At 39.3% G+C, this 276,618-nt stretch overlaps 1 protein-coding gene and 2 long non-coding RNA genes across 5 annotated transcripts; 1 reads left to right on the forward strand and 2 right to left on the reverse strand.

The window, feature by feature from the left end:
- The first annotated feature begins 8,802 nt into the window (after window positions 1-8,802).
- MAPRE2 (microtubule associated protein RP/EB family member 2) lies at window positions 8,803-188,136 on the forward strand. Of its 3 annotated transcripts, none has more exons than XM_003734635.6 (8): window positions 8,803-10,260; window positions 35,774-35,835; window positions 98,404-98,531; window positions 140,750-140,895; window positions 146,329-146,542; window positions 171,057-171,196; window positions 176,450-176,608; window positions 184,996-188,136. In XM_003734635.6, exons 1-8 carry the CDS (start codon window positions 10,237-10,239, stop codon window positions 185,068-185,070), a joined length of 948 nt encoding a protein of 315 aa, XP_003734683.1. In that variant the 5' UTR covers window positions 8,803-10,236; the 3' UTR covers window positions 185,071-188,136. The 3 variants fall into 3 exon arrangements, with proteins under 3 accessions (XP_003734683.1, XP_008977955.1, XP_002757207.1); XM_008979707.5 differs by having other exon boundaries at window positions 8,803-8,831; XM_002757161.5 differs by lacking the exons at window positions 8,803-10,260; window positions 35,774-35,835 and adding an exon at window positions 69,718-69,992.
- Window positions 58,566-59,915, reverse strand: LOC118146872 (uncharacterized). The gene is made up of 3 exons (XR_004732983.3): window positions 59,779-59,915; window positions 59,218-59,318; window positions 58,566-58,696 (listed from the first exon to the last, which is right to left on the reverse strand). It is a non-coding gene; the product is annotated as an uncharacterized LOC118146872 (long non-coding RNA).
- Window positions 188,137-195,817: 7,681 nt separating the features above from the next.
- LOC144579044 (uncharacterized) lies at window positions 195,818-201,422 on the reverse strand. The gene is made up of 2 exons (XR_013525848.1): window positions 201,326-201,422; window positions 195,818-197,994 (listed from the first exon to the last, which is right to left on the reverse strand). It is a non-coding gene; the product is annotated as an uncharacterized LOC144579044 (long non-coding RNA).
- Window positions 201,423-276,618: the final 75,196 nt, after the last annotated feature.

The following is a 276,618-nucleotide window of genomic DNA, read 5'->3' on the forward strand; positions in this document are numbered from 1 at the left end:
ATGGAGCCAGCACTTTTAAGTTTACATGCCTCTGTCCAAAGGAATATTCAGTTAAGAGGTTTAACCACAGCACCTGAAAAAGTACAAATGTCTTCCCATTGGAAATATTTTGGATACATACTAAATTCCCAGTCATTAAGACCTTAAAAGGTTAAATTAAATACTAGCAACTTACATACCTTAAATGATTATCAAAAATTATTAGGCAATATTAACTGGCTTTATCCCACCTTAGGCATAACTACTGATAAATTGTAGAACCTGCTTTCTATATTAAAAGGCAATACAGCCCTAGATTCTCCCAGGTAAATTACCACCACAGAAAAAAAGAAATTGAGGAAATAGAGCAGGCTATTTTTCAGAAGCAACTACATTGCACAGACCTGAAATATTCAGTCCAATTGTTTATTTTTCCTACTAAACATTCCCCAACAGGATTAATAGGACAGATGGCCCCAGGGCTGCACTTTCTAGAATGGGTTTTTTGCTCAAATACTGGGACTAAAACACTATCTCCCTATGTCCAGCTAGTTATCAAAGTCATCTATATGGGCCACAGATGATGCAATCCGTTGCTAGGTTATGACCCTTATGTCATAAGAATTCCTTTGAGTAAAAAGCAATTTGAAGTAGTCTTGCCCCATCTCTAGATCTTCAGATAGCACTCTCTGATTATGCAGGCCATGTTGAGCATGCCCTTCCTGCTGACAAACTACTTCAGTCCTTATCCACTACTCTGGTAGTTTTGCCTACACAAGTAGTTCGCTCCCCATACCTAACGCTTTAACACTTTTCTCAAAAAACAAAAAAGGGAGACTATGAGTAAGGACCCTGAAACACTACTAGCACAAGCCTTTTTCACCCTTACTTTGTTAAATTTAGATAACAAATTTCAATCAACCATAGAAAAACATTTTGCAAAAAACCCTCAAGACATAAAACACACAGTTTTATGGAAAGATGTAAATAATAAAGTATGGTGTGGTCCAAAGGATTTGCTAATGTAAGGAAGAGCATATACTTGTGTTCACACCCCCTCAGGCCCTCTTTGGATTCCCTCATGATGCATCAAACTATACCATGGGATGGCTAGGAACCAACCCAGTACCAGAAATGAAGGAAATGACCCTGCAGGACTCATAGCCCCAGATAATGTGGCTTCCTCAGACAACACAGGCCTGGAACATGATGCTGAAGACAACTCAGAAGGCTGAGCAAACCCTGCTCCAAACGCAAACACAATTCACTCCAGATAATTTGTTCCTTTTATATTCTTTCACTCTGCCTGCAACCTGTACCCACTACACTCTATTGGGCACATCTTCTAAATCTGTCTTTTTTCTGCCTGTTACTTAGGCAGACATTCCCTTCCCAGTCTCTAACAATACAACTGCTTGGCTAGGAGGGATTGACTTACCCCCCAGTGGGATCCCCCATTAATAGCACACCATTGGGCTGAGGTGCCAAGAAACACTATATGTCACTCCTTGATTGGAAAAGAATGTTACTGATTATTCTCATGTTTGTCTTATGTTATTTACTAATTCTAGTATGCAAAGCCAGAACACGACTTATAACTGCTATGCCTAACTAACCTGTTGCTGCACACATCTATTCTCTGTAATCCACAAAACCTGACGCAAAAAACAGAAAAGGGGGAGATGTAGGAGATAGGTCAGGGTGGCGGGAAAAATTATAGGAAAGACACAAATCTTCTTGGAAGGCCGGGAGGTTTTGCAAAGCTTCCAGGAAGAATGAGCTGAAGGTGGCTGTTCTTAACCTGAGGCAACTGGCAAAGGGTACATAACAACAGAGTGCAAAGGAATTTATCTAGGTAAGTTTGTTCACCTATTTCTCTGGAAACCAACCTTTGCTCATCCAGGCGCAGGACTCCCCGCTACTGGGGTAGTAGACAATGTTGATTACCCACAACTAGTGTTTGCTCCAGGCCTTTGTCATTAAATCTGTACTAAATAAATGTGAGCATCTCAGGCTTCTTGGAGCCGTACTTTCTTGTTGGCTGAGCTAAGCTGTGAGGTCCCCTAGCTACACACAAGTAAAATATCTGTGCCTGCGTACTCCATTCATCTGTTGCTCTGCCAGAGTCTGCAGGGAACACTCGGCACTTTATCTTTCACGTTTTCTGTCTAGAATACTCTTATCCACACACTGTCTTATCCAAAATGATCTTCACCTAGTACACTCTTCTTCATCCATCAAGACATACACTTTGATGTTTTTTCTGCCTGACCAGAGTTCAAGACACACACAAATGAGAGCATTTTTTATATTATTTCTGCCTGACCAGTGTTCTGGGCACTCTGTTCACATCTTTTAATGCCCCTTGAGTGACATTATGGACACATCTGTCTTTCCCTATGCTGGAAGCCCCTTGGAGCCAAAGACCATTTGGGTAGTCATAGAGCCTAACACAGAGACTTCCTGATAGAAAGCACCACAAAACAATGTTTTCTGAATATTACAAGTTAGAAAGATTGAAGAAATTTTAAATGCAAAAAGCCAAAGAACAGCAAATATTTGAAGAATTGAAGACCAAGAGAAAAAAATTTCTGAGGAGAGTCAAGGAATCCATTCTTTGTTATTCTTACACTGGCTAACCGATTCATAGACAGGATATAAGGGAGCTGCAAAGAAGATGCAACTGGCAAGGTAAGGTTTAATTAATCAAGAATAGCTTTCAATTCAACAAAAACTAGCTGCATTGCCTTCCAGAAGATCCCATGATGAGATAGTGGTGACCCCAGTGATCCCTAGAAAGCCATTTGGGCATTGTACTCCATAGAGCTGCAACAGAAACCTAGAAATTCCATCTCAGCCTCAGAGACTGAGGGGTACTGAAAGGACAGCTTTACCTTCTAAGAGATATTTACAATTAATAAATTAATTAAATATACTGCCTTCAAACTGTATAGAACTGATTACCTTCAGCTACACCTGTCCCAAGCAGCATATAAAAATATATATAACCAACTTATTTCTTTGCATGTGAGTTTGAGTGTGACATAAAACCATAAACATTTCTGTCACATAATGGCTTTGCATGAGCCAAGGTAACAATTTTTCTCCTTTTGATGTACATTAAACATAGCTTATGATATACATACCAATATACATCATATGATAATTTTTTTATTCTGTGTTACCTTATGAAGGCAGCAGTTTTTGCCAGTGGTCACAGCTAGAAATTAGGATATGGGTGTGTCATTTAAGCTCTCTCCTGAACTTCACTTATAAAATGATGACACTTTTTTTAGCTAATTCACAAATACTTACTCCTAAGAGCCCACAGAGTTTCTTTGAAGGTGGTATTATTTTTTATTGCAACACTTACTCCATGAATAAATGCTAGAGTCATCATAAAGCAGTGATCCCTGCAAGCTGTCATTTCATGCCATCTTTACTACTCATTTTAACAAACACTATCACATCTTGGTAATGAACACTTCCATCTCAGTTTCACAGGGTATTGCTGATATATTTATAAGTAGTTCACTGTAGCATGTTTCTTGAAGTTATGATTTATATTTAAAGCAATATTACAGCTTAGCAAGGACTCAGAGGCAAAAATTAATCATATAAAGTAAAAATATTTTTAGTAACTAGCTTAAAATATTAATTGATAAACTCTGCCTCTCCTTTTTAGTGTGCTAGATACTTGTGGAAATGTGTGACTGAAACTCTCAGAATATCAGTTTTGGGAAGATGCTCATATTATATGAAAATATTTAATTGATAACAGTCTTATAAAGAAGTAAATGTTTTAAAAGGAGAGTAGATGTCACTGATGGATGTGGGCAAAGATAACATATAATTGTTGATATCAAAAACACTATTCAGTGCCCAGAAACACATTATAATATCCTGTGTCTGCATAGCATTTTACAGTTTACAGCATTCATCGGTCCTTTATCTCTTTTAAGCACATGAAGTGTTGGAAGATGCAGGAAGCTAGTTTAATCGACATGATCTCTGCCCTTTGGAGAAAGAAACCCATGATTTTATTGAAAACCATGATTTTATTTTTTTCATGCCATTGATATCACTGTTTTTTCCCTTTGTTTATAAACTGATTTTTACTCACAAAACTATATTCCAACATTCCCATGAACATGACAAGAAAATTCTTTGGCAACGCATAATCAGATAATCATGGGAAAAACATATGACAATTTGATACTGCTATATTTTATTCTTTATACACATACCACTCCTCAAGGAGAGAATGACCAACAATGTCATCAAAACTAGCAAATTTGTTAGTGTTGATATAACCTTACTTCCTTAATGGTTAGTGTGTTCGCTAGGGTATAAACAAGACAGATGATCTTTCCTTAATGTTGTGCCACAGAAGAGTTTGGATGATCAAACTCCACTCTTGCCTGGAGTAGACTAACCTAGGCTAAATCATAAGATAACCCTGACAGGCAGAGAGAGAGAATTTGTCACCTTTAAGTGTTTTTCTATATAATATTGTATAATGATAACAACACCATTAATGTTTCTCAAAGACTCTACATGTAACTGAATACCTTCCTTGAACTGGTAATCTATGATTATCCCCTACTGTTTTCAGTCTAACTTTATCCCTAACTCTCCTATGTGAAATGGATTCCTATGCAGGCATTACTTACTATCGCCAAGATTCCTACTTTCTAGGAATCTTAGTGATACCTAGAAACAAAACATAACCCTTAAAGTTAGGCAATGACCATGTGACTTTCCTTGACCAGAGAAATGTGAGAAGTGACCTGTATTACTTCTGGGTGAAAGCACTTGAAGTTTGGTGAGCAGTTCTCCACACCCTTCCTCTGCCATGGTGCTCATGGAAATGTCACAGGAATGAAGCAGGCTAGAACAATGAGTCATTGTGATAGTAGTACTAGAAATTTTGCATGAGAGGGAAATTTATTTTTGTTGCATTAAGCCACTGAGATTTTGATGGCATTTGTTACAGCAGCATAATCTATCCTACCCTGACTGATACAGTCTCTCGCTAGCTCAGTCGCCAGTTATGTAGCATCCCACAACTGCATATGTAGCTGTTACACCAGTAGGTGGTATACATATATATACATGAATTGACTCCAGTCACTATTGAGAGCAGTGTCTCAAAGAAATACCTGGGAGCAGCAGGAAGATAGTTGGGATAAATCATACTGGGTTCCACATCCTTGTCAGGTCCCTGGATTAGCACTGAGGGCTCCCCAGTGCAAATAACCATCTTGATTTATCACCAAGGAGGTATCCGTTTTATGGGAGGAGAAAGGGGTTTAATATAGAACACACTAAAATCTAGTGGGTAGCCACATTGCCCAGTGAAATAGAATAGAGAACACAGAAATAAAGCAACATATTTATAGCCCACTAATCTTTGACAAAGCTGACAAGAACTTGTACTAGGAAAGGACATCCTCTTAAATTAATGGTGCTGAGAAAATTGGATAGCCACATGCAGAAGAGTGAAACTGGATCCCCTATCTCTCACCATATACAAAAATAAACTAAAAATGGATTAAAAACTTAAAGACCCCAAACTATAAAAATACCAGAAGAAAATTAGGGAAAACTCTCCTGGACATTGGTCTAGGAAAAGAATTTATAACTAAGACTTCAATAACAAAGACAACAAAAATAAAAATAGACAAATGTGATTTAATTAAGCTAAAAAATTTCTGCACAGCAAAAGAAATAACAAAATGAAAAGACAACCTGTTTAATGAGAGAAAATATTTGCCGACTATTCGTTTAAGAGGAGACTAATATCTAGACTACATAAGGAACTCAAACAACTCAGCAGGAAAAATGAAACAAGCCCATCAAAAAGTGGGCAAAGGACAAGAGTAGACCTATCTCAAAAGAAGATTAAAAATAGCCAACAGGTTTATGGAAAAAAAATGTTTAACATTATTAATAATCAAAGAAACACAAATCAAAACCACAATGCGATACCATCATACCCTAGTCAGAATGGCTATTAATAAAAAGACAAAAAAAATGTTGGCTGAGATGTGCAGAAGAGAACTCTTAAACACTGTTAGTGGGAATGTAAACTTGTATAGCCACTATATAAAATAGTATGGCAATTTCTCAAGAAAACTATAAATATAGTTACCATTTGATCCAGCAATCCCACTATTGGACACCTATTCAAAGGAAAAGAAATCAATTTATCAAAGAGATACCTGAACTGCCATGTTTTTGCAGCACTATTCATAATTTCAAAGATACAGAATCAACATAAGTATCAATTAAAAGATGAAAAGATAAAGAAAATGTAATGTATCTGCCGAATGGAACACAATTCATCCATTAAAAAAAAATGAAACTGTATTATTTGCAGCAACATGAATGAAACTGGAGATCATTATCATAAGTGAAATAAGCCAGGCACAAAATGATCTAATATGTTCTCATATATATGTGAGAGCTAAGAAATCTGAGCACATGGAAGTGGAGAGTGAAACAGACAAACTGGGTAGGGTCAGTGGAGTGGGGTGGGGAGTGAAGAGAAGTGGGTTAAAGAGTACAAAAATATAGTAAGATAGGAGTAAATTTAATGTGTGATAGGGAATAAGAGGACTACACTTAAAAATATATAAATATTCACGTGATAGACATCATAAATACTCTGACTTGATCATGATGCATCATATACATGTGAAAATCTTTCAAGTACCCCATATATTTACACAAGTAAAATTAGAGTATAAGTGGAAAAAATAAATTTTAAATGCTAGTGGAAATGGAAATGCCTAGCAAGTAAGGGAAAGGCAGAAATAAGGCTTGCAAATGGGTTGAGAATGTGGGTACTGATTCAGAATTAATCTGCACACACTTGAAAGACGAACATAAGACACAGAAAATTTCTAAGGAAAATGGCAGAGTGGGAAAAAAAGGCAAGAAATGAGTCTGAGGAAACACTTATATTTAAAGGACAGAGAGAGGAGGAGAAGCAAGGAAGGAAGATATGAGAACTATGATGACAACAGCCATTCATTTTGAGAGCTAAGAATACCATATCTTCATTAATAAATCCATTTAAATTTAAATTTCAAGGTTTTTAATGAGGATAAAAAATGTACTAAACCTTAACAATCCATTTATTCTCTCAGATATTAAAATAGATTACCCATGTGACAGGCAGCTGGACATTATCTGTAATAAAAAGCAAAATGATTTTTTAATTTAATGTCTCAGAACTAATTTGTCATTATTTAAAGGAGAAGCAGAACTTCTAGAATGCATATGATCTGTTCCACATTACAGTTATTTATTTATTCATCAAACTTGTCCTACACATCTGGCACATGCTAGGCACTACAGGGCACAGTCCTCATTCTTGGGCTGGCTACATTCACCCTTGTGCCCATTTCACACACTGCTCCCCCTGCTGCCACGCTGCACTTGGTGCCAGCTTTCCCCCTGCAAGGATGACCTCTACAGTGAATTAGCTAGCATTTTCTGAACCCTAGGTATGTGTGCCAGGCATTACACTAAGGGGTTTATATGGACTTTCTCACTTAATCTTCAAGACAACCCTGTGAAGTGAAAATTAGTATCATACCTATTTTACAGAATATGAGGCTTAAATGTTGAGAAACTTGCCTAAGGCCATACAGCTAACAAGTGGTGTCGTCAGGACTCAAAATAGGCTGGCTAATGCCAAAGCGGTGATTGGCATCTCTCTACTGAAAGTGTGGTCCTCAAACTAGCAGCAATGGCGTTACTTGGGCGTTTGCTAGAAATGCAGAATCTCAGGCCCAACTCCAGATATGCTTAATCAAATTTGGCTTCAACAATATCCCCAGGTGATCCCTCTTAAAGTTTGGGCAGCACTGTGCTAAATCACTCCACTACGGAGACCTGGCTTTAATGAACGCGGCGGGAGACAGTCTTTCCCCGCCTCCCCGAGTAGCAATTTGCAGGGCGCGGGAGGGAAGGTATATATGTGTTCTCCAAAGGCTATAACAGAAGGATTCAGACGAGTCCTTGCTGTTTAAAACACTAGAGATCACTGTGATCAGCACCGATCGAGATCACTTCCAAAAGCAGCAGATCTGAGTGGGTCTTGAAGCCAGAACGTTTTCTCATTTCATTAAAAATAGCTGCTGTTCCAAATGGACAAGTGCCCACATCAGTAAACTTCTGGAGTTCGCTTCTCCAGCCTGCACTCCATTCTCCAAATAGATCCAAAACACAGCAGCATCAACAAGCAAATTAGAAACCACAATTAAACATGCTATTATTATTAATTGTATTACCTTTGCCTAGTTTAATTAGTATAATATTCACGACAAAACTAGTTTGCCCCTCATTATCAATCGTGCTCCAGGTAGGAGTACAAACACTTAGTGTAAAAAGTAGATGCACCCCGGTTGGTGCGCAAGCCCTCGTTTGCAGGTACTTAATTCAGGGTGTGGCGGCGCCTTTTCAAAGCCCCTCTGCAAGCCACACCCGCCTCCTCCCTCTCGAGTGGGGTCAAACCACTTAGTTTATTTCACCTGCTGCCACTCTCTTCCCTGTCACGAATTCAGCCTGGCTTCCTTTGGCCTGAGACAGCGTCTTCAGGCTGGTCGGTTGGGACATGCCCAGCGGGGCGCCCACCTGCACCCGCACCCGCACCCGCACCCTAGGCAAGGGGCGGCGCTGGCCGGGCTCTCTCGGGTGGACTCGCGGAGCGGCGGCGGCAGTGGCGGTGGCAGACGGCGAGTCACGTGCGATAGAGGGGGCGGAGCGCGGCCGACCGGGTGGGTGGAGAAAACAAAGCCCCCAGCTGTCAGCAGAGGAAGGAGGCGACCTCGCCGGAGCAGGTGAGTCAAGTGCATTTAAAGCGGTACCGCCCTGGCGCACCCCGACACCTCCTGCCCTGGAGCAGTTCCTCCCAGGCCGGGAGCTGGCTGCGCCTCCTCCTGCCGCCGAGGTCTGCAGCCCGCTGGGCTCGGAGCAAGCGGAAACGGGGGTCCAGAGTCTAGCAAGAAGTTGTGCAGGGATCCGCTCGGCTGTCTACGGGCGTGCACCCAACTGCGCTACCGCGGGCCGCACCTCTGATTCGGGGCCCCAGCGCTTAGACCCCAGGAAAGGGGAGGGAGTTGGGGCTGCCACGCTGGCAGAAGCGAAGTGGACTGCTTTGGAGGGGTGAGGCTGGGGCTGTCCAGGGTAGGAAGACAGCTTTGGTGGAGGGGGGTCTCGCCATTGCGCGACCGCAGCGCACGGCCCTCCAGGCTCGAGTTGGGGCGCCAGGACTGAGAGCGGGGGGCGCTGGCAAGGGCTGCGCGCTGGGGTCAGATCAGGAAGTGCGGTGCTCGCCTGCCTGCGAGCACCCTCTGGACCACCGGCACTTCCCCTTCGGCAGCCACCACTCTCCCACTGCGACACCCGCCACCACCCGCGCTCCCGGGACTCAGGAGCTGGGTGGGCGCAAAAGGAAGCGGGTTGTTATTCTGCGCCCCAGCGGCTCTTCTGCCGGTAGCACGGAGCGCGCAGGGCAAGGGCTACTCAGCGACTTCGCACTCTGCTCAGTAGGAAACTCTTCGGTCTACCCTTAGAAGGGCTGTGCCGAAACCAGAAATCCCACAAAGAGCCTGGAGAGGGGTGGAAGCAGAGAGCCATCCCCTCTGAACCTGGGGCGCTCGACAAAGCTAACTTTCAGACCCCAGAAGGGCTAGTGGGTTTCGTCACTCCTCCAGTCACTTCGTCTCTCCAGTGCAAAGGCCATAACCTTGGAGGAAGGGGCGCTGCAGCCATTTGATCAGGAGGAGCCTTTGTCTTAACCCCCAGGCCCCTCCTGCTAGTCTTCGCCGGGTCAGTAGCTCCGGGAGTAATTAATATTCCGAACATTGGCCGACCCTTCACCTCGGCACCAGCCAACACTGCTGTCCCCTCCCTGAGTGTCCTATCACTTGCTCACATCTCCTTTTCCAAAAATAAAAAAAGGGAAAATAGTGTAAACCCGCTAGGCAGGAGGAGGTCTCTAAAAACACTACCGTCCTGTCAATGTAAAATCAAGGGTTAAGAGCTCAAACCCGCGCCCGCGCGCACCGAAACGGAAGAACTTTCTTGATTAGCATAGTATCGGCCCTGGGGCCGCGCGGCGAGGCGGAGGTTCGGTCCCAGCTGGGGTGAAGCGTGCAGACCGGTCGCGACTGTGGTCAGACGCAGCACCTACTCATAATCTGACGACCCGCGATTTACACCTTTGCTGAATAGGACACTGGAATGAAACAGAACAGAGATCAAAAGGTAATCTGAAGAATAGCAACATTTCCCCTGCTTCTCTTGAACGCTAAATTTTTGGCTAAGTTTTTATTAAGCAAAGAGGAGAATGCTCCTGGGTTAGCCAGTGTCCCCTCTGGAAATGAAATGCTTCTTTACTTTGCTTTTGTTCTTTTCTGCCAAACCGATTAAAGACCTCAGGGGTGAGATAGGAGGTCTGGTAGCTCACCGAGTGATTGGTAGATAATGTTAACTCGTAGATAATTTTCCTTGTGTGGGTAGAGCTGTGCTTCTTCAAAACACTGGTTCGCAAACTTTGCTGCATAGTGGAATCACCTGTGGAGCTTTGAGAATTCCTGATGTCCTGATCACATCCCAAACTATTTAAATCAGGTTGTTTGAAAGTGAGAAATAGGCACAGTATTTAAAAGGAAAAACAAACACAGGTGACTTCATTGTGCAGCAAAGTTGGGGAACCTCTATAGCAAAGGAAGTGTTCGGTGGCCAGCAGCAGCAGCAGACATCGCAAGACAAGATGCCACTTTAATTATTTGGGTGGGTGAGGGAAACGCTGAAACTGGGGTGTCGATGACTAACACCCTGGGGTGGGGCACTGTCGTCTAGCACTCTGGCTGGTGGTGACACCTACTACATCATTTTTCCCTTCCCTGGCTAGGGTCTGATTGGAAAGATGGAAGCTTACTTCAATGCCTGGTTTCTGCATTGTTGTTAAGGGAGACGGATAGAAACTTTGATTCCTGTGATGACTCATGTGTAGCAGGCAGTAGGGAAACCCGGCAGAAACACACTCCAGCAGCCTGGTGAGTCAGCAGGCTGCACCGCGATCCCAGTGAATAGGAAGTAATTACAGCGAATAGTTTGTTGACAAGCACAAACTCCACTCCTTTGAAAATACACTTTAATATCTGCTTGCTTGCAGGAGCCACTCCCTTTGCAGCACCCCATTCATATAATGCTCTCTTCTGTTAGAAGGGGGAACACAGAGCTAACTAGATGTCCTGTAACTTCCTTGGTGGGAGGCATGTAAAACTGTTGGGAAAGTGTAAACCGGTTTGGGTTATTTCTGTTAAGTGAAGTAGAAAGGCCGAATATGTAACACTTGAATTTTGCATACAAAAAAGTCAAATAATACCTGAATATACATCTAGGAGTGGATTAAAGGATCTGTTTAAGTAGAAATGGTTACACTTAACGTGTATGCTATTAACCAAAGGTTTCTTGCCTTTAAAAAGATCATCCCCAAAGAATGACTCCAAGATAACCTGTTATCTATCTCTGGTTCTCTGCATCTTTAAACAGGTTATCTTAGAATCATGAAAAAAAGACTTTTTTTTTCTTTTTACTTTCGGTTTTAATACCTCTTCTTCACTATTTTTAATGTCACTCTCACTCTGTACTGTTGTCTAAATGCATTTGTCCCTATCCTCAATTTCTTTAAGCGGGAACAACAGTGCCTTGCACACAGCAAGCACTCAATATTCTTGGCCACTGAACTTTATCTGAACCTCTCTTATAGCATCTATGGTAGCTTGCTCGGTATTCTATTTTCTCATGGGGGCCTTTATGTCTGTAGCCCTCAAAGCAGGGGCACAAGACTCTGAGTTATTGATACTGCTTGTTTGTACTGAAGAATATCAAAAGATGGGGAGAACATTGAAAAACAAAGCGTCCTGAATATATTCAGTTTTCTTGTTTTCCAAGACAGACATCCCAATATATAGAAGCCAAAGTTCTCTTACAATTCTTACTTGCTATGATAGCTCATTTGTTCACTTTTGTTTTACACACAACAATAATTTAGTATTTAGATTCTGTTGGGCCAAAGAATCCTTTCACAAAATTTCACTCTCTACCCATTATTATGAAAAACCAGGTATGAATTTATTGAGCTAGGAGAGACATTACAGAATGGATTAATAGATAGATTTTATTTTCACTTGTGTGTTACCCATTAAAATAGCACAAGCACGTTTAAATGGCCAGCGTATTAAAAGTAAGAAGTTGGATGTATTTTGCAATAGATATCACCAAGATTAAATGTTAAGAATTTCCAAAGACCAAAATGATATAAATGCATTCATTCTCACTTCTGTGTAGCTTAGAAAAAGAACCAGTGAGGTACTTCTGAAATATCAACACCTTTTTGAGTGTAAGAGATAAAGTAGTCTAGAAAAATAGAATTTACTTTGGGAGGCCGAGGCGGGTGGATAACCTGAGGTCAAGAGTTCGAGACCAGCCTGGCCAAACATGGTGAAATCCCATCTTTACTGAAAATACAAAAATTAGCCAGGCATGGTGGCACATACCTATAGTCCCAGCTACTCAGGAGGTTGAGGTAGGAGGATCGCTTGAAGCTGGGGAGGCAGAAGTTGCAGTGAGCCAAGATTATACCACTACACTCCAGCCTTGGGGACAGAGGGAGATATCATCTAAAAAAAAAAATCAGATTATTCCATATTCGTTAGAAACTATTTCTCGGAGTATGATAAATACCTAGCTCTGTACATTTACAAACAGGCTAAAAGAGTTGGAGTGGAAGAAAGGGTGTCATCTCAATTTTATAAGTTCTAAAGTGTTTGAGAACCACCCAGTCTTATTACCTTAAATTTATACAGCCCTTTGGTCTTATTAACATATCAGGGCTTAAAGGCAATTGGGTAAATTGTATTCCCAGGTGCCAAATTACACAAGTGAATCCAACAAGTTATGTGATCTGACAATGCCAAAGCAATGACTCCTGGATGATTGACCCCTTTTCCAGCATTTATTACGTCATATAGGTTTTGATGTAGTCTTGCCTGGAGGCTTTGGCTACACAAGACTAGTTTGAATTAACTCCTTCCTCCTTAAAAGGTAGAAACTATTCACATACGTCATTCTCTCAGCAACTTTATTCTTAAATAATTCACCAACCCCCAACATTTTGAGCCATCTTCAGCTTTTTATCTAGGTAACCAAAATAGTAAGTTCTTTAAATTGTTTTCCAAGTCATAGAATCATAACCTTTACTAGGGACCCTTAAAGATTAGTTTCACCGCCCATAGTAATCTTAAATGCCTGGTACCTCTTCACTAAGGAGTCCTCCAACTTATGCTTGACTGTCTCCCTCAAAGCACAATCCCATCTCGCTTTACAGCATTCACCTATTGGAGGCCACAAAGTATAAATCCAGTTCTACATAACTCACCTGCAACCATCTGAAACATTGAAAGAGAATTTATGCTCTTTAATCTGGGATAAGGAAAAATCTGGCTTTGGTATTTCATCTCTCTTAATTTCACAAAATTTTTGTTTCAAATTTGCAGCATTTGAGAAGTATCCAAAATTATGTTTCTTACACCAGAGCTTTATAGAATAGAATTGGTGAATTTGCTTCCAATAAACCTAATCTAGTAATCTGCACACTTCTAAAATCACTGATGAACTTCATACAATCATATTAAGCTGTGTTGAGTTGAAACTCACAGCTCCATCTGTTTCTAGAATTGGCAAACTATGACCCATTGTTTGTTTTGTATGGCCTGGAAGCCAAGATTGGTTTTCATATTTTTTAAGTCATGAAAATATATCCAAAGAAGAAAATACTTGAGGACACTTGAAAATTATATGAAATTCAAATTTCTATGTCCAAAATAAAGTTTCACTGGACTGCAGCCATACTTATTTGTTTATATCTTGTCTATGGCTGTGGCAGCATGGAATTGCTAAACCAAAGACTATACGCCCACAAAACCTAAAATATTTACAGCAAAACTGCAGACCTCTGATTTGCCCCAGTTTAACCTACTTCAAATTTTAAATAAAAATTTGTTCACTTAAAGTCTTAGTGTTTTTGTTTTCCTTAGAGAAGGTTAAGAAAAAAAAGTAGTTAACCATAGGTCAACTAATCACTAAAAATAAAAAATGTTTATTTTCATATTCTTCTTGTGTATGTACTTTGAAAAAGCAGTGTATTTCTAAATATATGAACTTTAGTGATATGGTCAACTGTAAAACTTCTGAATCCAAAGAAGCCCAAATAGTGCAATACTAGCTACTAATAATTTCCAGAGTTCTAGAAAATGTGAAAACATGACCTTAAGAGCAATCCCAGTGTGAACACTTGCCTTAACTCTTTAGCAATAGAAACTTCCTGTTTTTCCAACCTATGAGGGCCTTTGTATGCTTCTTTGTGTTAGTATATGAAGACATAATTTGGAAATTTACTCAGATTTAGAAACTTTTTATTGACTGTCACTTCAAACACTTAACATGATGTGGAAACTTGTTTTTGGAAATAGCACTACCATTTTATTTCTTTTCATTTCATTTATTTTATTGTGAGACACAATCTCATTCTATTGCCTAGGCTGGAGTGCAATGGTGCAATCTCAGCTCACTGCAACCTCCACCTCCCAGATTCAAGTGATTTTCATGCCTCAGTGTCCTGAGTAGCTGGGATTATAGGTCCATGCCACCATAACAGGCTAATTTTTATATTTTTAGTAGAGACATGTTTCACCATGTTGCCCAAGCTGGTCTCAAACTCCTGACCTCAAGTGATCCACCTGCCTCAGCCCCCTAAAGTGCTGGGATTATAGGCACGAGCTACAGTGCCTGGCCCAGAAATAGCACTACTTTTCTAAAACATACATTTAATGTAAATTGCTTGCTACTTGTAATGGAAAGGATCACTAACTATTATAAAAATATACACATGGTTACTAACACTGCTAAAGCTGACATTCTGTGGACAATTTGGTTTCGAATTTCCAAATTCAAAAGTAGACCAGATTATGATCCAGAAATTCAAAATTCATCTTAAATTATTTACAGTCTGCTCAAAGCTGGAAATATTACTATTAAGATTCTAGAAAGAATATTTGAAAGAGTAACTACATTGATGGGAACTAGTTGTTTATTATAAGTGTTGCCTGTCATAAAACTTCCTTTTTTGATGAATTGTTAGTGCTACAGACTGGGAGTTTGCAATGAGTTTCACTTAGATAGTAGAGCAACTTTAAGGGTTTTATATATAACTGGTGTTGTCTTCACCCCTTCCAGAATCAATCCTGCTGCAATTTATAGACTAAAAAAACAAAGGGATTCCTTTTTTACCAAATCAAACATCACATTATAATTAATGTAAGTTTTGAGGTACCTGACATCAGCTAAATTATTTCTAAAAACAAAAAATTGTAAATGTATTTAATCTCACCCTAAGACTATTGATAGTAATGGCATGTTAGATCACTGACTTCCACATTAACCCCTGGTGATTCTGATGTGGGAAAGCAGGAAAGGGATGACTGGAGATTGATATATAACTCCCATGCTGACTAGGTAAGGAACCAATCCAAGTGAAATTAACTGCCCTCCATTATCATAATCTAGATTCATATTTTAATAAATATATTATTTAATATCGCCTATTCCATACACATAGCACTAATAGTTCTCTCCAAATTAATTTCTAAAATTAGAAAATAATTAGGCTTACTCTTTTTAGGAGAGCAGGGAGTTCATAATTATCAATTGTTTAAACAGGCAAAACATCTAAAAGTGTCCTGCTAACAAACCTTGGTCCCAACTTACAACATCATGGCAGGTTTGACTATCAGTATTTGAAGTAGATAGGAGATGGGTAAATGCACAAGAAAAGGCATCTAGAAATAAACAGATTCCTTTGTTTTGCTGAAGTATCTGAAACTGTATACTGCACGTCATACGTAAAAATGAAATCAGAGGATTAGATTGCCCCTTTAAAAGCTGATAAAGGCTTTCAAAAACTGATAAGTGATGACAGTACCTGTAACCACCTTATACATTCCTTCTTCAAAGATCATCTTAAATCTGATCAACTTAACAACATTTGATATTAAGAAGAAAAACCTTTCATGATTCTTACCAAGAAACCACTATCTTAGTTTTCCCACTGAGCTGCTTCAGCTCTCCATAAAATGGAAAAAAGAGAGACCTTAGAAGAAAAACCTTGCTGTTTTTGCTCCACCTGGTTCTTCCTGGGAAAGAAGCTATTGATGGAAGTAAAGCTCTTTGGTAGTTTCACTTCCAGCTTGCCCTCTATCATGATTTTTTTTTTAAAGCTTGGTCTGCTTGGCACAGATCTCCTAAAAAGAGCTTCCACAAATTAGCAGCAGTACTAACCAGGTGTGTGATGTGGTGTTGGCAAATCCAGAGCAATTCCCTCTACAGTTGAAATGTTTAGACAATACAGTCAGTGGGTCTGTTAATTCTCCATCCCAGCACCTGACCTTCAGCACTTCAAGATAAATTAGAATTTAGAGGTATGTTTTTCTCTAGGATTGCCAGGTAAAATACAGGATAACCAGTTAAGATTTTAGATAAGATTTGTTTTAGTGTATCTGAATTTCAATTAACTGTGCATTTCATTTATTATTTGGCTTTTAATTTTGTTTTTGCTAAATTTGGCAATCTACTTTTATGATACAATAAATTTCAAGATGACTAGCTTTCCTGGTCTGTAAAAGATCTGAGGTTATATTTATGAGATAATGAATTTAAAATGTCTTAGCTGCCTTCACTTACTGAAGGAAAAGCCACTAACTGAAGTTTTTTTGTACAATTTACTAAATTGAGAGGAAATAAAAAGTAAAACAAACTAGAAAATTAGCAATCTTTTTTATTTTGTAAGATATTTTAAAGTACTTTCTATTCTTTCACCATTTTTAATAGAACAATATTTCAATAGTTCAAGTAGGACTAACATGAGAAATTCATCAACCATGTCAACAGTGCGCTCCTAATCAAAGTGAGATTCCAAGTGCTTGCAATGATAGCTTGCCACCCAGATGAGGCATTAGCATCACCTGGGAGTCTCTTAAAATGCAGAATTTGAGGCTCCATTCCAGACTTCCTCAATCAGAATCTTCTCTTTAACAAAGGACTGCAGGTGATTCACATGCGTGCTGAAGTTTGAGAAAACCTGAACTGGAGGATTCACTTTTTCCACACATTAAGTTGGGCTTTTTGTTTAATACCTTGTTGAAATAATCCTTAATAAGCTGTCTCTTTTAACCCCCTGGAAGATAGATAAAATGTCTTCCAGGTATAAAATCTTTGTATTTCTGTCTTATTCATATAAACTTCCTAAATGGCCATTTATAATATTATGAATCAATGTGAACAAATAAATATTTTTTTAAAGACAGGGTCTCTCTCTGTTGCCCAGGCTGGAGTGCAGTGGTTCACTGCAGCCTTCGCCTCCTGGGCTCAAGTGATCTTCCCACCTCAGCCCCCTGAGTAGCTGATACTATAGGCGCACGCCGCCATGTCCAGCTAATTTTTGTATTTTTTGCAGAGACGGGGTTTCACCATGTTGCCCAGGCTGGTCTCAAACTCCTGGGGACAAACAGCCTACTCACCTTGGCCTCCCAAAGTGTTGGGATTACAGGCATGAGCCACCACACCCAGCCTATAAGTGAATTTTTTCAAAGACTCTCATGGACTAAATGAACAGCATAGTACACAATTCTGGGTTGTCCTTGATTAACAAGCTGTAAATTAGGTGGATCACAATTCCTGGAATGCAGATCACCAGCAATTCTCTTTTGTGCTCATTTTATGATTGTAACTTACAGAACAGTATTTATATGCCAATACCACATATTTATATACTTGCATTCTTAGGTTCCTCTAAACCTGGACAAAAGGTGATCCAGTTGGGCCTGTGGGAGATTCCAAACTATTCTTGTGGAATTTAAAGTTTTTAAACGTAACAAAAAAAAGTACATAAATAATTCTTTTCGAGTTCCAAAACCTCACTTCTTTATTCCTGCTTTCCTGTCTTTTAGAAGTTATAGTACTATATCATAGAAAGAATTCTGAAGTGGGAGCAAGAATGTAGCCTGAGTTTGAAAAGTAGTTCTGCCACTAACTGGGTGACTTTAGAAATGTTATTAACATCCTTCATCAACATCCCTCAAACTGAGTTTTTTCATCTGTCAAATAGAGAAAGCAAAGTCTGACAAGAGTTACAAGATCAGATAACATGTGTGTACATCTTTATGACTGTAGGCTGTACAATGATATCCTAAGACTTCTTTGGTGATCTGCTTCAGGTAGGGCTGGCAGTTGACTAAATATTATAGGATGTGGTTTCCTGCAAAATGCCTAATTTGGAAGAAAGGTGATGTTCATTTAACAGTTCTATCTACACACTGGGAACAAAACTACAGAGCATGTATCTTACATGTAGCTGCTGGCTATGTATGTCCACATCAGTCACACACTCCCTTCTGCTCCTCAGAACCTTAAAGTTCTCCTCATGGCTGGGGAACAGTGATGTTCTCCAGGGCACCAAGCAATGGATTCCTCATCAGACATTGCTCTGTGAATTCAAAAGATAGCTTTATTATCATTATTATTATTTTAGTGCCAGAATTCTGTATAATCTTGCCTGCACTCCCAAAAAATGATTACTACCACATTATTACATAATTGTGATTAATTATTAAGTAGCTCTTTATCTTACCCAAATATACAACCCCAAATTGGAAGAGACTGCATGGTCATTTTTTTAAAACATCCCAGGGCAGAATTTCCCCCACTAGCACGCAAAGGAGAAATCTATTTATATTTTTGTTGTTTTAATAAATAAACATAAATTCATTAGTAAGAGTCCAAACCAAAATAGGAAGGAGGGGTGTGGGAGGAAGAACTCCTAATGTTAACCACCCTCAGTACAACTATTACAAAAACCATTTTTATTATTGTGTAAAGCTCTTCTTGTCTGTATCTACTTTCAACAATGTCTTATGTAAAATGTTTCCTTAGCATTTGTAATTTTCCTTGTATCCAACTTAATTTTTCTAGCTTTGGGGTCTTTGCCTGTGCCTTCACTTGCTCTTCTGACTTGGATGACTGGGTTGATTCAAGCTTGGGCTTTGTCTTATCTCAGGTTCTTGGTATGCAAAAAGTATGGTTCACCTGTGTGTGGTGGCTCATACCTATAATGCTAGCACTTTGGGAGGCTGAGGCAGGAGGACTGATTGAGGCTAGAAGTTCAAGACCAGCTTGGGCAACATAGCAAGACCCCGTGTTTACCCAAAAAACATTTAAAAGTTTGTCAGGCATGGTTCTGTGCTTATAGTCCCAGATGCTTAGAAGGCTGAGGCAGGAGGATCATTTGAGCCTAGGAGTTCAAGGCTGCAGGGAGCTATGATCACACCACTGCACTACAGCCTGGGAGACAAAGTGAGACATTCATTCATTCTCATTCTCTCTCTCTCTCTCTCTCTCTCTCTCTCTCTCTCTCTCTCTCTCTCTCTCTCTATCAGGGTCCTCTGACCAGTGCCATCAGCATCACCTGGGAGCATCTTATAAATGCAGAACCTCAGGGTCTTCCCTGGACATTCTCAATCAGAATCTGCACTTTAGGAGGATTCCCAGGTGATCTGTTATTCGGCGTTAATATTTCAGAGACACTGATCTGTAAAGCCTTTTCTGACCTCCTAACCATGGCCTCTACCCATCTCAATGGGGTGAGTTAGGTGGCCCATAGGTAGTTTGCTTTTCATCCCCACTGCATGTCAATCCACTGAAGACTGCAATAAACTTGTATTCATCTCCACATCCCCAGATTCTAGCACAGTGATTGACACATGATTTTAACTTTCGGATTGTTTCATTTTCCGATTCAATGATTTGTAGATGAAGAATTGCAATGAGAATCTTCTTGTGCACTCAGAAGGGGTGTTCACCACCACAGGACTGAAGTTTGTTAGAGGAGTCCCTTTTGTTGCAATCTTCCTTATAAAAAAAACATGCTTGGTGGGGAATGCCTCTCTGTGAATAATTCCTGGAAGTCCACTTCATTTCTTCTGCTTTGTTAAATACTAATACCTCTGGGAGGAATGGCATTTGAGGCTTGGTGTGAGGGTTGACCAGTTGGCAGATTTTGTTAAGGGTTTAAAAGGAAGAAAATGCTTATCTGACAGGAGAGGGTAAGGAACCCTAGGAAAGATAAATGGTGGACTGTTGGAGAATTGATTTCTAACTCTGACAAGTGTTAGGATATTTTTGTCTGGAATCTTAATGTAGGTCATTTTTTTTTTTCAGTTAGAAAAACCCACATTTCTTATCTAAAATCTCAGATGTGACTTTTTTCTCCAATCCTGACTCTCATCTATGATAAATTTCATCCAGCCCTACATTCAATGTAAACCACTGATGCCCTAGGGAATTTTTTTAGATGTTTGTTTTAAAATTTAGATAGTCAAAAGCATGATACTTCTACACTGATGTAGAATATGACTTAAATGTATACTAAAATTCATCAGGCTGGGTGTGGTGGCTCATGCCTGTAATCCCAACATTTTGGCAGGATAAGTCAGGAGGATTGCTTGAGGCCAGGATTTCAAGGCCAGTCTGGACAACATACTGAGACTCCATCTCTATAAAAGGAAAAGCAAAAAAGCATTAAGCAATAACTGAACTATAGGGAGCTTTCACTGTATCCATGGATACCTTGGTCTTTTCATGGCGGAAGGAATGTTTTGTGAACTTGGGAACAGATAAGCTGATGGAGGAAGGATCAGCTCCTGAGCCTCTGCTTTTTGTTTTTCAGCTTCTATTTTAGATTCAGGGAGCACATGCAGATTTATTACAATGGTATATTGCATGATGCTGAGGTTTGGGGAACAATTGAACACATTACCCTGGTAATGAGCCCAGTATCCAACAGGTAGTTTTTCAACCTTGGTCCACCTCCTTCTCCCTCTTTCCTCCCACTTCTTCCTCTTCTCTCTCTCTCTCCCCCAGTTCCCTCTTGTAGTCCTCAGAGTCCCTTGTTCCCATCTTTATGTCCATGTATAACCAATGTTTAGCTCCCACTTCTAAGTGAGAACATGCATCATTTGGTTTTCTGTTTCTGGGTTCATTCTCTGAGCCTGTTTTGAGTAACAGGAGAGACTGATTAGCGCTTTGGAACCAAGTAGTGCTCAGAAACAAGAAACGTCTGTTCTATAGAACTATTATTTGCCTTATTTGAAAGGAACGAGAGGCTCCTGGTACTGCTTACCAACAGCTCTCACAATTAGCCACACAGACCTCAAGACTAAAAGGAGTATAATTATATTCCAGAATGTGTGGCCTTTTTTCTCCTCTTGGGAGTCTACCGCTGTATTATCCTTACCCATCACCATGGACACAACTCCAGCCAAGTTGCGAATTGGAGTTAGTCAGGTTCATCTCTTTTGTGGAAGAGTATTAGGTTGTCTTTCCTGAACCTCTTATCTTGAGTGTCTGTGATGATGCTATTCATGGTAATTTGCCCAGACCTGAGACCTTGGGTGGGGTTTTTTAAGAGTCATCTGACACCTTTAGCGTATACCTTGTTGAGCAATCCAACACAGGTAAGCCATGAAGGATAGGTAAAACAATCATTTTGTTATGTGTTCTATGATATCAGGCCTAACTCCATTTGAGTCATATTTTCCCATGGGGTTTGTGGCCCATCCCAATGGGAAGAGATTTTTAACACCATATTCTTGTGAGGCCTAGTGGTGTTTTAAGGGTTGCTATTGGAATCTAAAAACCGTGTGAATTTTTTTGTTTGTCATATTTTGAGTTTGCTTTTAACATTAAAGAATGATTCATAGCCCTGAGCTTTATTACCACCCTGTTAATAATTTTGTGTGACTTTGGTTGAGAGACTTTTGAATGCTGATTTCTCTAGCTGAAAACTTACATAAATATTGTTACTAATCATGAGTAGATGCTCTAGAAATTAAAACAAAACAGCAAAAGTATTACACACAAATAGAATTAGAGAAATGATAAAGTGGAAGCAACAATAGCTACTAAAATATTCCAAAGAAAATATGAATTAAGACGAAGAATGGTTGTCTTTAACTACCCAGCTTAGTTCAAAGTCTGTGCAATCATCTTCACTCAAAACTTTTGCAAGTTGGGCACAGCATCATTCTTATTGTTCTTTATTATATGAACAATTAGACAATTTGAACTGATTGTCAAGGGACCTAATTCTTGCCTGCGGCTGTGCTTAAAGCACAATCTAAACCAACTCAATTCACCTTTGTGACTTCCCCTCTTGTAATGAAATGAAAGCATCCTACATAACTTTACCCATCCTCTCTCCACAAAATATCCCAGTGCTCTGAAAGGTGGCTGTTAATTCATTTTCTTATAATAAAAAAGAAAATAGAGTGGGAACTGTAGTTTTTTCCTATGGAGAATCCATACATTACATTTTAAACATGAGGAAAACATGCAGTTTTGTTAGTTCATTAGCACACTGAATTCTTTAAATTGGAATAGGCAGATGCAGTGATAAGTTTAAACATCCATTCAACATATGGAGAATGCCATTATAGCTTCTCAAAATATGAAAGCAGTCTGATTTCCGGCAGAACAGACACATTTTAAAAAGCACCAGCTCAGAAAACTTCCTGAGCTCACGTTTCCCTTTGCATGTGGTTCTTAGTGTTGAGTCGTCTCTTCCTCAGGTGGCCTAGGCTGACAAATAAAAAGTTCACATATTATGTCCTGTTAGAGATAAGGGAAGACATCGAAAAAGCAGAACCACTGATTGAGTCCAGCAGTGAGTTGGATTGTTCTGCCTCAAAATATAGATCAAGACACTAAGCCCTGTATCTTGTGATTTTCTGCTACTGTACAATTACTGGACACTGATATATGAATGAATGAGTGAGACAGAATCTTGCTCTGTTGCCCAGATTGGAGTGCAATGATGTAGACACAGCTCACTGCAGCTTCAAACTCCTGGGCTCAAGTGATCCTCCCAAGTAGCTGGGACTATGGTCATACACCACCATTCCTGGCTAATTTTTTCTTTTTTACTTTTAATAAAGAGAAGGTCACGTTTTGTTACCCAGGGTGGTCTAGATCTCCTCGGCTCAAGAGATTTTCCTGCCTCTGCCTTCCAAAGTGTTGGGATTACAGGAGTGAACCATTTTGCCTGTCCTGGGCACTGATATCGTATCTACCTGAGGGACCAGAGCATGCAAGAACAAGAAGGAAATAGACTTAAAACACAGGGAGTGAACCAACTATAACAAACCTTTTCTTTGGGCCTGATACAAAGGGACTTTTTAAGATTGTAGTGGAGTCATGCTAGTGAGTACAGAAAGACCATATACACCAACAGTTGTGAACAGAAGTGGGAATCATTTCTTTTATGGCCCTGGCACCTAAAAATTAACGTCAAATGGAGGGGTCTATGATGAGAAAAGCCTTCCCCTGACCAGGCTGTGGTGTTACTGCACTCTGAACCAGAGGTACAGCTCCATGACACCTTCTCACTCCTGATGGGAACATATGAAGCTGGTTGTGTTCCAGACATCTTGAATATCTGGCATAATCAGTGTTGACAGAGAGGGTCTCACAAAATCAGTACATAACTCTTGAAATATGTGCCCTTCATCATGCCAAATAACAAATTTGAATGAATCATAGTGTTTTAGAGCTTAGAGCAACCGTGGAGATCATCTAATTTAATCCCAATTTATAGATAAAAAACAGGCATGGAATTTTTTTTTTTACTAAAACCACTAGTAATTGCAAAGTTTAGTTTATAGCATATCATTTGCTTGTGACAGTGTTTTGCAGATCCTCTGAGCTGCTTCCCAGCTCTCAAGCATATTGTACTAACTGGGAGGATGAGGAGACATTTGCTGTCCCTATGGGGAATGAAAAAGGAAACACCATGCAGGACGGTGGCAGGGAGCAAGAAAGAAAAAAAAAACCAGCGTTTCTAGCATCCAAAAACTTGAGAGAAATAAAGATATTAAGCCCTGTGTTAGATGAAGTGAGAGCTGCAAAGCATGTAACCCCTATGGCAGCCTTGGCAGCACTGTTCATCATCAAGCTAACAGGGAAAGTCTCAGTTGTGGTCAAATGATGGTTTTGTTTTTTGCTTTTCCTTTTCCTAGGCTGCCAACCTTAGAGGCATGGTGATCAAACTGGGGCTTGCCAAGGTCATGTACTACAGAAGAGGCAGCAAAAAAGACCTCAGCAGAGCCAGAAAGGCCAGAGAGGGTCCTGCTCAAGGATTCCTTGGGGCCCTTTTCATTGAGGCCACATTTACATGATCCCTGAAAATAGGTATTCCCTCCCATTCTGTTTAAGCTGCTTTCCTTAGATTTGATTCTATTTTAATATTGTATGTCCCTATAGTCAGGTCCAAGTAGATACGTTCAGATTCAATAATTTAATAATGAACTTAATAAGTATTTTCCATTTACATAGAAATTTAGAGTTGCTAAAGAATATTCATATGTAGCAGCAGCTCTTTAAGGAACTGTACTTTAGAGAAAATGGTAAAAACTGGGTCCCAGAGTTTAAGTGACATGCCCGAAGTCACATAATTGGGAAAACTTCAAACCCAGAGAATGTTACCCCAAGTCCCAATGCTCTTTATACCAGAGAGCTTTACAAATGATAGTTGGATTCTGAGGTTAACCCTCAAAGATCTCTTTAAAGGTATTAACTTATACCAGTATCTTAACCTCTAACCGCCTCATGTTCTCATGGAAACATGCATAGAGTTTTAAAAACTTAGTTAAATACATTTTCTGGACACATCTCACTGTAGATGAGGACTGTTGATATTCTAGCATCTGTGGCCACTTCTTTTCCCTCAGTTTGAAAATGCAAGTGTCCCAAGAGAAGAAGGTTTTTATAAAGTGTAGGCAATCTCAAAAGTCATTTTGAACTTGACACGTTTAGGCAGATTAATGGTCCCAGTACAATATACAGTTGTGGAAACAAGTAATGTAAAGTTTTTAAGTTTTTAGCTCATTGTTTGCTCTTCACAGAATTTTCCAGGACATCCAAGCATCTTCCTATCTCTCAAGCACACTGGATATATGTGTGGCAGCTTCAGCTGATCCAATTGTCAACACAAAGAAAAATAACAGTGGCTTCATTAAGGGTGCTCATGTAACAAGATCCAGAGATAGCCATTTGGGTCAGCAGAAAAAAATAACGAGTTTTTGTTAAAAACACTCTCTAATGCATTTGTACAAACTAGTTAATCAATTAAATACATACCATCTTCCGAAGTGGGGAACTTCCCTAAGAACCTGGAACACTGGGTAAGCATGTTCCCACTAGGAGCTAGGGATAAATACAGAAAGGAGGAGCAAGAAAAAAGTGGTGTGCGCCAAGGATGGACTTCACATCCTTCATTATGCTTCTTTGGTGGTAAGGTCTAAGCTATATGTTTGTGTCCATTGTTTGGTAGTAAGGTGTAAGCTATATATTAGTTTATCTCAGGATCATGTGAGTGAATGGCTCCTTTACCAAGTATATGTTAATCTGCCACCATAGCATATTTTGGAAAGAGCTCTGAAGCACAGACAGCGTGGGCCTTGCAACTCAAGGTGTGGTCTCTAGACCAACAGAATCACCTAGAAGATTTTAGAAAGGCAGATTCTCATACCCCCCAACCCACAGACTTACTGAATCATGACCTGCATTTTAACAAAATTCCCAGGGGATTCATAAAGTCAAGCAAGCACTGTCACAGATGAACCTGATAGTTAAAATGCTTGTTTTTGTCTAATTTTCAGAATGAGAAAAACATGATCTTCAAACTCTGTATGCTCTCCAAGAAAACAGCAGTCAGAAATGTTTCCTTTTTGTTTTTTCACTCCTGCTGTCAATATCATTGCATTCACGCCCCAGGATATAATTATTTTGCATCTATTACCTCAGTAGTCCCCAACCTTTTTGGCACCAGGGACCAGCTTCATGGAAGACAATTTTTCCAAAGACTTGAAGTGGGGTAGAGGATGAGAGATGGTTTCGGGATGAAACTGTTTCACCTCAAATCATCAGCATTAGATTCTCATAAGAGCAGGCAACCTAGATCTCACATATGCACAGCTCACAATAGGGTTCGTGCTCCTGTAACAATCTAATGCCACAGCTGATCTGGTATGAGGCAGAGCTTAGGTGGTTACCCAAGTAGACTTAAGTTCCTGCGTGGTTGTTCTGTGTATTGTTTACCCTTAGAATCCTAGCACCAAACATAATACTTGGAATCTAATAGGTGTGTATGGTGGCACTCAAGAATCCCAGCTTCAAAGTACAACAAACATGGGTTGGAAGCCTCAGTTCATGCATCTATGAGACAGGATAAAGAATAACACCCCTTATAGGGTTATCAGGAGGAGTAAATGAACTGATGCATGTGGCATACTTAGCACAGCACCTGGTGTATTGTAGCTACTCATAAGTGACTAATATGTTGAACAAATGAAAGAATAGAAACTTTGTATAAAAAGTCTTAAGAGGTCTGAAATGAGGTACACTGTTGCTTCAAATATATGAAATTGAATTTAAAACTAATATGCAAATGAAGTCTGATATATATAGGAAAAAGGTAGAATAGATGCATGAGAAAAGTCTGTGATTTGGAATCACAAGACCAGTGTTTAGGTCTCAATTCTGTCCTTTACTAGCCAAGTGATCTCATGCAAGAAACAAGTTTCCTGAGCCTCAATTTCTTCACCTAAAGGGTGGGGTTAATAATCCTCTTCATTTCATGACGTTATGCTAAAAAAAGGGGCGGGGGATGGGGAAGCTTACAACTTGCAACATAGGAGGGCAGTGACCCACCTTATTCATTTTTGTATTCCTACCTCTCCTGACAAATAGAGATGCTCAGTTATGCCTGTTCGCTCAAATGTATTACAGCATAAACTCTCAAGGGGAATGAAAACTGGATATTACAATGGCTTGTGACCCCCAAAGGCTAACCTTTGTGGACAAAATCTTATTCTATAGCATTTAGGGGATCCTAAAGGATTTCTTAGTATCCTTAGGAGATAGAAAGACTCCTTGTGAGTGGGGAGGAGGAGTGAAGAAGATGATTTTTTTAAAAGTTTAAGAAGCACAATTAGAGCTCTGACTCTTCAACTTGGTACCAAATGATAGCTCTTCAGGAAAAAGCATAAGGAGAGAAAAGCAGCTAACTAAAAGGCAAACAGAGGAACCTCTGGAAGAAGTAATAAAAGAAACAATTTCAGCCAGGCACTGTGGTTCATGCCTGTAATCCCAGCACTTTGGGAGGCCAAGGCAGGTGGATCACAAGATCAGGAGATCGAGACCAGCCTGGCCAGCATGGTGAAACCCTGTCTTTACTAAAAATACAAAAATTATCTGGGCATGGTGGTGTGCGCCTATAATTCCAGCTACTTGGGAGGCTGAGGCAGGAGAATCACTTGAACCCAGGAGGGGGAGTTGCAGTGAGCAGAGATCACACCACTGCACACCAGCCTGGCAACAGAGTGAGACTCCATCTCAAAAAAAAAAAAAAAAAAAAAAAGGGAGAGAGAGAATTACAATCTCAGCCAGGTGCAGTGGCTCATGACTTTATTCCCAGCACTTTGGGCAGCTGAATGGGGCAGATCCCCTGAGGTCAGAAGCTTGAGACTAGCCTGGCCAACATGGTGAAACCCCATCTCTACTAAAAATACAAAAATTAGCTGGGCATGGTGGCAGGCACCTCTAATCCCAGCCATCCAGGAGGCTGAGGCAGGAGAATTGCTTGAACCCAGAAGGCAGAGGTTGCAGTGAGCTGAGATTGCACCACTGCACTTCAGGCTGGTCAATAAGAGCGAGACTTCATCTCAAACAAACAAAAAAAAAAAAAAATTACATTTTCAAGATCTGGGTGATGTGATATATATAAAAATTATTTTGCAAAACTAAGAGCTATAAACAAGTATAATTACTGAAGGAAAAGCCTTTAAGAAATATTTTCAAGTTGTACTTGGATTTATTTCCATTAATATATTGATTTTCCCAGTAGCTGTTTTATCAATAACAGTGAAATTGGGGCATCTGCTCCATAACTTCAACAGGATATTTCCCAGTTGAGTGGAATTCAGCATGAATTTTTTTTCTGTCAAGGAATTTAGTTACTGATGTGGGCCCCAAACCTTTCAAAAGTAGATTCTGGTCAGGTGCAGTGGCTCATGCCTGTAATCTCAGCACTTTGGGAGGCCAAGTTGGGTGGATCACGAGCTCAGGAGATTGAGACCAGCCTGACCAACATGGTGAAACCCCATCTCTACTGAAAATACAAAAACAATTAGCCAGGTGTGGTGGTGTGCACATGTAATTCCAGCTACTTGGGAGGCTGAGACAGGAGAATGGCTTGAACCCAGGAGGTGGAGGTTGCAGTGAGCCAAGATTGCGCCACTGCACTCCAGGCTAATAGAGTAAGACTCCATCTAAAAAAAAAAAAAGTAGATTCCTTTGTAAGACAGACCCCAGACCCCATGGCAGGGACCCCATGGCAGAGACCCCAAGGCAGAGCTGTTTGTTGTTATATCAGCATCCTGGAGTTTTCATATGGCTCAAATAGAAAACTTATGGACAGAGGCTATGCAGACATTCCTGCAGGTCTCTACAATTTCCATCTGCTTACCAGCATTTTTAATGGACTTGGCCAAAAATGTTAAAAAAATTTTTGAAAGATTTCCACAGAGCACAACACCGTGCAAAAGGCCACAGCAGCCCTTGATAGCCAAGGTCTTTTAGCCCTTTTGCTGCTCGCAAAGTCTTACTTAGATGTCACATGTAACACTTTAGTATGTTATTGTGTTTTTTCTTTGGATGGTCAAAGGAACTGCAGACTGTAAAGACAGCAAGAATAGAAAGCAGGGCTTTAGCTTCCACTCTGACCCAAACACTAAACCTGAACCCTGAGCTCTGAAATTGAACCTGAAATCGCATCTCTCTTTGTGCTACTTTGCTGTGTAACATGCATTCTGCCACTTAACATGCATTCTGCCACATTTCATTATCAATTGCACATGTGAAGAGAGGAGCTATTCTATGCTCATGACTCTATTTTCAAAGATATCTGATTAAAAATGGATAAAAGGATAAGTGAAAATAATGTAACTATAAAACATTTTACAGAACTATAATGTATGTTACTTCTCATGTGTAGTTTTGTCTTGTGTAATATTTTGAAAGAATTTTACTTTTGTACATTGAGCACTATAAATATTCTATTCTAAAATAGAAAGGGCAATCTTAAAAAACATTTTAATTCTGATTCACATGGAAAGTAGCAGATGGATAAACGATGATTCCAAGAAGAAGGGGCTAGCTAGGCTACATTTCTATGAAAATAACTGAATTTTTATTTTATTATAGCTATCATTTTAGGTATTTTCTGGGGATTGTCATTACGATTCTTATTATACCACCAAAATTCCTTTAGCAGTGAGCTAGAAGTTTTTTTGAAGTCCTTAAATATACAATATGGGTCATTTGGTAGTTTGTCTTTCTTAAGGAGAAGAATGAGTTGTACCAGACTTAACCCAAGATTCAGTGTAATCTGACCTCCTTTACTTGCCAGATATGCTCATTTGGTTTTTGGTTTCCCTGATGTGTGCTCAGCTCTGTGCTTCCTGGCAGTCTTGTCCTGGGGGAGTTGCACAGGGGAGGGGAGGAGGTCTGGACTTCCCGTCTGCTGCCCCTAGAGAAGGCCCTGAGCCCAGCCCAAGACCACTAATTGAGTTGGTGTATGGTGCAGGCAGCGCTCTCTGAAAGGTTGGTATCTAGTAGGCTCCACCTCGGGATTAATGGCCTGTGACCTTCTGCTAATGCTGCAAGCTGCTTTATTCCTAGAAAGCTATGGACCTCCCACACTAAATAATGTGATCCACAACTGAAGAGATTCAATACCTCAAATGGCCATGGGGAGTTTGGAATTCAGTATACACCTTATTCTGGAAATCCAAAGACAGCTTAGTAAACTCCTTAGAGGAAAACTTGGGCTCAGGCCCCAGTAGTGTTCTCTTCTTGGAAAAGCTGTGAAAAGCTGGAGAGGTGATAATGATGTCTCTTTGTGAGGAGGATGCTTTAACCTGTGTTGACCAGAAGACTCATTGGCTAAGCACATAGCAATGAAGAAAGAATAAAATCTTCTTTCAATGGCATGGCATGATTTGAAGTATTTTACAAACATGTTGTTTATTCAATATATAAAATATTTTCATATACATTTTATGTTCCTGTGGTTTTATGGGCAGACATGAAAGTATCAGTCTTTGCCAGAGGACTGGCGGACTCCTTAGCTAGGACAGAGATTCTGCTGCTATGTCTTAGACATGGGATGCTGGAATTCTGGATTTGTTTGTCAAAGAAAGAGGAATTGAAATTTCTAGAGGATGGGGAAAATGGACCTTTGTAGAAACAGAGAATGTGCTTTGTTAAAGAGTCATGACTCTTATCCTAACAAAGATATTTGGTCTTTTCAATAAAAACAAAACCAACAAATAAGCAGAGCCATAAGTCAGAGGAAGCAGCTGGCTTATGGCTGTTCATTTCTGAGGAGCTGCCTTAGTGCTCAAAATGGCTGAAGAATAAAAATCAACAAGATCTTTCCAAACATGAAGGGGGTCTATGCAAGTTCCTTTGTGTGTGTTGGCAATTAAAGTTCTGTTCTTATTTAGTGTGTGCTCCAGTTTTAAATATAGAACACCTGCCTTGTCATTCATAAAATAGTACCACATAGGATAAAATTCCACTCCATACATGTATCTGTAGTCCCGGTGACTTTCTATAATCCCAGTGACTTAAGATGTAGAGGCAGGTGGATCGCTTGAGCCCAGAAGGTAAAGAGTGCAGTACATTATGATTGTGCCTGTGAGTAGACTCTTGTACCCTAGTTTGGGCATCATTGCAAATACCCCATCTGTAAAAATAAATGTTAAATATTCCATTTCTATGCAAATGAGATGTGGACATTTTGGAAAATTTTGAAAATTCCTAGATAGTATGAACTTAAGGGTATGAGAGATCCATCAAAAAATACAGGATGTATCAGCCAGGTGCCATGGCTCATGCCTGTAATCCCAGCACTTTGGGAAGCTGAGGCAGGTGTCCTCACTTGAGTCCAGGAGTTCACGACCAGCCTGGCCAACATGGTGAAACCCCATCACTACTAAAAAATACATAAATTAGTCAGGTGTGGTGGCATATGCCTGTAATCTCAGCTGCTCGGGAGGTTGAAGCATGAGAATCACTTGAACCCAAGAGTTGGAGGTTGCAGTGAGCAGAGATGGAGCCACTGCACCCCAGTCTGAGTGAAAGAGCAAGACTCCATCTCAAAAAAAGGGGGTGGGGTGATACAAAGGATTTTTGATGTACACGATGTATCATGCTGCTACTTTAAATTCATTTCTGGTTTTGAATATGTGCATAGTGAATTTTGATAGATTGAGAAGGTAAATGAGGGAGAAAGGGAAATAACAGCAAAGAAAATTCCAACATAGGCAAGATTGGATAGCAGAACATTGGCAGTGGTTTCTTAACGCTAAGTTAGTGAGTGAGTTACTTTGTTTCTTGGATCTGTGCGAAGTGGAGCAAAGTCCTGATCCATCATGCCCACTGCTTTGGGGCTTTGCTTTTCTTTGAAAAAGTAAGAAAATAACACTGAGGTATCTTGCTCAATTCTAGTTCCTTTCCAATCACCTGATTATTTAAAATATTTTTTAGATAATTGTACATTACGATGTAGTTGTAAGAAATAATACAGAGAGATCCCATATGTTCTTTAAGCAATCTGCTGTGGTAGCATCTTGCAAACCTATAGCACAACGTCATAACCAGGGTATTGATGTTAGTACAATCAAGGTTCAGAACATTTCCGTCACCACAAAATACTTGTGTTGCCTTTTATAATCACCCTCTCCTTAACCCCTGGCAACCACTAATCTGTGCTCCATTTCTATAGTTTTCCCATTTTAATAATGTTAGATAAACGGATTTATGCAGTATATAACTTATGGGGACTTTCTTTTTTCACTCAGCCTAATTCTCTGTACACTCATTCAGGCTGTTACTTACTATCAATAGTTGGTTCCTTTTTACTGCTGGGTAGTATTCTGAAGTTTGGATGTAGCACAGTTTGTTTAACCATTAACCTGTTGAAGGATATCTGGGTGGTTTCCAGTTTTGGGCTATGTATAAAGCTGCTATAAACAAGTTTTCATTTCTCTAGAGTAAATGCCAAAATGAGCAATTGCTGGGTGATATGGTAGTTGCATGTTTAGCTTTTAAAACTACAAAACTGTTTTCCACAGTAGCTCTACCATTTTACATTCTCAAAAGCAATATATGAGTGATCTAGTTTCTTCAAACCCTCGCCAACATTTGGTGTTGTCACTATTTTTATTTTAGCCATTCTGATAGGTATGTTGTGATGTCTCATTGTAGTTTTAATTTTCTTTTACCTATAGGCTAACAATGTTGTATATGATTTCATATTATCTGGTCTCTATATATCTGTATCCTCTTCAGTTAGTCTGTTTACATATTTTTCCCATTTTTCAACTAAGTTGGTTTTTTGGTTGCATTTTGAGAGTTCCTTATGTTAGACATTAGTTCTTTGTCAGATACTTGGCTTGCAAATATTTTCTACCAGTTTATATCTTGTATTTATATCTGCTTCACATGGGCAAAATGTTTTAATTTTGTTGAAGTTCAATTTACCAATTTTTCCTCTTGCAGATTGTGTTTTTGGTGTCAAGGTTAAGAATGCTTTGCCAGCCCTGATCCCAAAGATTTTCTCCTATTTTTTTTTTATTTTGTAAAAGTTTTGTAGACTTACATTTTTCATTATGCCATGTTCCATTTAGAGTTTGTTTGTATGTAAAGTGTGAGACTTGCAGACAATAACAGCTCTACTTCTGCCAAACACAACAGGAGAAAACTTTGCCTCACTCCTATCCTCACTAGCAAAGACTACGTGGAAAGCAAGGTGGGACCTTCTTGAGCACCTACCATATGCTAGGTCCTGGACTTATGATGGTGGAGCAAAAGCTCTCCAGATATTTCTGATCTATGTCAAATGACTGCTATTAAGGTATTTTCATGTGAAAGAGAAAAGAGAAAGATACTGCTCTGCCAGACTCAATTAAAATCTATCCCTTTCTAGCTGCATGATATTGGGAAAATTGCCCCACTACTCTAAGCCTCAGTTTCTTCACTTATAATAAGATGGTTTTGAGAATTAAATTAGATAAAAATGTGAAATGACTGGTGCATAGGTTGTTCAATAAATAATGCCATTCTTCTCCAAACTGATCCATTGCAGCTGCTGAAAAATTAGCAATGGACCATTGTCAGAAAATAGAAAAAGGCCAATTGTAAACAGACAATTCTGAATTTTCTAATGGCTAATTATCTGCTTTATAGATAAACTAGAAACCTTATGTTCCTGCTTTGTAGCTTGGTGGCCAGTGGTTTGCACAGCTACTGGGTGCTATTAAATAAAGTAGATAAATGAACATTTTATTCTGATTCAGTTAAAATTTCTGGAAAATTAAGGATTTAGGAATAGAAACTGATGTGGATAGGAACCAATATTGTTAACATCTGAATTTTAGGTTTATCAAATATCATTAAATTATGGAAAGATATAAAATTAAATTCTGCCGCAAAATATGTAAAGAAATTCTACTTAATGTACCTGAAGGAAAAATTTAGATTGTAGTCAATATACCTAAATCGAGTTCTTGGGACTATTCATGTATACTGTTCATGTCAAGTTTTCTGATTTTTAAACAAGCCCAAGTTTGTTTATTACTTTGAGATCCTTCACTGAGTAGTATAACAATTCAGCTGTCACCTTTTCTTGTATTCTCTTGATGCTTGCCATTTTGTTCTTTGCCTTTTTTTAACCATTTCCTTTTCCACTTAGAGAAAAACTATAAAATGCCTACCTTTTTTAATTAAAAAAAAAATTCTACCAGCAACATCTCCAGAACTATGTCTGGGAATAATCACGTAATGTTGGATCTGTCACAAATATTTTCATACAATTGATTTTAAGCTAAATAAACACCAAAGTCATTTCTGAAATGGTCATAGAAAACATATGACAAAATGCTCATCATCACTGGTCATCAGAGAAATGCAAATCAAAACTACATTGAGATACCATCTCACGCCAGTTAGAATGGCGATCATTAAAAAATATGGAGACAACAGATGCTGGAGAGGATGTGGAGAAATAGGAACACTTTTACACTGCTGGTGGGAGTGTAAATTAGTTCAATCATTGTGGAAGACAGTGTGGAGATTCCTCAAGGACCTAGAAATAGAAATTCCATTTGACCCAGCAATCCCATTACTGGGTATATATCCAAAGGATTATAAATCATTCTAGTATAAGGACACATGCACACGAATGTTCATTGCAGCACTGTTTACAATAGCAAAGACCTGGAAGCAACCCAAATGCCCATGGATGATAGACTGGACTGGGAAAATGTGGCACATATACACCATGGAATATTATGCAGCAATCAAAAACGATGAGTTCATGTCCTTTGTAGGGACATGGATGAATCTGGAGAACATTATTCTCAGCAAACTGACACAAGAACAGAAAATGAAATACCGCATGTTCTCACTCATAGGCGGCTGATGAACAGTGAGAACACATGGACACAGGGAGGGGAGCACTACACACTGGGGTCTATTGGGGGGAATAGGGGAGGGACAGTGAGGGGGCGGAGCTGGGGAGGGATAGCAGGGGGAGAAATGCCAGTTATGGGTGAAGGGGAGGAAGACAGCAAATCACACTACTGTGTGTGTACCTATGCAACTATCTTGCATGTCCTGCACATGTACCCCAAAACCTAAAATGCAATAAAAAGGAAAAAAAAAAAAGAAAACACAGAAGAGCAATGTAAGGCTTAGGTGGAAAGGGAGGAAGAGAGTTAAGGCTCACATGCATATGAATGTCAGGTCATTTATAGCAGCATCCGGTTGAACCACAGCAACCTCCTCCGTAACCATTCATCCCCTAAACATTGGACTCTCAAAGCAAGCTCGAAGCTCATGCATTTCTCAACCTCCAGAATTGGATTTGTTCCTCATCTGTTTACTGTCTTATTTTCTCATTTTGTCAAAACATGTTTTGAAAATAGCTAATTCATATAAAGAAAGTAAATTACTGCTTATTGTATATACATTTTAAAGTTGTTTTAATGCTTATCCTGTCGAAATTATCTTTTCAACTAGAATAAGCCACTGTTGATACTAGATATAAAATCTGAATAAACCTAAGTTTGGGGAATTCAATACTTTAATTGATGTTGGTATTTGATACCCCACTAGAGGCACTGCTTCTTGGGGTTATCTGCCAACACGATCCCCATCACATCAGAGAATCAGGGCAGGGGAAAAACAAAAGAAAAATTATTTTCATAGGACAGAAATTACTAAATTTTTATAAACTGTTAATATAAGAATTGATATAATAATATAGATTGAGAGTATAATTCTGTTGTCTGGCTGACTTAAGCACTTTGATATGGTAAGATTGGTTGACTTTTGAATATTTGGCATGTATTTTTTCTTTAATTTTTTTCCGATTGCTGGCCACACCCAGTAAACTAAATTATAACTCTTTGCTCCCATATTTTCATCATATTAAATGTTTGCACTCTCTTTCTTTTTTCTTCCATTTTTACTATCCAAGGGTCCTGTTTCCCAGAGGAACAGTTCATTTCAACAGCCAGGGAGAAAGCCTGGATGCTTAAGGTAAGGTTTATATAAACTATGTTGTATGACTCTGCTTAAAAATTAATTTAAAGTGAGTGGTAATATTGTCATTGTAACAAATTTATTTTCAAAATTCCAGTATACAACTAAAGCCAATATTTGAGTAAATATGCTGTTTTAAAACACTATTTTTCAAACTACAGTCCATTTCTCAAGTGTACTACGGGCTAATTAACTACTATTAGAAATTCCTGTAAAAATGGTCAAGCCAATTAATTAAAGTTTAATTTTGAAAATCTTATTCATGATAGGTGGGGAGGGTCGAATATCAAGATATGGTCAAAATGAATTCATGACATTGCTATTTATGAATAAATTATTTTTATTGGCTATTGTTAAGAATCGAGAAAGCCACTCTGTTGGCTTTGAGGACAGAAAAAGAGAGAGAGAGTGAGAGCATGCAAGCGTGCTTGTGACAGAGATGAGGAACCTAGAAAGCCTCATTTGTTGAGTTTGGGATTTGTCTTTGAGACACAATCATTTTGATCTTCAGTTATTTACAACGCGTACTCTAAGTCTCTCGAAATAATGCCTTCAACAGTCACCTCCAGGAGCCCTTAGAACAAAGGAACAACTAACTGAAATTCCACCAGATGGCAATATTTGGAAAGCCATTCAGAGAGGTCTCAGAGCTACGAGCTATGTTCACAGGGAACAGACTCACAAAGTGTGGTATAACATCCTATGTTTTATCAAAGGTGCTCTAAACGTCTTTTATTTTACACCTGTTTCTCCACAGCATCAAACATTGTTACTTAAAAACTGTGTGGGGGTGTATGTGTTTTCTTCTTTTTAAAAAAAAATCTGCAATGATAAAATTAGAAACCTCATTCTTAAATAGTAATTCTCCAAACAGTGATGGTGAATGTTAAAAGCTCAAATCAATGAATAAATACCATATTTGTTTTGGGGTCTCATTGTAATAAATGCTGTGACTGATGGTCATTTTTTAAATATTCAAGAGGAGAAACTGAAATTCTTCTACTTAAAGAAGAATAGCATTCTAAGAATTTGTCTTGATATTAAAATTTGCAGGTATAAAATTTATTGTATTGACTTGAAATAATTAGTTTATTGAGTGTGGATGAACAGATGTTTTTCCCTGTTGCTCTAGTGAAAGTGGAAATATGGAGAACTTTTGTAGGCTGATGTGGGCAGATCCCCTGAGGTCAGGAGTTCGAGACCACCCTGGCCAACATGACAACACCCTGTCTCTACTAAAAATACAAAAATTAGCTGGGCATTGTGGCATATGCCTGTAATCCCAGCCATTCAGGTGGCTGAGGCACAAGAATCACTTGAACCTAGTAGGCAGAGGTTGCAGTGAACAAAGATCGTATCACTGCACTCCAGCTTGGGTGACAGAGTGGAAAAAAAAAAAAGTGGAGCTATGGTACCCTGCATGGTGTCCCAACAGCTGGAATATTTGGGGGCCAGAGCAGACTCTAAAGCAGAATTGGGACAGGGGTCAGTGGAAAGGTATCTGAGGGCATTAGAAACAAGAAGAACCAGAAAGAGAAGCCACCTAAGCTTTCTGTGTCTATAGCAGCAGATCATGAGTGCCCTTTGAAAACTGATCTGCACTGCTAGCCCTTCTAGTAGATGGTCCATATGTCAGGTCTGTCTGGGACAGTCCTGGTTCAATTCTGTTGTCTTGGAATATAGTCTAGTTAAGACCCCCTTTCACCCTCAAAATGTTTCATTTTAGATGATAAATTATATGATCATCCTATCTTCCAGGCTGGGGTATTTGAAGAAAAAATAACAGGAAAAGATGGCCCATTACCTAAATAAGGTGTTGCTTTATAAATCTCCTTGTATAGAGGGGTATGGGACAAATGTGTCTTTGAAGAGTCAAACTGTAAATATTTTTTGCCTTGCTGGCCATACGAGTCTCAGTCACAACTGTTCAACTCATTGCAGTGTGAAAACATCCAAAGATCATACATAAAGAAATGGGCTTGGCTGTGTTCAGTAAAGCTATTTACAAAAACGCAGTGGACTACACTTGGCCTGTGGGCCATCATTTGCACATCCCTGTTAGATAATAGAGACGGGTTAAGGTGGTAGAAGATGGCAGAGAACCAACGAGATAACCATCATTAGCCCCTCTCCCTTCTCTCTATATCCCTTCTGGGTTGCACCATCCTTTATTTAACTCTTTCAGGAACTAGTACAGTTGACCCTTGAACAACATGGGTTTGAACTGCAAGGGCTTACTTTTAAATTACTTTTTTTTTTTTTTTCAATAAATGCAGTCGAACCTCCATATCCATGGATTCCACATCCGCAGCCAAATGTGAACTGAAAATACAGTATTCATGTTACGTGAAACCCACAGATAGTTCAGTGGGACTTGAGCATGAATGGATTCTTATGGGGGAAGGAAGGTTCTGAATCCAATCTCGGAGGAAAAGCTGTATTGATCTTTTCCCTGAGTGAGTAATTCTATCTGCTATTAAGTGGTTCCTGAGATTCCTTTACTGGGTGTCACTTCTTGTTTCTCATCCAAATCTGTTTCTGCACCACACATAATATGCTTGTACTTTATACCTCATGACGTATAATTCAGGTGTCACCTGAGTTCTAGGGTTCAATACTGAAGCAATAGCTCATTCGTAGACAATTTAATTTTATGCTTTGATCCTCACTAAACAGTTGTCTTTGGGAAATATAATCAGTCAGTCACATTAAGGAAAAGTTTGTGTTGACTATACCAAATTTTTTATTATATTAATGAAAAGTAACATAGTACATTTAAAGAAAATCCTGGGTAAAAGTCATCCATAACAATGCCATCCTAAAATAACTGTTTTCCTATTTTCACACATTCGGTCTTCTCACAGGCATCTGTTACTCCACAATGCGTATCATCATGAATGTGAACTTCGTATTTTACTTTGTGTGAGTCACAGCATCTTTCACTTTCATGGGTTTTCAGAACTATCATTACAATAGCAGTATAATGTTCTGTCAGCACGCCAAAGTATATGTTTTCATTCTTACTATCTTCCCAGTTTTCATCAGAAAAAAGTGCTATGCTAAATTTTTATATAGATCTTGTTGGTTTAGTTTGTGTCTATTCATCTATTTTCTAAGGTCAAAATTCCAGAAGTGGGATAATTAGTCAAAGATAGACCATTTTTATGACTTTTAATCTAATTTACTATATTTTCCCCAAAGATTTGGAATAATTTACAAACATTTGTAGTTTTAGGGTACTAGTTTCACCACAACATTTTCAGAGAGCATTTAACTTATTCAATAGTATTTACTGAATGACTACTAACTGTAAAACACTGTGCTGAGTGTTTTGGGGTGTGTGTGTGTGTGTGTGTGTGTGTGTGTGTGTGTATGACTGATGTGCTCATTCTACGTTTATTTTGTGCCTACTATCAGCTAGGTATTGTAATTTTTCAATGAGGAACAAGAGATAGCTTCTATCTCAGAGCATTTGACTTTCCTCAGTAATATAGAAAATGAGATGCACCATAGGAGAAACACAGTTACAATATAATGGAAGTTTGGGGAGGGGGAGGTAAAGATTATATCTGAGCTGAGCCATGAAGGTCAGTTGGTTTGGAATTCTCAGGGATGGTGAGATTAGCCATTTATTCCATAAACATGTGTTGATCACTAACTCTATGCCAAGTTTCATGGTAAAAGCTAGGGATATAGAGGTGACCAAGGCAGAGCTCTTAGAGCATACTATCTAATGGAGTAGATAATCTTTTTAAAAAATATTATAAAGGTGATAACCAGGATAGCTTGTCTGGCAGAGGATACCCAGGGTTAGGGATGAACGCGGGTTTCCCCTAGAACAAAACTTTTCCATGGCTTCCCTTTTGAAAGACACAGCCTTGATCATCAGTTATTGTGTCATAATCTGTAGGATGTCTGCTTCTGGAAGTTTGAAGGTTCTTGTAATTGCACTTGTACTGACCAACATTCCAATTAAAGTTGGCCTGCATTGACAGTCCCCCACAGTGAGTACATTTACTGAGAATACACAGAAGCTAGGCCTGGGATTGGTGAGACCTACAACCTGGCCCTCACCAGATGACGATGGAAACAAATCACCAAGAATTCGTAGATTTTTGTACAGTTTTTGTAGATTTCGTTCGTGTTTTGTCTTAAAACAGCTGGAAGAAACCTCATTGATACCTCATTGATTCTAATCCAATCTAATCTAATCCAATCTCTCATTTTACAGATGAATATTCTTGAGTGAGGAAAATTTGAATGACTTTTCTAGAATTAGGCAGTGGCATTACCATAGCACCAGAACCTTCACTTCTGATTCTTCTTGGCTGTGGTCACTGCTTTAATTTGTCCCTGCCTTATCAGTACCATAGAGGTAGGAAGAATTAGGACTAGATTAACCTAAATCTGAATTAGGACTAGATTAACCTAGACTAACACTAGTATACATAAAAGCAATAAGATACATTTTACCTATCTCATACCACAGTACAAATTTTTAATTTATGATTTTTTTTTTTTTTTTTTTTTTTGAGACGGAGTTTCGCTCTTGTTACCCAGGCTGGAGTGCAATGGCGCGATCTTGTCTCACCGCAACCTCCGCCCCCTGAGTTCAGGCAATTCTCCTGCCTCAGCCTCCTGAGTAGCTGGTTAATTAAAATTTTAATTTAAACCAGGCCTGGTAGGTCATGCCTGTAATCCCAACACTTTTGCAGGCTGACTCTGGAGGATCACTTGAGGCCAGGGGTTCAAGACCAGCCTGAGCAATATAGAGAGACCTTATAGCTGCAAAAAATAAAAGTAAATAGTCAGTGTGGTGGCACATGTCTGTCGTTGCAGCTATTCAGGAGGCTGAGGCAGGCAGATCCCTTGAACCCAAGAGTTTAAGGCTATAGTGAGCCATGATCATACCACTGCACACCAGCTTGTGAGCTGGACAAACAGCTTGATCTCACTAAGCTTCCCTCTCATCTTCAAAGTAGAGACATAATATATCTTGTTTGTTGTGAGAATAATTAGAGGTAATATACTTGTTGGTTACATCATGGACACTCAGAAAATATTGAAATACTGATTTTCTTTCCCCTTCCCTCCTAGAGCTACAGGTTTTTCATGGGATTCTTTTTGTTTATTAATCAGTTTGCTTTATAAGACTTCTGAGAATTAAATGATAGAATGAGGGTACATTTATAAACTGTGGTGCAGAGCTTAATGTTCTCATTTCTGAATTTTACTTAACTAAGCTGAAGTAGTTTTAGAGGATTTTCTTCATGATTTCTTTTACTTTTTTTCTTCAGTAGCTTATCTTACATGGTCTGTGAACGTGTTGGTTCTTAACACTTAACAATTCACTCATTTTCTCTGTCTTTTGCCTTAAAATAATATATCAAATAAATATAGAGAGAGAGATGATTAGACAAAGAAAATATGACTAAATGTTAACAATCACTGAATATATCTCATGGATATGAATGTCTATTATGCTGTTATAAAATGTTGGTCAACTTTTCTGAATGTTTGAAATGTCTCAAGTCAAATTTTTTTAAAGAATTATGTATCAAGTATTAATTAAGCTTCTACCATGGCTCCATCACTGTTTGGAGACAGAGGGTAGATTTTGCATGAGACAGTCAGGGTTCTCAGCCCTGATGCAACTATGGCCCACTGTAGGGAATGTTAATGAAATAGGCAGTGCCATTCCAGAGTACTGAGTGCTGTGGTGGGAGAAGTATGGGATGCCGTGAAGTACAGTCCTCAGCAGAAACAACTAAGCAAGAACTGGTGTGCAGAGGTCAAGCAAGGCTTCCAAGTTCGGTGGCATCTTATCTGAGGCCCAGAGGAAAAGGAAGAGCTAGCCAAGTGTTGGGGAAAGTGGGGGCTACAGAGAAAGGGAAATTGTTTGGGCAGAAACAGTAGCAGCTTCAAAGATCTGTGGGGGAAATAAGAGAAGCATTTGACATATTAATGAAATTGAAAGAAATTCAGTAATGAGCTGCAGCATTGAGGAAATAGCAAGGGGCAGGGCTAGACCAACAGACAGATCAGGCAGGGCCCTTTGAGGCTAATGAAGGACTCTGGGTTGTATCCTAAGAGATGTTTATTTATTTCTCTCCTTTAAGCAGAGAAATAAAACTACCTGTTTTATATCTTAAAATGGTCATTCTGATGGCTGTGTAAAGAACGGATCAGGAAGGGACATGATTAGAAAGCAGAGAGACAAGGTGGAAGATAATTAGCATCTGGCTATAGTGGTGACAGCTGGGGTAGAAGTTAATGGGTGGGTTTGAGTACAATTTAGGTGGCAAAAACAGTGCAAAAACCACAGTTACCTTTGCACCAACCTAATAGAAAGGATTGGGTAAGGAAGACATCAAGGAGTCATTTATTCATCAAGCAAATGCATATTGAGTTCCTGCTATGTGTTAAATGCCATTTCAGTGCTGTGAAGAAAAGTGAAGAAAGGGTGACAGGAATACAGCCTGAGAAGGTGCTATTTTATATAGGGGGAAGTAGTGGAGAGGGATTATTTAGAGGAGAATATGTTGATCTTTAAGGACCCTCTTAAGGGATGGCAACATGAGAAGAAGTCACTAAAGACTTTGTGGTTCAGTGGGCTCCCTGTGAGTGCCACCAGTGGCAGTGCTGTGGTTGGCAGAAGGTAATGCCCAGTGTCTGGCATGAGTAAGTGGGGGCTTTGGTGATGTGTTATGTACTGAGACAGGACACATTGTAAATGTGAGGACAAGAATCAGAAGCTCAGTATTGCCCATGTTGAGCTTAGGGTGCCCGTGACATTAAAAAATATATAGATATAGATATATATGGATTTGACACCTGAACCCTAGAAGAGAAAGAAATGAATGATAGCTTTGAGAGTCATTAGCATGTAAGCAGTAAGCCACATAGACAAAATTGTACAAGGAGAGTATAAAATGAGAAAGGGAGTCCAGAGTAGAACCTTGAAAATCACCAATATTTAAAATGTAGATTAAGAAAAAGAGAGAGTACATCCACGTTCACAGCAGCAGCACTCAGTCACCAAAAGGTGGAAACATCCCAAGTGTCCATTGGGAGATGAATGGATAAACAAAATATAGTATATACATACAATGGAATATTGTTCAGCCACAGATAGGAAATTCTGACTCATACGATAACATGGGTGAATCTTTAGGCCAATGTGTTAAGTGAAATACACCAGTCACAACAAGACAAATACTGTATGATTCCACTTATGTAAGCTATCTAGAGTAGTCAAATTCGTGGAGACAGAAAGTGGAATGGTGGTTGCCAGAGGCTAAAGCAAGGGGCAAATAGAAAGTTAGTGTTTAACCGGTAGAGTTTCAGTTTAGGGGAATGGAAATGTTCTGGAGATGGATGGTGGTGATAGTTGAACAAGAATGCTAATATATGAAATGCCATCAAACCATATACTTAAAATGGTTAAATTGGTAAAATTTTTGTTATATGCATTTTACCACAATTTGAAAGAGAGAGAGAGAGAGATGAAGATTAGCCAGGAACACCAGAGAAAGACCAGTTGAATATGCTATAATGGAAGCCAAGGGAAAATAGCATTTTAAGAATGAGCGGGGTCGGTAAGTCCAAATGCCCATAAAGGTTATATAAAATAATAAACACAAAAAAGATGCCTATTGCTTTAGCACAAAGAGGTTGTTAGTGATCTTGGTAAGAATAATTTCAATGGCATAATCAGAATGGGAGCCAGATGCAAGAAGTTAAGGAGTGAGGGAGAAATTAAGAAGTGGAAAGTACAGGTTTAGATGACCTTTAAGATACTGACTATGAAAATGGAGACAGAAAACCTGACCTGTGGGGAAGAAGAGTTGATTTAAAGTAGAAGAGACCTGAGTGATTTAAACGTTGCCTGGAGGGAGCCAGTGGACAGGGTGTAGGAGAAGCTAGCAGAAAGTTAGAAACCAGAGCTTTCTAATTTTATTAACTGACAAATAGTACTTGTACAAATTCATGGGGTACATAGTGATGTTTTAATATTATAATGTAAATAATCATATCAGGGTACTTAGCATATCCATCCTGCCAAACATTGATTATTTCTTTCTGTTAGGAACAGTCAATATTTTCATTCTAGCTATTTGAAACTATATGTTATCGTCAACAATATTCAACCTACACTGGTACAAAACACTAAAACCTATCTTTCTTATCTAGCTGTAATTTTGTATTCTCTAACAAATCTCTCCCTATCCTTTCCTTCCCCTACCCTTCCAAGCCTCTAATATCCTCTGTTCTACTTTTTACTTCTATGAAATCAACTTCTGTTTAATAATAGCTTTCATGTATGAATGAGAATATGCAGTGTTCAACTTTCTGTTCCTGACTTTCCTCACTTAATGTAACGACTTCAGCTCCATCCATGTTGCTGTGAAAGACAGGATTTTGTTCTTTTTCTTGGCATTATGTGCATATACTACATATTCCTTATTCATTTTTCTGTTATTGGATCCCTCGGTTCATTTAATATCTTGACTACTGTAAACAATGCCACAATAAACATGGGGGGGTAGATGTCTTTTTGACATAATGATTTACTTTCTGATTTAAATATACTAGGGTTTTGAGAAAGCAGGAGGCAAGAGGGGAGAACATAGCCCTCTATTGCAACAAGCAAGAATCTGAATAAGATGGCTGTCCTTCAGGTACCTATGTAGGTTTGGGGACAGAAAACTTAAGTTCTGATCTAATGGCTTCAATACTTTCTGTAAAGTCAGATGCAAGGCTGTCTGCTAAGGGAGGTGAAGGTGGTGGGGTCAGAGATATAATGAAACTGAAAAAATATTGAAACATCTGGTTTATGAATAATGACAGAACCCAAATTAGGGAAATGGAAGGGTGACTTAGAAGCATTGAGACCACTGCATTTGAAGGCCATCAGTTTATAGTTGTACTGGTCTCCTAGGCAGGGTGACTTTTTTTTTTTCAGGTCTCAGCAGGAGATATGTCCATATGAGGCATATGTACCTGGCAGATAAAAATCATATAAAAGCTTTTCTTTGGGGAAACATGAAAATTGATCATGAGGGTGATACATTTATTTTTAAACAGACTAATGCTTTATTTTTTCTCTTTAAAATGTTATAAGAGCCAAATGACTGGGTTATGAGTTACAAGTTGTTTGGTTTATAATGAATTTGTATTGGTACAGGGGTTGTAACTAACTCTCCAGGACCCTCTGTTCACTACAGAGATGATTGGGTACCAAACTTATCAATTGATAATCTGTCAGAGTGAAACTTTGAACAACTTGCTGAGTAGTTTGAGGGTGTTACATTCCCCCCTCACAAACTGGTATTCCCTTTCAAGGGTGCTGTGACCCCAGGGACAAGCACTCTGTTGCCTATGGAAATAAATCTGCTGTCTGCTTAGTGCACTTTTACCAAATTGTACATTGCCATAGATTTTTGCCTTTTGCAAAGAGTACCAGGATCTAGTTAAGTAATATTCATTTTTGCTATCAAAAATGTCACTAAAATCACTCTGAGGTTGACATGTCTTATCAAAATTTTCTCTACAAGTAGGCTGCGGTATGTGGAAAGAATGCTACTGATGTCCCACAGGCCAATACCTGGAATGCTTGTATATATTGAGACTCTCCCCCACCAATCAAGAAATGTGTTTCTTCTACTTCTACCCCACTTCACTTTTTGACTTGACTTTCCTGGTCAGAGTCACTAAAAATAACAAGTCCTGCTATCAACGAGTTGGTGATAGCCTAGGGATGCTGGTCCTGGTGAGGGTGAGTACAGGAGAAGAAGCAACATCTGTAAACAATCCAACAAGCCGAGGTGGATTCACCTTCATTTCTACCTAAACTGTGTAACACCTGAACACCAGACCCCTGTATACAGAGGAAAAATATGTGGGAGAGTAAACTTTATTTGATACCTACTGTGTACCAGATACTCTGCTAGCAACTTATCCTTATGTGTTCTATATGAAACCTTGTTGATGCTTTTTACAAATGAGGAAATTAAGTTTTAGAGAAGTTACTGATTTGTTCAAGGCATATAGCTAGTAGGTGGTAGAGCCTTAGGACCCAAGCAGGTGTGAATGCAAATTTGTTATCTACCCTAACAAATCACATTTTATTTTCCTTCTAGTCCTCATTCACATAATTTTACACAGTTGGTGTGTGTGTGTAGGGTTGGTGATGGGGGATGTACGTACGTGTGTGTGTGTGTGTGTGTGTGTGTGTGTGTGTGTATTTGCCTTTAAGTCCTGGTCGGGAAGAATTGTTTCCTTTCTACAGTTGTCAGACCATGAACAAAAATTCAGAACAAACCCCAGTAAATTGCAGAAACACTAATATCCAATGCTATTTTTTACATTTCTACTTTTATTTTAGACTCATGGGGTACACGTGCAGGTTTATTACCTGGGTATATTGCATGATGCTGATGTTTGGAATATGATTGAATCTGCCACCGGGGTACTAAGCATAGTACCCAATAGTTTTTCAACCCTTGGCCCCTTCCCTCCATACCCTAGTAGTTCCCAGTTTCTATTGTTGCCATCTTTATGTCCATAAATACCCAATGTACAGCTCCCACTTGTGAGAACATGTGGTATTGGTTTTCTATTTCTGTGTTAATTTGCCCAGGATAATGGCCTCCAGCTGCATCCATGTTGCTGTAAGGGACATGATTTCATTCATTTTTATGGCTGCATTGTATTTTATGGTATATATGTACCCCATTTCCTTTATCCAATCTACCGTGGATAGACCCATAGGTTGATTCCATGTCTTTGCTATTGTGAATAGTGCTGTGATGAAGGTACAAGTGTATGTGGTTTTTTTTTTTTTTTTTTTTTGGTAGAATGATTTATTTTCCTTTGGATATATACCCAGCAATGGGATAGCTGGTTTGAATGGTAGTTCTGTTTAAATTCTTTGAGAAATCTCCAAACTGCTTTCAACAGTGGCTAATTTACATTCCCACCAACTATGTATAAGCATTCCCTTTTCTCCACAGCCTTGCCAGCATCTGTTGTTGGTTAACTTTTTAATAACAGCTATTTTGATTGGTGTGAGATGGCATCTCATTGTGGTTTTGATTTGCATTTCTCTAATTAGTGATGTGGAGCATTTCTTTGTAAGTTTGTTTGCCGCTTGTATGTCTTTTGAGAAGTGTCTGTTCATGCGTTTGCTCATATTTTAATGGGGTTATTCGTGTTTTGCTTGTTCTGTTATTTAAGTTCTTTATAAATTATGAATATTAGACCTTTGTTGGATGCATAGTTTGTGAATATTTTCTTCCACTCTGTAGCTTATCTGTTTACTTTGTTAATAGTTTCTTTTGCTGTGCAGAAGCTCTTTCATTTAATTTGATCTTATTATCAATTTTTATTTTTGTTGCATTTGATTTTGAGAATTTAATAATAAATTATTCCCCAAGGCCAATGTCCAGAATGGTGTTTCCTAGGTTGTCTTCTTGGATTCCTATAAAGTCTTCAGTTAACTCTGTAATCGATTTTGAGTTAATCTTTGTACAAAATGAAAGATAAGAGTCCAATTTTATTATTCTGCTGCATATGGCTAACCCGCTCCAGTACTATTTATTGAATAGGAAGACCTTTCCTCATTGCTTATTTTTTCTCAACTTTATTGATGATCAGGTGGCTGTGTCACTGATTCTCTACTCTGTTCTGTTTGCTTATGTGTCTGTTTTTGTCCAAGTACTGTGTTCTTCTGGTTACAGTAGCCTTATAGTTTAAAGTCAAATAATGTGATGCCTCTGGTTTTGTTCTTTTTGCATAGGATTGCTTTGGCTATTTGGGCTCTTTTTTGGTTCCATGTGGAATTTTAGACTTTTTTTTTTTTAGTTCTTTGAAAAAATGATGTTAGTAGTTTGATAGGTATAGCATTTAATCTGTAGATTGCTTTGTTCTGGCCATTTTAACAATATTGATTCTTCCAATCCATGAACATGGAATGTTTTCAATTTGTTTGTGTCATCTCTGATTTCTTTCAGCAGTGTTTGGTAGTTCTCCTTGTAGAGATCTTTCACCTTCTTGTTTAGATGTATCTCTAGGGGGTTTTTTGTTTTTATTTTTTACAACTATTGTAAATGAGATTTCAACCTTGATTTGATTCTCAGCTTGAACATTACTGGTGAATAGAAATGCTACTTATTTGCGTGCATTAATCTTATATCCTGAAACTTTACCGAAGTCATTTATCTGTTCCAGGAGTCTTTTGATGGAGTCTTTAGGGTTTTCTAGGTGTAGAATTTTATTATCCATAAAGAGAGATAGTTTGACTTCTTTTCCTGTTTGGATGCCTTTTATTTCTTTCTCTTGCCTGATTGTTCTGGGTAGCACTTCCAGAACTATGTTAAATACGAGTGGTGAGAGTAGGCATCTTTGTCTTGTTCCTGTTCTCAACGTGACTCCATCCAGATTTTGCCTATTCGGTATGCTGTTGGCTATGGGTTTGTCATAGACGACTCTAATTATTATGAGGTGTGTTCTTTGAAGGTTTTTTTTTTTTTAATCATAAAAGGATGTTGGATTTTTATCAAAAGCTCTTTCTACATCTATTGAGAGAATCAAAGTGTTTTTGTTTTTAATTCTGTTTGTGTGGTGAATCGCATTTATTGACTTGCATATGTTGAACCAGCCTTGCATCCTGGGAATGAAGCTTATTGATTATGGTGGGTTAACTTTTTGGTATGCTGTTGGATTCAACCTGCTAGTATTTTGGTGAGGATTTCTGCATCTATGCTCATTAGGGATAATGGCATGTAGTTTTCTTTTTTTGTTGTATTTTTGCCAGGTTTTGGTATCAAGTTGATGCTGGCCTCATAAAATGAATTAGGGAAGAGACTCTCTTTCTCAATTTATTTTTAATACTTTCAGCAGAGTTGATAGAATTTGGCTGTGAACCCATCTGGCCCAGGGCATTTTTTGGTTGGTAAGTGGTTGTTTTTTTGTTTTTTTAATTACTGATTCAGTTTTGGAACTTCATATTGGTCTACTCAGGACTCAATTTCTTCCTGATTCTTGGGAGACTATGTATTTCCAGGAATTTATCCATTTCCTCTAAATTTTCTGGTTTGTGTGCATAGAGATGTTCGTAATAGTCTCTAAGGTTTTTTTTGTCAGAGACAGAGTCTTGCTCTGTTGCCGAGGCTGGAGTATGGTGGCACAACCTCGGTTCACTGCAACCTCTGCCTCCCCAGTTCAAGCGATTCTCCTGCCTCAGCCTCCTGAGTAGCTGGGATTACAGGCCCATGCCACCACACCCAGCTAATTCTTTGTATTTTTAGTAGAGATGGGGTTTCACCATATTTGTCAGGCTGGTCTCACACTCCTGATCTCATGATCCACCCACCTCAGTCTCACAAAGTGCTGGGATTACAGGTGAGAGCCACCATGCCCAGCCCAGGATCTTTTATATTTCTGTGGGATCAGTTGTAATGTCACCTTTGTCACTTCCAATTGTATTTATTTTGATCTTCTTTCTTATTTTCTGGGTTAATATAGCTGTCAGTTTACTGATCTTGTTTATCTTTTCAAAGACCTAACTCGGTTTCACTGATTTTTTCTATGGATTTTTGGGTCACAATTTTATTCAGTTCTGCTTGATTTTAGTTATTTCTTTGCTTCTACTAGCTTCAGGGTTAGTTTCTTCTCAGATTTTTGGGGTTTTTTTTTGTTTTTTTGCATCCCCTTGGTATGACATTAGGTCATTAATGCAAGGTCTTTCTTTTTGAGGTAGGCACTTAGCACTATGAACTTTTCTCCTAACACTGCATTTGCAGCATCCCAGAGATTTTGGTGTGTTGCACGTTTGTTTTTATTGATTTCAAAGAATTATTTTATTTCTGCCTTAATTTTGTTGTTTATTAGGGAGCAAGTTGTTTAATTTTCATGTTATATACCTTTGAGAAGTCTTCTTGGCATTTATTTCTATTTTTATTACACTATGGTCCAACAATATATTTGGTATGATTTTGATTTTCTTTCAATTTATTGAGACACTTTATGACTGAGCATGTGGTTGATTTTGGATTATGTTCCATGTGCAGATGGGAAGAATGTATATTCTGTCGTTGATGAGTGGAGTATTCTGTAGATGTCTATTAAGTCCAATTGGTTAAGTTGAATCTGAGTCCAGAATTTCTTTGTCAGTTTTCTGCCTCAATGATCTGTCTAATGCTGACAGGGGGATGTCAAAGTCCCTCACTATTATCATGTGGCTAATTCTATACAGTTGTAACCAGGCCTTGCCATGTTTTACTTTCTTCTTTTTCACTTTATGTCATAAGCAGTTTTCCATTCCACTATACATATTCATGATTATAGACATGTTTTATTATCTGTCAAATAGTCTGTAGAGTTGACCATTATTTATCCAACTTGCCATTGTTTGCTGTATGGAGTCTGTTTCAAAGTTAACTTTGGTGTGCTTGAAACTTATAGATCATAACTGGTTAAATAATACCTCTGAGTGGCAATTTCATACCTGTGTGTCCCCATATCCCTGTGAATAATATAACATGTCTTCTATGATAGTATGAAATTCCTGATTGGATATTACCTGAGATTTTTAAAACTTTTTTCTCCTGTATAATTTTAGCTTACCAAATAATATTCGTAAAAACAATGGAAGAGGCGTTCTAGTTTACTTATCTTTCCAGACATTAGATACTTAATACATGTGTCTGAGTTCTGTGTAGTCTATAAAACCAGCTCAGCCTCAGGTTGCCTGGCTGCTTGTACTGTGGATGACACAGATTTTCAGCATCCCTTACCTCAAATATCGTTCTGCTTAAAATGTGTGCATGATGTGTTTGTTGCTGTTCTATAATTAGCTGTGCTTCAGTCTTCAAGAAAGCAATCCAGATGAATCACAGATTACCAGGTTAATATCAAACTACAGAAGGAAAAATGAATAGTAAAGGTCAAGACAAGCTCCAGACTACCTCCCTAAAGAACTTGAGTCTAGGCCATGATAATACTTTATTCTCCAGCTGGACTCTAAATCTTATTTTGGATGCTGATTTGTTATTATGTTATGATTTTTCAAGGCAATGACTATGCTTTACATCTGCTTGATAGTTTCTCTCATGGAATTCTTGTGTCTTTAACTTTATTTTTGCCCTTGGTGAGGGCTATGTTCAAATCTGTGTGAAGTAATGCCATTCATGCAACATTACTTTGGTTTATCAGTTGGCCTGAACCATTTGCACCCTCTTTTAGTGAGTGCTTGGCTTAGAGAAAGTTTTCCTTGGCTGGTCAAAAAAAAAAAAAAAAATGGAGTGAGTGCTTAGAACATTTGCGTACTGACCTTATTGTCTCTGACCAGAACAACCTATTTCTGTAAAGTTGTCTTCAAATGAGACGATTCAACCACTCTTGCTTCCTACTCAAGAAAGCATATCCCCTCAATTAAAAAATAAAAATTTCCTGACTCAAGAACACTACTTTATTTAAAAGGCTATATCCATAAATTTGATATTTTCACTGTACAGGGAGACATAAAAACATGAAACATCTGCTTTTAAATTTTCATTTAGAGTAAAATGATTTTAGATTATATGGTAAAAATGGCAGAGAAGAAAATTCTGGTTGGAAAAATTGCCATTGCTGGCACAAGAAACAATTATTTATCTGGATGGAACTCAATACATATTTTAACTGATACGGAATTGAGGGTATCCTAGGGTGTTCCAAAAGGCTTCAGAAGAGATGATCTTTGAGGTAAGCCTGCCTGTGTAAAATGGTAGGTGAAAAGTAAAAGGACATTCCAGGCAAGAAATGAAATGTAGGCCAGCTGAAGGGGGCAGAGAGAAACTGATACTTTAGTATGAATAACAGAGGATTAAAGAAAATAGATAAGCTAGGGTCAAACTGTGCCCAGTCCCAAGTACCAGACCATTATTTAACCTTTATATTTTAGACAATGAGGAAAATACTGAAAATGATGCAAGCATATTCTAGAAAAATTAGTGACTTTTAGGATGGCAGTTTTGTTCCCAACTTCCCAGCTCTTCAACTGAAATAACAAAATTTAAAAAGAAGAGCAAATCCATGACAGTTATGGAAACATGAATAGGGACCAGAAATTGACTAAATTCTGGAAGATGGAAAGGGCATAAGATTACATTGCCAGCTAAATAAGAGCAAACATTGAAAAAAAATAGAACATTTATTTAGATGAAATAATTCAGAGAATAGAAGAGAAAATTTAATAAGTATCCTTAAACAGACAAAAAGTATTGCATTCGTTAGACTTCACTGACCTACTGCTCCCAGAAAAAAGAGTTGCTATGAATAAGAGGTGGTCAGAAAGTGCAACGGCTTTGGCAAATTAAAAATATAATTAAATCAAAAATCAATAGGACTCAGTGTGGCTAAGAGTATCACAGGGTATAAAGCAAAAAATGAAAAGACAGAGAATACTAGAAAAGTATTAGAGAAATAAAAAAATGATCTAAATGGTCCAACATTCTTTACAACGAGTTTTAAGAAGATATTGAAGACAAAGAAATAAAGGCATAAGGATTCAGATTCAACGAGGCTACTGAATGTTGACCATGATGAATTAAAAAACCCAAGCCTAGATCCACTCTCATGAAATTTCAAAATAAAAGATATCTGAGAGCTTGAGAGTCAGAGAGAAGAGTGATTACATACAGACGAGTGATCACGTGAATGTTAAAGATGTCCATATGCAATTCTGGAGGCTCAGAAACAGTGGAGCCTCCTTCATGCTTTCAAAGTTCTGAGGGACGTGAGTTTGGACTATAATTCTATACTCAGTCCAACTATCAATAAAGTATAAAAACAAATAACTTCCAACATAAAAAGGTTTGAAAACTTTACCTCTCTTTATCTCTCAAAAAATAATTTCTAGGTGGACTTCAGCAAAGTAAAAGAAAAAATAAAGAATAACATAACATCTTAAAAAACTATGGAACTAATTAAATAATCCAGTTACAAAAAGTATAAGAAATACCAGGATGCTAGCAGTGATATCAAAGCAATTTGTCCCAATTAGATAGTAAGTTGCATGAAGAGTGTTTTGAAGAAAAACGCAGATTCTATTGTATAAACTTAGACCTAGAATCTGAGTATTTTGTATCATAAGATATGGTATATACTCCTTCTGTCAATAGAAAGTAGTTAAAAGCTCTAAGAAATAAATATATGTTAAAATTCAAGTTTAATCTTAAATTGAATCATGCTTTTGAACAATTAATTGCATGAAAAAGAATCCATTTGACTTTAATGTTTTCATCGGAATATTCTTCTGATTGCAAGACTTAATGAGAGGATTATATTGCCTTCTCTCTGGAAGATAATACCACTTGATTCTGGAGAGGATAAGAAATTACATAATCGTAAATCCTCTTTACCAGATTTCAAGCTCAGAAGCAATCTGTAGTCAAAACAGGGAAGATAAGCATAGTCACAGAACATAATGTAGATGCTAGTCATTTTTATAAAGAAAACATAATGAGAAAACCACACAAATTAAAAGTAGGAAAGGCTGCAATAAAACATAATAGAGAGTCAATAGATAGTTCCTTGAAATCAGCCAAGAAATATAATTTTAAGAATTTTACTTAAATGTTGTAAAGGTAACCAATAGAAGAATTAAGACTATTACCAATAAAATTCAGAGGAGAGGTGAGAAGTAATTGAAATGTTGTATAATAGAAGTGCTATATTTCTTTTATAATACAAAATAGGTACTATGTTGATAAGAATAGAATATACCTGAATGTTTAGAGTGATAATCATAACCTCAAAAAAACTAAAAACAAATAACTTTAAAAACATTAACTCTTTAAAATGGGTTTGGGTAAAGGTAAAGGATAATAGTTAAGAAAGATGTTTACTTTTTATATTATACATTCTGTTCCTCAATCTTTAACGTGTGTCTTATTAAAAAAATTATTTACACATGCTAATGGATTGGAAGGAAGGGGAATAGAAATAAAGAGACTCTTGGAAGTTATTGCACTTGTCTACGTTTCAGGTAATAGGAATCTGGTGGAAATGAAAGATTGAAAGAGGCAATTGGAGAATAATTGATAAGATTTGGTGGTTGAGTAGCTATTCTGAAGAGGAGAGATTAAAAAAATAAAGCAAAGATGAATACTATTTTTAGACTCATTGAAGAGATAATTGAAACTGAAGCCACTGATTAATGATACCCAGGATAATATCTTAATTTTTTGATTTACTGATGCCTTGCTGTTTTTCACCCAGTACTATGTCTCCAGGATAGCTGAGAAATCAAAATATAACCATTTTACTATATTGTTAAATATGTCCCATAATAAGAATATGAAAACCTAAATATGTTTTTTATTTAATCACAAGTGTCAAATATACTACAATAAAGAACCACTGTAGGCCACAGTAAAAAATAAATAACATAATTTTTTGGTCAACATATTCATATAAAAAAGGCGATGATGCTTCAGGCTAACAGTGTATGCTAGCTCTATCAGATATCTTTCAATGATTTGGTTTGTAGAAAGGGGAAAGTACCCAAACGTTATTGCATTAGAAGCACTCAGTTCCAGGGCTATTTTGTTCTGGTATCACGAGCTGGGATTTTTCGCAACTTTCACGTCTTCATCCTTGTTCCTAAAGGTTTTTAAACTCCTAACTTGAAACTAGGAGGAATAGAGATTTTCTCTAACCCCGCTGTAAAGGGAAGGACGAACTCTGTCCCTCTCCCTTTTATTCACACCCTGACAGCATCCTATACTCATGAAGTATCTTTTGCAATATTTGCTGAAAGCCTTTTGACTAGAAATGCTGTTTTCTTCAGAATGATGTAGAACAAAGCATTTTATACAAATAAACCCATCAGTTCTATTGAAAACGATATAACTTGCTTTTCTTCAGTAAATGGAAAAGAGAATCTGAAGATGAATAAAATTTACTAAGAGTATCTGCAGACCAGAATCTGAAAGCTCATTTAACCTTAATTTCCCTTTTTGGAGAGAATTGTAATCATGCAAAAAAAATTTTTGGTTCTCACAGTTTCCTGCTGATATTCAAAGGGAATTTAGAAATAGACCTTTTCAGTAAATTTAGTATTGTCCTTTATGTCACAATGTTAAGAATGGCAACACCTCTCATTGTTACAGGATGTTCTCTTTTGCCAGATAAACTAGTGTTAACCTCTGAGGGGACTGATTCTTTAATTCGTTGCTGCTTTTTTTCTTTCTCCATATTATGAATAGCTATTAATACTATGATGAATTTGCTTGGAGGGTGAGGAAAATATAAAAAATAATACAGATTATAAGTTTTAGAATTATATAATTGCAAAACACTAGAGGGTTATTCTGAAATCTTTTTGGTGAAATCCAGCTTCTCACCTTGATGAGTACTAGCAAAGCCATATTTCTACTCTTGATCAAATGTGCCTCTTATGGAGTATTTGTGCAAAGCATGACATAAGCATGGATTTGCAGCTGTTTCATAACCACTGTGAAGTTTCTTGGCTCTACTCCACAGCACTGTGTCCAAATTTCAGGAACTCTTCTCAAGTATTGTGAATGTGGAAGGAGGCCACTTGTGGAATGATTTACTTTACCCAGAGTTGAGTGTTTTGCGTGCCGAATGTGAAGCTGCTGTTCAGCTGGTTGTGTCCAAGTGTAAGTGAGCGGCCAAAGAAATTTTTTGGAGGCTTGTCATCCAGCCTCAAAACTTACCCTCTGTGGAATTTTGCATGTCCTAACCATCAATAGGAAATAGCAATGCTCTAACTCTTTATTTCTTCCAGCCAATAATTCCCTACGAATTTTAGCTGATATTTTAATGAGCTTAAAACATTGTGATTCTGACTTAAATGATGTAATCTGATTATAATTAAAGCAGTTGTAAAGATGAGACAGTCGTGGCTGAATATTCCCAGCTCTGTGTCTCCTCATCCTGAGAGGACAGGGACTCAGAGGTAACAGTTCAGATACTGTTAACATTTACATTTACATCATCAGAATTCATTTCACTAAATTGCGGTCCTCTCTGTAGCTTTTTAATAAAGAAAGCTGAAGTTATTTTCAAATGGTAGCTTAGAAGTCTAGCAGTTCTGCTGAACATAGTTCAATGGAATAATCAGATGTAGTAATAGATTCTTCCAAGAGTGTTTATGAAGAATTCAAAATAGGAGTGCTTATAGGTTCTTCTCTTTGTTTACCAAGCACAGAGGAAGCTTTGCTTATGCTGATACTGGGTGGCAAAATTAACATTCCAGGTTAGGCCGTAACCACATTCAATCTTATTCTTTCTATACATGGTGGGGGATACGTTTCTAAAGGTAGTTAGGGGTTTTTGTTTGTTTGTTTGTTTGTTTGTTTGTTTGTTTGTTTGCTTTTTGAGATGGAGTCTTGCTCTGTTGCCCAGGCTGGAATGCAGTGGCGCAATCCTGGCTCACTGCAACCTCTGCCTCCCGAGTTCAAGCAATCATCCTGCCTCAGCATCCTGAGCAGCTGGGACTACAGGCGCGCACCACCATGCCTGGCTAATTTTTGTATTTTTAGTAGAGACAGGGTTTCACCATATTGGCCAGGCTGGTCTTGAACTCCTGACCTTGTGATCCACCTGCCTCAGACTCCCAAAGTGCTGGAATTACAGGCGTGAGCCACCGTGCCCTGCCAGGTAGTTAGGTTTTATAGTGCCTAAAGAAAAACTTGGATTTTTGTCTTGAAATGATAGTGAACCATTGAAGACTTCTAAAAATGAAAGGAGGGAAGATAAAGCTGGTGGTGAGATGTGAGTTGATTGTGAAGCAAAGAAACCTCTCTAGGTTTGAGGAAGGAGTAAGACTGAAGCAGGGTGTGAGCAGCAGGAGAGGAAAGAATGAGATATACATGTCCCTATGTGAAATGAAAAGGTATGATGTCTAAATCAGACAGAAAACATTCTGAGGATTCAAAACCAAGTGCTGGCTATGAGTTCAGCTCAAGCAGGAGATCTGGAGAGGGAGCCAAGTAGGAGAGAAGCTTTCTTCATTAAATGTACTGTGTATTTTCTAAACCAATGGCCACAACCTAATTTCTACACATGCCTCTGACCTGCTTATTCAGTAAGTGAGAGAATGCAGCGATGAATATAGATACCACACCATAGGCTCACATTTTTACAAGGTACTTCTGGAAACCTGAATGGAGATCGTATTTATTTTTTATTTTTTATTTTTGAGTTGCTTCCATGGCAACCTTCCCCAAGGAAAATGGGCACAGTCTGCAGAGGCCTGTTCTTTTCTGTTGATGTTTGTCACTACCACATGGGGTCAGGTTTGTTCTTTCTCTCCAAAAATATTTGCTAGCTCTGCAGAAAAACTGTTGTTGGCCTAAACACTTTACCTGCATCTGCACCCCGCTGTTCCTGTGCCAAGGTGACTAGGGACCTTCTGTGTGGCTTTGGCATCCTTCAGGGTTCCAGATATAAAGTGGAACACAGGTTCCCTATACTCTCAAATTCCCATGTCAACTTGGGGCATGGCTGGGGCAGAGTCCCTCTTCAAGGACACTCACCAGCTTCTAATCCAACATCTCTAACCAGTCATGTAGTCTGTGGCTTATGGCACGAACTGTAGGTTCTGAGTCTTTTAAAGATCTTAAGCTGTTGATACTTGAAAATAAGGCTCATAAAGTTTTCCTCAGGTTAGTCTCTCTGCCATGGGCTTACAAGTTGATTTTGATACTCGGAACTTGAGCACTGATTCTTTTCTTCCTCTCTTGAGTTCCTGCCCCATGCTGAGGACACAGGGAGTAAAGAAGTTTCAGCAAGTGTGTGTGACAGGTTTTCCAACGTGGGTTACCACAATGTCTTCCACCCCACAAGTTCTTCTTGCAGTGTGAGATTGACATTCCTCCTTGTTAGGTTACAGTGGTGCTGATAGCCCTTATTCTTGAATCTGGGTGGACCTTTGTGGCACCCCTGACCAGCATAGTACAATGGAAATGATGTTCCGTGACTTCCAAGACGAGTTTTTAAACTGCCATGGCCTTCTGCCTGCTCATTAGGGCCGATTGTGCTAGAAACTGAGCCACCATGCTGTGAGAAGCCTGAGTCACATGGGGAAGCCTTGCATAGGTATTCCAGCTACAGCCCCAGCTGAGGCCCCAACTAAAAGGCAACATCAGCCAACAGTCATGAGACTGAGGAAGTCTTTATGATGACTTCAGTAGTCAGTCACCTTCCAACCACAGCTACATGAGAGACCATGTGTGACAACCACCTAGCCAAGCCCAGCCAACCTCCAGAATGACAAGAGATAATAAAATGATTGCTGCTGTTTTAACCCATCAAGTTTGGAGTCACAATAGAGAACCAACAGGGTTTTTCTGTTGTCTGTTAATGAATAACAGACTACCCCAAAACTTACTAATCTAAAATAACCATTTGTCATACATCTTGGTTTTGTGGACCAGGGATTCAGGAAGCTCTTGGCTAGGCAGCTCCTTTCTGATCTATACATCCATAGAGTGTCAGCTGTGGTGGGTAGAGATGCAGGGCACTTCTTCAGTCACATATTTGGAGCCTTGGTACTCTTTGTGGTCTCTTCCTTCTCTCTTCCCCTCCATCTCCATGTGTCCAATCCTCTGGGCCTTTCCACATGGTTGGCACTTACCCCAGGGTAGTGGAACTTCTCACAGGGCAGCATGGTTGTTCCAGGGTAGCTGAACTTCTCACAGGGCAGCTGACCTTTAAGAGACTAAGGCAAAAGCTGCCTGTCATTGTAAGGTCTAGGTCAAGAACCGGTTGGCATCATTTCTACCAAAATCTGTTGATCAAAGCTGCCATGGTGATTCAAAGGGAGGAGAAATAAATCCAACCTCTAGAATGGAAGAGGGAAAAAGCATTATGGCCACAGGGAACAAGGCAGGAACCTAGGTTTATATCTCAAAATGTTACCTTGTAAATCTTATCCCTGTTTTATGGATGAAGAAGCTAAAGCTAGAAAAGTTAAGTAATCTGTCCAAGGTTAAACCACTTTTAAGCACCTGGATTCAAATCCAAAGCATATTAACCCAAACCACGAACTCTTTGAATTTTGCTACTCTGTGCAAAATATGTAAATATATAATGTAAATATGATATTTTCTTATTTCCTCAGTACTACTTTTTATAAGGAAGATACCATCCCCCAACACCCCAAACACATACACATTACTGCTCTAATTTTAGAAAATCCTAGAGAACTATTCTAAATGACCTGATTTGGGTCATAGGCCTATCCCTGAATCAATCCTCAGGATCAGGAGGATGGAATAATTATATTTAGCAAGCTCTGCTAGAACCACAAAGTTTAAAAAAATATTTCCCAAAAGAGGGAGGAGCAAACAAAATAATACTCACTGTGCATGCTCTTTATACTACATGCCATTACTTCTCATTCAGCATTCCATTGCATCATTGAAGGCTGACAGGATCTTCCCCAAAGAGACTGGAATTGTAGGCTGGTAGGAAGGGTTTGAAGACAGGCTATGTAGAGAAGTTGATTCCAAGCACTGATTCTAGATCTATCAGCTGACTATTAACTCATTATGTCTCACATATTAAGACTGAGACGTCTGGTTTCCCTAGGGATCTGATTATTTTACATAGAAGTTTAACGGAAGCTTCTTAAAGGAGGCCCATTATGTTTTCATGTGCTACACTCTGCAGTTGGACCCTTTGGCTCCACTTTCTACAGATGTGGAATCAATGTGAATTGAGAACAGGAAGATGCTTGGTGTTCTAAGCACTTGAGGAAAGAAAACATAAGCTCTACTGAAAACATTTCTGATGGAAACTTAGTCTTACTTCATGATCTCCAGTTGCATTTTTTTTCTAATCAAATAAGCTGCTTTAATTTTCTTTTTAAAAATTTTATTTGGATGAGGTCAGAAAATGAGGAATTTCTCTTCCATTACTCACACTGCTTTCCAGCTGCTGGCCTCATGTTCCCTTGACACGCTGTTGAGGAGCCATCCACAAGCCATAGCTCTGCCGTGGTACACACCAGACTTGACAGAAGTTCCAGGCTCAGGAAGACTCTTCCTTCCAATGTCCCTGGCTGCCACTTGATGGCCTGGGTTCTGAGTGGCTCTGGAACTCTGGAGGTCCCTGGTACCTGATAGAATGACCATTTCCCCACTTTCTCCTGGCTTCCTTTGTATTTATATTCAGGAGTTGCCACTCAGCTTGCATTCTTTAATATCAAAGTCAGAAATAAAGCCCAGTGAGTTAGTGAATTTTTGAGAACCCTAAGGAGATCTTCTCCGGAAAGCTTCTGAATCATCTGCAAGATTATTCATTTGTTAGCAGTACTTAGAGCCTCTTCATTTCTCTTGCCACCCAACTGAGCCCAAGGTGCCTTTTAATCCCTTTTAGCTGTCCTAACCAGTCACTTCAACAAGATGCATTTTATTTTAAGATGGAAATAAAATAGAAAAAGGAAATAGAGGAATTTCATAAAATTGGACATAGACACATTTTAGTGAGAGCACTCAAATAGACATGTCTGTAGCTGGATGGTTGAATTAGAACAGTCTTGGCATAGTGAAAATGAAAGCAGATTGTAGCTTTGAATACAAATACCAAAAAAATGCCTGTGGTTTCCTTTCCCTCCAGAAGGTATCAAAGAAATGGACATTGCTAGCTGATGTTTTTTAGTGATTAGAAAATAGCTAATCACTATAAATAAGGATAATAAAATCATTTTTTTCTCTATCAATCACATATACTGCTAACGCCAAATGCTAGCATTTCTTCCTCCTTCCCCCGCGTTTTTTCTTAACCATAATTTACCACTCCTATCCCTCCATTTCTTCCAATCTCTCATTCCCATGGATATTCCTATCCTGTACAGGCTCCCAAGCCTTGTTCCTTTTTATTCCCTCTGTCTCCCAGCCTTTTTACGGTTTTATTTCCTTGCTGCCTACATGGAAGTGCCATTTTATGGCAGCAGTCTCTTCCCTCTGCATCCATCTGCTATCTCATCTCTGCCACTTCCCACCCTGGATTCTGCATTCTTCCTTCCAGGTTAATCAGACCTCCGTGGAAGATAGACTGAGTTAGGGAAGAAGAATGACATGTGTGACATCTGGCAAGAGTGTTTGTGTCCAGCTCTGCCACTTCCTGTTGGTAATCTGGCTAAGTTATTGAACTAGTTACCTCCTCTGACAAATTCTGAAAAATGCAACTTAGAATAACCCCTTTCTGGTGAGAATAAAATACCTCCTCATTGTTGAACATAGCACTTGGCCCATAAAAAGTATTCAAATATTAGATGTTGCTATTAAACTGATTAGAGAGCATTCCACATCTCTGCTGCCACTGCTAACACTCCTGCAAATGCCTGGTTTCTAACTTTGGTTTTAAGCCAAAGTCTTTACAACAGACTTTCAAAGCCCTGCACATTCTGGTTTCTCTGTGATCCTTCTGACCTCAACTCCTACAACTATCTCTCGCATCCCCGCAATACACACACATTCACACTCACTGTGCTGCATACATGTGACCTGACTTCTTTATTGTTTCTTGAACAAATCATGCTTCTACCTCAGGGCCTTTGCACTTTCTGTTGTCACTGCCTGAAACATTCTTCTGATATGACAGGCCTGTGTCCCTCACCTCCCTTGGGTCATTGCTTAAATATCTTCTCAGGAATGTCTACCCTGGTCACCCCATTTAAAATTACAGTACCTTTCCTGTATATTCCATGTCCTCCTTCCTTGCTTTAATTGTCTCTATAGCATTTGCCACCATCTGGCACACTACATATTTTACTTATTTTCTGTCTCCTGACCCTATCACATGTACACTTGCTCATACACTCAAGTGAAAATTCAGGGAATATTTTTCTACAAATTTCTGCATCTCTGGTGCCTAGAATTGTTCCCAGCACATAATAAGTACTCAATAAATATTTATAGAATGAATGATTGAGGCCTAATTCAAATATTACTATCTTAGTGAAGCTTTTCTAGTATCCCCAGGCCTGGTTACTTTCTTTTCTATATTCCTAATACTTAATGCATTCTTATATTATAACATTTATCACATTGTATTTTTATGGAAAACATATTTCAAGCTCTTAAATTTAGCCAGATGGTATAATTCAAAAGCACATTTTTATTTAATAACTGAAACCTCACTTTGTACAGATTTGATTGATTACAGAAATCATAATGCTCTGAGTGTTTTTAAACTGCACTCACATCATGTTCTATGAGTTATTCTACAAAATTAAATCCAAGCATGAGAAAATCTAAGAAAAAGCAAATTGGAAATAAATTCCAACACAGAAATCTTATGTCATGCAATGGCATGTTCTGTGTTTTAACATCATGGACACCTTGATATTTTGCTAGCAAGTAAGAGACTTTAAAATTCTGCCTTTTAGCACAAATAATCTGCAAAGACAGGTAATCTCAAAAGTCAGTTCTAGAGGAGCATACTTCTGCATGTTGGTTTTGAAGAGGGCTTTCTTCATCTGGAGGAAAATATTATTCACCAATTTTTCTTAAATAAAATGCTATTACTTAAGGCCAGGAGGTATTTGCATGTCATTAAATTCTCACCAGATCCAGAAGAACTAATAAAATCTTCCTACGCCTCTGGTTAAAGGTAGTGAGTAAGGACCAATTTCAAATACATTTCTGTACCACTAGTGCAATTTCAGTGCCGGTACTACTAGCTGGCCAATCATATGTTTATTCACTCTTATCATTTGGGTGTGAAGCATGTATTTCAGCCATTGATAACTAATGTACCTGCCATTCCCTACTGGAAAATATCTTAAAATATACATGGGAGAAATGGCTTGTCCTGAGCCAGCTGAGGTGACTGCTAAGTGGAATCTTCTGTCTGTATTTGAGGTGATAATGATCTAAGGAAGCCCCCATCTAAGGCGGTGTGACAGCTGTGAATGTCTTTGACAGCAGTGATTATCAGCTTCAGTGAACACATTTTTAACCTCATGATGAGTAGGTGTTTCTGGGATTGAATCAAGATTAACATTCATTCCTAGCTACTGAATTCATATCTTCTCTGCTATTATAGTTTACAGTTTCTCAACTCTAAAGCAATGCAAAAATCTCTGTTCTAGATGAACCATATGTGTTGGAGAAGAAGAGGGATGGTGATTTCTGTCAGTAAGGAATTACCTGTGCTCTCTGGCCTAAGTTCTAAGAGAAGCATGACTGTGCTATAACCTAGGGACTTAAAATTCGAGTTAATACTGCGGTTCAGTCTTCCTCGATTGCACCTGTGTGCTGGGACTTCTTGCTGGTTTCATTTTTGCTCCCTATTCTCATGCTTCTGACTGTGTGTCCTCCAGGTCCATTTTAGAAATCCAGCTCTCCAAATAGGCACTTTAAACATTTGTTTTATTTTCTTTATTTTTTTATTTTTGGTGGATCTAGACCTCAAGGGGGCCGAAAAGTAGGATTAATTCACCTGATGCCTAACAGTTGGTCATTAATTAACACATCCTTTCTGTATTGCTGGGAGCTTTTTAGTACAGATACTTGCTGATTCCCATTAGTTGCAGATACTTTGATACAACCTTGATTTAGTACATCTCTTCCTGGAATATCTTGCTTCAGTTATAAAAATTCAGGTTTTATATGAAAAATTGCAGGGCCTCCTACCTGTTGCAAGATTTCATTATTTTCTTCAGTAGTTATTGATGTGTCTGACCTGAAACCCAACCACTTAAAAATATCTTCAAGAACACCTTCTCAAATCTAGTAAACATATCTCTTGCCTTATCTGATTCATTCTCTCTGTGATGTTTGGCCTTAAAGACCTCTCCCTCCTTTGTGAGACCTGCTTCTTCTTTGGACCCACTGAAACCACTCCTTCCTGTGATTTGCCCTGCTAGGTAAAACCCTTCCCAGTCTCTTTTTGCAGGTTTCTCTTGTAACATCAGCCTTTAAAGAGATTTATCTCAGGTCTTCTCTTTCTCCGTGAATGAAAGCACTCACAGCTGCAATGACCACCTGTTACATAACTTCCCCCAAGTAATACATATCTCCAAGTTGAACACATCTCATCAGATTAAGACCTATATATTCCCTTATTCCACAAATGCTTAGTGAACCACCCACACTACATGCTAGTATTGACCACTAGCATGTTCTGTAGGTACTTCTCTATGTCAAAACACATTATGAGAAACTTTCTTCCAGAAGAACAATTTAATCTGTTTTCCTTAGCTTGACAAATGGTACCATTATCTACTTGGTCACCCAAGCCATAAACTTGGGATTCATTTGAGATGTCTCTTTCTCCTTCATTACCCACTCTTAACGCCCACAAAAGATCACATCTATATCCAATTAGTCATCAAATCCTGAGTTGTACACTATGAATTCTACAATCTCTTGCCTCTGTCTTAGTTTAGGTCTTCAAAATGAGTCAAAAAACTGATGAAGATGAAGACCTAAATTGCTTCTTCAATATATCCACCATACTGCTGTCAACATCAGACTTCTTTGTTATGATGCAAGTGTCACTATAAGTTTCACTTCCTACAGTACTTTGTGGTTCCACATCACCTTCAGAATTAAGATCAAGCTCCTTAGCTTGGCCATGAGCCCTTTCTGCACCTTCACTCTTGACCCATCTCCTGCCACTATGTTCTCTGTCCAATAGCCTGCTGTTTCCCAGAGATGTTATCATCTTTCCTACCTCTGTATGTAGGAATAGCTGCTTGAAAAGCCCTTTATCTTCCTTCTACACTGCCATTCCTTTTTTAAATGACAATATAATGCTTACCCTAATGGATATAGTTTACAATGGATATAGGATGTAATGGATATACAATATGATGCCTATCCTAATGGATGAGCATGTGACCTTTGGGGCTAAGAAAACCTAATATCCAATCCTGGATGAGTTGCTTCTCTTTAAACTTAATGTGTTCTCATTAGGGTTGCTGTGAGAATCAAATAAGACGATATTTGTTGAATAAATGAATGGATTATATACTCACTGAATGCCTACTATCTGCCAGGTCCTAGTCTAGGAACTGAAGCTAGAGTGGTGAACAAAACTACTGAAGCCCTGGCCCTAAGGATCCGCATTCTGTCTGGTGCATAGAAAATGAACTATAAAGAAAAAGGTTGCTATTGTTATTATTCATACAAGATTTTAGGTGTACTTTTCAGACCTACTTCCAAGTTTCCATTCTGACTAAGGTGCTCATCTATGGTCCCGTACCACCCTATGCGGTACCATTGCTATAGCACTTGTGTTGTAATCATAATTGACAATTATTTTTACCATTGCTCACCTACAACACTGGGAACTGCTTAAAGTGAAAGCCTGAGACTTTTTTTTTTTAACCAGCTCCTAGTACACAACAAAGCCAGTTTGCAGTTTCAAATGAATGAATGTTTTAGGGTACACCTATTATTTTTAAAAATAACCTCTACCACTTAACGAGCATTGCTATATAGTCACTGGGTTAAGTGCTTTAAATACATTGGATAATGTAATCTCCATCTCCACAGCAGCACTAAGGAGAAACCAGCATTATTACCCTACTTTATCAATGAGGAAACTAAATGTTAAAGATACAAAGTAGTTTGCCACGGTCATAGAACCTGCATCTGGTGAAAAGATACAAAGTAGCTTGCCACGGTCATAGAACCTGCATCTGGTGAAGTCAAGCCTAGAACCCAGGACCCCTCTTTAATGCTGATGCTTGGTGACAGAGCTATTTTCCAATGGACAGTTGGAAGTGACGGGCAATGGTCAGCACAAGCTTTATTTTAGATATACCTGTGTACGTAAGACAAAACCTGAATCCACAGTCATATATACAGTTTAGCTTAGTTGTTTTTTTTTTTTTTCTCCCCCTTAGGGTGACCTGGGTAATTCTCCCTACCCTGCTGGGGGGTGGGGAACCATAAACAGTCTTAAACTTGCTAGTTTACAGTATTACAGCCTCTTCCATTTTAGGCCACCTTTGGATGGCTTCACCTCTTGGGTGACTATTTAGTCTTGTTATATCTTTCCTTTCTTTAGCCCCTCTGCAAGATGGTGTCTGGAGGAATAGGTAAGTGGGGCTTATAGAAACAGAAGAGGGTGGGGAAAGTAGGGACCTCCTGGTCTCAGGCTGGTTCTTGGGCTTATAATATCTGAGTTGGCTGAGGAGTCACTGGTCTGATCCCATCCATGGGCATTCTGCTGGTGGTCTAAGCTGACCCCTATAGCTGTAGAATCTTTCTACAGGTGTGGCCCTGGCCCTGTGTAGATTCGTCAGAGCTGGCTATTTGGGCTCTGTCTTAAATGTTCCATCCTGTGGACCCGTTAAATATCGCTTTGCCTCTGCTGTAAAGATACTCCCTCCTGACACCGCCTACCACCACCACCACCATCACAAATTCAGATCTCCAATAGCAACATCTGCTCCACCTCCTGGTTATCTCCTTATAGGGCAAACGAAAACTTCTAAATACCTCCTACATTGCATGCCAGCAAAACAAGAGTCTGAGAGTAAAATTTAAGCCTAACCTTTCCTTAACTGTACTAAGCCATTGATTTTAGTCTTTACTGTGATGAGGCTACACCTTGCTTGGTGTTGGGAAGCCCCTCTTTACAGCAGTGGTTTTCTAGAGTCTCAAACTGGAAACGATGCAAAAGGAAGTCCCTTAGGTTTGGGCTTTGCCTTCAGCCTTTCCAATGTCTCCTTGCTGGCCCTTCTGGGATTTGAGCCTGGAGACCTGAAGCTAGGAGGCCCTGCCTTGTCTTCCTTTCATCCATTTTGTTTTTTTTTTTTTTGAGACAGAGTCTCACTCTATTGCCAGGCTGGAGTGCAGTGGTGCGATGTGGGCTCACTGCAGCCTCTGCCTCCTGGGTTCAAGCACTTCTCCTGCCTCAGCCTCCCGATTAGCTGGGACTACAGGCACATGCCACCAAGCTCAGCCACTTTTTATATTTTTAGTAGAGATAGGGTTTCACTATGTTGGCCAGGATGGTCTCCATCTTTTGACCTTGTGATCCACCTGCCTCAACCTCCCAAAGTGCTGGGATTACCAGTGCCTGGCCCCTTCATCCATTCTTTCTACTCTCAGTTGGGGCTGGAAAGAGTGGGTTCTTCCCTCATCCTTCCTGCATTTTCTACACTTTCCCTATATCATATCATTCTGTTTTCCAAAGTGGAATTTGCCCTCCCTTTTCCCTAGGGCTCAACTGGAAAATGGCTGCCAGGTAACCTGATTTATGAGGAGAGGAACGAAAACACATCTGTTTAATATTTTCAAATTATTACCCCTGTTACCCCTGTATCTCAGAGGGTAATCACTGGTCTCTGGAGTTCTGTGGGTCCCTTTATAGTAGTGTGACTCAGAGTAGTCTTAGAGGAAGATTTACAGGGCCCTTAGGGCCCTTCACCTGACTCTCAGCCCCTCCCTTTTTAGCCCATCAGCCCAAATTCTTGGCCATCATCCCATCCCTTCCTTCATGAGCAGACTAGAAACAAAGTGGGTGTGTTCTCTTCAAAAATTAGTTGGTATGATCAATGAACTATACATTCAAATTCTGACAAATTTAGTCCCCACAATGACACAAATTATGTTTTATATATTACTTAAATACAGGATCATGAAAAAGTGATCTGTACTAAAGAACCCAGATTGAGAGCATACTCTGAAGGCATTAAATATTTGATTTGTAGACTCTGCCTTTCAATTTCATACTGTCCCCCCAAAAAGGGGAAGCTTTGTGAAGGGAACAAATTCATAAGGAAATTGAAAACAGTGGGTCAAGTAACAGAAACAGTAAGAAGCAGCATGGGTCTTTGCAAGAATGACTACATTCTCATGCCCCTTTAACTCACAGTGCAATGTGAAGGTTGGTGTGTATCTTTGGTATTTAGACATTCATCTGTGTACCTTGTAAGTCTTAGGTCAGACTTGGATCCAATTGTATAAGAAAAAAAATCTTATGTAAAGTGAGATGTGGATGAAGGAATCAACTTGTGCACTATGAACTGGAGAAGCAAAAGATAAAATTATTAAAATAATAGCCCAAGAGGAGAGTATAAAATAGGAAGGGAAAAAAAGTAGGGCCTCTTGTTTGAGATTATCATTACCATCTGGGTTGTAAAACATTTGATTCTAATTCCAGAAACTTGATACCAGAAATAACTTATTTCCAGGGACATATGCTGAAGAATTGTCAGGAATGACAAAGTGTTTACTTGTTTTTAATACCTGTATCTCAAAATGATAAAGCTAATAAACCATACTATGATGTGAAGGAGTGAGCCATAGCTTAATATTTTCTGACACATACATTTATGCTGTGTCTTTCACACCCCAATTCTTCTTTCGTTTTTACCCTATAAAGGCCAGAGACTGGCCAGACACAGTGGCTCATACCAGTAATCCCAGCACTTTGGGAGGCTGAGGAGGGTGGATCACGAGGTAAGGAGATCGAGACCAGCCTGGCCAATATGGTGAAATCCTGTCTCTGCTAAAAATACAAATATTAGCTGGGTGTGCTGGTTGTGTGCCTGTTTTCCAGGCTGCTCAGAAGGCTGATGCAGGAGAATCGCTTGAACCCAGAGGCAAAGGTTGCAGATAGCACCACTGCACTCCAGCCTGGGCAACAGAACAAAACTCTGTCTCAAAAAAAAAAAGCGGGGAGAGGGGGTCAGAGACCACTGCCAATAAGCAGAGAATACTTCAGAATCTCCTCTCCTCTCTGGAGGACAGCACTGAACATACACAGGGTCTTTGAATTTATAATCTAATCCACAGACTGCATAGTACTAGCAATTCTGTTCACAGCTGTCTTCACAACAGCCATGTTGGGAGTACTTGATTCTTACTTTGATTTGTAATATTTATTGAGCTCATATTACAGATCACTACTGTCCAATCACATTGATAAAAGCCTGTCACTTAGAAGCTCCAGTTCACCACTCGTAGGTGTGTGACCTTAAGCAATTTACTTACTCATACTAGTTTGCTCATCTTTAAAATGGGGATAATAATAGTATCTGTCACATAGCCAATATATTTGAAAACTGAATTGCAAGTATATAGAACAGTTTGAATATTAAGCACTTCCAATACTAAATGGGGTGATCACTTGTATAATTCAAATGGAAATAGAATAAATGGCAAGGAATTAATGACCTATATCAGGAGGCAGCATAAAGAATTTGAATTGGAGGGTTTTGGATAACTGATGTTCTAAAATGGTGGTTACCTTTTTTAAAAAGAAAAAAGAAACCCTCTTTGCGGATTCCTTTGTACAGATGATTTCTTAATTTGCCATCTTTAATCCTCACATTATTAAAGGCTCTATTAATTAAAAGGAAATACAGCTTCCTTGTAGGTTTTTTAGCTTTTTGGCTTGTTTTGGGGGAGATGGTTGCTGCTATTTGGAGGGGAGAATGCCAGAAATTTTAACCCCTTAGTCTGATACCTTTTCTACAAGCTGGCCACCAGGTCCTTTTTAGGTTTTTCTGGAACCTGACCAGGTTTAATTGTCATGGCATAAAATTTTGGTATTGAAGGAGTTAAAGGGTCTCCCACACCCCTTTGCATGAATCGTTCTTTTGTGTACACAGCTGCAGTTGGAGCACGGGTCGGAAAGGAAATGATTAGAGGAAGAGCTGGTTTTCAGACAAGGCAAGTCTGCTAGGGGGGCTGCAGGGTGGCCTGGGGTTTTACATGCCAGATGTAGGCCTGCCCCGGTGCCTGCCTGGAGCTGCTGGCGTGGTCACGCTGCGGCCCTGTGCGAATTGAGGCGAGGTGATGAGTTAGCGGGTTGCCATGGCGACGGGCCGGCCACGTGACCAGGGTGCTGCTGCCGGCGCTCTGACGTCAGCGCTTGAGGGCGGGGCCGCAGGAGGGCAGGGCGCGAGCCCGATCTGGGAGAAGGCAGCAAGCGAGCAGGCGGCCGGCACGGTCTGTGTGGAGCAGGAGAGCAAGCGGGAAGACGCAGCCACCTTCCTCAACAGCCAGCCCACAGCGGTTTGTTCCCCTTCTCGGGAGTGCGCCAATGCCTGGGCCGACCCAAACCCTGTCCCCAAATGGCGAGAACAACAACGACATCATCCAGGATAATAACGGGACCATCATTCCTTTCCGGAAGCACACAGTGCGCGGGGAGCGTTCCTACAGGTAATGGGGCTGGCACGGGAGTAGCGCCGGGGACCGCCAAGAGGGCGCGCGGAAATCCAGCCCGTTATATAATGGAGCAGACACTGCCTGCGACCCCTGCTGCAGGCATGCATTTGTGAAGGCGGTTGTGATTATTTGGTATCTGTTTCCATGTGTCATGTTGGGTTTGCATTGAGGCTCTGCGACTGCAGATGGAAAGCATTTTGTGAATAGGTTTGCTGCCTGCAAGGGGTCTCCCTCCATCTCTTTCCTTCCACACTGATAAAAATGCATGTTTCCCCTCCCTTGTCCAAAGGGACACAGGCGGTAGCACTTCCTTTCCTCCTTCCCTTTTAGATTTTAAAGGAGCCATTAGGTAGCTGTGTTAAAAGGCAGAAAACGGGAAGATGGGGAGAAAAACGTTTGCGCTTAACCTGGAGAGTGTGCAGGAAAGATGGAATCCTCTAGATTAAGCTGCAGTCTGTGATGTTAAACCGCCAGATTGATGGAGCTTTGTAAGAATTCCGCTCGCTGATTGGTGCAGGGATTGACAGCAGAGGTCACGGTGTCAGACATTCACCAAAATTTTCTCCACAGAACCTTAGGTTTATTAGAAAGAGACTGGACTGCAAAGGACTTGAAAAAAAAACTAGGCGCTGTTATGCATTTTCTGAGGAGTTTATGGCCATCGCTTGGGTGGGGGAGCCTTTCCTTCTTATTTACAGTAGGAAGGTAATTCCTGGTATTTTGCTAAGGTCTGTTTTGAGGATGGGACTGATCTTGGTCATTGTATTGTGAGCCTTTTGATTAATGAGTTGACCTGTACGGTTGGCATCATTTTTACATTAACATAACTGGCAATATGTTCCAGTAGATAAGCTCATTAAAATTGTTTGCATTGTTTGATAAGGATAACAATGTAATGGAGAATGCAGCTAGAGTCTTATGCAGCTCAAGGCCAGACTTGAAGGGAGACTGATAGCTTCAGTCATATTTCCTCTGAAGTTCTTTTGTACTGGGGTAGTTATTTTTAAATGTTACCTTGATAAACGCTAACAATGCTTTCGCTTTGAGGCAGAGCATACATACCTCTAAAGCGCATCCTCTCAGCTAGTGAGCAACAGGAAATAACTCTTTTTTTCTTCTTTTAGAGCCTTCATCTAAACATTTAGATGGTACTATGGGTAGAATATTGTGTGTGTAAATGTTGTATATCATAAAATAGGATGAGAGAGTACCCCACTCCCTTTCTTTTTGGCCAAAGAAATACACTATTTGTTGACTCAAAAACAAAAATTTATAAGCAACCTTTGCCCCATCATCTCTGGCAGTTATATAAATACTTGGAGTTAATTTTGGCTGTGCCCATGAGGTCACCAAAATCTCATGCCTTATGGTTCCAACTAATGTGTTGACATGGTATCCTTACAGATTTCAAGTGCTTGTTATTCTCTTAATGTAAATCAAAATTGGTCCACAACTTCTGGGCTTCTCCTTTCAGATATGCTGTGATTGGAAATTTGGGCCTCTTCTCTTCTTGCTCCTCTACCTTTTTCCTCTGTGACCATCCCAAAGCCTAAAAATAGAATGTAAAAAAACTTGAAGCAATTTTAAATCTCACTTGTTTGAAGTGTTTTTATAGAAAGTAAATTTGAAGCCTTCATTTTCTAAATGATTTAATCCTTGCTGTGTAGGTAGCAGTTGCTTTTAAGACAGAGTTCAAATTTTAACACATGGGCCAAAGGAAGTTGCCTGGTTGGGTTTTATTACTCATGTGAACTAATTTGAAATGGCAATGGAAAATCATTTGACAGAAAGGTTAAATGTTATGTTTTGGTGACATATTATTGTTTTAAAATGAAATTTTATTTACCTGTTTAATTCAATCCAAGCTATTATTTGCATTTCCTAAATTATTTCCAGTTTGCTTTTGGAGTCCCTATAATGGTATTCAAAATTATGTAAAAAACAAAACTGAATTTTATTAAAGATATCATTGAACAAATTCTTAAGTCACTAAGAGCATCACTGCATTTGTATGTGATACAATAGAATTACTGGATGCTATAGTGAGAGGTGTCACAGGCTAAATGAAGAAGGAAGCCTCCCAAATTGCATTTGTCTTGTGTTATACAAAGGATGCACATGGAGACAGACGCATTCGATGTTTTCCTTAGTCTGTTTTTCTTTCAAAGTGGATGTCCAGTGTAATAACTACCACTTATTTTTTTGGAGGGGCATAGGAAAAGAAAAAATGTGACACATTTTTCTATCCAGGAAGCATTCCATCATTATTTTGGCATCCCAAGACTGGAATAATATAGCTATTTAATTGCCGAGGAAACTTGGAAGGCAATTTGAAAGCTAGAGTAGAAATTTAACCAAATAAAAGTTTTGCTTTGGCTGTAGGTTTGGTGTAGCCCTCAACAATGAGATGTGCCTGGATGTTCTAGGTGGAGTCCCTTATGATAGGGTTGGCGTTGAGTAAGCCCAGTGCCCTTGCAAGATCAGAGGGAATTCTCTTCCTGGATCCTTTACTGACTCCTAGGTAGGCCCTCCACAGGTCCTTTATCTTAGACTTTCTTTCCTTTTTTTTTTTGAGACAGAGTTTCGTTCTTGTTGCCCAGGCTGGAGTACAATGGCATGATCTCAGCTAAACCTCCACCTCCTGGGTTCAAGCAATTCTCCTGCCTCACCCTCCCAAGTAGCTGGGACTACAGGAGCCCTCCACCACTCCCAGCTTATTTTGTATTTTTAGTAGTGACAGGGTTTCGCCATGTTGGTCAGGCTGATCTCAAACTCCTGACCTCAAGTGATCCATCCGCCTCGGCCTCCCAAAGTTCTGGAATTACAGGCATGTGCCACCACACTTGGCTTTAGGTTTTATTTTCTACTTTTATAAAAATACCTAGCCCCTTTTCTTATAGAGATATTATGAGGATAAACTCAGCATTTAAAACAAATAATTTCCTAAGAGAGCTATGTAAACATAAGAATACTGTTGTTACTGAAAAAGGGCTCTTGCAGGAGCTGTTGGACAAGAACACGTTTCACCTTGCTGGCAGCACAGGTGAGAAGAGGAGAGAATACCAAAGGATAGAACAGCTCTCCTGAGCACTGTTAATGGGCAAGCAGTCACTCTTTGGAGAAGGAGACCTTACTGTTTTGCATTTGCACCAGATTGTTTATAAGTAAGTCAAATGTGGTTCCTGACCCACATCGCTTAACTCAGGTATCTGATAGTGTAAGCAAAGCCCATTTTCACAGCATGGAACAGAGTGGGTGACAACTCATTACTGAAACTAGGGTACACGTTGATTATAAAAGCAAGTTTCCTTAGAAAATTACCCCTGTATTAATAATTTCAGTTGAAAAGAGTAAGTACAAAAATAGCTTAGCAGAGTCATGGAGACATGTTTTCACTTCTGTGTTATCTCCTCGGCCTCAGCTTCCTCATTGTGTTTATGAATGCTAGAAATCTATATATTTTAAGAGCTGCTTAAAAAATAAATGTAGTGTGGGCCCTCCGAGGTGACACTGTTTAATTCACAGAGTGAATGAGTCGTGCTCTGGATCTCCCTGGAGAGGATACTCCCCATAGCTGTGTTTCATGCAGATGTTAGTCGGAAATGAGATTTATTAACTGGCTCTCTGCCCACTGCATCTTTGTTTGTATACTCCAGGATTTTAAGAATGAATGTATAAGTCTAGAGGACTATTTCCACATGGGTGTTTTGAGCATGGGTCTACAGTAGCACATGTTTCTGAATACTTAAAAAAAAAATTACTTGGCCCCAGGATTGTACAGAAAAGCAAAACTAAAATTTAAGCCTAAAGCTTTGGCCGTAACATTCAGCTTTGCCAGTTTTAAAAAACATACTGTTGTTAAGGAAAACAACGAGAAATATAATACCATATATCGTGTGTGTGTGTATAAAAGAGTTGTGAAAGTGTGTTCCATTCAGTAGAGGTTATTGTAACATGGCTCACTTTTATCAGAACATAGACTTTACGTCACATTCCCCCAAACAGCAGCTACAGATGGCAAAAGTCTAGGTTCATGTCTTTATGTATTTGTTAGTATCATCTAGGTTTAATACTGTCAAAGGAGGTTTTCAAAAATAAATATTTTTGTCCTTACTATTTTTCTTAGTGTTTGTAAAAATCAGAAGATTAGGCTGGCTGCGGTGCCTCACACCTATAATCCCAGCACTTTGGGAGGCTGAGTCAGGAAGATCACGAGGTCAGGGGATCGAGGTCATCAACACGGTAAAACCTCCTCTCTACTGAAAATATAAAAAATTAGCCAGGCGTGCTGGTGTGCACCTGTAGTCCTAGCTACTTGGGAGGCTGAGGCAGGAGAATCGCTTGAACCCAGAAGGTGGAGGGTGCAGTGAGCCGAGATCATGCCACTGCACTCCAGCCTGGATGACAGAGTGATATTCCATCTCAAAAAAAAAAAAAAATCAGATTACTTGATGCTTTGGTATGTGCCCAACTCTGGGACTTCTTTTATGGATTTTTAGAGCTTCTGTTAATGGGATGGTCTTCTGGGTGCTTTTGCTTTGGGGAGAGAGGCTCACCCCAACAGCTGGTGTCTGTTGACAGTGCATTATCTTGGAGCAGTGCTATGAGATTGTCCTCTGGAATTTACAAGGTTGATTTCCTTATTCAGCATCTTTTCTTTATTGATAGGGACCTCTTGGAGCTGCAGTGAATAATTCTTAAATAATTAGAAGGCGAATTATTAGTTATTATTAGAATAACTATTGGAACTAATTTAAATATTCTGTTTGGTTTAGAGAATTAATTAATTGGACAAATATTTGAAAGTCTGCTCTGGCCAAGGTCTGTGCTAGATACCCCTTCAAGGATCTTGAGTCCTAGTAAAGCCAGATGGAAAACAGCACATTTTGTAACAGACTTACACTGTTGTCGGTATTTTGCTTAGTCTGATAGCAAAAGTGGTTTGCACTTCCTGTACCCCCAGTGACTCAAAGTGGGAAGAAAAAGTTTCTCTGAACGCCACTGTGCTGTAGGAAGCTAAAAGACACTGTGAGCAACCAAAAATTTTGCAGAAAAGAATGTAGGTTTTAGGATCCAGCAGAATTTTTCTTGGCCTGGCCAAGAAAATATTGGGCAGTGGTAGAAAATCAAAACATTGAAAGGCAGGTAGGGTAATTGGAACTTGGAAATAAGAAACCACTGAAAGTTTATTGACTGAAGATAGTGTAATGATGCCTAGTGCAGTGGATCTTCAGTTTCGAAATGAGAGCTGAAAGGAAAACGGGGTCCACCAATGCCCCACTGTGTGGGTCTAGGATTACTAGAAAATACTTAATGCCATGCGAGAGCTTGAGCCCCCTGATGTGCAGAGATCAGGACAAGGTAGATGTTCTCTGGCTCTGGATGTCTTTCCTTGAGTAGAAGCAGTGAATGCAGCTTTGATTTATAATGAGACTGGTACTTAGCCCAGACAATGGCTTTTATATTTGCAGATGCCCACTTCATAGCTATCAGTCTAACTTTTAGAAGTGGCAAGCGTGGAGAGTTTCCACTATTCTGATCTTCCCAAACAATGAACCGTCTTTCCTTGGCATTTAAAAAGTACAGATGTGGCTGATGAAATTGCTCAGAATGCTCCCTGTGACTCTGGGGCCAATTCCTCCGACAGTTAGAAGGTGATCACCTTGGTGACAGACTCTGGAGTGGACCGAGTTTACCCTAAAAAGTGTGTGTGTTTACTTCTTATTTTAGTCTATTTCACTTTAAAGGATGAATTGATTTTCTTCTTTCCTGTGAGAAGTATCTTTTTCTACAGCGAATTAAGTTAGAATATATACCTAAGAGCAGTTTTATTCTTCCTGACTTCAGCTGTCTGCCTCTATAATAGTACATTGAGTATGTCAAACCTAGCCAATATCTGAAGCACTATTCTAACTGCCCTTTTTCTTTTTTACACACCACACACATCTCATTGGTATCATACAATGTTGTTTCTTAGCTCATTTTAAAATTCTGATTGTTTATCTTAGTGTTTCTAGCCCTTGATCTTTATTATTAGATTGAGAGAGTTATCTCAAAGTAGAAACCTACAGTTCACATAGGCAGAAAAATTATGCAACACTGGACTTATAGCATGAATCAAAGAAATTTCTCTTAAATATGTTTTTATAAAATGCCTCCCCAAAGATGATCATTTACTTTAATGAAAATAAATCATTAGCAAGGTAGAGATTGAACAGAGTTTTATAGGCCACCAATAAATAATTTCTCAGTAGGTTACTAAAAAAAAAAAAAAAAACACTGTGTTTTCAGTGTCAGGTCTCCCCAGGTGAATTAAGAATTTACTCACTTGAACCAGAACAGAGTTTCTTAAGGAATAATTCTTTTCTAAAGGAGCAGAAGTTGGTGATAAATATATGAAATCATCAAGTTGACAGCAGCTTTGAATGATAGTGTCCTCTAATGCTTACCTAATTAATTAAGAAAATATGGCAAAACTCAAACTTTCTGTGATTTCTAGGCCTCCCTTGGTTCCAGCAGGTAAAATGACCACTCCAGAATAATCTGATTTTAGCTATGACTTTGCAACAGAAAGAGAACAGGGCAAGAGGTTTAATTGGCTCACAGTTCTGCAAGCTATATAGGAAGCATGGCACTAGCATCTCTTCAGCTTCTGAGGAGGCCTTAGGGAGCTTTCACGCATGACAGAAGGCAAAGCAGGAGCTGGCATGTCACGTGGCCAGAGCAGAAGTAAGAGAGAGGGAGTGGAGGGGGATATGCCACACTTTTAAATAACCAGCTCATGTGAGAACTCACTCAGTGTCATGAGGACAGCATCAAGCCATGAGGGACCCACCCCCATGACCCAAACATCTCCTACCAGGCCCCACTTCCAACACTGAGGATTACAGTTCAACACAAGATTTAAAGGGGACAACATCCAAACTGTATCATATATTTACGTAGTATTAAGCCATGTACTACCTACATATATATGTATGTGTATTTATACATGCATATAGAAAGTATATACACATATATACTTTCAGAAAGTATAATGATATGTATATGTGTCATATATATACACATATACTACATGTACATATACTATATTCACACATATTGTAGTAACATGTATTATATACAATATGTGTGTGTATGTGTGTAATATTTCCACATAGTGTATCTCATATATACTATATGGGTGTATATGTGTATATATCATATATATAAATGCTATATATGCACTATTCTATGTATGTATATACTATTACATAGTCCATATAGTATATGTATTAATACTGTCTGTTGGGAGGCCGAGGCGGGTGGATCACGAGGTCGAGAGATCGAGACCATCCTGGTCAACATGGTGAAACCCCGCCTCTACTAAAAATGCAAAAAAAAAAATTAGTTGGGCACAGTGGCGCGTGCCTGTAATCCCAGCTACTCAGGAGGCTGAGGCAGGAGAATTGCCTGAACCCGGGAGGCGGAGGTTGCGGTGAGCCGAGATCGCGCCATTGCCCTCCAGCCTGGGTAACAAGCGAAACTCCATCTCAAAAATAAAATAAAAGACACTATGTCTAACACAGTAATGGCGAGAACTGGGCATATATAGTATATGTTAATACTATATGTAACATATATGTATATATAATTATACTTTCTAAAATTAAACTTTCTAAAGGCATTTTGGCTATCCATAAAATTTTATACAGCAGAAAATACAAATTTTTATAGAAATTCAATTTTTAATTGTGCGCAGAATCGATTCTGCAGTTTATGGCTAGTGTTTGTTGTTGCATATGACTACAATGACAGTGCTGTTGATGTGAGACACCTTTAGATTTCTGCGGTCCCATTTCATTTTTCACAGAAGTAGCACTTGTTTTTGTTTTGTTTTGCTTTAAAGACATTCATTTTTTTTTCTTTATTTAGTGTCGGCCTACCCTAACAAAACCCTGAGGTAATTTGTCAGAAACGCCAGAAGTCCTGACATCTCTGGGAAGCTTTCTCATGTTCACAGCTATACTTTGATTATAAACAGTGGCGTCCCTCATTGAAGGACCCTCTGTGATTCCCTGTGAGGTCTTCATTTGGTGCTATGCAAATCAAGAGAAAGTGAAGCTAAGTGGGCTCCTTCCCCCACTCCCTCAGCCATCTACTTCCTTTTTATTATTTTGGAATGCCAAAACATGTTTTCAGGTTCTAATAATGTCATTTTTAGCATCCCCACCCTTGGGTTTTACTCAATTATTGTTACATTAAAATTTAAACTGAAAATCCTTCTTTCAGCAAACTTACTGAGTTCCTTTAATGTGCCAACCTTCCTCCATGCTGGGCCCTTGGAATATAAAGATAAATATTGCACGGCCCCTCCTTGATAAGAGCCTCCAGAGGCCTGGACAGCGAGCGAGAGTGCCTGGTGGGAGGGATGTGAGATGGAGAGGTTCCCACACCGGACCCCAGAGTATACACAGGGTGTGTATTTTGTTTTTTGCTCAAGTGTGGCTGTCATTGGTTCAGAAGTCTTCCTGATACTTGTCTAAATAAAAGTAATTTTGTGATTATTGTGCTGATACTTGGGAAGGGCAAAATTATCACTCCTATAATTTTCAAAAGCTTTCAGAAATGGAGTGTGTAAGTAAACATGCGTGTCTACCCTGTTATGACCTCTATATTTGTCTTACAAACATGGCCCGAGGCACAAGGTTGGGCATTGTTGAGTGATTTTTGTCACAGAAAGTTCATTTCTCCTTTACAAAAAGTTACTTGAGGAAAGGTGAAAGGCATATTTGTTTTGCTTCTCCAATTTTTATATTTGTATTGGTCACCCCTAGGTTAAAAATTTTTCGGTATACTATTATATAAAAAGTTAAAATAAAATCATATATTCATACTTTATTCATAGAGAAACTGAAAAAATTTAAACTAATAATGGTAAGAACTGGGCAGATTAATCACTGTGTACCTTTTTATGTTGCTTTTCCTAAACTGAAACTAAATGCATTACCTAATTGAGTCAGTGATGTTTCAATTAACCCTTTAATAGCGTAGGTTTTAAAAGTTAAATAAATTTCAATTTGAACTTAATGAGGTTTACATGTTGAAATATGTCAGGAAACATCTCACAGATATTCATGGACTTACTGAAGTCACATAGATGACATTAAATATTTGCCTAATGCAAGCACCATTCTTACATTAAAACATCAGTAATCACAAATGAAATATGCTGTTATAGCATCTGCCTCAGTTAGCTCTTTGAGGTTTCACACATAGCAGTCCATAGTCCACATTTTGTTTCATTTTCTCTTGAGTACATTGAAGCTGCCTATGTGTTTTGTGATGTGTCCAGCCTGTTTAGTATTCTCTGTGACTCTTAAACTAACTGTAAATAATACTCTGTGAGGATTATTTTTAAATACCCTCTTTGCATTTTTGTTTTCTTCTCATTTATCAAGCACCTAGCATTTATCAAGTACAGCAAGAGGCCCTAAAACTGAGATTGCAGGTAATTGCCAATTTTTTGACCACTCTGAGTGCAGTTCTCTGTCCTCCCCTGACTCAGACTAACCTCCCACCTTAGGGAATTTAATTGGGCAATATCTGGCCTTAATATGACCCCTGTGTGTGATGACAGCCGGGAAGCAAGCCATCTGTATTCACCGTGAATTTGTTTCAGCCCCCTCACCCAGGAATCTGGGTGAAGACTGAGAGAACCCCTAGGGAGACCGACCAGTTAAGAAAAAACAAAGAAGAAAAAAGCTTTGAATATATTATCCCCAATATAGGGACCTGCTCACTGTCAGCAACCCTGAAATAAAAAAGCCTGGGGAACTTGTGAGCTAAATGTCTCTGCTAGAAAAGGAGGAAGCAGAAGATAGAGTCATTGGGAGATGGAGTGTGGTGGGAAGTGAGTGCAGCTTGGCGGAGATTGAGGGTTTCTGGGGGTGAACGTGCCAACCTCTAGAGAGAGTTTAGTTCTGCTGCCTACCTATCCCCTCCCATCTCTCTCTCTCTCTCTCTCTTTTCAAGGGCAGAGCAAACCTTCCCTTCAACACTTGTTCTCCAAGGACAGGAGAAAATGAAGAGCTCTGTGTTAGCCTAGGCAGCGTTCTGGCAACAGAAGGGAAAGGGGACACACAAATCTCTCTCAAGTCCCTTAATGGGGCCTGGAATACAGAGTAAATTGATAAGCAAGTTTGGCTTTGGGAAGCCAATTCTTTCCCCCTGAAATTTTTGACAGGCAGATAGTATTGTTGTAATAATGACTAAGATGTCAGCGTGTACCAATTTCCAGCCTGTATGGTAAGTGTGTCACTGCTACCTGAACTCCAGTTCAGAATTTTGTCTGTGCTGAAAAGAGAGCCTGGATTGTCCCTCACCTCCTTTCCTAACCCCCATGAAGACCAGTTGGAGTTCTTAAAGTACATAGCCAGGAAGTTGCTTGAGGAAGCAGTGAAGTATCATGGGTAAAGCTTGGCTCTGGTGTGAGACTTTTATTTTCTGTCCCAGATTCATTCCTTTCTAGGGCAAAAATTTTTTCACCTCTGTAAGCCTCATTTTCCTACGTGCGTGTGGAAATAATAGTAGCACCAACTTTTCAGAGTTCTTATGCAGATTAAATGAGATACAGAGAACGTAAAGTATGCCCAACAGTGCCTGGTACAAAGTAAATGTCTCAAAGAATGTTAGCTAGTATTATTGCTTGCAGCTCGAATCCACTCTTTTACCCTGTATTGGTAATAACCTGTAATCTATAATCTTTTTGTTCTGAGTACCCTGTACAATACCTGTACATAGCAGGTATTCATTAAAAGTTCAAATTGAACCTGGAAAAAAGTCAAATTATACTATGGTCTTTTTTCCTCCTCATCAACTTTATTAAGAATTAATTTATGTACAATAAACTGCATCCATTTGAAGTGTCTGAGTCAGAGTTTTGGCAGTGTGTCCACCCTGAAGCCATCACCACAGTCAAGATGCAGAACATTTCCATCATCCCCGAAAGACTCCTTGTACCCTTTTCAGTCCAAATCTTCTCTGCCCACAGCCCCAGGAACCAGTGATCTGCTTTCTGTCACCACAGATTAGATTACATTTTATATAAATGGGATCATACAGAATGCACTCATTAGTGTCTGACTACTTTGACTCAGCACAGTGATTTTAAGGTTCATCCATATTGGGTGGCTCAGCTCTTCATCACTCTTTATTGCTGGGTAGTATTTCATTGTATGGCTATACCATATTTTGTCTACTCACCAGTTGATGAACATTTGGGTTGTTGCCAGTTTTTAGAAATTATGAAGAAAGTGTCTATGTATATTGTTATATAAGTCTTCCTGGAGATGTTTTCATTTCTCTGGGGAAAATACCTGAGAGTGGAATGATTGGGTCATATGACTGGTGTTTAACTTTTTAAGAAACTGTTTGGCAAACAGTTGTCCAGAGTAGTTGTACCATTTTACGTTCCTAGCAGCAGAGTATGAGAGTTCCAGTTGTTTCACATCCTTGGCAACACTGTCAGTCTCTTAAATTTTGGCCATCCTTATGGATGTATAGTGGTTTCTCACTGAGATTTTAATTTATATTTTCGTGATGACTAATGATGGGTATCTTTTCATGTGTTTATTGTCCATTTGTATGTCTTTTGTAATAAAGTGTCTTTTCAAATCTTTTTCCCATTTAAAAAAATTAGGTTATCTTTTTTAATAGAACTATAAACATATATTCTGGATAATAATACAGTCTTGAATTGTATTTTAATATGTACAGGTCTTATATTCTTAACCTGAATATAACCACACACACACACACACACACACACAAAAGACCTATGATTTGTTCACAATGACTTTTATAGCAATTAGGTTCATGGTCCATCTCTCAGTAAGTACATATTAAATTAGTCTATTTAGCTTGGGCATGGTGGCTCACATCCCAGCACTTTGGGAGGCAGAGGCAGGCGGATCACTTGAGGTCAGGAATTTGAGACCAGCCTGACCAACATGGTGAAACCCTGTCTCTACTAAAAATACAAAAAGTAGCCAGGCATGGTGTTGCATGCCTGTAATTCCAGCTACTCAGGAGGACGGCTTGAACCTGGGAGTTGGAGGCAGGAAAATGGCTTGAACCCGGGAGGTAGAGGTTGCAGAGAGCCGAGATCACGTGCCACTGCACTCTAGCCTGGGCAACAGAGCCTAACTCTATCTCATAAAAAATAAAAAAATTTTTTTAAGTCTATTTTATATGTAAATAGAGGGCAAAATAGTAACAGAATAATTATTTTAGCTGAGGAAAAAGAAACACTGAATGTACCTTAGAAGTTTTATATGAATGTGTTACATTTGGGAGATAGTCTTGATAGACAGGAGATGCTCTTCTAGTCCTGTGGAGAAAAACTCCATAATTAAGATACTCTTTTCTTTGTATTGTGTGTCCCCTTCATGCTAGATTCCACTATTAAATTTAAGAGGAAAATGTGTGTAGAAAAGTTTCTTTCTTAATTGTAACAAGGATACTGTGTGTTCTCACTTGCAAGTGGCAGCTAAATGATGAGAACTCATGAACACAAAGAAGGGAACAACGGGCACTAGGGTCTGCCTGAGAGGGGAGGCTGGGAGGGGAGAGAGGAGCAGAAAAAATAACCAGTGGGTACTGGGCTTAATACCTGAGTGATGAAATAATCTGTATAGCAAACCCCTGTGACATGAGTTTACCTATGTAACAAACCTTCACATGTACCCCTAAACCTAAAATAAATATGTTAAAAACCAAGTAAATAAAAAGAGGGAGGAAAAATAAATGTAACAAGGAGCCATTTTCATGCTTCCAAAATTTTGCCAAGAATAGCCAAAGCATTGTATGCCCCCCTTTTAAAAAATTTTGTGGTGAAGATCCCCAAGCTTGACCTCGTTCAATTCCCATGCCATCTAATTTGGCAGTTCTGTTGTTGTTTGGCTTTTGACTTCTCTAAGTCCCTAGGAAGAAATTGTCTCCAGTAAAATTTAGAGACTGGGAAACAAGAGCTTAGTAAGGTCATAGGTTGATCTAAAAGAATCAACTGAGGGACCTTGTTTTGGAGAAAATGAGGATCCTTGGCTCCCAGAATCTGTTCGAAAATCTTTTCAGCTAAATGGTAGTTTCTAACTACATTTGTTTCAAAATCCAAAAATACAAAATATAAGTTCACTTATGAGTTTACAAATGTCCTAGGCCTACTTACTACTAGATTTCATGGGTGCCACTTATTTCATTTAACATTTATTCATTTTATTGTTAAAAGCTTCAGCCTAAATTTCAGGTGAGTCGCTGCCTCCATGGTGGCTCTGGTCTCTTGCTATCTTGCTTATAGATGATTCTCCATGTTCTGGTTGGGACTTAGTGGGCCACAGCCACTCAAGGATCCCTTAAGAGTTGCGAGTGTTCTTTTTTGCTTTAATTGAGGATGTGCCATGAACGGAAGCCAAATACTAATAGACAGGATGTCCTGTGATTCCCTTAGTTTACTATGGCCGAGGGTTTTTTTTTAATAAGATGATTGCTTGCTTTTTTTCCTGTTAACAAGGGAGCCCAGATGATGATGTCCATTTGGCTTTTAGGACTCTAACTAGCAAACAACTAAGCACCCACAAAATCCCCTGAAGACATTGGAAAACCTTTTTATGTAAGCCAGAGACTATTTGGTCATTGTTCTCATCGAAGTGACCATCAGCTCTATTGTCTTGAAATAATAATGAACGAAAGAGGGGAAATGACCAAAGTAGAAGTTCTTGAAATTAAGCATGTTAAAATGAAATTCCGAAATCTAGTATGCTGTGGTATACCTACACAATTAAGTATTATGCAAATATTACATGTGAAGAAGATATGAAAAAAGTTCACAAGTGTACAAATGTTAACAGAAGCAAGCTGATGATTACAAACGTGTATATGGATTATATTAGTTTCCCAGGGCTGCCATAACAAATTATCACAAACCAGGTAGCTTAAAACTGATCCTCCACAGTTGTAGTACAAGAGGCCAGAAGTCTAAAACCAAGGTGTTAGTAGGGCCATGCTCCCTCTAAGGGTTCTGGGAGACCCTTCCTCGTCTCTTCTGGCTTTTGTTGGCCCCCATGTGCTCCTTGGCTGGCAGTTTCATCACACCCATCTCTGCCTTTCATTATCACCCGGCCTTCTCCCTCTATGTGTTTTTTATATGGTCCTCTCTTAAGGAACCAGTCACTGGACTTAGGGCTTACCTTAATCCAGTATGTCCTCACCTTAACTAACTATATCTGCAAAGACCCTTTTTCCAAATAGAGCCATAATCTGAGGTTCCAGGTAGATATGCATCTTGGGGGACACTATTCAGTTCTGTGTGTGTGTGTGTGTGTGTGGGTGTGTATACACATATGAACCCATTTTCATAAATAACTGTATGTGTGAAACAAATACACATATGTACCCCCACCACCACCACACACACATAAAAGATGTTTAGGGCCAGGCGCAGTGACTCACGCCTGCATTCCCAGCACTTTAGGAGGCTGAGGTAGATGGATCATGAGGTCAGGAATTTGAAGACCAGCCAACCTGGCCAACATGGTAAAACCCCGTCTCGACTAAAAATACAAAAATTAGCCGGGTGTGGTGGCACGTGACTGTAACCCTAGCTACTGGAGAGGCTGAGGCGGGAGAATCGCTTGAACCCGGGAGGCAGAAGTAGCAGTGAGCCAAGATCACGCAACTGTACTCCAGCCTGGGTGACAGAGCAAGACTCGATCTCAAAAAAACAAAAAGATGTTTAGGAAGATGTGAAGATGTAAATATGAGTGTTATAACTGGGTGATGGAATTTTACATATATATATATATATATATATATATATATACACACACACACACACACACACACACAATTATGATATTAATTTTATTTTTATCTGTATTTTCTGCATTAGTGAAAAGGTACAGATTTTTTAATAGAAAAATCTGATGTTCTGAATAAACAATAGCACTTTGACATCTTAAGAAAAGTGTAGATTTTTATTTTTACTAGCATCCTATTTTGAGTTTGTTGTTCCTTTGTCTCATCAAACTGTAATGAAATATTTTAACCTTAACTTTAAATAATTAATCCTTTGTAGCATATATACATATATAAATATATATAATGAATCCATTAATGTATTTGTGTATTAAATGTTTGTTATGCTTATTATTTTAACAATAGCTAAAGCTGAAATAATTTAAAGTAAAATAGGTCTTTGAGACATTGAATCAACCAGTGTGATGTCAGGTTTTTGGTTTAGGTTTGGAAAGCCAAAAAAAAGAAAAGAAAATTTATAATTCTTAGTTGCTGAACTCAAACCTTTTCTTTCTTTAAAAATGTTTTTAAAGTCTCTAAATGAACCATAGGAATCTAGAAACTAGTTATGGAGACAGGATGGGAAGGCACTTTACCAAATTTTTAAATTTTTTCTGTTCAAATTGGCTCAAATACTGGGTAACTTTTAACACAAGTATCTACTCTAGAACTAACTTCATCCACTGACCTTTCTTACTCTTTAGACATTTTTGCCTATAATAACATTTCTAGTTATTTAGTCAAAAAGTTTATTAGTTCTTGTGGAAATTTCCTTGCTCTTAATTGTCTTTGAATGCTTAATAACTAAGTGTTATTGTTCAGTCTTTATCCCAAGTTTAACAAAAATTCTCAACTCAGTAGTGCCTATCCCCAACATTTGTTAAACTACTGCAGTATAGTGTATTAAAAAATTTTGTCCTTTGCTCCACTAAGTTCTCATAGCCTGTGCACTGCAGAATCTAAGAGGAGACTACAGTTCAAAAAAGCTGTGCTTCCACTGCCCTTCCCAAACCCGTGTTCTTACCATGTATCTGCCCTTCTGTTATTTCTTTTTTCTTTTTTTTTTTTTGAGATGGATTTTCGCTCTTGTTGCTCAAGCTGAAGTGCAATGGCTAAATCTCGGCTTACTGCAACCTCTGCACCTTGGTTCAAGTGATTCTCCTGCCTCAGCCTCCCAAGTCACTAGGATTACAAGCACGCGCCAACACATCCAGCTAATTTTGTATTTTTAGTAGAGACGGGATTTTGCCATGTTGGCCAGGCTGGTCTCGAACTCCTGACCTCAGGTGATCCACGCACCTCGGCCTCCCAAAGTGCTATGTTTACAAGTGTGAGTCACCACACCCTCTGTTATTTCTATACCTGATTTGGTTTGAACATGGCACAGTTTTTATCTACTTTTTACTGGAAGGCTCAGTTTCTGTACTTCCTTTTGAAAACTGTAGAGATGTTACACTGACGCTAGAAATTTGTAAGATACCACAAGGAGCATGTGTGTGCATGCGTGTGTGTGTGTGTAAACTGATTTTTGTCAGGGGCTGCTAGTTACTTCTGATGCAAAAGTCTGTCAGCTCATTCTTCATTCCAGCAAACAGAAATGTTTATTGATTAAAATAATTCTTCTTCTGTTCCATATACAATGATGGTGTCTGGTTGTCCAACGAGTACCAGAAGAGTAGGGAAGGAAAAAGAAGGATGAACTCTCATTGTTGGGTGGCATTTTAAGAAGATATGGGGAAATCCATTCTCTGGCTGAGATGAGAGAATCATTTCACACGGGAAAAGTTGTGGGGAGGATGCCCTAGGGAGCTGGTAGTGAAATAATGCTCCTAGTTTTGATAGTATTTCCCCACTGTTCAACCAACTCAGCTGAACATTGTTAATCTTAGCTCCGCTATAACAGTGATGAAAATTTTCATTTGCTACTCCTTATAAAGTTCAGGAGAGATCCTGTCTTGTATGTAATTCACAGGATGTTCTCTGGGGTTAGAGCATGGGTTTGATGTAGAAGCTGATCGGTACCTTGCCAACTGAATGCAAGAAGTTAAGTTTAATGTGCTATTTCCCAATTTGAAGTTTTCCATTTCGATTCTGTGTCAGACTAGAAGAGTAGATAAGCACAAATACGGCTGGGGGCATAAGGACGTCTTTTGGAGTCAGATTCACTGGAATATTTTCTGCCACTGATCTGTACTTCCCTCACCCTGTTAATAGCCTTCATTTTATTGGTACTTCATTTTCCATTTTCATTTCAAAACGTTCTCATGAGTGTAAAAATCAGTTTTACTATAATGTAAATACAGACCTTTGGATAGACACCAATTTCTAAGAGTAGAATACTGAAAGGCTTGTCTATTTTTTTAAGAAATAGATTTTTCTAAACATGTAGTCAAGATACCAATCTGAAGTCTTTCATTAGCTTTGAAAAAACTATAAGCAGTATAGTATACATGGTCTCTATGTACATTATACTCCTTTACCACAAAAAGCAAATTGAGACACTTGAACCAAAAATCTACAGTAACTAGAAATGTTCAATGGGATGGTTCCTACAATATTAGCATAGCTTATATGTTACAACTGGCAGCTTTGCCAGCCAAAAAATCATTCCCAGCAATAAACTGAATAACTAGCCACCCAAATCTCTACATTTTGGGCTCTTCACAGAAACTTAAAATCATCTTGGTTAAAGTGAAGATGTAAAATGAGGTCTTGGTAGAATTTAAAAAGACAAAATGGCTTTATTAAAGATCACAATTGTGTCCTCACTTGGAATTATTTTTTCTTCCCACTTAATCTCATGACATAATAAACACAGAGAGCAGGAAGAGTCTTAATTAAAAGCAAGAATCCTAGAATTAGTCCTAGGTCCAAATCCCTGCTCTGCTCTTAATAATTATGACTAGATAAGTCACTAAACCTCTCTGAGTCTGTATCTTTTCCTACATAACATAAAAGCAGCAGCAATTACATGGCATTGTTGCAAAGATTAAATGAGAAAATTCCTGTTTTACTCTTACATTAGGCATGTGGAAAGTTTTCAATAAATGTTAGTTATTGTAATTTCTAATCTAGTTCCCCTGCTTTACTAGTGAAGAAAAGGAGATCCTAAAGAGTTGAGGCACATTGTGCCCATGTTTATCCAACTGGTTGATAGTAGTTCTAGAACTAGAAGCTGGTGCCCCTGACTCCTAGAAGAGAGCTCTCATTAAGCTCTGTGGTATCTTGGTATCTGTATTCCAGACATTTCTCTACTCACCTTATAAAAAAAATACATAAAGAAGACAGGATTCTTTAATTCACTCAACCCTGGTCTGTTCCTTTCCAGCCATCTCACATAGCACTAAGGGTACATATTGATAATTACCTTTTGTATGATTTGGGACACCTTTGTTTGCATTCATTCAGCATTTATTTATTGTGTACCCCCTGTGTGCCACACACAGTTCCAGACACCGGAGATAAAGCTGTAAACAAAACATATTCTATAAAGTTTCTGCCTTCATAGAGCTTACATCCTGGGCAAGAGGAGTGGACAGATTGTAAATAAACAAGATAATTACCAGTGGTGTTAGTGTCACCAAGGGCAGAGTAAAAAGATGTGGGAGTAACTGGAAGCAGCCACTTCAGAGGTGGGCATGGAGGACCCACTGGGGAGTTGACATTTGAGCTGAACCTGAAGCATGAGATGCAGCCAGCCCTGCCAAGTGCAGGAACAAGCTGCTCTTCCATTGCATGAGGTCGTGAGCCCCAGTTATCCCTAAGGATGAACCTTGAGGCTGTGCTGTCATTTGCTTCTTATTATGAGAAGGTTTAGAGAAAGCACACACTAAAGTTCCTGAGAAGGAACTAACACCACCAAGACTACAAGAGAGCTCAGAACCAGGAGGTGGGTACCACTCCTACAAAATGTGTCCACCACAAGACTTTGCCTAGTGGCAGCATGATAGTTTGATGGCCACATACACTTCTGCTATATTGTGTGCATCTAATTTTATGCAGTGACCACCCACTGTGGTATCAGCAGCATCCATGTCCTGAAAGGTTGGCCCAGGGCTGTCCTGGGTGGGGGTGGTGTGGGCATGACTAGAAATGACTTGGGATCATGGGAGAGAGCTAAGGTCAGGGTAAGAGGGAACAAGGCCAAGTAGGGCTGGGAAAGTAAACAGAAAGAATGTGGTCAAGAAGGAGTGTATGTGCTGGGAGCTGAGTTGGCGGGGGAGGGGGTGCTGAGAAAAGTTGGTGCCCTGAGGAGACCAGCCAAGCCCTGTGGCATGGGAATGAGCTATGGGTCATAGAAATTATTTTCAGAGCATGGACGAAGCCACCCACTGCTAGAAACAGATGGACATTTAGGCAAATATAATCAGCTACATTTCTACCCATATGAAGAAGCGTATGTCTGTGTGGGGCAGGGGGCACTTAGCCTTTTACTATCTCATTGTACATGTTAAGCTTCATTCATATCCATGGACATTATGAATGCCACAAAGAACTTTTTAAGAATTCCAAAATTTCTTCATACCTTGGATAACAGCCAAGTTTCCTAGTCATTTCAGGGCTGTCACTATTGACTTGTTAAATCTGAGTTTAGAAAACAAAACAAAAATCCACCCGTATATGCTGTATATGCTGTTTTGACAGTTTGTCCTTTTCTGTTTAGTTACCATAGGGTGGCTAGCCAAATTAAGCTCTGTATGCAAGGAGCTGCCTAATGAATAGTAGTGGATGAGGTTAATGCAGATAAATAACAATGGGTCTGTTAAAAATGGAGTCAGTTTTCAAGGTGACTTATGAAATGTCATATTATAGGTGGTTGGAGACATCTGCATTTTAATGATAATCTTTTTTTTTTTTTTTTTACTTGTACGTAGAATACTTGGTGATATGGAAAGAAAGAGCTTAATCTCCGTGTTTTAAAAAGTAATCATTAATGGTAAAAGGGATGGGCACCCTGAAAGGAGTATTTTTTTTCTGTTCATTCTCTCTCAGAGGAGGCAGTTATTCGCTGGTGTTAGGAGTCCTGATTGTCAGACTAAATGGAACTTTGTATGCACATTAAAAGCATTATCATTAAGCAGTGACTGATAACGAAGAGCATATTCATATTGGAATGATAGGCAGCCTGGAAAAGCCTGCAGTAGAGAGCAGGCACCTCAGCCCTGATAAAACTCATCTATCTCATCTTCTAATCAGCTTCATTTTCAAGATTTTTACATTGGTTTTCTTCACTAGTTCTAAACCATCAGTGCCTAATTTTGAGGAAAAAAATAGTACATTTCAGTGTCTATATTTTAATAAAGTATGTGTATATTGTCATTGTGGATAGTGTCCTGATGTTTCTCCCTCATCCTTATGTGAAGTCAGTTCCATGCTCAGACCTCTGCCACACTGAGAGGCCCTGCCACAGGGAGGGTCTGTGCCTGGGGGAGTTGGTCTTGCATTGTCTGTTAATCCCATCACAGTCACAGAGACCAGTAAAAATAAAATACTGCAGGCCTACCCACAGCATCTTATGTGTGCTATTACCTGGACACAATAAATGACTTCTTAAATTCCCATTCCAGCCCTAGAATCCATGCATATGGCAGTTAGTCCATAAGTTAAACAGAAGCTTTAACACCCAATTTTAGGCAAAACACCATAATTCCTGTAATATCTCTCCAGGAGGTTTTATCCTGTCAAGGTTTGTCTTTCAGAGACACCCTCTTTGACTTCTTTGCTCCATCCTGATCTCCCTCCTCAAACAAATACTTTCTCTGTGCCTCACATTGCAGGTCACAAATAAAGAGAAAATGATGAATCCAGAATGATCTGGCGATAGTCTTTCCTTAGGTGAAATGTTTAAATCCTCTCTGTTGAGGTTTTGAGCCTAGAGAATGAATTATGCACAGATGAAAAGCGGGATGTTTCTGGTTCAGGGGACACATTTACACTGTCCCTCCCTGTGGAAGCTCAGTTCATTATTAGAGGAGGCTGTGGGAGATTTAACACAGCCTTTTGTGGGGAGGATGCTGGGAAGAAGGAGACATACAGCTAGGATCTGTGTCATTACAAGGCTTTTCAGAGGAAAACACGTTTGAGGGGATGTCTGTGATGGGGCTGAATCTCTTCATTCCGTCCCTCCAGAGGATAGCATATATTCTCATGCAGAAGTAGTGTTTGAGAAAAACTTTTGGGGTTTCTTCCTTTGGCTAAGTATTTAATCTGTGGGCGTGAATGTACAGTTTGCAGGTTATTTTAGAAAGAAGCACTTCTAAGAGAAGAACATATTAGTGTTGATATTTCTTTTTAAACTCTTATAATATTTGCAGATACTTACAAATGTTTACAAAATGGCTACTTTAGTTAGAATAACACAAAGAAAAGCCTTCTTTACAAGTGCATTTGAAATAATGCACCTCACTTTACCTGGTATGTTGGAACAGGCCAACTTTGACAATCCTAAAACCTTTAACCAGGGAATACTCTGTGAGATGAGAATTGACAGTGTGGCATTGACCTGGACTGAGTAAAAGTCCAATGACTGGCAAAGAAAGGCATTCTTTGGCATCACAGGTCCTCCTCTGTTGGCATGTGTAGAAACACTTTGAAAGGACCTCAAACACCTGGTCAGTTGGACTTAACTTCCAAGGAAGCATCGGTATTTCTAAACATTACTTAATAAACCACTTGGGTCATAAGAAATTCAGAAATCATTATATGCTCAAGCCCAAAGAAATAAGTTCTTAGGTGGGAAAAAAAAAAACATACTTTTTCTTTGTATCTCTCTTCTGGTCTGCTCATCATTTCATTTATGTGAAACTGGGTGAAGAGTGCACTGCATGTATTTACCCTAAACTGTTGGTGGTGGATTACTTTTCCCAGTGATGGGAGAACATTTGAAAACAGAGATTGTTATGAGAGAGAAGAAAGTGAGTCACACATATTACACATATAGGTATGGTTGTCAGTGAAAAATGTGTGAACAGAGTACATTGGCATGGGGCGGGTTGAACTTTCAGAACATTTTATATTGGACATGAACTTTCTAGTTGAATGTCGTCTGCTTTAGGGAGGACATAAAGAAGGTAACTTAAAACAAAATAACAACAACAAAAAATAAATTAAAGAAGAAGGTAACTTAAATCCAAAAGGCCTTTTAAAGGCTCAGCCTCCAAGTGGATTTGGTGTAAGTAAATCAGGTCAAACAAGGTCTTCTTACAGAGCAGCAGATAGCAGTCAACCACTTATGCAGGCTATTCTTCTGCAGATGAGCATACCTAAATTTGGGAAGTTTGGTGAACTCAGACTTTAGATGATATAAAAAAGAAAAGGTCAGGCTGGGTACTGTGGCTCACGCCTGTAATCCTAGCACTTTGGGAGGCCAAAATGGAAGGATTGTTTTTTGATCCCAGAAGTTCAAGTTTAGCCTGTGCAACATAGTGAGACCCCTGTCTCTACAAAAAAATGAAAAAGAAGCCAGGAGTGGTGGCACATGCCTGTAGTCCCAGCTACTTGAGAGGCTGAGCTCAGAGGATCGTTTTAATCCAGGACATTGAGCCTGCAATGAGCTATGATGGTACCACTGCACTTCAGCCTAGACAAGAGAGTGAGATCCTGTCTCTTTAAAAAAAAAAAAAAAAACTGGTCAGTCAGTGTGATGGTTCACACCTGTGGTTCCAGCTACTCGGGGGTTGCTGATACAGTAGGATTGCTTGAGCCCAGGAGACAGAGGTTGTAGTGAGCCAAGATCTCGCCACTGCATTCCAGCCTGGACTGCATTCCAGCCTGAACAACAGAGCAAAACCTTGTCTCAAAAAAAAAAAAAAAATAGGTTCCACATTAAACCCTTTTCCTTATAGCCACATACCTCAAATGGGACCAGAGCCAATCCTGAGACAACAATTGGCCTATCATGAACCCTGCAGGAAAAATATACGTATATGTATATATACGGTTTTGTCCTTCAAAGAAAGTGATCAGTGAAAGTGTGAAAAGAGAAAATGAGGACAGGCAGCCCCCTCCCCTGAAGTATGGCTGATAGTATACTTACAAGGGGGGGGGGGGGCAGGGCAGAGAAACAAAATGAATTACATTAAGAAATAATTTCAGTTAACACTCATAATGCTACCTATGACATTAACATATTTGCTTAATTTGGAAGAGTCTCTTCTCTGGAATAATTCACAAAACTTGCCAAATTTGTTCCTGGACAAAATTATTGAACATTTTGTAATTAGGTTTTGGGCGCAGAGCTGATAAAGGTGGTAGAATTCATATTTTGCTCAGTAGGCTAACTCAGGTCTCATTGACTCACATAAAACTCCAGTTGTTTTAGTAAGCAGAAATGCAGTGTCTGATGCAATCACTACTGCAAAGCATAACCTTGCTGTACCTCTCCACCCAACACCACCACTAGATACTGAATAAAGGATGAAACTGAGCAAAATCTACACATTGGCCCTCAGCCTGAGGCTGTCCTTTTTCTGAAGTCATGTGTATCAGTGGTCACTGTCCACAGACAAGCTAGAATCGTGACTCTGCCTGCCAGAGGTCTGAAGGGATTTTTGTTTGTCTGTGTGTTTTTCTCTCTCCTGTTTGCAAAACAAAACAAACATCCAGGCGCCATGGCTCATGCCTGCAATCCCAGCACTTTGGGAAGCCGAGGCGGGTGGATTGCCTGAGGTCAGGAGTTCCAGACCAGTCTGGCCAACATGGTGAAACACCGTCTCTACTAAAAATACAAAAAAGCTGGGAGTGGTGGCGTGTGCCTGTAATCCCAGCTACTGGAGAGGCTGAGGTAGGGTAATTGCTTGAACCAGGGAGGTGGAGGTTTCAGTGGGTAGAGATCACACCACTGCACTCCAGCCTGGGCAACAGAGCAAGACTCCATCTCAAACACACATGTACACACACACACAGACTCCATCTCAAACACACATCTACACACACACACACACACACACACACACACACACATTCCCACCTTCCCAGAAAGACATTCTAACATTCACGTAAAAAGTGTATAAAAATATTATGATTATTAGTTTATTTTCACATAGGGGCAATAAATGCAAATCTGTTTTAAAATAAAATTTAAATACAATATTAAAGTATGGTGACTCAGGAACTGCAATGCTAGGAAAGTGTTCCGCCCCTACCCCCTACTTGCTGTGTGCTGTTGCACTGACCACATCTTAAACAACAGTGATCTGGCTGAGATTCCAATTGAAAGCCACAAAGTGGGAGACAGTGCTTTGACTTTCTTTTTTGCAAGGGTGGGACAGAGATGCTCGTGTCCCAGTGGCCACATGGCAAGTCACCTAAGAATAAACTGTTGTTTCCACGTAAGAGACATGCTGCAGATCCAAACATGAGAATAAACCCTGCACAGTGAGTTGCTCCTTGTTCTGTAGTAATGAGTATGACCTTACCTTTCATGACCATTTCTCTTTCTTGACTGAGTGTTTGGGAAGTACTCCATGAATTAAAAATTAGCTTTTTGAATTGTATAATTCCTACTTCCCATAGGATGTTAATGTAATTGGTAATATTCCTAAGGACTAGTTGTCCTGGATTGAAGTTTGTGTACACATTTGTAAGGGAAGAGTATGATTCCTGCCCTGCTTTCCTCATAGGATTCTTCCAAGGATCAATAGAACCACTTTATCCCTAAAAAGATATAAAAATTCCTTGTTATCCATACAGCACTTCTGCAGAGTAGGTAGGGACAAGTACTTTTGCCTTTATATTGTCATATATATTGACACCCCAGAAATCATAATGAAATCTTAGGATTTTAGAATGTATCTAGCTATGGACTAGAACAATTTAATACTCTCTCACCCAAGTTTAACATTTGGAAAAAGTATAGAAATGTTCTTCTGTGAACGTTTTAACCATTTGTATCATTTAAGTTGGACTGTATGGGAAGCAAATCTGTAGAAAAAGTGGGAGCTGAAAGAATTGGGAAGAAAAATGGGTGGATGGCAGCACAGGAAGAGAATCCTTTTTCCACTTTGGCCAACACAAGTGAAATGTATTTAGAAGTAACTTGCTGAAATGTAGAAAGGGGAACATTGATTATAAGAATATTCCCATCAGCAGAGACGTTAAATAGAAATTACCTGTATTCATTTCATTGCTATTAATTTGAAGTAGGTATTGAATACAGTCTACTCGTTTAATGTGTTGTCATTATATTTTAGGAAATGGTGAAAAATTTCTCACTTTCATTGGTTCACACTTATTCTTCATCTGTCTTCTAAACTAATTATCCCACAAGTCCCTAAACACGTGGTTGCCCCTATACCGCAGGGCTTGTGGGGACTGCAGCTGTGTTGGCTAGCAAGGGGATATGGTAGAGATTTGAGTTGTGCACCTGGTAACTAAGTACCCAGAATTTTTCTAAAGCCCAGATCTGGTGCTATTTTCATTGTTTACCTGATCATCTTAATGAACTCCTTGAAGGCAGATAGTGCCTTGACTTGCCTTTGTGAGCTGAATGTTTACATTATGAAAGGATAATCGTTGACTTTAAGTGAGTGTTATCAACAAAGACCTGGAGGAAAGTATGATTTATTGACAAACTGGAGCAAATGACTTGCTTCCTTGTTAAAAGCTGTCATTACTCTTCTACCTGTACGTCTGTGGTATATTACCTTCTCTTACGTAACCACAGAAAGTTTTTTATTCACTTGCATTTGGGTTATTTTTCTAAAACACAAATCTGTTTGTGTCTTCTCTGCTTTGCGTTTTTTTTTTTTTAACATCCAGGATAAAAATTTCATGTCAATTTGGTTTGGTGCCATCTAACATAAACCCAGGCCTCGACACCACATCCTCCATCAATACATTGCCCGGTAATGCAGAAGCTTTCCATTACTGCCTGAAGAAGAAACCGCTAGAAAAGCCCATCAGCTGCCAAAAGTTATGCCAGTATATGATAATTACATCAAACAGTCCAAAATATTTCAAATTTTGAATTATTTACCCTTACTAATATTATATATAATTTACAAAGGTGGTTTTAAAAATTGACAAGATTTAAAGAGCAAATGCTTTTGTTTAATAAATGATAAACTAAAGAAAAAAGTGGAAGTTATTAACCAAAAAGTAGAAAACATTTACTAATGGTGTAGAAAGCAGTAATTATGGTCACTGCCTGAGATTCCAATGCTATGAAATTTTTCAGATCTTCATGAGAAGACAATCTAGAGATAACGGTGCTCCTGGGAATGGAGGGATGGATATTTATTTTTACATTTATTTCTAAATATAACTTTCATTTAGCACTTTAAAGTAGAAAGCAGATTTTTATTGCTTTCATGAGCATAAATAGGAACTCCAAGCACAACTATTTCATAAAATATAGATTTTTGTGTAAAACCTATATACTATAGATTTTGCTATTATATCTCATCATGTTTAAAAATATTACTTGTATATCTCTAGATACCATTTGTCACTAAAAGGACTCAGGAGCATTTGGAGAAATTACTGGTTTTAGGTCTGAGGCAAGAAATATGCAAGTTGGGTTTGGAACATCTTGTCATACTGGACAAGAAGAAGGTTATCAAAGACCACTAAGACTTTGTCAAAAGAACTCAGAAGCCAGCTTCAATAAGCTCTTGCAAGCTTTTATCAATGAAGGCATAATTTCAATGGATTGAAACATATCAAATATATTTAAGTCCATGGATTCATAATTATAGTTCAAGGCCCGGCACAGTGGCTCACGCCTGTAATCCCAGCACTTTGGGAGGCCGAGGTGGGTGGATCACAAGATCAAGAGTTCAAGACCAGCCCAGCCAACATGGTTTAAACACAGTCTACTAAAACTGAAAAAAAGAAAAAAATTGCTGGGCATGGTAGCACGTGCCTGTAATCCCAGCTACTCAGGAGGCTGAGGCAGGAGAATCGCTTAAAACCAGAAGTTGAAAGTTGCATTAAGCCAAGATCATGCCACTGCACTCCAGCCTGGGCATAAGAGTGAAATTCCATCTCAAAAAAAAAAAAAAAAAAAAAAGAAAAGAAAAAGAAAACTGGCAAATAGAAAGATCTCCTGCCTTTTCTTGATGACCCTGATCTCAGGGTACCTCAGAGGGAAATTTCTCTTGTAGAATCATTCCAGCTAGTAAAGGAAGAATGAAGAATAGAATGTCACTTTGAAATTTTAGTGAATTATTGGATCTAGGCAAATATCAAGCTAACGATATCATGGAAGCAGGCAGTCAGAGGTTACAGTTATAAGCCTCCTGATGGAAGTTCAAACACGGCATGAAATAGTCTGAGTTATTTTATACTGGCATAACTTTGGCAGCTGATGGGCTTTTCTATTGGTTTCTTCTTCAGCCAGTAATGGAAAGCTTTTGCATTACCAGGCAGTGTATTGATGGAGTATTAGGTGTCAAAGCCCAGAGTTATGCTAGGTGGCATCAAATCCCCATCCCCTGTTAGAACTTGAATACGATCAAGGCTCTAGATGGTATTATCAGTCTATAGGGATGCAGAGGGCAGAGGAACGTGTTAAATCACGGCTGTGTTACAATGAGAAGAATTCAGAATGTGGAAACTGTCAGACCACCCAGTGCCTTCAACAGCAGCTTTTTTTTTTTAATTGCAAGGGAAGATTAGAAACAGAAGAAACTTATAAAGGAATTTAAAGAATATATCAAAGAATCATAATGTGTAAACCTTATATGAATACAGATTCAAGCAATCTGAAGTTAAATTTGAATTATAAGATATTGAAATGCACATTTGATATAGGTAATTATTTTCATTTTTAGGTGTGATAATTTTTTTTAATTATCTTTCAGAGACACACAGAAACACAGGTGAAATTATGTGATGATTGGCATTTACTCCAAAATAATCTGGCTTGGTGGGCTAGGATGGGATTGACACAAGGGGAGTTGATAGGAGTATAAATCAAACAAGATGGTCAAGTACTGATGATTCTTGAATCCAAGGAGTAAACCTAACTGGTTTGTTATTCTTGTCTCTCTCCTTTTGCATGTATTTGAAAGTTTCCAAAATAGAAGTTAATACATAGCTACAATATATACATATCAATATATATGCATTCCACAAAATAGGTAAAATTGCAAAGTTTCATCCAGGTTTAAATGTTAAAAGAGAATCCTTTATCACTGCACACCTACTAGAATGGTCAAACTCCAAAACACTGACATTTGCAAGTCTTTGTAGTGAGTGCTATGAAATAATATATAAAACTAACAGATTACTCTGGTGTATACTGCTACAAACCTGGTAACTTTTTAATATCACATGCAGACTTACAGTCAAATGGGAGACTCTTAAATTGTGTTATAAATTAGGAATCTCAGAACCTGAAGAACATTTGGATTTAGTTCAAGAGATATAAAATGCTACTACATGAAAAATATGTGAAATTTAATAATTTTATGGCAAAGATACAAATTTTAAAAAGCTAAAGGGCTTAGCCAGAGCAGGACTTTTCATGCCGCGGAGCCCTGCTAGGGATCCTGAACTTGAATTGGTATCTTTTGTGTTTCTGAGTTCATTTTTCCTTTGTTGGTAAATAACTTCTTTGTTTTTTTTCTAGCTGGGGAATGGCAGTCAATGTGTATTCTACCTCGATAACCCAAGAGACTATGAGCAGACATGACATCATTGCATGGGTTAATGACATAGTATCTTTAAACTACACAAAAGTGGAACAGCTTTGTTCAGGTAAGACATCTTCTTTTAAGTGTTGACCTAAATGTTTATGGTCTGTCATGTGGAATGTGATTTTATGAACCATAGATGCTGTATTTTGGGTAGGAAAAAGTATATATCGCTATTGGCATGTAATTAAAGGGGGGAAACTCAGACATAACTAAAGGACATATTGGGGAAGTGTTTAGAGCATCCAGAAGCACAGGCAGGGCCACGTGGACACATATTTGGAAAGGTCTCTTGCTTGAGCTTTGTAATGCCTTCTCACCGGCTCCTAGCCTCTTCTCTGTCATCCCATCTGCTGTCACACTTGCCTTCTGAAAACACCAATTGGTTCTTACAACACTCCTCCTTCAAAACCTCCAGGGCTCCACATTGTCCTTAGTACAGGATAAACTTCAAACTCTCTTCATAGACTAATGAGGTCCTTATTAGTCTCAATTTCACCCTCTACATCTCTCTCCCTTATACTTCAGCCACACAAATCTTTGTTCCCCAAAGACTCCTTTCCTTTTGTATCCCATAGCTTTTTTCATGATTCTTTTGCTAAGGTCTTTCCCCTTCTTTTCATTTGTGGGAAAATCTTGTTCACACTGTCAAATCTGGCTCACCTGCCACCTGCTCTGAGAAGCATTCCCCAGCCTCCCAGGCCCCGTGGTGTTCCTGAAACACTGCCCATCCTCCAGAATGACACTTGCCATGCCTTGTTAGGCTGTCTAACTCCTCCTGCCCCTGAAGGTGTTCAGAGTCCTTGAGGACAGGAATGCATTTTGTTCTTTGTTGAGTGTCTCTAGATGCCTGTACTTGATATGATGTATGTCTGCAATGAGTATATATATTGAGTTAAACTTGCTTAAAAAATAAAAATATTTGACTTCAGTGATAAAATAGGAGCATGTTTTAAAAACATGCTGCTAGGCCAGGTGTGATGACTCATGCCTGTAATCCTAGCACTTTGGGAGCCAAAAAAGAGAGGATCACTTCAGCCCAGGAGTTTGAGGCTGCAGTGAGCCATGATCGTGCCACTGCACAACAGCCTAGGTGACACAGTGAGACCCTGTCTCTAAAAGAAAACAAAAAATATGCTGCTAGTAAAGTAATCCATTCTTTGGTCTGAGTATTTGTGAAAGAAATAAACAGTCCTTCTTTGGAACAGGGAGTGTTTCCTTCTTGTAAACAAATAGATAAGAGATTTCCTCTTTGCCTTTGGCTTCAACGTAAAAATGGTATTAGAAATAGAAAATACCACTGAACTGTATTTGTGTAAAATGTCATGAGCCAGAATAGATATGAAGAAGTCAACATTTTGCTGTTTCTCCCAGACGGTCAAGTATAAAAAAGATTTTATGTGGTGCCGTTAGAATTTCAAAAGCCCCCAGTAGTCACTTTCAGATGTTGTCTGAGTTCAACACCCACCAGTATAAATATTCTCCCTTTACCGGGTCTGGATTTGATCAGAATACTAGAGAACTAACTTTGAATATAATTGACATCTCTTTCCCCATGATCATTTTTCCTACATAGAGGACAGTAAGGTTGGCCAGAACTTAGGCCCTGCCTTACCCACAAATCTGTGCCCAGGTCTCACACTTGAAGTCTTGTGATTTATGAGGTCAGTAGTGGGTGCTAGCTAACCACTTCTTTGCCCTTCAATACAAGATAGAAAAAGCTGACTGAGACAATGATGATGATGTTCCAGGCATATATATTGTCAGTCTACTGAAATGTCTCTAAAAGTTACTTTGAGAGACAACTCCTATTGCATCCTATGCAACTTCAGATCTCCACACACCCAAATATTACTGCGCTTTTCTTGCTGTGCGTCTTTGAGCTCTCTAATATTTTAACTTGCTGCCAAAAAAGAAACCAAGACAGTTTCTGTCACTAGCAAGCACCTTGTTCATAGCACATACCCCTTTGTATTGTAATTGTGAAATTGTCTGTTTCTTCACAATGCCTAACACATGGTTTTCCCTCAGAAATGCTCATTTAGGAGATGAATGAACTGCAGTTTGCAACTGCTAAGGGGCAAAGACAAAAATGTGTCTCTTACCCACAGAGTAGGTTTATGTGTGTCTAGATAAGGGAAACAGGGTTGGTTATCAAGAAAAAGAGACTTAGGAAGGAAGGGGATAAAGAAAAGTTTCACAGATAAAATCCCCAGTCACGAGTCTTAAATATTAAAGGAAACCATGAGGAGCTTCCTATGCTGCAATATACTTGGAGAGTTTTTGGTAGCAAATGAAATAAGAGCAAATTGTAATTTTTACATAATGTAGAAAATGTGTTTATAAGCAATATACATAATCTTTGCAGGTCTTTAAAATTTCTCATAGAGCAAACTCAAAATCTTAAGGGACATTTGTAAAGGATTCATATATGGTTATCTGAAAGCATGGATGTACATTTCCAGTCTTCGTAGCTACGTTGCCATCAAGTGTGGCTTGATTTAAAAACACAAAAAACCTGCAGAAGCAATTTTGCTCACTATTAAACAGATAAATGTGATTTCCATTAGGATAACGTACTGGCTACCTAAGATTGCAAGATCAATGGTTCGGAAGAATGAAGTAGATTTAAAGGTTCCTTTCTGCTCTGAAATATGTTTCTTGCTAGAAAAAAGAAAAGGGAAGTTAATCTCCATAGTAGAGAGATAGGTCTTTTATTTTAGGTAGCAGTTTTCTCAAAGTATATACTGTAGACTCTATGCTTTTATAATTACCTGGGGAGCTGCCGAAAAAAAAGCAGATGACCTTCTAAATCGGTACCTCTGAGTGTAGCCTAGAAATCCGAGTTTAACAAGTACAAGTTTAAGTACTTTTGTGCTGCAGCCTAGAGCTTGCAGTACATTTTACCCCAAACCAATAAAAATGAGGTTAAATTATCCAAAACGTACTTGGAAGTTTCCTTATTCATAATTCAATCTGTGACTTTTGTCCTCAGCAATGGCATTTAGCAGAAAGAAGCTATCTATTTATTTATTTATGAATTTATTTATTTATACCCTTCATTGTTCTAGAAAGTATTTAAGGCAGCCAGGACAGTGCTATTAGGGTAGGAAGAAAGCCAAATGTTGTTGACTTAAGTGACTTACACTCCTCATACTTATGAGTAGTCAGATTTCTTAGGTAATATTTTTTCTTCAATGTTTATTTTAATTTTTTTAGTTTACTGTATGGGATTTTATTTTAACAGTATGCCCAGGAAAAACATACATGAAATGCTTTCTCCTATTTAAAATGACTTAAAATTTCAACATTTCTTACTCTCTTTCCTCAAGACTTATGCTCCAATCCTGGTGATTCCCATTTTGAATTTTTTTCCTGTTGCATTATTTCCTATTTCTGTTTTTAAAACTTTCCAGCTAAGAGATCTCCCTCCAGCTCAATATTAAAACTAACACCAGCTTTTCTTTAATTCACAAAATGCTAAAAGACTGCCTCACATTGGTGGTGTGTTTTACTGAGTATTTTCTGCCTTTATATAGCATCTCATTTGTTTCCATGTATAAATTTTTAAAAGTTCTTTAAAGGAAAGATGGTGTAAGAAAGGAGAACACTTGGAAATATGTTTGTAGTAAGTTGCAAAACAATGAAAATGACTCACTCTTATCTCCTGTTACTTTGTCCCAAGAATATAACCTCATGAAAATTTTCTTTGAACATTAAATCTGGGTCTTGTAATTATAGGCTCATCTGGTTTTCATTTATTTCTTGTGACAGCCTTTAGGTTTCAAGTAAAAACATGAGCTGTATAAATGGAGAATGGACTATCAATGAATAGTCCTATAATAATACCTATAATAATTCAGCAATCTACTGCTCACCTAAATCTATTTTTTAAATGAATAATTATGGATTTCCCATGGTGGAGTGAGAAGGTTGAACCACATGTAATATCAGATTGGTTCAGCTTATAAATATTTTCCATTTTAATTCAATTGCTATATAAAAGTTAAAGGGCTTTGGGGGTAATAGGGAACTTTTTTTTTTTTTTTTTTTTGCTTTAGTACTAGCTCAAAGTAAGTAACTAAATCTTTTACAAGGTAGTGATGAGGGTGAATAGATAGTATGGTGCTAAAAATCTCTGAAAGCTTTAGCAATTTTAGATACCTTAGTGGAGGTGATAGAGAAGATAAGGTGCTTAAAGGGGAAGGAAAAGAAATGGGGAGGGAGGAGTAGAATGGAGCAGGAGAAAGTGCATCTTTTCCTTCTTTTCCTCTCTCTCACCCCTTGCCCCTGCCCCCACATATCAAGCCTCCTTGGAGACTTCTTTGTGGCGTTTATTTTTCTGTGTCCTGATCCTCTGCCCTAGGCTGGAGCTAAGCAGCAGAGCCACTAGGTCCAATGCTGGGTCATCCTTGCTGCTTGGCAGACTGAGCACCTTGATTCCTGTCCTCATGAGGCTGGCCTTCCCTTTTCTCCCTGTGCACCTTCTCTCCCTCCTCCCCAATTGCTCCACTAGACAGCAGACACCTGACTTGCGACAAATGCTAGATACAGTCTGCATGTAGTACTGGCACTGCCTGAACTGACACTATACCCTGGACTGTCACTGTCTGTCACTGAGAACTGTTCTTTTCCTGAGCATTTTAGTATTTTAATAAAATATCATTTGAATTAAACCATTTTTAGATGGGAAATTGAGATTCTTGACTTGCTTTATAAAAAAGAGAAAATTATGAGGATTTGATTCAGTTTCAATTTGTGCTTCATCAAATTGGTTCAAGCTTTGTCTTGGATCAAATCACTGGTATTTTGTTCTTCCAGGAGAACTTCTGAATTTGGATAATGATTCTGTAGTCACATTTGCAATTCTGGTTACGTGATGGCTGTGTGGAAGGAGCTGGTATTTGGAGTATACTCTGGGGATTCACGCAGGTATATCCATCAGATGGCCCTGGGACCTGTAGTGCAGGTGCTCCGGGCCCCACCTCAATGGCCATCACTCCTGAGCCCAGCAGAGTGGTCTTTGTGACCATTTTTTGCCGCAGATCAGTGCCTGTTAAATAGGTTGATCCCAGCCTCATGTGTTGTCCCTGTGCCTCCTCTCTTCTGTCCACAGAGACGTCTGTCAGGACAGGTTACTGATGAAATCAGCTCAGAGTCTAAATTTAGTAGGGCTTCTCTTATTGGCTCCCTGGTATTGAAACCAAGTAAGGATATTCTGTTAGTGTCTATAAGCATAAGAGTTTACTTAGCTTTATAAAATCACTGACTGTTATTTTCTGTAAGAAAGTTAGGTCATCTCAGATTATATTACTATTAGGGAGGTAATTGGAATATAATGGAATATTATGCATACTTGTGATATATTAGAGTTTTTCTGTTTTTTTGCTGACAGTTTTTCTCTCTAATTATTTGACTTAAACTAATCTTAAAAGTTTACATGGTCTCAGCATATGAAGTAATTGGAGAAGAAAGGGGACAAAAGTTGGATGATGGTGGGGAGGGGTCCAGCCTCATGTTCAATTGCTTCAGGCAGTAACCTACAGTAATATACTCTAGTGTCTCCACTAACACACTGGTTGAAAGGGATTTTATTTTTGGAGCAGGTCAGGTAATACAGTAGGGTTTTTTTTCTTCTGAATTTGTTCATTTACATCTGTCTTGACACTTTGCTGCTGAAAATAAGTATAAATTGATGTTTCTATTTTTGTTGGGGTTTTTTATTTGTTTACTGTCTTTTGTAATGTTTATTACCATGGTGGGGGAAAGTCTGTATGCATTCACCTTCATTTACCAACCTCTGTAATTTTTTTTTTACACTTATAGATGATAAATCTTTGAAAGCAACCAGCCACATCTTCGTTTATATACTTACTACATTCAATTCTGATCATCAGTTTAGTTTTATTTAACAGGCATATTTTGAGCCTTTCTTTGGGCTAGGCCTGGGGACCCAGTGATAGATAAGACATAGTCATTGCCCTCAAAGAGCTCAGTATAGCAGAGTACTGTCCTACAAAAGACTAGAGACCATGCTGGGTGGTAAGTGCTGGTTTGGAAGCACTTTGAGCATAAAAGAAGGAAGTAAATGAAGGGAGGTAGGGACATAGCAAGTCAGTAGAAAAATTTACTCAGATTCTTTGGGAGTGGCTGGGTGCTTCTGGATGACTTAGAATGGCCATAGTTTGGGCGACACCTCAGAAATGCCCTCATCCCTCTTGAGTCAGATGAGGTGATTAGTATGTAGGATAATGTGTGGGGTACTTAGTTTCAACTACCCTAAGAGACTCTCCAGGCTAGGGTGACCTTTGACTTATGACACAGGGACTCTAGTCAGTAAAATACATGTGCTTTAGTAGGTACAGCTCTTAAGTACATGAAGCATATTGTTGTCTCTATTATATTTCTAGAAAATATAAAGGATTTTCTTGATGATCTCATCACATGAGTATGTGAAAATTGTTTTTACTCTATTTGTTTGAAGCAACTAGGCATGTGGGATATTCTCAGTAAACCATAGAATTGCCTACTTCTTTTGGAGGAATGCACCAGATACTTTTAAATACTAAAGCCAATCCTCAGTAATAACTGCTTATGTCTCTAACTGTATAGATGTCATATGACTACATTAATATTTATCACAGGAACAAACCTACAGATACATCCCTATATCCTATTCCCATTTCTGCTGGAGCCTTTCCTGGGTAGTGACAGTGAACACCATAAACAAGGGGAAATTAGAAGAACAGGCTTAGGGAAAAATAGATCACCTGGAATGCCATTATTTTATTGAAGACTAACAATATATATACTCAACAAAAAATCAAGGAACATGTGATCACAATGAACTTTATAGAGTGCCTTGACAGGAATAAGCAAATCAGTGACATATTCAAAACAGGATTAATGATAGCCTTTGAGAAATCTCAATAAGCGCACTCTCTCTCTCTCGCTCTCTCTCCCTTGCTCTCTTTCCCTCTCTTTGTCTCTCTCACACACACACACCATACACACACAGAATTTGTGCAAAGCAGTACCCTTAATGGGAATCTCTTATTTTTTTCCCCATATGTGGGAAAATTCCCAGATGTCATAATTGAGTGCAGGCTTCAGGGTTCTTATTGAATGTATCACTAATTCACAAACTCTATTGTATCTACCCTACTATACTAAGACCCTGCTGAGATTTACCTGCCCCCAAACCATGAACAGGTGGGTCGTTATGAGTCTAGAGATGAGAACTGTTGTACCAAGGGATGGGCCATCAAAAGAAATATAAGTTGGATACAGTTGATGAGAATGATAGTGACCATAATACTAAGGAGGCTTTAAAGCCTCATCACTGACTTCATTAACTTCAGTGACTGGAACCCTAACTCCATAGCCCCAGGAATCTTGGCAAAGGTTGTGAGAAACCTTGCTGGAGTCCAAGGGCATGATAGGTTTTAAGACTCATTTATAATTCATCATTCTAATTACAGAAACCTTTAGAGCCCTTTCTCTTCTGATTTTGCCTCTGTTGTATGATAAGTTGCTTTCTTTTAAAGCACATAATGATATGCTTATTCTGAAATCATTCACCAAGATCAATATCTTAAGAAGGAAAAGATGTATCTTTCAACATATTGAAAGTTATTTTGATTTTTTGAAAAGATGTCAGTCACTTTATATGGTGGATATGTTCCTTATAAAACATTATTTTGCATTTATTATGCTACTTTTTCTTTTCCTTTTCTCCCTTTCAGTTTAAATTATCTGAAGACTTTAACAGGAAGAGTGTAAATTTGGGGAAACATAGTCATTTCCTTTAATAAATGAATTTATGATTACTTAAGCACCTCATATGTTTATCTGAGGAAAGACTTAAGAATTAGAGAAACCCTCAAATGTTTTTCAGCAGATAAGCTGGAGGATCTTAGGAATGTGTTCATACCCTTGCTTGTCTGGTAGAAAGCCAACGACCTCATTTTATTTTTTGGTTCCTTGTCCTTTGAATCTAAAACATGCATTTTGTTTTGTATCTGAAACAGTCTAGTTCAAGCCCTTTCATTTTTATAGCTCTGTTATTTTAACCAGTTACATTCTAGATAGTTTTATACATTAGGGGCATAATGATGTCATAATGCCTTCGTTTTTATTTCTCTTTCTCTCTCTGCCATTTTCAGTGTGTTTTTGTATGTATTGTTTCTTTTAATTTGTATAACAGCCCCATGAGGAAGAATAGGATTTTTTTATTCCTATTTTATGAGGCTAAAAGCTCCAAGAAGTCATGTTCACAGCTGATAGTGAGAATTGAGGTGTCCTTGGATCATAGCCCAGCACTCTCATTGCTGTACGTGTGGCAGCTGTGAATGCAGTGAAGGGTTCACTGTGTGTTTGCCCATGTGGATGTGTTTCTGATTCTTTCCATATCTGTTTAGCAGATGGCCCTTAAACATCACCTCTAGGAAAAGAAGGAAAGTCTGTATCTCCATCCTTTACATTCTACTTGAAGAAATGAGACATATCTGGTAATTCTGCTGATAGCAAGGATCTGTCCCAATGGTGTCATCATCAAGAACTTTCTTACCAAAAGTAACGAGACAGAGACATTTGTTCCCAGTCTTAAGAAATTCTTCCTTCACCACCTACTGCAAGTAGAGTGGGGAAAGAGCCTCCCCATTCTCTCTGACTGTTTTCCTTGTTCCTTTTCTTGCTCTAACCTCTTTCCCTTCAAGCAAGATGAGGCAGCTCTGAAATGTTGCCACCTACCTTGGAGGAACTTTGTATCTCTCTCAGAATAATTCTTGGCCAGTGAAGCAACAACAAGGATGATGCCTCCTTAGACATTTGCATGTGCACGTCTCTGCACTGTCCACCATTTGAATCCCAAGAATATGATCTTTTCCTTATTTTGATTCTAGGCTAGCTTTCGAACAAACTTGTACCTGAGAGGACTGCCTACACATCCTTATTTCCTCCTTTTTAATCTATTGAAGAAATTACAACATCTCCTAGGATAATTTTCTTACAAGCTTAGTCCCTGCAAAGGATTTATTTATCAAGTTATTACTGTTTTCTATGTATTTAATCCAGTTCACTAAATGCGTATTGTAGTAGCCATGCTAAGAGGCTCCATCAGTACTTCTCCAACCCTTTCTTTAATATGAAAAGTTGATGGTTTCTTAGCCTTATGTAAAGGGACTTACTAATGCAGCACTTGAGAGTGGACACCGATTTCCCATCCAGCTCTATCCCTTCCTTCCCATGTCTTAATTCCCAACTCCAGCCAGGTTGCAGCTCCTGAACTTTTTCCATATAGACATTCCGGATATGCCCGGGGGTATGGTAGCAGACATTGTGCTAGTACAGTAGAAAGATGGATTGAACACCATCCTCAATCTTAAAGATTTACTCACCAATCATTCAGGAGAGATAACTAATTAAAATGCAAGGCAAATCCCTGTCAGGTTTCTATATCCAGTATAGTGAAACAATTCTGTGTTGGAAACAAGAAAGCTTAGAGGAGGTGATGTTTGGGCTAAGCTTTTAAGAATGAAAAGTTACTATTCAAGTATGAAAGAGGACAGAAAGGCAAATTAGATAAAAATAGTTTGATCAAGGCAGAAAGAAGATGCAGTGTTTTGTGCATGTGCATTGCGTGTGTAAGACATCTGTAACACATATTAAAATTCAAGGCAGCAAAAGAAGGACAGTAATGCTTCAAGTAATAAGTGCTATATTCAAAGAAAGGGAAGATTATTTCCATCTAGGAAAGCTTTTTGTCTCTACCCTTGTTTGGGTCTTTGGCCAAACCGTCATTCAAATTTAGTGGATGGTCAATAAATATTTATGAAGTTGAACTGAATTGAAATGCTATTCAAACTAGGTTTTTAATATGGATAGGATTCAGGCAGAGAAGAAGATGGTGATTTTGAGGAAAGTTACCATTTCTATATCATTTTGATGTTCTGCACATTGCTTTATTTATTCCTGCAGTCAGCAGATATTTATTGAGTACCTTCAATGTGTCAGGTGGTGGATTAGGATTGGAGAATACACCACTCTACAAAACACAACACAGATCGTCTCCAGTTAGGACCTATCCCTTTACTACCAAAGTTCTCCCTGACATGTCTCTTCAGAGACAGTAAGTTCCTTTTTCTCAGCTTACCTGAGTACAAAGCAAAGGCAGAGGAAGGACCCAAGACAAAGGTAGATGTCTATCCTGTCTTGCCGTCATTCAGTGTGGGACACTAATGGGCAGTCTGTACATTGGAATATCCGAAATGCTAGCAGGCATCTGGTTTCTACACAGTTAAGATAAGCCAAACATCTCCAAATTCTTCTGCTCTTCAAGAGAAAACTTTTTTTCTAACCATTTTTTTCTGAATTGTGTGTTTATAGTTTATTTATAGTATATTTATAGTTTATCAGACATGTAGACGGTATTAAAAAGGAGTAACATAAATCACTGTCAAAGGTTTGTGCATGTTAGAATTGCATAGCTGGAAACAGAATAATGACATTACTTGGCAACTCATAAAGTCACCGTCATTTTTCAGATTGGATTTCTTTTCCACCCTGAAACCATTACGTAATTCTGACAAATAGCAAATTACTTCTATTTGTACCCTCCCTCCCAAGGGTGTGCTCTTACCCAAATATTAACTCTCATAAGCTTTTTATGACCAAATTATTTGACATGAGAAGTATGAAACTAATGCCAGTCCTATTTCCTGCAGTTTCTCTTCACATTCTGCATGAGGAGGATCATTCTCCATTTTTACTTCTTCTAAATTACATTTATATGACAGTCCATGGAAGAACTTTAGAAAACTGTTGAAGGGGTCAAATTTTAATGAAAACACGTACATCAACTTGAAATTTGCATGGAATTGTGTTAAAATCCAGTATTTTTTTTAAAACATCACAGAAGTCCCTTCCTGCTTCTTTTCTTTCTAAAAATTATTCCATTCTTTTATTTCTCCTGTGGTCATATGATTGAATCTCTGAAGTAGATACTGTATACTCTTCGTGCTGATTTGGGATCCTTCTGATGCTGGAGTGCACTTAGAAAGCAAAGTATATTTTGGGATTAACCTGGGAAATACAAAGAAAGCAACTCATAAAGAACAATATTCTGTTATGTATCACAGTCCACATGAATGTTAGGTAGTGCCTGAATGTGAGTTCCTCTGTAATGGCTGTGGGCTTCCTTTGGTGCCACACCTGGCCTTCTGGGCTTTCTCTGGCTAATAGGACTCTTCTCAGGGAGCTGCAGGGGAAGGAACACCCTGCTCTGGAAAGTGGTAATAGGGGATATTATTGGTGTAGGTGAAACTAGTGGACTGGATTGAGGAGAGTGGCTCTAAGTAAGGAGTTCTCACCTGCAAGTCTTGGGCAGAGGGTGAAATGCTTGAGATCTGGGAAGAATCCTGGAGGTTCTTAGTCTCTACTCCCAGGGATAGTGACCTCAGCCACAAAATGAGCAACTTGAGAAAGGGCTGCATTGTGTAGGCATGGACTGCGGGTTTGTGCTGGTCAACTCATACCAGCATATTTTACCTTATACCAAAAGCCTCTTTGTCAGCTACCATACATAGTTAATGTAGTGGCCTGGTCTGTGTAACTGTTGATAGCATGATGTGGGTAATAGTTCAGTAGAAACTCTCTGAGAAAATGGTGAAAGCGATCAGCTTTAGATTTTTAACTTGTAATTTAATTTGACCTAAAAATAAAATGTTTATTTTACTTTTAGGTCAAATTAAATAAAATGTTTATTTTATTTTTGTTCTGAAAATTGGAACTTAAAAATGGCATCCTCTAAAGACATTTGTGCCCAGAAGCCAGCATTGGTTTGCCTACCAAATTAGTTAAGCTGCTTCTTTTCCTCGTATTTAAAGCCTTGAGCAATTTAGTTGCATTTCACCTTTCCAACATTTGTCCCCACAGCTTCCCTACCTGTAACATACATTTCCTCAAACACCTTTCACATATATGCCCTTATTCCCTGTCTTTGCTTGGAATGTCTCCTTTGAAAGTCATCTCAAATGCCACTTTCCTTTTATTCTTCCTGATCACCTTCAACAAAATGTGAGCTCTCTCTTTTCAGTTTTCAGACCTTTGCACAGCCTTAGGCTCACTGAGTACTTGTTTTAAGCCTTCAGCATTCGGAGTTAACCTCCTTGAAGACTGAAAATGATCATGCAAGTTTGGTTTGACTTTATCTGTTTGATAATACTGATTACTCTTCCTTGGTTTTTTATTGGGCAGACTTTGAACTAACTGTATGGCCTACCCATACTAACATTTACGTATCTAGGCTATACAGTTTAGCACTTATAGTTGTTTTGTATTTTTGCTGTTTTTTTTTTTTTATTTTTTTATTCTTTTTTTTTATTGCATTTTAGGTTTTGGGGTACATGTGCAGAGCATGCAATACAGTTGCATAGGTACACACGTGGTAGTGTGTTTTGTTTGCTTTCACCCCTTCACCCACATTTGGCGTTTCTCCCCAGGCTATCCCTCCCCACCTCCCCCTCCCACTGGCCCTCCCCTTTTCCCCCCAATAGACCCCAGTGTTTAGTACTCCCCTCTCTGTGTCCATGTGTTCTCATTTTTCATCACCCGCCTATGAGTGAGAATATGCGGTGTTTCATTTTCTGTTCTTGTGTCAGTTTGCTGAGAAGGATGTTCTCCAGATTCATCCATGTCCCTACAAACGACACGAACTCATCATTTCTGATTGCTGCATAATATTCCATGGTGTATATGTGCCACATTTTTCCAATCCAGTCTGTCATCAATGGGCATTTGGGTTGATTCCAGGTCTTTGCTATTGTAAACAGTGCTGCAATAAACATTCGTGTGCATGTGTCCTTATAGCAGAATGATTTATAGTCCTTTGGGTATATACCCAGTAATGGGATTGCTGGGTCAAATGGAATTTCTATTTCTAAGGCCTTGAGGAATTGCCACACTGTCTTCCACAATGGTTGGACTAATTTACACTCCCACCAACAGTGTAAAAGTGTTCCTTTTTCTCCACATCCTCTCCAGCATCTGTTGTCTCCAGATTTTTTTAATGATCGCCATTCTAACTGGCGTGAGATGGTATCTCAATGTGGTTTTGATTTGTATCTCTCTGATGACCAGTGACGATGAGCATTTTTTCATGATTGTTGGCCTCATATATGTCTTCTTTCGTAAAGTGTCTGTTCATATCCTTTGCCTACTTTTGAATGGGCTTGTTTGTTTTTTTCCTGTAAATCTGTTTGAGTTCTTTGTAAATTCTGGATATCAGCCCTTTGTCAGATGGGTAAACTGCAAACATTTTTTCCCATTCTGTTGGTTGTCGATCCACTCTAGTGACTGTTTCTTTTGCCGTGCAGAAGCTGTGGAGTTTGATTAGGTCCCATTTGTCTATTTTGGCTTTTGTTGCCAATGCTTTTGGTGTTTTGTTCATGAAGTCCTTGCCTACTCCTATGTCCTGCATAGTTTTGCCTAGATTTCCTTCTAGGGTTTTTATGGTGCCAGGTCTTATGTTTAAGTCTTTAATCCATCTGGAGTTAATTTTAGTGTAAGGTGTCAGGAAGGGGTCCAGTTTCTGCTTTCTGCACATGGCTAGCCAGTTTTCCCAACACCATTTGTTAAATAGGAAATCCTTTCCCCATTGCTTGTTTTTGTCACGTTTATCAAAGATTGTATAGTTGTAGATATGTTGTGTTGCCTCCGGTGCCTCTGTTTTGTTCCATTGGTCTATATCTCTGTTTTGGTGCCAGTACCATGCTGTTTTGATTACTGTAGCCTTGTAGTATAGTTTGAAATTCGGTCGTGTGATGCCCCCCGCTGTGTTCTTTTTGCTTAGAATTGATTTGGCTATTCGGGCTCTCTTTTGGTTCCATATGAAGTTCATGGTGGTTTTTTCCAGTTCTGTGAAGAAAGTCAATGGTAGCTTGATGGGGATAGCGTTGATTCTGTAAATTACTTTGGGCAGTATAGCCATTTTCACGATATTAATTCTTTCTAACCATGAACATGGAATGTTTCTCCATCTATTTGTGTCCTCTCTGATTTCGTTGAGCAGTGGTTTGTAGTTCTCCTTGAAGAGGTCCCTTACGTTCCTTGTAAGTTGTATTCCAAGGTATTTTATTCTTTTTGTAGCCATTGTGAATGGCAGTTCGTTCTTGATTTGGCTTTCTTTAAGTCTGTTATTGGTGTAGACGAATGCTTGTGATTTTTGCACATTGATTTTATATCCTGAGACTTTGCTGAAGTTGCTTATCAGTTTCAGGAGTTTTTGGGCTTAGGTGATGGGGTCTTCTAGGTATACTATCATGTTGTCTGCAAATAGAGACAATTTGGCTTCCACCTTTCCTATTTGAATACCCTTTATTTCTTTTTCTTGCCTGATTGCTCTGGCTAGAACTTCCAGCACTATATTGAATAGGAGTGGTGAGAGAGGGCATTCTTGTCTAGTGCCGGATTTCAAAGGGAATGCTTCCAGTTTTTGCCCATTCAGTATGATATTGGCTGTTGGTTTGTTGTAAATAGCTTTTATTACTTTGAGATACGTTCCATCGATACCGAGTTTATTGGGGGTTTTTAGCATAAAGGGCTGTTGAATTTTGTCAAATGCCTTCTCTGCGTCAATTGAGATAATCATGTGGTTTTTGTTTATGGTTCTGTTTATGTGGTGAATTACGTTTATAGACTTGCGTGTGTTGAACCAGCCTTGCATCCCTGGGATGAATCCTACTTGATCATGATGAATAAGTTTTTTGATTTGCTGTTGCAATCGGCTTGCCAATATTTTATTGAAGATTTTTGCATCTATGTTCATCATGGATATTGGCCGGAAGTTTTCTTTTCTTGTTGGATCTCTGCCGGGTTTTGGTATCAGGATGATGTTGGTCTCATAAAATGATTTGGGAAGGATTCCCTCCTTTTGGATTATTTGGAATAGTTTTAGAAGGAATGGTACCAGCTCCTCTTTGTGTGTTTGGTAGAATTCGGCTGTGAACCCTTCTGGACTTGGGCTTTTTTTGTGTGGTAGGCTCTTAATTGCTGCCTCGACTTCAGACCTTGTTATTGGTCTATTCACAGTTTCGGCTTCCTCCTGGTTTAGGCTTGGGAGGACACAGGAGTCCAGGAATTTATCCATTTCTTCCAGGTTTACTAGTTTATGTGCATAGAGTTGTTTGTAATATTCTCTGATGATGGTTTGAATTTCTGTGGAGTCTGTGGTGATTTCCCCTTTATCATTTTTTATTGCATCTATTTGGTTGTTCTCTCTTTTATTTTTAATCAATCTGGCTAGTGGTCTGTCTATTTTGTTGATCTTTTCAACAAACCAGCTCTTGGATTTATTGATTTTTTGAAGGGTTTTTCGTGTCTCAATCGCCTTCAGTTTAGCTCTGATCTTAGTTATTACTTGTCTTCTGCTGGGTTTTGAGTTTTTTTGATCTTGCTCCTCTAGCTCTTTCAATTTTGATGATAGGGTGTCAATTTTGGATCTCTCCATTCTACTCATATGGGAACTTATTGCTATATACTCTCCTCTAGAGACTGCTTTATTTTTTTTTTTTTTAATTTTTTATCGGATTATAGGTTTTGGGGTACATAAGCAGAGCATGCAAGACAGTTGCGTAGGTACACACATGGCAGTGTGCTTTGCTTTTCTTCTCCCCTTCACCCACATTTGGCATTTCTCCCCAGGCTATCCCTCCCCACCTCCCCCTCCCACTGGCCCTCCCCTTTTCCCCCCAATAGACCCCAGTGTTTAGTACTCCCCTTTCTGTGTCCATGTGTTCTCATTTTTCATCACCCACCTATGAGTGAGAATATGCGGTGTTTCATTTTCTGTTCTTGTGTCAGTTTGCTGAGGATGATGTTTTCCAGATTCATCCATGTCCCTACAAACGACACGAACTCATCATTTCTGATTGCTGCATAATATTCCATGGTGTATATGTGCCACATTTTTCCAATCCAGTCAATTATCAATGGGCATTTGGGTTGATTACAGGTCTTTGCTATTGTAAACAGTGCTGCAATGAACATTCGTGTACATGTGTCCTTATACTAGAACGATTTATAGTCTTTTGGATATATACCCAGTAATGGGATTGCTGGGTCAAATGGAATTTCTATTTCTAAGGCCTTGAGGAATCGCCACACTGTCTTCCACAATGGTTGAACTAATTTACACTCCCACCAACAGTGTAAAAGTGTTCCTTTTTCTCCACATCCTCTCCAGCATCTGTTGTCTCCAGATTTTTTAATGATCGCCATTCTAACTGGCATGAGATGGTATCTCAATGTGGTTTTGATTTGCATCTCTCTGATGACCAGTGACGATGAGCATTTTTTCATATGATTGTTGGCCTCATATATGTCTTCTTTCGTAAAGTATCTGTTCATATCCTTTGCCCACTTTTGAATGGGCTTGTTTGTTTTTTTCCTGTAAATCTGCTTGAGTTGTTTGTAAATTCTGGATATCAGCCCTTTGTCAGATGGGTAGACTGCGAAAATTTTTTCCCATTCTGTTGGTTGTCGATCCACTCTAGTGACTGTTTCTTTTGCCGTGCAGAAGCTGTGGAGTTTCATTAGGTCCCATTTGTCTATTTTGGCTTTTGTTGCCAATGCTCTTGGTGTTTTGTTCATGAAGTCCTTGCCTACTCCTATGTCCTGGATAGTTTTGCCTAGATTTCCTTCTAGGGTTTTTATGGTGCCAGGTCTTATGTTTAAGTCTTTAATCCATCTGGAGTTAATTTTAGTGTAAGGTGTCAGGAAGGGGTCCAGTTTCTGCTTTCTGCACATGGCTAGCCAGTTTTCCCAACACCGTTTGTTAAACATGGAATCCTTGCCCCATTGCTTGTTTTTGTCAGGTTTATCAAAGATTGTATAGTTGTATGTATGTTGTGTTGCCTCCGGTGCCTCTGTTTTGTTCCATTGGTCTATATCTCTGTTTTGGTACCAGTACCATGCTGTTTTGATTACTGTAGCCTTGTAGTATAGTTTGAAATCCGGTAGTGTGATGCCCCCCGCTGTGTTCTTTTTGCTTAGAATTGACTTGGCTATGCGGGCTCTCTTTTGGTTCCATATGAAGTTCATGGTGGTTTTTTCCAGTTCTGTGAAGAAAGTCAATGGTAGCTTAATGGGGATAGCGTTGATTCTGTAAATTACTTTGGGCAGTATAGCCATTTTCACGATATTAATTCTTCCTAACCATGAACATGGAATGTTTCTCCATCTGTTTGTGTCCTCTCTGATTTCGTTGAGCAGTGGTTTGTAGTTCTCCTTGAAGAGGTCCCTTACTTTCCTTGTGAGTTGTATTCCAAGGTATTTTATTCTTTTTGTAGCAATTGCGAATGGCAGTTCGCTCTTGATTTGGCTTTCTTTAAGTCTGTTATTGGTGTAGACGAATGCTTGTGATTTTTGCACATTGATTTTATATCCTGAGACTTTGCTGAAGTTGTTTATCAGTTTCAGGAGTTTTTGGGCTGAGGCAATGGGGTCTTCTAGGTATACTATCATGTCGTCTGCAAATAGAGACAATTTGGCTTCCACCTTTCCTATATGAATACCCTTTATTTCTTTTTCTTGCCTGATTGCTCTGGCTAGAATTTCCAGTACTATATTGAATAGGAGTGGTGAGAGAGGGCATCCTTGTCTAGTACCAGATTTCAAAGGGAATGCTTCCAGTTTTTGCCCATTCAGTATGATATTGGCTGTTGGTTTGTCATAAATAGCTTTTATTACTTTGAGATACGTTCCATCGAAACCGAGTTTATTGAGGGTTTTTAGCATAAAGGGCTGTTGAATTTTGTCAAATGCCTTCTCTGCGTCAATTGAGATAATCATGTGGTTTTTGTTTTTGGTTCTGTTTATGTGGTGAATTACGTTGATAGACTTGCGTATGTTGAACCAGCCTTGCATCCCCGGGATGAATCCTACTTGATCATGATGAATAAGTTTTTTGATTTGCTGTTGCAATCGGCTTGCCAATATTTTATTGAAGATTTTTGCATCTATGTTCATCATGGATATTGGCCTGAAGTTTTCTTTTCTCGTTGGGTCTCTGCCGGGTTTTGGTATCAGGATGATGTTGGTCTCATAAAATGATTTTGGAAGGATTCCCTCTTTTTGGATTGTTTGAAATAGTTTTAGAAGGAATGGTACCAGCTCCTCCTTGTGTGTCTGGTAGAATTCGGCTGTGAACCCATCTGGACCTGGGCTTTTTTTGTGAGGTAGGCTCTTAATTGCTGCCTCAACTTCAGACCTTGTTATTGGTCTATTCATAGTTTCAGCTTCCTCCTGGTTTAGGCTTGGGAGGACACAGGAGTCCAGGAATTTATCCATTTCTTCCAGGTTTACTAGTTTATGTGCATAGAGTTGTTTGTAATATTCTCTGATGATGGTTTGAATTTCTGTGGAATCTGTGGTGATTTCCCCTTTATCTTTTTTTATTGCATCTATTTGGTTGTTCTCTCTTTTATTTTTAATCAATCTGGCTAGTGGTCTGTCTATTTTGTTGATCTTTTCAACAAACCAGCTCTTGGATTTATTGATTTTTTGAAGGGTTTTTCGTGTCTCAATCTCCTTCAGCTCAGCTCTGATCTTAGTAATTTCTTGTCTTCTGCTGGGTTTTGAGTTTTTTTGATCTTGCTCCTCTAGCTCTTTCAATTTTGACGATAGGGTGTCAATTTTGGATCTCTCCATTCTCCTCATATGGGCACTTATTGCTATATACTTTCCTCTAGAGACTGCTTTAAATGTGTCCCAGAGGTTCTGGCACGTTGTGTCTTCATTCTCATTGGTTTCGAAGAACTTCTTTATTTCTGCCTTCATTTCGTTGTTTACCCAGTCAACATTCAAGAGCCAGTTGTTCAGTTTCCATGAAGCTGTGCGGTTCTGGGTCGGTTTCTGAATTCTGAGTTCTAACTTGATTGCACTATGGTTTGAGAGGCTGTTTGTTATGATTTCAGTTGTTTTGCATTTGTTGAGCAGTGCTTTACTTCCAATTATGTGGTCAATTTTAGAGTAGGTGTGATGTGGTGCTGAGAAGAATGTGTATTCTGTGGATTTGGGGTGGAGAGTTCTGTAAATGTCCACCAGGTTTGCTTGCTCCAGGTCTGAGTTCAAGCCCTGGGTATTCTTGTTGATTTTCTGTCTGGTTGATCTGTCTAGTATTGACAGTGGAGTGTTAAAGTCTCCCACTATTATTGTGTGGGAGTCTAAGTCCTTCTGTAAGTCATTAAGAACTTGCCTTATGTGTCTGGGTGCTCCTGTGTTGGGTCCATATATGTTTAGGATCGTTAGCTCTTCTTGTTGTATCGATCCTTTTACCATTATGTAATGGCCTTCTTTGTCTCTTTTGATCTTTGTTGCTTTAAAGTCTATTTTATCAGAGATGAGAATTGCAACTCCTGCTTTTTTTTGCTTTCCATTAGCTTGGTAAATCTTCCTCCATCCCTTTATTTTGAGCCTTTGTGTATCCTTGCATGTGAGATGGGTTTCCTGGATACAGCACACTGATGGGTTTTGGATTTTTATCCAATTTGCCAGTCTGTGTCTTTTGATTGGTGCATTTAGTCCATTTACATTTAGGGTTAATATTGTTATGTGTGAATTTGATACTGCCATTTTGATTCTAAGTGGCTGTTTTGCCTGTTAGTTGTAGATTCTTCATTATGTTGAAGCTCTTTAGCATTCAGTGTGATTTTGGAATGGGTGGTACTGATTGATCCTTTCTATGTGTAGTGCCTCTTTTAGGAGCTCTTGTAAAGCAGGCCTGGTGGTGACAAAATCTCTGAGTACTTGCTTGTTCGCAAAGGATTTTATTCTTCCTTCACTTCTGAAGCTCAGTTTGGCTGGATATGAAATTCTGGGTTGAAAGTTCTTTTCTTTAAGAATGTTGAATATTGGCCCCCACTCTCTTCTGGCTTGTAGTGTTTCTGCCGAGAGATCTGCTGTGAGTCTGATGGGCTTCCCTTTGTGGGTGACCCGACCTTTCTCTCTGGCTGCCCTTAGTATTCTCTCCTTTATTTCAACCCTGTTGAATCTGACGATTATGTGCCTTGGGGTTGCTCTTCTTGCGGAATATCTTTGTGGTGTTCTCTGTATTTCCTGCAATTGAGTGTTGGCTTGTCTTGCTAGGTGGGGGAAATTTTCCTGGATGATGTCCTGAAGAGTATTTTCCAGCTTGGATTCATTCTCTTCGTCCCCTTCTGGTACACCTATCAAACGTAGGTTAGGTCTTTTCACATAGTCCCACATTTCTTGGAGACTTTGTTCATTCCTTTTTGCGCTTTTTTCTCTGATCTTGGTTTCTCGTTTTATTTCATTGAGTTGGTCTTCGACTTCAGATATTCTTTCTTCTGCTTGGTCAATTCGGCTATTGAAACTTGCGTTTGCTTCGCGAAGTTCTCGTATTGTGTTTTTCAGCTCCTTTAATTCATTCATATTCCTCTCTAAGGTATCCATTCTTGTAATCATTTCCTCGAATCTTTTTTCAAATCTTTTTTCAAGGTTCTTAGTTTCTTTGCATTGATTTAATACATGATCTTTTAGCTCACAAAAGTTTCTCATTATCCATCTTCTGAAGTCTAATTCCGTCATTTCATCACAGTCATTCTCCGTCCAGCTTTGTTCCCTTGCTGGTGAGGAGTTTTGGTCCTTTCTAGGAGGCGATGTGTTCTGGTTTCGGGTGTTTTCCTCCTTTTTGCGCTGGTTTCTTCCCATCTTTGTGGATTTGTCCGCTGGTCGTCTGCGTAGTTGCTCACTTTTCGTTTCGGTCTCTGAGTGGACACCCAGAATGTTGATGATGAAGTATTTCTGTTGCTTGGTTTTCCTTCTACCAGTCTAGCCCCTTCGCTGTACGACTGTTGAGGTCCTCTCCAGACCCTGCTTGTCTGGGGTGCACCTCTAGTAGCCGTGGCACAGCGAGGGATGCTACCAGTTTCTTTTTCTGCTCTCTTTGTCTCAGGATGATGCCTGCCTAATGACAGTCTTTTGGATATAGAGGGGTCAGGGAGCTGCTTGAGGAGACAGTTTGTACTTTATAGGGGTTTAATTGCTGAACTGTGCACTCTGTTGTTCATTCAGGGCTGTTAGGCTGCTATGTTTGATTCTGCTGCAACACAGCTCATTAAACAACCTTTTTTTTTTTCTCAAATGCTCTGTGTTGAGGGGTTTGGGCTTTATTTTTGGATGTCCGATCAGGTGTCCTGCCCAGCTCAAAGGCAGACTAGCCACTGTTTGGCTGCCGAGGCTCCGCCCTGCTGTTGTGTGATTCGCGCTGTTCCTGCCGGCTCTGCTGTGGTCTCCGCCACGCCCTGCGGCGGAGTCCCTTCGCTGTAGCGTGTTGCCTCAGCAATGGCAGGCTGCGTCAGCAGTGGGCGTGTATCTCAGTAGGGACGGGTTGCCTCGGCAACGGCTGGCTGCGTCAGCAGTGGGCGTGTATCTCAGTTGGGGCGGGTTGCCTCGGCAACGGCTGGCTGCCTCAGCAGTGGGCGTGTATATCAGTTGGGGCGGGTTGCCTCCGTAGTGGTGGACGCCCCTCCCCCACAGAGCGTCTCGGACCGTCTGCCCAGGATAGTTTGTAATCGCGGTTTTGTTCGTCCCACTGGGTATCCCAAATGATCTGTCCCTGCAATCCCCTGGGCTGGGCTACTGTGCAAGTCTCGTTCAGTCTCAAGTCCAGCCCTCTCAAGTCTCAGGTTGCCGGTTCAACAAGGCACCCGGACAAGCGCGCCCTGTGGGGATTGCTGGGTAGGGCCGGCCGCCGCCGCCCCGGCTGCCGGCTTCGCCAGGCAGACCTACTGCCTGGCGTCCCGTGTCTTTTTATACTTGGGAGTTTCCCCGTTCTGTGGGCAACAAAGATCAGTCTGGAAATGCAGCACTGACTCACCGTTTGCGAATTCAACGCGGGCTCCAATCCTGGGTTGTTCTCACAGCGCCATCTTGAGTCCCCTCCGAGACTGCTTTAAATGTGTCCCAGAGATTCTGGCACGTTGTGTCTTCGTTCTCATTGGTTTCGAAGAACTTCTTTATTTCTGTCTTCATTTCATTGTTTACCCAGTCAACATTCAAGAGCCAGTTGTTCAGTTTCCATGAAGCTTTGCGGTTCTGGGTCGGTTTCTGAATTCTGAGTTCTAACTTGATTGCACTATGGTCTGAGAGACTGTTTGTTATGATTTCAGTTGTTTTGCATTTGCTGAGCAGTGCTTTACTTCCAATTATGTGGTCAATTTTAGAGTAGGTGTTATGTGGTGCTGAGAAGAATGTGTATTCTGTGGATTTGGGGTGGAGAGTTCTGTAAATGTCCACCAGGTTTGCTTGCTCCAGGTCTGAGTTCAAGCCCTGGATATCCTTGTTGATATTCTGTCTGGTTGATCTGTCTAATATTGACAGTGGAGTGTTAAAGTCTCCCACTATTATTGTGTGGGTGTCTAAGTCTCTTTGTAAGTCATTATGAACTTGCCTTATGTATCTGGGTGCTCCTGTATTGGGTCGATATATGTTTAGGATCGTTAGCTCTTCTTGTTGTATCAATCCTTTTACCATTATGTAATGGCCTTCTTTGTCTCTTTTGATCTTTGTTGCTTTAAAGTCTATTTTATCAGAGATGAGAATTGCAACTCCTGCTTTTTTTTGCTCTCCATTTGCTTGGTAAATCTTCCTCCATCCCTTTATTTTGAGTCTTTGTGTATCCTTGCATGTGAGATGGGTTTCCTGAATACAGCACACTGATGGGTTTTGGATTTTTATCCAATTTGCCAGTCTGTGTCTTTTGATTGGTGCATTTAGTCCATTTACATTTAGGGTTAATATTGTTATGTGTGAATTTGATACTGCCATTTTGATGCTAAGTGGCCATTTTGCCCCTTAGTTGTTGTAGAGTCTTCATTATGTTGATGCTCTTTAGAATTTAGTGTGATTTTGGAATGGCTGGTACTGGTTGTTCCTTTCTATGTGTAGTGTCTCTTTTAGGAGCTCTTGTAAAGCAGGCCTGGTGGTGACAAAATCTCTGAGTACTCGCTTGTTCGCAAAGGATTTTATTTTTTTTTCACTTCTGAAGCTCAGTTTGGCTGGATATGAAATTTTGGGTTGAAAGTTCTTTTCTTTAAGAATGTTGAATATTGGCCCCCACTCTCTTCTGGCTTGTAGAGTTTCTGCCGAGAGATCTGCTGTGAGTCTGATGGGCTTCCCTTTGTGGGTAACTCGACCTTTCTCTCTGGCTGCCCTTAGTATTTTCCCCTTTATTTCAACGTTGTTGAATCTGACGATTATGTGCCTTGGGGTTGCTCTTCTTGCAGAATATCTTTGTGGTGTTCTCTGTATTTCCTGCATTTGAGTGTTGGCCTGTCTTGCTAGGTGGGGAAAGTTTTCCTGGATTATGTCCTGAAGAGTATTTTCCAGCTTGGATTCATTCTCTTCGTCCCCTTCTGGTACACCTATCAAACGTAGGTTAGGTCTTTTCACATAGTCCCACATTTCTTGGAGACTTTGTTCATTCCTTTTTGCGCTTTTTTCTCTGATCTTGGTTTCTCATTTTATTTCATTGAGTTGATCTTCGACTTCAGATATTCTTTCTTCTGCTTGGTCCATTCGGCTATTGAAACTTGTGCATGCTTCGCGAAGTTCTCGTATTGTGTTTTTCAGCTCCTTTAGTTCATTCATATTCCTCTCTAAGTTATCCATTCTTGTCATCATTTCCTCAAATCTTTTTTCATATATTTTTTCAAGGTTCTTAGTTTCTTTGCATTGATTTAATACATGATCTTTTAGCTCACAAAAGTTTCTCATTATCCACCTTCTGAAGTCTAATTCCATCATTTCATCACAGTCATTCTCCGTCCAGCTTTGTTCCCTTGCTGGTGAGGAGTTTTGGTCCTTTCTAGGAGACGAGGTGTTCTGGTTTCGGGTGTTTTCCTCCTTTTTGCACTGGTTTCTTCCCATCTTTGTGGATTTGTCTGCTGGTCGTCTGCGTATTTGCTGACTTTTCGATTGGGTCTCTTAGTGGACACCCAGATTGTTGGTGATGAAGTATTTCTGTTACTTGGTTTTCCTTCTACCAGTCTAGCCCCTTCGCTGTATGACTGCTGAGGTCCGCTCCAGGCCCTGCTTGTCTGGGGTGCACCTATAGCAGCTGCGGAACAGTGAGGGATGCTACCAGTTTCTTTTTCTGCTATCTTTGTCCCAGGATGATGCCTGCCAAATGTCAGTCTTTTGGATATAGAGGGGTCAGGGAGCTGCTTGAGGAGACAGTCTGTACTTTATAGGAGCTCAATTACTGAGCTGTGAGCTCTGTTGTTCATTCAGGGCTGTTAGGCTGCTATGTTTGATTCTGCTGCAACAGAGCTCATTAAAAAACCCCTTTTTTTCTCAAATGCTCTGTCTTGGGGGGTTGGGGCTTTGGTTTTGGATGTCTGTTGAGGTGTCCTGTTCAGCTAGGAGGCAGTCTAATCACTATTTGACTGCCGAGGCTCCACCCTGCTGTTGTGAGTTTCGCCCTGTTGCTGCAGGCTCTTGCTCTTCTGCTGCGGTCTCCGCCACGGGCTACGCCCTGCAGCGGAGTCTCTCTGTTGTAGCGGGTTGCCTCGGCAATGGCAGGCTGCGTCAGCAGTGGGTGTGTATCTCAGTAGGGGCGGGTTGCCTCGGCAACTGCAGGCTGCCTCAGCAGTGGGCGTGTGTCTCAGTCGGGGTGGGATGCCTCGGTAGTGGTGGATGCCCCTCCCCCACGGAGCGCCTCAGGGACCGTCTCCACGGCGAGCATTTGGAATCACCATTTTGTCTGTCCCACTGTGCTATCCCATACGCTGTGTCCCTGCAATCCCCTGGGCTGGCCCACTGCCCAAGTCCCTTTCAGTCTCAGGTTCAGCCCTCTCAAGTCTCAGGTTGCCATTTCAACAGGGCACCCAGACAAGCGCACCTTGTGGGGATCGCTGGGTAGGGCCGGCCGCCACCACCCCGGCTGCCGGCTTCTTCAGGCAGAACCTCTGCCTGGTGTCCTGCGTCTCCTTTATACTTGGGAATTTCCCCGTTCTGTGGGCAACAAAGATCAGTCTGAAAATGCAGCTTTGACTCACCTCTCCGCGGATTAACCGAGAGCTTCAATCCTGGGTTGTTCTCACAGCGCCATCTTGAGTTCTTCCCTTTTTGCTGTTTTTCCATGTGTATTTCTCCAGACTCTCAAGACTAAGTTACTTGGTTCTTATTAAGACTAAGGTCATATTCCCCAATAAGTATTTGCTGGTTTGTTTTACATTGCTGAATAAATACAGGGACATCTCTGCATGCCACCTACAAATGGGCATTTCTTTAGAGGTGACCTATAAGTACAAAAATTAGATAAGATCTCTTATCTTTTCAGATTTTTGCCTTCTGGTCAAGCTCTTCTTAAGTCTTACCTTAAATTTAAGTCCTACCTTAAACTTGACCTTATATAGTCAGTACTTAAAAAAAACACACACACACCTTTTTGTTCATTAAAGCATAAAGGTAATATAACAAACGCATGAGAGTACGTGAGTGCACATGTGGAGAAGCTGTACCCCACATTATTACAGTTTTATGAAACTTTATATTTTCATGACCCTAATGAGAAAACTGACTTCTTTAGAATGGGTTTCATATGTAGCTTTCTAACTTATTTTTCATTTGTAATAAAGGCTTTTTATGTTCCCTTTGCTCCTCTATCTGGAATGCCAAATTCTAACTTTAGCTCCACTCTCAGACTCTAGCCTCTGAGACATCTCACTGCCAGTTTCAGTATCAGCCTCCCCAGAAGCTAGTAACATTTTGTTCTGCACACCATTCCTGCCCTGTACTCCCAGTGCCTCTCCTAATTCTTCCTTCTTGACTCCTCTGTAAAAGCAAATCCTATTTTACCAAGTTAGACACCTTATTTTGGTAAAATTTAATGAGCACATTATCCTACAAGGATTCACTGGTATTAGAATCTAGGCATGAAACTGAACACTAGCCAGTGGATGATTAATCAGTAGATGAAAAGAAATCTTTGAAACCAATGAAATATTTTACTTGCCAGTTTAAACATTCTTTCAGTTGTCTGAATCCTTTTCAGTATCATTAAGACAGGTTTGAAATTTTACATTTTTTTCTTAAGGCATTAAAGTGCCAGTTTAAACCTTTCCAAGTTATGGGGTAATTATGATTTAGTTGAATGAAACAGCTGTAAATAATTTGATTACACTTCAGTTTTCTTTTCAGTGTTCTAATTTTCAATACATTTATAATATTTAATTTCTGCGTACATTGTTTTTGCACGTATCACTCTTATCAGCTCCCTGGTGTGTATAGTAAATTTCAATCTGTTATAATCTGTTTTTCTAAAATTTACTTTTTAATAAAAATATTGATACATAAATCTTAATCAAGGGCTATTTGGTATATAGGTTTTTACTCCATTGAAGTTTCCTTTTGAAAGATAGAAAATATTCTTTTTTACTCCACTGAAATTTCCTTTTGAAAGACAGAAGAAAATATGCTTTCTTCCATGATGTTTCTATGAAGAAACACTCTTAAAATCAATTTCTTATATTAATATCTGATTAATTTTCTCTGCAGCAGGCCTAACATTTAATGTAGTTCTGCAGATTTCTTAATAAAATTCAGACTTAAACATAACATTACTTTTTGGTGAAACCCCATCTCTACTGAAAATACAAAAATTAGAAGTGGTGGCACACACCTGTAATCCCAGCTACTGGGGAGGCTGAGGCAGGAGAATCACTAGAACTGGGAGGTAGAGGTAGTAGTGAGACAAGATTGTACCACTGCACTCCAGCCTGGGTGACAGAGCGAGACTCCATCTCAGAAATATAAAAATAACATACTTTTTAAAAAGTATTCTTCATTCTTGTTGAAAGCAGGTTGTAAACAGAGGATACTGACACCTTTAACTGCAGTTTCATGCAGACTTATAAGAATCTTCAAAAGGTGTTAAGATCTTATGAATTAGTGAAAAACTGAGGGCATTTATCAGAAAAAGACCAATCACATGGTTTGACAAGGCCTTTAATTTGTCTGCTGCTACTCTTAAAAACCTATCTCTCTGCCTGAATAATTATTGCTAGCCTATTTCTTTTCCTATACAAGAAAAGAGATGAAAATGTCCTTTGACAGTTTATTTTGTGTGTCAAGAAGGGAAAAGATGGGGTGCTTTACAGCACTCTGTTCAGTTCACATAAGCCATCTCTGTGTCTGCAAGAGTTGAAATCTTCCTGCTGGTTGTTACTCCTTTTCCTCTACATGGGATCAGTTTGAAAGCTACTTGTCTTTGGACTTATTTGCAATAGGAATAAAAAGTTTCTGACAATGCCAGGTAGTGGAGAGAAGCAGGAAGCTCAGCTGAGGACCATGGAATTCAAAGGAGCAGTCTCAGTTGAAATCAGATTTCTGAACTATTGATCTTTATTTTTGCATTTGTGACTTGGTGCAGGTGAGGTAAACAGTGTCCGAAGTTCCCTTTAACAGAGTGAAATCGTATCATAGTAACTGAAGCTATCAAGCTGCTTCTCATGCCAGGAAGCTTGAGAAGTGAAGGATGACTTTCATAGTGAAGGATGACTATGAAAACAACAAAAAGCCACTGCTAATTCAATCATATTTTTGTCAGATTAGAACAATACAATTGAACTTTGGGATTTTAAATTCCTTTAAAATGTTAATCTTTCAAAGCATTATTTCACAATTGCCATTAAACTCCTTACACTTTTATTTCTGCAGGTAGAGAGATTTCTGCTTACATGCTGGAAATACGTAACCTTGTATTTTGCAGCCTCTCTTTCCTCTTTAGCAAGCCCTGATTTCCCAAAGGGAATGAATGCTTCCTTCAACACAAGGTTTGGGCTTAGGTAACAGTTGCAGTTCTGTGGGAACATCAGTTGAAAGAATGATGAGCTGAATGCCAAAATAAAGCTGGGAGGATTTTATGATTATGATGTAAAAACAATATTCTAATATGACGATTTTTAATTGTTAATATTCAACTATTGGACAGAAAATATGGCTATGTTACTGAGTTTGTAAATGTCAATATCTCAAAGAGAAGTTCATGGAAGATAGAGTCACCAGAACTGAATCTGGAAAGGGTGTGTGTGCCCCAAGGAATATTCCACCAGAGGCAGCAGTGTTATTAGTAAGTCTGTTATGTTAACTACGACAAAAGCCACTGATGGCTAGAAGCAAGAGTACTGGCAAAATGTCTCAGTCATATGAAGATGAGCATGATTGTCTCCTAATCAGCAGATATATCAAGTATCCCTTACAAGAGAACCTGGTGACAGACTGAGAATTAGAAAATCATCTAATTTTAGAGCTTAGAGATCAGTCCAGCCCTGACGTTTTGCAGATAAGAATGCTGTTGGCTTAGCAGGGTGTGACAACATGTCACGGTTTATTCAATATGGGAAGGCTCAGATCCAAAGACCAACATAGTTTTCCATTTTCTGCCCATTCTTTGTTGATACTAGCTTGACATAATAAGCGTTTTTACAAGTCATTTACCTATAATGATTCATATCATTAAGTGTATGATCACATAGATGTGTCCAGTTAATTGAAGTTGTCGTGTTTTTCTTCTAATGCTTTATCAGTACCAAATAAGATTATGGAAAGTGAAAAGTTGTAACTAAATCCCTCAGTGATACAGGCATCTCTGTATATAATAGTTCCTTGGCCTTTGAGGAAATCAGATGGGCAGTTTGAGTAGCTGTTTGTGGCAGAACCCAATATGGCTTAATGTGTTTTCCACAGATTGTGTTGTATTTCTGGGAAAGTGCTGTGAGACTTTTTTGATAGCAATAAGATATATACATACATGTACATATGTGATTCATATATAGATCTGTATCTCATATATGGGAGATCAATAAGATTATATATAGATGACTTGTTTATTTTTATATATACATTATATATAGATGTAAAATGAAATTCCTATGAGTATATATACTGAAATGGAAAATCATAACATTGGAGCAGACTTATGATCAATCTATCGAGCCCAAGATCCTACTATAAATAGGAAAGGTTTAGCTGATACCCCTAACACCAGTCCAAAAGATTTATATGTTCTCTTGCATTTTCCTGTATAATTCCTTTTAGAATCGATCTATAAAAATCTGTAAAAATTTTCAAAACTTAATCTATAAAAATTTCCAAACACACTTTGAACCTTTTAATTTTTATTTATAATTTCCTAAAAGCAGCATAGAAAAAAGGAAATTTATTCTTAAAAAAAAATTGAAGTTCAGATCAGATTTTAAATTCTACTCTGCAGTTTCTTAGCTGGGTGAATTTCTGAGCCTTGTTCCCATACCTATACAATATGGGAATGATAAAAATACTTGCCTCTTAAGGATACTATGGGATTCAGAATGTTTAAAGTACATAAGAAAACTTTAACAGACTTTACACAAATCTGGGTATTTTTATGTCTTACATTTCTTGCATAATATATTCCATAAATTTATTGTTAGAGTAATATTTCCTTTTATCTGAAAATTTCCACTTTAAAAATGTCCATTTATTCTGATATTACCCTACAGTTGAAGTCCTGGGATCTAGTGAAAACGAGATTATCTTATGCTTTTCATGATTTTATAGATTTAAATAGTACACTCCTGAATCCTTTAAGTATAAACATTCATTTTTGAGCTCTGCCATCTTCATACAGCCTCCCAGCTGTTCATTTTTTATTCCTTTCCCCACACTTGTCAGCTTCATTATGTCGCTTTTGATGTATAACAACTGAAACCAATCTTAGAGCTGTAGGGGTGCAGACAATGTAGAAAGAATAGTTTTTTCCCCCTACATATTTCCATATCATTTAAGCATTTCGTAGACCTTCACAATTGCAGTAGTACTTTGAGCTTATGGGCTCAGAGTATATCCCATCATAATCAACCTCTTGGTAAGCACAACATCCTACAATTTAAGGTTGCATTACTTGAAAGTGTTACCCTATATTTAGCCTTTTAAAACTTACCTTTCACTTTTCTGCAGACTTGGTCCCTAGGGTGATTCTTATTTTATGTAGGTGGTGTTTAAAAAATTTTATTTATATCTCATCAATTCTTAAAAGAAATTTTAACAACTCTTCTCATAATATCTCTTTGGGGAGTTTGGCAACTATAAGAATTTTACTGTTTACCAGCCCTTGTTGTGGTTCAACTGTTACCACCTGCAGATCTTCATTGATTAGCCAGATATTTATTGAAACCCATTTATGCCAGGTACTATATTAAATTTTTAGATACAGAGGGGACCAAGACAAATAAGGCACAAGTACTCTTGAAACCTATATTGCAGTGAGGGAAAAAATAAGCCACAAACTGTCTTAGTCTGTTTTGTGCTGCTATGATAGAATACCTGAAACTGGGTAATTTATAATGAACAGATATGTATTGTCTTTCTCTTCTGGAGACTAAGAAGTACAAGATCAGGGGACCAGCATCTGGCAAGGGTCCTCATGCTACATCATTCCATGGCAAGAGAGAATAGGAGAGAGAACAAGAGCCAGACTTGCCCTTTTATAACAAATCTGCTTTCCCAAAAATAGCATTCATCCATTCAAAAGGGCAGTGCCCTCATGGACTGCTTACCTCTTAGTGGTCCCACCTCTTAATATCATCACAATGGCAAATAAATTTCCATTTTATTTGCATTTTTGGAGGGGACATCCAAACCATAGCACCAACATATGAGTTAATACCATGCAGATATAAGAGTTAATAAAATAAAACAGGATGAGGTGAAAAAGAGTGACTAGAAGGCTACTTCAGTATGGCATGGTAAGGGAGGACCTCTCTGAGGAGATGATATGTAAGCCTTCATCTGAATGGCAAGAAGGTCAGCAAGTGAAGTTCTAGATGAAACCGTGCTCATAGGTCCTAATTCAGGAGCAAACCTGAAGTGTTCTAGGAACAGCAAGAAGCCAGCATGAAGGGAGCTTCCTGAAAGGACGTTAGACGAGGGAGAAATAGATAGAGGCCTGATAACAGGGTATTATAAGCCAGGGAAGGAATTTGGATTTTGTGTTGGTTGCATAGAAAATCACTGTGATATTCTTAGCGGTAGAGAGATGTGATCTGAATAATGGTAACCTTGGCATAATGAGATAAAAGTGGGTTTGTTCAAAATGTGTGTCACATTATTGCAAGCATAGTGAAATGGCACAAAAGTCTGTATATATATTGATGATGAGGAACATTCTGATTTGTGGCTGGGTGAGACTTCCAGGACACTGGCAATGATTCCTGAATTTTCCAGTTTGTTGACATCTATTTTATCTGATTAAGGAAGAAAATATAGAATTTCAAGAACAAGAGTGGTGGTCAACAAGGCCAAATACTGTTAAGAGTTTGAGTAAGATGCAGAAAGAAAAACAACTGTTTGATTTGATAGCAGAAAAGCTTTGATGACCTTGACCAGAACATGGTGAGGTTGGAAGACAATTGAATTTGTACTAAATTGAATTGGATGTCAGATGAAACAATGAAAACAGGGACAATTTGAAGTTTTGCTGTGAAGAGGAGATGATAAATGGTAAAATAGCTTAAGGATGATGTGGGATCAAGAAACTTTGTTTAATTTTCTCAAAATTGAATGATACTGGAGCATATTTGCTGGATTTAGGAATAACATATGCAGGAGGAATTTTGCATTGCAGGAGAGAATGAGGGTAGCAGCAGGAGTGACTTAATGAAAAGGTAAGAGGAGACATGACCCAGAGCACAAGTAGAGTTGATCTTTGATAGGAACTATGCAACTTCTAAAAGAAAGTGTAGGTGTAAATCATCATGACCTTGGATTATGCAGTGGTTTTTGGTTATAACAACAAAAGCACAAGTGACAAAAGAATAACTAAATTGTATTTTATTAAAATATAAAACATTTTGTGCTTCAAATGATACCATCAAGAAAGTAAAAAAACAGTCCACAGAATAGAAAATATTTACAAATCATATATCTGATAAGGAAATTATATCTAGAAATAGAAAGGATTCTTACAACTCAACAATAAAAAAGCAACCCAATTAAGAAACAAGCAACGAATGTGCATAGACATTCTCCAAAGAAGATATGCAAATGGCTAAAAAGCACAAGGAAAAGATGTTCTATGTCATTAGTCATTAAGGAGATCAAAGCAAAACCACAGTGACATACCACTTCACATACACTAGGATGGTTAGAATCAAAAGGACAGACAAGTGATGATGAAGATGTGGAGAAATTGGAGCCCTCATATGTTGCTGGTAGAAATATAAAATAGTACACCTGCTTTGGAAAACAGTTTGATAGTTTTTCAAAATGTTAAACAGAGGTACCACATGACCCAGCAATTCCACTCCTAGGTATATAGCCAAGAGAATTGATAACATGTCCATGCAAAAACTTGTACACAAATGTTCATAGCATCATTACTCAAAATACTTCAAAAGTGAAAACAGTCTAGATGTTCATTAGCTAATGAATGGATCAAAAATATGGGATAATTCATAAAATGGAATATTATTTGCTGTAAAGAAAAAAAAATGAAGTTCTGATACATGGAACAACATGGATAAACCTTGAAAAATTTTGCTGAGTGAAAGAAACCAGACACAAAGGCCACATATCATGTGATTTCATTTACATGAATTCTCCATAATAGATCCGTAGAGGTAGAAAATAGATTAGTGGTTGCCAGGGCCTGGAGGGAGGAGAGATCATAGAGAATGACTGCTAATGGATAAGAAGGGTTTTTTGGCAATAATGAATACCTTCTGGAATTAAATAGTGGTGATCAATGTACAATTCTGCAAGTGTGTTAAAAAACCACCGAATATTTCATTTCAAAAGGTTTAATTTTAGTGTATATGAATTATATCCCAGTAAAGCTCTGTTACTAAATAGTTGCCCCCCAAAGAGGGGCAGAGACAGTGGATTAGCTGCACACTCCCTCAGTGTGCAAACCAGTACTTCACCTCCAGGGGAGCAGCACCAGAGCCAGTGGACCAGTTCCATGCCCTCTCAGTGCACAAACCAGCCCAGTATCCCATCCCCAGAAGATCAGCACCCAAGCTAGCAGCCCAGCCACACACTCCAATAGCCTACGCAACTGAGGCACTCACAGGCATCACTGATGTTGACTACAGCTGAAGAAGCTGCCCAGACCAACTTCCCAGGGCACATTACTTTGTCCTTCTGGTATCAAAGACAATGCTCCCTACACAATCTAGGATATAACTGCAAGTGAAAGTTCCCACAAGAGCCACTCTACAAAGTTTGAAGAGTCAGCTGTTCCACTAGATGCACATCTATCAACACAGGAACACAGGAAACATGAAAAAGCAAGGAAACCTGATGCCACCAGAGAAACACAATAATTCTCCAGTAACAGATCCTAAAGAAATACAAGTTTATGAATTGCCAGAAAAGGAATTCAAAGTAATCTTAAGAAAATTCAGTACACTATAAGAGAGCACAAATAAACAATTCAACTAAATCAGGAAAGCAATTCATGATCTGAATGATAAAGAGATATCATAAAAAGAACCAACCAGAAATCTTAGCGCTGAAGAATTCAGTAAATAAAATTTAAAATACAATTGAGAGCTTTAACAGCAGACTAGATCAAGCAGAACAATTTTTGAACTTTGTAGAGAAGTATTTGAAGTAACCCAGTCAGAAGAAAGAAAAAAAAAATTAAAAGAGCAAAGAAAGCCTGTGGAACTCCTGGGACACCATTAAGCAAACAAATATCTGCATTATAGGGTTTGCAGATGGAAAAGAAATGGAGAAAAAGCACAGAAAGCTAAAATAATAGCTGCAAACTTTCCAAGTCTTGAGAGAGATAATAGAAATCCAGATTCATGAAGCTCAAAGGATCCCAAACAGATTCAATTCAAAGATGTCTTACCCAAAGCACACTATAATCAAACTAAATTATTTATTTATTTATTTATTTTGTACAGGCAGTGTCTCATTTTGTTGCCCAGGCTAGTCTCAAACCCTTGGCTTCAAGTGATCCTTTTGCCTCAGTCTCCAAAGTGCTGGGATTACAGGTGTGAGCCACAAAAGAGATCATTTTAAAAGCAGCAAGAGGAGAGCATCAAGTCACATATAAGAAAATCTCTATAAGATATCAGCAGACTTCTCAGTAGAAACCTGAATGCCAGAAGAGAATGGAATGACATATTCAAAGTGCTGAAAGGAAAATAGTTGGATGAAGAAAAAAAGAGGTGACTCAAAAAAAGGATAGAAATGGAGACATTACAACCGATACCACAGAAATACAAAGGATCATAAGAGAATTATGGACAGCTATACACCAGCCAATTGCAAAACCTAGAAGAAATCAATAAGTTCTTGGACATATACAGCCTTTTTCATTGAATCATGAAGAAGTAGTAATGAGATTGAATCAGTAATAAAGTCTCCCAACAAATAAAAGCCCAGGACCTGATGGCTTCACTGCTGAATTCTGTCAAACATTGAAAGAAAAACTAATGTTCTCAAACTATTTCAAGAAGTTGAAGAGAAGGGAATTCTTTCAAACTCGTTCTATGAAGTCAGCATTACCCTGACACCAAAACCAGACAAGGACACAGCAGAAAAGAGAAATACAGGCCAATCTCCTTGATAAACATAGATGCAAAAATTCTCACTAAAATATTAGAAAACTGAATTGTACAGCACGTTAAAAGCATCATTCTCTATGATCAGGTGCAATTCATTCCAAAGATTCAAGGATAATTCAATGTGCATAAATCAATAAACATGATACATGACATTAACAGAATCAAGGACAAAAATTCTGATTATTTCAATACAATAGATACATAAAAAGCATTTAATAGAATTTAACATATCGTTATGATAAAAGCTTTCAAAAAATTAAATATTGTAGGACTATACCCCAACACAATAAAGGCCATCTATGACACAACCACAGCTAGCATGAGACTGAGCCAACAAAAGTTGTAAAAACTCTTCCTCTGGCTGGGTGCTGTGGCTCACACCTGTAATCCCAGCAGTTTGGGAGTCCCAGGCAGGCAGATCACAAGGTCAGGTGTTCAAGACCAGCCTGACAAGCATGGTGAAACCCCGTCTCTACTAAAAATACAAAAAAGAATTAGCCGGGCATGGTGGCATGTGCCTGTAGTCCCTGCAACTCAGGTGGCTCAGGCGGCTCAGGCAGGAGAATCGCTTGAACCAGGGAGGCCGAGGTTGCAGTGAGACGAGATCATGCCATTGCACCCCAGCCTGGGTGACTGAGTGAGACTCCGTCTCAAAAAAAAAAAAAAACACAACTCTTCCTCTAAGATCTGGAACAAGGTTGTCCACTTTAACCACTTCTATTCAACATTGTTCTGGAAGTCCTAGCCAGAGTAATTAGAAAGGAGAAAGAAATAAAAGGCATCCAAATTAGAAAAGAATAAGTCAGGGCCAGGCATGGTGACTCACACCTGTAATCCCAGCACTTTGGGAGGCCAAAGCAGGCAGAGCAGTTGAGGTCAAGAGTTTGAGACCAGCCTGGCCAACATGATGAAACCCCATCTCTACTAAAAGTACTCAAAAATGATCCAGGCATGGTGGCGGCACCTGTAGTCCCAGCTATTCGGGAGGCTGAGGCAGGAGAATCTCTTGAACCCAGGAAGCAGTGGTTGCAGCAAGCCAAAATCACACCACTGTACTCCAGCCTGGGAGGTAGAGTGAGATACCGTCTCAAAAAAAAAAAAAATAGAAAGTCAAACTGTTTGGAGACAGCGTGATTATATATTTATATATCCCTAAAAACTCAATTTAAAAAAAAACTGTTAGAACTAATAAACAAATTTTGTTTCAGGATACAAAATCAACATAACAGAAGTCAGCAGCATTTCTACAGGCTGATAGCAAACTATCTGAAAAAGAAATTAAGAAAGCAGTACCTCTTAGAATCACTAGCAAAAAAGTAAGACAGGAATAAATTTAACCAAAGAGGTAAAAGATTTCTACAGTGAAAACATATAAACCATTAGTGAAAGAAATTGAAGAGGACATAAATAAATGGAAACCTATGCCATGTTTATGTATTGGAAAAATCAGTTGTTAAAATCTCCATACAGGTTGAGCATCTCTAATCCAAAAATCATAATGCTTCAAGATCTGAAACCGTTTTGGTTCTGACATAACCACAAGTGAAAAATCCACACCTAATCTTATGTGACAGGTCACTGTCAAAACACATTTAAACTTGTTTTATGCACAAAATTATTAAAAGTGTTGTATAATATTACATTCAGGGTATGTGTATAAGGTGTATATGAACCATAAATGATTTTCATGTTTAGACTTGGGTCCTGTCTTCTAGATATGTCATTGTATGTATGCAAATATTCCAAAATCCTAAAATAGCTGAAATTTGAAAATACTTCTAGTCCAAAGCATTTTGGATAAGGTCTACTCAACCTATACTACCCAAAGCTGTCTATAGATTCAATGCAATTCCTACAAAAATGCCAATGGCATTCTTCACAGAAATAGAAAAAGGTAATTTTAAAGCTCGCATGGAACCACAAAAGACCCTGAATAACCAAAGATATAGTGAGCAAAAAGAACAATGCTGGAGGGGACTGCAGTAGATGGGTGGGTTCCTTTGACTCCATTTATCTCCTTGGCAACAAGTAGACTGTCCCCCCATTCCCACCGCATCTGTATTAAAAAAAAAAAAAATGCTGGAGGCATCACATTGCCTGACTTCAAAATACACTACAAAGCTGAAGTAGTCAAAACAGCATTGTACTGGCATGATGTAGTAGCCTGTTCTTGCATTGACATAAAGAAATATCTGAGACTGGGTAAAGAAAAGAGGCTTAATAGGCTCATAGTTCTGCAGGCTGTACAGGAAGCATGTTGGCTTCTGCTTCTGGGGAGGCCTCAGCAAGCTTCCAGTCATGGCAGAAGGCAAAGGGAAAGCAGGCACATCTTAGGTGGCCAGAGCAGGAACAAGGGAGGGATGGGGAAGTTGCTTTACATTTGCTACAGACTTTTAAACAACCAGATTTTATGAGAACTCACTGCTTACTCGCTATCATAAGAATAGCACTGAAGGGATGGTGCTAAACCATTGATGAGAAACTGCCCCCATGATCCAGTCACCTCCCACCAGGCCCCACCTCCAAAATTGGGGATTACTGTTGAAGATGAGATATGGGTGGGGACACAGATCCAAATCATATTACCTGAAAATAGGTGCATAGAACAATCCAACAGAATAGAGAACACAGAAATGAATCCACACATTTATAGCCAACTTATTTTTGACCATGGTGAAAGGAATATAGGGAAAAGACAGTCTCTTCATAAATGGTGCCAAAAAACCTGGCTATCCATGTGCAGAAGAATTAAACTAGATCCCTGTCTCTTACCACATTAAAAAAAATCAAATCAAAATGGGCTAAAGACTAAGTGAAAGACCTAAAATGATAAAACTGCTAGAAGAAAACATAAGAGAAATACTTCATGACATTGATCTAAGCAAAGATTTTTTTGGATAAGACCTTAAAAGCACAGCCAACAAAAGCAAAAATAAACAAATAGGATTATATTAAACAAAACTCCTTCACCTCAAAGGAAACAATCAACAGAGTGAAAAGACAACCTACAGAATGGGAGAAAATATGTGCAAACTATTCATCTGACAAGGGGCTAATATAAGGAACTCAAACAACTCAATAGAAAAAAGAACTAAATAAAAAATGGGCAGAAGACTTAGACATTTCTCAAAAGAAAACATACAAATGGCCACAGGTATAGGAGAAAATGTTCAACATCACTAATCATCAGGAAGATACAATAGGAACCACAGTGAGACATCACTTCACCCCAGTTAGAATGGCTATTATCAAAAAGACACTGGGCACATTGGCTCACACCTGTAATCCCAGCACTTTTGGAGGCCGAGGTGGGCAGATCACTTGTGGTCAGTAGTTCAAGACGAGCGTGGCCAACATGGTGAAACCCCTTCTGTTCTACAAGTACAAAAGTTAGCCGGGCATGGTGGCGGGTGCCTGTAGTCCCAGCTACTTGGGAGGTTGAGTCATGAGAATCACTTGAACTTAGGAGGCAGAGGTTGCAGTGAGCCAAGATCAGGCCACTGCACTCCAGCCTGGGAGATGGAGCAAGATTCTGTATCAGGAAAAAATAAATAAATAAATAAATAAATAAATAAAAGGAATGGCTATTATCAAAATGACAAAAAAGTTGGCATGGATATGGAGAAAGGAGAACTCTCATACACTGTTGGTAGAAATGTGAATTCATATACCCATTATAAAAAACAATATAGAGACCCCCTCAAAACATTAAAAATAGAACTACCATATGATCTAGCAATCCCATAACTGGGTATATATCCAAAGGAAATTCAATCGGTATGTCCAAGAGATATCTGCACTCATGATTATTGTAGCACTGCTGACAATAACAAAGATATGGAATCAACCTAAGTGTCCATCAGTGTGATGAATGGATTTTTTAAAAGTGATACAAATACACAATGAAATACTGTTTAGGCACACTAAAAAATGAAATCTTGTCATTTGTGGCCACATGGATGAGCGCGGAGGACGTTATAGTCAGTGAAGTAAGCAAGGCACAGAAAGACAAATACTGCACAATCTTCATGTGGAATCTAAAAGAGTCGATCTCTTAGAAATAGAGTAGAATAATGATTTCGAGGGGAAAGAGGAATGGAGAGAGATTGGTCGGTGGGTACAAAGTTACATTTAGGTAGGAGGAATAAGTTCTAGGCATTCTATTTGTTATACAGTATGGTGACTATGGTAACAATATTGTGTTGTATATTTCATATCCCTCTTGCCCTCAAATCCCAGGAGTGTTATTTAGAGCCAACATCTCCCTTGACCTTATGTTGACCTTTCTCAAGACAAGTTTTTCAAATCGTAGCATTATTTATAATTGAGAAAAAGTAGAAAACAAGCACAAGGTTAAATAAGCAATGGTGAAATACCAAGTGAAATATTTTGCAGCCACTTGGGAAAAAAATAGCTAGAGGAGATGATTTTAAATGTTTTCACCACAAAGAAGTGATAAATTTATGAGGTGATGGATATGACAGCCTGATTTGATTATTACTCAAAGTATATAAGTATTAAAACATCACACTATACCCCATAATATGTATAATTATTTATCTACTAAAAACAAAATACAAATTAATAAGATACCTATTTTTTGAAAGCTATTATTTTTTATATACCATGAATAACAAATTCAAAAATATAGTGGAAAGAATAAATACATGATAAAATTTAGGAAAATTTTGAGAATAAGAGGAAGGGAAATTATTCTATAAATATATAATATATATATTATATAGATAGTAATACATGTATTACTATCTATAGAATAATTTCCCCTCCTCCTCTTCTCTCTTTCTAGAGACCTAAGTACATGTATTAGAAAGGCAATATGTAGTAAAAATAGTGCTTCTTATCAGTGGGGAAGGAATAGATTATCTATTAAGTTGTGATGTTCAACACCTAGCTAACTTTATCAGTCAGTGGTTTGAGTTGAAAATAGCAGAAGTTAATCCTGGCAGGCTTAAGCAGAAGAGGAATCTATAGGAAAAATGTTGGGTAGCTCAGAGTCAACAGAAAGCCAAGCTCAGAAGATGGACAGGAACCAAAGGATGCTAAGGAGCTGGGAACACAGCCTCCCTTGCGTCACAAGAATAGGATGATACTGTGCTGCTCTTGCTGCTCAGGACTTTAGACCCCACCACTGCCACCACAACTAAACTCTAATGGTCCCTGTGTATTTATGTAATTCCCTCAACTCAGAGACCGAGTCAGGCTTGAAACACAGAGCCTAGGCCATGGGCCTGCATCCGTATTGCTGTGAGAGGAAAGGGATGCCTGCCTACCTTCAGCTTCTGTGGTGGAACGGCACTGTAGCATCTCCCCAGGTCGTAGGTGTCCAAATGCTGGGGAGCCAAAAGTGACAGATTTCCACCAACATTTGGAATGACTAAAATTAGAACCATACTTTATATCATAGACAGAAATAAATTCCACATGGATTCAGAATTTAAATGTAAAACTTGAGACCATAAAAGTACTTGACAGAAATATGCATGAATATTTATGTATTCTTGGTTCAGTAAAGTTGATAAGCAAGACATTAAAATAAGAAAGCCATTTAAAATATTGGTAGAGCATATTAAATGATGCAGAAAGAGAATCATGGTCTGTTGAGTTTCAGAAAGTTTACATTAAAAAATGATATAATATGATTACATTTTTAAAACAGGATCACATTTTTAAGAAACCACACAAACACACTCCCTTTCAAAGAGGATTAGAATGGCATATACCAGGATGTTTCAAGTGGTTATCTCTGAATGATGACACTAGAGATGATTTTGCCTTCCTTCCCTCACTATATGGAAGAGGGTTTTTGTTTTTTGTTTCAAAAGCTGTTATTTCTTTTTTAAATCTGAAACATGAGGGATTTGGTTGGTTAATTTTAAGAGTATATAGTATCTGGGTTTCCATAGATAAATTTTATGCTAAACTCTACAAAAGTGAAAATAACTTAAAGACCAGGTAATAGACAGTTGTGTTTCAATACTCCCATACGTTTAAAAATAATGTTAAAGAGGCTATTGGAATTTGCTCCATCCGGCGACCCTTCAAAAGAAAGAACTGGTTAGTGAATGATGACTCAAAGAATAGCCTCCCAATCATGATGTTTCTCTTACCTCCCCCAGTGTCTTCTTTTTTAGGGGGAAAGCAGTTGTTTTATTTTGTCTTGTTTTTAAGAGAACCCATCTGCTTGACTAGGAACTTACTAGTTAATATTCAGGGTATTTTATCTAAAGGAAAGCCAAATGCAGAGAATCTGGAGATACTTGTTATGGCCTATATTTCATCACCTTACGTTCTTACCTGCAAGATAGGAGTTGCCCCAACATTTCCTGTTCTAGCAACCCTTACATTCTTGGTGTCTTGTTCCCTCTTATCTGAGATTCCTGTCTCAGTAAAGGATGCCTAACCTTTATTTCACATAAGAGATAGAGTAGTCCTTCCTTCTTAAAGTGAGTCACCCAAGTGGAAGGACTGGCTCTTCGCAGAAGCCTTGGTGGTGTGAAGGATGAGGAGAGGCACTTCATGTTCCAAAAAGACTGATCATGGGCACATCATAGAAATGGACCAAGAGATCTGGAGATAACAAAGGAAGAAAACCTAAAAATCGTGGCTTGTACCTATTCCTACCACTTGGTTTCCTTTCTTATTAAAGAAAAAGAATCATTCTGGCTTCTAATTTGTTTTCCTAAATGTCATTACCTTTACTAGAAGGAAGATATGAATCAGTAAACACAGCTTGCCAGGATTTCCCAGTTCTAGTGGTCATGTTCAAAGAGTTCTTCATATTGTTTTAAAAAGTCCCCTTTTTCTATGATCATTTCCTCAGGGGGCTCATTGGATATTTCTGTCATGTTTCTCAGTCATAAACAACATGACTCTGAACTTCTGTAAGTTTCAGTATCTGTGTCTTCATACTTCATGTTCATATGGAGACCCCATTGCTCTGGACTGGAATTAAATTGGTATTAATTTGGCTTATAATAAAATTTAGCAATTAAATTTACCAATCTAATACTTAATAAGTAATAATAATAAGCATAAGTAATACTTAATGATACTTAATACTTAAGTTGGTATTAATTGGCTTATGTTTTTCCTATGTGGTTTTGTGAATACAACTGTATATATAAAAGAGCTTGAGCATATGTGTATTTTTTGAGCTACACATTTCATGAGAACTTTTGTAGTTATCTCGTGTTTATATTTTCCTCTTTTTCCTCTTAAGTTTATTTTGATGACTTGGAGCAGTTGGTAGCCAGGTGGAAGAAAGTGTTTATTTCTTTTCCCTAGTAGAAGCTAGGAAGAGCTCCTCTTGCCCTGGTTTCCTTGGCATTATAGTATGAGGTTCTGTTTGTTGGTTGTGGAACCTGGTGATACTCTGAGGCATGTAGTCCAGTACACAGTGGTTAGGGTTGGGAAGTGTCAGGTGCTACATTGTTGAGGTAGCAGTCCCTTCCCTCTAGCACCCAGCTACTGTGGACAAGGAGTTGTAAGCGCGATGGTAAGAGGGACACATGCGGCCAGGAGTGATGATGACACCTGTAAGCACAGTCTCCTTCCAGCCTAGCAGTCCTTTACCACATCTGGGTACCATAAGACTCACTCCAGTACTGTTCTTGTTTCTTTCCAGGAGCGGCCTATTGCCAGTTCATGGACATGCTCTTCCCAGGCTGCATTAGTTTGAAGAAAGTAAAATTTCAAGCAAAGCTGGAACATGAGTATATTCACAATTTTAAACTTCTGCAAGCATCATTTAAACGAATGAACGTTGATAAGGTAGGAGACTTGTAGCTCCATAAAATGTGGTATTTTTTCCTTAAAATTGTTTTTGTGCATAAATGCAAAAGTCCAGGAGCACACCAATGGGATATATCTTGATATCTCAACAGTAGGCTAGGGTCTGTCCCTAGCATAAAGCTTTGCTCTAACTTCTTGTATTTTTATGAGGCTTTCATTTCAGATTTTCTAAACTCGTAGCCGGTAGACTTAAAAACTAGCAGGGCTCACAAATGTTAAAGTGTTATTAGTTATATTTAGCACTGCAGATGAGAAACTTTTATGTTTGCCAGATGCCACTGTGGTTCTTTGTATTTTGTTCCTTTGGGGAAATAAAATGTCATGGTGGAAACAGCATGGGTTTGAATCCCAGCTTCATGACTTGAGCAAGTTATTTAAATTCTTTGAGTCTCATTTTACCTATCTGTACAATGGGACTAAAAACCTCTTATCCATGGTTACAAAGTTGACATGAGGACAGTGTCCAGTATAGTGTGTGCGCTCAGATTCTCAATGCTCATAAATTGCCCTGTTTTTCCCATGAGTTATTATACTTTTGTCCTGGAGTACTTTTTCTGTCAATAAGGAATTATTGCTAAAACTCAGTCTTTTTCTGCATGTTTACTGCTATTTAAATACATGTTTAATCTATGTTCCTTATTTAGGATATATCTCTTAGCATGAATGAGCTTGGAAATAAATGAATTTTGAATAAGGGAAAAGAGATAAAACAGCAGGGGAGAAATGGAAAACTTCTTTGAATAAACAGTGGTCATAAATAGGTTATGCAAACGAAAAATAAAATACCAGGTTATAAAAGATAGAGATTAAAGGGAAGTTTGATACACTATGTATTTTGTTAGCTAATGCAATTAATATCTTCTTAAATAGTGACATTCTTATCAATATACTAAGAAAATCCTGACTTCTCATTTTCTCGGAATTTTTATTTCAAAACATACATTCTCGGCCTGGTGCGGTGGCTCAAGCCTGTAATCCCAGCACTTTGGGAGGCCGAGACGGGTGGATCACAAGGTCAAGAGATCGAGACCATCCTGGTCAACATGGTGAAACCCCGTCTCTCCTAAAAATACAAAAAATTAGCTGGGCACGGTGGCGCGTGCCTGTAATCCCAGCTACTCAGGAGGCTAAGGCAGGAGAATTGCCTGAACCCAGGAAGCGGAGGTTGCGGTGAGCCGAGATCGAGCCTGGGTAACAAGAGTGAAACTCCGTCTCAAACAAACAAACAAACAAAAAAAAAAAACATACATTCTCTTTAACATCTTAGCCCTTTGGGTTCTTTCCAACTTTAGGTTCTTTGTCCTGGTTAATTTCCAATTAGCTCTTCCCATATGTACTCAGAACTAGGGATATATAGGTTCTCCTTACTTTTATAATACCTCTTTTGTCTTCTTCATTCATTTCTCTATACATTCTTCTAGATTAGAAAGAAAATAAACACCTTTTCATATGTTTATTGATGGAACTTGTTATATATCAAATTAGTGGGCCCCGTATCTCTCTAGAAGTATATACACACAGAATGGAGGAGCAGTTAAGAATGTTGAAGAAAAAAATTCTTGCAGTAGAAGGAGACTGGCCATGATGGTCTTTGTTAGTCTCTCTAGCTTTAGTGTGCAGTAATTTTATCCAAAAATCCTGTGAGAGACAGCATTAAGTACCCTCATTCATGTGTGTCATAGCCTGATGGCATGATGGAAAGTTCTGTGCTTTTGCTTGCCACTTCAGATTTTGAACTTCTGTCCCTGAAGCTTTCATGTTGATAGAGAACGCAAAATTAAGTCAACAGGAGTAAATGCCTTCTTTTAACAGCTAATGTACCACCAGTGTCTAAAACTATTTATACATTTTCATGTCTTGCAATAGACAGAATATAGTAGTTTGTTAGTTAAAAGGGCTTAGGCTCTGAAAAGTCTCTTAAAAAGTTGATTTCTAACAATATCAGTATAAACAAAAATTTTAAACTCAGAAGACATATAAGTGATTAAATAACACAATTAAAAGTCAACTGAGGCTGAACACAGTGGCTCATACCTGTAATCCCAGCACATTGGGAGGCCAAGGTGGGAGGATTACCTGAGGCCAGGAGTTCCAGACCAGCCTGGTCAACATTGCAAGACCCCATCTCTACAAATTTTTTTTTAATTGCCAGGTTCAGTGGCACATACATGTAGTCTCAGCTACTCAGGAGGCTGAGGCAGGAGAATCTCTTGAGCCTAGGAGTTAGAGGCTGCAGTGAGGTATGATCTCACTACTGCACTCCAGCCTGGGCAACAGAGTTAGACTCTGTCTCTAAAATAAAAAATAAAAAATGTAAAACAATTGAGTGCACATGAGGCAGGAATTCTGCCTTGTAAGCAGACTTCACTGAAGTTTAGGGAAGTGAGAGAAGAGCAAAATATCACCAACAAAGCCTATTACCAGAAGAATCTTCTTGAAAAATATGGCCTCTTCCAAAACATTGCTTCTCTTTATTTTGCTCTGTACTTGGTGTAGCTTCTATTTTAGCTGCATAAAAAACATTTTTGCAAAATTTATTGCTAATTAATTTAGTTTAATGCATGCTTCAGTTGCTTTTCTCTTCCAAGTTTTCATTGATATGTAAGGTCTTTCTACATTTTTTAAAGTAGTCCTATTGATAATTTTAGGATATCAATGATACATAGCTCCCATAGTGTCAAAGCCTTGTTGAAAGTTTAATTTCTATAGCTTCTATTCATATTGTCACATAGCAAAGCTGTGAGCTGTGTGCTTGTCTGAATCACATGCTTACACGCTCAAACACATTCAGATACTCTCACAATCTGACTCACACTCTAGCTTTGTAACTATCTGATGATTTACATTCAGCTAGTATTCCCACCTGAAGATGTTAAAGGTAAGAATCCAGTGATAATACAATTCACGTAGCTAGATACATTTCCATTTTCTTTCAGAAAATAGTGAATTACACCAGTCAGAATGGTATTACTAAAAAGTCAAAAAATAACAGATGATGGTGAGGTTGTGGAGAAAAGGAAATGCTTATACACTGTTGATAGGAGTATAATTTAGTTCATTAAGCAATGTGGCGATTCCTCAAAGAGCTAAAAACAGAACTACCATTCTACCCAGCAATCCTATTATTGGGTATATACCCAAAGGAATAAAAATCATTCTACCATAAAGACACATGCATGTGAATGTTTATTATAGCACTATTCACAATAGCAAAGATATGGAATCAAGCTAAATGTCTATCAGTAACAGATTGGATAAAGAAAATGTGATTCCTATACATCATGAAATACTAGGCAGCCATAAAAAAGAATGAGATTCCAGTCTTTTGTGAGAACACAGATGGAGCTGGAGGCCATTATCCTCAGCAGACTAATGCAGGGACAGAAACTAGTACCACATGTTCTTACTTATAAGTGGGAGCCAAATGCTGAGAACGCATGGACACAAAGAGAGGAACAACAGACAGTGGGGCTTGGTGTGGGATTGAGGGTGGGAGGAGGGAGCGGATCAGGCAAAACAACTACTGGGTACTAGGTTTAATACCTGGGCCATGAAATAATCTGTACAACAAACACCTGTGATATGAATTTACCTATGAAACTTGCCTGCGTATACACCCCTGAACCTAAAATGAAAGTTTTTAAAAATGGTGAATTAGAGGCCAGGCACGGTGGCTCATGCTTGTAATCCCAGCACTTTGGGAGGCCGAGGTGGGGGGATCATTTGTGGTCAGGAGTTCGAGACCAGCCTGGCCAACATGATGAAACCCCATCTCTACTAAAAATACAAAAAAAAAAAGCCATGCGGTAGTGGCATACACCTGTAATCCCAGCTTCTCCCAGGCTTGAGCCTGGGATGTGGAGGCTGCAGTGAGCCAAGATCACACCACTGCCCTCCAGTCTGGGGGACCGAGTGAGACCCTGTCCCAAACAAAAGCAAAATCAAACAAAAATGGTGAATTGGAGCTAAGCCATAAGCCATATTTTGTCCTTGTAATAATTCTGAAGATACCTATAAGACCTCCATAGGGAGTACTAGTTAACTCTTTAGGTTAGAGTAGGAAAGGTTACTACACAAAGGGCTGAGATTTGTCTTGGAAGGTGATGTGAATGCTGTGCACCTCCTCTTCCAGAGTGTCTTCTATGATCCCCTTTATCCACTTCCATTTCTTTTTATCATGAATTACTGGGCCTGGTACTGGGATTAGTTGTTTTCATACTTCTCTCTCACTACATTGGAAATAAGCTCTGGGAAAGCTCAGTTTGTTTTGTATGAACCATTAGATCAGTGTCTGTTTTTATTGATTTAAATCTTACTCGTTTACACTCTCTAGTAACTATTATCTTTGTAAGAGTTTATCCCAACACAACTGGGCTACATATTACAAAGACATTTAAAAAGCTTTTCAGTCTTGAAATAGCACAACATCCCATGCCTCTGTTTTTCTGGAGAGACGTTTTGACAATAAACGTACTATGAGTGGGACCAGCCCTTCATGACAACTAAGGATATTCCTTTTGTCAGGCTTGTTCAGAAGTACTAAATATTCCTAGAAAACCAACAATGATGTTTTGGTTTAGTTACTTTTTTTATTTTTAATTTTTTTGTGTACATAGTAGGTGTATATATTTATGGGGTACAGAAGGTGTTTTGATACAGGCATGCAATGTGAAAGAAGCACATCAAGGAGAATTGGTTATCTATTCCCTCAAGCATTTTTCCTTTGAGTTACAAACAATCCAGTTACATTCATTATTTTAAAATGTATAATTAAGTTGTTATTGACTGTTGTCACTCTGTTGTGCTGTCAACTAGTAGGTTTTATTCATTCTTTCTAATTTTTTTTGTACCCAATCACCATCCCCACCTCCCCCTTCTCCATCTCTGGTAACCATCCTTCTACTCTCCATGTCCATGAATTCAATTGTTTTAATTTTTAGATCCCTCAAATAAGTGAAAACATGTGATGTTTGTACTTCTATGCCTGGCTTATTTCACTTAGCATAATGATCTTCAGTTCTGGGTCTCATTCTTTTTTATGGCTGAATAGTGATCCATTGTGTATATGTACTGCATTTTCTTTATCCATTCATCTATTGATGGACACTTAGGTTGCCTCCAAATCTTAGCTACTATAAACAGTACTGCCACAAACTTACAAGTGCAGATATCTTTCTCAGATACTGATTTCGTTTCTGTTGGGTATATACCCAGCAGTGGGATTGCTGAACCATTTTCTTTAATATGATGAAAAATTGTATTTTAGAATACACCTGGCTGAGATGTTAGGGAAGGGATTGGTGGTCGTAATTGTAGCCATGTAGGAAATAGTTATATTTAGGGAACACTTCAGTTGTGTTAAATGTAAACAAACCTGAGGTTTGTAACTCACATTGTGATTTTCTGTTTCAGGTAATTCCAGTGGAGAAGCTAGTGAAAGGACGTTTCCAGGACAACCTGGATTTTATTCAGTGGTTTAAGAAATTCTATGATGCTAACTACGATGGGAAGGAATATGATCCCGTAGAGGCACGACAAGGGCAAGATGCAATTCCTCCCCCTGACCCTGGTGAACAGATCTTCAACCTGCCAAAAAAGTCTCACCATGCAAACTCTCCCACAGCAGGTATTGTCACAATGAGATCGCAGGAGTCGCTTTGATCTTAGAAAATGGCTCAGATCCTTCTGTGCCATTTTCTGTTTGTGTGTTTCTGATTGATTCCTCCCATCAGTCAATATTTTAATGCCTTTGGATGGTTTCTACTGTTGTCTGTTTCACCACATTTATCTTTCTGTGACCCATTTGTCATTAGTCTAGGCATCTTCATGTATACGATTAAAAAGACAGAGCTACTTACATTATTTTTATCACTGAAGTGGGAAGTGAAAATAATGCTCCTAGGATAGATTTCCCTTTTCCTTTTAGTTTTTCGAGAAGTTTCAAGTAGGCTGTTTAAACTTTGGCTGAAAAATTTGTGCTGCTTAATTGCTGGCAGTACAAACCAGAATATGAACTGAATTATGCTGTTAAATATGGATCATTATCTCCAACCATTCATTTCAAAGAAAATTCATGAACTGTAATCCTACCTCCTCTGTAGGCAGTGGCAATTTTTATGCAGTAACGTTCAGCAATACCCTATTAATCCAGCTTTATCCAAAAGTGAAGTTGTTGAGGAAGAATATCTGGAACATTAAAACTTTTGTGGATAAAAAAAAACTTTCAAAAATATATTGTGAACATCCTTACCATAAACAGCAGACTTTACCAAGCAGAATGTGTTCTTATAAAATTGGGTCATTATTATAAACACAAGTTAGGTACTGGACAGTTAAACATGAAATCATCTAAAATCATGTTTTCCTCTCAAATATGGAACCCAGTGTTCAAACTTGTTAAATCCGTAATCTTAATTTTGTAAATAAAACAGATTTGTTTATGCCAAAACTGCAGTCAGAATGGAGTAGAAATTGTTAACAGGACTACATAGGTGATAATAGCTTTGAAATCACAGTTTTGCTCACTGTTAAGCAGCATTTTATCATCCTATTTCTGAATTTATGGCTGTATTCCAGACAGACTGAAACCACTGGAAAACTGGTATTACTTTTCGAAATTTTTTTTTTTTTTGAGACGGAGTTTCGCTCTTGTTACCCAGGTTGGAGTGCAATGGCGCAATCTCAGCTCACCGCAACCTCCGCCTCCTGGGTTCAAGCAGTTCTCCTGCCTCAGCCTCCCAAGTAGCCGGGATTACAGGCACGCTCCACCATGCCCAGCTAATTTTTTTATTTTGAGTAGAGACGGAGTTTCACCATGCTGACCAGGATGGTCTCGATCTCTTAACCTCGTGATCCACCTGCCTCAGCCTCCCAAAGTGCTGGGATTATAGGCTTGAGCCACCGCACCCGGCCCGAAATTTTTTTAAATATTTAAAAATATTTTTAAACTATGTTTAAGGATAACAGATTAATACTTATACTCACTAATATGAATTAGATGAATTCTTAATCTGCATTAAAATAGTAGTCATATAGATGAAGAGGAATGAACAACTTTGGGAGATATTTAGGAGGTAAAATAGGCTGCATGTTGGTAATGGCTGAATCCTGATAAAAGAGAAGATGTCAAACCTGACTTCTTGTACAACTGGAAGGATTTGGAGGTTGAGAACCAGATTTGGGAAGATATCATGAGTTTGTTTTGAAAATACTAAGTTTGAGATTCCTTTGTGACATCTAAGAGGAGGTCTACATAGGCAATTCTTCTGTTGGGGGTGGTGCCACATGTGCATCTGGAACTCAATGGAGTTATAGGCTAAAGGTAAACATTTGTGATTCTTCCATATTTTGATGTAATGGAAGCTGGAAGCAAATACTGAGTGATAAAGGGTAGAGTGCCTTGAAAAAGTTGGATGTTTACTGGTTGAGTAGAAGAGGAAGGGCTTGCATAGGAAGCAAGGAAGGTGCCAGAAAGAATGAAGGAAACTAGGAAGTGATGTGTCAGGGAAGCCGAAGGTAAGGAGCATAACGGTCAACAATGTCCACATCTTCTGAGAAGTCACGTCAAATGCGGCCTGAAAGAGTTGATTAGATTTCTCAACTTGAGTGATTTCTCCATTCAGTAGAATGGTAGAACCAGGAATGGTTTGAAGAAAAAGTTGGAGGAAGGAAATTGAGACAGTGGAAAGATCCAACTTTGGAGCCATGGAATGGGTGAGCCTGTATAGAATAGAGAAAACTAAGCACAGAACTTTGGAAATACATACATTTAAGGGGGAGGACGAAGAAGAGAAAGCTGCAAAAAAGAGGAATATCAGGTAGAAAACCAGGAGATCTCAGCATCAGAGAACAAAAACACTAGGAAATTTCTAGAAAGAGGGGTCACCAACAGTGCCAGATATTAATTGTGGTGATATCAAATAGGATGAAGCCTGAAAAAATAGACCAAAGTCTGACTCCTGGGAGGTGATTAATAGTCTCTTAGAGAATTGATCCATTAAAATGCCAAAGGCATAGGCCTAGATTGCAGCAACCTAACAAGGGCTCATGGAAGTGGAGGCAGTAAAAGTAGATTCAACCTTTAACAAATGTGTCAGGAAAAAACTGGAGGAAAATAAAAATATTAGGTTTGTGTAGGGAAAAGAGTGATCGTAGCTTCAGGAAGAAAGACAGAAGGAAAATGGTATTCTTTTTCAACTGTTCCTGTGTGGGATAAGGCAATATACGCAGGTTTGTAAGATGGGAGAAATGTCAGTGGAGAAAGAATAATTTTAAATAGGAAAAAGAGGGGAAATTGGAGTATGATGCTGAAGCTGGAGGGACAAGATAAGATGTCAAGGGCACAGATAGAGGATTAGAAAGGAAAAGAGGATATTTATTTTCGTGGAGCCAAAGTGATTGGACAATAGGAGAGGCTGGATAGAAAAGCAGAAAGAGTTTATGAAGCAAACATTGATGGCAGTTCAGATTGGCCTTCAACTTTTGTCAGTGGTTTTCATCAGTCTAGGAGCTGGAGTGCAGAAAAGGGGATGTTGTGCCCACTCCAAAGTCTGGGATTCAGGCAGCACATGGGGTGGGAGGACAAAAAGTTAAGAAAATCAGGGGTGTCTGATGTTTCTCATCTTAATGTCATTTTCTATAGCAGTGAATGATGGATAAACTGAACTCAAAACTCAACTTCCATTTTTTCAAATTTTCAGTAGTGAGATTGGACAGACCTCAGAATATTTTCTTTCACAGTCATAACGTGTCCTTAATTTTTTTTCCCATTGGCACCAATACTCCTCCACCCTCAAACAGCACTCTTACTATGCTACCTTGGCCTCATTTTCTAGGAATTCCCTCATCTGTCTTTCACAAAAGCCACAGAGAAACTTGTGCCATTTTCATAGAATGACCATGAACCTGAAAGAGAACTCTGTATTCTCTAGAGCTTAACTTCTCAGGTGACAGAGCTCAGGAAACCCATTAAAGTCAACAGATAATACATTTGATTTTTAATATTCTGGAAGGCAGTAGTTTTCTGAAACCATATTCCTGATACCTTGACCATGTTTACCTTATTGGTCAATCAGGGAGAAATGATATTTTCAGAAGTCAAACCAGTCATTCCCTTTTTAATAAAATATGTTCTGACTTTTGGGCATTTTGTGGTAGTAAAACTATGCTGGGGGGTTATCACATATAGAGTGTTGTTATTATTAAAAGCCATGATAAGAGAAAGTCTCCTATAAATGCATTAAGACCTCATTTTTTTCTAGAAGTCATGTATCCAGTTATTGGGAATACAGCCAAGATAATGTAAGCCAAAATGTCTTCTCAGAGTCAGAATAGGTGTTGTAAAATCTGTGCTGTAAAATGTATACACTTTATTCTTCATTCATGAGAGTTTCTGGGGTACTTATCCAGCGTGTTTCCTCTTTCTTAATTTAGACATGATTGTAATAAAGATGGGGAAGTGATTTCTTAGCATTAGCTCATTAGGACAAGGAATATACAGGTATCAATAGAAAGTGCAAACCTCAGTTAAAAAAAAAAAACAACCACCTTCCTGAAGAGCCTCATAGTTACCCGGGATCTTTATTACAAGATCAAATCATTCTATTGCCTCTCAGTAGTCTTTAGTATATGTATGATACCAGCAAGCAGCCATCAATATTCTCATAGATCCCTTACAATTCTTAGAATTGTCATATTGACCCTGAATCATTTCCCTCATGACCTCTATTTTTATATTATCTAAACTGGCATCCCTATTTCTGGGAGTCACTCAAAGCCATTTGCCATTCTCTTTATACACAAGTCTGGTTCTGTTCATCTGAAATACAGAGCAAATGGAAGGTGATGGTCAGCTGCCTGGAAAATTCACGTATCTGTATCACATTTATCTCACAGTGATGCCAGGTCACTAACATTTAGCAGTAATTTCTGGTCCCACCTCTAAGTCTTGCTTATCTGCATTAGTGGACACAATCTGTAGCTGGTATAATCAAAAACAGGTGATGGTCCTTAATTATTTATTTTAATTTTGAGTTTGGAATACTTGATTTATTTTTAGTGGATTTATCTCTCCCCCAAAATTTCCTTAGACCAATATTAATATTAGCTTGCATGTCCTAACTGTTATGCAGTAAGAGCAGTAAGTGGCAGTCCCAAATATTTTGTATGACAAAGGGACCAGATTAGAATGGAAAAAGTGATCCTGGAGTAGATTGCCACCATGATGATAATTAAGAAAGGACTCTGTCTACATTAGCAAGAAAAAACTGTGCAGACTACCTATGTAAGTATGTACCAGAGATTGCTTATGTATAAAATAGATGCACTCTACATACTTGGTGTATTCTGTGTTTGTAAGAACATGCTAGATTTTTCAACCATTTTGATACAGATAAAAGCTTTTCTTTATGGATTCAGAGAAACCTTAAAATAGTTTGGCTGTGGCTTCTCTGTATGTAGTTGGGTGACTTTACTGCATAAGCCCTGGCTGTCACCTAAGGGTAAATGGCTGCCTGGTAAGTTTTATTGTCTACATTCTGAGGAGTTGCATCTTGAATTGGTTTTGATCTACCAACCAGGGGCATGTATTAAAACACACATTTTCCTAATGATAGATATATAAGTATGTGCATCATTGTGAATCATGATGTTTGTAAATTTACTGCTGTGAGCCATATCTGCAACTCAAGATAGCTGTCTGTGGGGATCAGTTTTTATGTGTGAACACTTACTAAACATAAAAGGAAATTCAAAGTTATTTAGTTTCTATGGCAACGACAGCTTAGACACATTGCAGATTCACATACATTCATGTATTTAAATCAAATGCCCATATATAAATATAGTGTGAATAGATTTAGAGTTGCTATGGAAATTGAGTTTGAACTTTCTGCTTTCCTTAGGGACTTCAGTGTTTCAGCCTTAAAATCTGATTAATAGGAATGCTATAAAAGTGGTTTCAAAGGGAAGCAACCTAAGTATAATAGAATAAGGTATTTGAACAATCATAATTAAATCCCTAAATGTAGATTTGAATAAATTCTAAAGCGTTTTTTCAAGAACATTGTTGAATATTTGAATATTCTCACTCTCAATTACCCTTAATGTTGGATTTTCTAAGGCTGTTTATACAACTTTAAAGTGTAATCATGCTTATTCATTTATTTGTTTAGCAATGTATAAGCATTTGTTGACCACCTGTCTTCTAAGTACTCATCACCTCTCACCTTCTTTTGGGAAATAAGTGTTGCTTTACTTTGTTGGGTTTTTTTGTTTTGTTTTTTTTTTTTTTTTGCTTTTTAAGAGAAATATTAAAAATAGAAGTAAGGAGTGACTTTTATCCTTGTTCTGATCTTGGTTTTATGGCCCAGAATATACTCTCTCTTGGTCAATGGACCACGTGCACTTGAATGTGTATTCTGCAGTAGTTGGTTGTATAGTATTTTAGAAATATCAATTATATCAAAGTGTTGGATGATATTATTTAGATCTTCTGTGTCCGTTTTTTTTCCTTACCTAATACCAGTGTCAGAGTAAACAGATCTATGTCTTTGTGGATTTGGTTGTTGTCCAGTTCGAACAGTTGCTGCAGAGCCTGTCGAAGTTAATCATGGAATTGTCCATTTTCCCTTTAATTCTCTCCATTTTTGTTTCTTGTATTTTAGTGCTCTATTACTAGTGTATACATATTTACAAGAGTTAAGTCATCCCATTGAATAGACCTTTTTTCTTTTTTTCTTCTAAAAAAAAAACAAGATACATGTACAGATTTGTTACATAGGTATATGTGTGCCATGGTGGTTTGCTGCACCAATTGACCAGTCCTCTAAGTTCCCTCCCCTTACCCACAATCCCCAAACAGGACCCAGTGTATGATGTTCCCCTCCTTGTGTCCATATGTTCTCATTGTTCAACTCCCACTTACGAGTGAGAACATGCAGTATTTGGTTTTCTGTTTCTAATATTAGTTTGCTGAAGATGATGGCTTCCAGCTTCATCCCTGCAAAGGACGTGATCTCATTCCTTTTTATGGCTGCATACTGTTCCATGGTATATATATGTACCACATTTTCTTTATCCAGCCTATCATTGATGGGCATTTGGGTTGATTCCATGTCTTTGCTATTGTAAATAATGCTGCAATAAACATACGTGTACATGTGTCTTTATAGTAGAATGATTGATTTATATTCCTTTGGGCATATACCCAGTAATGGGATTGCTGGGTCAAATGGCATTTCTGGTTCTAGTTCCTTGAGGAATCACCATACTGTCTTTCACAGTGGTTGAACTAATTTACCCTCCCACCAACAGTGTAAAAGCATTCTTCTTTCTTTACAGCCTCACCAGCATCTATGTTTCCTGACTCTTTAATGATCACCATTCTAACTGACGTGAGATGGTATCTCATTGTGGTTTTGATTTGCATTTCTCTTTTCTTCATATGTTTGTTGGCTGCATAAATGTCTTCTTTTGAGAAGTGTCTGTTCATATTCTTTGCCCTTTTTGATGGGATTGTTTTTTTCTTGTAAATATGTTTAAGTTCCTTGTAAATTCTGAGTATTAGACCTTAGTCAGACGGATAGATTGCAAAAATGTTCTCCCATTCTGTAGGTTGCCTGTTCACTCTGATGATAGTTTCTTTTGCTACAGATGCTCTTTAGTTTAATTAGATCCCATTTGCCAATTTTGGCTTTTGTTGCAATTACTTTTGGCATTTTTGTCCTGAAGTCTTTAGCCATGACTATGTCCTGAATGGTATCACCTAGGTTTTCTTCTAGGGTTTTTATGATTTTGGGTTTTACATTTAAGTCTTTGATCCATCTTGAGTTAATTTTTGTATAATGTATAAGGAAGGGGTCTAGTTTCAATTTTCTGCATATGGCTAGCCCGTTTTCCCATTACCTTTACTGAATAGGAGATTCTATCCCCATTGCTTGTTTGTGTTGGGTTTGTCAAAGATCAGATGGTTGTAAATATGTGTTATTATTTTTCAGGTCTCTGTTCTGTTCCATTAGTCTATATGTCTGTTTTGGTACCAGTACCATGCTGTTTTGATTACTGTAGCTTTGTAGTACAGTTTAAATCAGGTAATGTAATGCCTCCAACATTGTTCTTTTTGCTTAGGATTGTCTTCGTTGCTCTAAGGATTGCAATATATATTCTTGTTTTTTTTCACACTATGCTTAAAATTAATACTTGTCTCTGATTTCATATGAAATTTAAAATAGTTTTTTTCTAATTCTGTGAAGAATATCAATGATAGTTTGATGGAAATAGCATTGAATCTATAAATTACTTTGGGCAGTATGGCCTTTTTATTGTATAAAGTGTTCCTCTTTATCTTTGATAATATTCTTTGCCTTGAAATCTATTTTATTTGACATTAATCTAGCTACTTCAGCTTTCTTATGCTTACTGTTACATGGCATCATCTTTCTCCATGATAAGTTAAATTTCTATCTGTCTTTGTATTTAAAGTGCAGCAGCGTGTCAGGTCTTGCTTTTTTATTCATTCTGATAATCTCTTGTTTAATTAGAGTGTCTAGCCCATTTACATTTCATATAATTATGTAATTATTGATTTGGTTGGATTTAGATCTACCACATTATCATTTGTTTTCTGTTAGTCCCCTCTGTTTCTTATTTTGTTTCTCCCTTCTTGTCATCTTCTGAATTTTAAAATATTTTTTAGAATTCTATTTTAATTTACTTATCACCTTTTAAACTACACCTCTTTGCACTAGTTTTTTTAGGGGTTGTTCTGAGCATTACAGTATAAATTCTTGTTTTTTCACACTGTGCTTAAAATTAATACTGCACACCTTTATATAAAATGTTGAAACCTTGCAACCACCCCTCCCCATTGTTATACTTGTCATATGTATTACACTTACATGCATTATGAACCCCACAAGACAATGTTATAACTTTTGCTTTAAACCTACACTGTCTAATACACAGTGTCTTTTGAACTCTTGAATTGTGTTCAACCATTGTGAAAATACAGTAAAGTGATTCCTCAAGGATCTAGAAATAGAAATGTGCTTATTCATCATTAAGATGTGCTATATGTATAAAATGCATGGTAAGTTTAGAAGACTTAGTATGAGAAAGAGAATATAAAACATCTAATAATTTTTGTATTGATTACATGTAGAAATTATATTTCATATATGTTGTATATATTTTGCATATGTTAAAATCAGTGGAGTTTTTTTACCTTTTTGATGTAACTGCTAGAAAACTTTACACGGTTCACATATTTCTAATAGACAGTGATGCTTTAAACAGGCACATGTATTATAAAGAAATTAAGAGAAAACTTTTCTTTTCATATTTTTACTATGTTCAGTGTTCTTAATTTCTGAACACCCAAATTCTCTACTGGTTTCATTTCTCTTTAGCCTGAAGGACTTTCATTAGGATTTCTTGTAGTGTATGCAGGTCCAGTGGCAAAGATTTTTTTAGATTTTCTTTTTCTGTAAATGTCTTTATTTTACCTTAATTGTTAAAGAATATTTTCACTTGATAAAGGATTTAAGCTGGGTTTTGTTTTTTCTTTTGTTTAATTTTTTGCCTGTAAGCACTTTAAAGAAGTTATTCCACTGCATGTGACCTCCAAAGATAAGAAGTGCATACTCATTCTACCCTGTATGTAACACATAGTTTTTCTCTGAGTGCAGTCAAAATTTTCTCTATCTTTAGTTTTCATAGTGCGACTATGATGTGCCTAATCATGGTTCTCTTTGAATTCATCTTGTTTTGGAGTTCATTATGCTTCTTGAATCTGTGAATTTATGTCTTAGCGGTTTCCAGCATTATTTTTTCAAATTTTTTTTCAGCTCCATTCTTTCTGTCCTATCCTTCTGGGACTTCATTTGTCCATATGTTAGAGCTTTTGAAATTATACCACAAGTCCCTAAGGCACAGTTGATTTTCTTCCCAGTACTTATTTTCTCTCTTCTTTAGATTAGATGGTTTCTGTTGATGTAAATTCAAGTTCACCCTCTCCTCTGTCATCTCCATTCTACTGTTGTAGAAGTCTTCATTTTAAAATTTCAGCTATTGTATTTTTCTGTTTACTTTTTTTCTTTCTCTGTTGAGTTCGCCTATCTTTTCATTCATTATGAGTGTATTTTCTTTATTTCACTAAGCATGCTTATGTTAGTACTTTGAAAGTTCTTGTCTATTAATTCTCTCATTCTGACCATCTCACAGTTTTCCTTTGAGAATATTTCACATTTTCCTGGCTGCTTATAGTCAGATAATTTTGGGTTATGTCTTAGTTATTGTGAATTTTAATGCTCTGAAGACTAGATTTTGTTCTATTGCTGCAAAGAGGGTTGATGTTTGTGGTTTAACAGGCTCTTGACTCAATTAGAGTCCAAGGGAAAACATAGGAAGTTAACTCCCACTCAAGGGGATCTAACCTTGGCCTCAGGCCTGTGTCTTTATGCAAGACTTCCTTTTCCTTATTATTGCAAAGATGCACTAAATCTTCATTTGCATTTTGAGAAAGTCCTTAATTTAACCACAAATGTTGGTCTTTCCCTAAAGCCATTATTTACTCTAAGAAATTCACTTTACGACAGTCTGTGATGGCATTTGGCTTCCCAGATGGCATTTGGCCCCCTGTATGGTGGGCATAGATACCCTTCTTGTCCCTTGATGGTCTCTCCATCAAGATGAGTTGTGCCTGTTTATTCTTACAATTTACTAGTAGATGCCTGTTTGATACTGCTGTTTTACAGTCCCCAGTCACTTAACCGCATGACCTCCTACCCAAGTACCTTACATATGTCTTTAAGGATCAAATAATAATACAAGAGATCATGTGATAATACAAGGAAGAGATGCATTTTTCTTACTAGCCCCATAATTAGACTTCCCTTCAAATAGATGTCAGTACTTCTCATTGTTAATGAAGAACACTGTTTCTTTTGAGACAGAGTTTCACGGTTGTTGCCTAGGCTGGAGTGCAATGGCACGATCTCAACTCACCACAGCCTTCACCCCCTGGGTTCAAGTGATTCTCCTGCCTCAGCCTCCTGAGTAGCTGGGATTACAGGCATGCACCACCAAGCCTGGCTGATTTTGTATTTTTAGCGTTGTTCCACGTTGTTCAGGCTGGTCTCAAACTCCTGACCTCAGGTGATCCACCCGCCTCAGCCTCCCAAACTGCTGGGATTATAAGCATGAGCCACTGTGCCCAGAAGAACACTTTCTTTTACTCAACACTTACCCCATATCAGCACTGTATTCTTTTGACCTGTTAATATTAAGAAACTATCCCATTGCTAAGCTGCATACCATTTAATGGCTACTCCCTTAGCTACATCAAGACTTGGAGAAAATAGAAAGAAATATTCTGATTGCAAAATATTCTAATTAAATTATTATAGAAGATCTCGTACACCCTGGAAGAAGAGAGGTAGCAGTGGTTTTGTTCTTCTGGTTACATATATATGATGTATAAGAGACACTGCTAGACATTTAGATACTTTTCTCCTCAAAGAGTAAGCAAAAGTGCATTTCCCTACTGTTTTAGTCTGTTCAGGCTGCTATAACAAAATGCCATAAACTAGGTAGCTTTGTATAAACAACAGAAATTTATATCTCACAGTCCTGGGGACTGGGGAGTCCAGGACCAAGGCACCAGCAGATTCAGTGTCTGGTGAGAGCCTAGTCCCCATACCTGGTGCCTTCTCCCTGTTTCCTCAGATGGTGGAAGAGGCAAACTCCCTTAGGCCTCTTTTATAAGGTCACTGATCTCATTCATGAGGGGTCTGCCCTCATAACCTAATTACCTCCCAAGGGCCCCACCTCTTAATACTATTTTATTGGGGATTAGTTTTCAATGTCTAGATTTGGGGAGGACACAAACATTCAGACCACAGCACCTAGCTCTTATGATGATAAAAACCACAGCATAAAATGTGAGCAGTGCTCTGCCTTGCCAGGACACTAAATATTTCTGAGTTTAAAATATTGAGCAGAGAGAAAGAGCAGAAAATTACAAAGAATTCTGGAGTTTCAAATAGGAATAATTCCTGGCAGTATCTGTAGAAAAGCCCAAGGGCTTCTTCCTAGAAAGAGCCATACATTTTTCACTGCCATCCCGGTTTCTTTACTTGCTGAGATAGCATTTTTGACAGGTGATTTACTAATTCAATTTGCAGTTTTTAATTATTTTGGCTTTCTGGGTTAAAGTATATACTTTGTTTTTTAAAAAAAAAAAAAACTAGAATGTTTTAAAGCTTAAAGAGCAAACCCTACAGAATGTTTTGGTACTATTACTATGTAACTCAGAATCCAAATCTTAATATGAATAGAATTTTTTGTGAAAGTTAAGGAAAATGAAAACATTTAAAATATAGAAGGAAGGCCAGGCACAGTGGCTCAGACCTGTAATCCCAGCTCTTTGGGAGACCAAGGTGAGAGGATTGCTTGAGCTCAGGAGTTCAAGAGCAGCCTGGCCACATGGCGAAACCCCATCTCTACAAAAAATATAAAAATTAGCCAGGCATTTTTTTGGCTATAGTGGTACATACCCGTAGTCCCAGCTACTCAGGAGGCTGAGGTGAGAGGATCACTTAAGCCTGGGGTCCAAGACTGCAGTGAGCCATGTCCATGCCACTACACTCTAACCTGGGCAACAAAGTGGAATGTCTCAAAAAATAAAATATAGAAGGAGTCATCAGTAGTATTAGTAAATATTTATTGAGCACATACTGAGTACCAGCTATTATCCTAAGAACTTAACATGTATTCAGCAATTCTAAAAGACAAGATTGTATTATTATCTTCAACTTTAAAGTTAAGGAAATTGAGGCACAGAGAGGTTTAGTAACTTGCCAGGGTCATGAACTAGGAGAGGACTTAAGATTTAAGACCTGACTCTGTGATTCCAGAGCCCCTGCTCTTACATCATTATATTATATTGCCTCTCTCAGATGTCATATATATGGTCTTGTTTACCCTTCTTACCTCCTCCCCACACTATACTGAACCACAGTAAATTTCACAACCAAATGCAAATTACATGGTGTGGGGAGGACATAAAAAACGCTGCAATGTCACATGCTGTTCTATTGAGATGACTTTTTTTTATCGTAATTTTCAAATGTTCAAAACCATTTCTTTTCATCCTCAGCTGGGCATGGTGGCTCATGCCTATAATCCCAGCACTTTGGGAGGTGGGCAGATCATGAGGTTGGGAGATGGGCAGATCATGAGGTCAGGAGGTCAACACACCATCCATCCTGGCCAACTTGGTAAAACCCTGTCTCTACTAAAATAAAATTAAAAAATAGTGGTCCACACTTGTAGTAGTGGTCCACACTTGTAGTCCCAGCTACTCAGGATGCTGAGGTAGGGGAATCTCTTGAACCTAGGAGGCAGAGATTACAGTAAGCCAAGATTGCACCACTGCACTCCAGCCTGGTGACAGAGTAAGACTCAATCTCAAAAAAAAAAAAGCCAGGAATATTGAGCCCTAGATTAGTAGAATTACTCTTCTCTGCTTTCTTAATCCTTCAGGTCGATTAGCTCTCCATGTAAATAGTCTGAAGGATAGACGTGATTGGCATGTATTTGCGAACGCAGAGTCTGTTCCTCGCACAGGGCTCTGCAGAGGAGGGCTACAGTCTCCATTGTTGTCCTCCCTGCACTGGGAAGCAGACCATCCTAGCCCTTTCTAAAACAGCATTGGGTCATTAATCTTATATAGCTGCTCCTGATACATGCTGAAATATTAATCAATTCTGTAACTAAATCCCGCGTGCTCATCTGATGGATCATTCCTTTTCTCTCCATAGGTACGATATCAGATTTTACTTCTCAGCCTAATTGTAAACCTCGTCAGGCCACACAAAACGGTGACTTGCCATTCATTCTTAGTTTCTGTAAGCAGAATATCATAGGATCCCTGTGATTTTTCTTTATTATTGATACTTTTTTTTATTACTTAGTATATTGGGCAGGAATTGAGAACAGCTTTGACTTGTAGAATTTTCTGGAATTTTTTTGATTTGGGTATAGAAGAACTACACTATAACTCACCTCTCCCTTGTTCAATCATTGCTCCCCCATTGCCTGGCCCATAGAAGGTCCTCATGTAATACTTGTTGAGTGGAAGAATTTAAGTTGAATCATTGCAGCATTCATTTGGATCAAGGAAAATGTAGTACTTAGTCAACACATGGCTGTTTTTGAAGTGCTCTCCAGTCATTTCCATCACCTGAGAAACACCTTACACTGTAACTTAGAAAGTATGCTAGTATACTACACAGTAGCTCAGAAAATGTTTCCTTTTGAAATTTTATTTATTGCAATAGTTTTGTGGTACAGGTGGTTTTTTTGTTACATGGATAAGTCCTTTTATGGAGACTTCTGAGATTTTTAGTACATCCATCCATTTTAGTGCAGTGTACACTGTACCCAATATGTCGTCTCTTACCCACACTCCCCTCCCAACCTTCCCCATCCCCAAAGTCTGTCATATCACTTTTATGCATCCTCACAGCTTAGCTCCCATTTAGAAGTGAGAACATACACTATTTGATTTTTCATTCCTGAGTTATTTCACTTAGAATAATTGCCTCCAGCTCCATCCAAGTTGCTGCAAAACATATTTCATTCCTTTTTATGGCTGAGTAGTATTCCATGGTGTTTCTGTTCTCTTTATCCACTCATTGGTTGATGGCACGTAGGTTGGTTCCATATCTTTGCTATTATGAATTGTGCTGCTGTAAACATGCGTGTTTCTGACTTAGTAGTTGGCTGAAAGAAACAGACATTCCTGGACCAGGAGCCTGGCAAGCATGGGGCTCACCTCAGAGTTCTCCCTTCCCTGAGCTCCAGCCTGCCCTGTGGCCTCAGACCATGTCTCTCTTAGCAGGAGAATCTGGATAGGATGGTGTTAATGGAGCACAACAGGCTGGCCACCATCAAAAAAACAACCGCAAACACTGGACTTGCTAATTGTCACTCAATAGGGGTTCTGACTGGAGTCTAAAGGACAACACATCATAAACTTAGTACTTGCATTCCCCCAGAATGGCCATCCCGTTTATAAGCTTTTTGGTTAAATGACTGCTGCATTGCCAGGAGTGCAGTAGCACCCTCGATGTTGTTGTCATGGTAACGCCTGTGTGTCGTCTGCCCAGTGGGCTGGCTCAGCGTGCAGGACTCCGTCACCATTTTTCCCTGTTACTGCAGTAAACAGGCGAAGGGCTCCTCTACATTATTTTGGGGATGTGCTGTGTGCGATTTTCATTGGGGTGAGTGAGCCTCTCCATTTCTATTGCTCTGAGAATGATCAAAAAATAACATTTTAAGTGAAGATGGTGACTGGATTTGATACCTAATGTGTTTCAAAGGACACTTAATTTTTTTACCAATATGTGAGGTGTGAAAAGTCAGTAGTTTATTGAAAGAAATAGATAAGATGTTGAAATGACTATTTAAAAGATAAAATGTTTAATACTTGAGCCATTTTAAGATGCAGAATGTTTCCTGTTTTTTTCCCCCTGTGAAAAATTCTCTGAAACCAGAGTGACTCAAGCAGAGCCTGGAAAATACTGGAATCACATGATGGCTAAAAATAAGCACATCATCTCTAGCAGGGACAGTAAGCAGGGCAGAAGTAACTCGGTATGTGAAGGCTCACGCTCACTGGACACGCTTAGCAGAGTCAGGCCCTCTGTCCTTGGCAGGGGCAGGCTTCGAGACCACCAGTCAGCCAAGAGAGGTCCTCAGGTGCTGCTCACTGTGCCGCAGCAGCCATGCCCTCGGCAGGCCCCCAACCTGCAGTGCTCCTCACTCGGATGCTCTCCCAGGTGCAGAGCCATTTATTTTACACTGTAATGACCCCTAAAGAGTGGATTGGGAGGGACACAGGCTGACTCATAGCTCTTGTTACCACCCGTTTTCTCTTAAACCTTCCCTTGGAATCAGTAGCATATGCCATTGATCACAGAATGTCTTTCTGTTGCTGTTAACATTGCCAAACATAGATTTTGTGAAGTCTCTGGACATTTGGTGACTGTTCTGTAGGATGTAGAATAGGGTTTCCTAAACTATAGCATTGCAGGTACTTTACCAAAAACACAAAAAATCTTGTCTTGGGCACTCACTGCTCATACCCAAGGAAATTACTGCAGTAGCCACCTAGCTGGCCTTTCTACATTTCCCCTCAGCCTTCCTGGCCTGTTCTCAACACAGCAGGCAGAGTGAGCCTTTTGAAAGACAAGCCAGATTGTTACTCTGTTCAGGATCTTGCACTGGCTTCCCTTTTCCCTGCGAGGCCCTTTGTGACCTGCCCCTCCAGAACATCTCTGACCTTCTCTCTACCTGTGGTATCCCATTCTCACCCTGCCCCAGCCACCTGACCTGGCTCCTGATCAGGGAGGCAGGGCCTTTGTATCCCCATTCAGCCTTTCTTCTTCCTGGCCTGCTCTGCTCCTGGCTGTCCAGATGGCTACCTTCCTCTCCTTCCTTGGGTCTTGGCTCAGATCTCACACTCACTGTGAGAGGCTTGAAGAAGGTAGGGATACTCCTACAACTGGCATGTTCCCTGCAGGGATCCTGGAAGTTGTGACTATGGAGTCTGTTACAAGAGCTGTTGGCTTCTGTGAAGAATGGGACTGTTGAGCCCGGGCAACCTCACACAGGCGGTCCTTGCCTCCTGTGTCTGTGTGAGACTGCAGCAGGACTCCCACCAAAAGGGGCACCTGGTGCTGCCCTGCTGGTGCTCAGTGTCCTGACCTCTGTTCTTCTGGGTGGCCTTGGTGTGAGTGTGGCCCATGAAAGTACCATGGACCTGAGTTGAGAAATTGAAACTGGAGGAATGCTCCGTAGTGGATGCTTAAGCGTTCCATGAAATTCCTATTTAAAATTGCCATTCGCCCCTCCCCCCAGCCCAGCTCTCTTTACCTAACCCTGCTCTGCTTTTCTCTTGTTCATAGCACTTATTTTCTAGTTGATTCTATCACTTACTGATTTATCATGTTATTATTTATTGTCTAGTTCTCCTGTTAGAATGTAAATTCCACAAGGACAGACATCCTTTATGTTTCATTCATTGTTTGATCTTGACTGCCTGTTAGCTTGCCAGGTACATAATAAGGTTATGGCTCAATAAATATTTACACAAATGAATGAATTAGGATAATTTAGAAGAAGCACAGATGAAGATAGATAAGGAGAGCATGGAATGGAAGGAACCTATGCCGTGGAGCCCATTGGTGGGTTATGAGTTAATCACTTTTTTTGGTTCTAAAAACAAGTTTGTTGAAGCTGAGCATATATACATGATGCAGTTGTGCATATCTACATCTTTAAATTATACAATAGTTGTTTACTGTGTAAAAATTGGGTTAATTTAATTTACGAAAATTGTGTTTAAATAAAATTGAGTCTTATTTTCTTAGTATTTCAACTGTTTGTTTTTAGTTTAGTAGTATTTGGAAATGGGAAATCAATGCACTTTTGCATCATTAGTTGAATCAGGTCTTATTTGCTGAGTAACAATAGTCATGTAAGCTACCATTTATTGAGCACATATTATGTGCCAGGCCCCTTGTGTAAGTATTTTCTATGTATTAAGTCATGTACCCCTCCCAACTCTGGAAAGTTGGCACTGCTCTTCCTTTCTTTCTTTCTTTCTTTCTTTTTTCTGAGACGGGCTCTATAGCCCAAGCTGAAGTGCAGTGGCGAGATCTTGGCTCACAGCAACCTCCACCTGCCAGGTCCCGGTTCAAGCAATTCTCCTGCCTCAGCCTCCTGAGTAGCTGGGATTACAGGCACATACCACCATACCCAGCTAATTTTTGGATATTTGGTAGAGACGGGGTTTCACCATGTTGGCTCTTCCTTTCTTAAATGTAAAGCAAACAAGGTGGCTGCAAAGCCACACCAGTCAGGAAGTAGCAGAGCTGGGACCCCCCCTAAGAAGGCTCTCTGGCTGCAGAGCCCCCACTCTTGACCACTGCACTCACTGCCTCCCTAGAGGCAGGTGAAGGATGTCTAGTTCCGTACCGGGTCTTCATTCCCATGAGGTTGTTGTGGCTAATGCCTGCTGTGTGAAGCTGCCCCTGGCTGCTCAAAGAGCAGCCTCTCTTAGGAGCCGCCACTGAAAGGGAAGAGCTGCAAACCTTACCACTGGCTCCATGGGTCAGAACAGAAGTCACAAGGCCTGTAAACTGCCAATTTCAGAATTTAAAAACCAGCCTCCTAATTATCTCATGAATCAGAGCAGCCCAGAACCCTGTTAAAGTTGCATTTGGACTGAACTCTGTCCACTGAGGTGCTTGTTTGCCCTCAGCTCACAGCAAATTACAGAATCTACAAAGTGAAAGTATGGAGGCAGGTTTGAAGGAAAGACCAGGTCAATATAACTTGAATTTGCAGTAATCAGAATGCTGTAGGGACTGGCAGTCCTGTTGCAGTATGAGGGCTGTGGTGTCAGTTCAGTTACCAAAGAAGTCCTCTTCCTATGGAATTCACTCTCCTCATCAGTCTAGCCCATACCCTTTTCCCAGCAATGACATTACTTTTTTTTTTTTGACCAAGCTCGTTATCTATTAAAAAATACAATCTATTTGCCAAGGTGAAGGGATAAGAAAGTGATATCAGATCCATCCACAATGAATCAATGCAGATGCAGTGTATCTTCTGCCATAGTTGTTCAGCTCTGGGTTTCTTTTTATAATTAACTGAGAAGAGCTTGGGGGATGGTTTGGGAGGGGAAAGGCTCTCAAAGTAGAGAAAAATTAGGAATGACCATGACCAGAAGAGTGGTAGCCGCCTGCGTGTGTGTGCGCACACGCTCATGTTTTTAATGTCTCTTTGGTTCTTGTCGACAGTATTAATGTCATATTTTTAGCTCCTCTGTTTATGATTTTGGCAAAAGGAATAATATGGCAAGTTATGTGAAAAGAATTTCTGAATTCAAGCAGAGTCTTAGCCATGAAAGATAAAGCCAACTTCAGTGCTTTTACTTGCTTCATCCTTGAATCCATTGGGCCTCATATGCCCTACATGTTGCAGCATTTTCCATAAACACTAAGCAAGCTACTAGTTATGGACATTAGACACAGCAGTGCCCTAGCTTCACTAAGGCAGTGAATCAGACCACTCTGATTTCTTTACAACTGTGGTTAAAATGTCTTAGAATCATATTTATACCCCCAAATCCTAAAGGCATTAATTAAGACACGACTGCTCAAAGACTAGCATTGTAAATCATGTCCAATGAGCAAATTCAGAGAATTACAGGGACTTGGACAGAATTTATGCTTATTTTCCTCTGCTTCTGAAATTTCTTTTTATTTTGAAAGGTAAAATTAGGGAGGTAGAAAAGCTTGAGGGCACAATGGTTGCTTGTAAACAGGGCCACCACTAATTATGTTCTCAGGACATCATCAAATGCAGCTTGAAAAAAATTTGAAACGTTTGAATCAGCTGCAAGAAAAAAAGTCTCTATCTGTATTATAGCCAAAGTAGGTGCACTCTCTGTAAAAGCCATTATGTAAATGTTTTTCACATAAGCATCATTGAGCCAAGAGACCTGGGAAAGGTACAGAAGTCAAATCACTGATGGAGTGAGGTATTCTGGGAAGCAAAAAGATAGCTATTGAGGACCTCAGTATCTAAAACCAGGATTGGATGCTGTCAGAGACATGTTTGGACCAGTTTACAAGATTGGAATACAGATGGTAGCTCACATAAAAGTATTCTGTTATTGTTAAATTTGTGACATTGAAAACTATACAGTTTTCTGAGAACAGTCTTGTTATTTGGCCCAGGTAAGGCGGGAAAAAATATCTGGCAGCCCCAGAAACTTTAGAGTGTGGTTGTTAGAAGACAGCGAGACCTAGAAAGCAAATAAACAAAAACAAGTTCTTAACTCTAAAGAGTCATGCTAGATGTGAGGATATTGTCTATTGTTTAGTCTGAAAAGGAAAACATGAAATCATTGAATATAATGAGGACAAAAGGTTTCATTTTTATTTTTATTCAACTAGTATTTCTTAATCATGTGAAAGCTGTGAGGGGTAAATTACTTCCGTTTCAAATTGCAGCGTATGATAATTTAATGAGCCCACTTTACATTTATTTGAAAATGAGCTTTTAGTTTAACTGTTAATTATGGGGTTTGCGGGATTTTTTCTTTACCCTAACCTCAGAAGATACTAAGAGCTTTCCCATGCCTTTCCTGCTGTTTCATTTCTTCACATTTATTCAGTTGAAGGTAAAAACATAGTTAACTAGGTCTGACCTCACATATCCTCTGCATCATTTATTTTCCTCTGTTACCAGTTTTTTTCAAACAACAGAATTTCAATTTTAAATTATTTTAAATATCAAATATTAATTACCCAAGTGACTAGTTATTAAATGTTTAGAATTTGTTTTCTATTTCTTCCTTCACTCAGCCTGCACTGTGTCCCCCAGTTAGTGAGGCTTAAGGGTGGGGCAGAAGGGAAGCGGTGCTTCCATCCCATGTGTGTGTAGGTGGTGGAGCCACAGAGGATGCCAAGCCTGATTTTCGCCTGCATCTCTCTCATCTCAAAGTGATACAGGAGGTGCAAATGTGTGTGCCAGTGGGTGAGCCCTGGGACCCTAGGCCACCACCTGACCTTTGCCTGATTCATGACCACAGATGCCATTTTAGGGCTGACACTGCTTAACCACAGCTTGATGAGTTAGAGCTACACAGACAGGTTGAAGTTGGGCTCTGTTAACAGCAAGGGATATTTCCTCAAAGGAAGAAAACAAAACAAAACAAAACCTATTACCCCATGTGGCTGTGTGTGGCTGGAACCGGGAGAGCATCAGTAACTGCAGCTGCCATGCCCTCCCTCCCTCCCTCCCATAAGCCACACCGAGCGCCTCCCCACGTGTCTCGCTGCTCTCCTGGCCAGTGTCCTATGTTTCTTCATAGTTGCTCTTCTCCCATAATGTGGCTTTGCCCAAGGGTTTGACTTGCCACGACCCCTTCTACATCTTATCAAACATTTCATTTCTTTTCAAGCCCTATTTGATGATATCCTGAGAACATAATTAGTGGTAGCCCTATATTATAAGCAGTCAGCCTCTGTTTCTTCCATGACATTTTCTTTATAAATTGGCATCAGACTGGATAAGGCCACATACCAGAACATGAGTGTGTCTGATGATCCTAGCTCAATTATTGCTACCACTTCATAGTTGCTGACCTGCCTATGAAAGACTGCCAGGGTGGGTGGGTCATCACATGCTATTTAGGAAGGCCTCCTCTGCAAGGCTGTGTCCCTCAGGAGGGGCCAGTGAGCATGGCACGGGCTTGGACAACACAGACCACTCAGAGTTAAGCATTTACTGACTGAATTTATGCTGCCTCTCTTGATTCTGTGTAGGTACAGAGCCTAAGTCATTTACAGAAGGCAATCTTGAGAGGAGACCAAGGAGGAGCGTCCTTTATGGAAAACTGATGGTTTTTGTTTGGTCTCCTTCTTGTCTTGCTGGTTCTTCGTGGCTATGACTCTGACATTGGCATCAGCTCTTCAAGCTTCCCCGATCCTTACCCTGAAGAGATGCTTCTGCTAGTTCTTGTATAATGAAGTATAAAAACTATTATTGGGTGTCTCTGGGTCAGGCACTGTGATTGGTGGTGAGAACATAAGGTGGTGACTAAAACAGACAAAACTCTTATGTCCTGGGGTTTACATTCATGAGAGAAGTAGGCATTAAAGAAATAGCTGTACCATAACAGTTGGTGCATGCCATTAGGAAAGTGCTCAGGGCACTGTGGCGTCACAAAGTGACATCTGAACTGAGACTGGAAGGATGGTAGACCTACTCACTCAGAGGAAGTAGGGGACAGGAAGGAGGCAGAGAGAATACAGCCTGAATTGCATGGTGTATTAGTTCTTACACTGCCATAAAGAACTGCCCAAGATTGGGTAATTTATAAAGAAAGGAGGTTTAATTGACTCACAGTTTCTCAGGGCTGGGAAGGCCTCAGAAAACTTAAAATGTGGCTGAGGAGGAAGCATACATGTCCCTCTTCACATGGCAGCAGGAAGGAGGAAGTGCCAAGCAAAGAGGGAAAAAGCCCCTTCTAAAACCATCAAATCTTGGGAGAACTCACTCACTGTCATGAGAACTGCATGGAGGTAACCACCCCCCATGCTTCAGTGACCTACCACCAGGTCCCTACCACAACATGTAGGGCTTATGGGAACTACAACTCAAGATGAGATTTGGATGGCGACACAGCCAAGCCCCATCACATGGGATGGTCATGGAGACATAGAATCCTGGCTTATTCATGAGAACGTTGAAGGTGCCACACCTGGGAATTCTTAGATAACTGCTGCCCATGTGAGACAGAGCTGGAGAACAAATACTGCATCTTAGGCATTTTTAGGGTCCTCCAGTGCATGGCCCACGGCAGGCAGTTAATAAATATGTGTGTAAGGGGTACTGATCCTAGTCTTTGCACTACTTTCTGTTAGACCTTCTTTATATTAAAATATGAGGTATTGCTTATAAAAGGATCTGAAAGAACATGATATTTCCGAAGCTGTCTCCCCATCTGTTAGGCTGGTGGCGGCCTCGGAGAAGGATCTTTGCGAGATCAGGTGTCCTCACCCTGCCGCCTTGCCTGCTCATCCACATTATTTTCTTTACCCAGTTGGTTTGCCTTTGGGTTAAAGAACTTGGTCAGTTGGACATGGAAGTAGTATTCCAGGATGGTGCCATATGGGCTTCTACAGAGATGAAGAAGGGCCCTTGCAGCCATGTATCAGTCACAAACAAAGCAAAATGTCAGCTCTGTAGAACCTTTGAAGCTCTTCTGCATAGGTGAGGGTTCCAGGGATCTGCAGATTTACCCTGTGAATATTCAAACTATTTTAAGTTTTTCCCAACTTACCTTTCTCATTTTAAAGTATATTAGACACCTCCCTGTATTTTTAAAGAAGTTTATTTTTTAAAAAAAATAACAGAAAGGCATGTATTTTAAAGGCTGTAATGCTGTGAGTGCTTCCAGAGGGTGTGTGTGACTTGCATCTGGAGATAATGACCCCAGGCACCTCAAGACACAAAAAAAATTTTTATGGTCTTCCTGTTTGCTGCTTTGTAATTAGGATGTTGGTTGAAACTTGTAACTGCTGTCACATACCTATCTTTATAACCCTTTGGTTCTTGCTAATCTGTTGGTACTAATAAACTGTGAAGCTGGAAATAAACTGTAAAATTGGAAACCACATCACCAAAAGTTTTATTTACATGTTTATATATTTAGTTAAACTTTGCTCTTTAACCAAATACATGTTCAGCTAAGCTCTGTGCTACGCACTGGTGTTACAAAGATGAGTAAGATGTGTTTCTTGCTCTAAATAAGAGTGGAGATGGGGAGAGAAGGCCAATGGGAGTGCAGAGAAGGAGCACCTACACCACACTGAAGGGGTGGTGGAAAACAGCTGCTACTTCACGGGGACTGTGTTCAGAGGAAAAGGGAAAGGCGGCCCACAGTAATGGCTTGGAATTCATAATCCGTGAAGTATATTGCGTATACATTGGGACTTCTGTTTTGGCCGCAGAGGCCATTCTTGTGTCTGCGCATTGTACTAGATACTGAGAGTCTGTTGTGAGCTGAGCTCCAGATAGGTGAGGTCTTACCTGAAACCAGTGGTCTTTCTTTTTTCCACTTTGTAGCATTATTAGTGATGCTAAGTGGATCACGTTCTTAAGGTGCTGACCCTCAGATCTCCTCATTGTAAGGGTGCATTTTCCCCTTTAGAGTAAATTACTTTGTAGAGTAACACATATAAATATCCTGTTTCCCAAAACCTTCTCACCTAAGGTTTACATGTCCAAGGATGAGCCCTTTCTGAATTAGTTATTAGTTATGGATGTTGCAAAACTGTGATTTATGTTCTAGTTCCAGCATTTCTTTTACATTTACTGACAGCCACTGTTCCTTAAAAAGATCTTTTCTTTTTTTTTTTTTTTTTTTTTTTGAGATGGAGTTTCACTCTTATTACCCAGGCTGGAGTGCAATGGTGCAATCTCGGCTCACCACAGCCTCCACCTCCTGGGTTCAAGCAATTCTCCTACCTCAGCCTCCCGAGTAGCTGGGACTACAGGCGTACGCCACCATGCCAAGCTAAGTTTTTTTGTATTTTTAGTAGAGACGGGGTTTCACCATGTTGACCAGGATGGTCTCAATCTCTTGACCTCGTGATCCACCCGCCTCAGCCTCCCAAAGTGCTGGGATTATAGGCGTGAGCCACTGTGTCCGGCCTAAAAAGATCTTCATATTCTTTTCTTTTCCTTCTCCCTCTCCCTGTCTTCCAGCCTGTCTCTCTCTCTCAGTCATTTTAAACTAATAGATTTTTATTTATCCAGTGCATTACAGTAAATGAAGCTATTTGTTGTTCTTTCTGATATTCAGACTGTCCCAAGGGTGACTAGTTGGGAGCCCCTTCATGCTCATGACATTAATCCTTGAGCACATCCTTGCTCTTTGACACAAGATATCCTAAGCTCAGTCTGAACATTTACTGCCCCATCCTTAGAATCAGCCATTTCTCAAGAAACCCTTTTATGGCAGAGTAACATTTAAAAACCAAGGTCTGGGCATCAGGAGTGCCCACTGCTATGGAGATGTCATTGCTCTTAGACACTTTAGTGGCTAAAGCTAAGAAACATTTTAAAAGAGAAAAAAAATACATTTTTATTGATATTTCTTCTAGGATATTAGTCAGTTGTAAGGTCTTTGTTTGTTAGAAATTCAATTAGGGTGATACTTTGAGTTTATTTAAAAACCTTTCCTCTTAAAAATCTTTAAAAATCCCTTTGTTTATTTTACTCTTACATCTTCAGAGGGAGAAGAGACAGTAGTGTTAACCTCATGTTACTTGAGGGAAAAAAACAGCGCTCACAAAGGTGAGATAAGTTGCCCAAAACAACCATACTTTAACTGTGTGCACTCCTGCTGAACTTATTTGTACTCCTTCTGTATGGGAAGGGATCACTGGAGGTATCTCTTATATGTTATAAGCTCCTTTCATATCATTCATTTTCTATATATCTAAAACACATTTTTAATGTTGCCAGTATTTATCATTTATTCTGATTGCTTTCAGGTGCAGCTAAATCAAGTCCAGCAGCTAAACCAGGATCCACACCTTCTCGACCCTCATCAGCCAAAAGGGCTTCTTCCAGCGGCTCAGCATCCAAATCCGATAAAGATTTAGAAACGCAGGTCATACAACTTAATGAACAGGTAATGCATCAGCCATGGCCATGCCTCTAGGAGCAGTAGTACGTAAGAGGTGGGGGCCTAGGATTCCCTATGACTGGGGTAAGGGAGGGAATGTAAGGAAGAATCGGTTGTTTAAAGTAAGTAAGAATAAAAAGAATTGTTTGGGAAGACAAAAATCAGTAGCCCATGATCAATAAAAAATGTTAGTCACAAATCTCAAAGCTGTGCATTAAGATGGGGCAGATGGCTCAGCCTTGCTGCAGACTTCAGGCCACCTTCCCCTCCCCTGCTCCTCAGGGCTGTCATGAGCTCCAGGCTAGACCGTAGCCCATCCTGCCCACTTCTGGTCATTCTAGATAGTGCTGCACTAGGGTGAGTCTGTCTCCCTTTCCCTCCCTCCCTTTTTACTTTTGGCTTAAGTATTAAAGGCTATGTCAGGGTTAGTCTGTCTCCCTCCCCTTCTCTTCTTTTTTCCCTCTTTCCCTCCTACTTTTCTTCCCTCAGCTTTTAGTAGTTGAGCTCATTCTATATGAAAGATATTATGCTTAATGCTGGTAATATACTGGTAAAATAGATACCTTTCCTTCACTGCAGATAGCAGTTGCACACAGTAGGTTATTACACAAGCAAAACAAAAAATCTGATACCGTGGCAGAAGTTGGATGCTGCAGGAGCACCAAAACCAGTATCTGGGGATCTGAAAGGCCACAGTTGTATTTGAAGTAGAAGAGCTTTCCTTTTAATCTGATATTCCTCACAATTACAGTAAAGTCTAACTAGCTCCACTGTCTTTGAAATTTTCATTATAAAATCTTAGGTACATTTTCTAATATTAGCTCATCATTCCTTAGATCATATGTAGCTTAAAAGTAATAAAAGCAACGGGTAGTGGAGGGCCCATAGAGGAAAGCCTTTTATCCTGGCTACCCTGCCGCTATGAGAGGAGCCTTTACTCCAGGGCCCCAGGCTGTTCCCAGCCACTCACTGGGCCAGTAGTGGTGATTAATCTTATTCTTGATGAGCCAGCAAGAGTTTAGAAACAGTTTTTATGATAATTGTATATTTGTAATCAAGACTCTAGTTTAATGTAGGCAGTTACTTAACTAGGGTGTTTCTTTACAATTATGATTACTTTATGGAAAAAGGTGTTAAAACTTAAGCCATCCAGCAGGTAGGACTTGGATTTGCAAACTGAGATGTTCTAATTACCTGCTGATTCTCAGTTTGAGCCTGGTTTCCAATAATGACTTCTTCTCAATTAAAAGGCTGTAAGGACAGTCACAATGAGCCTTGGGCCACATGCCTCAGGCTCCAAGCAAATCAGAGTAGACCTAAAGGCAGTGGGTCTATAATGCTTTGAACCTAAAGTTGGCCCTCCATATCAGTGGGTGACCACATCTGTGGATTCAAGCAACCAAGTATTGCAAATATTCAAAATAAAAAATAGCAATACAAGCATAAAAAGTAATACAAATTAAAAGCAATACAGCATAACAACCATTTACATTATATTTGGTATTATAAGTAACATAGAGATAAAGTGTACAGGCAAATACGATGCCATTTTATATTGTCTTACGCCAGGGACTTCAGCATCCATGGGGTTTCGTATCCAAAGGGTGTCCTGGAATCAATTCCTCTCAGATACCAAGGCCCAACTGTAGGACTCTTTTCCTTAAGGAACCCAAATATTTTTGGTATCTTTCTTATCTTATGTTTTTTCATGACTCCTTCCTCTCTTCGCCGTCTGCCACATCCAGGGTCCCACCCTCTGCAGCCCAAATTATAACCATGCGGAAACCTTGAGCTTCTCTCTCCCTGACAGCCTGACCCAGACAGCCCCACTTCCTCTCCTTGGGGCTGGCTCTATGCTCCGGTTAGCTCTCCAGATCACACACAGAGCCCCATCCCCAGGGAACTCAGACCTCTAAAATGCCTCCACTAAACCATCCTACCATCCACAATATCACTCAGAGAAACAAGTGAGAAGAGAGAGGAAGGGTCCAGAGCCACCTTCTTGTTATAATCACTTTATTACTTCCAAAAGGCCTCCCTCCCCATTTCTGTCCCCTGAAACCTTCACACCAAGGAGTGTGCCTGCCCTCAAAAAGAAGAAACATCCTGAATTGTGAGTCCTTCAATCAGTATTACTGAACAGTTACTCCAAGTTTATATCCGTGGTTAACTGTTGCCATTCCCTCTTTTCTCTGTCCTTGAAGCCAACAGGATGCCCCCTGAGCCTGGTAGCGGGCCCCATAGGCATCAGGGTGTTGGAACAAAGAACACTCGGGTGAGAGAGGCTGAGAAGAGACCCTGATGCTGAAGGGTGAAGTGCAGTCATCATGGAAAAAGGGACAAGTTCCATAAACTTGGGGGATTCTCATTTGCTTGCCCTCCTGCCTTTTCTCAGGCAATTTCTCATGATACACAAAAGAAACACTACTGTGCTAAACCATTTCCATAATAGAAATGAATCAAAAGACATACAGGAGGAAAAGTCATAAAGAAAATAATTAAGAACTTCCTCTGGTTAGTGGGTTTGAGTCAGTGGATTAGCCACCTGGAAGTAGGTTGGTCACTGACAGCTGTGCTCAGGGAGCTCAGGCAGAGACTGTGGCCACACTGGGAGCAGTTGGGAGAATCATGAGAAGAGAGCTACTTCTCCCTTTCTAAGGTCCATCTCCAGCATCTCCTTCATTGCTTCAGCATCTGCCACAACACAAGAGGGATGAGGCTGGCATTGGTCTTTGTGAGTGGAACTGTGACAATGGAATTTTCTTGCCAATTGACCTTTCATCATATAGGTTAACTAGTGTTGGTTTTTATAAGGGAGTGTTGGTAGTGGCAGCTATTACCTAATGCATGTGGAATATCACTGAAGCCTGATTTGCACTAAAAGCTTGTCTAGAAAAGTATGAGCTATTTGCTCATTGTGCAGACCAAAGCCTTAGGGAGCCAGACAGATCAGTTTTCGTGGGTTGGCTGTGTCCATGCCTGCTACAGGGGGCTGGGGAGTGGTGGCAGATCTAAACTGCCACAGATCCATCTGCTGGCACCAGTGAAGGGTTGAGATGGATTCTGTGTCCAAATCTAGCGAGGGTTTGTTTTTGCAGGAAAGGATTTCTAGAATAAGAGTTCCTTTTTTCTGGAATTTAAGCTGGTCACCTTCAGGTTTTTTAACATCTTACAAATGTACAAGCTATAGTATTAATAGAAACGAGTTAAAAGTTAGCAAACTGGTTCTCCAACTGCTTTGCAAGCGGCCACATGGGGGCGTCAGTGAGGGTAACACTGAGTCTAGAGGAGAGGTATGGTTTGCCAGGTGCACAGGAAGAGGATGGACACTGCATGGGCTCAGTGTGTGTTTGAATAAGTCAGTAATTCCAGTTGGATAAAGCATGCACAAAAGCCCAGAATTATTAGAAGGAGAGAGGAGGAAATTTTGCATTCCAAATTAAATTTTTTGGAATTCTGTTAAGGGCGATTTTTTTTTTTTTTTGAGACGGAGTTTCACTCTTGTTACCCAGGCTGGAGTGCAATGGCACGATCTCGTCTCACCACAACCTCCACCTCCTGGGTTCAGGCAATTCTCCTGCCTCAGCCTCCTGAGTAGCTGGGGTTACAGGCGTACACCACCATGCCCAGCTAATTTTTTGTATTTTTAGTAGAGACGGGGTTTCACCATGTTGACCAGGATGGTCTCAAACTCTTGACCTCGTGATCCACCCACCTCAGGCTCCCAAAGTGCTGGGATTACAGGTGTTAAGGGTGATTTTTAAGATAATGACAGATTTTACCTAAGAAGGGCCATGAAAGACTTAATTTACCACCTGAAGCATATGCCCTACATAAAAATAAATGAACAGAGGGTTTAAATACATGGGGATCCTCAGAGACCAGGAACAGGGTAATAGTTTGGGCCTGAGATTAGCTGCTGCACCTGTAAGACTGTGGTAGACTGAGATTTGAAACCAGCTCTAGTCACACCCCCATCAGGGTTTCTTTAGCTCCAGGTGTCCAAGTTCATGGATTCTCTTTTGAGCACTGCCTCCTCCCTTCACTTGCACTGTTCTGTAGCCACCCTGAGAAGCTGCTCAACCCTGGAAATTCTGTGAACCAAGATCAAGGGGAAGAAAGAAGGAATGAGGGCTACTGTGGTGAGGGCATAGGCCTTCCTTGCCCTCCTGCCTTCCCAGTGATGTACTCAAAGCCCAGACTGGAGAAATCAAGACAGATCCACTCAGCCAGCCTTTCGGTCTCAGCCAGTTTTCCTTGTGTTGCCAAGCCCGTTTCTCACTGGAGAGTGTTTGTCTAATGTGGCCTGGTATCATTTGTAAAAGGGTCCAGAGCTAAGGACAGCTTTTGGTGCAAGTGATCTACAGGAAGGAGAGTCCTCAACATAAATTGAAATAGCCGTGGTTATAGCCTTTCTCTTCTGTTTCTCCTTCTTCCTCCCATTCACCATTTCCTGCAGAAGATTAACAAGTGTTTCAGTCTGTTCAGGCCGCTAAAGCACAGTACCATAGACTGGATGGCTTATAAACAACAGAAATTTACTTCTCACAATTCTGGAGACTTGGAAGTCCAAGATCAAGGCGCCAGCAGATTCAGTGTCTGATTGAGGCCCTATTCTTCAGAGATCGTGCCTTCTCACTGTCTTCACATGCTTGAAGGATGAATGAATTCACTTGGGCCTCTTTTATCAGGCCACTCATCCTATTCATAAGGGTTCTTCCCTCATGGCAGCCACCTTCCAAAGGCACCACCTCCTAATACCAACACCTTGGGTGTTAGGATTTCAACATACATATTTTGAGGGGATACACACTTCCAGATCATAGTAACAAGTTAAAAGAAAGATGGATTCCAACGTATGTTAGCAGGAGGTGAAAGCTCACTCCCAGCCTGCTTGGAACCGCACAGCAGAAAGACCACTCTCCCTGGTTAATAAACACTCAGTTGACTGAAGGGAATGACTAGAGTACTGTGGAGAATTGGGTGTTTTGGCCCAGTGTCAAGCTCCAAACAACAGCCCTGTTGTTTTTCTCTCAGACTTACACATCAGTTATTTCTGCACTTTATTTCTCTCTCTCTCTCTCTCTCTCTCTCTCTCTCTCTCTCTCTCTCTCTCTCTCTCTGTGTGTGTGTGTGTGTGTGTGTGTGTGTGTGTGTGTGTGTGTGTGTGTGTTTTGGGTTTTATTCACGGGAATTGCTGGTCACTTCTTATACTATATTTTGGGTGCTTTTCTTTCCTTCACTCTCACTCCCTTGCAGGTACATTCACTAAAACTTGCCCTTGAAGGGGTGGAAAAGGAAAGGGATTTCTACTTTGGGAAGTTGAGAGAGATTGAGCTACTCTGCCAAGAACATGGGCAGGAAAATGATGACCTCGTGCAGCGACTAATGGACATCCTGTATGCTTCAGACGAACACGTAAGTGTGAGGAGCATGTGACTCCTGTGTTCTAAAATGACTTTCTTGGTTAAAGCACAGTGGATCGGCACACCTTAGAATACTTCACTGGGACCTCAATGAGAATTACCACTCAGCTGAGTGCACCTGATAGACCCTAGGGAATAAGCATCATTACCATCATGATCCATTGACCCATGCCTGTGGGACATGCAGTCAAATCAATCTGGGAAGAGACGGGGGTGGGGGGGGGGTTTAGGGGGTGGGGAAGGCTTTGACAGAAAAATATGCTTATGCAGCCAAACTCCAAGTGGTCTGCAGCTCTCTGAGCAAATGAGCAGTAAGAATGTGTACACGTATTCTTCCTTCTTCATGCAGATTCAGAGTGTAGTCAAAGGAAAAAATAATCTGGATGCCTTTTCCATCCCCAGAAGCCCCATAACTGACTGTTTTTATTTCATAGCTGGTTATCTTGTTTACTCATTGCCAGGACAGATCAGAACTGTGGGACAGCCACATGCACACCTCCTTTATGAGGAGGACCTGCCACCAGAGTTGCTGCTCATAGGCGCTGACGGAGACTCCGGATGTGGCTGTGTCAGACTGATAAACAGCAGATGTGGGAAATGGGAGGAATAAGAATCTAGGAAGCAGGGGCAAGATGAACGGCAGAGACTGAGGCAAGGCACCCCAGGTCTGCCAGAGCCAGGAGGGAGAGGCCCGGCAGCCAGAGGCTGGGGTCGGAGCCCAAGGGGGCTTCACCTTCCACTGAGCCAAGTTGAGGGGCTGGGATGTCCAGCTTCACTTATGTCAGGCTGATGCTGGTGGAAGTGTCCCAGTCTCTGAGCTGAAGGCCTGTGATATTCTGAGGGCCTCCAGTGGAGTTTATGTGTTGATATTTCCACAGGACGTAGCAAGCCATCATCAAGTTTACTCTCTTATTCCAGCTGAATCCCAGGCAAATGTTTGCTCCATTTATGTCTCAAAATTCTAGCAGTAAAATTCTCCTAAACTGTAAGGCCCTGTAGCTGCAGTTTGGGAGCTCTCTACCACTTTTTTTGATTTCTTCCAGATATTTTGGGTTAAATTATTTCTTGGTTATCAATAGCTCAGAATATAGATTTTGAAGCCCTGAGAATCCACCTGGTTTCCATGATGGCTTCACAAAATACAGTTCTCAGTATTTTCAGATCTGATGGAAGAAACCAGAGACTGATTTGTAGTGTGTCTGAAGCTGCCACAGTGTCACAGTGTCACCTATATGATGTCCTGTGTGTACAGAGTGCTTGCCATCTGTAAGAACTAGATGGACTATGGTTATTCTCTTCACAAGCTTGTCTGAGGCTAAATTAGCTGAGGTCTCCACAGCACCATGAGGCTGAGCGAATGGTGCTGCTGTCTGCGATAACTCCTGCTAGTGGAAATAAGGCCAGCATGCAGGATTGAATCTTCTTCCCAGCCCTGCACTTCAAACGGGGAAACCCAGAGTCTAACTTCATGCCAGATTTTGTCCCAAGAGGGAGCTCATGTGCAGGAGCACTGTCCGACAAATGAAGTGTTGGAGATGTCTGCTGAATTCCCGGCTAAGGATAGGTGGACAGCCTCAGGCAAGTGCTCTTGCATCCTCGGTGTGATTTCCAGGGGGTCTTCCTAGATGACCGTACTCAGCTTCTGTTCTACCATGCCCATCACCACCCGACCCCCCCCACACATAGATCCCAGCACCACCTTGCCACCATCTGGATTCAGAGACCCATTCCTGCAGTGTATGTGCAACTAAAATGCAGGCACCCCAAGTAGAAGTAACACTTTAAGGCCCCATCATTCATTAAGACTGAATAATAAGTTTAGCAGACACCTCTTCTGAGACACCTGGGTTGGGGTTTGAGGTAGAAGGGCCTAAGGCTTGATGTACATTAGCTTATTAGCTCCCATAATTCTCTAGAGAATCCTATTAGATAGCTCTTGTTGTCATCCCATTGTACAGATGAGGGAAACCAAGGCAGCAGAGAGGTTAAATTACTTTCCCAAACCAAGGAGTAGAATACTTTGCATTTGAACCCTGAGATCTGAATCCTGAGTTCACGTTCTCCCTTTTCTAAGTCTGAGCCACCTTTTAAATGGTTTTATGACAGTCATAGTGGCTAATACCCATTGAGCATTTAGCATGTGCTGAGGATTGTATTCATGTCCTACCTAGATTTCTGACCTTAACCACATCCCTATGAGGTGAGTAGTTACTTACCTACATTTTACAGATGAAATTATTCACCCACTGACTCATGGTTAACAAGCTCCAGCACTAGGATTTGAACCCTATCTAACTCAGAGGCTAAAGGTTGTATCTAACTCGGAGGCTAAAACCATAAGGACTGTGTTACTACCTCTCTCTCGCAGTAGCAGCTACCATGGAGCAGGGAGGAAATGAGCTTAGTACCAGTTGGGGAATGCCTCAAGGTTGACTGTCTCCTTGACGGTCTTCAGTTGAACACACCATGTGTGTGAAGAAGAAAGTTTCCAAATTTTTACCTGAGTTTTCTCTAAGTAACTCCCCTTATCTCATTGTGTTGATTTTCACCTTCAAAAGCCTAGTCATGGCCTCTTTTTCTGGACATTCATCTGATTTTAAATCAGCATTCACGTAAAACTTCAATTTTCTTCTAGCCAGTTTGTAACTTTTTTAAACCTTCTTTGTTGTTGTATCTCTGGCGCTGTGGTGACACCATCAAATAGATTTAAGGGAAGGAAGAGAGAGGGAAAGAGACAGAGGCATTGCCCGGTAAGTATATGCTGAGGAGTGCCCAAAATTCAAGAAGAGAATTACTTAAAGTAACTAGGCAGTTGAATCTGGCAGAGAAAACAGCCTTAACATAAGTTACATGTGTGGGTTACCAGAGCAAAATATTCAAATACAGTTTCTGGCTTAATTTTTCTAGTTCCAGGATATTTTTATTGCAACTTTGTGTCTGTAAAACTCCAGAAGAGACACATCAGGCTATAGTGAGTTTTCTACAGAGAGTATGTCGTTTGATCTGGAATATGCCAGGTGTCCTTGTTTGGAATGTGACACGACCCATTTTTTAAACCTTGGCTTTTATACAAAAAGAAAAGTGGGCCTGGACACATTGCTGGGTGCTTTCCATATTCTGTGCACACATGACTCTGCTGAGAGGCTCAGGAGCAGCTAGATACTCTCCTTTCTGTCCCCCAGCACTCCACCTCCCAGAGGTCCAAGAAATCATCCTAGATATCTTAAATCCTCCAAGCATTTTCATTTCTCCCTGAGAATATGGAATCCAGTTTCTCTGGAACCACCCAGAAGCATATAGCCAGTCCTACACTGGGGCAGTGAGCTTTCCTAAAGCTATACCCTTGCCCACCTTCCCCTGTGTCTGTGGTCTGGAAAAGCATCCATTTTGAAAAAAAAAAAAAAAAATGTGCTTAGTGGTTACAATGCTACCACATACCACCACCCCCAGCTCTGGGAATCTTGCTTTTGCCCCACTGTGCTTTCCCCTGACATTGTGTCCTGTTTTCTGACATCCCCACAGTTGGGTGATGGGTAGATTTGCACCCATGTGCAGGGATGATGTGCATGGCATCTTGGGGGAAGTGCCAACACTTGGTTCATGATTCTGTTGGTACAGCTGTGTGTACAGAGCTGAGATGGCACAGATGCCTGGCTGTCTGCCTCTCCCAGACCCCTCCTGGAAAGAGGACGCCAGGTTGTAGCACGTGCTGTTCAGCTAAACATAGAGGGACATGTTTTGCTTTGACATTTGAGGTAGGAGTATGTGTTAGGGAGATCTCTTCCCCTGAGTGATTACTTAACACTTTTATTTAGTGATGACTGAACTCTGATTCTTATATTTAAGCCATCCCAGATTATGATGTTTAGAAGATGTGAAAATCCAGGTGGGAGTTTTGAGTGAGAAATCAACAGAGGTGGGTCAATTCCCAGTTGAAGAAACCTAATGGAAGTTTCTAGAACAGATACTTATTATGATACTTACCTTGAGTCCTCAGGAGTCTGGGCTGAGGCATTGGCTACCTGCTTCCTGTGGATTCTATCAGCTGGAGGGCACCAGCTTATGAACAGTACTTGTTTCCTGTGGAGACAGGCTGTGCTTCTGTCACTGGAGGGCTTCTGTCACTGGGCTATAGAAAAAGACCCAACCCCACCTCAGAAGAGCTCCCACTCCCAGTAAGGGAGACAGACAGGGACGTGACTAACTGGAATATGTGTCAGATGATGACTAATGTGAGAAGAGACATAAATAAACTTGCGTAGGGAGCAGATAAAAGCAGCCTGGAGGACCACGCAGAGACTTCACAGCGAAGATGGCATTTGTGTTGGATGTTCAAGGGTGACTGGGAACATCAGCAGCTATAGAGCTAAGGTAGGGAGAAACAGCATGAACAGAGCAGACGAGAAAGACCAACAGCCACAGCTGGCGTGGGGGCAGGAGATAAGGCTGCACGGTGCTGCCTCCCACAGCAAGGAAGCCAGGAGCCGTCGGAGCTTCCTGATGGGCCTTCCTCCCTCCTCTGCCCCATTTTCCTCCCACAGTGGCTAAGAGCCTTCATTAATACCATCTCCCAGTTTGCCTCTCTATGTAATGATTATAAGAAAACTAAATAGTCATAGTTTTCTTACAATTACTCACAGCTAAACAGAAAGATGTTAATAGATATGCACATATTAGAATTATTAAGTGATGCCCTGGTACATTAGTCTCATATTTGGTATAGGTTTGCCTGGCCTCCTATTTAGACATGGGTTTAAGTGCTTCATTCTCGTATAAGGCATAGAAAAAGACTGTTTATTCCTGTGAGCCTGCGATAGCACTGTGTGGGCTGTGAGCTCTCAGTTGTGATTTGTAACATCTCTGAATTACAGATGTGTTTTGCCAGACTCTCAGACTGCCTTGACTTGCACGCCAAGCATGAGCAATCCATTGATAAATTGGGAGCTTTGCTGGTATTTCCCAGTGCAAGTTGTCTGGGATGCACAGTTCCTGCAGATGCATGACATCACAGAGGGCTCCTGTGACTGAGACTTAAGCTGGGTGTGCCTGAGGAGCAGCAACCCTGGGCATCTGGAAGCCTCAGAGCCATAGACAGAGCCAGCAAACCTGCTGCCCTGTTGGATGTGTTTGGAAAGGAGGCCTAGCCTAGTGGCTTCCTGGCCCTCTAGCTTGTTACAGGCTCAACAATTACTTGAATCTAGGTCTTTCAACTTTAACTCCATTAGCCCACAATAAACTCCCAATTGTGATGTGAGCAAATGAGAATTTCTGCAAAATGTAAAACAGATCCTCATTTCTGAGATCTTCTTTTCAGCAGTCTAACATGCACAGAAACAATTATGTAAAGAAAAGCATACTTTAGACCAGCTGAAGTTTGAGCAATACAATTTGGAAGACACCACACTCACGTTCAAGAGTTAGGATGCTGAATAAAACAACATAACTCACCCATGGGGGGCTCAGAGCCCAGCTGGAGAGACAGATGTGTAGCCACCCAGCAAGAACACACGGGACTGTGGTGCGCTCTCCCACCAAAGCAGAAACCGAGGATAGAAGCTTGGAGAGGGAAGCTATTAACTCGGAGATGCAGGCAGTGAGAGAGGCTTCAGGGAGGGGTAGCTTTCTCATAATTTAGAGGAGCATGTGGCAGAACAGACAGCTGGAGTTCCCAGTCCCCCATTCCTGTCAAACTCCCATGAATGTTAGTTTCATTCTTCTCCCCTGGATGAGAGGAGAGCACTAGCTTAGGAAGGCCAGTAACTGTTTCCTGTCCTTCGGTGGCCCAGCAAGAAGTTCTCTCCTGCTCTCCTGAGCACATATGGACTCACTGTTGGTGAGGCACTGACTCAGAGCTGAGAGGACCAGTGTCACATGTGCCAGGCAGAGGGCAAAGCAGCATGCAGAGGCAGTGCCAAGAGCACAGCTGCTGTGACACTCAGGGTTATGGGGTTCATCTGGCAGAAGGGGAGTGAAAAGGGGATCAGGGCTCTTAGATCTCCCTGAGGTCAAAGAGCACCTGCAATTAAGGAATTCAGGAGTGCGAGGGTCAGAAAGACACCTTATGTGATCAGAGAAAGCAAGAGATTGGGCCCAACATTTCAGAGGTAGATCTAGTTCTAGGTGAAGACAAGGGGTGGTCATGGAGTGGGGACAGCTCCATTTACTGGATAAGGGGCCTGTCGGCACAGTAAGAGACAATGCTTAATTTTATCCCAAGTTTTCAACACAGTGTCACTTTCTACTGTTGGTTCACAGAAAGGGTTACCTTTTTTTTTTTTTTTTTTTTTTTGAGATAGAGTCTCGCTGTGTTGCCCAGGCTGGAGTGCAGTGGTACCATTCTCAGCTCACTGCAACCTCCACCTTTTGGGTTCAAGCGATTCCCTTGCCTCAGCCTCCCGACTAGCTGGGACTACAGGCACACACCACCACTCCCAGCTAATTTTTTGTATTTTAGTAGAGACGGGGTTTCACCATGTTGGCCAGGATGGTCTTGATCTCCTGACCTCGTGATCCACCTGCCTTGGCCTCCCAAAGTGCTAGGATTACTGGCATGAGCCACCGTGCCCAGCCAGAAAGGGTTACTTTTAAAAAAAAAATTACTTGGACTTCTAGAATATTTCCAGAGTTCTCCCACTAAAAAATAATAATCACAGCTCACATTTATATTTACCATGTACCAAACACTCTACTAGGCACTTTACCTAATTTAACTCATTAACTTCTCTGTTGGATTCGGGGAGTCCTTTGATTCATTGATTAATGAAATGCATTGAAAATGCTTCTATATGGATACTCCTAACCCCAACTTTACAGATGAGGAAACTGGGGCCCAGAGCAGTTAAGTTCTAGGCCCAAACCCACACGCCCTGTAAATAACAGAGCTGGGATGTGAACTTGAGTCCATGTTGTAACCTTGACATTCTACTTACTGCCTCTCAGAAAATAAGTGGCTTGTGACCTTGGGTGATGGTCTGATAATCTCATTCATTCATTCTTGAATCCACTGTGACTTGTTCCTCTCAACACAACACAGATTGAGTCTCACATAAGAAAGAGGTGGCACGGAGAGTCCTATCCCTGACTTCAGTAACCTCAACATCCAGTGGGTGGGGCCAAAAGGGTCAAAACAGGATTCCAAATCAGTGTCATAGTGGAATAAAACAAGTGCTGCAGGAGAAGAGAGAAAGAATTCTGGCTCAGTGATCTGGGGAGATGATCAGCCATATTTGAATTGGCTAAGATGGGTTTGTCCTAAGCTCCAGGGAAGAGGAGCCCGACAGACGGGGCAGGCTTGGGCAGTTCAGTGCTCAGGAATCAGTGTGCCGGGTGTGTGAGGCATGGGCACTTCCACATGTCCCCACACATGCTCCAGACTGCATCACAGAAGCTGTGCGCCCTTGCTGAGCGAACAGGGAACTCCTTTGATTGGCCATGCTCCCTCACCTTGGGTAAAAAACAGCCAATTGTTTGGTGTGAGGTCAGAAAATGAATGAATGTGCAGATACAGCTGAGGCTAGTGTTCCCTGGAGTTGATGTTCAAAATGTGCTTCACTGGGTTACACAAAGGAATAAATAGGACTGTGTCTTCCTAAATAGTGGGAAGAACAACTCACCTATCTCACTCTCAGTTGATAAACTAAGGTAAGCCAAAAGGTCCCCAAGCATCTAAGTAGATGTCCCAAAGTCCTTGAGCCAAAGCTCCTGAGCTCCCTGATTGGGAGGGGCCTCGTTGCCGGGGCAGCCCATGAAATGTGGCTGCTGTCTTTTCTTTAGCCTGGGAACCTCTTGCACTGCTGCTCTGGTATCTAAGCCTACATCAAGTGAGTAACAAAACAAAGGGTCTCCTTCAGGCAGAAGAATGACAGCAAGGAAGGGACTAGGAAAAGAATGACAGCAAGGAAGGGACTAGGAAATGGAGCAAAAGCCCACATCCCTATCCATTAATGCAGGAGTGACACCCCGCACACAACATGCCATGAAGGCCAGGAGTGCTGCTTTTTATATTACAGCAGCTTTATTCATGGTTGTCACGATGCTCTTGGGTCATTGTGTTTGGTTTACTCTTTTACAAAGGTTAGTAAAATATGCCATGTGTTCTATGAAGATTTCCTTCCAAAACAAAACAGTTAGGTGCCTAAAGCCTTATGACTGTGCTTTCTGGAATGATCTGTTCTTTGTTCATATGGGGAAGCTAAGGCACCCCTGCTTGTGTATCGGCCACCGGAAGCTGGGAGACATTTGCATGGCGAGTTGTGCCTAACTAAGCCTGATGCCCTCCACAGCCTTGAGACGCCATGCTGGCAGTGGCAGTGGGCTGGGAGGCCACAGGGCCCCATTTCCAGTCAATTATCTCAGCTGAAACTTCTCCCCTGCCCACAGGAGGGCCACACAGAAGAGCCGGAAGCAGAGGAGCAAGCCCATGAACAGCAGCCCCCGCAGCAGGAAGAGTACTGACCCGCCTCAGCTGCTCTTGACACTTCCATTGTGCGTGGGAACGTTTCTTCTAGAGAATTGGAACATGTGTGGCCCCAAGCTCAACAGAAACCAGTTGTTCCCAATCTGCTGTTACCATCAGCACCATTGCATATGCCAGCCATGGCACTTGGTTCCCATTTTCTTTGCCAAGGTGTATTAGCAGACGGCCCTCTGGCCGCCTACCCGAGAGATTGTAGGGTCACATACATCCAACTTCACAATTTGGCTGCTTGAGATTGGTTCTGCTCTTTTCTTCATTTCTTTCCAGAACAACTCTTTCCCACCCCAACACCACTGCCACCACCCCTCTTTTTATCCTGGTGTGAAACAATGGTAATTTGATATATGGTATTTATATTGGCATTTTTCAACCCAGTGTCACTAGATGTCACACACATTTGTGGTGCTTTGATGTTTGCAAGTCTAACCTCTGAACGTAAATTTGGTCAAATAATTGGAACAAAGGGAAACAGATACTTGATATGAAAGCCATAATGACGGTGACTTGTGTCATGGGAGAAAACATAAGGTCAGTTTCTCCCTCTACTCACAATACTAAAGGGAAAAAATGGATTCAAAGCTAGGATTTCAGGGCTCAGCAGTGTTCTTCCATTAGCATGTTAGGCAACTACACAGTATGTTGTTAGTTTTGAAAGACATTCACTCAAGGAACACACCATCTCAACTTTGCCCTCTCACCATGTCCCTTACTCCCCGTGCCCCCCATTTCCCAGGTTACGCCATGTTCTTTCTCAGGGTCCTCTTTGGTGGGCAGCCACTCTCCCCAGGATGTTGTCATCAGTTTTCTGCAGTCCAAAGAGGGTCTGAGTAGGTACCTGTCTTCCTGCCTCATCCGTCCTCTCTTTGTATAGGTTTTATCCACAAAACCCTCATTCACACTAGGGGACCCCTACTAAAGGGTAACTTCAGTGTGCAGCCCTGAGCTCCAGGGCTCTGCACCATCCCGCACACTTGCTGGAAGGCTGGAAGTGAAGACCTTATTAATAGGAGCATAATTGCAAGGGAGAATCATGGTTCTGCAGTCTGGTGTAGACACTGGAATAACAGCACAGGAAAATCTGTGCCTCCCAGTATCTTCTAGAATAAGGAATTTTCCCTCTTTAACACAAGGGCCCTCTTTGTCATTGACCTTAGCTAAACCATGGCAATTCATAAATAGAGGAAACATTAATTAATTAAAAGCATTCCTTATTTTTTTAACTAATATTTGCACATTTTCTTAGTCTCTTTCCAAGTCCTTGCCTCTTTTTTTCCTTTGACAGATGATATCCCTTCCTGGATCATTCATTTCACCTTGGTTTCTAACTTTAGATTTACTTTCACTTGTTATTTGACTTAGCAGGTGCAACAAAAACAAGAAATAAATGTGCCCACCCCACTTTCCGCTTAACTGAAAAGCTTAAAATAAATTTTTGAATTATATATCATAAAGCTTTGAAATTTCTTTATTGATGAAATATGAATTCTAAATTCTGGCATTGAAGCTTTTCACCAAAAGAAGCCTCTCCAAAATAAATCTTTTGCAGCAGTGATATTTATTGAGTTACATGGAAAAGATGGCTTGTATTTTTGAGATTATTACAACACACTGTGCAGAATTGGACAGATGTTTCGTGGTGTTTGGTTTCCCTTTCTTCTCTCTCCTGCTCACTCTGCATTATAGCGGCAGCTTATTTCTCTAAGGCTGGACAGCCTGGCTCTCAGCAGTGACGTCCTCCCACACCTGGTCACAAGTAGTAGTGGCCGTGCTATACACAGCATTATGCTTAACAGCGTGTTGCTCTTCTGAGCCTGTTGTACTCACTGATATCTTTTTTTTTTTTTTAAGAAAAAAAATAGCTCTTGTAAAAGGTCACAATAACTCCTTGCAGCTGATACTGCAGTGGTTCCTAGGCTGTTCTTCATCTGCTCTGGACATCTCAGTCATAACCAATGCTCAGTGGATCATGACCAAACTCCTGTCATGTGGATGCACATGAATGGGTAGCAGGGAGTTAGGATCCTCTTCTCCAGCAACCCATTACTGCTGTATAACTTGCATAAGCCTCCCTGGTGACTCTTGCTGGAAGCACTCCATTGCCTTCCAGCTCCCCAGCCTTCTCAGTAATAAACATGCTGGCCAGATCTCTTAGCCTGCAAAGAGAACTTTTCCCAGTCACCGTAGTCCATTCTCCTTCCTGAAGGCTTGGGGCAGACTGTTCGTTTATTTAGAGAAGAGCTATACATTCTTTCTGGCCCCATCTTAAACATCTTCTGTTGTGCTGCACCCCAGATAATGTCTCAGATGCTTTGGGGAATCTTTTAACAGTTGAATTTGAGTCAGTCCTCTTAGGCTGTACTTCCAGCCTGTGTGCAAATCCCCACTCATTTCCCATGGATGGTGGAACCCCATCATTCTTTCATCTCGGCATTCATGGCATGCTTTCCTTGGCAGCCCCTGGTCACATGTCATCGGGCTGGGCAGGAAGCATCCGTGGGTGTGTGCTCTGCTTCTCCCTCTCAGGAAGCCCAGTTTCATCCTTAGTCGCCCCTCATGCCCGCTGTCGGCTGGTTATAGCACTTCCACTGCTACTGTCAGATAGGAAGTGATTGAAGCAGGGGGCAAAGAGAAAGCCTATGTTTGTTCTAAGCAGAAAAGCAGGAAAAAAAAAAAAAAGACCTGTTGACCTGAGAGAAGTAAATTCCAGAAGGGAACCAAGAACTCTTCCCTTCCCTGGTGAGTATTTCCATTATTCCGTTAAGGTTTAATATGCATTCAGATTACTTTTACTAAATAGTACACCATAAAGCTTTTGTTATATATTAAATGTAAACTGAAAGGAATGTAAACATATGTATTGTTAATTATAAATATAGATAAGTAATGACATAATAGATGAAAAAGTCTTATTCAGATGTATCACATTCATTTTACATTACCCACCTATTGTCGCATGGTAGAATAGTTTTTTGTCTCTGAATATGTGAATAACTTGACTTGCGTTGATCTTTTTACATATTTAATAAAAAAAGTATATGTTAAAATCTGCCTGGAGTTATAGATTCTTAAATTTTTATGCTGAAGCTTCCCTTTTTACTAAGCAAACAAATAGGAATAGATTTGTGTGGATTTACTTTTTATTATCTACACAGGGGCTGTTTTTATTGATGGCAAATGTGGTTAATAAGAGTTACAGATTCATATTTGATATCAAATGTAGCAGCTATAATACCTTTTAAAAACTTTACCAAACGAAAAACATAAAGAGAAAACATTCCCTTGGGAAACATTCCACTTGCAAGCCAGCAGAATCTTAGCTCCTGCAGGTCCAGCATACTCCAACCTGACAAGACAGCGCTGGGCAAATAGGAAACTGGGAGAAGCAGGTAGATGTTTCTAAGTAAAGCTTTGTGGCAGAATGACCTGCTTGGCAAAAGCCCTTTGAATAAATAGTTTTCGCCCCCTTGTTTGTTGACTTTAGACGGTGATGATTTATTGACATAAGCTATAACCTCCCACAATTTAACAGGGCCAGGAATAGGTGAAAAGAGAAATGTATTTCAGCTGGCCCAGTAATCACTCCACTCTGTGGAGACTGCAGAACAGGTCACAATGGGATGCGGACTTTACCCTGGAGCCTACAGGTTACTGAGCTTCATACCCTTTTCACCCTGAAGGGTGCCAGCCTTCCCTATGCTGCTTCCAAGCACCACCTAGAGGCCAGTTTGGTTTCTCTACTGTCCTTTGGCCACTATTTTCCAGTCATTTGCCGTTAGGCACATTTCTATTAAAAGAAGTGGGAAAATAACAGAAAGCAAAGATGTTACCCCTTTTCTCCATCTACGTTCATTTCCTCCCAGGGTACACTTGTGACAAGTTTGTGAGCCATTACCTGAAATCTCATGTTCAACACACATGTGTTTCCTGTTTAATCCACGAACTCTGGGGCTTTAAACACTAGATCTTACCCTTAGACATTTGTGCACAAAAATACATGTGATTCATCTTAAAATGTACACTGATTGACTCTAGTAAATCTGTCACTGATGGTACAAAGGTGGTGAAATAACACGCATGTTCCATTTCATGAAATCTGACATCATCTCTAAAAATGTGTTGCTTCTGGTATTATGGGTAGGCTCAAATCGAGACACCCCTTACCAAAAACAATTAATGGAATTCCACTTAATTTGAGTTATAAAATGCCAGTTTTCCTCTAAAACACACACACATACAACTTCGTTTCTGACTTGTTTTATTCCTTTTAACTGCTAGAACACAACTATGGTCATTCATTAAGGCTGCTATCACTAGTAATAACTTTTACTGACCCAGTTTCTCAGCACTGAGGCAATGTTGCTAAACAGCAGAAGTGATGGATAAGAACATCTCCCTGGATGTCTAATAGCTCCTGTCTTGCTGAAGTAGGAACTCATAAAAAGATGTTTTCCATTCATTAGAGAAGCTCTGGCTTTATTTGCCTAAAGGAAAGCAAAGCCAAGGAGAAAATCCACTGATCCCTGGAGGACCCCCCACATGGCACAGGGACTTTGGATCACAAGACTGCCCCAAGGGCAGATCCGCCAAGTCTGAGCTGGACCCCATATCTTGTATAGATGAGGCATACACAGAAGGTGCATTTGCTGAGGCTGCGCTTCTGTTTTGGGTTTACAAGTGTAATCAAAATGGAAGGCCAAGCTGAAGTTAATTTATTGGATGCCTTTTTCTCTCAATTCACTGGAAAAAAAAATTAACTTTGTAGCTTTCAAGTTTTAATTTCTAAAACAGGTTTCTGGTGGTATTTTGCAACTATTTTATCATCAAGCCTGGGGATAAATTGTTTTTAAAGGATAATGATGTATTAATGTACCCTTGAATTTACGATTCTCAGTAGGAAACTAGCCCCAGACCTAAAGGTGTTCTTATCTAGAGATTAAAAATGTTAAGTACATTTCCTTCTGTGGCACTAGCATCCCTCATATTTTATACTATGGTATTTCTTTACGTCTTAAAGGTTATCCATATAAAATAAAAAAATTTTAAGATGTTTATTTAGTAAAATGTTTTTGTCAAATCTGCCGGCTTAAATGAAATTTGGAAATTAAAAAATAATGAAAAGATCTCATAAATGTGTTGAGAATTTTATTCTGATCCAACTCACAGCTTACTACGAGGATGCTGTCTTCTAATCTGATATATTTATTATCCAGATGAAACAAGAACTCCTAATGGAACAGTTTTTTTCCAGCTTGAAATATCTTTTAGAAAAAGACCACAGAATACCAGGCTAAATGTTAGTCTCTTATAGGCCACACTATGTCAAGATAGGCTCAGAGGCCATCCTGTCCTGCAAACAAAGACATTGTCCAGTAACCCGAACTTAAAAAAAAAAAAAAAGAGGGAGAAGGAAAATGTAAATTTTACCCCAGAACTTTTTTTTTTATGTTTCACTTTAAGTTCTGGGATACATGTGCAGCATGTGCAGGTTTGTTACATAGGTATACATGTGCCATGGTGGTTTGCTGCACCTATCAACTCATCATCTAGGTTTTAAGCCCCAAATGCATTAGGTATTTGTCCTAATGATCTCCCTCCCATTTGACCCCTACTCCCCGACAGGCCCCAGTGTATGTTGTTCCCCTCCCTGTGTCCATGTGTTCTCATTGTTCAACTCCCAATTATGAGTGAGAACATGTGCTTGGCTTTCTGTTCCTGTGTTAGTTTGCTCAGGATGATCACTTCCAGCTTCATCCATGTCCCTGCAAAAGGCATTATCTCATTTCTTTTTTATGGCTGCATAATATTCCATGGCAGCTATGTACCACATTTTCTTTATCCACTTTCATCCACTTTCATTAATGGGCATTTGGGTTGGTTCCATGTTTCTGCTGTTGTGAATAGTGCTGCAATAAACATACATGTGCATGTGTCTTTAGAGCAGAATGATTTACATTCCTTTGGGTATATACCCAGTAATGGGATTGCTGAGTCAAATGGTATTTTTGGTTCTAGACCCCTGAGGAATCACCACACTATCCTGCACAATGGTTGAACTAATCTACATCCCCACCAACAGTGCAAAAGCATTCCTATTTCTCTACAGCCTTGCCAGCCATCTGTTATTTCTTGACTTTTAAATAATCACCATTCTGACTGGTGTGAGATGATATCTCCTTGCAATTTTGATTTGCATTTCTCTAAGGATCAGTGATGAGCTTTTTTTCATGTTTGTTGGCCAAATAAATGTCTTCTTTTGAGAAGTATCTGTTCATATCCTTTGCCCATTTTTTTGTTTGTCTGTCTGTTTGTTTTTCTGAGACTGAGTTTCACTCCTGTGGCCCAGGCTGGAATGTAATCTCAGCTCACAGCAACCTCCACCTCCCAGGTTCAAGTGATTCTCCTGCCTCAGCGTCCTGAGTAGCAAGAAGTATAGGCACGTGCCACCATGCCTGGCTAATTTTTGTATTTTTAGTAGAGAAAAAGAGTTTCGCTTTGTTGGCCAGTCTGGTCTCGAACTGACCTCAGGTGATCCTCTGGCCTCAGCCTCCCAAAGTGCTAGGGTTACTTTTTGATGGTTTTTTTTTTTTTCCTTGTAAATTTGTTTAAGTTCCTTGTAGATTCAGATATTAGACCTTTGTCAGATGAGTAGATTGTGAAAATTTTCTCCCATTCTGTAGGTTTCCTGTTCATTCTGATGCTATTTTCTTTTGCTGTACAGAAGCTTTGTAGTTTAATTAGATCCCATTGTCAATTTTGGCTTTAATTGCAATTGCTTTTGATGTTTTTGTCATGAAGTCTTTGCCAATGCCTATGTCCTGAATAGTATTGCCTAGGTTTTCTTCTAGGGTTTTTATGGTTTTGGGGTTTACATTTACATCTTTAATCCATCTTGAGTTAATTTTTGTGTAAGGTGTAAGGAAGGGATTCAGTTTCAGTTTTCTGCGTATGGCTAGCCAGTTTTCCCAGTACCATTTACTGAATAGGAGATCCTTTCCCCATTACTTGTTTTTGTCAGGTTTGTCAAAGAGTAGGTGGTTGTAGATGTGTGTTGTTATTTCTAAGGTCTCTGTTCTGTTCCATTGGTCTATATGTCTGTTTTGGTACCAGTACCATGCTGTTTTGGTTACTGTAGTCCTGTAGTATAATTTGAAGTCAGGTAGTATAATGCCTCCAGCTTTGTTCTTTTTGTTTAGGATTGCGTTGGCTATACAGGTCTTTTTTGGTTCCATATGAAATTTAAAGTAGTTTTTTTCTAATTCTGTGAAGAATATCAGTGGTAGTTCGATGGGAATAGCATTGAATCTATAAATTACTTTAGCATTATGGCCATTTTCACGATATTGATTCTTCCTATCCATGATGATGGAATGTTTTTCCATTTGTTTGTTTTCCTCTCTTATTTCCTTGAGCAGTAGTTTGTAATTCTTGAAGATGTCATTCATTTCCCTTGTAAACTGTATTCCTAGGTATCTTATTCTCTTTGTAGCTGTTGTGAATGGGATTTCATTCATTATTTGGCTCTCTGCTTGTCTATTGTTGGTGTATAGGAATGCTTGTGATTTTCACACATTGGAATTGCTCATTAGCTTAAGGAGTTTTGGGGTTGAGATGATGGTATTTTTTTAAGTATAGAATCATGTCATCTGCAAATAGAGACAATTTGACTTCCTGACTTTCTATTTGAATACCCGTCATTTCATTCTCTTTCCTGATTGCCCTGGCCAGAACTTCCAATTCTGCATTGAATAGGAGTGGTAAGAGAGGGCATCCTTGTCTTGTGCCAGTTTTCAAAGGGAATCCTTCCAGCTTTTGTCCATCCAGTATAATATTGGTTATGGGTTTGTCATAAATAGTGATTATTTTGAGATATGTTCCATCAACACATAGATTATTGAGAGTTTTTAACATGAAGGGGTATTTAATTTTATGGAAGGCCTTTTCTACATCCATTGAGATAATCATGTGCTTTTTGTCATTGGTTCTGTTTATGTGATGGATTACCTTTATTGGTTTGCATTATGTGGAACCAGCCTTGCATCTCAGGAATTAAACCAACTTGATCATGAGGAATAAGCTTTTTGATATGCTGCTAGATTTGGTTTGCCAGTATTTTATTGAGGATTTTCACATCAATATTTATCAGGGATATTGGCCTGAAGTTTTCTTTTTTTATTGTGTCCCTGCCAGGTTTTGCTATCAGGATGATGCTGGTCTCATAAAATGAGTTAGGGAGGAGTCCCTCCCTTCTTTTCAGTTGTTTGGAATAGTTTCAGAAGGAATGGTACCAGTTCCTCTTTGTACCTCTGGTAAAATTTGGCTGTGAATCCGTCTGGTCCTGGGCTTTTTTTTTGGTTGGCAGGTTAATAATTACTCCCTCAATTCAGAACCTGTTATTAGTCTATTCCACGATTCAACTTATTCCTGATTTAGTCTTAGGAGGCTGTCTATGTCCAGGAATTTATCCATTTCTTCTAGATTTTCTAGTTTCTTTGTATAGAGGTGTTTAGTATTCTCTGATGGTAGTTTATATTTCTATGGGGTCAGTGGTGATATCCCCTTTATCATTTTTTGTTGTATCTATTTGATTCTTCTCTCTGTCTTAGTAGTCTAGCTAGTGGTCTATCTATTTTGTTAATTTTTTTCAAAAAACAAGCTCCTGGATTCATTGATTTTTTTTTTTTTTGTCTCTATCTCATTCAGTTCTGCTCTGCTCCTAGTTATTTCTTGTCTTCTGCTAGCTTTTGGATTTGTTTGCTCTTGCTTCTTTAGTTCTTTTAATTATGATGTTAGGGTGTTGATTTGAGATCTTTCCAGCTTTCTGATGTGGACACTTAATGCTATAAATTCCCCTCCGAATACTGCTTTAGCTGTGTCCCAGGGATTCTGGTACATGGTTTCTTTGTTATCATGGGTTTCAAGAACTTCTTGATTTCTGCCTTAATTTTGTTATTTAACCATAAGTTGTTCAGGAGCAGGTTGTTCAATTTCCATGTGGCTGTGTGGTTTTGCATGCGTTTCTTAATCCTGAGTTCTAATTTTATTGCACTGTGGCCTGGGAGACTGTTATGATTTTAGTTATTTTGCATTTGCTGAGAAAGGTTATACTTCCAATTATGTGGTTGAGATTTTAGAATAAGGGCCTTGTGGCACTAAGAAGAATGTATATTCTGTTGATTTGGTGTGGAGAGTTCTGTAGATGTCTATTAGGTCCACTTGATCCAGAACTGAGTTCAAGTCCTGAATATCCTTGTTAATTTTCTGTCTTATTGATCTATCTAATATCGACAGTGGGGTGTTAAAGTCTCCCACTATTATTGTGAGGGAGTCTAAGTCTCTTTGTAGATCTCTAAGAACTTGCTTTATGAATCTGGGTGCTCATATATTTGGTGCATATGTATTTAAAACTTCTCTCCAACCCCACTGAAAGGGACTGTATCAGCTATTGTTAACCAATCCTTGTGGAGCCAAACTCAAGGCCATCTACTCATGAATTCACATCTCTCATTTTAAAAAGTTAGCCCCACTTGAGCAGACATCTTCCATCACTGGAGAAGATCTCCAACTGGAGCTGACCTGCAGCTAGTCACCTTGTTCTGCAGACCAGGATGAAAAGTGGAAATTCAGTTATAATGAATCACTCAAAGGACCAAATGGCTACAAGACATTAGAAAGACAAACCCATTACATGATTTATTTAATTGGTTACCTTAAATAAAAACACCTTTCAGATCTGGAAAAAAAAAAAAATGTTTCATCCATCCCTTTACCATTTTGTAATGCCCTTCTTTGTCTTCTTTGATCTTGTATAGTCTGTTTTATCAGAGATGAGGATTGAAACTCCTGCTTCTTTTTGCTTTCCATTTGCTTGGTAAAGTTTTTTTGTCCTTTTTGAGCCTATGTGTGTCTTTGCACATGAGATGGGTCTCCTGAATACAGCACACCAATGGGACTTGACTCTATCCAATTTGCCAGCCTGTGTCTTTTAATTGGAGCATTTAGCCTATTTACATTTAAGGTTAATACTGTTATGTGTGAATTTGATTCTGTCATCATAATGCTATCTGGTTATTTTGCACATTAGTTGATGCAGTTTCTTCAACATAGTGTCATTAGTCTTCATATCTTGGAGTGTTTTTGCAGTAGTTGGTACCAGTTTTTCCTTTCCATAATTAGTACTGTCTTCAGGAACTCTTGCAAGGCAGGCCTGGTGGTGAGGTAATCCCTTAGCATTTGCTTATCTGGAAAGGATTTTATTTCTCCTTTGCTTATGAAGCTTAGTTTGGCTGGATATGAAATTCTGGGTTGGAAATTCTTTTCTTTAAGAATGTTGAATGTTGTCCCCCACTCTCTTCTGGCTTGTAGACAGAGTTTCTGCCGAGAAATCTGCTGTTAGTCTGATGGGCTTCCCTTTGTAGGTGACCTGACCTTTCTCTCTGGCTGCCCTTAGCATTTTTTCCTTCATTTTGACCTTGGAGAATCTGATGATTACATGTCTTGGGTTTAATTTTCTTGTGGAGTATCTTAGTGATATTCTCTGTCTTTCCTGAATCTGTATGTTGGCCTGTCTTGCTAGGTTGGGAAAGTTCTCCTGGATAATATCCCAAAGTGTGTTTTCCAGCCTAGTTCCATTCTCCCTAATCTTTCAGGTACTCCAGTGAATTGGAGGTTTGGTCTTTTAACATAGTCTGATATTTCTTAGAGGCTTTGTTCGTTCCTTTTCATTCCTTTTTCTCTAATCTTGTCTGCATGCCTTATTTCAGCAAGGTGGCCTTCGAACTCTGATATCCTTTCTTCTGCTTGATTGATTCAGCTTTGATACTTTTGTATGCTTCACAAAATTCTTGTGCTATGTTTTTCAGTTCCATAAGGGCATTTATGTTCCTCTCTAAACTGATTATTGCAGTTAGCAGCTCTTGTAACCTTTTATCAAGGTTCTTAGCTTCTTTACATTGGGTTAGAACATGCTCCTTTAGCATGTTCTCAGCAGAGTTTGTTGTTACCCACCTTCTGAAGCCTACTTCTGTCAATTGGTCCATCTCATCCTCTGTCCAGTTCTGCACCCATGCTGAAGAAGTGTTGAGATCATTTGGAGGAGAAGAGTCATTCTGGCTTTTGGAATTTTCAGCATTTTTGTGCTGGTTTCCCTCAATTTTATGGATTTATCTACTTTTGATCTTTGGGGCTGATGACCTTTGGATGGGGTTTTTGTATAGGGGTCTTTTTTGTTGATGTTGTTATTGTTGCTTTCTGTTTGTTAGTTTTTCTTCTAACAGTGAGGCCCCTCTTTTGCATGTCTGCTGCAGTTTGCTGAATGTTCACTCCAGTCCCTGTTCTCCTGGGTATCACCAGTGAATGCTACAGAACAGCAAAGATTGCGGCCTGCTCCTTCCTCTGGAAGCTTCATCCCACCGGGGCACTGGGCCTGATGCCAGCCAGAGCTCTCCAGTATGAGGTGTCTGCCTACCCCTGTTGGGAGGTCTCTCCCAGTCAGGAGGCACAGGGGTCAGGGACCCGCTTGAGGGTCTGTCTCTTAGCAGAGCTGGTGCACTGTGCTGAAAGAATCCCTCTTGTCTGGATCAGCTTCTCTCTTATAGCCGGCAGGTAGGAAAGGTTACGTCCACTGAACCTACGACCACAGCTGCCCCTCTCTCCAGGTGCTCTGCCCTAGAGAAATGAGAGTTTTATCTGCAAGCCCCTGACTAGAGCTGCTGAATTTCCTGCAGAGGTACCCTGCCCAGCAAGGAGGAATCTAGAGGAGCAGTCTGGCCACAGCCCCTTTGCTGCACGTGGGAAATTCTGTCCAGTTCAAACCTTAGCACCCAGTCTCCTTAGTACTGTCAGAGGAAAAGCACCTACTAAAGCCACAACAATGACTGTCGCCCCTCCATCCCACCAAACCAGATTATCCCAGGCTGACTCCAGGCTGCTGTGCTGGCAGTGAGAATCTCACGCCAGTGGTCCTTAGCTTGCTGGTCCTTAGTTACATAATAGCCAGTTTACATACAACCCAAAAGCAGTACCTTGGGCCACATAACTCTCAAGGTGTAACATTGGGAAATAACTTCATTTAAGTGCTAAGAGAATGATTATCAAAACCCAGCATGCTTCATTGTGATGTTCTGTGACCCAAACTGGTTTCCAGGCTGCTGTGAATGCTTCTCCCATTTTCTTGTGTGACTGTCCTGCATTCCACAAAGCCAAAAAACAAAAAAGTGGACTTACATATAGAAGTGCCCTCAAACCCAGTATGTGTGTGCTTGTAGGCCTAAACTTATTATACACTTTGGAACACCTAGAATGAGGGCTCCTCAACAGTTGTAACTTTCAAAGCTGTGCGGGAATGGGCTTCTGCTCCCTAGTTAACTCCTCTTTTCCGTGGGAGTCCTTTTACGTAGTTTTCCTTCTGAAGAAAAGAGAGGGAAGAATGGAAAAGGTGACACTGGTACGAGATGTGCCCCCTCTTGCCTTCAAGATGCTCAAGAATATTCATGTGTCCTTCAAGTCACTTGTTCCTGTTTTTAAAGTAGCATGCTCAGGGATTTGGTCATATCATTAGCCGAGACTGGGCCCAACAAGACCAGCCCTTGTGTAATGAGATTGGTTTGAGGTAGGAACTGTACTCACTTTGGAGGACAGGCAAGAGGAGCCCCCAGGCTCTGGATGGGAAGCTGAAGGCTGACCAAGGGTGGATGAGGCAGGGGGCCTGCATATGGGACCCCACAGAGGCCACACACAGGATAAGAGCAGCACCTGACTCCAAGCTTCATCCATCATATGGAGGTCTGTGGTCATTTCGCCCATTCACCTTGCTCCTCTGGAGAAACCATACTCTGGAAACCACAGAGGGAATCGACTGCTGCTTCACAGGAAGGGTTTCTTTCATTCATGGTCACATTTCGTTCCTGAAAAGGATGAGTATATTGAAGCGTTGACTGCCTCCTCAAGAAGAAACAGGAAGTGGTAATTACCAAACAGAGGCTTCCTTTAAATATAAAATGTATAGCCAAGAAAGCAGCTAACACTACCTTAAAAAGACCCAAAATAAATGTTTAAGCTAAAAAAAAAAGCAGAGGACTGGGGAAAGGGCATGTTTTTGCTTTGTCCTCCAATTTTATTGTTTTTTAAAGGCTGAGCCCCAACTATGGGTGAAGCACAGAAGTCAAAAGTAACTTAACTCCTAAAATGTATCATTATCCTTTTTTATTTTTATTTATTTTTTAATTTTATTTTTATTTTTATTTATTTTTTTTTTTTAGAAAGACTCTTGCTCTGTCTTTCAGGCTGTGGTGTAATCTGGGCTCACTGCAACCTCTACCTCCCAGGTTCAAGTGATTCTCCTACCTCAGCCTCCAGGGTAGCTGGGACTACAGAGGCACAACACCACACCCAGCTAACGTTTTGCATTTTTTAGAAGAGGTGGGGTTTCACCATGTTAGCCAGGCTGGCCAAAGTGCTGGGATTAAGGCATGAGCCATCACGCCCAGCATCATGTCACTATCCTTAAGTTATTCTAATGAAGCTCTATGGAGAGGGGTATTCTAAATCTATTAAGTTAGGTCCTGCCTTAGTCCAAAAAAGTAAACTGAAGCTGTTTGTATATTTTTAAGGTGGTATATTACATATAAGTGAGGACAGCAGCATGAAGGGAAAGTAAAGCAGGGGAGAAAAGATGAAGCCAGAGGTAAAGTTAGGAGCCTTACACATGCCCCAAGATCTTCTAGACTTTGCTAGGACTAAAGGAGAAATAATTACCTCTGTGCTTCCTAGTAGCCAACAGAGAGGACAGTACAACCAACCAGCCCTCTGTATCTGCATAGTCCACATCCGCAGATCAACCATGTATCAAAAGTATTTAAAAATAAATAGAAAATAATACAAAATTCTTAAAATACAGTATTACAACTACATATAGTCCCTGACATACAATGGTTAAACTTACAATTTTTGGACCGTATGATGAGTTTGTCAGGATATTGAATGCATTTTCAACTTATGACATTTTTTACTTAAAAATGTGTTTATTGAGAAGTAACCCCATTGTAAGTTGAGAGCATCTGTACTTACTTTTACATTGCATTAGGTATTATAAGTAATCTAGATATGATTTAAAGTATACGGGAGAATGTGTGAGGGTTGTGTGCAAATACCATACCAGTTTCTATCAGAGACTTGAGCATCTGTGGATTTTGGTATCTGCAGGAGCAGCATGGAAGGTGGGGGAGGGTCCTGTTTAAAGTGTCCATCAGGTGAAAACAAATCAGTTACTTAAGAGTACAGATACTTAGCCTAGGATAAATTTCTTGGTGTTAACTTCTAGGAAGAAATTGAATGACGTAGGGAGCCTGACCTTAACAATATCTCACAGCAAATACAGTAACACTGTAGTAGGACTGCTTCCAACTATCCCTGATGACCTAATGCCAAGATGCGGTTCAGTTGAAAGCAATCTACCAGGGACTAGAGCTGTCTGTACATGTAAACAGCTCCTGGGAGGTCGGGCTTCATCCCAGAACAAACTATAGAGTCACAGAGCAATGATGGGGGCGAGGGGAAGGTCACTGCAAGTGCTACTCCCTGCAGCTTAAGCTTAGATAAATATTGAATGGCAGTATGACCTTGACAACTACTAGAGGACAGATGCCAAATGCTGCTGATCAACACCCGCTTCCTTTCCCAACAGTCAGCCCACGGAGGGAAGGGGCTGCTCTCAGGCTGCAGGCTGAGGAGCCAGGCCAGGCCGCAGGCCACCCCACCCCTGGCGGGTGGGAGGAGGGGGCCACAGGCCAGGTCATGCTTTTCCCCAAAGGTATCATAAGGGTTTGACTTTTGTGAGTCTGTTTAGGTTTTGGTTTTGGTTTTTCAATTATCCTTGGCAATTTACTGAGAGGGAACTTTTCAGTGTAAATTATAGCTATGAAACTATTAACTATTCCACACTCCTGTAAGCCTTAAAATTGTCCTGGAGAAAGCCCACTGACAAATGGCATGCTTCCTAGGTCAAAATGCCAAGTCTAGGGGAAAAGAGAATTATATTTTAATAGAAACCTTGTATCTATAAAACCCTTTACAGGTTGCCAAATGGCTTCACAAATGATCATTAGTAGAGGAGAAAGAGAATAGGCTTTGAAAATTACCTAACTGGATTCCAATTCCAGCTACACCACTTCTACCTGTGTACTTTTAAATAAATTGCACATAATTTCTGAGCCTCAGTTTCCTCATCTGAATATATGATACCTACTTTGCACAGTTGTTTTGAAAAATAAGGGAAGATGGTGTGTATAAAGTACCTTGCACATAGTCCACACTTATTAAATGGTGGCCAGGCATGGTAGCTCAAACCTGTAATCCCAGCACTTTGGGAGGCCAAGATGGGTCGAGCATTTAACATTAGGAGCTCAAGACCAGCCTGGCAAATGTGGTAAAACCCCATCTCTACTAAAAAAATAATAATACAAAAGTTGGCTAGGCGTGGTGGCATGCACCTTTACTCCCAGCTACTCAGGAAGCTAAGGCACAAAAAGGCAGAGGTTGCCATCAGCTGAGAATGCACCACTGCACCCCAGCCTGAGTGAGAGAGTGAGACTCTGTCTCAAAAAAAAAAAAAAAAAAAAAAAAGAGCTATGCGCGGTGGCTCACACCTGTAATCGCAGCACTTTGGGAGGCCAAGGCAGGTGGATCACCTGAGGTCAGGGGTTCAAGACCAGCCTGGCCTACATGGTGAAACCTCATCTATACTTAAAATACAAAGTTAGCTGGGCATGGTGGCAGGCTCCTGTCATCCCAGCTACCTGGGAGGCTGAGGCAGGAGAATCGTTTGAACCTGGGAGGTGGAGGTTGCAGTGAAGTGAGATGATGCCACTGCACTTCGGCCCAGGCAACAGTGTGAGACTCTGTCTCAAAAAAATAAAGGAAAGAAATGTTAGCTATTATTACTAATTTTGGCTTTGATAGCAGTCATGTGAGGGAGGTTATACAGATATTATCAATATGATAATAAAAATCTTATTAGCCTGATGCTAAACATTTCAATACTGCCCACTGCTTCCACTGCCCTAAAGCAAGAGCAGTCCTAGGCAGCCATATGTTATGTGGTTCAGAGTGAGTGTCTAACCCAGGGCCAGTCAGTATTTAGGGTTTTCAAGTGACCACATGGCCTGTCTCTCTGACCTTGGCAATTAGATTCTCCCTCTGCCCTCCCCTCCCCTCTTATTTGCACTAAGGATTGAGGACCTTAGCAGTGAGTACCAGAACTTGAATGGATGCACAGGGAACATAGCCACGAGGAAGGATCACAGCATGCTGATGTCACATATGAGCAGTTGCTCTGAAATAGAAAAAAGGTGAAAGCGGTCAAAGAAAAGAGAGGCCCAGGAACGCAGGCTCCCACCTGTAATCCCAGCATTTTGGAGGTTGAGGCAGGAGGATTGCTTGAGGCCAGGAGTCTGAGACGAGCCTGGTCAATATAGCAAGACCTCATCTCTAAAGAAAATTTAAAAATTAGCTGGGTGTGGTGATGCACACCTGTAGTCCTAGCTACTTGGGAGGCTGAGGCAGGAAGATGGCTTGAGCACAGGAGATTGAGGCTGCAGTGAGCTATAATTACACCACTGCACTTCAGCCTGGGAGGCAGAACAAGACCTTGTCTCTAAAAAAAAGAAAGAAAGAAAAAAGAAAACAGAAAAAGCAGACACTCAGTACAGACACAAGGAAGGTTTTAAATAAGATTTTTCTGGAATCTAGTTGACTGTCTTTATAGAGCTCACATTTATGTGTAATCTTCACATACGTAACTTAAATGAGTCTCTTCTTTGCAACCTAAGACATTCTCATGAAGTGAGGCTCTTGAAAGGGAATAGCTTTCCCAAGTTTATAGAACAGAAGGGACCTTCAAGACAATGCAATGCCAGGCCCAGCTGAGCACCCAGATGACAGCCAGCATCACCTGCCAGCCTTGTGCGGGAAGAAGCCAACCTGGACATCCAGCCCCCTTGGGCCTTCAGATGACTCCGAGCATCTCTCCATCTGACAGCAACCACAGGAGAGACCTCAAGCAAGAACTGCCCCGCTATCCCATGGAACCATAAGAGATAATAATAAATTGGGTCAAGTCACTAAGGTTAGGGTGGCTTCTTGTGACACAGCAATAGATAACTAGAATAGTGTAGTAGACAGTGAAGTATAGATTTCATTTTGTTATTTTGTACAGGCATTATGCAAAAAGAACATGAAATGAGTCTTTTCATGTTGTGAAATAATTTGAGCATATCACTTTGGTGAACTTCATAAAATTAAGTGTAAAATGAGAGAATGAGACTAGGTGATCTTTAACATCCCTTGAGTCTTAAAAATTCTATTCCCAATAAGCTACATAATCAAAAACAACATGGCCCCCAGGGATAGTTCCCTGAGCTAGGCATAGCTTTCCTACCCTAGAAGCGGAGGATAGGAGGGGTGAGGAGAAGGAGGATAGGAATCCAATACACGTAATTTTATAGGCTGTTTCCCAGCACGTAGTAGATGCTCAAAAACGTTGTTTGAATTTAAATGTCCCTTTTCTGGGTGTTTTGATTTGTTTTCTTACTCAGTTATTTGATCTGAGGTCACTTCCCATACAAATGAAATAAGAAAGAGGAATTAGAAACACAGATGGGTCCAAAGTGAATTTTTGACATGAATTAGTCTTGTTGTTTGTTTTTTGTTTTTTGTTTTCCAGACGGAGTCTTCCTCTGTCGCTGAGGCTGGAGTGCGGTGGTGTGATCTCAGCTCACTGCAACCTCCGCCTCCCAGGTTCAAGTGATTATCCTGTCTCAGCCTCCCAAGTAGCTGGGATTACAAGCGCATGCCATCATGCCCATCTAATTTTTATATTTTATAGAGATGGGGTTTCACCATATTGGCCAGGCTGGTCTCAAACTCCTGACCTCAGGTGATCCACCCAAAGTGCCGGGATTACAAGTGCAAGCCACCGCACCCGGCCATGAATTAGTTTTTAAATGATTTCCGTTTTGTTCCTTTACTCTCCTCTATACTCTCCTTTGTACCAAAGTTCCCAAAGTGTTCCAGGCAATGGGCACGTCTAAGCAACCTGCTGCCTCTTGGGTTATCCCAGTCAGGGGGCTGAGCAGGTGAAAGCCACAGAGAAACACTCATTATATACAACACTCATCCTTCATACAAACCCCTCTCCACAATAAGGACCTGGCCGCACCTGCCTCCACCCTATTTGTGGCACTTTTTTTCCCCCATTTCCTGAAAAGAAATGAAACATCATACATTTACCATGCATACTCTGTCATGGCCATTACTCAGTTACTCAGTTTTTGATGCAGTGGATGGACAAGTGCCAACTCCTCCAGCCTTTCTAGAGGCCCTGTAACTGCAGGGAGGACCACAGAGCAGGAGAAACAGGGCCAGTCAGAGACTCTGATGTCACTCCTCAGACCAACATTGCTCTGCACCGTTGAACAGCAAACAAGCGTGCATCATATTGACCAGGGAGGGAGCTAGGCTAAAAGAAGTTCATTAAAAATCTCCTTTATCTATAAAGATTTCCCATTCTTCCTGCCCTGCTCTCTCCCCTAAACTTCCTTCTCCTGAAAAATACCTTCCTTGTTCTAAGAACTAGAAAACCTGGGTTATTTCCAAAGGGAAGGTCATGGAAAATGCTTCCTTTGGACAGATTTCTTCATTGGTTATGATTTAAAAAACAGCTCAGGGCTAATTTAAAACACATATTTTACTGTGAACATGCTGTTCACTTTCAACACAGAAATCACACTGTATACCTTTCTCCATATTCCCAACTTCTGAATATCCAAGGAGGAAATGTAATCATTGCTCATTCATCAGGATAATGGCTCCCAATTGCCCAGTGAGAATCCACAGTGCACTCTGCTTTAGCCACCTCTAATGATAACAAAGGCAGTGACCCCACAGATGGTCTATTCTCTGATCCTTCCCACATGCACTGAGTCATTCTTCTACCAGCACAGTGAATAAGGACTCATCTTTTAAGTGTGGCAAGTTATTGGGTTATTTATGAAATTTACTCAGCTTCCTTCTCTGGAACCTAGAATAATAGCAATGGTCTTTCTGTATGCCCTCAGCCTGGTGTAAAATAGGTGCTCAATGAATCATAGTTACATACATGTGCAGAGCATGGTGTCTCCCATCTGTAACTATAGTGCTTTGGCAGGCTCAGGCAGGAATATTGCTTGAGGCCAGGAGTTGACCATCAGCCTGGGCAACACAGTGAGACCCCATCTCTAAAAATAAGATAATAATAATTAACCTGTAGTCCTAGCTACTCTGAAGGCTGAGCCAGAGGTTCAAGGCTGCAATGAGTCTTGACCAAACCATTGCACTCCAGCCTGAGTGGTCTCTTTTTTAAAAAAATAGTTACATACATGAGCACAGTGTATAACTACCTACCTATATATAGTTACTAGTAAGGTTATTTAACTAATTTTTTTAATAGAGACAAGGGTCTCACTATTGCTTAGGCTGGTCTCAAACAATCCTTCCACTTCGGCCTTCCAAAGTGCAGAGATTACAGATGTGAGCCATTGTGCCTGGCCGGTTTGGCTAATTTCTAACCTTTTACTACTAAACTCCATGCACCATCATCAGGTAGACGATGTCTGCTTGGCTCACCATCCTATCCTTAGCACCTAGAACACTTAACTGATACAAAGAAGGTGCACAGTATACTTATGAATGAATGGAATGAAAAGTGCCTAGATGTAAGGTTGTTAAGAGGATGTAATAAAATAATACATGCAAAGAGCTTAGCATTGTGCCTGGCACATAGTTATACATTGTTGGCTGCTGCAATTAGTGGTGGTGATGGTGGTATTGGTATAATTTCTCTCAGTTCATACCCAAACTAAAGTGTGATATACAAAAGGGATATTCTCTCTGTTCTCCAGAGACAGCCATCCAGAGATGGCCCCTATACTACTGCTCCTCATCAGGCCCCAGCACAACTATCAGAACTTCTAGCTCTAAATTCCTGCCTCCCCTTCCCATAGTTCATCCACCTGCCATACATTCAACTCTCTAATGTATTTTGAGTCCCCATAAGAATAAAGACTTTCATGGCTAACTGATAGATGGTAAGCTTTCTGCTCAACACTGGATCTGCAGTGCCTTTTGAATCTACACATTCTAAATGGTCTCTTTTGACAGACCGTGACTAGAGAGCATCAGTCACCTACTATTGTCTTAGAAGTGAGAAGTACCTTGCCTCAGGTCAACACAGGTTTCTTCTGAAGGGGTTAGATCTTCTCTCTTAACACATTAGGTTGTGATTGCTGGTGTTGAAGACTGTGTTCACCCTAGGGCATGATTTTAGGGCTGGGACCATTTTGTCTACAAATTTAATTCCCCAGCACCTAGCAGTTTTGAGCACATAACAGAACATAGTTTACCAAATAAAAATAAAAGAAAGAAGGGAAAAGATGCAGTGGTAAAGTTTAACATTAGAGTTATTTCCCATACATTCATTTTTCTCTCCATTAACACAAATTTAATTTTACATTAGAGAAAATTTACAATCCAGGTGTTTGGAACAAGAGAGATGAAAATGCAGAATTGCAGAGAGCCATGAAGCGTAACCTGACTCTCGGAAGCATGTAAGCTTAATATCATGACTTTTAAAAGCTATCATTTATCATATGATGTGTTTTCAAGCCTCAGAAACCAAATTCCATCAATGAATACTAGATTCTGACTGTGCGACTGTGTTTGATTTTGGACTTTCCTTATATAAACCTCAAAACCAAAATTGAAAGGTCATGAATGAGAAAATTAAAATGTCAAGTTAGAAAAAAATTTAGCAACAAACACTGCACACCAATGATTTCAAAATGTGATTCTGAGACCTTTGGGGAGTCCCCGAGAGCTTCTTAGGGAGTCTTTCAAAATTATTTTCCCAATAAGCCTGAGATGTTATTTGCCTTTTTCATTCTTATTCTTTCACCAGTGTAAAGTGGATCTTTTCCAAGGTTATGTGAGGTGTGATACCACAGCAAACAGCATGCAGAAGCAGATAGCACAGTCCAACTGTCCAACAGTCCAACTGGCAGAAAAGTAGTGCTTCTAGCAGCTGAGAGCAGCCACATTGAGGCTGAAGAGGTCGATGAACCCAGTGCTGGATGGCAGGTACTGCAGTTAGAGATGTCCTGCAGATAATAAGATACAGAACTGCAGCGGGGGTGAGTGGTCAGAACCAGTGATGTGGATTTGAAGGTTAGTCCTCTGTAATGACAAGTAGCATCCAGCAGTGAATAAGCCCACGGAGTAAGTGAATGCAGAACATGGAGCTGTCCAAGGCAGAACCTGTGGGGACAGGCACATTTTGGAGCAGGAGATAAATAAGAACCTAGGAGATGTTGGGAAAGACTCACTCAGCAACCAGACATGCAGGGCCTTGAAAAAGGCACCTTGGCATGACATAGCCAATACATGGAAGGAAGAACAAAAGAGAGAAAGAAGGAAACCAGAAGGGACAGCCTCATGGAAGATTGGTCAACAATATCAAAGCCACATGAAAGACATGAATGTTAAATTCTGATAAGCTAATGGATTTGACAAGAACTGGGTCACTGTCAGCTTCAGAAGATAATTTTTAGCAAAGGAATGGGATCAAAACAGCACATGAAAACTGCATGGGGAAAAATCTAAAAGCAGAGCCCAGTACGGTGGCTCACCTCTGTAATCTCAGCACTTTGGGAGGCCGAGGCAGAAGGATTGCTTGAGCCCAGGAGTTCCAGGCTGCAGCGACCTATGATGGCACCACTGCACTCCAGCCTGGGCAATGGTGCAAGATCCTGTGTATAAATTTAAAAAAAATTTTTTAATAAAAATATCTAAAAGCAAAAGGAAAAAAATAAAAAGGATACAAAACCCAGCAAAGAAAGATTTTTGGTTTACACTATATAGGGACATGAAGACAATCCCCAAGGGCCTCAGAGCCATTGAAGGTGCTGAGGCAAAGAGAGGGTACCGGGATATCTTGTGGGTACCAGGACACAGACTCTCCTCCTAAAACCACCCTGCTCCGAAGACGGCTTCCTGGTCCATCAAAACAGAATCCTAAGGAAGCCTATTATTCACAGGTCAGCAAATATTAGGATGATGATGTAATGGTTAAAAGATCTATTCTAGTCAGATATCATTTAAAAGGCAGTATTTACATTTGAATAAGTCTTTTCTTGCCATGAAGTACAAATAATAAAAATCCAAGTATCAGAATTTCATGTAGGAAAAGAAATTGCTATGACAACCGCAACTCAGTCTCCACAGAAAATATAAATAGGAACCAGAATGAGAAAATTATAGAGAACTTTTTCTGATTTGGAAACAATTTCAAGTGCGATTCTTTAATGTTTTGCTCATTTGGCTCTAATATGAGAACAAGAAAATATTCTTCCACTTCAATAGCTTCTTTGTATTACAAATTAAAATGACCAGTATGTATTGAAATGAAACTAGAAACCAACACCATCTAGTGATTTACTCCACTAAGATAACCTTGTTCCCTTCGCTGCTAACTTCTAATATTTAAAGGACCACACTTAAACTTTAAAGAATAACTTGCATCAAATGCATTATATTTATATTACAGGCCAAATAGTAAAAGCAGGTAACAGGGAACGTGAAATCCCTACATCTTCAACTGCCAGGTTGTAAAGCTTCAAGTCAGTTGTAAAGGACCAAAGTTTCCTACCTTTTTTCCAGCATTTTCCTTTCACCATGGCTATTCTGAACTCCTGCTATGAAGTTTGCTATTATTTGGATGACGAGAGAAGGTAGAGTAGGGCAGAGTCCAATATTCCCAGCTTCTCTCAGGATAACCAAGGCACTCCCTGGAGCCCACTCCCTAAGCCAGAACAATGAAACCTACAAGCCCAGCTGGGGTCTTCAGGGATTTGATCTTTTGCATCCTGCTTTTGGCTTAAGACATTTTCATTGCAAAGTGAGTAAGTGGGTTATATATGGTTCTCTAATTAGCCAGGTTGTGGAATACTGCCCAGGGCCCTTTAGAGTTCTGCCTCCTACCTGCGCTTGTTTATGCACTCACTCAGTCCAGTGTTCTCAGATACAGTGCCCTAGCTTCATGCCCACTTTTCCTCTCTCTCCACTGGCGTGCTTCTCATCTGGTCTGGCACTTTACTCAAGCTTTGGCCTAGATTCTGTCATTTAATCGTCCATGGCTCTGTGCTCTGCAGCTCACGAGCCAAGCTGGCCCTGCTCTTCCCCTAAATGCATCTCCAGCTCCAGGAATCTGTTTGGAACTTTGAGCCACTTTCTTGTTGGGTGGAGTGGTTTGGACATGGACCAGTTCTAACTACAGGCATTCTCCAACAGTACTGTGCTTCCTCCCATGGCACCCAAGTTCAACACCTTCGCAAACAGAAAGAAAGTGATTCACGGATTCAGTGTGCCTGACAAAAACAATCAGTACATGAGAGAACTTTTGACGCTGCTGTTGAACCCTAAGTAGAATCATCCCCTGTATTAGCAAAACTAATTAAAATCTGTCAGTTATGCCACCATAAATAAATTATAAACGTCACCATATTCAGAGTATATTTTATAGATCTTCCATAAGTAAACTTATATAACTTGTAATCATTAGCAGGTACAAATGTCAAAACAAACAAGTCACCTGAATTAAGTTCAAGTTCTATGAATCCAAGATCTTTAGTTTTGAGAATCTTCTATGTACCAACCAGTATAAACTCCAAGTCTTTATACAGGATCATCAAAGCTCAGGGCATCCTGAGATACCTTCAGCCATCTCTAGCACCTCAAGGCCTGGGCAACATAGTGAGATATCCATCTTTACTAAAAATTTAAAGGAAAAACAACTAAATAGCTAGTCATGGTGGCATGTGCCTGTGGTCCCAGCTACTCAGAAGGCTGAGATGGAAGGATTGCTGGAGCCTGGAGTTCAAGTCTACAGTGTACTGTGATAGTGCCACTGTAGTCCAGCCTAGGAAACTCAGTGAGACCCTGTCTCAAAAAAGAAAAATGATAGATGGCTAACAAATATGCAAGGTATTTAGTGCCTGGATTTATCAAAGCAAGCTGGGTTCAAGGATTCACATCAAACTTTGGAAGAGCCTTTGCCAGGGAAATAACAGTAATGGGCCTTGAGATCCTTATTCACACTGGAGAAAGCAACACTGGATATGACAATAAACATGAGATAAAACCAAACATAAAGTAAGGACAAAAAACAAGAAGGCAGAAGACACCAAAGGGAGTAAAGCTTCATGCCACCTATCTGTCGTCAGGCTTTTCTGCAGATATGCCCTGCAAAGAAAAACATATAAATTAGCTTAGAAGACTTTCTAGTGATCATGCTAACCCTTAGAAGTCTAACATGCTTTCATCTTTGCCACACAGAAGTATTTGAGCTAAATACTATCTTTCAAAAACATCAAGATCGGGCCAGGCACAGTGGCTCATGCCTATAATCCCAGCACTTTGAGAGGCTGAAGTGGGTGGATCACCTGAGGTCAGGAGTGCAAGACCAGCCTGGCCAACATGGCAAAACCCTGTCTCTACTAAAAATTTTAAAAAATTTAAAAATTAGCCAGGCATGGTGGCAGGCACCTGTAGTCCCAGCTACTTGGGAGGCCGAGGCAGGAGAATCACTTGAACCCAGGAGGGGGAGGTTGCAGTGAGCCAAGATCTCACCATTGCACTTCAGCCTGGGCTACAGAGCAAGACTCAGTCTCAAAAAACAAATCAAGCTCCCCATTGTTGAGCATACTCCAGTTTTCCTGCCTCACAGCTATTTCCCCTTCCACCTCTGATCTCCTAGCAACCAGTGAACAAGGTGCAAGCCAATAATGGAAAAGAAAAAGGAGGATGGGAGAAGTTTGGACATTGCCTTTAATCTACTTCACTGCTCTTTGCTCCCAATAAGGCCCCAGGCCCGGCTGGGAACTATAGTTTATCTTATGAAAGATTCCTCTCACTGGACACAGAACCTATGTCAGGCAGAATTTCATGAGACTCAGTGTCTTTTTTTTTTTTAAACATACCATTGCTGGCTTGAAGACTCTATCTTTTTCCAAAGGATCTAAGATGGAAACTGTGCCACACAGCTAGTGAGTTTCGCAGCTGAGCTTCAAATTCAGGCCAATCAGAACCAAGAGCCCCTTACTTTTTCCTCTAGTACCTTCTATTTTACATTTTTACATTTAAACTTACCCGTAAGTGCTATGCAAAGTCTGCATAAAGGCAAGACATTTCTGCAAGCTGGCAGAAAGAAAAAACCAGACATTTATAAATGAAGACTTGTTTTAATTCCACAATAAGTTGTACCATAGTAAAAACAACTGAAATATTTTACTGTCTGATTATAAAATAATATAGTTCTTGACCAGATACACTAAATTGCTCCCTGGAGCAGTAATGGCATCGCCAACATAATAATTGGTGTTGTTATATATATGTTATTTTAGAAGTACCAGCTAATACAGGTTGTTAAGGATTTTTAAAACCAGATGCCCAGCATTCCTAATGAGAACATGATAGAAATCTTAAATCTCAAAGAAAATGTCAATGCCAAAACAATAAATGATTTTAAATGTTCCTTCCACAGAATGCTGATTCTACATACCATGGCCAAGTATACACATGTAATCATTAGCAGGTTCACCGGCACACAATGGACCAGATGCGAACAGGACTCTAAATCGCTTATTTAAGCTCTCCAGATGCTGTCAGTCCTGAAAGACTGAATCAAATGAACCAACAGAGCACATGCAGTGGGAAGGGGGCTGTGCACATCATCCAGACCAACTGCCCATTCAGCACATAAGCCTCCTTATAAGATCCCCAACGTTCAGTTACCTGGATGCATGCCAGAGTGAGGCCAGTCACCTGGTGACACTAACAGGGAGCTCACTACATCCCAGTAAAAGCCACCGCTCCCCCTTTGAACAGCTCTGTTTCATGATTCCTTGTAACCAGCAGAGTAAATAAAATAGTGATTGGTCTGAGGACTTGGCATTGAGTTTATTTTTCTCAGTAACACAAATAAACAAGAATGTCTCCAATCAAGTAAATCTAAAGGTAATTGTGACACCTAAGTTTAGCCTAGTTGAAACAGCTCAGGTAACTGGGCCAATAAAGAAAGGATACCTAAACCATATGAACAAGTTCACATGAGGCATCCACATTATGCAGAGTTTTTGTCCTCTTAAATAAATTTGCCACCAAGATAAAAAAAAATCAGATTGCTGATTCAGTACTAATTGGTAAATGCAGCATTTCAGCCAAAGGAGGTAGGTTTCATTGTTTTATTAGAAGCGCTGGATACAGTGGATCCTTCTCCAACTAGCTGACCTAGAGAGGGTGGATGCGGCATGGAGCTGAAACTGACAACATGAAAGTTGCTCGACTATTCATATGGTTTGTGTGATTCACTGAAATATTAGAAGAACTAGGTTTCTAGACAGAAAATATAGGCATTGTGAGCTTAGAATGTAGAGTGCTAAAAAGTAAAATCTTACTCATGTTATAGGCTGCCCGGGCAATTAACTGACACTCATACCAGTTTAAAAAAAAAGAGAATATTTTAGAGAACCACTTTTTCAGTTCTTAAGCACTTTTTCATCTTTAATATATTTGTTTGTTTTTAAGTGTCTTTTTCTCACAGGGAAGGTTTTTCCCTCAAATAGTTGACCAGTTTAAGGGTTTGTAATCTAAGTAAATAACCTAAATATATCTTCTCCACATGTACATGCTCAAGATTACAACTTGTATTCTCTGAGTTTAATAAGCACTAGAGTTTGACTGTTTCTCATTAAAAAGAGAATGAAAGTAAGGCAGAAATTCAATAAATGTTCAAGTAAAATACAGCTATCCTAACATCTGTGTTATATTAGAGGAGACACAAGACAAAACATTGACTCTTGAGGTTGAATCTAAATTTCCTGCTGCAGTCCTGAAAGGGTTTGAGAGTCTAGATCAAAAAAGCAACAAAGAAAATGGGACCAAAAATGTCTTAAAGCATATTTCAAAAGCTATTTAATGCCAACATTTAGTTATTTCTTTGAGGCACCAATTTAGTCAGCAATTACCCAATAGCCACAAACAAAAATTAATAAAAATTCTGTGCCATGCTCAAATCCTTTTCCAAGTAAGAGAATATGCACCTGGGGTCTGTGTATCATAGGTGTCAAACACCTCCTCTGATTCTCATCTCTCTTATGAGATGTTGTTGAATTTCCACATCTTCCTCTATAGTATATTTTTACAACACACATCACCCTTGAATTTCAAAAGATATTATTTCAGCTTCCTTTTCAAATTGAATAATCTCTAATTTTATAACTCATACTGCAAGAAGAAAATCAAAGCTCTCAATGGGTCAAAGGGCAATAAGCAAGACAGATTATCACGGCAAAAACTAAAGAGCATGAAATCATGACCAGGATTCAGGAAATTATGTCCTTAAGCCTGGCTTGCAGATCTACAACCTCTCCCTGGTCAAACTGGGAAGTGAAACTGAGTTTTAAGGAAGTAATGTTGACTTACTAGGTGGCTATGTGGAAGCTTCTCTAAAATGCTGCAATTGGCCAAAAGCATAGACACACACACATAGATGAAGAGTTTGTTATTCCGAACTCAGAGTGAAACAGCCTCTCATACCAAATTCCATTGTACAGTGAGGTGCATATTTCTAAACCTTGCCCATTAGAAAAATGTTCTCAACCATGAAGATTCTCATTTAATCAAGAAACTAGGCTTAGCAGGAGAGATTTACCATGAAGTCATTTTAGACAAGTCTTGTATCTTTTTTTTTCTTTGTGGAGTCTCGCTCTGTCGCCCAGGCTGGAGTGTATTGGTATGATCTCGGCTCACTGCAACCTCTGCCTCCCAGGTTCAAGCAATTCTCCTGTCTCAGCCTCCCAAGAGGCTGGGACTGCAGGCACATGCTACCACACCTGACTAATTTTTGTATTGTTAGTAGAGATGGGGTTTCACCATATTGGTCAAGCTGGTCTCAAACTCTTGACCTCACGTGATCCACCTGACTCGGCCTCCCAAAGGGCTGGGATTACAGGCGTGAGGCACCTGGCTCTGTATCAATTTATATTTCAGTTTCAGCATCTAAGAAATCTAGATTCTATGCTTGATCCTCAAGATCTTTTGCTAATTTATTTCGTGTCCTATCTCAACAGATTATTAGCTCTCCGCTGGAACCAAACACATCCTATTATTATTCCTTCTCCCTCACTGGTTACTCCTTCTCAGTCTGTTTTGCTGGTTTCTCCCCTTAATGTTGGAAGGTCCCAAGGCTCAGCTCTTTGTTTTCCTCTCTGTCATTACTCACACTCTTGAGAGCTCATCTAATCTATATATGCCCAGACTCCCAAATTGATATTTTCAGCTTGGACCTCCCTCTTGAAGTCCAGAATTCCATCAACTGCCTATTTAAATCTCCAATTGGATGTGTAACAGACATCTCAAGCTTACCATGTCCCAGATTGAACTCCTGATTTCTCCCTGACCCGTCCTGCAAACATACTGCCCCTACAGGCCTCCTGTTCTCAGCTGATGATAGCTCCATCTTACAGTTGCTCAAGACAAAAACCTTAGTGTCCCACTTGACTCTCACACTCCACATGCGATCCATCAGAAAACCTGTTCTGGAGGCCAGAAATCTGAAGTCGAGGTGCTCTTTGTTGCTTCAGGCCATCCAGTTTGTTCTGTTGTTACAGCAGCCTTAGGAAACTAATACACCCATTATTTGGGTGCCACAGATTGAGCTGAGACCTAGTTAGATAGGCACATTTGGAAATTATGCAGGTTGGAACACATTCCTTGAAACTGAAGTTCTCCAACTGATTGTCTTATTTCTGAAGCGACTTTGTAATAATTACTTTAGGATCATTTCATTGATAAAATACATCATTGGGAATAAAGGAATTGTCTTTCTACTCTAGTTATCAAAAAGATCCTTTTGTTGCAGAGAAACAGGAACACTTATACACTGTTGGTGGGAGTGTAAATTAGTTCAACGTTGCACTGTGGAAAGCAATGTGGTGATTCCTCAAAGAGCTAAAAGCAGAATTAACACAGCAATCTCATTACTGGATATATACCCAAAAAAATATAAATATTTCTACCATAATATGACACATGCACAATGATGTTCATTGCAGCACTATTCACAATAACAAATCATGGAATCAACTAAATGCCCATCGATGGCAAATTGGATAAAGAAAATGTGGCACATGTATACCATGGAATACTATGCAGCCATAAAAAAAGAACGGTGCCTTTTGTAGGAACACAGATGGAGCTGAAGGCTGTTACCTTTAGCAAACTAATGCAGGAACAGAAAACCCAACACTGCATGTTCTCACTTATACCTGGGAGCTAAATAATAAGAACTTATGAACACAAAGAAGGAAACAACAGAAACTGGGGTCTACTTGAGTGGGTAGGGAGAGGAGCAGAAAAGAGAAATATTGGGTAATGGGCGTAATACCTGGTTGATGAAATAATCTGTACAACAAACCCCCATGACACGTGTCTACCTATACAACAAACCTGCACATGTACCCTCAAACCTAAAAACCAAGACAAAAAAAATTTTTTAATAAAAAACAAAAACAAAAAGATCCTCTCTTGTGAGTCCAAGAGAGAATAACTAAATGGCCTTATAATTTCTACAGGCAAGCTGGCCTACAAAGCTGAAGGTCAGAAAATATTCTGCACTATTAATTGGCAAGTACATGTTTGAACTGGATTCATAAAGAGGGAGAAAATTTGGAAAATTATTTAAATTTTTTAAATATGACTAAATTCAATCTAATTGGATCAAATTTTAGAAAAATGATGGCTTGAGTTACCTGGACTATCTACAGTTCCTTACTTACTAGAGTAATCTGCAATTAAATTCTTGGCTTTGACGGCCTGGAACAAACCATATTCTAAAAGGTAACAAACAAGAACTACTGTTTTAAAGTTTATACTTTGGGAACAAGCTCAGTCCCTTTGCAGGCTGAGCAACTCAGCTTATTAGACCTTTCCTAGATAGAGGGATGAGAACTGAGTCACATTTGGGCATGAAGAACTTCGAATTATTTTCTTCCTGCCGTGCCTTCAGATCAGATGGCATCTGCCCAGCCTCATTTCCTCCTTGAACTAAATGTCAATAACTAAGTTTTTCCATGACTGCACTGTGCACAGGTCTAAAAAGAGAATAAAGTTTAAACATGCCTGTCAGTTACTGGATGTTTTCCAGCAAATGAAGAATCACAATTAGCAAATCAGATAAACAAATGACTTACTAATACTGTAAATTACAATAATAAGTCTAGAATCTATTGAACAGTTTTACTAAAGCACCAGATGTTTTTAGACATTATCTATAATCATCACAAAAACTATGCAAGGAAGATGTTATTCTCCATTTTACTAGGGAGAAAATGAAGTTCAAAAGGCTGACTGGCAGAATTAGGGTTTAAACTGAGACCAGCCTGGCGCAAACTAAGCCACTGAACAACTAACATACAAAGAGCCAGAACCCACTACTTTCCAGAGCTTTACCTGTATTACCTGGATCTTTAGTTTTCAGAATAACCCTCACATATAGGTACTGCTATGATTCTGTGTCATGACAGGACAGGAGCTCAGGAAGGTTAAGGGATTTGCTCAAGATCTCACAGCTAGTAGGCTATGAACTCAAGTTGAATTCCTTTCTTGCCAATAATATAAATACTTCCCTGTGTTGAGCATTTTCCTAAACTACTTAGAACAATTATAACACACCCTACAAGGTTGTCCATCTTCTCCCCATTTTCCAGATGAGGAAGGTAAGGTTCAGAGACAGGACTTGACTTTTTGTGTCACAAAGCCATCAAGTGGCAGAGCTGGGATGAGCAGCCAGGCCTGAGGATTCCACGCCCAGGCTCCTGCCACTGCCCCAGGGTGCCTTGCACAGGACATTTAATAATTAAGCCAGGTATCTCATAGAACACCTGGCTAACTGTCAAGGGCCTATTAAGGCATAGGAGAGCACTTGAGGTAGTATAAAGGATTCAAGTGAAACAACTTGAAGATACAGCAACAGGAAGAAAAAAATAAGATCCAAGGCAGCAAAAGGCAAGTTCACACTGCCAATGCACAGAGCAGCAAACACTCTCTATTTTCCAAGTAATCATGTTCTTAATTTGATGTGCATAAATTGAAATAAATAAATAGATAGATAAACGCACACAAGTAAAGCAGGAACGTATACCTTGCAAGAAATTAGCTAGATATCAAGTGAAAGAGGCCAATATAAATAATTTCTATTTGTTTTATTGATTTTACTTCCATTTCAGAGGCTCATCCCTGCCCGTATTCCACCTCTTGCTTTCAGTAACAGAATTCTCCTGCCTCTAACCAAAATATTGGTTTGCAGAAAATAAGAATATTCCTTCTGAATTCAGACTATTGCTCTATGATAAACTCTTCTCCCTTGGGTGAGAATCTGAGGTCCCTTTGCCATAATGGCAAAGAAAAGAGTAAGTTTACAAGACAATACTATCCTTTCTGTGACATATTGCAGTGTTACAAAATATTCCCACATACATTCTCTCATTGGATCTTCACTTTAGCCTTAGGAGGCGGACAAAGCCTACATTATAGTCCTCATTTTACTGAGAATAAAACTGAAATCCAATTAAGTGACTTGTTTAAGATCATACTGCCAGTAAAACCCAGCCTGAGACCCAAGCTAACCCTCACTAAATCAGAATGCACAGTCCAACCAGGCCATATTCTGTTACTAAATCTCAGGCCCTTCGCATTCCACAATGGCATTAGGTTTTGTTTTGTTTTGTTTTAAAACAGGGTCTCGTACTCGCCCAGGTGGAACTACAGTGGTGCAATCACCACTCGCTGCAGCCTTGAGCTCCTGGGCTCAAGCAGTCCTCCTGCCTCAGCCTACTGAGTAGCTGGGACTACAGATGCACACCACTATCCCTGACTAATTATTTTGTTTATTTTTATTTTTTGTAGAAATGGAGTCTCACTATGTTGTTGTCCAAGGTAGCCTCAAACTCCTATTGGGATTACAAGCATGAGCCACCACCCCTGGCCAGCAACAGGCTTTAAATTACTTATGAAGTATCTATCATCATTATTACTTCGGAAACTAACGTTACCTAAGTCTCTGTCCTTAACCACTACATCCACCAGCCTCTTCACCCCGGACTTCCCAGTCCTCTTACTTATGTCTAAACCCTCCCTAAATCAGAATGCATAGTCCAACCAGGCCAACTGATTGGGGAAACTAAGTCACATTTCTAACAGGACTTTCACAGCCTCACAATAACTACTATTGCAACATTATACTAATGATAGTGCTGATGCTATTAATAATAATTTATTAGGTTCCCATTATACATCAAGTACTTTACATATTTAATCCTCTCCAAAATCTTAAGATAAAAGATCCACAATCCTTATCCACAATTCTGAAATACAAAAAGCTCTGAATATCCAAATATTTTTCCCTAAGTATACGGCAAACTCCTTTTGTAGTAAAACTTGACCTGAACCAACCTGAATTTTTAAAAAATAATCTTCATTTATCCACTTAAAGTGAACATTCATACATTTTGCTGCCACACAGGTCATGTGTTTGATTAGGGAGTGCTGCCTAAGGCCTTCCTGGGATGTCACATCTTATGTTCTTTGGTGAATATACACCTTTTTTCTTTCTAAAATCAGAATTATCTTAATACCAAAATATATCTGACCATGAGAATTTCAGATCTCCCCACTTTTCTTATAAATAAACTGAGATTCATAAAGAATACATTTTTAGTGTACATTTCCTCTAAGTCATCAGAGCCCTTTTACTAATGTAATAATCAATACTTGTTATGGGCTGAATTGTGTCCTCCCAAAAGTCATATGTTGAGACCTTAATCCCCAGCATGACTGTATTAAGATATGAGGCCTTTGAAGAGGTAATTAGTGTTAAATGAGGTCATAAGAGTTGGGCCTTAATCCGATAGGGCAGGTGTTCTTATAAGAAGAGGAAGAGACACCGTAGCACATTCCCCTCCTTCTCTCTCCCTCTCTCTCCTTCCCCTGCCACCCCCCTGCACAAACACAGAGGAAAGATCATGTGAGGACACAGCAAGAAGGCAGCCATCTACAAACCAGAAAGAGAGGCTTCACCAGAAACCAATCCTGATCTTGGAACCCTGATCCTGGTCTCTGAGCTTCCAGAACTGCAAGGAAATAAATATATATTGTTTAAATCACCCAGTCTGTGGTACTTTTTGTTTTGTTTTGTTTTATGGCAGCTCAGGCAAACTAATACAAATTTTTTTAATTGGTAAAAGGGTAGCTCTTATGCCTGCATATAAACTAATAGTTGTAGTAAAGTGGAACACTTCAAAGTACACCCCTTTCAAACTATTTTAAAGGCCATTGGCTTATGGCTGATCTGAGAGAGCTGGTCTTGCATTTATCATCTCTTGTCCCTCTATCCAGTCTTTTGTGAGAAAAATTCAGTAACATTGCAAACAGCAATGGTTTACTATATGCCAGGCACTGTTCTAAGTGTTTCATGTAATATTAATATATTCAGCCTTCACAACAACCCCTTGAGATGGACACTATTATATCCACTTTACAAATGATGAACTTGAGGCATAGAGAGGTTATATACATTGTCTTGCTAGTAAACCTGGCAGAGCAAGCATCTGAATTCCAGAAGAAACCAAACAGGAAAAAATCCTTTTCTTCATAGTGCTTATAGGGAGAGGTAGGGCAGCAGGCAAATAAATAAAATAAATAAGTAAACTAAAAGGTTATAACTCCAATGGAGAGGAATTGTCCAAGCATTTAATCCCAGTACTTTGGGAGGCTGAGGCTGGCGGATCATTTGAGGTCAGGAGTTCAAGACCAGCCCAGCCGACATGGTGAAACCCCCATCTCTACTAAAAATACAAAAATAGCTGGGCGTGATGGTGGGCACCTGTAATCCCAGCTACTTGGGAGGGTAAGGCAGGATAATTGCTTGAACCTGGGAGATGGAGGTTGCAGTGAGCAAGATTGCACCACTGCACTCCAGCCTGGGCAATAGAATGAGACCCTGTCTCAAAAACAGGGTAAAAGAGAAATTTCAGCACAAATATACTAAATAATAAACTCAAAGTAAAACAATACCTTAAAATGAATGTATTTGTTTTAAAAATACATAAGAACATTATGTAAAACTACATAGAAACTATGATGGAGTCATAGGGACCAGATTGCCCCCTCCTACCTGAAAGAATAAAAATTTTTTAAAACCAGACTACATATATGAAACAATGGTTCTCAAGACACTGGATATCAGATGATGAAGGACAGTGATTCCTGAGAGATGAGAAACAAACAAAGTTGAGTCCTGTTATTTCCCCAGCCTACTGACTCGAGAGAATTCGCAGGCCGTGGTGCAGGGATGGGGAACCACAATAGAACCCAATTATGAGATGCCACTAAAGCAGCATTTGAAGTAAAATGTGTACTCTACTTAGAAAAGAAGAAAGGATTTGAATCAATGCCCTCAGCTTCCACCTTAAACTGGAAAAGGAAGAACAAATTCAACCCTAAGTAAGATGAATAAAGAAGATGATAAAGAATGGCGTTGAAATGGTAGAGAATCGAACAACAATAAAGAAAAACAGATGAAACCAAAACCTGGTTCTTTGAAAAAATGAATACAATTGATAAATCTCTAGCCAGGCTTATCGGGGAAAAAAAAGAGAGAAGAATCAAATTACCAACAATCAGGAATGAAAGTGGGGCTATCACTACAGAGTTTACATATATTTAAAAGATTATAAGGTAATATTGTAAGCAACTTTATGCCAATAAATTCAACAACTTAGATGAAATTAACATACTCATTGAAGGACATATACTACCAAAACTCACTCGAGAAGAAACAGATAACCGAATACCACTATAACTACTAAACAAATTTAATTTATAGATTAAAATATTCTGACCAAAAACAAAACAAACAAAAAAAAAAACAAAACTTTTCAAGCCCAGCTGGCTTCACTGGTGCACAGGTGTATTCAACATTCTCTCAGCTACTAGGGAGGCTAAGGAGGATCACCTGAGCCTAGGAATGTGAAGCTGCAGTGAGCGGTGATTCTGCCACTGCACTCCAGCCTGGGTGACAGAGCGAGACAGTATCTCAAAAAGAAAGAAGTATCATAGACCAAAATACAAAACCCAAAACTATAAAACTTTTTGAATAAAATGACCTTGAGTAAAACAAATATTTTCTAGAATACCAAAAGTATCATCCATAAAACAACAAATTGATAAGTTAGACTTCCCAACAACTAAAACCTGTTGAGATTAAAAGAAAAGCCACAGACTTGGAGAAAATATCTGCAAAATACATATCTTATAAAAGACTTGTATGCAGAATATATAAAGAATTCTCAAAATTCCAAAATGAGAACACACACAAACAGACATAGATATGGGCAAAAGACATGAATAGACAATTTATCAAAGAAGATATACAAGTAGCAAATAAGTACATAAAAGGATGCTCACCCTTATTAGCAATTAGGGAAATAAAATTAGAACAAGAGATAGCACTACATACCAATAAGAATGGCGACAATTACACAGACCCACAATATTGAGTGTTATGAATGGTAATTAATAGCTCTCCTACACTGCTGGTGGGAATGTAAAATGGTATATTCACTTTGGAAAACAGTTTCTTAGTTTCTTCAAAAGTGAAATATATACCTACCACGTAATCCAGCCATTCCACTCACAAGTATTAATATTTACCCTAGAGTAAACAAAGTGTATGCCCATACAAAGACTTGTCCACAAATGTTCATAACAGCTTTGTTTGTAATAACCAAAAACTGTAAATAATTTAGATGCCTATTTAAATTTAAATAATTTAATAGGTGAATGATTAAACGAACTTTGATATATGCATCATACAATGAAGTACTCCCAAACAATGAGAAGGAATAAACTCATCATACATGTAACAACAAGGATAAATCTTAAAATAATTATGCCGAATAAAAAAGACAAAAAAGTTTTCATATATATAAAACTCAAGAAAATGCAGCCTAACCTACAATGACAGAAAGCAGATCAGTGTTACTGCCTGCGCTGAGGCAGGGGAAGATGAGGGTTGGAGTCAGGAAGGAGTAATTATATAATGGCACAAAGGAAACTTTGAGGGATGACAGATAAGCTCATTATCTTGATTGTGTTCATGGTTTCATCAGTGGATACATAATACCAAAATTTTCCAGCACTATCTGCATATATTGTAAACGTGAAGTTTATTATATGCCAGTTGTAACTCAATAGATCATTAAAAACACACACACAAAAACTAGACTGAATGTTTCTGTCAAATTTAGTGATATGATATTCCTTTTACAGATAGGCATGACTGACTGCAAATAATTAAGTGTGTGCTGTACAAAAGCTGGGATTTAAAATTCTTCAAAAGATTGTTATTAATGGGTCAGATTCAGATACAATCCACTAATTCTAGTTCAAGTAGGAAGAGATTTGCTCTCTTCCTTTGCCTTCCTAATTAAAAAAATCAAGATTTCAAATATTTTATAAACAACTTTTAACATCTTCAGTAAATTTGTTTATTATGTATTCTGATTATCTACTGCTGCATCAAAAACCACTCTAAAACTTGGTGTCTTCAATGCAGTTTGGCAGAACTCTGCAGGAACAGCTCATCTCTGCTTCACTCAGAGCAATTTAGATGGGTCAAAGACTGGAAGCTGGGACCATCTGAAGGTTCACTGATTCAGTTCTGATGGATGAAATTGGCTGTCACCTCAGCTAGGGCTAGACCCACAACACCAAACCTCTCCATGTGGCCTGGGCTTCCTCACAACATGGTGGCTCATTCCAAGGGAGAGTCAGTCAGAAACTGTGTCACCTCTTTGAACCAAGTCTTTTAAGTCAAAGAATTTGCAGACATCTTTTTAAAGCACCATACTGTGCTTATCAAAAATGCAGACTCCTCAAGATTCCTTTCAAATACATGGTCATATCAGGAGCTTTAATAAGAGGAGCACTGCACCAAGACTCTGGGAAACTAGATTCAAATTCTGATACAGATTCAAGACTTTCAACATTTAGAGATGTTCATTTCCATGTTCAGAATAGGGACTAGAAAACTGGCATGTTACAGATGAGGTTGAAGTGGGACAGAACAGCAGAGAGATGCAAGGAGGCAGATTGCACAGTTTAAGTGTTTAACAGAGAAAAGCAGTGAAGACAACTGGCAAAATGTAGTATCTAAACTCCAATAAGATGCATAAAACCACTGATGGGTCAATCCCATGAAAGCAGAGTGGAGAAGAATGGTGGGCATGCCAGCAGTCACCAGCAGCGACATCTTGTAGCAGATAGCAGATAGCTTTGAGGCCAGAACTGGGTTTTGGTACTCATGTCCCTGGGCAGAACTGTGCTTCCTCTTGACAGTAAATTTTCTGCCATTATTGAATCAAATCATTCAGAACTATCATTGCATGCTTATATGACCAGCTCTCCTATCAAACAAATGTACTCCATATAGGCAGGGAACATATTTTCTTCATTTTAGAATCTCAGCATCTGGCATGTTACCTTCGTTGCCCAGGACTCAGCAGGTGCTCATGAACAAATGGAACTGAACTATCAAGGTCAGAATGGAAAACCAGTCTCAAGGGAGTAAGAGTTTAGGGCAGGTTGTCAGGCCAGGATTTAGAACTCAAGATAATAGAGGCCCGGTTATTAGATGTTGTGTTGGTCTAAATTCTATGACCAAGATAGACTTTCAGTAACCTATTTCAGTGCTGAGGTACTGAGTATGAGTGGAAACAAGGTCAATCTGCCTGAACACTCAAAGAGCGCTCCTTAATTTTCCCCAAAACTAATTCTAAAGCCTAGGGTATTAGCCTTCAGGAAGGGAACAAGTAGCAGGGATAGGAAGATCTGTAGCTATCCCATGTAAAAGAGTCTGTGAGGCTCTTTCTGCTCTCTGCTCCTAAGATCATTCTGCTTGGAAACGGGCTGCCTAACAGCCAGTGCACTCTGAATAACATACCTGGGCATCTCTCACTGTGCCATGCAGCTTCTCCAGGCCAGACCTCTCTGCTGTGAGCCCATCTATCTGACTGCTTCTAGACACCACAGGCATCCAAACAAGCTCACTGCCATCCTCCAAACCACTGTGCTTCTCCTGCATTCCCTGACTCTGACTCCGAGCAGCAGAACCACCCCCTCCCAGTTGGCCAGGCAGGAGGCAGGCCTTGATCATAACTCCCTGCCTCACTCATTCCCAACTTGCAGTCACGTTCCTTGTCATCACTCAGCATGGTCTCCTCTTCCAAGACACCCTTCCCTGACCCTGAAAGAGTTGCTGTGCCCTCTCTCCTGACTTCCTATGGCATTCTTCGATCATACCCTGCCATACTTCTGGCTTTCCCACTGGACCGGAAGTACCTTCAGATCCTAGACCATGTTTTTACAACACTGACTAAATGAAATGTTTGTTCAACAAATGTTTGTTGGCCAATGAATGAACAAACAAATTAATCCATAGTTCTTGTACACCATGCCACTGCCCAGCACTTCCTGACCCCCATTCCTTCTTCCTTTTTCTCCATAGCACTTACTGCCTTCTAATATATCATAAATTAACTTCTTTCCCTCATTTGTGATCTCTTCATCTTCAACACCACTCCATGACAAAAGGAATTTTTTGTTGGTTTACTTCTATATCCCAAGTGTATGAATCATGCCTGGCACTTAGTAGGCACTTAATAAACATGAATGAATTGTGATACTGTGCTGCTCAGCGAGGTTCAAATGGCCATGGCATTGTCTCAGCAGCTATTCCCCTAGGTTCTCTAGCAGTCATGCCTCCCAATGCGCCATCCTTTCCCCATCTGGGACATACTTTATTCAGTGGCCTGGACAACAGCTTATTTTAGGGCAACTGCTGCTACCGTTGCAGAATCAGCTACTAAAGAAAACACTTCTCATCTCAGCATCTGGAAAACTCACTTCATGTTTCAACTCTTATGTGCTCATGTGCCAGGAAAAGTACCCTTTTTACTTTTAACAATCAAACAGTCAAGCGACTAGAAAATATTATTTTCAAAATGCATTTATGAGGAACTAGTTGCTTCCTGAAAATTCAAATGTTTGTCAAAATTTAAGATTTTTGTTAAAAACTTGGTCAGAAAATATTAAATTTTGATTTATGTTCATAAGTCAGTGCTAGGAAAATCACCTTTATTTTTACAATAACAAAGTCAAGGTTAGGGGCTGCCGATAGGAAAATTATGTTCTCTTTTAAAAAAATTCATATGAGATCTAAAATGCTACTAAAATAATGTTTTCATTATTCCCTACATAAGAAAGGAAGAAACTACTGTTTTCTGCATTTATAGCATATATAGACACTTTAGATATGGCATACTGTTTAATTCTCGTAACTCTGGAATATAGGTATGACTATACCCATTTCAGAGTTGAAGAACCTCTAAATCAGAGCAGTTCAGTAATTAATGCGATATTTTAATCCTCAACAAAAAGAAATAGATCTCAAATTAATATGTCAAAATAAGATTTGACACAAATGAAGGATGGGTAAGCAGTTGTTTTCATATATATTTTTCTGTGAGCTTCTTTGAGATACTTCATAATAAAAAATAAATCAATAAATGATGGTAATACTTCACCCATATTATAGTGCCAATTAGGAGCAGAGCCCAGATACAAATTCACACCTGTTTGATTCAAAAGTCTATGTTTTTTCCACAATATTGTGCTGCCTCCCCTGAGTAGAAACTATTATATATGCTTGAAATAATGCATAACCAAGTTTGAAGACCTGCAAGGTCAGTGTAACTCATCAATAAATAGAATTCTTATTAGGAATACTAATAATACAAACAAATGTGACAAATATTTTGGATTCATATACTACCTTTTATCCAGATCATTGAAATGATTCCATAACCCTAGACAAGGAGATTTGGAAGAGTATCCCCTGTTCCTAATAGCATCTTAGGCTATTGCCTATAAGCTTAAAAACAGCCTCTCTTTCTTACAATTCAAGACAGAATTTAAAGTAAGAAGCATTAAATTTAGGAAATATTATGGTCGAAGAAGAAAATGTGAACAAACCAAAGAAAGTAAGTAGGTAGGAGGTAGCTGAGAGTGAGTTCTGGAAGAAGAATGAGAGAAAATTTTGAGACTCAAAGAATAAGAATAGGAAAGAGTGGGAGAGAAATGATTATATAAACAAAAAAGCATTAAAATAAGCAGAAGGTGAGGTGCAGTCTGAAGATGGAGAAAGACAAGAGTTACAGAAAAAAAGGAGTACAAAAGAAGAAAAATTAAAAGTTAAAGAAAACAGAGTGACAAAGAAATTGTGAGGTAAAATGAATGGCATAAAGGAGAAGGCAGACACAGCCTTCCAGTCATTTCAGAAATTAGTCCCATGTCCTGCCATGTGGGTTTTTCCCTCCCTTTACTGACAGTAACAAGATCAGCAACTTTGAGTGATACATTTTGCAATAGCAAAGTAATAAATTAAAAGCATCAGTGAGCAAACAGACCCCTCACAATGAAAATTAAGCACTGAAGAATGCTAATTCAATTCCTACATGACATAATGCTTAGAAATGTGGCATGTGGCACTGAAACATGATGTTGTTCTGGAACCATTTTCAACTCTGCAGCAAGCCTCCAGACTGCAGGCTGCTGCTGCAGACTTGATTTCTTCCATCCCTAGACCAGTCCACCAAGCCGTGGATTAAAATCTGACTCCATCTTTACTATCAAACAAGCAGGAGGAATCTTCATAGCAACCCACATGCACCCCTACAAACATTCTCTACCAGCATGATGCGTGGAGCATCGCATCGCATCGCATCGCATCACATCAGCAGAAACACACATCAGTGTAACAGTGCACTGTTATGAACGGGTTTTTCTTTCTCGTTTTCAGGAGACTTTTTGTTTTCAGAGATTTGTTCTGTCACCCAGGTTGGAGTGCAGTGGAATGATCATAGCTCACTGCAGTCTCAAACTCCTGGGCTCAAGCAATCCTCCCTCCTCAGCCTCCAGAGTAACAGGGACTACAGACATGCCCCACCATACCTGGCTGATTTTTTTTTCACTTGTTGGCAGAAACAGGGTCTTGTAATGTTGCCCAGGCCGATCTCAAACTCCTGGCCTCAAGTGATTTTCCTGCCCCAGCCTACCAAAGTGCTGGGGTTACAGGAGTCATACACCCGATCATTTTCCAGGTGATTTTAAAAATCACATTCACAATACGCTAGCAATGTCAGATCCTTTTTAAACCTGCAGCTGAAATCAGTTTTTCTTCCAGACTCAGTAGGTTCCTTTTCATAGATAAACGTTTCTTTCTAAAAAGATCGAGGTAGCTGTAGAGGAAAATTAAGTAAAAATATAGTTTATATTGCCTAACTGAACACTTGTTCTTCGAATGTGGATTTTTTTTTGGTACCTATTTCTTCTGTCTAAAGAGAAGTTTTAGGCTAATTCTAGTTAGGTTAATTCAATAAGGCGTTATGTTAAATCCTTAACAAGTGCCTAATTACATCTAGGCATTCTGGCCTAATCCTCACAACATTCTAATGAGTTCTAGTGTTCTATACCACCACTAGATTCAATACTAGGAGAAAGGTATTGAATGTTCCCAATGCGAGGAAATGATAAATGCTTGAGATTATATATATGCTAATTACCCTGATCTGATCACTATATATGTATCAAAACACCACTAAGTACCCCACAAATACATACAATTATAATTTGTCAATTAAGAAAATTTTTCAAAAAAATCAACCATATGCCAGATGATCTATTAAAGATCATCTTTATGGGTAGGCAGTTTCTAAGGAAAAGCAACATGAACATACATACAACATATATACACATGTGTGAACATACAAGCAATAAGCACATCTCACCCACTGCCATTATTTCAACCTCCTACCATTGAGAACCACTAACTGCCAACCTCCCATTGTGATGTTGAAAACTACCCGAAGTAGTACAATAACCAGAGCCCTGGATCTTCATTCCCCAGGCCCTTTCCTTGTACCTTCTGCCCCATCAACACTGCAACACCCCCCTTAGCATATCCCACCCATCTCCATGACTGACCCAGCCTCCCACCTGCCCAGCCAGTGCTGTTCCCTGCATAGGACACCCTGTGTGAAGCCCTGAGGACTGCACCACTGCAACAGGTCAGGGATGGAGCCGACATTGGCCTCAGACTCTGAAGAGCTGGGTTGGAGTCCCACTTATTAATTGTGTGGCAATCGATTTAACCTCCTGAAGCTTCAGTGTCTTTATCTTTAAAATGGGGACAGGATGGATCCCCTCTACTGTCTTCATAGGATTGTAGTGAAGATTTTGTGAGCCTAGTATATGAGAAAGGATTTTCTAAGTGCTAAAGTGATATACACCTCCTCAGAAGTAACCTTTTTAGAGATATAAGGTGGTAAACAGTGGTCCAGCTTTATATATTACAATATAGTGGACAGGTCACTGGCCCGAAAGTCAAGAGATGTGGATCTGGTCTTGTCTCTGCTGGATAACCCTAAGCAAGTTCCTTAACCTCTCTGATCCTTTGTACAGCTTAATGGTGTTACTAAATTTGAAGATCTCTGAAGACCCCTCAAGTACCAATAATCTGTGAGTGTAGAGCACATTGTTCAACTGCACACATGTTAAGTAAGCTTTTAGGAGCCAGCCTGGTAACTGACCTAACCATATAACATTGCTTATATAGAAAAATGAGTTCTGAGCACTGACAACTGGCTTACAAGTGAATTTTTGGAACAAAATCAATTCACAATTTGGAGACTGCTTGAGTCACTATGATAGATTTCCATTACAAACAAACAAAAAACTCTGGTGAAGTTAGGGAATATCTCCATGCTGTTCTGGAGTTGATTTTCTTCAACATTTGTGCTCTGACACTGGATGAGATTCAGTTTTTAGTTAACCAAACCACCACCATTTCTAAGGACAAAGTGGATTTCCCCTTTGGCACATGATTTTTTATGTGTGTGTGTGTGTGTGTGTGTGTGTGTGTTTGCTCGTGCGCATTGCAGGGGCAGGGGAGGGGACTGAAATAGGATTTTATTTAAAATGTGACATTATGTGAAATTATGTTATAAAAAGTGTCCTGAATTTTTTAGAAAAAGAAATCTGCAATAGCCAATCACACTTTTATTGCTAATCTTCATATTTTTTCTTATATTATTCTGACATTACTGTTTAAAGTAAAAAAAGAAAGTAATAGTGTATCTTTTAAAAATTCTAATAAAGGTAATGGAATTATTACTACTCTCTGGAATTAAAATTTTTAATATAAAATTAAAAGACTTCCTTCCTCAATTGCCCTTCTCATAGCAGGGAAGATGCAGACTTACATTAACACGAGGGTCCTAATGCAGCAGAGAATCTCTGGGCTGACTGCCCCTTCCACAGTGATGAACAGGTAAGAAGGTGCTGACGAATGGAATCCGAAAACATAGAAAAGTTAAGTCTCCAATTTGGCTGGCCACATTGATCAAAATTTCAGTGGGGTTATTTTCTTACTATATGAGAGAATCAAACAGTTGTAGTAACTGTTTGAGGGTATGAAGGAGGGTGGAGAGATACTAGGATATTGTTGTCATAGAAGCTTAGGGATATAGAACAAGATCTTATCCTTGCCAAGTTCTGAATGGGGGACAAGCCAGATGGGGAAAAACCAACAGACCCAGAAACCTGATTTTAAAATCCCACATAGAGTGGCTCCCATCCAATTTCAGAACCCAGTTCAAGTGCAGCCTCCATTCTGCCAATGGGCCCTGTCTAACACAAGGAGATCTGGAATAAAAAATAAAAATTAAAAAAAAAGCCCTTTTGTTCCTCCTCCAGAATCAAGAATCCAAGGAGCAATGAAAATGTCACAAAGGCAATATAAAGAAATCTCACTATTATGACACTGGAAAATAATTCATTTACCCTACTGTTGATCCATTCCCTTTGAGGTCCTAAAGATCCCATGCTCTTCCTGCTCCCTACCTCCATCATAAACTTCCATGGCACAGGCCAAGTCTCCCTTAATATTCATGGCAGAAAGCCATTCCATCATGGCCCAATTGATTACAACTGCTGAAGGGCAGAGGCACCAAATTAGTTGGTTGACATACAGAGGGAAATAATGGATACTGGGGACTCCAAAGAGAGGGGTCGGATAGGAAGGAGGAAATGACTAAAAAGTTACCAATTGGATACAATGTTCACTATTTGCGTGATGGGTACACTAGGAGCCCACATCTCACCATTATACCATATATTCATGTAGCAAACCTGCATATGTAACCCTTGAATGTACAAAAATTTTTTAATTTTAAAAAAAATAAAGGAAAGGTTGTAAAGAAGATCTCATAGCTGTTTTGTTACCTAAATTGATGTGAAGATGGCAAAATTTAAGTGGAAATTTTTAATTATTCTACAAACAGAAAAACATTCTCCACAGAACACTATTGGAAATAAATCAATGCCTCAAAGACTCAAAGAAATTCTAACATTCTTTTTCTAATGTATTAGTTTATTTCTCTATCCTGAATTTTATTCCAGAAAGGATTTGTGGTAATCAGAATGCCTTAAAATCATGTGTTAAAGACTCTGTTCCTAAAATGCCATTGAGTCATAATTGTCTCTGTAATTTCCTATTGAGTAGCGGTCATAACCACCCTGGTTTCTGCCATTATAGTCTCTGGAACTGGAACGTCCATATCCATATCCATATACATGGCGCCTATAAGCCCAGCTACTTGGGAGACTGAGGTGGGAGAATAGCTTGAACCCAGGAAGCGGAGGTTGCAAGTGAGCCAAGATCGTGCCACTGCACTCCAGCCTGGGCGGCAGAGTGAGATTCTATCTCAAAAAAAAAAAAAAAATGTGCATCAAGAGCATGATTATCCAGGGGTGTTTTCTAATTCATATCACCAAACTGATTATATTGAATAGTTGCTTTAAAATGTTTGTAAGTGTCTTTTTTTTAAATACTGGAAGAAAAAAATATTCTGTTGTGTCTCATAGGATGTCCTTCACAGAGCTTATTAAAAAGATGAAACCTGAAAAAAAAATGACATTGAGTTTGTTCTTCAGGGTAAAACTACTTTGTTTTGGCATTTCCTGGCACTTCTTATGGGAACTGAAGTCAGGCCAAGGTGTTGCCAAACTAGAGTTGAGAATCTCTGGACTGACTGCCAGATTCTTACCTGTTCATCCAACAGTGATGAACAGGTAAGAATGTACTGATGAATGAAATCCCAAAACATAGAAAAGTGAGTCTCTAATTTGGCTGGCCACATTGATCAAATTTCAGTGGGGACATTTTGATATTATAAGAAGAGAGAATCAAACTAAAAGGAATGCAGAAAGGGCCTGTTGTTTACCATGGAAAAATTGAGTGTGTGTAGTAAGTAGCTAAAATGCAATGTTCATGGGCTCATCTTACATGTTCCAAAATTAATGTTTTGGTGGATGGTTTTTAGGATAAAAATAACCACAACCTAAGAAATCATAATTATGAAGACATGTTACTCTAAGACATTTTCTCACGTATTTTCTTCCTATGGTGAATTAAGCTGTATACACTGTTGAGAAGTGAATGCTTTCCCATTCAACAAAATTTAATGTTCTACTCACTTTGTGGCTTATGATGAGACACACAGATGTTTTTTCCAAAGGCATTTTTAAAACATCATATTTCTAAACAAAAATAAAATGAACTATCCATGGTTAGGCTCCAGAAATAGTCCACCACACAGTTTTTTGGAAACAGTGCCAAGAATCTTGGCAGCTAATGTATAAAAGTCATTGTCCTTTTCCCAACCATGGTGGTATTCTGTGTCTCACGTACTTTCCAGAAATTATTACCATCCAGTAGATATTAACATTGTCACCCTCTGACAATATAATGTATTCATAGAAATGAAAAATCAAAAACAAAAAAGGTGGGTAATATCATTTTCTTTCAATTGTCAGACCTCCAATAGGAATCAAATTAGGCCTTCCAAGATTTAGCTGACTGGGCACAATGATAGGCCAAGGGACCGCACTAGATGCTGCTGACCCTCCACAGAAGATCAAAACAGCCCCTTAGGGGAATCTTCATCTTAGTCAATAGATCCTTCTGAGATTAAGACCACAGCAGGCATGTGTTAAAAATATGATTGCTGGAGGATTTAATGAGCTGATTACAACAAAGATGACACTGAAGTGGCTAGCATGTATTGATCATTGCTATGAGTGAAGCATCATATCCAAGGCTTTATATAAATTAGCTCGTTTAATCCTTACAACAACCCCTTGGGATAGGATTATCAAAGCCATTTTACAAATGGGGAAATAAGCTTGTAATGAATGACTAACTTGCCCAAAGATACACGGCTAAGAATGAGCAAAGCTGTGATTCAAATTCAGATGGGTCTGTGTGCCGACCTCTTCATTTGCCAGATACACTCTCCACCTAACCTCAGTGCCAGGTGGTCGACCTCTATGAACTACATCTGTGGGTGTTGGTGTCCTGCCTTCTGGATTCCAGTTGATTCATCCAATGAGAGCCAATCAGGAGATCAGAGGCTGGGAGGCTTATCTGGTTTCCCCACTGTGGCATCACTTCAAGCTGTCTGTCCCTCAACTGAAGACCACTGTGCTTCCCAAGATGGTGGTCTCTACAAGACTCTCTCCCTCAGCTTCCAGGAACCAGTCTCTCTACTCCTTTATCCCTTCAAGACAGAGGCAGTAACAGCTATACTGTTGCTAGCTCTGAGGTTCTACATCATCCAAGGTGATTTCACTCTATCCTTTTATATAGTCCCTGAATTAAATCTCTCATAAATTAAAATAATTCGAATGTATCTGTTGATTCCTGCTGGGACCCTAACTAATATAGTCTGACTCCAAAAATCATGCTCTCATCCACCAGGTTAAACTCCCCACTAAACTATTTGAGAGTCTCAGGTGTCAGTGCTCTAGGATAAACTTAACTAGTCTCCAGTATTACCTTATTACAGCCTTGAACATCGTGAGGTCCCCTGGAATCAGGGTCTCTGTTAAATCATTTTCTTACATCTTCCCTTTATTACTTTATTTCTTCCTAAATCATATTACATTTTTTTTTTTTTTGAGACAGAGTTTCACTCTTGTTACCAAGGCTGGAGTGCAATGGCACAATCTTGGCTCACCGCAACCTCCGCCTCCTGGGTTCGGGCAATTCTCCTGCCTCAGCCTCCCGAGTAGCTGGGATTACAGGTACGCGCCACCATGCTGAGCTAATTTTTTGTATTTTTAGTAGAGACGGGATTTCACCATGTTGACCAGGATGGTCTCAGTCTCTTAACCTCGTGATCCACCCGCCTCGGCCTCCCAAAGTGCTGGGATTACAGGCTTGAGCCACCACACCCGGCCCAATCATATTACATTTTATATTATAGTATGGAATTATCAGTTTAAATATTAATAAATACTTATAAAATCAATAATTTATGATGAAATTCGATCTTTCAGGAAAAAAACGGCATGTTTTTCCTTTCTAGGTCTCAATTGTCTAGGACTTAGTTTTCTTTCTTTTGTGAGAATCTAAGTAGTAAAATAAAGACTGCTGTGAATATTTATGTTCAAATTCTTTAGAGTATTGAACGGCAAAGTGCCTTCTGCTGTCTCTTCCTCTTTCTTGTAAGGATAGTGCTCATATTGGATTAGGGCCTCATTCTTATAACCTCATTTAAGCCTAACTCCCTCTTTAAAGGCCCTACCTACAAATACAGTCACATTCTAAAGTATACACAGTTTACTCTATAACAGACACATTACAGATTTTGTTGGTTTCAGCTTTTTATTGTTACAACAATGCTGCAATGAATAGCCTTGTAAATATATCTTTGTACATATGTGAGTATATCCATGTAACAAACTCCTAGAACTAGAACTGCTGAGTCAAAGGAATACATATACATACATATTGCCAAATTGCCCCAAATTTGAACCTCCATCAGCAGTGTCTGAGAGCAGTCATTTCCCCTCACATCCAACACATGGCATATTATTGAGCTCTTTTTTATTTTCTCCAATCCGTAAGTTAAAAAAATACCTCATTTTGATCTGCTGCTTTTAATTATAAAGTGATGTTTTCTACAATGTGATTTTTGTAAGACGATACCATCCCTTTTTTATACATGTTATCATATTTATAGTGATTAAGTGCTTACATTCTATATATTATTTTAGGGAATTAAAATTGCTAAAATATATTTACTTGAGTCTTACAGGCCACTATTGGCACTTTGGTGCCAATATATCTAATCCAATATAAAGAAGGCCACACATGCTTTCCATAGAGTCTGTTCTAAATAAGTACTTGCTGAATGAAACTGGTTACTGATGGCATTTACTATCAGTTCTCAGTGCTAACAAAACAATCCCTAATTATCAGTCCATTGCTGGGCGGTTATGTGTCTCTCATTATCTTTAAATTAAGTCGAAGTCTTTTTTCCTCTAGGAATTATTTTCCATTTGGTATGTAGGCATGACCTAACCTAGTGCTTTCAAATTGGGTTGAAAGAAAAAAAGACTGCTTTTCACTTTAAACTTACCTGGAAAAGCTGAGCAACTAAATGAAATTTAATTTTTAGCCTAGGACTAGTGCATACTAAACTGTTCTTGTACACCGCTATGCTTTTAGAGCCTCTGTAAGACATGGTACCAGAGCAGCCTCAAGATAGGAGTCCCTGTTGGAAATGGGCATTCAGTATGAACCAGGACAAGTTAAAATGAATAGGCAAGTTGTTGGGAGAAAGATGTTTACTATGAAACATAAAATTTTAAAAAGAAAAATTGTCTGCAAGACTTTGGTGTGAGTGTATTTATTGGGATGGGGCCCCATAGTGAGGGAAGGAGGAGGAGATCGTTTTTATATTTAATATAACTGCCCATGTTTCCCAAGTGCCTCTTAATAGCAGCAGTAATATTTATGAACAGATACACTAGTCAATTCTGTTTGCCACATGTAAATCTAAAAGTGCATGTTAAGTTTGCCATGTTCCAGGATTTCATCATGTTTTTGGCAAGCATACGTACACATAAGGAGACCTTTTGTTAAACCACATAACTCTGATCTTGTTTATGAGCTCTAAAATTAAATTATCTTGCATAAATGCTCAGAAGGTAATTTTCACATTAGTCTCAATGGTCCACAGTACCACCACAAAAGATTCAGTCACAATTCATTCTGTGACACTGGGCAGCCTGTCGGCTTCATTGGTGGTACAAAGTGCTGCTTCATGGGAGTTTCATGACCTACAGACTCTCAGGCATTTGCAGAGGGAAAGAGTAGCTGGAAGCATTTTTGCCAGATCTGTGGCAAGCACATTTACTATCGAATAAAGAAAATATACCACATACCAATGCAATAGAAGGAAGATTATAGTTCAGAGCCTGCAAACTTTTGGGGTAAAGGGCCAAATAGTAGCTATTTTAAGTTTTGCAGGCCATGCAGTCTCTGTCACAACTACTAAACTCTATTTTTGTATCACAAAAACAACTGTAGACAATATATAAATGAACAGGCATAGCAGTGTTTCAGTAAAACTTTATTTACATAAAATGGACAGCAGGCCAGATTTGGCCTGTGTGCCACAGTTTAACAACTCCTGCTTGAGATTATATTGACCCCTCTCTTCTCTGGGATTTTCCTTTGTAAACATACACAGTTACTATGTGTCAGGCCTAACTGAGATTTTTAAACATAATTCCATCCTCAAAACAACTCTGCTATTATTATTTCCCCAATTTCATAGGTAAGAATACTAAGGCACAGAGAGGTTGAGTAGCTTTCACAAGGTTATACAGCCAGTAAGTGGCAGCGCTAGAATTCAAACTCAGGCAATCAGACCTCAGAGACCACAGCTTGCCACCCTCTCCCGTGAGGTTTTAAACTGTGTTACAGTTTGCAAAATTTAATCTATCCTTCCAGGCTGTCCAACTCTGGCTAGTACCCAGAGCAGATTTTTCTTGGGTTCCCAGGTTGATTCTAATTCATTGTTAGACTTCTAGAAAAGAAATACAAGGAAATTCTGAGGTTTCCAAGTCTACACTGGTATTTGGAGGTTCTCAGGTGCCTTGTAATGGACTCTAGAGCTTTATCCAGTACCTTTTCTCCATTTGCTATAAGCCAAGATGTTACTGTGTTCCCTAAGAAATAATTTGAGACAATATTATGCTATCAAAACATGCTATTTAAAAAACAACAGATGACACTAGAAACTTGCCATATTGCAGGTAAAATTAATGACTATAGAAATAAAAATGTAGGCCTTTTCACCACGGGAGGACATAGCAGAAGGTGCCGTCTGTGAACCAAGAAGCAGCCTTCGCCAGACCCAAATATGCAAATACCTTGATCTCAGACTTCCTAACATCCAGAACTGTGAGAAAAAAAAAATCTGTTGTTTATAAACTAGGAGAGAGAGAGATTTAGCCCAAAGTTCTCCTATAACACAAAAGTATGGTTCATCTGAAAAAAAACAGATGAACTTTGTCATCATAAGTAAGGGGATACTATGGTGAGGTCTGGAATTAATCTCTTGTCAATCTGAATAAACAAATCCTAACTACTGATGTTCTGATAGAACTGAGGACAGGAGTTCAATTTTCAATTGCTGCTTACCTAGCATTCTGCATAACTTGGTCTTCCCTCACCACCCTATTTTACCATCTGGATTTTTCTTTTAATTGACACCACTTTCAGTAGGATTAAAACCACCATCCCAGATAATTAAAGATGAAAGTAAACTGAACATTCCCTTTTGGAACTTGGGAACTCCCTGTGGTTGCCAAAAAAGAACTTGAAATGCTTTAAGATTGAGATTATACATTCAGTCAAATCAGCAATTATAAATTACTAGCTCTGTGCAAGGCTTTAGAACATGAGTAGAATGAGAAAAGAGGTTATTCTCTCAAACAGCCTCTGGGAAAGGGAAGTGGGTGTTTTCACGTCCCATTCATAAAACCCAAGGACAAGTCCATAAACTTCTCTCTGGCCTTTACTGCAGAGCAAAGAAAATCCACTGTTTTCTATTTGTTAAAAAGCTTCAGCTTTTATGTCTTGTGAGAACAGAGACTGCTTGACCCTAAGGGGCCCACAAATCTTATGCAGGACCTTTTTTGTAAGTTAAAAAACAAAAAAGGATATTTTATCATGCAAATGTGTCTTGTTGTTCATTAGAAAACAACACTGTGGTGTTGTGACCTGGGTTCCTAATAAGCTCTGAAGTTCATCTAATAGGAAAGATATGAAAAAATGAAGGAGGAGAAACATGTGAGGCCTACTATGTGCCAGACGCTGTGCTAGGAAATGTAATATGCATTGTTACACTAAGAAAATAGCTAGCTGTGGCCTGGAGCAGTGGCTCATACCTGTAATCCCAGCACTTTGGGAGGCCAAAGTGGGCAGATAACAAGGTCAGGGATTCAAGACCAGCCTGGCCAACATGGTGAAACCCCATCTCTACTAAAAAGACATAACAAAAATTAGCCGAGTGTGGTAGCGAGTGTCTATAATCCCAACTACTGGGGAGGTTGAGGCAGGAGACTCGCTTGAACCCAGGAGGCAGAGGTTGCAGTGAGCTGAGATCGTGCCACTGCACTCCAGCCTGGGCAACAGAGCAAGACTCCATCTCAAAAAAATACATATCTTAAAAAAAAGGAAATAGTTCAAAATATTTTCTGCCTTCACTTGTTTTGTTTTGTTTTCATTTTGAGATGGGGTCTTTTTTTGTTGCCCAGGCTGGTCTCGAACTCCTGGTTCAAAGAATCCTCCAGGCTCAGCCTCCAGAGTGGCAAGGACTACAGGCATGCACCACCATGCCCCACTGTGCCTTCAAGTGTTGAAGATTGCCTATGATAATTTAAAATCCTTTCTCATTTAAACTGCTCTCTGAACATTTTAATTTCATTGGGAAAGCATTTCTTTCTTTTACACTTAACATCCTCACTTAAAGCAGATAGAGGAAGACTTCACTTCGAAGTCTCTGTCTTGCTCCAGGTCAAGGATCGTACCTGCCCATTTTGTACCTGCTGTGAGAGCAATGGAAGCTCTGCAGCACTTCCAGTTATCAGGTCCTTCCTTTCCATTTCCCAATCCCCATTATAGACTAATATATTTTTCAATATGAAGGCTCTTGTGTGTTCATGACTGTGATAAATGAAGCATGGCTGAAGTGGCTTCGCAAGCCACTATTCCAAGCTGGAATATCCCCTGGAGAAGTCATTTACATAATTAAACCTTGGAGCATCTGAACATGGTTCAGATTGTGACCTACTCTTGCATCGAGGTACCTCAGAGCAGTGTCATATCATACACGTTCTGCAGCTGCCTGATCAGCTTTGCTTCTCCATCAAGCCTTCTCATCGTGACCTGGAGAGCTTCTTCAAATACCACCTATGAGCTGCCTTTCCTTCCTATTTCTCACTTTGATTTTGCTGAAAACTCACTCTCCTTAACTTAAACTAATTTAATCTTTTTGTTGTTTTCTATGTGCCCTGGATAGCAGTGGGATTATTTTAGCTGTTTAATTTTTTAAATAAAGGATATAGGGCTCTGATTATAATCATTTACTGAGTACCTAGGAACAGATGTCATACTCTTTGCTCCATTTGGACAATTTACATTTTCTTTATACAGATAATTCAGCTTCCTTATATAATCCCCATAGCAACTCAGAGAGGTACATATTACTATCCTTATCGTACAGAAGAGAAATCTGACACTTACAAGTTAAATTAGAAATGGGTTGGACAGCAATAATGATTGAAACCTAAGTTTTGACTCCTGAACCCCCCTGCTCTTAACCTTTAGGCAATATTGCTCATCAGCTTCTCTTTATTCAAAGTGCCTAACCCAAAACCACACAAATGCATCCTCATAAATTATCTTCAACTATATGTTTAAACTGTATCTTTTTAAATTACTTTTGTAAGGCTACATGTAGATAAGCTAGTTCTCAACATTATTTTGGTTGTGGATGCCATAATTTGACAAACAGTATGAACCCTCTACCCAGACAAAAGCACACATGCCACACATACAACAGGTCTAGATGGCTGCCAAATTTAAGGGGCTCTTTCTGACAGATTAGAATCCTTCTCAGTCACAGGCTAATGTTGCCAGGTCATCTCTCTGCAAAGGTGAACAGCAGGCACTCCCACTATTTGTTTTTATTTCTAGTGAAATGCAGTGTACCCTTTCCATTACTACACCCTGGCTCATGACACTGGGAGATGGCTCACAATAGACTTTTATGCTGCTGAGTCCCCATGTCTTTAACAATGACATTAGAAACAATGTGATCTTCTGTCCCATCAACCTCAAGGATGTGGTGTTGTTTCCCTATGCCAGTACATTTTTCCCTCCTGTTGAAATAGTATTGACTTGTATATTACAACACATATAATAATAAGGTACAATTTGTTTTCCTAACATAGAAACACTCAGAGAGAAAGGGTTTTACCACAGGGCATTAAAAAAAAAAAAACTGGAGAAGCTAGATATGAAAGGCAGTCTAGAATTGCATGGTAGTTAAGAGATCAAGTTTTGGCTTAAGGTGGCTATGAATTCGAGTTTGGCTTCTACCACATACTTCCTATGTGACCTTAAGCAATTTACTTAACCACTGAGTCTCTTAATCTGTGAAACGGGGACAATACTACATTCTGCATGGCGTGAATTAATGTTAAATGAGATGTGATGAAAAATACATGGAGCATGTCTAGAGTAAGCACTGAATGATGGATGCTATTATTATTTTATTCATAATAACAATTTTCAATGCACTGGCTATCTGGCATGATTATAAAAAAGCTATTCTAGTCAATAAACATCTTCCACATATATATATTTATCATTATTAAAAGTAATATGTAAAACTAAACTGTGGACTTTTGCCTGTACCCAAAAGGAAATTCAATCAATTGAATTACTTCTTTTTATGGAATTAGAACATAATAAAAATGCTTAAAGATGAAATTACATGATTACCCTATCTTTTAATCATTTGGAAAGATTCTCTGGGCCTAGGGTTATAGTAAGAAATATTAATCATCATTATTATATAACAGATAGGAAGAGTAGAGAGTAAGAGAGGCTACCTGATGATAAAATATCAATTATTCTTTTACTATAGTAAAATATTCTATGATGTATCCTTTCATTAAGAAGTCATCTGGAAGATTTACTTTTATTGAATTAAAGGTCAAATTGAAAACTAGAGATACCAGACACCACCGGAGCAACTTTATGTATTCTCTGTGAGCATGTCTCACAACTCCCTAGCAGAATAAAGATTATTATGACTCCTCTATGTTTAAAGCAACTGTACAGTACACTGTGTAAAGTAACTAGTACACTTATCCCTTTATATCAAAGTAACTAGCACAGTTCTCCCTGGATATTCATGCAGAATATCCCTGAAAATAGTAAAATCCAAGGATGCTCAAGCTTCTTATAACAAGTGATGTAGTATTTTTTTTTTGAGACGGAGTTTTGCTCTTGTCACACAGACTGGAGTACAATGGTGCAATCTCAGCTCACTGCAACCTTGCCTTCCAGGGTGCAAGCAATTCTCCAGCCTCAGCCTCCCAAGTAGCTGGAATTATAGGTGGCCACCACCACACCTGGCTAATTTTTGTATTTTTAGTAAAGACAGAGTTTCACCATGTTGGCCAGGCTGGTCTCAAACTCTGGACCTCAGGTGATCCGCCTGCCTCAGCCTCCCAAAGTGCTGGGATTACAGGCATGAGCCACCACGCCTGACCTAGTATTTGCATATAACACATGCATATATACATTTTGTTAAAATAAAATATGAAGAAGAATAAGCAAAAGGTTTTATTTGGGAATATATATAAAAACAGAATTGTAATTCAGGGCATACTTACAGACCAAGGTGGTCATCAGTATGTCCAAAGAACAAAAGAAAAGGTTGAGGTTTTATTGGGAAAGAGAAATGTAAAACATTTCGAGAAGAAGTTCATTGGTGCTAATGAGGTTTTTCTGAGCAGATAAGCTGTGATTGGTGAGTGATGGCAGTAAGTAAAGCTCTTAGAGTCAGCACAGGTCCATTTCACAGCTACTAAAGCTGGTCTTAAGGTTACAGCAGTTCATTTCAGCAGCTGAACTTGCAAGGCAGTTCCTGCAGCAGGTACTTTGTGCCCTCAGTGCTTTTTTCCCCTCTTCCGTCAACTTTGGTTTAATTGGGTATGACAAGTATAACTCCAATTTGTATAATCAGTTTTCACAACTTTAAATACTCTCTATATTACTTATAATACCTAACACAATGTAAGTGCTATGTAAATAGTTGTTATACTATATGTTTTTTATTTGTATTCTTTTTTATTGTTGAATTTTTTCCCCCAAATATTTTCCATCAGCAATTGATTAAATCCATGATGAGGAATCCACAGATACAGGAGGGTCAAGTGTAATTAGCACATCAAGATTCCAATCTCGGCCTAACTTCCAAAACCATATTGTTTTTAGCATTCTCTGCTGTCTGCCAAATTGTACAAAGAAAAATATATAATTTTCAAACCCATGAGGAACACTGCTAACAAAATGTCTTACTAGCTCCATCATCAATCTGATAAGCTCCTGAGGGGACAAATGACAAAGTCGAAAGAATATGTATATAGAATCTGCTCTCTCTAGGATAAAGAGGGAGATTTCAAATTCAGAAAATAGAAGATAAGAAGTTCAACAAAGGCTGGAGTGGTGGCTCACACCGGTAATCCTACCCCTTTGGTAGGCAGAGAGTGGAGGATTGCTTGAGGCCAAGAGTTTGAAGCCAGCCTCGGAAACAAAGTGAGACCCCTTCCCTACAAAAAATACAAAATTAGCCTAGCATGATGATGCACAGCTGTACTTCCAGATACTCAGGAAGCTGAGACAGAAGGATTGTTTGAGCCAGAAATTCTAGGTTACAGTGAGCTGTGATCACGCCACTGCACTCCAGGCTGGGCAAAAAGAGTAAGAACCTGTTTCAAAAAAAAAAAAAAAAGTTCAATAGAACTCTGATCTGAGACAACAATTCAATTCAAAAATACAACACTCCTTTTCTGGTTTATAATGTGGCTTCATATGAATGAGCTGCCATCCTGAACTAATTAAAACATCAGTTGCAAACCAAACTTGGCAATTTCATTACTTACTAATTTAAAGAAAGCATTGCAAAGGGCACATGATAACTGTATGCATAAATCATGAGAATTTCTCCAATTTTAATAAATCATATTTTTAGGGGATAAGCCACAGTTAAAAGTTAGTTTATGTGCCAATTAAGAAAGCTATAATCATAAGCAATTTGCCTATGCCTAGAATAAAATTTAATCAATTTAGAATCATTTCCTTTTCATCTGTGCAAAGAAAAGAGTAGCAACTTATCTATGTAATTATCACCAAGAATTTGAAAAAATAAAAAGCATTAGAATTCAAGGACTAGAGTAGAACTCGGCATCAACTCAACATGCACTGATAATTCAGGCACTTCCATAGGTGCTGCTTAGCCCTTGAAATGTCCTCTGCATAACCAAGAAGGCTAATGAAAGATAAAGATCTATTACAACTGTTGCTAAGTGTCACAGAACACAGAGAATAATGAAATTCTGTAGATTTAATTGATTTTATTATCTTGATACCCCTGGCTTCTCAAAATGGTACCAGGTCCTTTTGTTGTAGATGTTATCTGACTTAATTTTCCCATTAGAATCAAATTGCTATCAAGAGCCAGACGTGTAGGTACAGAATGAGGTAAAATGTCTAAAATAATACAAGTTAAGGCTCAGTTAGAAAAGCCAAGAAAAGCACTTAGATGCTTTTGTTTTATTCATGAGACTGTGCCAGAAATCACTGACAGAAATGAACCAGTCAGGAAATCTCAGCCAAAGCCAAAGATTTCTCTAGAATTCAGTCTTCTCTCTTGAGTGTAGCTATATCATGCAACCTAATAATAAAGTCCAGAAACCATATTTTTCATAATTTTATGACAATGCACAGACATGTTGAATGCTATAATGTCAGTCTTCTCTCTTGAGTGTAGCTATATCATGCAACCTAATAATAAAGTCCAGAAACCATATTTTTCATAATTTTATGACAATGCACAGACATGTTGAATGCTATAATGGCTGTATTAATAGAAATCAAAGCATAGCACCCTGTCTCTGAATATAACAGAGGCAATGAAAACTTGCAACCTAGACAACTATGCTTAACTTTAAGTAGCAGCAGAATTGAGTAGCATAGGAAGAGATGATCAGAGCTTAGGAAACCTCCTCTCATGGTTGCTTAGGCACTCATTTTTCCAGCTCTTAATTTTTCCTTAATTTTCCTTTTTAAGCCACAGAAGCACTAAAGAAAATTTTGGAAATAATCAAAAACCATCACCCATATCCCTGCCACCTTAAAACAATTACCATTTGTAATATTCTCATGATAGTCTTATTTTTTCATATATATAAAACCCGATTTTTGGCCGGGCACGGTGGCTCAAGCCTGTAATCCCAGCACTTTGGGAGGCCGAGGCGGGTGGATCACGAGGTCAAGAAATCGAGACCATCCTGGTCAACATGGTGAAACCCCATCTCTCCTAAAAATACAAAAAATTAGCTAAGCATGGTGGCACGTGCCTGTAATCCCAGCTACTCAGGAGGCTGAGGCAGAAGAATTGCCTGAACCCAGGAGGCGGAGGTTGCGGTGAGCCGAGATCGCGCCATCGCACTCCAGCCTGGGTAACAAGAGAGAAACTCTGTCTCAAAAAAAAAAAAAAAAAAAAAAAACTATTTTTATATCAAAAGGAACATATTACATGCACCTTGCTTTTTTTCACTTAAAATATTTCTTACAGAGAATTTCATATTGGCACGTAGAGCCACTTATTCTTTCTAAGAGCTACGTATTTGTTCGATATATGGATGTAGCATCTTTACCCAATTCCTACAGAATAAAAGGAATTGGGTACATTTTGCTATGACAAATAATGCTGCAACAAGCATTCTAGTACTTAAATCTTTATGCAGATATGCAAGATATTGGTGGGATAAAATCCTAGAAGTGGATCTTTCACTTGAAGTTTTATGTAATTAAAGTAGTAGTGTCCATTGAATTTGCATCCTGGATATCTCACATTGGATATTACACACAGCAAATATTTTCCGCGTTGCTGTATAGCCTCCAAGATTAAATTTTTAATGGTTTATTATTTCTTATTAAGTGGATAAACTCAACCTTTACTCTATTGTTAGACAGTTCAACTGTTTCTAATTATGTGCTTCATAAAGAATGCAATGATTATCCGTAGCCCCTGTGTCTGACCCTTGGCCCACTTGTGCTCTCTTCTCACTGCATTTTTCTTCACAGGGAGAGGCACTCCCATTCTAGAACATGCTCCAGGTCCCCATGACCCCGGAATTCCCTAAATGGTCCCAAATCCAGTTTCTAGGCCCATGCACCCCTCTTCCCTGAGTGCCAGGGGTGGCTATTTGAGAAGGTGCAGAAGGATGTGGAGCTAGGGCTACCAGCTGGGTCTTCACTTGCATGCACACAAGGCCTATGTCCAGTAGGACATAACCTAGGAGTGGGAGAAGAAGCAGGGAGTAGTCCCTACCCCTCCACTTATACTCACTTATCCCAGGCCCCTAAATGTTGGAATGGTTCTGCTATGACACCCTTACCTTCTTTTCCCAGATTCAATAGAGTTCTCTAAAGTAGACCACTGGGTTAAAAGTAAAACTGACCAACTAATGAACAACAACAACAAAAAAAAAAACCCAAAACTTCATTTTCCAAAGTTATTTGTAAACTAACCTCTTGTGCACACCTGTCACATACTGCCAAAAATAATCATTTGTCAAATTTAAAGTCTTGTGCCATAAGAGGTGATTTGAATTTGCAAAAAGGACAGTGGCATGGGGAGCAACTGACTTCAATTCTAAACTGTACCATCAAAACCCTGCTCTAGGGCCCGTGCGGTGGCTCACACCTGTAATCTAGCACTTTGGGTGGCTGAGGTGGGCAGATCACCTGATGTCAGGAGTTCAAGACCAGCCTGGACAACATGGCGAAACCCCCTATCTATTAAAAATATAAAAATTAGGTGGGTATGGTAGCACACACCTGTAGTCCCAGCTAGTGGGGAGGCTGAAGCACAAGAATGGCTTCAATCCAGGAGGCAGAGGTTGCAGTGAACCGAGATCATACCACTGCACTCCAGCTTAGGTTACAGAGCAAGACCCTGCTCTATGAATTAGAGATCACTTTTCTTGCCTACATTTTGTTTCTTTTTTTTTTTTTTTTTTTGAGACTTCATTAGATGAAGGACTTCAATGTCCTTTTTATTTCTAATTTCTATGATCCTATGTAACCAACCCAAACCCAACTTTTAAAATGCATTACTTTTTGTTCAAGCTCCTGGAGACTTACTGATCCCCCTATTTTGTATACAAATGTTTGGGTGTTGGGTGTTTGTTCTTCGCTTTTTGTAGTTTATTTGAACTTGAGTCCCTTTTATGGGGAAGAGAACAAAGAAAGAATGAATGGTTTATCTCTCAAAATATTTATGAAACAAAATGAGGTTCACAACCTGACACTTCGCTTTTCTACACCTAGGCAAACAGGAGGCAATGTACATCCAGTGCTAATTAAATTAAATATCCAAATACTGGGTTTTCAACAAACACAAATTAAGAAGAGTGAACTATAGTACTTACTTGGAATATCAATGACAGCCTAAGTAACAGAAAAATAAACCTGGATAAGAAAAATGCTATGCTTAAGGACTTTCCCTGGTTACATGCTGATTACTATTGCACTTGATGCTGATCAGTGGGGTTTTCATCCCTAGGAAAAGAATATCTATTTCCATCCCAGGATGCAGACTTTTACTAATGACTACAATTAAAGCCACTGTTCAATTAAGGCTTGAACAGTAGATGGTAACTACATAGTATAACTATTAGCGAGAATTTGGAACATAATCAATGAAACAATATCAATGTTTACCATCCAAATTTTAAGTGACCTCCAAAAAATGACATGATGTTACATAATCTTTACATAATCCTTTTTACTCTTAATAAATTATTAGAAATTCTTAAATTGTGTTTTATGTAAATTGTTAGCAGAAACATGATTTTCTCTGAGTCTTGCTACTTGGTATAGATCATAACCCTAAGGAAAAACGAAGCCTTCAGTGTTATCCTTCTCTGGTGGGAAGTTAAATAAGACAGTGCTCAGGAAGGGAACATCGTATTTGCTCTCCCAACAGAGAACTAGACTGAGATATCCTCACATGCTTCTATCTATGGAATCTAGAACAAAAAAGAATTTTAAAACGATGTTGAACTCAAGAAGTTTTAAAAAATTCTACTTAGTGGATTTTTACAGTCAATACAAAATAGTCTTACGGTTCTTTCAGTATATATACTTAAATTCAGCCTATTAAAATAGGATAATATGAATTACATTTATTAACCAAAATTAGGAGTACATTGTGCTAACACGATTGGTTGATTCAGTGGCAGTATTTATAAGTACACTATAAATAATCCCCAAACTGGCGATCATCTTCAGAAACTTTTAACTTTAAGCTAATTTTTAATGTAGCTCAAGTCTGACTCTAAGCTTTTGGGTATTCCATCTTAAGAAGCTCCCATCCCTTACTCCCACTTTCCAGCCCACTACATTATAGAAATATTCTCGTATAGCTTTATTTGTTACATTTATATCTTTATTGCATCCCACTCATCTGCATTTGTACAAGCATTGCAAAAAGATACACAGCAAACTGTTAACATCGGTTATCTAGACTTTGCCTTTTTATCCAGACTGCACTTTCATACTGTATAACTGGATCTGTTATTTATTGCTTAATAAGGAAAGAAAGCAGTGGCTCATGGCTGTAATCCCATCACTTTGGGAGGCCAAAGCGAGATCGCTTGAGCTCAGGAGTTCAAGACCAGCCTGGACAACATGGCAAAACCCCATCTCTACCAAAAATACAAAAATAGTCTGGCATGGTGACATATACCTGTTGTCCCAGCTACTAAGGAGGCTGAGGTGGGAGGTTCACTTGAGCCCAAGAGGTGGAGATTGCAATGAGCTGTGATTACACCACTGTACTCTAGCCTGGGCAAGAAAGAATGATCCAGTCAAAGAAAGAAAAGAGAAAGAGAGAAAGAACAAAAGAAAGAAAGAAAAAGAAAAAAGGGATGGAAAGAAGGGGGAAAAGAATAAACAAAGATTACTGTCTGCTTTAAAAAACAGTAAATGTAAACATTACCATCTTCACTGCCAAACTGAGAAGAGGAATAACATAAAACAATCCATTGGGGAGTATTCAAATGTACTCACAAAAGCCAAATATTCATCCAGATTCTAAATAACCGGTCCTTAAAAACTATAGAATAGCAACATTTTTTTTCTTTATCCTCAAATGATTTAACCAAATGGAACAATAAATAAACCCATATTCCATGCCAGATAAAATTAAACTGTAGTTCACCTAAAGATCAAGCTTCGGCTAATTAGTAAAAGGGGCCAGACCAGACGGTGATAACCACCCCAACGGAAAGAGAAGCACATGATTAAGCAAGCAGATGGCCACTTGCAATTTAATGAGCAGACACTTTTTGATTTGGTTTGATGGCCCAGCTAGGGAAGGTCTTTAGCTTAAGCTTTTCCCTTGAGATCCCCGGATGGCTGGACTCCAGTGATTTGTTCAGGTTAGAGCCCTTTTCCTCCCAGAAATGGCTTCCACAATTCATAAAAACCTTAATGTTTATATCAAACAAGCACAGATCAGGGCTCCATACTCCTTCAGATGGCATGCTAACTTACTCTTTACTTCTGGCCTCTGGAAAGCAGAGTGGAAGGAAAAAAAGTCTTTTTCATCTTCTAGCAATCTCATTTTTTAAAAAATTAGACAAAATTATATCTTATTTAAATCATTTTAAGACCCACCTTAAGTCAATGTTAGCAAAAATTTGTTGACAGCCATATGAAGGTAGAATCAGGCCACAGGACAAGGCCCAAGGATAGAAACGGACGAGCTCAGGAGACAGAAACAAAGTACGGATTTAAAAAGGGGCCATAAACATGCCTTCATATATTTCTCAATTTTGTTTAAAATTAGCACATCCTATATCATTTGTGATCCGCTCCAAAAGGTCTTCCCTGAAGTGAACTGTCCATACAAATAAAAAAATGCTTGTTTATTAAATTGCAAGTAGCTATCATATACAATAGAAAGAAATCCCAAACAAACTCATAGATATTTTTGACAAGGTATAAGCAGAATACATACACCTTTAAGTATTTTCTCTTTCATGTAAACATTTATTAAAAACCAGGTGAAGAAACAAATGTGAAGGAAGGGAATTATGGTTCAGTTCAGCTATGAGTTTTTCAAGGGGTTGTTGCTCAAAAAGTAGTGAAATAAATAAAACTGGTGGCATTTAAAGTCAGTCTGAGGTCTTGGGTTTTGTTTTTGGTTTATTTTTCTAGCTTTATATATATATACAAAGCTAGAGAATGTAAAGAATATAGTAATTATATAATATATTATGTAATATATAGTATAAGATATAATAAATATATGTTATATAATGTGTATATTATATTCTTTTTCTAGCTTTATGTATGTATATATATGTGTTAAATATTTATATATAAACATATACAAAGCTAGAAAAAGAATATGTTTTAAGTTTATATAAAATACATAATATATAAAATAATATACATACATAATAAATATTTAAAAATATATTTAATCATACTTATATTTATGGTTCTCTGTATTAATTCCCCTTAAAAATAAAAATTTTCCAAATTATTTCTCCCAGAGTCAATATCCTTTTCATTCACAGCAAGTTCTAAATTGAAGACTCACAAATTAAAACTCAAACCTTTTTTCCCAAATAACTTCACAAACATGTTGAACAGGAAAAGGAAGTTAGAGTTAGGAATTGCGAGGCTATAAGAATTTTTCTTTTCTAAAGGATTTGATATGACTGCCAATAATTCTGTGGTTTTAGCTGCTTTCAAAAAAAGGAATGTGATAATAGCTCCTGGGTGGAATAATTTTGGCTGGACTTGATTAAATCTAAGCTTCAAACTTACAGAGAACAGCTTGGACTGCATTTTTTTTTTTTTTTTAAGAAACAGCATTGCATTTCATTTTACTTTGTCTTTGCCAGATTTGGGGCCTTTGGGAGTCTGGCACTAGATTAGACACTAACAATGTGAGCTGTAATACCCTGGGTAATATGAGTTACATAACTCTAATCAACACTAATGAGTGTGTGTCTCGCTAAAACCCTGCACGTGTAATTTTGGAAAGGAGTCTTAAACAATGTTAAGGCCCTTTCCTTTCACAAAGGGCTGTCCTATTCAGCTCTCAGAAAGCAGTCATTCCAAAAAAGCACTGGGCACACCCAGCTGGTGTTTTTGTTTGTATTTGATTGTCTTTTTTGTCTGGTAAATAAATCATCTTACATTCTCTAGAAAAGCATCACATTTTGCATCCAGTATGTTAAACTTTGTTCTTGACATTTTTCTGGTGACTTCAGGACACATGATTTTAATAACACAGGTGAGAATTTTAGAATACTCAAAAAAAATCAACTATATGTTAGAAAGCCCCTCAACTCTTTGTTTTAAAAAATCTAATACAAATAATATTAAATATTAAATATTGTTCCATGAATTTCTGGTTCCAGGACAAAATGGATTTTTCCCCACTCCTTCTGCTAAGTTCAGCTAGAATCTCTGGATATTATATATTAAATACACATAAAGACTCTGAAAGGTAGAACAAAAAAAAAAGCAGTCCATCTATGGACCTCATGATCCAAGAAAGATGCAGTGATAAGTTTCTTGAGTTTTCTTTTTCTTCACATATTCCAGACTTAGAGCTGGAAAAGCCAGTAACTCAGAAATGCCAAACAGCCCAGAAACAAATGTACAAAATCTCTCAAGAAAAGCACACACTCTAGCCAAAAGACCTAGAAGAAGCCAACTAGAAGGAGAGAAAACTTTTTTAGACAATAACTATTCTACTCCAACCAAACACCATGAAAAAAATGTGAACCCTGACAAGCCCCATTAGCAAAGGCCAAAGAGCAAATGAGAAGCCTACACTTCTGCCCACATCCAGCTGTAATAATGTATCACTCCCTCTGCCAAGCCTGTGTCAGAGAAGAGTAAGAGGAGAGCTGGGACTTTCATCCCTGCTTGACAGTAACGAGGTACTCTTCTCCCTACTCAGGTAGTTTCAGAGAAGGCTGAGTGAAAAGCCTGGACTTTCACCACCATCCAGAGTTGATGACGCCCCCCCTCCCCCCACAATACAGCATCCCTGGTGGCCACCTGGAGAACAGTAACAAGATGCCCCTCCCTGTCCCAGCAACTGTGGTGTCAGCAGAGGTCTAGCAAGAAAACGGAAATCCCATCTCTATCCATTAGTAACAAGGCAGCCTCTCCATCCTGGGTGTCAACAAATGCCAAGGGGGAACCTGGACTCCAACTCCAATATGGCAGTAACAAGGTGGTACTACTCTACTCTTGCCCAACCAATGTGATTTCACAGGAGGCCTGCTGAAAATACAAGAGGTAAATAGGATCCAGAGTAGTCTCATAACAAAATGCCTAAAATGTGCCGGATATAATTGAAAATCACTCATCATACCGAAAAATCACTCATCATACCCTTATCATACCAAGAACCAGGAAAATCTCAACTAGAATGGGAAAAGATAATCAACAGTCACTGACACTGAAATTATACAAATGTTGTTGGAATTATCTCACAAGAATTTTAAAACAGCCATCACAAAAATAGCTAACTACGCACTTAAAACAAATGAAAAATACAAATGAAATGAAGCAAGTCTCAGCAAAGAAATAGAAGATATAAGGAAGAACAAAATTGAAATTTTAGAACCAAAAAATACAATAACAAAAATTTTAAAACTCACCAAATGGACTGAACAGCAGAATGGAGAGGACAAATTAAATAATCAGTGAATTTGAAGCTAGAGCAATAGAAATTACCAATTTACCAATCTGAACGACAAAGAGAAAATAGACTGAAAAAAATATGAAGAGAATTTAAGAATTTGTGGGACTATAACAAAAGCTGTAACATTCATGTAACTTTGGTCAGAGAAGGAGAGAGAAAAAAGGGCAGAACTGAAAAGATAGTTTTTAAATATATGCCTAAAAATTTCCCAAAGTTGGCAAAAGACATAAACATACAGATTCAAGAACATAAATAAACTGTAAACAGAATAAACACGGAGAAACCTAAACCATGACACAGAATGGTCAAACTAAAAGCTAAAGATAAAGAAGAAAGTCTTGAAAGCAACAACAGTAAAAAACATCTTACCTATTTTGGGTGGTGAGTGGAAGGCAGTGGAAGAAACAATTTCATTGTCAGCAGATTTATCCAGTAAAAATATCCTTCAAGAATGAACTGATACTCTCATTTTACTCATGCATCATTTCTTGACTTACTACACATCTTTCTTTTGTTGTTTGAGAATCTTTAAGACAGCTGTTTTTAAACCTTTGTCTAGTAGATCTGCCATCAGATCTTTTTCAGGGACAGTTTCTGTTTATTTTTTAAATGAGAAAAACTTTCCTGCTTCGTTTTCCTTGTGATTTTGTTGTCCAAAACTGGATGTTCAAATCAAATAACTCCGAAAATCATATTCTTCCTTTGCTATTTTTCTGCCATTGTTTCTGTTATTCTTTTTATTTTTCTGATATAGGCTTCTTTCAGTGCCTTTTTCTAAGCATGTGTGGTCACTTTCTAATTGAGCTCATATATCCAGTTGCTTTTGAATGTTCCAGTCTTTAATATCTGGCTCTCAAAAGGGAAAAATGAGAAAAATGTAGGAGTAGGGAAAATAGAGAAATGGCCCCTTACATCTCTGGATGTCACTTCAGTCAGAAGGTGAAAGGTTTGCAACAATGGGGGAGGTGTAGCAGAAGCAGCAACAATGGAGTGAGGTGATCAGAAGCAGCACTAAGCAATTAGAGCACAGATCCCCCATATTTGGAGGACAGGGTCCTTTTGCCCTCCCTGGCTTCCACAAGCTATGTGCAAGCTGTTCTAGGAATACATAACTATCATAGGACTGGAGGTGAAGGATAGGTAACTGTTACTGTCCTAAGAGCTGAAATTGATTTAACTTAACAGCAGTTTACTTGTGTAAGCCATTCTGTAGACATTGTGAGCCTTCAATAGATGCCAGAGTTCCAAAAATATTTACGTCAGATCCTGCCAGTGCAGTTACTGTCAGATTCCTGACTTTTTACACTGCCATCTTCCCAGAATCCTCCTAGTCTTAAAATTGTACTCTTTAATGAGAGATAACTCTTTACCCAGTTTCCCCAATTGCTGCAACTTACGGTTAAATAAGATGGTTATATAAAGTATATAAATGTTTACATCTTTTGTGCATCCTCTCCAATGACAAAACCACTGGGGAAAACTTGGGTAAAGGGTACATAGGACTTCTCTACCATTTTTGCAACTACCTATGAATCTTCAGTTATCTCAAAAACAAAAACAGAAAAAAAAACTTGCCAATATTGAAATTCAGGCTCTATCACTGTCTGTGTGAACTTGGGCTCATTAACCAATCTGTGACTTGGTTTTGTCATCCATAAAATAACAATGTCTACCAAATTATGGTATGAAATAACTGAAATAACAGATCAAAAGAAAAACTGTTTAATTAGATCCCAGTTGTCACTTTTTGCTTTTGTTGCAATTGCTTTTGGCATCTTCATCATGAAATCTTTGCCTGTGCCTATGTCTTGAATCATACTGTCTTTGTTGTCTTCCAGTGTTTTTATAGTTTTGGGTTTTACATTTAAGTCTTTAATCCATTTCCAGTTTAATTTTTGTAAATGGTGTAAGGAAGGGGTCCAGTTTCAATCTTCTGCATATGGCTAGCCAGTTTTCCCTGCACCATTTATTGAATAGTTTTCCCTGCACGATTTATTGAATCCTTTCCCCATTGCTTGTTTTTGTCTGGTTTGTCAAAGATCAGATAGTTGTAGGTGTGTCTTGTTTCTGGGATCTCTATTCTGTTCCATTGGTCTATGTGTCTGTTTTGTACTAGTATCATGCTGTTTCTGGTTGCTGTAGCCCTGTAGTATGGTTTCAAGTTGGATAGTATGATCCCTCCAGCTTTTTTCTTTGTGCTGAAGATTGCCTTGGCTCATTTGTTGTTCCATATGAATTTTAAAATAGTTTTCTCTAGTTCCATATGACTTATGACTTTTAAAATAGTTTTCTCTAGATCTGTGAAGAATGCCAATAGTAGTTTAATAGTAATATCATTGAGTCTATAAATTGCTTTGGCCCTATAATAGGGCCATTTTAATAATACTGATTCTGCCTATCCATGAGCATGGGATGTTTTTCCATTTGTTTGTGTCTTCTCTGTTCTCTCTGAGCAGTGTTTTGTAGTTCTCCTTGTACAGATCTTTCACCTCCCAAGTTAGCTGTATTATTATGTATTTTATTTCTTTTGTGGCAATTGTGAATGGGAATTCATTCCTGATTTGTCTCTTGGCTTGACTGTTGTTGGTGTATAGGAATGCTAGTAGTTTTGGCACATTAATTTTATATCCTGAGACTTTGCTGAAGTTGTTATTATGAAAGATCAAAACATAGCAGATGCTAGTGAGATTGTGGAGAAAAGGGAAAGCTTATGCCCTGTTGGCAGGAGTGCACATGGAAGACAGTGTGGTGATTCCTTAAAGACCTAAAGACTGAAATACAATTCAACCCAGCAATCCCATTACTGGGATTCCACTATACCCAAAGGAGTATAAATCATTCTACCATAAAGACACATGCAATCGTATGTTTACTGCAGCACTATTCACAATAGCAAAGACATGGAACCTACCCAAATGCCCATCAATGATAGACTGGATAAAGAAAATGTGTGGCACATATACACCACAGAATACTATGCATCCATAAAAAAGAACAAGATCATGTCCTTTGCAGGGACATGGATGGAGCTGGAGGTAATTATCCTTAGCAAACTAACAGAGGAACAAGAAACCAAATACCACATATTCTCACTTATAAGTGGAAGCTAAATGGTGACAACATATGGACACATAGAGGAGGGCAACACAAACTGAGGCCTTTTGGAAGGTGAAGGGTAGGAGGAGGGAGAAGATTAGGAAAAATAACTAATGGGCACTAGGCTTAATACCTGGGTGATAAATAATCTGTACAACAAACCCCATGACAGAAGTTTACCTATGTAACAAATCTCCACTTGTACCCCTGAATTTAAAATAAAAGTTTAAAAAATAAAATAAATAAATAACAGAAAAAAAAAGAAAAGAAAACACTCTGTGAGTACTAAGTGATTACTCTTATATCCGTGTTTTTCCTATGTTGTATAGTGGGCAAGATCAATCCTTCTTTCAATCTTTGATTCATGTGCAAATTATACATCTATTATCCAGCACCTACATGACTAATAAAGTGTTTTCAGCAACTCTCCAACACATCTTAGAAAACATTGTCCTTCAGGATAAACGCAAAAGGACTAGACACTGAGTCTATCAAGGTGCAGGCACCTTATCATCAACTTTATTCACACCTTACCTTAATGATAAAAATATGCCTACAAAAGCACAGGATGCTTACAACTCCCTGTTATTCATCAAACAAAAATCATATTAATGTTTAATAGATCAAAAAGCTGATTAGGAAAACTGGCACATATATAGCCAGACAAATCCAGAGAAAAAAAACAAAATATGAAGCCAAGAAATAAGACAAGCTTATATGGGGTGTTAGTATATGAAAAGATGTCATCTGAAATTAATAAAGGAAAGATGAACTATTTAATAAATAGCATTGTAATAATCAGATAGCCACCTAGAAAAATACAAATGTTACACGCACATTCTATATCAGGACAAAGTCTAAATGGATCAAAGATTTAGATGTGAATATATAACAATAAAAGTGCTAGAAGAAAATAGAATTTTTAAAATAATCTTGAAGTAAGGAAGACTTTTCTAACCATGACACAAAATAAGAAGCCATAGAAGAAACAAATGATAAAATTCAGTATATGAAAATCAAAAAGTTCTGCATGGTAAAAACAAAACAAACAAAAACAAATCCAAAAAACACAAAATAAGTGAGGAAAAAAATACTCATATAACACAATAACAGAAGATCAATAATCTTATTTTTTAAATGCATATTGCTATTTCTTATGACATTGCTTATAATAGCAAAATATTAGAAACAACCTAAATTTTCATCACTAGTTGGCTGATTGAATGAATAAATTACAGTTTAATAAATTATATATTATTGTAACAAAACTGAGAAAGCTCTTTAAGTAAATAATATGGAAAGATCTTTAGGTATATTATTCGCTTTCTAAAAAGCAAAGTGAAAACCAGGTGTATAGTATGCTACCTTTTGAGTAAAAGGGGTAAAATACAGAAACATTTTTTTTATTGCTTATGTAGACATAAAGAAACTCTAATATGATTTATAATAAACCAATTATGTTAGCTATCCAGAGGGTAGGCAGGTAAGTGGGAAATGAATAGGTAATTACAATTTTTCATCTTATACGTTTTGCAATTTTTTGAACCATTAAAAACTTATCTGTTCAAAAATTGGATTAAAAACAATATTTTAAGCAGACAAGGAAAATATCATTTTATTCATTTTAACCTCCACTAAAAAACATCCCAAGAGATTCTTTTTCAAGACTGAAAATATTCTGGAAACACCTTCTAATCGGGGACCAGGAGACTTAGGATACTACAATAAGCCCCTGGATTAAAATGCTGAAAGATGACTTCCCATTCAGCTGTCTAAGAAATTACTTAAAAATTACTTTAAATATGAACAATGGGTTGGGTGCAGTGTCTCATGCCTATAATCCCAGCACTTTGGGAGGTTGAGGTGGAAAGATTGTTTGAGTCCAGGAGTTCAAGACCAGTATGAACAACATGATAAGACTCCATATCTACAAAAAATACAAAAATTAGCTAAATGTGGTTGCACATACCTCTGATCCCAGATACTTGGGAGGCTGAGGAAGAAGGATCCTTGAGCCCAGAAGGCAGAAGCTGCAGTGAGCCATGATTGTGCCACCGTACTCCAGCCTGGGTGACAGAGTGAGACCTTGTCTAAAAAAAAAAGTAATGATAAAGTAACATGAAACATGAACACCATGTTTTTTGCAAATCTTAAAGGCATTAACAACTGAACCATATAAAATTCTGAGACCTAGCAATGCCATACTCTAGTAAAGGGACAATAAAATATAAGAAAAAGATAACAAGTAAGGTAGGCAATTGTCAGGGAGAGAAAAAGGCTTTGCAGTAGACAGGTGACTAGTAGAAAAATATCAAAGATCTGCAGTTCATTACAGGAGTAACTAACGTTTGAGAAAAGTATTCCAGCAGTTCATTATATGTGTGTACTTTGTGTGTGTGTGCTTATTTGTTCATTTATTTATTTATTGTATTCATTTATTCATTCCAAATTGGCAACTTTTCCTTTCATTTTAAATATACAAATTAAAAGCAGAAGGGAATTATATTCCCAAAAGTTATAGACCTACAGATATAAAAATTGACTTAGAGGCTAGGAGCCCGGCTCACACCTGTAATCCCAGTGTTACTAGTGGAGTGTGTCCAGGTTCTTGGCGTCTTGAACAAAGAATTGGACAAAATGCACGAACAAAGCAAGGAAACAATGAATCAACAAAAGCAGAGATTTATTGAAAACAAAAGTATACTCCACAAGGCAGGAATGGGCTCGAGCACAGGGACTCAACAGTCCAGTTACAGAATTTTCTGGGGTTTAAATACCCACTAGAAATTTCCTGTTGGTTACTTGGTGTACACCCTATGTAAATGAACCAGTTCTAGTGGGTGCAGAAAGTGGCCATCAGAGGCTGAAGTGAAGTTACAAAGTTACATCCTATGCAAATGTCTGATTGGTTGTGGAAAGCAACCAATCGGACGTTTAAGTAAAGTTAAAGTTATACTCCTATGCAAATGTCTTGGCCCATGACCAGCCTGACTGGTTGTAGGAGGGGACCAATCAGAGGTACTTTCAATTTTTCATCTGCCAGGCAGAAAAGCAGAGGCAATGCAAAGGGAATAGCCTCTGGTCCTTCTATTACTTGGGCATGAAATTTGGGGTTTTCCTTTTGCTTTACTTCTAAGAAGTCAGTGTGAATTGGCTTTAGGGTCCCCACCTCCAGATCCTATTCTCCTGCCCCACCAGCACTTTGGGAGGCCAAGGCAGGCAGATCACTTGAGGTTAGGAGCTCAAGACCAACCTGGTCAACATGGTGGAATCCTATCTCTACAAAAAATACAAAAATTAGCCAGGTTTGGTGGCACATTCCTGTAATCCCAGCTGCTCTGGAGGCTGAGGCATGAGAATCACTTGAACCCAGGAGGTGGAGGTTGCAGTGGGCCAAGATCACACCACTGCACTCCAGCCTAGGTGACAGAGTGAGACTGTCTCAAAAAATATGTATATATACATTCAGAGCAGCAGTCTTTACAGAACATTAAACTAAATTATAATATGGGGGAGAGCATAATTATAATATTGGTAAGTGACCACACAAACAAACAGTATTCCTAAAACAGTGAATATTAAGTCCAGAGAGGTTATAAACATACTTTAATAACAGCTAGTCATTTCTGCCTAAGCTTTAGTTATTAAGTTAAATTATTTACATCTAGCACGCGTGGCATTGGCGGTGATGGCAGTGACGGGAGCATTTGTGCCAACGCTGACGGCAGGAGGTAATGGTTTGGGAAAAGTCTTAGCCTCAGTAACCATCCCAGACACACGTCCAGAGGATATGAGCAGGCGGAATGGGTCACACAGAAAACAGGTACAAACTTAAATCACCTGAGTACCCAAAAGATTGTTATAATCAACTAAGTCATTGCCACAGTAAGTTTTCTGAGGTGAAAGATTTTGAAGGCTCCTTCAGAAGTTGGTCATTTCTCCAAAGTTTTTTTGGAATTGCTTCCAAACATTCCTGAAGGATTTCAAATGTGGCCCTTGGCTCATTAGCCCATTTAACAGTAAAACTCAAAAGCCAGTGGAGAAAGCAGGGGACTGAACTCATGTCCCTACAGGAGCAAAAGACAAAACCTTCATACCTTAGAAATGCAGTCCCATGTTGAACCATGTCTTGGAAATTGCCTCTGTAGCTTCAACACAAACAAAAACCTGGGACATTTGAGGAAGATGGCGCTGTAGGACCAACTCAGGACTGCAGTTCCCAGTGAAGGCGCAGAGGGTGAGTGGATGCCGCATTTCCAGATGGTTCTTTATTGCCCACAGACCAGGAGATTCCCAGGTATAGGAGCCCCACAGGCCGCCAGCGTGGCAGTTTGGGCCGGCGCAGCTGTTTTAGCTGGTGCGGCTGTTTAGGCCAGGGCTGCAGCACAGCGGCACTCTGTACAAAATACACTGGTTTGGTTGCCCTGTTAAATTGGCAATTGGAGATTTTGGAAGGCAGATTAGCACATTCATCTGATTAAAAATGGGACTTAAACAGAAAGCCAGGCCAGGAGATTCCCGGGCAGCAACATTATTTCAGCCAGCGCAGTGGGTTGCTGCACAGGAAATCATACAGATCCCGGCGCCCTTTCAGCAGGCAACTGGAACACTTGGGAGAGAGTCAACCATTCAACTTAAAAAAAAGGGGGGGCTCTGAGGCAGGGAGCCAGGTGATCAGGCTCGGAGGGTCCCACCCCCACAAAAAAAAAAAAAAAAAAAGCAATTGGAACCGCTTGGGGTTGAGAGTTTCACGGCAAGCACAGCTGAACACAGAACAGTGCAGCTCAATGGGAGAGGGGCATCTGCCATTACTGAGGCACTTGACCCCTACGGAGGTACTCTGCCATTGCTGACGCAGCCTGCCATTGCCGAGGCAACCCGCCATAACAGAGAGAGTCTGCCATTACAGAGGTGGGCCACCATCACCACAGCAGTTCTAACCACACCCATATAAACAGAATTACAGGGAATTACACACAGCAGCAGGGCGGAGTCCACAACAGCAGGGTGGAGCCCACAACAGCACGGCAGAGCTCATGGCAACAGGGTGGAGCCCATGGCAGCTCAGCATAGCCATTACAGGCAGGCGGTGACTAGACTGCCTCCTCGCTGGGCAGGACAGTGCAACGGATAGTCATAAATAAAGCCCTAACTCCCCGGACAGAGCACCTGAGGGAAAAAAAAGAGGCTTTATGAGTTCTCCTGCAGCAGACTTAAACATACCTGCCTAGCAGCCCTGAATGAACAACAGAGCTCACAGCTCAGCACTTGAGCTCCTATAAAGTACAGACTGTCTCCTCAAGCAGCCCCCTGACCCCCATATATCCAAAGAGTCACCTCACAAAGGACAGATCAGACTGACATTTGGTGGGCATCATTCAGGGATAAAGATAGCAGAAGAAGAATCTGGTAGCAACCCTCACGGTTCCGCAGCTGCTACAGGAGTTCCCCAGGCAAGCAGGGCCTGGAGTGGACCTCAGCAGTCCTACAGCAGAGGGGACAGACTGTTAGAAGGAAAACTAAGAAACAGAAATACTTCATCATCAACAATATGTACATCCACTCAGAGACCCAATTGGAAAATCAGCAACTACTCAGATAACAGGTGGATAAATCCACAAACATAAAAAGAAACCAGTGCAAAAAGGAGGAAAACACCCAAAACCAGAACACCTCGCCTCCTACAAGGGACCACAACTCCTCATCAGCAAGGAAACAAAGCTGGATGAAGAATGAGTGTGATGAAGTGACAGAATCACACTTCAAAAGATGGCTAATGAGAAACTTCTGTGAGCTCAAAGAACATGTTCTAACTCAATGCAAAGAAACTAAGAACCTTGAAAAAAGATTTGAGGAAATGATAACAAGAATGGACAATGTAGAGAGGAATATGAGTGAATTGAAGGAGCTGAAAAACACAACATGAGAACTTCGAGAAGCCTGCACAACTTTCAACAGCCGAATTGACCAAGCAGAAGAAAGGATATTAAAAGTCAAAGATCAACTCAATAAAATAAAATGAGAAGACAAGATTAGAGAAAAAAGAGCAAAAAGAAATGAACAAAGTCTCCAAGAAATGTGGGACTCTGTGAAGAGACCTAATCTACGTTTGATAGGTGTAGCTGAAGGTGACAAACAGAGTGAATCCAAGCTGGAAAATACTCTTCAGGATATAATCCAGAAAAATTTCCCCAACCTAGCAAGGCAGGCCAATATCCAAGTCCAGGAAATACAGAGACCACCACAAAGATATTCCGCAAGAAGAGCAACCCCAAGGCACATAATCATCAGATTCACCAGGGTTGAAATGAAGGAGAAAATGCTAAGGGCAGCCAGAAAGAAAGGTCAGGTCACCCACAAAGGGAAGCCCATCAGACTCACTGCAGATCTCTTGGCAGAAACTCTACAAGCCAGAACAGACTGGGGACCAATATTCAACATCCTTAAAGAAAAGAACTTTCAACCCAGAATTTCATATCCAGCCAAACTGAGCTACATAAGTGAAGAAAAAATAAAATCCTTCATGAAGAAGCAAGTACTCAGAAATTCTGTCACCACCAGGCATGCTTTACAAGAGCTCCTGAAAGAGGTATAACACATAGAAAGAAACAACCAGTACCAGCCATTCCAAAAACATACCAAATGATAAATAGCATCAACAAAATGAAGAATCTGCATCAACTAACGAGCAAAAGAGCCAGCTAGCATCAAAATGGCAGGATCAAATTCACACATAACAATATTAACCCTAAATGTAAATGGGCTAAATGCCCCAATCAAAAGACACAGACTGGCAAATTGGACAAAAAGCCAAAACCCATCGGTGTGCTGTATCCAGGAAACCCATCTCACATGCAAGGATACACAAAGGCTCAAAATAAAGGGATGGAGGAAGATTTACCAAGCAAATGAAGAGCAAAAAAAAAAAAAAGCAGTAGTTGCAATTCTTGTCTCTGATAAAATAGACTTTAAAGCAACAAAGATCAAAAGAGACAAAGAAGGCCATTACATAATGGTAAAGGATCGATGCAACAAGAAGAGCTAACGATTCTAAATATATATGGACCCAACCCATACAGGAGCGCCGAGATACATAAGACGAGTTGTTAATGACTTACAAAGAGACTTAGACTCCCACACAATAATAGTGGGAGACTTTAACACTCCACTGTCAATATTAGACAGATCAACCAGACAGAAAATTAACAAGGATATCCAGGACTTGACTCAGACCTGGAACAAGCAAACCTGATAGACATTTACAGAACTCTCCACCCCAAATCCACTGAATATACATTCTTCTCAGCACCACATCACACCTACTCTAAAATAGACCACATAATTGGAAGTAAATCACTCCTCAGCAAATGCAAAACAACTGAAATCATAACAAACAGTCTCTCAGACCATAGTGCAATCAAGTTAGAACTCAGATTTCAGAAACGAACTCAGAACCGCACAGCTTAATGGAAACTGAACAACTGGCTCTTGAATGTTGATTGGATAAACAATGAAATGAAGGTAGAAATAAAGAAGTTCTTCGAAACCTATGAGAATGAAGACGTAACATACCAGAATCTCTGGGACACATTTAAAGCAGTCTCTAGAGGAAAATATATAGCAATAAGTGCCCACGTGAGAAGAGTGGAGAGATCCAAAATTGACACCCTATCGTCCAAATTGAAAGAGCTAGAGGAGCAAGATCAGAAAAACTCAAAACCTAGCAGAAGACAAGAAATAACTAAGATCAGAGCAGAACTGAAGGAGATTAAGACACGAAAAACCCTTCAAAAAATCAATAAATCCAAGAGCTGGTTTTTTGAAAAGATCAACAAAATAGACAGACCACTAGCCAGATTGATTAAAAATAAAAGAGAGAACAACCAAATAGATGCAATAAAAAATGATAAAGGGGAAATCACCACAGATTCCACAGAAATTCAAACCATCATCAGAGAATATTACAAACAATGTTATGCACATAAACTAGTAAACCTGGAAGAAATGGATAAATTCCTGGACACTTGTGTCCTCCTAAGCCTAAACCAGGAGGAAGCCGAAACTGTGAATAGACCAATAACAAGGTCTGAAGTTGAGGCAGCAATTAAGAGTCTACCACATAAAAAAAGCCCAAATCCAGACGGGTTCACAGCCAAATTCTACCAGACACACAAAGTGGAACTGTTACCATTCCTTCTGAAACTATTCCAAATAATCCAAAAAGAGGGAATCCTTCCCAAATCATTTTATGAGACCAACATCATACTGATACCAAAACCCAGCAGAGACTCAACAAAAAAAGAAAACTTCAGGCTAATATCCATGATGAACATAGATGCAAAAATCTTCAATAAAATACTGGCAAGCTGATTGCAACAGCACATCAAAAAGCTTATCCACCATGATCAAGCAGGATTCAGCCCAGGGATGCAAGGCTGGTTCAGCATATGCAAGTCTATAAATGTAATTCACCACATAAACAGAAACAAAAACAAAAACCACATGATTATCTCAATTAACGCAGAGAAGGCCTTTGACAAAATTCAACAGCCCTCTTTGCTAAAAACCCTCAATAAACTCGGTGTTGATGGAACGTATCTCAAAATAATAAAAGCTATTTACAACAAACCAACAGCCAATATCATACTGAATGGGCAAAAACTGGAAGCACTCCCTTTGAAATCTGGCACTAGACAAGGATGCCCTCTCTCACCACTCCTATTCAATATAGTACTGAAAGTTCTAGCCAGAGCAATCAGGAAAGAAAGAGAAATAAAGGGTATTCAAATAGGAAAGGTGGAAGACAAATTGTCTCTATTTGCAGACGACATGATAGTATATCTAGAAGACCCCACCATCTCACACCAAAAACTCCTGAAACTGATAAGCAACTTCAGCAAAGTCTCTGGATATAAAATCAATGTGCAAAATCACAAGCATTCCTATACACCAATAACAGACTAAAAGAGAGCCAAATCAAGAACGAACTGCCATTCACAATTGTTACAAAGAGAATAAAATACCTAGGAATACAACTAACAAGGAACGTAAGGAACCTCTTCAAGGAAAACTACAAACCACTGCTCAACAAAATAAGAGAGGACACAAACAGGTGGAGAAACATTCCATGTTCATGGTTAGGAAGAATCAATATGGTAAAAATGGCCATACTGCCCAAAGTAACTTAAAGATTCAATGCTATCCCCATCAAGCTACCAATGACCTTTTTCACAGAACTGGAATAAACCACCTTAAACTTCATATGGAACCCAAAGAGAGCCCAAATAGCCAAGTCAATGCTAAGCAAAAAGAACACAGCAGGAGGCATCACATTACCGAACTTCAAACTATACTACAAGGCTGCAGTAATCAAAACAGCATGGTACTGGTACCAAAACAGATATAGACCAATGGAACAGAACAGAGGCATCGGAGGCAACACAACATATCTACAACCATACAATCTTTGATAAACCTGACAAAAACAAGCAATGGGGAAAGGATTCCCTGTTTAATAAATGATGTTGGGAAAACTGGCTAGGCATATGCAGAAAGCAGAAACTGGACCCCTTCCTGACACCTTACACTAAAATTAACTCCAAATGGATTAAAGACTTAAACATAAGACCTGGCACCATAAAAACCCTAGAAGAAAATCTAGGCAAAACCATTCAGGACATAGGAGTAGGCAAGGACTTCATGACCAAAACACCAGAAGCATTGGCAACAAAAGCCAAAATAGACAAACCTAATGGTTTTGCCTAAGAAAATCTAGGCAAAACCATTCAGGACATAGGAGTAGGCAAGGACTTCATGACCAAAACACCAGAAGCATTGGCAACAAAAGACAAAATAGACAAAATAGACAAATCTAATCAAACTCCACAGCTTCTGCACAGCAAAAGAAACAGTCACTAGAGTGAGTCGGCAACCAACTTAATGGGAAAAAGTCTTTGCAGTTTACCCATCTGACAAAGGGCTGATATCCAGAATTTACAAAGAACTCAAACAGATTTACAGGAAAAAAACAAACAAGCCCATTCAAAAGTGGGCAAAGGATATGAACAGACACCTTACAAAAGAAGACATACACAAGGCCAACAAACATATGAAAAAATGCTCATCACTGGTCATTAGAGAAATACAAATCAAAACTACATTGAGATACAATCTCACGCCAGTTAGAATGGTGATCATTAAAAAATCTGGAGACAACGGATGCTGGAGAGGATGTGGAGAAACAGGAACACTTTTACACTGTTGGTGGGAGTGTAAATTAGTTCAACCATTTTGGAAGACAATGTGGCAATTCCTCAAGGCCTTAGAAATAGAAATTCCATTTGACCCAGCAATCCCATTACTGGGTATATATCCAAAGGACTATAAATCGTTCTACTATAAGGACACATGCACACGAATGTTCATTGCAGCACTGTTTACAATAGCAAAGACCTGGAACCAACCCAAATGCCCATCAATGATAGACTGGACAGGAAAAATGTGGCACATATACACCATGGAATATTATGCAGCCATCAAAAATGATGAGTTTGTGTCCTTTGTAGGGACATGGATGAATCTGGAGAACATCATCTTCAGAAAACTGACACAAGAACAGAAAATGAAATACTGCATATTCTCACTCATAGGGGAGTGATGAACAATGAGAACACATGGACACAGGGAGGGGAGCACTACACACTGGGGTCTATTGGGGGGAATAGGGGAGGGACAGCACGGGGGGAGCTGGGGAGGGATAGCATGGGGAGAAATGCCAGACGTGGGTGAAGGGGAGGAAGGCAGCAAATCACACTGCCAAGTTTGTACCTATGCAACTATCTTGCATGTTCTGCACCTGTACCCCAAAACCTAAAATGAAATAAAAAATAAAATAAAAATAAATAAATAAATAAAATTATTTACATCTAAACCACGGAAAGAATTAACAATTTTTTCTGAAATATTTTTCTTCGAAAGAAGAAAAAGAAAGGAAATTTTACAATGAGTAACATAAGCTCTGAATGGAAATCTGACAATATAAAATTGCAGTTTACATTTGTTCTGGGGCTGGGCATGGTGGCTCACGCCTGAGGTCTTCAGCACTTTAGGAGGCTGAGGCAGGTGGATCACGAGGTCAGAAGATTGAGACCAGCCTGGCCAACATGGTGAAACTCCATCTCTACTAAAAATACACAAATTAGCCAGGCATGGTAGTGCATGCACTTGTAGTCCCAGCTACTCAGGAAGCTGAGGCAGAAGAATCACTTGAACTTGGGAGGTGGAGGTGGCAGTAAGCCAAGATCACACCACTGCAATCCAGCCTGGGTGACAGAGTAAGACTCTGTCTCAAAATAAAAAGTTTTGTGGAAGATGTAAATTTAAGTCTGTATTTGTGAGCTATAAAGTAGCCTACAAATTAAAAAATATTTACATTAATCTGGTGATATGGTTTGGCTGTATCTCCACCCAAATCTCATCTTGAATTGTAGTTCCAATAATCCCCACATGTCATGGGAGGGCCCCAGGAGGAGGTAATTGAATCATGGGGGCAGTTACCCCCACGCAGTTCTCACAATAGTGAATGAGTTCTCATGAGATCTGATGGCTTTACAAAGGGCTTTTCCGTCTTTGCTCGGCACCTCTCCTTCCTGCCATCATGTGAAAAACATTGTGTTTGCTTCCCTTTCCTCAATGATTGTAAGTTTCCTGAGGTCTCCCCAGCCATGCAGAACTGTGAGTCAATTAGACCTCTTTCCTTTATAAATTAACCAGTCTTGGGCAGTTCTTTATAGCAGCATGAGAATGGACTAACACAGCTGGTTTGTCTTTTATTTTCCATAATCCAACTTGGGGTTCAGCGTTCTTCCTCAGTTCTCCCCAAGCACTCTACATATAGTGTACTTTCTTTTGTTGTTCTAGAATATTCTTGATGTCTCTGTCTCAGCCTAGATGGATTCCAGAGGGCCAGACTCTGTATCTTTTATTTACTGTTGAGCCTTAAATAAAAAAAAATTTTGAACTGTGTGTCTGCTTATATGTGGATTTCTTCAACCTTTGCCACCCCTGAGACAGCAAGACGAACCCCTCCACTTCTTTCTACTCCTCAGCCTACTCAACATGAAGATGCAAAGACTGAAAACCTTTATGATGATCCACTTCCACTTAATGGCTAGTAAATATATATCTCTTCCTTATGATTTTCTTAATAACATTTTCTTTTCTCTAGCTTACTTTATTATAAGAATATACTATGTAATCATATAACATACAAAATGGTGTCAATCAACTGTTTATGTTATAAACAAGGCTTGTGGTCAACAGTAGGCTATCCATAAGTTAAGTTTGGGGGGGGTCAAAAGTTATATGTGGGCAGGGGCACGGTGGCTCATGCCTATAATCCCAGCAGTTTGGGAGGCTGAGGCCAAGGCATGAGGAGCACTTGAAGCCAGGAGTCAAGCAAGACCAACCTGAGCAACTTAGTGAGACTCCCCTACCACCACCCCACATAATATATATGTATATATGCTACCCTGGCCTGGTGGTGCACACCTATAATCCCAATTACTCAGGAAGCTGAGGCAGGGGGATCATTTGAGCCTGGGAGTTCAAGGTTGCAGTGAGCTATGGTAATGCCACTGCACTCCAGCCTGGATAACAGAGTGAGATCCTGTCTCAAAAAAAAAAAAACACAGATTTTTTTTTTTTTTAATTGAAACAGGGTCTGTCTTTGCCACCCAGGCTGGAGTGTGGTGGTGTGATCTCAGTTCACTGCAGCCTCTACCTCCCAGGATCAGGTGATTCTCCCACCTCAGCTTCCTGAGTAGCTGGGACTACAGGTATGCCCTACCATGCCCAGCTAATTTTTTGTATTTTTAGTAGACATGGGGTGTTGCTATGTTGCCCCGGCTGGTCCTGAGCTCATGGACTCAAGCAATCCTCCCACTTCAGCCTCCCAGAGTGCTGGGATTACAGGTGTGAGCCACCATGCCCAACCTATATGCAGATTTTTTACCTATATGCAATGCATGAGTTCCCCTAACCCACAAGTCGTTCAAAGGTCAACTGGTACTGTAGGACTCAAAACCTAGTAGAGTGCCTGGCTCATTGATACTTAATAAACATTTTTGTATTTAATTAAGTCTTCAAAAATCAAGACATAGTAATACTTTGCATATTAATGACATTTTAAATAGCCAACATTTTTATTTAGGCCAAAGTTATTTTGTTTTCACACACACCATCACTTAAAAAGTGATGCCGAATTTATAAGACTAAACAAGCATGAGAGAAATTTAGCCTTAGGAGATTCACTTTAAAATTCTAGTAAACAAATTCTTCAGGGCTAATTTTCTTTCTCTGTTCATGTAACTCAAAAGTAGCTGTAATAAAATTTATTCTGTTTGTTTTGTTTGTTTGTTTTGAGACAAAGTTTCACTCTTATTGCCCACGCTGGTGCAATTTCAACTTACTGCAACCTTCACTTCCCAGGTCCAAGTGATTCTCCTGCCTCAGTCTCCCGAGTAGCTGGGATTACAGGCACGTGCCACCACACTCAACTAATGTTTTTGTATTTTTAGTATAAACGGGGTTTCACCATGTTAGCCAGGCTAGTAGTCTCAAACTCCTGACCTCAGGTGATCCGCCTGCCTTGGCCTCCCAAAGTGCTGGGCTTACAGGTGTGAGCCGCCACATCCAACCATAAAACTTATTCTTGTACAGCATCTTTGTATTCAAGTATTTTGTAGAAAATATTCGAGATTATTTGGTACCTTAGGATGTTATATAATTTTTATTTTTAATTAAAATATTTGATAAAACCTTTAGACATTTAAAATCCAAATTTCTATGTTTAGAAATTATGTGTTTCTGGGAATGAGAAATTACACTGCAGACTTCACCAGGATCCTTCTGAACTTGCCCGCTTTAAATGGCCAACAGGTGGCAGCATGTTCTAGGGATATAGTTCAAGAATCCTGCAACAGTATTCGTGACGAAAAACAGTCACAGAACTGCCACCAGAACTCTTGGACTGTGGAATGCAGGGTAAAGAAAAATCTATTTATTCTACTGGTTCCAGTCAAACTATTTCTAAAGCAGTAGAGGTCATTGTATGGTTTCAACCATTTTACAATTAGATTCAATATCACCACTAATTATCACCTGCTTGTTAATGCATAATAATGGGTGTAATACAGCACAAAGTAGCAAGTTTCCTGCCAAGCTAGAAAGGACAGAAGAAAAAGCTAAAAGAATCTTGGGAACATGACATATTGAAAAATGCTTAAGTAATCTGGAACACTTATTATTTGCACATTTAATGATCTTTCAGTCTAATAAACATGATTAATATGTGATTTTTTACTGTTTATAATACTAACCCTTTATATATAACTACATTATTCACATAGATACTATTAATAGTAATACACTCAAATAACTATACGAACTAGTGAGGATGTTTAGGCTAATTCATGTATTCATTCTTTGTACAAGTAAATTCTGTAAAAACTGAAAAATTTATCCTGTTAAGTAGACTGACATTCAATATCATATATTTTACTATACCTGTAGGATGTTACTAGTATGGGGTCCTTTTATAGACTAATATACACAAGTAAAAATTATGGTAAAATTGTAGGCAAGTTAGATTAGAAAGATAATCACTTGTTTATTTTGTTCAGTTTGGTTAGATTTGTTCATTAGCAAAATGCATTCATTTGTGTATTTTCTTAATTTTACTCTGCTATGTTGTCATGCTTACCTACACAAACTGTTGATTAATAGTATCTTCGATTTTGAAGCTTCAAGAGTTCTTGACATTGCCTCTATTTAAAGAGCCTTTGAGTCCCTACTTTTGATGCAGTTTCCTAGGATACTGAGAAATCAGTTGCTATTTAAACACTGAATAGACTTGTCTAACTTCAAATAATTTACTTGAGACTTATTTAAAATTATATTAGCCTCTAAGCTTAGAAATGTGTCAAGTAAGAGTCAGGTTATGACCTCATACTTCAAATGAAACTTGAAGAATTTATTGGCTCTCATCTTCTCATTCACAGCCTCAGCTAGTCCTCACTGGTGGCTCTCTGGCAGCACAGCACTGGGAGAAGTACAATCAGAAAACATCGCTCTAGTTCTATTGTACAGTTCACTTAGATGATGAGTGTTGAAACACTCATTAAATTTTTCTGTACCCCAATCGTACGTAAACAGTATAAATATTTGTCAAAGTGATGACAACGATGATATTACTTTGGTTTTTTAAGAAATCAAAAAAAGGAAATTTACCAAATAAAGAACTAAATGTTAATGGAAAGTTCCTTTTGTGGATAATTTCTAAAAATGAGTAATTTTAATTTTAAAAAGAAATTAACAGTATGCTCAAAGTGCTTTGCCAGGTTCTGAGAAGACTAACATAAATATGTCAAGAGGAGCATGGGCTGGGCACAGTGGCTCACGCCTGTAATCCCAGCACTTTGGGAGGCAGAGGTTGAGCCCAGGAGTTCAACACCAGCCTAGGCAATATGGCAAAACCCCATTCCTACATATATATATATATATATATATATATATACACACACATATACATGTATATACACACACACACACATATATATATATATATGTATGTATAAGCTGGGTGTGGTGTCTCACGCCTGTAGTCCCAGCTACTTCAGAGGCTGATGTGGGAGGATTGCTTGAGCTGGTGAGGTGGAGGTTACAGTAAGCAGAGATCATTTCACTGTATGCAGCATGGGCAACCAAGTGAGAACCTGTTTCAAATAAATAAACAAGTCGAGAGGAGCACATCATAAGAGAGCCCTTCCTTTGGAGCTGAGGAAGGTTTCACAAGGAAAATAACATAATCTGGCCTGAAGGATGCTGAGAATTTCAATCAAAAGCAAAAAGATTATTAAAAATAATATTCAGAGCAAATCCAAGGAAGATGGATAAAATGGGATGAGAGAAACGGCATATCACCTTTGGTGCCTGAGTATGTGGAATGGACAATGGGTACGGGTCAGGAGAAGGAAGATGTTGGATTGTACAGCAAGGGTATGTAACTTACAATCAGTGGACATGGCAAAGCAGCAAATATTTATAAAACAGCATGGTTACATAATCAAATTCATATTAAGACTCTGGCAGTGATCTGAAAGATGCATTGGAGTAAGAGAAGACCTAGGACTAAAAAGCTATTACAGGAAAGACAACAAAGACCTTAACTGAAATAGTAGGAAGAAAAAGAAGACAAATTTGAGCTATTTCAAATGATGCTTCAATAGGACCACAGTTAGAGAATGGCCAATTTTTCTGGTCCCCTACACTGTCTCTAAAATTTCTAATTAGTCTTGAAATTTTAAGGCCAAAAGGAAAGTTAAGAAAGTAATGTAATTATTCAATACAATAATTTTTAATAACAGCTCATGATTAATAATAAAATTTAAGATAGAGGAAGGTAGTCAAATTGGATTTGGACACATGAATGTTGAGGTATTGGTGAATTATTCAGAACAGATGCTCACACGTATTGGATATTAAGATTTAGGACTTAGTAGACAAGTCAGGGTTGAAAGTACAAATTTGGGGATAGTTTATGCATAAGTAGAAGAATGAAATCACTGCAAGAGAATATATGGAGAAGAGAACAGTGTTGAAGAACACCTCAACAGAAGGAAGTAAGCAGAAAAGAGGAGGCAGCTGTAAGGCAACGGTGTGGATGGAGAGACAGAGAAAAAATAGTGACCTAGAATCTGAAAAAATGGACAAGCTATCAACAGTGATAAATGCTAAAGGGCAGGAAGGCTAAGGATTGAGCTATCATTATGTTCAGGATTCAACTTCAGTGGACTGGTAAGAGGAAAGTGAATTGCCTCAGGTTGAATAGCAAATGAGAAGTGAGTTTGTATCATTATTTCCATACTTGCATAATTTCCGAAAATCACACTTTGTGTGAAAGTAAATTATAGCCTTAAGAGTGTTCAATATATTCTCTAAAGAGATGGAAATGTGTGACATAATTAGAATGTGCAAAAATGTGATAACTCTGGCTCTTGAAGAGGTAAGCTTCAGCTATCTAAAATGTCACTAAAATGAACATCTCATTTCCTCAACAGCAATGTCCAAAATACACCTGTTTTTAATTTTTTTAATACTGTACTTAATGCATGAGCACCAACAGTAGAAGAAATAGAAAACCACCATAGCCAGTGGGAGATATATCTAGAATCTGCAAATCAAAAGATAAAAACTTCAATACTCAAAAGATTCCAAGAAAATAGTATTTTATCTTAATGTCTATTTTTCACAGTACTAAATTAAACAGCACTCTTACATTAATCTTAACACTAGTGTTCTTACTAAAAAACAAACCAAACAGGATTTATGATCCTGTTTTGATCTTAGAAGTAGATAAGGACACTATTTATATTAAACTGAACTCAAATCCAAACTACTGCCAAATACTTTTTGGTATTCCAAATTTGGTAAATATTGGTCAGGCATGGTGGGTCACACCTGTAATCCCAACATTTTGGGAGGCTGAGGCAGGCAGATTGCTGAGCCCTTCTGGTATCTGCCTGATACCAGTTGGGGCTACATGGTGAGACCCCCCATCTCTACAAAAAAAAATTATAAAAATTATCCAGGCATGGAGGTCTGCATCTGTCATCTCAGCTATTCAGGAGCTGAGGTGGGGGATCAATTGAGCAGATTGACAGAGGGAGACTATGTCTCTAAAATAAAAAATAAGTCCATTAAAGTCACTAAGTGAGGCCCTGGTTGGTGCCTTAGAGTGGGAATCCAAATAAACTATAAGGATAAATGTAGAAATATTTTTATCAGATTTAGTCTATGCTGTAGCCAAAGAATGGTACATGTAGACATTTACACATAATTGTTTAATGGATGGACCAGAATCCACATCTGTATGACCCTAAAGCCTGTACTCTGTCTACCATATCACAGACAGATTCCTAAACTAATTGATACTAAGAATCATCTGGGGTATTTGCCAAAAAATAGACAGAACCCTCCAGGTGTTCTGATTAAAGGCCTAGAAATGTTTATTTTTAATAACGACCCTAAATAATTATGACCACTGGGCATATCCAAACCTGCATAAAGTTCCTTCTTCTGCCCTCCACATTCTCCCCACCGACTCAATACCTCCTCCCACAAATAACAATACACATTTACTGGGCACTGTTCCAAATGTATTAATTCACTTGATGCTCACAACTACCTTATGAGGTAGACACAATAATTATCCTCATTTTTCAAAAGAAGAAGTAAGTGAGGTATACGGAGCTTATGAAACTTGTACAAGGTCACAGAGCTAAGAATTAAGAGAACAGAGATTTGAACCAGACTTTCTCCAGAACCTGAACTTTTAATCATTATATTATTCTGTCCATACTCACTTATCCCTTCCTCCCCAAGGTGCTAGCCCCAAAAGTTCCCTTTGGATAATAATTTCCACCACTGGTAATGAAAGTTAATTTATTGTCTCTGTATACTTATTTACAATTTCAAATTGGTAGATTATAAATAAAGGAAGTCCCACAAGAAGGTATTCAATTGGATCTTTTAAATATAACCAAAAGAAGTAGCCATTTATAAGAAAAGTATTACTGCAGCAGTATAATCCATCATAAAAACATAATATAAAATAATATATGTAAAATAATTTTTAAAAGGTAGACATATCCAGAAAGATAAGCAAATTACGTTGTACCACGTGAAAGACAGTTTAAAATAAAAGTATATTTGGCATTTAGGAGGCTTGAAGGTAATGTATGGGAATATATAAATTAGTTATTTATTTACCACTATGTTGCCAAGCAAGATTAAAAGAAAGAAATTTCTTATTAGACACTGTCAAACAGAAACCCAATGAATATTCAATAAATTCATTGTCTGAATAATTCAATTAAAATCTAAATCTCCTTTTAATAATGATACCTACACCAAAAGAATTTAGGCAAATAATGTAAGCTCAAGGCAACCAGATTAGATTTTTAAACACATCCACCTTATAACATATGATAAGTACAATAAAGTGAGGTGAGTGTCTTTTATCACCCAATTCCTACAGCTTTTTTTTTTTTTGATGCTTTTTCTCCAGATGCTCAACTTTCCTACCCACAAAACTATGAGAACATGTATTTAGGCACTGCCTTTTAAAAAAAAAAAAAAAAAAAAAAAAAAAAGTTCTTAGACTATATCTATGTATCCTTGTTGAATTATCCCTAAGGCAGAACAGGGTCCCAGTGGAAGATCTTTCTGAAGTGGCTGACAGATTAAGAGCTGGGGTGGGAGCCCTGTCAAATGATTTATCATGTGGCTAGCCTGTAAAAAGTAAAATAGTAATAACAACCTACCTGAAGCTTTAACTCTGTTCTATACATGATAGATACAAGAATGAATGTCATAAGAAACCTCAAAGGCTTTCTTTGACATCAGCAGCAAACAATTTAGTGACTAAGGCCTTTGTTTACTGTTTTGAACACTACAAATAAGCAGTGTCTTGCTCTGTTAATACATCCTATTATCTGTCTCTGAAAAATACAACTGCTAAATTAGTGACATCATGTATCAAGTACAGTGACTGTTCTTGATATTCCATAATTGATGATGTGGTAGCTTATAGTCACTGGCCAGTGCTGGAGGCTCCAAGTTGTTTATACCTCTACGGTCCTGTGTTTTCTCAGGCACTCAGAAATCTTTCTACAAACCCTCCAACCACTAGCCTCAATATGTGTGTTTTGCTTACTACAAACCCTCCAAACACTAGCGTCAACATGCGCTGCGTGCACATCTCCACTTTGCAACTTACTGCTACTATAGCAATAAAGTCTTAGCTTAAGTTCCTTTCTCTCCCACTCATTCTCACTCTCCCTATTTCTCCCTGCAAGTGGTCCCATGGCATACCATGCATCTAATCCTCTAGAACTGTGAGTAATAAATTATTCTTGTAAAGGCAATTGCCTCTGTGTTTGTCATCTTACCATATCTGATAAAAAACAAACCCTGGGTTCATATTAAAATAGTCTAAGCATATTATTTAAAATGTTCCTATCTATATACTCCATTTCGTTGAATGCTTCAAAAACTATCACTAGTTTTTGCATCAATAGTCTTTCTTGTATATATGTATTATATATTCATTCATTTATCTATCAAAATATCCACACAATGCTAGGCCATGCAGGAGAGACAGCCATGGAAGACAAAACCCTTGCCCTCCTGGAATTTATACTCTAGGAATTACAGTGATGAGTGAGGTGAAAGAGCGTATATTTTACTTCATTTGAATCCCTACTTTTCTTCTCAGTGTTTCACATATACAAATGTTCCATAATATTTGCTGAATAAGAAAATGATTTGGCTAGGCATGGTAGCTCATGTCTGTAATCCCAGCATTTGGGGAGGCTGAGATGACAAGATCACTTGAGCCCTGGAGTTTATGACCATCCTGGGCAATATACTGATACCTTGTTTCTGTGAAAAAAAATTTTTCCCATAAAAAATAAAAATAAAAGGAAATGATTCACTTCCCTTGTACATCAGAAGCCATTTTCTCTATCCTTTATTATTGAATAGTTGTTTACAGTTAAGAGACTTTCACTGGGCTTCTCTCACTTGTTGAATATCATAAAGTAGATCAATGTTATATGATACAGTAATTCAAGCAGTTGGACTTCACTGAATGAACAACTTTACTCACTAATCACTGATAATGCCTGGAGCCAACATTATTTAACACCTGTCATACATATCACTAAAAAAAAAAAAAGAAACAAAAATTAAGAACATCTGAAGGAGGAGAAAAACATTAAACTTCTCTACCCTTGATTCAATAATTTAGCAAATATTTTCATATTAAAGCAGACTGGATATATGTGAGATTGGAGGCAGGGGAAAATGAAGGGAATGATTTAAGGGGCATTGATATGATCAAGAACACAGAAAGTTAAATAAGTCATGGAAATTGTTGGCTAAGGCCCTTAAGGGGCCCTAAGGAGGCTCTAAAGCCCTACAGCCCTACCGGGTAGTTACTATCACAGTGGGAATTTAAACTATGTCCCAGAAATTAGCTCTAAATCTCTAGTCTACATCTTTTTGCAAGTAATTATTAATATTTTGTATTTTAAACATACGTAACATAAGGAAGGACAGGAGTCTGGATTTTTTCTCAGTGTCTCACTTTCTTACCTATACAAGGGAATCAGCTTACCTACTGAAGTACACATTACTGTTGCACACTCAACATTCATCTATTTATCTCCCTTTTCTGCTTTTTTAACGCAGCTCTAATTTCATGCACTTTCCCCAGAGTGTCTGTGTCCTTTAGGAGAGAGTGGCCTTCTCTTTAGTCCTGGGATATAAATTTCAATTGTCCTACCCACCATGGAGGCCTTACTTCCCCACCCCACCCCACCCCCCAGCAGGCATGAGGGAGAAATCTGCTGGGGGAAAAGAGTTTCCTTAGTCTTATAAAGGGTCAGAAGATAAGGGTGTTCCCCTTCGTTGTCTCTGAACATTATCTGTAATCTGAAACTGAAGGAATCACTTTAGGACCATAGAGGAAGCCAGACTAGAGAACAACACACTTAAAGATGGCAGAGCCAAAAGAAGGAAGAAACCTGTGTCCTTGACAATATTGTCCAGACACAGAATAACCAACCCTGGTAATGACTTTATCTCCATGCATCTAACTATTAGGATTGTTTTAAAAAGGCTTAAACAATAAGGACATTTAGTAAGGCTCCTGTTTGAAAGAGATAGGCCTTTTCTCTTTCAATAGTTTCACCCTTACATAGTAGGTTTCTCAATATAACAAGGGGTGTTAGGTTGGATAACTGCCAAAATTTCCTCCCATGATCAAGCTGCTTAATGTCTATTTTCCTTTTCCACCAATCTAGTCCTTCTGTCATGAATACTGCAGAAGTATGTAATGCCAGTTCCAGACTTAGGCTTTAAGAGAATTAGCATCTTTCTTCCTCCTTCACTCTCTTGGAAGACAGTCACCATGTAAGAAAGCTTAGGCCAAACTTCTGAATGGAGAGAGTCCTTATGGAGAAGAATCAAGTTAGCTCCAGCTAAGAGGCAGCACCAAGACTTCAGCAATGTGAGTGAAGCCATCTTGGACCTTCCACCCCAGTTAAGTGAAGACAGCTGCCTTATAAAGCAGAGACTAGCCATCGCCGCTAAGCCCTGCCTGAATTTCTGGCTACAGAACTGTGAGCAATAAAACATCTGCTGTGTTTAGTCACTAAGTCTAGAAGTGGTTCATTATGAAGCAATTGATAATTTATAAACAAATTAATATTATTTGGTTTTTTGCTTTGTAAAATTGCTATAGTCATTTCACAATGATAAAGAATTATTTAGTGAGTCACCAATAGCTTTGAATGCTAATAAATATTTTTCTCAAATACGTGAGTTTTAACAGCCTTGGCTCATAAAAGAGAATTTGTTTCTATTTATCGCCTTGTTATTATCCTATGCATATTTTTTTAAAATATAACATTTAAAAAATATGTAACATTTAAACATGTAAAATGTAACATTTTAAAAATAAATACAAATAAACGGGAAATGATTTGCAACTGAGTTGTTATCCTAACAAGCAGAAAATTGTCACAAATAAAAAAATTTTTTAACCCCTTAATTTTTAAATGGAAAAAGCCACCTCTGAAGAACCATAAATGGTAAGTAAACATGAAGGGAGACCATCTTAAGCTCACAAAGTTAAAACATAAGGCATCATCTTTCACCGACTAAATGGCCAAAGAAAAATTTAAACAGTTAAGACTTAATACCAGCAAGCTTCCATTGAACAATGGGAAGACCCTGCGATAGACTCCTGGAGTCAATGACGCCAGTTTCCTTCAACTATGGGTACGTGGGCGTCCCTGGTCACAAGCTGCCTGACTTTCGGCGCTGTCTACAGCTGTAAATTGCGGATGATAAAGCCACGGCACAGAGCGGTTGTAAAGACTCCAGTGATATTCACAGGCAAGAGCAATATATGTGATTGTTCAGCCTGTTCATCCTTGCGTTCACTTTTGTCAGAGATCCCGGAAAAGAACTGGAATTCCAGGAAAATCTGAATATTTTAATGGAAAATCGGGAGTGGGATTCGGGAATGACTTGACACCAACAACGGTGGGTGGTGGCGGGAGGACAGGGAAGGGACGGCCGAGG

The sequence above is a fragment of the Callithrix jacchus genome, chromosome 13 (assembly GCF_049354715.1).
Source record: "Callithrix jacchus isolate 240 chromosome 13, calJac240_pri, whole genome shotgun sequence".
Classification (NCBI taxonomy): Eukaryota; Metazoa; Chordata; class Mammalia; order Primates; family Cebidae; genus Callithrix; species Callithrix jacchus.

Bases quoted from the DNA above. Each gene is read 5' to 3' on its own strand.
- MAPRE2 (XM_002757161.5), top strand. From the start codon at position 69,871: ATGCCTGGGCCGACCCAAACCCTGTCCCCAAATGGCGAGAACAACAAC. The intron at 146,543-171,056 runs GTATTGTCACAA...GATTGCTTTCAG, and splicing joins TGCAAACTCTCCCACAGCAG to GTGCAGCTAAATCAAGTCCA. The intron at 171,197-176,449 runs GTAATGCATCAG...ACTCCCTTGCAG, and splicing joins TCATACAACTTAATGAACAG to GTACATTCACTAAAACTTGC.